The 288,358-nt window shown below is 36.1% G+C and overlaps 5 protein-coding genes and 1 pseudogene across 22 annotated transcripts; 4 read left to right on the plus strand and 2 right to left on the minus strand.

Moving 5' to 3' along the window:
- The first annotated feature begins 12,791 nt into the window (after positions 1–12,791).
- RANBP3L (RAN binding protein 3 like) lies at positions 12,792–79,958 on the plus strand. Of its 4 annotated transcripts, none has more exons than XM_074207678.1 (17): positions 12,792–12,906; positions 13,271–13,484; positions 27,149–27,259; positions 33,326–33,384; positions 34,014–34,050; positions 34,718–34,789; positions 35,260–35,334; positions 41,898–41,969; positions 42,554–42,699; positions 45,244–45,347; positions 48,412–48,496; positions 50,400–50,502; positions 50,947–51,071; positions 52,401–52,518; positions 61,288–61,430; positions 68,423–68,612; positions 73,264–79,958. In XM_074207678.1, the coding sequence occupies exons 2-17, from the start codon at positions 13,352–13,354 to the stop codon at positions 73,305–73,307; spliced, it is 1,617 nt and encodes a 538-aa protein (XP_074063779.1). In that variant the 5' UTR covers positions 12,792–12,906; positions 13,271–13,351; the 3' UTR covers positions 73,308–79,958. The 4 variants fall into 4 exon arrangements, with proteins under 4 accessions (XP_074063779.1, XP_074063781.1, XP_074063782.1 ...); XM_074207680.1 differs by having other exon boundaries at positions 48,415–48,496; XM_074207679.1 differs by having other exon boundaries at positions 12,903–12,992.
- Positions 79,959–91,344: 11,386 nt separating this feature from the next.
- On the plus strand, positions 91,345–147,903 carry NADK2 (NAD kinase 2, mitochondrial). Of its 7 annotated transcripts, XM_074202638.1 has the most exons (14): positions 91,349–91,719; positions 104,190–104,278; positions 104,906–104,994; positions 106,647–106,728; positions 115,668–115,751; positions 117,303–117,439; positions 123,225–123,314; positions 125,667–125,745; positions 127,303–127,368; positions 128,917–129,012; positions 137,217–137,272; positions 137,358–137,411; positions 143,405–143,528; positions 144,974–147,903. In XM_074202638.1, the coding sequence occupies exons 1-14, from the start codon at positions 91,393–91,395 to the stop codon at positions 145,110–145,112; spliced, it is 1,512 nt and encodes a 503-aa protein (XP_074058739.1). In that variant the 5' UTR covers positions 91,349–91,392; the 3' UTR covers positions 145,113–147,903. The 7 variants fall into 7 exon arrangements, 6 of the variants coding, with proteins under 6 accessions (XP_074058741.1, XP_074058739.1, XP_074058740.1 ...); XR_012471776.1 differs by lacking the exons at positions 127,303–127,368; positions 144,974–147,903 and adding an exon at positions 125,842–125,891 and having other exon boundaries at positions 91,345–91,719; positions 143,405–143,438; XM_074202640.1 differs by lacking the exon at positions 123,225–123,314 and having other exon boundaries at positions 91,347–91,719; positions 128,869–129,012.
- On the minus strand, positions 137,951–139,559 carry LOC141499861 (transgelin-2 pseudogene; annotated as a pseudogene).
- Positions 147,904–151,622: 3,719 nt separating the features above from the next.
- SKP2 (S-phase kinase associated protein 2) lies at positions 151,623–174,940 on the minus strand. Of its 2 annotated transcripts, XR_012471777.1 has the most exons (11): positions 174,661–174,940; positions 174,023–174,282; positions 165,328–165,439; positions 163,417–163,560; positions 161,431–161,565; positions 160,380–160,478; positions 158,533–158,663; positions 157,086–157,137; positions 156,827–156,934; positions 154,491–155,001; positions 151,623–153,610 (listed from the first exon to the last, which is right to left on the minus strand). XR_012471777.1 is itself a non-coding variant. In XM_074202645.1 (10 exons), the coding sequence occupies exons 1-10, from the start codon at positions 174,666–174,668 to the stop codon at positions 154,788–154,790; spliced, it is 1,263 nt and encodes a 420-aa protein (XP_074058746.1). In that variant the 5' UTR covers positions 174,669–174,940; the 3' UTR covers positions 151,624–154,787. The 2 variants fall into 2 exon arrangements, 1 of the variants encoding a protein (XP_074058746.1); XM_074202645.1 differs by having other exon boundaries at positions 151,624–155,001.
- Positions 174,941–175,230: 290 nt separating this feature from the next.
- Positions 175,231–231,922, plus strand: LMBRD2 (LMBR1 domain containing 2). Of its 2 annotated transcripts, none has more exons than XM_074206905.1 (18): positions 175,231–175,331; positions 181,819–182,039; positions 182,299–182,393; positions 183,310–183,405; positions 184,330–184,497; positions 185,990–186,200; positions 199,060–199,134; positions 202,830–202,943; positions 203,222–203,405; positions 205,677–205,858; positions 206,508–206,641; positions 207,766–207,871; positions 209,061–209,158; positions 213,858–213,961; positions 218,040–218,086; positions 223,892–223,997; positions 224,896–225,022; positions 226,409–231,922. In XM_074206905.1, the coding sequence occupies exons 2-18, from the start codon at positions 181,866–181,868 to the stop codon at positions 226,467–226,469; spliced, it is 2,082 nt and encodes a 693-aa protein (XP_074063006.1). In that variant the 5' UTR covers positions 175,231–175,331; positions 181,819–181,865; the 3' UTR covers positions 226,470–231,922. The 2 variants fall into 2 exon arrangements, with proteins under 2 accessions (XP_074063006.1, XP_074063005.1); XM_074206904.1 differs by having other exon boundaries at positions 175,232–175,331; positions 224,893–225,022; positions 226,409–231,921.
- A 10,719-nt stretch (positions 231,923–242,641) lies between these two features.
- CAPSL (calcyphosine like) lies at positions 242,642–282,385 on the plus strand. 7 transcript variants are annotated; one of them, XM_074199959.1, is made up of 6 exons: positions 242,642–242,793; positions 264,783–264,993; positions 270,960–271,137; positions 271,393–271,602; positions 274,993–275,096; positions 281,850–282,385. In XM_074199959.1, exons 2-5 carry the CDS (start codon positions 264,857–264,859, stop codon positions 275,092–275,094), a joined length of 627 nt encoding a protein of 208 aa, XP_074056060.1. In that variant the 5' UTR covers positions 242,642–242,793; positions 264,783–264,856; the 3' UTR covers positions 275,095–275,096; positions 281,850–282,385. The 7 variants fall into 7 exon arrangements, with proteins under 7 accessions (XP_074056060.1, XP_074056053.1, XP_074056057.1 ...); XM_074199952.1 differs by having other exon boundaries at positions 264,797–264,993; XM_074199956.1 differs by lacking the exon at positions 242,642–242,793 and adding an exon at positions 242,822–243,068.
- Positions 282,386–288,358: the final 5,973 nt, after the last annotated feature.

The raw sequence follows: 288,358 nt of genomic DNA on the forward strand, positions 1-288,358 counted from the left end.
CATAATGAGTAAGGTCAAAAGTGATAAACATTAAGGAACCAAAGAAGCTTTTTGTTTTATTTGTTTTCCACTAGAGGCAAAATGACTATCAAATAATGAGTAGGATTGCTTCTTGAACTGAATGAGAAAAGGTAGGATGAATCTTATAGTAATTCTAGTATTTTCTCCAAGGCTCATGATCTTATGAAGGACAAATATGGAACAAAAAATAACTAAGAATAACTAAGTCACCCAATAACAGAGAATAATTAAAATAACTTAGAGTAAAAGTTTTTAACCTTTTTTAAAGATATTATGAATTCCTTTGATAAACTGGTAAAGACTACGGACCTCTTTCAGAATAGTTTTTTAAATGTATAAAATACAAGTGAAATCAATCATATAGAAATAAAGTTATTAAGATATTTTTAAAAAGCAAGTAAACAGACAATAGGTTGAGAATTTCTACTTTAGGGTGTCCCTTAAACCTGTTTATCATTTTCTGAGTAATGTTATACTATTTAAATAGTAATCTATTTAAGCCAAATATGTATAACATTAGGGGGAAACACTAAAAAGCCTCCTAAACCATTATGTCAATCAGTCTTATGGAAAGTTAAGTTTGCAGGCACAATGAAAAAGCAATAAAATATTAGTTTTCACACTTAAATTTTAACCAATGAAATAAAGTCCAAACAGCAAGCATTTCCTTAGTCATTGGTATATGCCAAATACTGTGTTATGCATGAAGGTTACAAAAGATGATAATATAATTAAAACCAGATTATCCTAAGGGAAATAATACTTGAGAATCACAGTACATTTTTCCTCCCCTCCCTCTCCATTGTTAACTGGAAATTTGAAAGAAATTAAAATGTCCTTTTTTTAAGAGTAGAAAAATCTGTAAATTTGTTTGATTTCAGTTTGATTTCTGGGAAAATTTTAGGAAGCATTATTAAAGAGATGGTTTGTGAACATTTCAAAAGAAAAGCAATGACCACAAAGAATCCATGTGACTTCATCAAAAGCAAGTTGTGAAACTATCCTCATTTCTATTTTTTTATAGTATTAGTAGAGAGATCTGACAAATACTATAGACATTACAAACTTAAATTTCAGAAACATTTAACAAAGTCTCATGCCATCTTTGTAGTACAAATTACTTAACTTTATTTTGGAAATAACTCCATCTGCAATTCCATTTACTTTGAACATGGTTAACAGCATCACTGACTGTTCCTGTGAGGCAATGACTGAGACCTTTCCAAGGTTTCCTTCCCAAGTCTTTGACAAGTTTTCTTTGGTATATAAACTCCCATTCACAAAGCAGACCTTCTGAAATCAGATAATCTGTGCCTGTCCTTGCTACTATTGTTTTTGGAATGTCCTTGCAGATTAGGGTCTATTAGACCTATTGTCTTGACTATAACACCTCAGTAAAAACACTTAAATGGTTTCTAACTTTTTTGGATAGACATTCTCTCTGTATGCAGATGAAAGGCCCATTACATAGACAATACATTGAATAGATTCATAATAGTACAAAGAACCTTAAGCAAATATCACATTTTACAGTTGAAAAAACCAGGGCTCAGAAAGATACAATAATTTGTCCAATGACAAGAACCAGAATTTAAGCTTGAGCCTTTTAATTCTAAATGTTCTTTCCTTTTTAGGGCAGCTGGTAGCAGAGGGGTCAGTGGGTAAGTCCTAGAGTCAGAAAGATTCATCTTCGTGGGTTCAAATCTGGCCTCAGATACTTATTGTGTGACCCTGGGCAAGTTACTTACTTAATCTTTTTGCCTCAGCATCCTCTTCCATAAAATGAGCTGGAAAAGGAAATGGCAAATCACTCCTGTATCTTTGCCAAGAAAATTCCAAATAGGGCCATGAAGAGCCTTAAAGAACTGAAAAAAAACCATCTTAAAATTTTGTCTTATCAAAGTTTCAGGTAATACAATTATTTTAAAAATCATGTTCAACTTCACATAAACATACAATCACATTACAAATCCCTATATGTCTGAAAAAAATTCTTTATGCTAGTTGAAACCCCAAAGAAATGGATTTACATTTTGCTGGATGCCTATTACTCCAATGAACTAAGATTTCTTGGGCCTCGAGGGGGCAGCCTATACCATTTAAATCTGGTGTCATGGATGCTAGGGCCCTGCTCTGTCTTAAATACATTGTGCTGGGAGTCATGGCTCACAGCAGTGGGAGAGTCTCCTGAGCTACACCCCGGGGAGCATCAAGCACAAAGTAGGGGAACAGCGGGGGACCTCTGCCAGAACGAGCACGTAGAGCCCAGCCCTCAGGGCACACAGCAAGCAATGTGGTCTTACAGGCAGAGCCTAAAAGCAGGAGCACCCAGGGCATGAGCCCATTGAACCTAGGCAGGGGAGTGGAGAGAGAGAGACTGCTGAGCTCTGTCCTCTGCCCCTGGAACAGGACTCTGGGGCTCTGACCACATTCAGATCCTGATCGCAGTCTAGGCCCCCCCAACAGAACAGCAGAGCCCCCCCACCTCAGCCCCTTGGCAGAGGGGGGTGCATATGGTCATTCACAGACAAGGAGGGAGGACAGAGCCTCACACACTGAGACCTTTGTGGGAGTGTCCCAAAAGCTCAGGAAGCACCCCAAAACCAGGCCCAGGCTGGGAAAATGAGCAAGCAGAGAAATAAGAGGAACACCATTGAGAAATATTTTGCAAATGAGCCCAACAAGGATCAAAATACTCAGTCTGAAGATGAGGAAGCAGAAGCTCCTGCATCTAAAGACTCCAAGAAAAACAGAAATTGGGCTCAGGCTATGACAGAGCTCAAACAAGACTTTGAAAATCAAATGAGGGAGTTAGAAGAAAAACTGGGAAAAGAAATGAGAGAGATGCAGGAAAAACATGAAAATGAAGTCAGCAGCTTAGTCAAGGAAATCCAAAAAAATGCCAAAGAAAATAGCATGCTGAAAACCAGCTTAGGTCAAATGAATAAAACAGTTCAAAAAGTTATTGAGGAAAAGAATGCTTTAAAAAGCAGAATTGGCCAGGTGGAAAAGGTGATAAGAAAACTCTCTGAGGAAAACAAATCCTTCAGACAAAGAATAGAACTCAGGGAGACTGATGAACTTATGAGAAACCAGGACTCAACACTTCAAAACCAAAAGAATGAAAAATTAGAAGAAAATGTGAAGCATCTCATTGAAAAAACAACTGATATGAAAAACAGGTTTAGAAAATATAATTTAAAAATTATTGGAATACCTAACAGTCATGGGGAAAGAGCCTTGACATCATTTTCAAAGAATTATTACAGGAAAATTGCCCTGATATCCTAGAAGCAGAAGGCAAAATAGAAATGGAGAGAATCCACTGATCTCCCCAAGAAAGAGATTCAAAAAAAACAACCCCCAGGAATATTATAGCCAAGTTCCAGAACTCCCAAGTCAAAGAGAAAATATTATAAGAAGCCAGAAGGACACAATTCAAATATTGCAGAGCTGCAGTCAGGATCACACAGGACTTAGAAGCAACTACATTAAAAGCTCATACGGCTTGGAATATAATATTCCAGAAGGCAAAAGAGCTTAGAATGCAGCCGAGAATCAACTACCCAACAAAATTGAATGTCCTCTTCCAGGGTAAAAGATGGATTTTCAATGAGCCAGGGGAATTTCAAATGTTCCTGTTAGAATGGCCAGAGCTGAACAGAAGGTTTGATCTTCAAATAAAGGACTCAGGTGAAGCATAGAGATTGGAGGAGAGGGGGGAAATATGAGGGACTTGATGATGAACTGCATGTATTCCTGCATAGAAAAATGATACTGATAATACTCATATGAACCTTCTCAGTTAATAGAGCAGGTAGAGGGAGCTTTTATAGTAGAAGCACAGGAGAAAGCTGAATTTGAAGATAAAATATGTTGTAAAAATGGATTCAATAGAAAAAAGGGAAATGTAATGGGAGAAAGAAAAAGGAGAGGGGGAATAGGCCAAGATATTTCATATCATAAGATTTTTCTTTATTACAATGAGCTATTGCAATGATATGGAAGGGGGGGAAGGCACGGGGTAATGAGGGTATCTTTGTTCTCATCAGAGGTGGTTAGGAGGAGAAACAGCATATATACTCAATGGGCTATAGACATCTGGAGTAAGAAGGGGGGGACAGGGGGAAGGGGGGGATGTGAGTGATGGAGGAGAGGATGGACCATGGGGGGGAGAGTAGTCAAATATAACACATTTTCTTTTTTACTTCTTGCAAGGGGCTGGGATTGGAAGACCTGTTCGGGACCATAGGGCCAGGTGGATGCTGGGCCTAAGGGGTGGTATGGGGTCTTGGTGCCTCTTGGTCCCAGAGCTGGGGATCTGTCTGCTGCACCACTCAGCTACCCTATAGCAGAGTCAGAGTGAAAGGAAAGAGAAAATATAGTACATGATAGTGGAGAAATACGAAAGGAGGGAGTTGCGATCAGCAATGGCAAAGGTGGAAAAAATATGGAAGTAACTTTTGTGATGGACTTACTATAAATAATGTGATCCACCCGTGACAAAGTTGTTGGTGTTGGAAAAGACTGAAGCACACTTTTTATTATTATTATTTTGGGGGGGGGTGCAGGGCAAATGGGGCTAGGTGGCCTGCCTGGAGCCGCATAGCAGGGTGATCTTGGGGTGTCTGAGGCCGGATTTGGACCCGGGTGCTCTGGCTCAAGGGTTAATGCTCTGTCCGCCACCCAACCACCCCTACTATTATTACTATTTTATTTTATTTGGGGTCTTTTTTTTCTTTTTTCTTTTTTTGGTTTTTGCAGGGCAGTGGGTTTTGGGTGGCTTGCATGTCACACGGCTGGGTGATTGTTGGGTGTATGGGGCCAGATGTGGGCTCGGGTGCTCATGGCTCCAGGGCTGGTGCTCCGTCCATTGCGCCACCTGGCCATACCTACAATTATTACTATTATTTTTTTAATTATAATTTTTTTCTCTCACCTTTACTTTATTGCTCAAGCAAGTCTATATTTATGGGGGTGGGTATTTCATTTACTCTTAAACAACAGTATTTTATTAATGTAAAAAAACATTATTTGTACAAAATGAGAATAAATATTAAAGACTGATTAAAAAAATACATTGTGAATAATTTTTCTAAGGTTCTGGACCCAACTACTGTAGGTTCAAAAGATTAAAGAAAAATTAGAGATATTTTAGAAGCCTATAAACTATAAATAAATTGATGTGTTATTCAAAAAGAAGCCTTCATAAAAATGTCATCTTAATGAAATCCAAAATCATTACTATGAGGCTCTTAATAATTATGATCTTCACTGGGAAAATTATTGGAATTAAATGAATATATAATTACAGTACTTGAAAACATTCCAATCAAATATATTACTTGGGAAACGGTAAATAATTCATTTCTTCTGAGAGCCTCAAAACCCAAGCCTCAGGTCTGAAGTCAAGAAGACCGGACTTTAAATCTGACCACAGATCTTTACTAGCTATGTGATCCTGGGCAAGTCTTTTAACATCTATAAAATGAGCTGGAGAAGGAAATGGCAAACCATTCTTGTATCTTTTGCAAGAAAATCTCAAATGAGGTCATAAAGCATTGAACATGACTAAAATCACTGAACAATGTCAATAATAACCTAAGTAAGAGTATGACTTACAATTAAAACATCACAAGCATTTCAGATTCATCCCCTTACAAGGGTACATTTAAAGAGAAACTGGAAATTTTTTGCTTTAATCTCATTTCGAAAATAAATAAGGAACTATTTCACATTTATAAAATGTCCATTCACTATAAATGGACAGAGAATTTGATTGGACAGTTCTGAAGGAAAAACAAAAAACAAGTTATCTATAGGCATATTTAAAAAAAACTGCTCCATATGCTAAATAGAGGGGGCTACTTCACATCTATCAAAGTGGCAAAATTGACAAAAAAAAAAAAGAAAATGACAAATGTTAGAAAGGCTGTAGGAAAACAGACACATTGATAATTTATTATTGAAACTGAGAATTAATATATTTTGCAAAACGATTTGAAAGTAGAGTCCCTAAATCACTAAACTTTGCATTTTCTTTCATCCAGTGATATTACTAAATCTATACTGTTAAAGAAATTTCTAAAACAGAATAAAAGGTCCAATATAAACAAAAAAATATTTATAGGATTTTTTTTGTAGTGGCAAAGAACTAGAAATTAAAAGATACTTATCAGTTGTGGAATGGTTGAATATATGAATGAATAAATATAATGGAATGATGATGGTGATGATTGAGGATGAAGATGGTGATGTCCTTCACTCTTGAAAAAGACCATGTCATTAGCGGGGGTAATGCACTGACAAACACATGAACTGGATTTGAATGGGAGGGGGTACTATGATAAGTTTCCAGCCTTACTTTCTCCTCCAGAGGCATCTGGGTCCAGTAGTCAGATATGAATCAGAATGACTTGATAAATTATGAAATTAATAATTTCAAAAAAACCTGGGAAGACATGTACAAACTGCTGAAGAGTAAACTGAGTAGACCCAGGAGAAAATTTTATAATAATAAATTATATATATTATATATATATATATATATATATATATATATATATATATATATATATATAAACATTGACACACAAGTTTTGAAACAAGAATTCTGGGCAATGTAGCAATCGCAATTACAGAGGATTAGTGACGAAATGGGCTTTGCTCTTATTCAGTTATGTCTGGCTTTTTGTGACCCTATTTGAGATTTTTTTTGATAAAGATACTGGAGTGGTTTGACATTTCCTTCTCCAGTTCATTTTATGGATGAGGAAACTGAGGCCAACATGTAAAGACATTTGCCCAGGATTACACAACTAATAAAGTGTCTGAAGACAAGATCTGAACTCAAGAAAAGACACCTTTCTGAATGTAGGCTTAACACTCTACTGAGACACCTTGCTGCCCTTTTGAAATAGGTTATCCATCTCCTAACAAAGAGAAGTTGAACTCAAGGGGCAGACTGAAATCATCCTTTTTTTTCCTTTGGTATAGCAACTCAGGGAATTTGTTTTCCCTAATTATGCATATTTATTACAAAGATTCGTTTTTACTTTTTCATTGAAGGGGAAGTTGGAAGAGGAAAATTAATTTTTGCTTATTGAAAGAAGTTAGCATTAAAGAAAAACAATTTACAGCCCTTAAAACAGTAGAAACATGACTTGTTGCTTTCTGATTTTGCTGTGGCATTTGTTGGATTAAAATGATCACATCAGCCCTTCTAATTAATCATATCACATGGGAAAGTGCCAAAGGTAGATTTTTCATAAGAAACTCCTTCTGGGCCAGTTTTCTAAACTCCACACCACAATACTTCCTTTTTTAATGTATAATGAGTAAAGCGCAATTGCAAGCATCTTTTGGAGGTGCACCTGAAAAGTGAAAGATGATCAGTAGGTCTAAATTCAGCTGCAGCTGGCCTTGAAGTCTTTTGTATCTGTGTAGTACATGACTTCAATAGCCTCTGGTTTTAGAGCATGGGAATCAATATATGAAAATATCAGTTTCTTCTTAGGCTGAAACTTCTCATAGCAAATGAGCTATGATCTGATTGACATTTAATTTACTTGAGCAGATGTCAGTGTGCCAAGGCTTCACTTAGTGAAACTCAGACACAGAGACCTCCTGAGGATCCCTCCTGAGGTTCACAAGAGTTGGATGAGTAATATGCTTATTACTCTGACTATATAGGTTGAAGGATGCTTAATAACCTGTTGTTGAGGGTCACTGTTCTATATCACCTAATCTTTACTCCCCCCATTCCATTGAAGTTAATGAGTTAAATAGATAAGTAATTTAGAAAGTCTCAAGATAAATAAATTCAAGTTTATTTGTTCCAGAATTTTAAAAGCACTCTTGAATGTGTCCTAGTCATAAACTATAATTTCAATTGTTTTTCCTTCTCTCTATATACTCCCCCTAAAAGAAAATGATTTTAAAGAGAGAATATAGAATTAGGAATTAGGGAGAAGTGGATTGTAGACTAGAACTAAGAACTAACAAGCTGGATGACATTGGTGACCTCTTTTTTCCAAATTATTTTATTTCTTTTTAATTATATATATATATATATATATATATATATATAATTTTAATATATTTAAATTCTAAATTCTCTCTCCCTCTTCTCCCCCAATGAGAAGGCAAGTACTTTAATAGAGGTTATACATGTATAGTCATACAAAATATATTACCATATTAGTCAAACTATGAAAGTAGATGTGGAGCAAAACAAAAAAAAAGTTTTTAAAAATTATGCTTCAATTTGCATTCAAACTCCAGCAGTTCTTTCTCTGGAAGTAGACAACATTTTTCATTTTAAGTCCTTTGGAATTGTTTTGGATCAAGGTATTGCTGAGAATAACAAAATTAATCAAAGTTGACCATCATTACAATATTGCTGTTATTGTTAACAATGTTCTCCTGGTTCTCCTCACTTGACTTTGAATCAGTTCATCTAAATCTTTCCAGGTTTTTCTGAGAGTATCCTGTTTGTCACTTTTTATAGAATAATAGTATTCCATCACAATCATATAACCAAACTGGTTTAGCCATTTCCCCAATTGTGGACATTCTCTCAAATTCCAATCCAGTATGAAAAAGAATTGCTCTAAAAATTTTTGTATATATAGGTCCTTTAACTTTTTTTAATCTCTGGGATTTAGATTTACTGCTATTATTGGGTCAAACTATATGCACAATTTAAAACTCTTTGGGCATAGTTCCAAATTGCTATCCAGAATGGTTGAAACAGTTCCCAATTTCACCAACAATGCATTCATCCAATTTCCCACGTCCCCTTCAATATTTTTCATTTTCCTTTTCTGTCATAGTAAATGATCTGATACATGTGAGGTAGTACCTCAGAGTTGCATTTCTCTAATCAATATTGATTTAGAGCATTTTTTTCACTTGACAATAGGTAGCTTTGATTTTGTTATCTGAAAACTAACTGTTCATGTCCTTCTGGAATATAGAGAAGCAGATGCAAAGTGAAGTAAGCAAATCTAGGATAACAATATACTAAATGACTACAGCAATGTAAATGGAAAGAATTTTTTACAGTAAAACCAAAAACTATATGATATAATGATAAATCTTGACTTACCCATAGGGAATGAGAAAATATACTTTTATTCCCTCTTTATAGAAGTAGAGTACTATGTTTTCTGTCATACTCAGGGTTGACAAACTCAGAGTTAGTTTTACTGATTTTTCTCTCTGTCTTTCTTTTCTTTGTTATAAGGGGTGACTGGGAAGGGAAGGAAGAAATAATAAATTTGGGAATGAAGTGAAGGTAAGATAAAAACAAAAGAGATTAATATTTTTAAAAGAATAAAATAAAATCCTCTTCTGCTTCTTTCTATCTTTGTATATCTTGATTTTTGATTTTCAGTAGTTAAGTGCCTTTATATTTATAATGCTTTTCATAGCAATTGCACTTCACAATTTCATTTGGTCCTCAAGAATCCTTCTCAAATAGGACAGATATTAGCACACCATTTAACAAATGAGAAAACCCAAAGCCTAGATAGTTAAATGACTTGCTCAAAATCATTCAGTAATCAACAGAGCTGTGAATGGAATTCAAGTTTCTTAATTGTTTCCTTTCTAGGTCATTCCTTTTCTTTCTCTTTATCTGTTTTCACATTTATGTGTCATCTGCAAGGAAAATGGAAGTATGTAAAGGGAAGTGATACTTATATATCAATCTCTTTGGAGAATCAAGCCAGATCTGGTGCTGTATAATAGAGAGTACAGAGGCAGTATGAGAGTGCATATCACTCTTCAGCATCAGAGTGATGGGAGCAAAGTCCTGGAGGAAAGTCACAAGACATAATCACAAGAAAGAAAAGTGTTGATTTTGAATGATCTGGATCAGACCTTCTCAACTTCAACAATTTCAAAGGCCTAAATGACCTCACAGAATCCACATCCTAATATTTTCCTATGAAGACTCATCTTGTATTCGATATGGTTCAATTGCTTCATACATTAACATGCTTCCTAGGTAGGCTAATATCTTCAGAGCATCTTAGTATGTTTACAAGTGTCAATGAGACAGGTGAACAACAGAACAGATGGCATTGATGACATGAAATAGAACTTTAGTTAATACCAAGATCACAAAGTTCATATTGGAAACACAACATTGTGACTAACTTCCTCCCTTTCACTGGTTAAGTTGCTATTCATGCTATAATCGTCTATCTTTGGCCATTTAGGCATCCCTCACACTGAGTCAGAGAATAGAAATATTAAATAGCATAAAACATTTCCTGATACATCATTTGTTTGACCTTAGGCAAGTCACTTAACCTCTTCATGCCCCTAGATAACTCTCTAGTGCTATAATTAACAGGCAATTGTTTATCTGTATCTTTATGTGTTAAGAAGAAATTTCCACCATAGAAATGATCCCACTCTGATAAAATTACTCCACATCAAAAAAAGAAAAAATAAAACATAATGAGAATTTTCCCTAATCTATTTCCTAGATTAGTCTTAAGGATCTCCACCTTCTTCCCCTTTCTCAGGATTCCACTCAATAAAGAATTTTTACCTTAAGACTAATAAGCTAATCTTGGTCCCACAAAGAGGGCAAGTAATGGAATGTCCTGTGCTGGAGCAACTCTTTTATAAACAATAAATATGTCTTTTGTGTATAGAACCTTTTGCCTTGCATTGAAGGAAAAAACAAAGCTTAGATATTTCCCATCCTGAAGGAGCTTACTTGTAGTGGAACAAGTAATAAGCATAACTGCAGTAAATTATTTGGTAGTGCACAAATGCATTAGCATGGCACAAAACTGGAAACCACATGGGTGCCTAGCAATTGGATTATGACTGAACTATGTAAACATATAAATGAAATGGAATTATAAGAAGTCAGAAAAATAAGAAACTCAGGAAAAACAGGAGAAAGCTTGTGTGAACCAATGAAAATGGAAGAAAATCAATAAACACTATGTCTACAATAAAATAGATCAAACAGCATTAAAAGAAAGCAATAAGAAGATTACAATGAGGAATTTTGATTTGAGAGCACAGATGATGTAAGTATAGTAAGTTTAAAGTCAGAATCTTGATTCTGTCATCCTATCTCTATGATTTTGGGTCTGAGTCTCTGTTTCCTCATCTATGAAATGAAAGGATTGGACTACATGACTTCAAAGATCCCTTCCTGTTCTAAATTTATGTTTCCCTCAAAATGCATTTCTCTCCTCTCACCAGAGAGATGGTAATGTTAAATGCATTTATAAGATAGGATCGCTGGCTCAGTTGGTTTCTTTTGCTGCTTTTTTTTAAGTTATAAAAGAGAAGTCTAAGAGACAGTATACATAATGGATAGAGGATTTGGACACCCAGGGATGGTTCTGTCTGACACAGTAGCTGTGTGACCGACCATGAGCCATTTACCCCGATGCACCTCCGGCAGACTAGAAGTAAATAGAGGCCTGACTAATCGGCCTCCGTGGAAGTAGTATCCACTTTGATAAACTCCCAACTCTGAACTTATTCTTTTCCCCTCCTCACCCCTCTCTCACCCAAGAAAAGGCTTGATGAGGAAGCCTGGGGTGGGGGGTGAGTGAGTAAGGCAGCAGCTGTGTTGATTGGAAAGGGAATGACATAAAAAGTTAAATAAAATATTGCATGAGAGAGTTTTTCTTTTTAAATAATAAAGTGCTAGATGATAACAAAATCTGATCTGAGGAGATAGAGAAGAGGTCAAAATAGCCTTTTAAGAGATAGGTAAAATTTCATCTGGACAAAAAAAAAAAAATAAGAGGGAGACCTTTCCAGACTCAACGCAGTCTGGGAGGCACGAGCACTTGCCTTCAAAAAAGAATAAGTAAACTAGAATTTCCACCTGTGCATGGAAATGTGGTTCCATTAATAACCATGGTTGAACAATCCTCTCTCCGAAACTTGACCTCCCCCTGCCCCAGCACTCCAACAAAAGAAGGGTCCCCTACACTCTTGGACTTTTAACAACTGGCGCCTTGCCCCAACTTGATTTTTTCCCCTTTCGTGGGCAAGGTCTGAGGCGCAGCTCCTGGATCTTACGGTCAAGGATAACAAGAAGACCCCAGATCGTGAGTTGGAAGGACCACCCAATTCGGTCCGCATTTGACAGATGAAGAAAGTGAAACAGCTCAAGGAGATTACAAACGCCTCGTGTTCGAGGATTTGGGTTTTCAAACTGTAACAAAAGACCTAGAGGGGAAAATTATGGGAGACAGATTTGAGAAGTAAAAATACTTAAAGAACCTTAAAGAGTTCCTAAGTAAAAGAACTTAGGGAGCCAAAATATAAGCATTGAAGACTGGGGAGATATACTTTCTTTTGTGTGTATAGTTGGGGGAGCAGGGCAAAGGAGGAGGTGTTTACTTTTCTAACTTCGAACCCGAACTAGAGATCTTGAAAGAGGAGCCAGAGTGAGCCGCCCCAGGGGTCCCCTCTCCAGAAGCCGGGCTAGTTTCAGGAGCACCCCTACCTGGGGAGTGGGGGGGGGGGAAGAAGAGGAGAACCAGCAGAATCACCTACACACTGACACCCCTGGATGCCTTTCACTGACTTGATCTCCGGCCACCCGGATCTTGCCCAGAAAAAGTCCGAGGATTCTACAATTAAAGACTGCGCAGCGCCCCAGATGCCTGGCTCTGCCTAATGACTCCGTCATTGATTGGCGGCCCCTTGGCCTTAATCGCCCGCAGCTTCCTTAAGCCCCACCCACCTCGAGCCTCGGTCAAACTGGATCTGGTTCAGCTGTCACAGCCGGCAATCCGGCCCCTGCTCAGACACTTCTTGCCTGAGCTCAGCCGGGCTGGCTCCGAGTTCTGTGAAGCTAAACTGCTCAGAGCTGTCGATTTGTTTCCTGAAGTTAGTGTTGTCTTTTTTCAGAGAGACTTGCTTTGGTTTTCTCAAGATAAATGTCTACTTGAACAAGAGAAAGCCAGAGAAAAGGGGTAGATTTCTAGTACAGGAGGAAACGGGTTCTTTGGGGAATTTTAAATTACAGAAATGAGACGTCGTTTTATTTTAGATTGAACGAATGAGTCTCTCTGCTCCAAACAGCTAATGTAAAGTTTGTTGGGTTTGGTTGTTTGGGTTTTTTTTTTTTTGGAGGGGGAGGGTTTCCCATAGGTAGGTGGAATATATGTGTATAGAAGTTGATTTAAAAAAACAAAAACTAGGGCAACTGAAAACTTTCTGCTGAAAGAGTAAATATTTTCTGCATATACAGGTCCTCCACGTGTTAATATTACTCCTGGTTCTGTACGAGTGGTGAAGAACAGAATACTTTGTTGGTGACTTCCCAGCGAAGATGTCCCTGCAAATGCCTCAGTCGGAGAGCCAGATGACCAATACTACTTCTACTTTGCAAGGAAAAAGCACCAACGCCCAGTTGGTCAGTTCCTGTGAGTGTGTTTTGAAATGGAAGGCAGACCACTGTCAAGGTAAGTTTTGCAACTAGAATGCCAGTATTGGTTATTTGTGACCTCCCAGTCTCTGGCAATCCCAGGGCAGCAGAAGGGGAGGGGGGAAGCAGTTGTCTTTTGAAATATGAAAATGTGAAGAGTGGTGAGACATCAAGGCAAATTAATGTGTGTTAAATGCTCCTATTTAAAGAGGACAAAGAAATCATTAAAAACTCAAACTCCTTGTAGTTTTAAATCCCTCAACAAATTGAAATTTCTGTACTTGAAATGAGTATGAATATTTGTGTAGTTCTAAAAATTTCATGGGATCAAGTTTGACTTGGGATCCATGTGGGGTAAACTAACTCCACGTCAGCATGTCATGACATTTGGTGACTGGCAGCCAGGTCCTACTTACTTTAGGGTATAATATGAGCTTTAAGGCTTGCTGCCTGGTTGATTCATTACATGGGGAAACAAAAAAAATGGATTTTACTGTTTCTTTTTTTTTTATGATCAAGAGCAGGTGGAAACAGGAAAGTACAAGATGGTCTGTGTTATTGGTCCAGTGGATAGCAGATCCAACCATCTTGGACTTCCTCATCTGAACAACCTGGTTGAGCTGCCTCCTTTGAGATAGATCATAGATAGGCTTTTAGATTTAGATCTAGAAGAGACCTTAGAGATCATGTTGTCCCAAAGCCCTTATTTTACAAAAGAAAGCTTTATAGAAAGCTTTATAATTTATCTAGGTTCCATAAAGGTGACCAGACTCTTCAAGCAAAAGGTATTCTGGACTCAAAATCTCACACTTTTTATTCATTGCACCACAAAGCTATTGAAATGAATAGATTCTATTCAGCAAATATTTGTCAAGCAATTGTCCTGTGCAGAGCATTGTTTTAGGTACTAGGTGAAATACAAAAATTCTGCAAAACAATGTCTCCATCTTCCTAGAACTTAATTTGTGGTGCAAAGATGTGCTCTTTATGTATTTGAAACAAAATAACATGTGATATAACTTAATATGTGATACAAAGTAATGCATATGAGCATGACTATCTAGGAGATGACAGAATGCTTCCTGCAGAAGGTACCATTTGGTTTAGGTGGTAATGGATGGGTAAGATTAAAACAAGTTTTGAATTGGGGAAAGAAGATACTATGCAAGTATTGAGAATAAGTTGAGAAAAGACATGCAGATTTAACTGAAGCATAGAATGACTTCATGGCAGGGATAGAATGATATAAGCAGTATGTTTGCAAAGGAGGGATTTGGCTGTAAGACAAAAAGAAGTCTGAACTTGACTGGGTTAGCAATAGGGAAATCCTGAAGGTTTTTTGAACTATGGAAAGATATCCAGATTTATGCATAAGGCTAACTAGTCTAGTAGCTATATGAAAGCTGAATTAAATTAGAGAGGCTTAAAATCTGATATCAAAGAACATTTTATGAAGAAAACATCATTTCTAAAAAAGTTAGGTGTGTGATCCAAGGTGTGATCCAAAGGGTGTGATCCAAATATTCCTAAATTCCCCATAATAGTTTTGTATTATTTGCAAATAGATATTGAAGCATAGGCTTTCTTTCATTTTCTATTTCTTTTTTTCCCTTTACTACTTTGTCTTCCTGAATAGTATCTTTTGACATATTGGGTGGGTATGGGGTTGGGGGGGGGGGTGTCATATAGATAGAACCTTGGTTTTTGGCCACTATTGAGCAAAACAGTCTTGAGAGTTGAATTGTTTCAATTACCAGAAGAGTCCTACATGCTGACCTTTTATTTATTTATATGTTATGTATATCAGGTCCCTTTGCCTAATCCAAGTGAAACAGCTCAAGGAGATTACAAACACCTTGTGTTCAAGGATTTGGCTTTTCAAACTTCGACAAAAGACCTAGAGGGGAAAATTATGGGAGACAAATTTCAGAAGTAAAAATACTTAAAAAAAAAACTTAAGGAGTTACTAAATAAAGGAACTTAGGGAGCCAAAATATAAGCATTGAAGACTGGGGAGATATACTTTCTTTTGTGTGTCTAGCTGGCGGAGCAGGGCAAAGGAGGGACAGTTTGTATAACATGCTGGATTTGGAATCAAGATGTCTTGTTCAAATTCTGCCTTAGACACTTACCAGTTGTATCACCCTGGGCAAATCACTTCACTTTTCTCAGCCTCAGTTTCCTTGTCTGTATAATGGAGATAATAATAGCATTTGCCTTAAAGTGTCATTAAAATGATAGCTGCTATTGTTATTTTTTTTATATTATCAGCTCTCACTGTGGGTATTAATCTAAATGAGTGAAAATTTAACACTTTACATATAAGCAGCACCAAACCATTTGAGGGAATTAAAGTGACTTTGAACTAGCTATACCAGAGTATGCCCTGACATACACCATAATTTCAGCAAGAAAAAAACCATCACTGTAAAATCCTCTTCCGGATTGGTAGTAATCTAATGGCCACTCCTAAACTGAATGCTGGCCATGGCCCTCATAGCCTGGGGCCAAACTTATGGTGACCCACTTCTCAAAATATCCACAAAACTCAGTCATTTGGAAGAAATGTACTCTCTTTTCTGTGGTTGTCACCAAAGCCTTATGACAACCACTAATCCAGTACTTCTACAAGTGAGCCTCGGAATACTTGCCCTTTTAAACTATAATCCCTCAAATTCATAAGTACACTAATATAAACAGATAAAAACATCACACCTAAAATTCCATCTGGTATTGCCGACCAACCAAAAAGGGCAGGGGTTTCACTTGGAAGTCTAGAATGACCAGCGATTTTGAGGAAACCATTTGTTAATGCTGATAAGTTACATTCCAGTTCCTGACCTAAAGTTCATAAGGGATCATTTCCCACCATAGTTTTGGTTTTTCCTTAATGCTGGACTTTTAGGCTGCTAATTTGCAAAGTTCAGTAGGTCTCCTATGGTCCAAGCGTTGGTGCCTGATAGTGCTGATGTATTTCGGGGAAATGGTGTCTGGCCTGCCCTAAATAAATTAAAATTTTTCTCCCTTAGCTAGTATAAAGGCTATAATTTCATTGACTTTCATTGACTTTTCAGCAAACATGTCTAAAAGAACCAGCTATATATTTCTCTTGTCATTCCATACAACATGTCAATTTGCTTTTAGATAAATGGCGTGGATATTCTTCTTCTCTATTCCTAAAGAATATTTTTGGATTGTTTGGCTGTGTAACAAAAGATCATGGATCTAGAGTTAGATGAGATTTTTTAGATCTTTTAATTCAATACTCCATTTTATTGAGAAAATTTAAATTCTTACAGGGACCAAATAGCAATGTTGGGATTTAAACTCATCGAAACCATCCTTTATGACTGAAATGATTTCACTACTCCTTTCCACCTCTCCAAATCTATTTTTTCCCTTCAGATTTGGCTCAGCTATCATTTCCTTTGAGAAAAATCCTTCTATTCAAGTTAATCTTGCCCAAGTCTATCTCTCTCCTCAAACTATCTAGTGTTTGCTTATGGTTATAGCTCCTTGAGAAAACTATGTTTTTGACTTTGAATTCCTAGAACAGTGCTTTATACTTAATACAGTAGGTAATTAATAAATATTTTGGATTGGGAGAAAAATGTATCAAAGTCAGCTGACTTTTAGCTCTCTGCAGGTTTTAAAATATTTTCTGATTGTTTTTCCATAAGGGTCCCATGACTCTAGCTTTGAATCTTGTAAAAATAAAGGCAACCTCCTACCACTACCACCCCACCATGTGCTGAGCATTTGACTATTCACCAGTGCCATGATTACTGAAGTTTTAGCAGAAGTCAAACTCATAGCAAATTGTGTATTCCCTTCTAATTTCCTTTGATGGTTCAGGTCCAACTTTGTTCATTCTGTCCAGTTAGCTACCCACAAGGCAAAAGAAATAAATTCATTCTCCAGTTCCAAAGAGCTTTCCCACCCTGGTAATTTCCTGCCAGATCATAGCTTAAGAGACCTCAGAGGTTGTCTAGTACAATCTCCTCATTTTATATTAGAGGAAGCAAAGATATGGAAAGGTTAAGTGATGTGCCCAAGGTAGGTGGCACATATAACAAGAAGCAGAACTGAATTTGAACTCCGTTCCTCTTTTACTCCACATGTAGCTTACTTTTCCATTGTGTAATGAATGCTGCCTCTTGAGAAATTTGACATAAGGTTCTAAGACAAATGTAGAACAATGAAAGACCTTTCTTTCCCTGATCAATGTTATTCTCTCTGACTTTTCCTGCATTTCTCATTTAGGCTCTGGTTTCAGTCACATTCAGTCTTTGGCAAGTTCTAAGCTAGATGCTTAAATTATCAATATAAATAGGTTAAGGGGCTGAAACCTCAGTGCATGCCCATTCTGCTGCTAAATTCATTTAGAATTTAAGTGATAGAACACAAAATACATTTTTACTGTCTCAGGAGCAAAGACTGCTATTATTCATATATTTTTCCACAAAGTTTTAATGACTTGGGGCAGTAATGCTTTTGGCCACATGGGTAAAATTCATTTAAAATAGCCAAAGAACTTAAGTTTGAATCCAAGAGGTTTTGGACAAGTAAATAATAGATGTTTTTGTATGAAATATACACAAAATTTTATATGGTTTGTGATCCTTAAAGTATCTACCAATGGATAGAAAACACTGGTCTTGGGGTCCAGAGGAAAGAAAGGAATTTGAATCCAGCCTCAGACATTTACTAGCTATGTGACTTTGGATGTCATTTAACACTGATTGCCTAGCATACAGGACCATCTCCAGTCATCCTGATTCATATTTGACCACTGGATCTTAGATGACTCTGGAGGAGAAAGTGAGGTTAGTGACTTAGCACAGCACTCCTCACTCAAATCCAGTTCATGTGCATCACCTTCCTGATGTCATTGTATTATTTGAGAATGAAGGACAAACAAAATTGAAATATCAATATATAGAATTTGAATAACAGGCCCTTCTACAAATATCCTTTTCTGTTCCTACCATCATCACCACGGCTATTTGGTAATACGTCTTTCACAAAGTTACCTTATACCTGTTCTATTTGTATTCCGCATAGAATATAAGTTTGTAAAAACCTAACAGAGGATATGGAACATAGGAAATCTCTAATAAATGTTTTTATTTGATTCTGATATCCTTTAAATAATAATTCTTTATTTGGACAATAGGTCCAAAGATTGACTGTATTTGAATGGCACAGTTTCTGCAAAAACAACTAATACAAATAATGATAGTTCTTTCCAAGTTGACAGATAACAGAAAAACTTTAAAGAAAACAGTTTTAGTGAAGTTGGAGACTCTGGGATATCAGTTATCACAGGATTCAAGAGCTGAAAGGGCACTAGAGGTCTGTTTCTTCCAACTTTTCAACCTATACAGGATAATGATCTTTAAAGGTGACCAGTAATTTTTATATTTTGGAGATGAGGGTGAAGGACTGGAATTTATGAAATAAAATCTTGAAATAGAAATTATTTGAATTTCATTTTTTGCATGCTTATGATTTGCATGATATTGGACAAGTAATAAAACCTCTCAATTCTGTTTCCTCATCTGTAAAATGACCTCAGAGATTCTTTGATGCTCTAACTATATGATCCTAGGTCTTCTCCACTCCAATGTCTTTCTAACCACAAAAAAAAAAACAAATAGATACAAACTGAATCTTCAAGTCTAGTTCCATTATTATGAAACTAAGCATCATTTTATCTCTCAATCTGATTATAAACTCCTGAAGGGCAAGGATCCGGTCATATATTGCATTAGCTATAATAAAATACTGAGCTGGAGTGATTGGGCAAGGGAATATACATGAACAGAACTTCAATACTTCTATCATTACCACCATAGATAACTCAGAGCTCATGTCATACTGATTCTGATTCAGCAGTTATTATCTTAATTAAAGAAGGTTGTTCCAGTTAGAGGGAAATAGAGATGGAATGCAAAAAAATAGCAGCTCATTGGAATTATTCATGATCATGGAGCCAGCTAAGACCCCAGAAGGTAGAAAGATCTCATGGCAGTTCATTTTTGTGACAAAGAACAAAAGAATATCCAAAACTATGAGTGGTTAAGTTTTTTTTTAAATTATGATTCTCTTTGAATTAGTTATTCTTTGGGGGGGGGAACAGAGGAGTACTAGTTTATCTGTTACCTATTATAGTAAATCATTAACAATTATACATGCAATTTAAATCAACATTTCAGCAAGTGAAGTTTCACACCTGAGTTGTTATTTCATGAAGTCATCATTAAATCTAGTACCATATCCAAAGAAAGTAAAAAATGCAGCACTATTACCAAAACAAATGTTTCAATAAAATATTTCTTTGTTAGAAGCTATTCTAAGTTGAAAAACACAAAATATACATCTGAGCCTCTTGAACCATATCTATGTTTCATGGCTTGGGGTCTATGAATTTAATTTTTGCATTTTGATACTCTATTTGAACATAACTGATTTCCATACGTATGTCTTCTTATGAATTTTGGATGATTATTCAAAGAAGGGTTTCACAAGGCTTCCCCAGACTGGCAGGGAGGTTTGTGACATAAAAACATTAAGCAAAGGGAAGAATAAGATTGGAGTTGGGGACTTCCTGAATATTTTCACTGGCTGCCTGCCTCACTTGCCTGTTATTCTGTCCTCATCTTCTGGCTCCTAGATGCCTTCAAAAGTCAGCTAAAGTCCTATCTTCTACAAAAAAAATTACTTTTCTTGTATGTTTGTGCCTTTCCTCTGAGATTATCTCAATTTATCCTGTATATATCTTGAATGCAGTTGTTTGCATATTGTCTCTCCTATTAGACTAATGCGTTTGTTAAAGTAAGAACTGTTTTGTTTTTATTTGGAGTTTTTTTTTATTTTTTTTTGTTTGTTTCATTACTTTTGCTTCAGAGCTTAGTGAAAAACCTGGCCTAATAAATGCTTGTTCACGTAATTTGGGTAGGAAGGGTCCTTACCTCTTCTCAACAGGAACCAGAAGCAGAGAGTCAGGAGAGATTCCTATGGCAAGAACAAGGAGAGCTCTGTATCCTAGAAGATGTATGCAATTCTGATAGGACCTAGACTTTTCGCTCAATTCCAAGCAGAAGTTGTATCTGGGCTGGTCCTCCCCTAGCTCCCCAGAAAAACAGTGATACTAGCACTGACGGAAAGACTTCTGACCCTCCTGTATAACCAGTCTCAGTGACTGAAATCAGAACATTTCCTGTTTTGAAGGTAAGGACAATTTTGTTAGAAAACAACAGGGCACTGAGACCATGAAATGCAATTGGAAAGAGATATAATTTGGTAGAAGGAATCAGGGAGGATGTGATTTAGAAGACCACAGAAATGGGAATCCGGGAACCTCAAAAGTCTATTTATCTGTAGCCCTCTTAACCACAACAGTTTACAAATAGAAATCATAGGGAGATATTTTTGCTGCATCTCAATAGGAATGTTGTGGTTGAGCCAGACAGTGGTAGCCAACTCATTTTCGTATGAATGATGAACACTTTGTTTAATAACAGCCAATTTTGTCATGAAGGAGCCTTCATTGCCAAGGAATTTGTTAATTGAAATATCCTTGTATTTTTGCTATTAAAGGAAAGTGAATGAACTAAAAACAAAAATTGCTCTTGGGGAAAAAAGTTCCCATTTGCCTCAAGTTTACATAAGGTGCTCTTCCAGGATGACCAGAGAGAGATGAATTCTTCATTAGAAATTGTTTAACAAGTCAAGAAGACTTTGCAGCCTATGCTTATACAAGGAGCACTTTTACTGATGAAATCTCAGATCCTTAAGTTATTAGGATCACATCTCTTGAAACAATGCAAGATTTGGAGGATGGTCCCTGGGTCTAAATTCCATTTCTGCTATTTAATACCTATGAAGTTCGAACAACTCATTTAAAACATTTCTGGGCTTCAGTTTTCCTCATTTATAAAATTAGGTGCTGGTAGAAGATGACTTCCAAGGTTCCTTCCAGAACTAATAATCTACGAATCTGAGGCTAGTGTCAAAAATGTAGCTCAATGGCTATTTGAAACAGTCTCAAATGTACCCAAACAGATTAAAATGTAATTTTAAAAAGTAGTAATATAAATAAAAATATAAAAAACCAGAACATAGAAAATGTTCATTTGTGGTTCTCGAATATGTGGTAGCAGCAATCCTTACTTAGTGTTTATTGGTCCTTTTTCCTATTTGTTTGACACTACTGACTTAGTCTACCTGTCCCCCCTCATTTTACAGATGAGGAAACTGAGCTTCTTCAAATCAGTGCTTGGAATGATAAATGATTATGTGGAATAGCATTTGTCTTAACAAATAGCATTCTCAACAGGGTAGTAAATAAATATAATTTTGCGTTTATCTCCTAAGTATGTAGTTAGTAGGGAAGAGCACTCTTTCATCTTATATACAGATAAAACCAGATATATAAATAAGAAAGAACAAAATAAAAAAAATCATTGTATGCAAGTAGAGAAGAGACAAGCTTGGGGATATAGTAGGAGGAGCAGATATAGAGTAGAAGAAAGAGAGGAGTTGGAAAGAGAGAGAATAGAAAACATCAACTACAGAATTTTATCCCTTCCAATAACTGAACCTCCAATTATTTTTGTTGGTTTGGGCCTTTTTACTCTATAGGTTAACAAAAAGCAAAGTACAGGAAAAAGGAGGAAGAAGGAAGGGAAGAAAGGATTTTATTTTGATGGGAAAAAAATACTTGAAGTTTTCTCAGGAGTCTGCTTCCCTTCCCCCAAAACAAAAAAAAAAAAAAACAATAGAATTTGGATTGTGATATTTTTTAGGATGATGAATAAAAGGTTTAAGCTAAGTATGTGTGTATGCATGTCTGCATGTACATACCTATATACCTAGAGTTATTCTTTCCTTAAAATAATCTCTTAAAAATATGATTGGAAGATTTGGAAAATGTCTGCAGTATCATATCATTTTAGTGCTTGATCCCAAAGGATGAGTAGTACTTTTAAATAGGAGAGTAAATTGTATGTATGTGTGTGTATATTTGTTTATATACACACATACATGATTCTCTCATGCATGCTCTCTCGCTCTCTCTCTCTCTACACACACACACACACACACACACACACGTATATGTTTATAATTCCAGAAGAGATTGAGCAGCTAATTTGTGATTATTTTTTTCCAGCTATCTTTGGGGCTAGTTTGTTTTCTTCTGATTAAGCAGATGTGATTATAAGTTTAAAGCAGGGATTCTTAATCTTTCTTTGTGTGTAGACCCCTTTGAAAATCTGAAAATCTTCTCAGAAGAATCATTTTAAATACATAAAATACTTAAGATTACAAAAGAAACCAATTATATTTTAATATAAAATTTAAAAAAACAACTTGTTCATAGAAACACACTTTAAGAACCCCTGGTTTAGAACTAGAAAGAACCTTAAAGATATCTATTTGAACCCCCTAATTTTACAGCACAGAAAACTCCAGCCCATAAAGGTGAAGTTACTTGCTCAATGCTACAGTGGTAGTAGGTTAATTTAACCTTAGGGGTCTCATTCTCATTGGCAGTACCATTCATTTATCCCAATAGAAGTGGGAAATGAGGACCATGTTCCATCTACCTATTCAAAAGTTTCAAAGACAGAGAAGATCAAAAACTAAAGTGACATTTTGAGAATTGAAATAAAAGAGAACCTGATTCAAAACTATGCTTCTTATTGAACGATAAGAGTTTTAACTTATTTTTTGTCTTTTTTTTTAAATACCTACTGTTTAGGACAGTATCTGATCCATAGTAGAAACTCACTAGATTGAATTAAAGAGAAGCAGACTTTTTAAACAAGGGCTCTGATAAAAACAACTCTAAGGTTTCTTTTGAGAAATTTTGATCCAAATGTCCTCCACTTTCTGGGTTTCTGTAATATCTTGAAAGATTGCTCCGATCAACATCCTCCGGTAGCCAAATATTCCAAGCAATTGTGTACAAAAGACTTTCAATTTCTTGTTTATAAACAATGACATTTGGACAGCAGGAAAAATGATGACTATGCTCCTGAAAGAGCAATATATTCTTATGAAATGCTGAGGTATATATTTATATTCCAAAATCTGAAAAGTCAAAATATCAGAATGTTGAATCACTGTGATTCCTCATGGTTTGCCCAGTGGATACACTTTGAGCAAGTTTTCTAAAAAGATACAATATGAAAGTGTAATAAAATCTGCAAAAGGAAGATAGATGGATGATGCCATGCAGTATTTGCAGACAGGTCTACCTGTACAAAAGAAAAAGAAATTAGATTTTATGATAATAGCTCAACCAACTTTTTCCCAGGGGCTCTGAAATGAGAGAAAATGGACATATTTCAGTGTCCATCAATTGGAAATGATGTTAAGTACTAGAGAACCTACAGAGAGGTAAAATATTTGCTTTGATGACTGATGGCAGAAATAATACAATACCAACATAATAAATGTTAGAATGTTTTCATACTTATTTATGGTTTGCAAAGCAACTTATATACATTATTTCATTTGATCATATGTATGATACATATGCTATAAGCATCTATAAATATTAATAAGGTGGTAAGTCATGTTAATAAGCATTTATTAAGAACCTGCTATGTGTCAGACACTGTTAAGTACTGGGAATACAAAGAAAGGCAAATACAGTCCCTATTCTCAAGGAGTAATGTAATTTAATGGGGGAGACACCATGCAAACAAATGTATACAAATAATTAGTATTCAGGATAAATTGAAGATAATCTCAGGAGGGCGCTAGTACTAAGAGGAACTCAGAGTGATGAGGACTTCCATTAAGGTCATAAGAAAGAAAAGTAATATATACACCAGAGATGCTACTAAGGTAGGAATAACGGAATTTGACAACTGATTGGATATGATGGGTAAAAGAGGGTAAGGAGCTGAGGATGACACCTAGGTTAGATTGGTGGTACCCTTGACAGTAACAAAGAAATTAAGGGGGTGGAGGGAGCTAAGGATTAGGAAGAAAGAACATGAACTAAATTTTGGACATAATTCACTTAAGAGATGAAACATTCAGTTTGAGTTATTTAATCAACAATTAGAGATGGGAGATTGGAGGTTAGGAAATAGATAGGACTAAATAAGCAGATCAAAAAATCATCAGCACAAGGGGCGGCTAGGTGGCGTAGTGGATAAAGCACCGGCCCTGGAGTCAGGAGTACCTGGGTTCAAATCCGGTCTCAGACACTTAATAATTACCTAGCTATGTGGCCTTGGGCAAGCCACGTAACCCCATTTGCCTTACAAAAAAAAATCATCAGCACAGAGATAATAATTAAATCCATGGGATCACCAAATGCAATACTGTTGAACAATGAAAGAAAAGAGTCACACAAAATCTTGGGAGATGCCCCAAACAGAGACAATTTGACTGGGGAATTGACAAAGGAGATCAAGATGTGACCACACAGATAAGGAGTACCAGCATTACCACAAAAACCTAGAGAGAAGAGAAAAGCAAGAAGGAGCAATTCAGTCAAAGACTGCAGAGAGGCCAAAGATCATGAGGACTGAGAAGAAGGCCATTCAATTTGGCAGTTTCGAGGTCATAGGTAAATATAGAGTCATTTCATTTGAATGATGACATCAAAAACCCAACTTACAGAGATGAGAACAAGATGAGAAGACATGAAATGGAGTCACTGAATAGGAGACAACTTTTTCAAGGAGCTTCCTCATGAAAGGGAGGAGAGATATGGAATAGTTACAGGGGATAGCACTAGCCTACAACTGAGAGATTCAATGTGACAGGAGAAGGCACTTGAGCTAAGCTTTGAGGTGAACTAGGGATTCCAAGAGTAGGAGAGAGGAAGGAAAGCCTCCACATTCTCACAACAACCTTCCATTGCAGTTACTACTCCCTTTCAGTACTTTATATTCCAGTTGAAACTAAACCACTAATTGTTCCAGATCTCATCCTGAATTCTCCCACCATCTCTCATAACTGGTATGAGCTCCTTCCTTATCTCTGCCAATTGAAATTCTTTTGAGCCTTAGTTTAGGTCCTTCCTCCAAAAAGTTCTTCCTGTACTCTTCTTTCCCGATTCCCCTGACAGATCCTATTTTTAAATTTCCTTTGTTTTTTTAAACATATGCATTATATTATTCTATTAAATTATAAGTCCCTTAAAGGGAAGTCCTCTATGCCTATTACAAAATATGATTTTTTTGTGTCTGAACCTGTAACTTCTTTGCTGTAGATAGTGAGAACATGGCTTCTCCCTAGGCAATTTGACTAATTTTCTGCAGCATATAGAAATTTTCCTGGCTGTGCCGTGAGGTTAGATTTGCCCAGGGCTATCCATTCAGTAGATATCAGAGAAAGGATTTGGCTTCCAATCCAAGGACATGTTATTAATCATGTTATACATAGTAGATGAGTAATAAATGTTTGTTGAATTGAGCAGTACACTCAAAAGTACATCTGAGGTCAAAAAATAAGCATAACATGCTTATTGGAATCATTGGAATAGTTCCTTCATCTCCTCTAGTTCCTGGGTCTGAAGTTGCATTAGAGTCCTTTGTGAGTTGACCTGGAAGCTACCCCTGTAAACTTTCCTCAATAAATGACCTCTTTACTACTGAGTTCCTGGTTAGGAATGATGTTTTTAAAAATAGTATACAGTCTTGCATAATAACATAGCCAAGAATGTCACATCACCTTAAAGAATGCTGCTTTGTGGGACTTACTACGGACTGTTTCTATATGGAAACATTTTGTAGACTGGTTGCTAATTTGTGATTTATGACATCCTATTTGCACATTTCCATAGCCCCTCCATATATGGTTATGAACTTGGGGTGAGAATACCTCATACTTGTGGTTACTTCATTAACTCAATATAGAGAGTACTCTTTTTCCCTCCCTGTTCAATCCCCCCCAACCCCACACTCCCACCCCACCCTTCTACCCCAAAGTATTACAATTCGCTCTTTTTGGAAATATATTTAAAAGTTTGATATTCAGATTTTCATTGCTCTTCTTTATCATTTTTCAAAAAAACATATAGAGTTTTGTCCAGACTTCTGTTTGACACTGGAGTAAAAAGAAGAATGGCATAGATTCCATGGTACCTTATCCCCACACAGAGCACCAGGAATTTTTTTTTATTACTTGAGAAACTCTTCAAATAAAATAAAGGTTTATAGCTTCATATTTTCCAGTTTCATAGTCCAAGCTCATGAAGTAGTTTTTATGTAAACTTACGTTTCTTTCAGTTTGCCTGAGGAGGCAACTTTCCAGATTCTACAGGGATAGGTTATTTTGCAAGAATTTTGCAACAAAATTTATATAGACCTACTCTTTTTTTTTTAACATGTGGGTTTTTAAAAAAATTTCATTTATTTAAGGCAATGGGGTTAAGAATGACTTACCTGGGGGCAGCTAGGTGGCACAGTGGATAAAGCACCGGCCCTGGAGTCAGGAGTACCTGGGTTCAAATCCGGTCTCAGACACTTAATAATTACCTAGCTGTGTGGCCTTGGGCAAGCTACTTAACCCCATTTGCCTTGCAAAAAACCTAAAAAAAAAGAAAAGAATGACTTACCCATGATCACACAACTAGGCAGTTATTAAGTGTCTGAGGCCAGACTCCAGGGCTGATGCTCTATCCACTGCACCACCTAACTGCCCCCAACCCACTCTTCATTTTTTTTTTAGCTAAAGTCATCAGATTAAAGGAAATCAAGAAACAAGAGCCTTTGGAAAAGCTTGATCCTTACACTGTTGCCTTTTATGTCTTCTGTTCCCTTGACTTCAAAACTAAGTGTAGTAAGTAGCTTTCCTGCTCTGTATATGTGAATAATAGACTTGAACAACAAAGCCACTAGCTCCCTCATAGACCACATCATACGGTCTTCACACCTCTTCATCATGGGAGACATGCTTCTCTCAATTCTCTACTTACTTCTGTTCCTTCAATTCTGATCCCTTCCTTTATGAGGCTCCTGCTTTAATGTCCCTTCTTACCCTTACCAGATGACTATGCCATTACTCTTTATAGCATTGCTAATTCTAGCCAAAGCTCACATATTCTAGGGAACACCAAAGTGGATTAAAGTAGATCCCTACCATCCAAGATGTATCACACTTTGTGCCTCCCTCTGAGATTTCCTTAGCTTCTGCAGATGTCACTTATTGTCTTATAGAACAAATGTTAAGAATACCTGGATTATCTGATTATTTTCTCCTATTGTTGTGCCTCATACACTTTTCTTCTTCAAACCAAATGAAAGGACATAGCTCACACATATGCACACATGTACACACATATACATATATGGAGTTCTCACAGACATGCACACACCATCCATACAGCCAGCTCTCCCACATAGAGCTCAGGCACTCAGATGACAACAGCTCATACACATCATACATACATATCATAAATATATTACACAAGCACACACATATAAGTATATTTTTACAAAATTATACTTTTGTGCATACAAATATAATCAAGTATAAAATATGTTTATTATATCAACATTATATATATATGTATACATACATAGATACATGCATGCACTTTTTTTGTTATTCAGCCAGCACTATACTATCCATATGTGGATCCATTGATCACAGCAAATGGAGAAGTTTTGAATACTGTGAATATATTCACTTACCTTGGCAGTGTACCTTCTAGGGAGGTATACATTGATAATGAGATTGGCGCATACATTGCCAGAATATTTGGGAGGTTCCAAAAGAAAGTATGAGAGAAAAGAGATATTGGATTGACTACCAAACTGAAAGGTTACACATCCATTGTGCTGACCTCATTGCTATATGCCTCTGAAACCTGGACAGTCTACCAGCACCATGCTAGAAAATGGAATCACTTCCATTTAAATTGTCTTAGGAAGATTCTGTAGATTACCTTTCTCGAGTTAAACTGCTAAACAGCAAAACATTACTACAGAGAGTACAACTACAATAGACTGGTCACATTGTTAGGATGCCAAACATATGTTTGCCAAAAAAGACTATTTTATGTAGAAATCACATAAAGCAAGTATTCACAAGGGTGTCAGAAGAAAAGATGCCAGGGCACACTGAAGGTCTTCCTTAAGAAATTTAAAATTAGTTGTGCAACATGGGAGACACTGGCACAGGACCACCCAGCATGGCATGCCCTCATCCATGAGGATGCTGTACTCTGAGCAAGACAGAATTAAAGCAGCTCATAGGAAGTGTGAGATAAGCTCAAGTGTTCACATAGACTATTTGTGCCTTACTTGTGAAGAGCATTCCCAGCTGTTATTGGTCTGATCAGTCACAGTTGGACACACTGTAAATTTCTCTCTATAGTGATATCATTTTGGTTGTATTCAAATTGCTAAGTTGATCTGAATTTTAAAATTTTCTGCATGTGCATCTGTAATTTCTATAGTCACTATTTGATATATCATTTGTAGTAGTATTCAAGCCTTACTCTTCCAACTATACTTCCCCTTGGAATTTTAGGGATGCCCTGTGAGTGACATTTTCTGATATTATTGACTCAAGTCACCATTCTGCTATGTTTCTGCCACTGTTAATCAACAATACTTAGTGTGTAGTTCTTTTTAATAAATTAACATTAATTAAATTTTATAAAATAATTTTTATTTTGAAGATATGGCAAAAAAGAAGCATAAATATACCTCCCCCTACCCCCCATCACTTAGTCTCTAGGGAAAGAGAATTCACAGTTAACAGTTTCTACATTGCCTTTGATCCCGCCACAAGTTCACTTCCAAATATAGCATGGCCATGGGATGAAAGAGTCTGCCTTTGGTCTACTTTGGGACCAGCATGTCACTCGCGGTTCTAGCTTCCAGACTCTGGTAGCTCATAACTTCGTAACTATCTCCAATTTCCTTCACCTAAAATAAGATTGAACAAATGCAAAGAGGGAAAGAGAATAGGCCTGTTCCATGGGGTAAACAAAGGAAATGCCCAGAGCCTCTCCCTTTCTATAGTTGCCTCTCTTAGACAAACTGAAGCTAGGCAGGAGGGAGACCAAATGAGAGGAAGATCCTAGTTAACTAGTACCTTTTGCAAGTACTCTAATCAGTGGTTTGAAGCTATAACACATGGATAATAGACCAGAACCAATTATGAAATGTCTGCCCCAAAATGGGGAGTTAGGCACTTCCATTACCTGTCGTCATGTCTTACAATAGCCTCTTCTTATCTTTCACATAAGGAACTGTATCAGTCCCTTCACATTTTACCTGTTATATGTTATTAAAGAAGGGGAGAGAAGGTGAGAAATACACTAGCTTGTATATTTACTTCAGAAGTGATTTTTTTTGAATACCACTAAATAATTTCAGGTGGTGATGAGAACTGGTATCCAACATATAGATTAAATTAAAAATGATAATTTCTGGGATATATTTACTCTTATGTCACTTAAGAAAATAGGACTTCAGCGGCAGCTAGGTGGCATAATGGATAAAGCACCAGCCTTGGAGTCAGGAGTACCTGGGTTCAAATCCGGTCTCAGACACTTAATAATTACCTAGCTGTGTGGCCTTGGGCAAGCCACTTAACCCCGTTTGCCTTGCAAAAACATAAAAAAAAATAGGACTTCAATGGGACCATGGGTAGTCTTTAACACCAAAATTAAGTGATCCTGCTTTCACTAAGAAGGAGCCCAGAAATGGCTTATTCTTTGCCTCTCTACAATAATGCTCTCTTCTATAGTTTCATCTAGCAAGGGAAAATGGCTGATACTAGAACATCGTTAATGGCTTCCCTGATATTGGGATGCCAGAAACTGTATGAGAGTCATCTATTAAAACTTATAATTTTGAGCCAATAGATGGCTTCCATACAGTCTCTGTTTGGTATGTGTGCATACATACACTCATGTACACTGACAAGAAGGTTTATGTTCTAAATCCCTGTTAGTTGATCATGGAGCAATGGCAAATTCACTTGACATAATCCTTTTAGTCTAAGTTTTTGCTGTAAATAAATATCATAGATACTGCAGAGAAATATGAGCTAAGCTATGTTTCTAGTATTTAAACTCAAGCTGTTATATTTTCAGTGTTTTTTCTGACCTGCAAACAAAATCCACCCACAATTATGAATTAAATTTTAATATAATACTGAAACACAAAATTGATTTATTATATGAAAGAGGAAATTATCGATAGCTTAGGCAAAAATCTCATGTTTTCTATAAAACCAATATTTTTGTTATCATAACAACATTTCTTCCAAAGTTTTCATTATTCTTGACTTCATATTCATTCCAGTTTTGATATTTGATCTCTTTAAAACATTCATTAATTTTTCAACACCTAGGGGAGGCTAGGTGGCACAGTGGATAGAGCACCAGCCCTGGAGTCAGGAGTACCTGAGTTCAAATCAGGCCTCAGATACTTAATGATTATGTAGCTGTGTGGCCTTGGGCAAGCCACTTTAACCCCATCACCTTGCAAAAACCTAAAAAAAATTTCTTTTCAACACCTCTGACCATTTTGGAATATCCTTTATATTTGCCAACTAGGCCAGGCTTTCAAAGTTCAGAAACCCCTGGGTAGGACCCAGTGTGATTTCCACTATCCTCTCCCTAAAACTTATCCCCACAAAAAAAATGATGCTTAACATTAGAGAACTTTAACAAATCTCTAGGAACACAAGCACATAGCTCAGTGATCATGAGGATGAAAGCTTCCCAATGTTTGCAAAGAAAAAAAGGACTTGGGGTGAGAAAGAAAGATGGAAAATAATACAAGACAAAGAAAAAAGGAAAATGTATAAAGCAAGAAAATGAAAGATAAAGGGGAGAAAATCTTGAGGGACTATGACACTTCCCTTCCCCAAAGCATTCTCAGCCACAGTTCTGTTTTCCACTGGCAAAGTCCACTCAGGAAAAGAAAAGGGTATAGAGTATTAAGCACTAGATTAGGCATCTTAATCTTATTTTTTTTTTCTTCATAGACCTCTTTCATAGTCTGCTGAATCCTATGTACTCTTCAGAATGATATTTGTAAATGTATAAAATAAAATACCAAGTATTACAAAAGAAACTACTTCTGTTGAAAGTTTTCAATAATCTTAAAAGCCTAAATTTAAAGATTTTACCTTCCCCAGGGTAAGGACCTCTGAACTAGACAGTGGAGGGAACCAAGTACAGTATCTAGAATTGATGGATCTAAGCTTGAATTCAGGCCATGCCTGTGCAAACGAGCAAATCACTTAACCTCTCTTAGTTTCCTAAAATGTAAAATGAGGAAGGTGAACTGGATAATCAATTCTCTTATAAATTCTAAATCTATGATGAAAGATTAAAATTATTCCTTAGGAGCCAGTCAGGAATCAAACCTGGAATTTTCTGAACTGTGTCAGACACATTATCCATTGGCATAATGGCTAGAGCACTGGTCTTGGAGTCAGGAGGACAGGAATCGAATTCTAGACTCATTCACTTAACCCTGACTACCTCAAATCCAGGACTATCTCCAATTGTCCTGATTCATATCTAGCAACTGTATCCAGATGGCTTTGGAGGAGAAAGTGAGGCTGATGACTTTAGCATAGCCCCACCTTACTCAAATCCAGTTCATGTGCTTGTCATGGTATCACCTCCTTGATGACCTGGTCTTCTTTGAGAATGAAGCACAAACATCAGCATCATCATGATGAAAGAAAAGATGGGATCAAAGGGAAAAGAAGATTGAAATAAAGAAGAGACAAAGGCAGAGGAAACCAGAATAAAAGAGGCAGAGAAATAAGAAACTGTAGGTCTGGAATGGAGGGAGCAGAAAATGTCAGGTCTATAGCCAGGACAGATTCTTCCAGTCCTGGCAACAATTAGAGGTGACCTCTTTGGCAACAAAGGCACCCCTGCTGGAGTGACACTCAGTTCCACTTCAGCCAACACCTCATTTTTGAGCAGCTCTACCCAAGGCTGGGCCTGCCTGGTTCTATCCAGTTCAGGAGAACCCGGTGACTGACTGTCTCTCCCCCTCACTGGGCAGCTTAGGCAGAGTTGTCTTGCTCAGAGCCATTGGGGTTATGCCAAACTAGTGCCTCCAGGCTAGAATTAGAAATTTCTGTGCCTCCCATCCCTCCTGCTGGGTTCTTGCTTTAGTTCTAACTTGGGCATGTATGCTCTCCCTCAGATCTCTCCTTTTCCTCTGCCTGTCTGGGAGAAAGGATCATGAACACACCCTCAGCTTCTGCAAATCCCTTGAAACCCCAGCCAGCCCCTGCACTTCACATTTCCCAGATCCCCTCAAATAAAATTAGCTGTCCTGGGAGTGACCAGATTTGATCAGGTGTGGCTTCCTAACTACCATATTACATGAAGGGAAATTATGTCCTCGATATAAAACAATCAAACAGAAAAAAAGGTGTGTTGGAAATTAATGGGGAGTGGGGTATGAAGACGTTTTGAGACTGTATACCACATATTGCTTTGTCAGTAAAATTGTAAAGGAATAATAGGTTTTGTTTATATAGTGTTTAACATAAAAATTCTTAAGGAAACCAGAGGGTACTGTATATTATTAGGATTCTCTTTTACACTTGTAGAGAAAATTGAGAGACCCTATGTGACTTGGTTATCCAAAAAACTTTATGATCATTAACAAAATAGGGAGCAAACACTTGGGTTCCAATGCTGACTCAATCACTAATTAGATAGAGGACAATAAAGGCAAGTCATTGTACCTCTTGGAACTTCAGTTTTCTCATCTTTTGCTCTAAGATTACAATAATTCTGAAGGGGGAAGAAAGAGAGAATTCTATGCCATTATTTCCTTAAATGTTTTCAGTTTTTAAAGAGTTTGGACTTCGTACAATTTTTTAAAAATCTATTTTTTTCTTTTCCAGAAAAAAATGTTATTGCTCAGCCCATATTTATTTTTGAAAACATAGATCAAGGTTTTAAGGTAAACCCTTAAAAAATATTTTCCTTCTTTTTTCCTCTCCCTCCCTCTCTTCATCTTTTTCTTCCCTTCAACTTCTCCCCTCCTTCTCTGATGGTCTACTATTTCTCTACCAAAGAAATCTGCATAAGAAATTTTTGCTAAAGAAGTATTACTTATGTCTAGACCTGTTCTTCATCTGTTCAGTGTTCTCCTTTAAACTGAGATAAAAGATCCTTAGACACATCTCAGGAATTTTAAAGGGTGTTTAATTTTATGTCTCTGATCATCATACTCAAATCATTTACTTTGAGAAACACTATTATTAACAAGGAATAATCCCATTTTGCTATGTTGTTTGGTTGCTAATTGCTTTTTGGAGGGAGGGTAGGGTAAGGGTGTATGTGAGTATCCTCTTTGGATAATTCATCAAGGGGACATAAAACCTGTAAAAAATTCCTAATCCTGTAGTTTGGAACTCATGTAACTGTCATTCATATAACTGGATGGATTGAAGGGGGCAAATGGCTTACTTTGCTCTAAACTATATGTACCTGTTTTGGGGGGGATTCTCCTATGTAGCAAAAAAAATTCACATTTGAAACAGAAAATGCAAAAGTCCAGATCTCAAAGACATCTTTGCTTCTTTTCAGAAACCAACTGAAGACACTATTGACCAAATGGAACATGGTAATAAGTTACATCTTGAATTTCTAAAGTAAACTCAATTTAAAGGAAGTAATATGTTGGTATACTTCTATCATATTAATATCAAATTGTTTCCTGTTTTGTGAATTATGAATCTCTGATGTCATGTATGTTTAAAGATGATATGGTCTTTTTTCTATTCATTTGTATTTCAATATGAGACCCTGTCAACTTTATAATGCTCTCTTGCACTACCTGTGGAGATGTCTCCTTTCCCCCCTTGCATCATGACATTTTTTTGATAAAGCTGACATTATTTCATGATGGATCTTCTATAGCTGTACTTGATATGCCTGTAGTTAATAATGCCCCAGCTGTTGCCATTAACATTACACCTATTTAAAATTATATCTCAAGTATCTTGAGAAACAGTACTACTGGACAATGTTTATAAAACATGATTCTCTGTATCCAATCCACATCATGGTTAAGAAGACTTTAATTTGGACACCTAGATGGCATAGTAGATAGAGCACCAGCCCTGGAGTCAGGAGGACCTGAGTTCAAATCCGAACTCAGCCACTTAATAATTACCTAGCTGTGTGATCTTGAGCAAATCACTTAATGCCATTACCTTTCAAAAAAAAAGCTTTAATTTTATGAAGAAACATTTCACTGAGTTTACTTTTTCACTTTGTATTTCTCCCAGAACTCTCTAGCTCTTCAAGAAAGCGTGTCCGTTCTTCATCTTTTACTTTCTATATGGCAGATATCAAACCAGGTATGTTATTTGTACTAGTTCACTTTCTTTCCAAATAACTTTTTGGCTTTAATTGGTATCTTTTCTTTTTTACATCATTTATTTAGAAATTCATCCCTCTTCCTCCCATTCCCAGTAAGTCATGCCTCACAATCAGGAATATTAAAAAATTTTAAAAAAATTGTTGTTCAGCAAAACTAAGTAATACTCAGCTAAATTTCACAGTATGTTCCACATCTTTAGTCCCCCACCTCTTCCAATTAACATTCAATTAGAAAAAAAAAGAAAATTTCCTGTTAGAATAACTTTTTAAGTTGATCATTTGGTAATAATATTTTATTCTAAGAATCTTATTAGCTACTAATCTGTCATTAACTTCAAAAGAAGTAGATTAATTTTCTTACTATTTTTTCTAACTGCTTGAAATATTTATTTTCCCCATTAAAAACTTCATACTATGCCAATTAACTTATTTTGAAATATCTTTTCAGAGTCAATACCCTCTCAAAAACGAATGAGATCATCTTCCTTCACTGTCCTTCCTACATTTCCCCCCTCCCAGCCAGGTAATAGCCTTTGAAGTTTCCAACCTGAGGGTCTAACCTGTATGACAAACATTGTAAAAATGGCTTTCACCTCTTCATTTTCACTTAGTAATGTATTTTAAATATTTTTGACTTGTCAGATTAAGTAGAAGTCAAATTGAAATGTTATACACAGTAAAACTTTGTGAATTCAAACTGTATGAATTTAAATATATATCATTTTTAACAAAAATCTACAATTTGTTAAGGACAGTATTATGTAATTTAAATGTATTTTACTTATTAGTACCCACTTACTTGTTAATTGATGATGTGTGCACTACCCAACAGTAATTAAACTGTACTTATATAATATATTGTAATCTGGAATTTTTCACTCACTCAGAATAATACTCTTCTATTTATTTTAAATTAATGTTGAATTGTTCCATTAAAATAGATTATCTGCCTTCCATTTCCCTTCATACAAAGTTTCTGTCAAGCCTGGAATGCTTTCTTCCCTTAACTGTCACTTATAGGGATCCCTAACTTCCTCTGTGATTCAGACAAGATACTTTTCCTGATTCCCTCAGGTGTGAACCATTCTCAACATACCTTCAATTATCTTGAATTTACTCTTTTTGTTTTTGTATCCCCATCTTTATCTGAGAATAATAGACACTTAATAAATGACCTTTGGATTGAACCAGTACTAAATTAAATCATAATATTTGAAATATCCTTTCCCCCAGTAGAATGTTAGCTCTTTTGAGTACAGAAACCATTTCATTTTTGACTCCATGTCAAAAGAGATGACTAAAAAGTCTTTAAAATAGAATATAGTATTGAGATGTTGTTAGTTGTATATAAATACTTCTTGTCTCTGGCCTCTGGAAATAGATTCAAATTCCAGGTCTAGTGTCTTCCAAAGCTCTAGTATTCTATTTAGTGACCTTTGCCAAATCATTTGATCTCTCAGGCCTGCCTCACTTTTTTATCTATAAAATGAGAGCTGGATTAGATAACTGCAGAGTTTCCTTCAAGGTCCAAATCCATGACTGTGGAGACACTTGAGCCTAAGGTTTTACTCCTGTCAAATAGTAATAGCAACTGGGTTGCTTTTAAAATATTTTTTGATATTCAATTGTTTTCTGGTGCTGTCTGAGTCTTTGTGATTCTTTTTGAGATTTTCTTGGGAGAGATATTGGAGTAGTTTGCCATCTTGCTCATTTCAATCAGAGCTAAGTAAATTGCCCAAGGTCAGATAGTTAGTAAGCATCTGAGGCCTGATTTGAACTCAGCCTTAGGCCCAGCACTCTATTTCCTGCACTCTAATTAAAATATAATCTGCTCTATAGGATAGATGCTACAAAAACCAATTTTGCCAAACAAGAAAAAGTATGTTCCCTGTTTTGAAAATATGAATGAATTAACAATAGGAATTGTAAATAGAGTAAAAAAAACATGAAATCCCTATTTTTCATGACCCTACTGTCACTACTGTTCACTAATAATATTCTAGGTACCAATGTATCAGAATCTTTCCTGCTTAAAGGATATTAATCCAAAGTTTACAAATGTACATTAACTCTTTCCATCCTTGCAACACTAATTTAAGTAGAACAAATATTTCTATTTTACATACAGGGAAACTGAGTTTCAGAGAGCATAAATGATTTGCCCAAACTCATATCTAGTAAGTAGGTATCAGAATAAGATTTATGCTACAGATTTTTCTTGATTGTATGCATTTCAACACAACCTTCACTGGCAAGTTACAAACATTAGAAAAGGGTATTAGCGCTAGAGGAAAAGCAGCTGTCGGTTCCAGTAGTGCTAGTAGTGATAGTGGTTGTAGTGGAACTAGTTCTAGTAGAGATAGTGGTAATAGTAGTAATTGTAGTAGTTTTTCTTTTTGTTGTACTGAGAACAGAATTTTTGAGCTCTTGGGAGGAATGAACAACAGATAGTGGGTATATTCAGATCTATATACAATCAGTAATGAGTCATTTATATAAACCTTAAATTGGAGAAACTAACACTGTCAAAACAAACTAATAAACAATTCTTTTCCCACCCTCCAATTAAATGAACTAGCTTAGGGGTGGCTAGGTGGTGCAGTGGATAGAGCACCAGCCCTGGAGTCAGGAGTACCTGAGTTCAAATCTGGTCTCAGACACATCATAATTACCTAGCTGTGTGGCCTTGGGCAAGCTACTTAACCCCATTGCCTTGCAAAAATTAAAAAAAAAAAAACTGGTTTATACTTAGAGGACTTAGTTCATAATTTCCTACATAATACAAATCAGTTCCATGCTTTCCATGAATAGTTCTCAAATACTTATAGCAGAATTACTGAAAGTATGGTCGGTAAACCTCTGATGGTCCCTAAGACCCTTTCAGTGGATCATCAAGATCCAGATTATTTTCATAATAATACCAAATATCATTTGTCTATTAAAATCCTCCTCTCTTTCAACTCCATATCTATATGATAATGGATTTTCTTCCAACCAAAACAATTTATCTAATAGACTGAATGCAGGAGATATGAGAATCTTATTGTCTTCAATTAAGCCAGACATTAAAAAGATTTGCAAAAATATGCACAAGTTACTCTTCTCACTGTTTTGTTTTTTATGGAAAATAAAATTATTTTTCATCAAACTATTTTATTCATTATGCTAATTTTATATAAATAATTGGTGCTAAATTATTTATGCTAACATGAGTTTGTTTGAAATGATTATTAAATATTTTTAAAATTTTAGCAGTTTTAACAGATATAAGCCACATAAATAAAAACTCTTTGGGGTTATCACAAATTTTTAATTGCTTAAAGGGGTCTTGATGTCAAAACTTTTGAGAATCATGACCTACAGATTTCTTGATATTGCTTGCATTTTTCACATTTGGAGATCTATTGAAAATAACAGAAACAATCCACCTTACATAATTGTTAAAGAATTAAAAGGCTATATAATATTATTTTTTTAAAGTGCAATAATAGAATCATAGAATCTGAAAGCCTCCAGGGTATTAGGTAGATCCTCTGTAGGAGAGTTTTGAAAGGAAAGAAAGAAGGAAGGGGAGGTAATTAACATACCTATAGTACCTACTAAAGCCAGGCACTATGTTTTTATATTTTATAATCTCATTTATTCCTCAAAGTCCTCAAAATCACTAATTCCAAAGTCAAGAAGATCTGAATTCAAATCTACCCTCTTAACATTTCATAGCTATGGACCCTTTCCAAAAACCAAAAAACCCATGGGAACTAGGTGCTAATATTATCCTTTTTACAGTTGAGGAAATTGAGATAAACAGAGGTTGAGTGCTTTGCTCAAGGTCCCACAGCTAGTAAGATTCTGAAGCAATATGTGAACTCAGTCTTCCTCATTCCAGTGCTTTACTCTGCCACCAAGAATTGAAAAACATGCATTTTTGCTGCAGTTGAAAAAGTTCATCTCTTGATGATATCCTCTTAAAACAATTAGATATAGCGGATAGCATGCTAGTTTTGTATCTGGGAAATCTGGACCCAAACTGAGTTTTTGACACTTATAAGCTATGTGAACAAGGGCAAGTAACTTAACCTGTTTAATCTTCAGTCTCTCAATTTCCTTATCTATATATCAGGAATACTTGCATGTGTTTGATAGGGTTGTTGTGAAGATCCAGTGAGATAATTTGTGCAAAGTACTTAGTAAATCTTAAAATATGATATATTTGACAGTTATTGTTACTATCAAGCAGGCAAGTAAACATTTAGATAAATGTTTAGATAAATTACATGAGAGGTAACTGTGCTTAGAAAAGTCAGATTTAGTCCCTGCCCTCAAGGAGTTTATATTTCCTTGGGAGAAACTATGTGTTTGTGTGTTTATACAGAATATATAAAAAATTATTTTAAGAGGGGTAAGAGCACTAAAAGCTGAAAGAGCTCAGGACAGGCCTAATGAAGGAGGGAGTACTTGAACTGAATTTTGCAGAAAAGCAGGGATTCAAAACTCAGTATTTTCCTCCCCTCCACCCCCAAAAAGAAAAAATAATTGTTACTTTTCCTAATTTTTCTGTTTTGGTAGAAGTCTCTACCTTTCTTTTATTTGCCCAGATTCACAACCTCGGGGTCCTCCTCAATTCTTCACTCTTCTTCACCCTACATATGTAACAGCTGACAAATCCCTACCTCTCCCATCTGCTCCCTTTTCTTTACTCAATCACCCCCCATATCCATTATTATCTCAGCCTACTGAAATTGATTTCCCTTCCTCATTTTTTCCTTCTCCAATCCATCTTCCACATGAGTTATATTTGTTAGGTAATTGTGGATTCATCAAAATATTGTCAAATTAATTAATCAAATCAAAATTAATCAATTATCATGTATTAAGCACCTTCTTTGAGCCTGGTTCTGTATAAAAAAAGTTTCTGATCTTAGTGAGCTCACACACTATTGGGGAAGACTTCATGAAACACCAGTGTATAAACAAGCTTTATAAAGGATAAAATGGATAATCAATCAAGGGAAGGCACTGACATTGAGGGGGATCAGGAAAGATTTCTTATGGAAGATAAGGCTTTTAACTGGAATTTGACAGAAACCAGAGAATAAAGCAGAGAAAAGGAAGGGGAATATTCCAGGCCTGGGGAATTGCCAGTATATGATAAAATATAAAAAGAAACATTAATTTCTGTGGATTCATTGATCATTTACTTAAGAGTGTAATACAAATGGTTTTCCTATTCACAGTTTTAAAGAGACTTAGTTGTCCATTCAGATCAGATATCTCATAGTCTAGAATTTTTCTTAGTATACAGTTTCTTGTATCTCCTCTTCCCTAGAAAAACTAGTGTTTACAATTATCCACTGACTTTTTAACTTAATCTCAGATGGTAACGATAGAAATTAGACTGAGAACCAGTCAGCCTGTTATTTAGTGACAATAGCGACATCTATTGGTGAGTCTACCACAAGACAGAACTTCAGAATACAAAAACTGACAAGTGAAAGTCTCACAGATAAAAAATATTTTAAGTAATCAATGTAAGAGATTGTTACCATGCCATTAAAATAATGGAATACAGAGACATTTATATACAATAACACGAGGCAAAGCAAGCGGGAACACTATTCACAGTAACCATTATATTAAAAAATGGAGATCAATAAACACTTCGCTAGGTGCTAAGAATATAAAAACAATCAAACAAAAAGGAAACAATCTCTGTTCTCTGTAGTTCATCTTCTAGGGGGATATGAGGTTATAAAATAAATGGAAATCAAAAGGGATTACAGTGAAAGGGGTTAATAAGTCTTTTATAACACATTGAGACAACTAGATGGTGCATTGTTATAGTTAGGAAAATATTTTCCTGAATTCAAATCTAGCCTGAGACATTTATTAGCTGTGTGACCCCGTGTAAAGCATTCCAATCTCTTTACCAAATAAGCCTCAATTGGGGGGGGGGGTTGTCACAAAGAGTTGGGACTGAAATGATTGAACAATAGCAACAATAAAATACATTAAGATTTATGTAGTGTTTTATATATGCATTATTTCTTTTATTCATCAGTGATGAATACTTTAGAAGCATTAGAGACAATAAGGAGATGACTTAGAGTATTAGATATGATCTCAGATACTCTTTGTGTGACAGTATAAAAGTCACTGTTCCTGCTTCAATTTCCTTACCTAATGTGATCACACCACACTATATAGGGGGCAGTGGTGGATAGAGCACCAGCCCTGAAGTCAGTAGGACCTCAGTTCAAATCTGGCCTCAGACACTTAATAATCACTTGGCTGTGTGATGTTGGGCAAGTCACTTAACGCCATTGCCTTGGAAAAAAAAGCAAAAAAACCCCCACTATAAGTGGTATCTATTATTATAGATGAAGAAATTGAATTTCAAAGAATTTAAATATTCACCTACTTAGTTAAATGTCAGAGGTAGAATTCAAATCTTGATATCCCCTGACTCCAGGTCAGGTGCTCCTTCTACCACACCAAGCTATTGCATTTGGAAAATCAGTTTCAGATGATAGTCCTATGTACAGATCTAGACCTAGAGGCTTTCTCAGAGATCATAGGTCAACATCCTTCCTTGTGTCTTAGCTGAGGAATTCACTTACAGCAAAAGAAAATGTTGCACAGCTCAACAATAGCAGAGCTAAGTTGCCAGCTTAGCCTCTGACTCCAGTATTTCCCTGGGGCTAAAAAGAATATAAATAGCTGTGAAAGTATGTTTATTGGGATGACAGCATGGCTTAAGGTTTGAGTAGCTAGGTGGAGCAGTGGAGTCATGAAATCCTGACCCTGGAGTCATGAAGATTCATCTTCATAAGTTCAAATCTGGCTTTTTACTAGTTGTGTGACCTTGAGCAAGTCTCTTAACTTTATTTGCATTCATTTTCTGATCTGCAAATAAGCTAGAGAAGTAAATGGCAAATTATTCCCAGTATCTTTGCCAAGAAAACTCCAAATGAGAGTCAGAAATGACTGAACAACAACAATATGATTAAATGTTAATTGCATAGTTTGTGTTTCTTTGGTTTTTTAAGTCATAGAAATTTTAAAGTGTTTTAAATATTTATTTTACAGTTAAGAAAAATAATGTTTTCATGACTAAAACTGCTTCACAATGGAATGTTGACATTGCCAGGACTGAAAAAGGTATGTAGCCATTCTGACTTTATCATTTATTTGGAACTTATATGTTCATCAATATAGAGGAACTCTCGTGTCAAATAACTTTATTTTTGCTAGACTAAAATAGACAGCTTTAGAATTACCTGGGGCACTAAAAGGGTAAATGACTTTGCCTTGGTCACCCAGCTGCTGTGAGTCATAAGTGGGACTTAAACCCAGGTCTTCCTAACTCTAAGACTAGCTCTCTGTATATTAACCCCACTTTTTTGTGTAGCCATTTTTATAGCTTAATATTCTTTGAAGCATTTATTGATTGGTTTATTGATTGATTATTGAAGGGTTTATTGATTCTTGTTGATCCAGAGCCTTCCCTTGTTGTCAAGTGTTTTATGACTAGGTACTTGTCATGATATAAATTGCTAACCCTTCATAGTGAGGGTCATTTTTCTGTTTTGTTTTAACTTCAAGATAGAATAAAGAAAGGAGTTAATTAGGATTAAATATGGTTGTCTCAACCCTGTCTTTCCTAGTGTCTTTTAGTGGCCCCCAAATTGGTGGACATGTTTTGTTTCAAGACTGTACTTATCCTTCTGTTCTATATTATTAAGGTTCTTGGGAACGTAATCAACAGTGTCCCATTCTAAGACCTGCTGTTTTGCAACCACCTCAGCCTCAGAGTTGTGTAGAAAGGAATGCATTTGGTCATGCCAAGGCTGTGGAATTTTACAAGACTAGTGAAAAAACAAAAACTGAGGTAAGAAAAGTAACGTGTACAAGATATAACTGTATGTCAAGTTGAATTAAATTGAATCACTGCAGGAGTCCTTTTTGCAGATATCTTAATTGGGTCCAAATAATGTTATCTGTTCTGTTGGAAATACATTGGCTAGTTTACATAACAGGAAGAATTAGTTTGTCCTTTTTCCACTCATTGTCACCTAGGGGGAGTTTTGAGGCAATGGTAGAATGAGGTAAGGAAATATCAAAGCAAAGGAGCTCCAGTAATAAAATGTCATAGTTGGGCAGGAGTGAACCCTGAGAAGTTGAAGACATGCAGAGAACAATATGCTCTTAAGAATAAGAATAAGCTTTGGAAGATAAATTTTGCTTATCTCATAGTTTTGCCTTTGGGTTCTCTGAGTCCATGTTACTATCTACAAACTAATCACTTAATATATTCTAGGCATATGTGCTAAGTTAATGAGTTAGGAAGAAAGACAAAAGACAGTCCTTGTTTTTAAAAGTTTACAGTCTAAAGAGAAAACAACATATAAACAACAATGTACAAATAAAATATATATGGGAAGACTGTAGATAATCTAAGGGAATCACTAGTATTCAAGGGTATCATCAAGAAAGGCTTCTTACAGAAGATAAAACTTTAGCTGGGACTAAAGCAAGCAAGAGGCAGATAGTGAGGAAAAATGCACAGTTGAAAACAGATTGTGATATATGCTGGATCTAAGAGTTCAAGAAAGTCAAAACTTAAAAAAGACAGGAAAGAGTTCATTAGAGATTTGACCCTAATCAAAATATATGTTTCCATTTAAACTGTTGAGAATTGGTTAAGCACAATTATTTCCCTCTTATGCCTCATTACAACATGCTTTACAAATAATTACTTAATAAATGAGTTTTCATTCGTTTATGGAGAGCACCAAAGCAAAAATAGTCAATTTCATTAATTCAATGAAAATTTAGTTAACTTAGCATGATCCTGCTTCTGACATCATGCTAACTTTGAATTTCCTATTGACCCATTTTTATTTCAGCTTCTTTGTGAAATGAGGAAAGGGAGATTGTATGAATTTGATAATTTAAAGAGTCTTTCAGCTCAAACTTTAGAATTAGCTAATTAGAGATAGTTAGGTGGTACAATGAATAGAGCACCAGCACGGGAATCAGAACCCCAGTTCATATCTGGCCTCAGACACTTGACATTTACTAGCTCTGTGAATTTGGGCAAGTCACTTGATTGCCTTCCATCCTGGCCCACCTCCAGTAGTCCTACTCTATATCTGGCCATCGGACCTAGATGGCTCCAGAGGAGCTAATGAGACTGGTGACTGAGCATAGCACCCTGTCACTCAAATTCAATCATGTGAAAAGAGTAAAAAAAAAGTTTCTAGTAAAACTAAACATGGATTTCTGACCAATGTAGATAACTCTAATGGTGCTGCCAATGTTGATACTATAGGACAGGAAAGTCAATCTGAAGAAGGAGGGAGATATCGCACTAATTAGATCCCAATAAAATCAGTCCAGGACACTCAACCCAAAAACTTTGAGAAAAGACTTGACCCTTTGACTACCAACTCTGCCTCCAACTCAGTAATGATCACTAAGACAAATAATCTCTACAGAGAACCTACTGTCCTCAACAATATAAACTTCTGAACAACTTCCAACCATGGATATATAAAACCAAGAGCCCTAGGAGTAGCAATCCCACCCAGTTCATAGATCCTGCTTCTATCGCCCCCACAGTCAATTTGGGAAGCAATCTCTATGAAGATGTGGAGATGCAGTCTACCCACTACTTATGTGAGTACTGTAGCACAGTTACTGAAGACTCAGAAAGGAGTTCTAACCACCAAAACCCTTGGTACCAATCAGATAGTTCAACATGAAAAACCACTAAACATACTTAACAATGTACTTGCACCCTTAAAAACATGAGGCCTTTTCATCTCTTACAGTAAAAATTTCTTATATATGCTGTCAACCCCATTAGACTGTAAGCTCCCTAGGGAGCAGCTAGTGTAGTTGATAGAGCACCAACCCTGGAGTCAGAAGGATCTGAGTTTAAATTCAGCCTTAGACACTTAATACTTATTTAGCTGTGTGACCTTGGGCAAGTCACTTAATCCTGTTGCCTTGCAAAAACTAAAAGAATATTTGTCTATCGGTATTCCCAGCATTTTGCAATGTACTTCATATTTAGTAAGTGCTTAATAACTTTTTTTCATGGATTCATTCATTCATGCTCTTTTGAGCGAAATAAAAGTGCTGGCCTTAAAATCTACAGATATGACATCACTGATGCAGGCATAGGAATTAACTTTTGATAAATAATTTAAAAATTAAAAGTCAAAGAGATCCATCTAACTTTTGGTCTTTTTCCCAGCTAATTGCCAGGTTACATGAAATTTTTGGCCACACTTGATCACGAAGCAGGCAAAAACTGACCAGTTAAAAGGTTTAAAAAAGTAAAATTCTAGTTAATTCCTAATTCCTTTTCTGGATCAGAATTAACATGATCCTTTTTTTTCTCTAAGTAGTAATTTTTTTCTTTCAGCTTTCTGAAGAGAATCTTCATATGCCAAGTGAGAATTCAGCAAGTACTTCCCCCTTAGTCAAATCATCTACTAGCTCATATCTTCTAAATCTTACCCCAATAAGGTGAGTTAAGAAAAGGGACAGAGCAATTTAAATAGTAATTTCTAGTGGGGGGATGGCTCTAATTTTAGATAACTAAATTACTTTTTAATTTTTCATGAAAAAGAATTGAGACAACAAAGATTGATAAGATTATTACATTATTTCTACAATTACGTTATGTGTTTGTGTATGTTTCATATGCTTCTGAAATTTTCTGTGGTCAGATTCTTCTTTTTCTTTTGTTTCTCATTTTCTCAACCTATGACTGATTTACCACACTTCCAAGTCTTTTTTGCGGGTGGGGGGGGTGGGGGGGGACACTCCACAGGGATCTTAATTCCTCCAAGGTCTTATGAAAAGCTTTGACTGCTCTCTTGCCTGTGCTCTGGTCTGCACTATCCTCTTTATTTTGTTTGGGAGTTAGTTTGGACTTTGAATTTTGAGCTAACACACCTTGACATATTTGGGAGCAAATAATTCAGGATATTTAATTCTCTGCTTTCATGCTTCCTTGTCATTTCCTTAGTTCTACAAAACACCAGGAAAGAAAACAGAATAATTTTTATCTGTCTTATCTGATGAAATGTTTGATGTTAAGAAAGAACAAATCAAGCTAGAGTTTTCATTCAGCTATATTTATGCTCTGATAGGACACCTAGGTCTAGCTAAGTGCCCAGGGGTAAGTCACTTAACCTCTGAGATTTCTCATCTGTAAAATGGGATCAAAACTTTTTTGTGTGACAATTTGGTTTATTTATTTTATATTATTACAATAATCTTGTTGTGAAAGTAAAGATAAACCCCCCCTCTTCCCCCCAAAAGAAAGACAAATCTCAAGGATAGTGAGAGAGAGAGGAAAAAAAAAAACATACTTCAGTCTATGTTCAGATTCCAATGGCTCTGTCTCTGGGATGAGTTTCCTTCTTTATCAAAAGTCCACCAGAGAATTTGCTTCAATATCTTTTCCCATAGTTGCTATTACTAGCTGTATTTCCCTCCATTCTAATCTTCTCCACTCTCATTCATTCTATTCTCTCTTTCCTTTCACCCTGGCCAGGGTGAAAGGGATAAGTGACTTACCCAAGGGTTAAGTGACTTACCCAAGGTCACACAGCTTGGTAATCATTATGTGTCTGAGGTCAGATTTGAACTTAGGTCCTCCTGACTCCAGGGCCTGTGCTCTATCCAATGCACCACCTAGCTACCCCAATTCTTCTTTTTAAGGCATTCTTATCCTTATTTGCCTTTTGGACTGCTTTCTCCATTTGGCCTGAACTGGTTTTTAACATGATATTTTCTTCAGTATTTTTTTTTGTATTTCTTTCACCAAGCTATTGATTTAGTTTTCATGATTTATCTGCATCACTCTCATTTTTCCTCCCAATTTTTCCTCTTCCTCCATTAATTGTTTTTTCAAAGTATTTTTTGAGCTCTTCTATTGCTTGAGCTCATTTTCTATTTCTCTTGGTGGCTTTGGATATAGAAGCTTCGAGTATATCATCTTCTGAGTATGTATTTTGAGCCTCCATGGTACCAAAATAATTTTCTATGGTCAGATTCTTCTTTTCCTGTTGTTTGCTCATTTTCTCAGACTATGACTGATTTACTGCACTTCCAAGTCTTTGGGGGGGGGGTTGGGGGGCACCCCATAGGGATCTTAATTCCTCCAAGGTCTTATGAAAGGCTCTTACTGCTGTCTTGCCTGTGCTCTGGTCTGTGTATGACCACAGCCACCACAGCCTTCCCCTCTGCCCTGGAGCTGCAAGAAAGGCTCCTATTCTGTTAGGGTAGTATGGGGGACCCAGACTGCAAACTGGATCTGAACGTGGGCAAACAGAGTCCTGCCCCAGGGATAGCAGAGAGACCTCTGCAGTCTCTCCCCACCCCCTTATCATCTGTGGGCTGCCCACTCTGGAAGTGCTGAGTGGCTCTGCACAGATTTCCACCACAGGGATACTCTAAAGCCGGCACTGGCCAGGACTCTATGTTCACTCTGGTGTGACAGTTCTCTTATTGCCCCTTCAAGCCATCCCAGTGAACCCTGGGCCAAGAGGTCTGGAAACTGCCCCCTGTGCCATAGACCCAGGTACTCCCAGGGACCCAGGCACCTCATAGTCTGTTCCTGGAAGGCTGGAGCTGCTTTGCTCTTGTCCAGCTGCACTGTGCTGCAGCTCTTTCCAATCTCCAGTCCCAGTGAAACAGATCTTTCCTGTGGAACTTATTAGTTGTCTTGGCCTGGGAAAAAAAATTTAGTCTTTTGGTGGGTTCTGCCCCTCTAAATTTTGTCTAGAGTCATAATTTGACAGCTTTTGGAGTTTTTGGGGGGAAATGAGTTTCCAGGAATTCCTGCCTTCATGCTGCCAACTTGGCTCCACCCCCAGGATCAAATTTTAATTACACCTGTCTCACATGCTATTAGAACCAAATAAGATATTATATGTAAAATGCTCTGTAAACCTTGGAGTGTTATAGAAGCACGAGCTGTTATGATTAGCATTAAAGTACTTAAATGACCATGGGCATGTAACTGTGTTTCCTCAGGTATAAAATGGGGATAATATTTATACTATCACAATATTGTTAAGAAAACCTGCTTTACAAATGTATGATTTTAAGAGACTGGGAATATCTTTCCTTCCCTTCACCCATACCAGTTCAAAAATTTCCCCTGGTCCAGGTTCTGAATTTAATCTGCCTCCCTAGCTGCACATGTTTTTAAAAATACTAATATTCCTTCTAGGGGTGAGATAGTCGGCAAATTTTCTATCAAATGTTATTGATTTACCAGAGTTCTTTGCTTTAGATTTAAGGTAATCTCATAAGAAACAATACTGACTTCCTGGGGGTGGAAATAGAGGTAAATAGGGAGAAGAGAATGACAAGAGAATGACAATATCCCCAATTTTGCCTTTTATTCTTCCATTATCACCAATCATCCAACATTAACTATAGTGAATTTGGGATTTGTAATATAGATTGTTTTCAGTTTTAATTTCCATTGTCATCTAGTCCTTTCATCTGTTTTTTATTAATATTTGAAATGGCCAATATCATCACATTTGGAAAAGTTTTCTTCTTTCCTCAGAAGTCAACCAAATGAAGACAGACATTCTTTTCAAAGTCATAGTCCTGATTTCATTTTTGGAGAAAACATGAATGAGAGAGTTTTGGTAAGATTTTATAGTCAAAAAACTCAATTATCATTTATAAGAAAATTTGTATTTTAGTTCTTCTAATAGCAACATCATCAAAACAATAGTTAAATTCTAATATCCTTTTTTTAGCTCTCTTGGATGAAATGATATGTTTTTTTCTCCTTTGAACAAAAGGATCCTCATGGGAAGCATGTTCTAGTTATTAGGATAATAGCTTGGAAACCTCAGTGGAAAGGAGCTGCATAATTACAATATATTATATTTGTAATACTGCTATATAAGTACTTTGGCATGTGTTAATCAAGACCCATTGGGGGGGGTGTAAATCTCAGCTGGATTAAAGACACTTAGATATGCTCAATTGGTGATAGAATTGTTATTTAGCATATTTCAATGACACTGAACTTCAGCAAACTGTTTTTTGAACATTTGTTAATGAATCCTCACACAGCAATGTTCTGTTGAAGTACAGAGATGAAAATCATTATAATTACCATTGAAATGTTAGGAGATAGAAAGCATAGGTTCAATACTTTTGAGTGACTTACTCCTGGGGCATAAACTCAAAAAAAAAAACCAAATTAGTAATTGAGAGTTCAAATTTTATTAAACACTCACTTGTACGAGGTTCTGTGTTGGAATTCCTGAACTTTTGATAACTGAGTCAATGATTAAGCTACTACAATTTAAGGTTTCACATTAAATTTTACAAGCATGTATTAAATGCTAGCTATGTGTAAGACCTGAAACTAGCCTTGGAACCAGGGGCGAGTCACTTAAGCTGCTCAAGTCTTCAGCAATAATAAATTCTCCAAAAATAAATTCTAAGTGACAAACTGGGCAGGTGGAGGGACCTGGCAAAGGAAATGGCAAATCATTCCAGGATCTTTGCCAAGAAAACTCCAAGGCCAGTATTGACATACTAGTCCTTGGGGTCATGAAGAGTCTAATGTGATTGAAAGACCAAACAATAATAAGAACAAGATAGAGAGTCTTGGCACCTAAAACATCACAGATTCTTGATTTATTGAGTATAAGCCACTTGAGGGTCAACAACTATGTAGATGCAGATACAAAAACAATGAATACAAAGGAAAGAAAGACAATTACAGAAGCATGAGGTTCAAGTTATAAGGGAAATTTAAGTAAAAAGCGATGTCTTTCACCTGGACATGAAAATTAAGAAAACTTTCCGGAGGAAATGGTACCTAAGTTGGTCCTGGAATGTAAGAGAGGAACTTTTTTTTTTTAGGTTTTCGCAAGGCAAATGGGGTTAAGTGGCTTGCCCAAGGCCACACAGCTAGGTAATCAAGTGTCTGAGACCGGATTTGAACCCAGGCACTCCTGACTCCAGGCCGGTGCTTTATCCACTGCACCACCTAGCGGCCCCTGAGAGGAACTTTTAAAGAGGAAAAAAAGGGAAAAGAATTCATTTCTGGAAAAAAAGAGGAAAAACTAGGAATAGGACAGGAGTTAAGAGATTGTTGATAACTTTGTAAAGAGTAGTTTCAGTGGAGAAGCAGGCAGTCAAACTGAAAGGAGTTGTGGAGTTGAGGAAGGCAGTAGGAAGAGATACAAGAGTATACTGATATTTGCAGAGATTTTGATTGGTAAAGGAAAAAGAGGTACAGGATGGAATTTTGAGGGTATGGCAAAGTCAAGTGGAGAGGTTTTCGTTTTTTGTTTTATGAAAGTTTAAAAACAAGTCCTGTACATGTTTGGTAGGCATCAGGGAAAGAGCAAGGAAATAAGAAGAGATGAAAAATGAATGAAAGAGAATGGTTGAAGGGGATAGCTTGCAGAGGAGACTGTAGGAGATATGGGGTCAAGATACACACTTGTGTGTGCATATAAAAACAAAAACTTTTGAGTCAGTGTATACCAAGGACACTATTAAAGAATGCACCTTGTTTTCTAGACTCCACAAAAATCCTTTGAGCTTCACCAAGAAAAGGAGCCTTACAATAAGGAAAAACCATTTACTTCATCTGCATCTTTCCCCCTCTACTTTTCATGTACAAGTAAGGATTGCCCTTCTCTGCTTTTCATCTTTTTTCCACTCTATATTTTGTCTATGGCGAGATCACCTATGCATGAGTATTGTTAGGAAAAGCTCATATTTTAGAATCAAATTAAATATATGTAATATACTGGTAATATATAAATATGATTAAAAGATATTTTAAAATAATGTACACATGCAAATAAACAAATACAATTGGTATTAACCCTTTTGTATTGTTAAAAACCATGTAATTTGAAGTTCCTTAGAATTAACGTCATGTAAGAAGATTTTATTTAGGGACTCATGAAGTCTTTGAGCTTAATTAGTTGCAGTAAGATTGTTTTGGAAACAAAAGTTATTGATGTCCTTATGTTAATGTATATCAACAAAGAGCATCTTCTAGGACAATTGATTGTGGAGAAAAATAAAATGATTTATTTTCATTTTCTCTTGGGAATAGGTTCTTGTAAAAACACAACCCTGAAGGAATCAGCAGCTGCATTCTCCTCCAACCCATCACCAAAATACATGCTGGAGAAAATTGAAGTTGTAACAGGAGAGGAAGAAGAACATAATGTGTTAAAGGTCAATTTGTCAATGTCCTCTATGCCTAATAACTATCAGGAGGGTCATTTTTTTTTTTGCAAGACAATGGGGTTAAGTGACTTGCCCAAAGTCACACAGCTTGGTAATTATTAAGTGTCAGAGGTCAGATTTGAACTCCAGTCCTCTTAACTCCAGGGCTGTGCTCTATCCACAGAGCCACCTACACACCCTTTCACTGCACCACCTAGTCACCCCAAGGAGGGTTATTTTTGAAGATAAATGACAGCAATTTCTTTCCTTAAAAAGGCTTGTGAATTGATAATGAGTTTGAACTAGACTTTTGCTTAAGGGAAAAGGACTTGTTCACAATAAGTTTCTATTAGTTTCTATAGGAAGAAGATGCCCTAGCATGCTATATTACAAAAGGTCCTACCTCTTACATTCTCAAATGTCTCAGTGATTTGATTGACCTAAGAAAACAAAAAAAATTTTTATTTTACAATCAATGCTATAAATATACAGTCCTAAAAGAAACATGTCTGCATTCATAATATTTATGAAATACTACATTGAAAAGATGACTTACATCTAAGAATAAAATGATCAATGATAATATTATAACAATATTATCAATAATTATAGTAATTATTAATATTTAAGTGATATATTAATAATAATAAACATTTATGTAATCCTTATGTGCTAGACAAGGTACTAAGCACTTTAAAATTTTCTCATTTGTTCCTCACAACAATCATGGAAATGCCATTACTATCCTCATTTTACAGATGAGAAAACTGGGGCAAGCAGCTAGGAAATGTCTGAGACAAAATTTGAGCTTGAATTTTTCTGGCTCCTGGCACTGTCCCAACTGTTGGTTTTTGTGTTTTTGTGTTTTATTTTGACACAGTTCTTTCAGCTAAGTGAGTTTGTTTGACATTTTGTATCAATCAAAATGTCCCTCATCTGCCTATGCCTGAGCTTTGAAGAATGTTTTAATTTGTATACTGTTTATGCAGATTTGCATCACAAGTTTCATGACTCTCAATCCAATGATACGAAATAGAACATAATGCAATCATGAAAATGTTATTGAACCACAAAGTCTTCTTCCCAGAACTCCCTCCTTTCCTTTTCTTCTCTTTCTTCTCCATGACCTTCTGACATTTAGTTCAAACAGTAATTTGGAGTGGTTGGGCTATTCATAAGATAAATCATATATTCTTTATCATAGGACTTCTTAAATTTCATTTCTGGTTATCATAGATCCCCATTTTGGATTTATTAAAAGTGAGTTTTTGGAAGATACTTGATTTAGAGCAAATTTACCTTTATTATACATTGTCTTTGTTTTTATTTTTCAATTAGATCAACTGCAAACTCTTTGTTTTTAAAAAAGTAACACAATTGTGGACTGAAAAGGGCAGAGGAACTTTGAGACTTAACGACACAGCAAACAACTCTGGAATGCTGCAGTCAAGGCTGAGTAAGGATAATTATTTTTGTTTGATAACTAAATCATGTTTCTCTGGATAAATAGGATTCTAGATTATATAACTCAGAAGCAAGGTGCTCCATCTCTCAGCCCTGGGCATTCTCTCTGGCTGTTCCCCATGCCTGGAGAGCAATTCCTCCTCCACTGTGCCAACTGATCTTCCTGTAGCTTCCAACTAAGATCCTTTCTTTTACTGGACGCTTTCCCCTCTCAATTCTAGAGCCTTCTCTCTCTGTATTACTTCCTATTTATCCTGTACATAAATTGCTCAGTATATATTTGTTTACATGTGGTCTTCCCCCACTTACCTTCTGACATGTCACTAATATAAGGCATTTTGAAGCAGCATTCATGGGAAACTTGAACAAAGAACATTTCACAATATGACAAAGCATGTTACATGTCTAAAGTTAACATTCAGTAAATAATATTTACTTAATTTTCTTCAGAAATCCCAAGAGAATTTTCCTTATAAAATCCACTAAATTCTTCTTTGACTTTTCTCCTCAGGTGCTCATGTCCCACCCCATCTCCCATCTAGCTAGTCAGAGTTTATCTGAAATAATAAAAAGATTCTTTTCTTTCTGATTAGGACTCTGACTCCTTCATGAAATGAGGGAAGAGTATATTGTCTTTCAGCTTAGTTTCAGTCATTTTTCAGTCATGTCTGACTCTTTGTAACTTCATTTGTGTTTTCTTGACAAAGATACTGGAGTAGTTTGCTATTTCTTCTACAACTCTTTTTTACAGATGAGACATTTAGGGATAACACACAGGATCACGCAGCTAGTAAGTGTCTGAAGGCAATTTTGAACTCAGGAAAATTAGTCTTCCTGACTCCAAGTCTGGCATTCCATGCACCATGGTGAACCCTACTGCCCTTTGGCAGGTCATTATTCCAGTTCTTTTTGGTAGACTATTCAAGCTATCAAGCCTTTTTTTCCACCTCAACATTTTAATGATTTCAAAGAAATAGATATTTGGAAAGAAGGGAGTAGCACATTGCTTCAGAATTGATGGTTAAGGAAAGATTGATAAAGGGTTCTCTTTCATATTAATTCAAATACTTTGAACTAAGATAATTTAAAAATGTTCCTTCAATATATCTAAAACTTTTGTCTCTGCTCCCACACTTCTGGGTTTCTTTGCAGGAGGAGCATTGATTGATTATTTGTTACCTCAAGTTGTGTTCACTGCCACCTTCTTCCAGTTGGTGCTCCAGCTAGACATCATTTGGAGTTTCCTTTTATGGGCACTAAATTTCATCTTATGCTTGGATTGGACCTGCCCAAGAAAAAGAAAGATGTTATTCTCCCTTTTTTATAAACTGCCACAGGGGACACAAAGCGTCCTTCTCAAGTTTTCATTACTCTATCAACTCTAACCCCAATAAGAGATAGAATAAGTTCGTTACCTTAAGGGGGAAGCTCAGAAATGTCAGATTAATTAAGAGTAAACATACTTGGAAGAGTAGCCATAACTGGAACCAGTGTAGGACAAATTTGTTTAGCTTTGTTTCAATTACTCCTATAAAATGATGACTGATAGGGCATTTTTATCTCTGAAAAATAATTAGGAGAATGAATGAGTACATGTGTAACTGTAGAATATTTAAAGGCATGCCTGCCACTTGACAGGGGCAACTGGATGGTTCAGTGGAGAGAGCGCCAGTTCAAATGTGACATGAACTAGTGGTGTGACCCTGGACAAGTCACTTAACCTTGTTTGCCTCCATTTCCTCATCTGTAAAATGAGCTGCAGAAGGAAATGGCAAACCACTCCAATATCTTTGCTAAGAAAATCTCATATGAGGTCACAAAGAGTCAGATATGACTGAAACAACTGAACAACAACATCTGCTTGATACTTAGCATTCCTTACTTGACTAATTTGAGGGACCTATAGTTTATTTAGCTAGTCCTTTCATAACTTTTCATCATAGCCAACATACTTCTTTCTCTAGTTATCCATATCCTTACTAACCCTGTTTCAAGTCATCATAGGTAATATACTTTAATCCATTTTTTATTCTTTGGAATACTTTATAGTTTTTTGGTCTTTCTTCTGTCATGGTGATCCAAGATTAGGAGCCATGGATCATCACCAAGAAAACATTGGTGTTAAAAAGATGAACTCCTGCAGCAATAGATAATTTGGGATCATTGAAAAGATGCCACAATTTCTCAAATGCAATTCAGCTTAATTTTTTCTGCTCCCAGACTCAGAATATTATCTATCTATAGCTTTTGCATATGGACTACTGTACTAATTTCATGGGCTACCCATCCAATCAGACAAGTAATCAAAAAGCATAATCCCATAGTTTTGAGCCTCAAGTAGTTTCCATAAGAAGGAAGAATATACCTGTTCAGCAAGGTGAGATGGACCTTCAGATGCTCTGATGCTCAGAGAGAGTAAGAATTGTGTGAATGTGAGAGTCCATGTCTTATTTATGACTTTTGCTTTAATTTATATTAAGAATATCAATATGGATGTGATTCAATCCCTTCAATAATTTATCAATAAGGTTTTTTTTGGCCACTGAATGATTATCAATATGAAGAGTACCAAGAATTAGTATTAATATTTTTAGATGTTCTGGCAGGGAATCTCCTGCCTACAGGTCATATTGGTTTTGAATTGCCAAGACAGGACTCAAAGTTCAATAAAACTAGCAGCTTTTTAGGGTTGAATTAATTAAATGTTTGAGCAAATATAACCCATGATGTTATAAATATCCAAATGGCCGCTGGCAGGAAAAAAGGTTCTCCATTCCTGGGAGGGGTTAGCACCCTCTGTTCTCTATTCTCTACCCTACCCCCTTCATTTTCCTCAACTCTACTATCATCAGGACAAAAAGAAAAAAAAAGACTTCACTGGACTGAATCCTCTTCTGTAACCTGTTTCAAAGTCAAAATAAGAGATTTCTAATTTCTGGTGAAAACTCTGATTACAGTCATGTTCTGTTCTGGGCCATTACCTGAAACAGCTGTATAGTTTCCTTGGCAGAAAAAGACAGAGCTTGTACTATAGTGGCTTAGACTTCTAGAACCCATGATAACATCTGTGCCATGAGGCAGCAACTCAGAACTTTGTGGATAAGTTCATCTACCATGAAAACTTCACTGCATTTAAAGTTTACCTTAAATGCAAAGATAAGGTATTTTTTAAGGGGATGGAGAACCTCTTGCCAATGATTAAGTACTTTTTCAAGTGTGTGCTTAACATTCGGTTCAGTTGCGCTAAAGAATAAATAACCTCTTTGGTGAAATTTGTTCCTTTTTATGATCTCCCCAGGTTTGAAACAGCATACCCAAACATTATAATTTTGGTCACAGGCTCAAGCCTTCAGAGAAATTACAGCTATATTGAGCCCCTTTGTTTATATTGCCAGGGCTTGTTTTGTTGACTCAATTTTTCCAGAGCAAAGATCCTTCAAGCGGCTGTTAGAATTCTTTTGCTTCCTGGAATTCCAGAGCAGTACAACAGGGAACCGAGAAAAGAGAAGTAAAATGTCCTAGTGGTTAACATAGCTGCAAATTAAGACAGAACCAGGAATAAGTCTTCGCAATACTGACTCTGAATTCACTATGTTTGTTTCAGAGTTTTTTTGAAATAGAATGTCACATATTCAAAAATATTTACTTAGTGGCCTGAATACAGGGAATGGTGTAAAAGCAAAGAAAGGGAGGTTATAAGTTACTGAGTTACATTTATAGAAATATAAATTTATTTCAGATCTACACTATCATGATTAAATTTTGTTTTAAAGTCAAATTTTATTTTATTTTTTGATCCAAATTCTTTCTCTCCCACTTTTTCCCTCAAATGAGAACATAAGATAAAATAAAACCCCTATTAAACATAAGTATAGTGAAGCTATGATTGTTCATTGTAGTAATCAGAACTCTGATATCTTTCCATGTTGTTTTTTTCATACATTTCCATTATCCCCTCTAGAGCTCTTTTCTGTTGTTATTAGACTCTTCTTCCCCCTAGATCTTTTTCTACCACCTTCTGCCAGCTTCTAGTGCTTTTTCTGAAGACACCCTATCAAAGCTTCCTGCTCGCATTTGCTCAATCACTCTGTCTCTCTCTCTCTCTCTCTCTCTCTCTCTCTGAGTCTCTGCCGTTTTGATTCTCTCTCCTGACTTTCTCTGTCTCTGTGTCTCTTTGTCTGTGTCTCTGTCTCTCTGTCCATCTCTCTCTGTCTCTCTCTGTCCTACCCCCCTTTCTAAAATGTGGCCAGGAGGAGGAGGATCTGTAACTCTCCTTTTAGACCCTGCCTGAATTACTTTATTACTTCTATCTACTTCTAATACTCTATATATACTGTTTGTGAAATATCTGTCTTTCCTTTCCAGTAACCTCAACTCTCATAATGTTTTTCTCTGCCCCAACTTCTGCCTCTTCTATTACCCTGAGTTTGCAGGTTCTGAATCTTCACAACTCTTCTGAATTCTGTCTGCAGTCTTCCTGCACCAAGCACAGAAGTGATCATACCTTAAACTTGAGCCCCTCCCAAGTGAATTTGCCCAGGTACCTAAATTCCTAGTTATGCTTATAATAGAAAATTATTAGTAATTTTCTAAACATTCAGCACAAGGTGATATAGTAAGTTAACTAGTGAGAAGTAAATGGAAAGGAAGAAGCTTTTCTAAAGAACCCACTATGGGTCAGGGCTGTGATAAGTGCTTTACAAAAGCTATCTCATTTGTTTCTCCCAAGAATGCTATGAGGTAGATGCTGTTATTATCCCCATTTTATAGATGAGAAAACTGAGGCAAACAAATTAAGTGACTTGCCCAGGGTACCATTCTGTATCTGAGGTCAACCTTGAACTCGAGTTTTCTTTTCTTTAGACTTAGCATTCAATCCATTCTCCCTTCTATCATAAAATGTACGAGTAAATATGTTATAGAAATGATTCAAATAATTCAGAGTTCTCCCCAAAACAAACAAACATTTAAATCAAATAGGGGTAGCTAGGTGGCACAATGGGTAGAGTGCTGGCCCTGTAGTGGGAAAAACCTTAATTCAAATCTGACTTCAGATACTTACTAGCTTTGTGACCCTGGGCAAATCACATAACCCCAGTTGCCTGAAAAATAAAACAAAACAAAAGACCATGGTAATATTAAGGCTCAATCTCTTAGAAGACAGATTTACTTTTTCCTCATCTGATTTTCTATTTCTTAGACTTGGTTACTTGTTTACTCAGCTGGACAATTGTCAATCCTCCACTTCACTTTTTGCAGTATACAACTGGCCAATGGGTGGCAACAAGACTTTTTATTCTGGGAGGCCTCTTCATATGTATGTGTGTGTGTGTGTGTATGTGTGTGTGTGTGTGTGTGTGTGTGTATGAATAATGGGGGGCTGAATTATATTCCTTGACATTAGGCCAAACTGAAGGGCACAGCTAAAATTTGAAACTAGGTAGATGGGCCAAGGTCAGTTTTAAGAGGTCTGTGCAAGGTGCAATGAAGCAGAGGTCTAGAGAGATTATGCTATCAAGAGTCCTGAGTCATTCAGGAATCATGGAGAAAAACATAATCAGAGCAAAAGTCTATGCTCTATGAGAAAAGCAGGATCTAGAAGATGGAGACAAGCAGGAAGTCATAGGGATTCAAGTATAGAAGCATGGTTCAGGTTCAGTGCTGAAACCTTGTACATCAGGTAAATCAGTATAACCAGCTTTGCCCACTGGTTCTAAGGCCAAGGATTTTTTCTTTTGCCCTGCTTTAAGAAGGTTTGGGAACAAAAAAATACTAACAGGTGTTTGCTTCTTTCCAGAGTAAGACAGAATTCTTCATGTACTGGTAATTGCTGCAGATCTTATAAATTTTGAGACTCCCTTCCAGTACTTACCTTACCTTTTATATTAAATTTATAGCATTGAAATCTTTTTTTTAGAAAAAAATCAACAAAAAGGAGCAGAGCCAAGATGCCAGCATGAAGGCAGGAATTCCTGGAAATTCATTCCCCAAATAACTCCAAAAGTCATCATATTATGACTCTACCCAAAATTTAGAGGGGCAGAACCCACAGAAAGACTGAGTGATACCATTTTCCAGTCCAAGACAATTTAGAAGATCCATAGGAAAGGTCTGTTTCACTGGGAGTTAGAAAGAGCTGCAGGGCAGCCACAGCACAGCTGCAGTGAAGTGCAGCCTGGTGAGCAAACCAGCTCCAGACTTACAGGAACAGCCTCATGTGGCTCCTGGGTGCCTGGGGATGCCTGGGTCTGTGGCAGAGGGGTTGGTTTCCAGAACTCTTGACCCAGGGATCATCAGGGACATCCTGAAAAGGCAGTGTGGGAACTCTGTTAAACCAGGGTGAGCATGGAGTAGAGTGCAGACCTCAGAGCAGCCCTGTGGTGAGAACCTGCAATGGGATTCGGCACTTCCAGAGCTCCAACCCTCAGACAGTAAGGTGGTTGGGGAAGACTGCAGAGGGGTCCTTCTGCTCTCCCTGGGTCAGGACTCAACTGTTTGCCCACACTCAGATCTAGGTTGCACTCTGGGCTCCCATACTACCATAGCTGAGCAGGGACTCTTCTCATAGCTCCAGGGCAGAGGGGAGGGCTGTGGTCATCCACATACTAAAGTACAGGTAAGAAAGCAGCCAGAGCCTGTCATAAGACCTTGGAGGAACTGAGATCCCAATGGGATGTCCCCCAAAACCCCCAAAGCCTTAGAAGTGCAGTAAATCAGTCATTGGCTAAGAAAATGAGCAAACAACTGGAAAAGGAGAATCTGACCATAGAACATTACTTTGGTCCCATGGAATACATACTCAAAAGATGTCAAAGTCAAAGGTTCTGTATCCAAAACCTCCAAAAGAAATAGAAAATGGGCCCAGGCTATGGATGAGCTCAAAAAAGACTTTGAATAGCAATTAAGGGAAGTAGAGGAGAAATTGGGAGGAGAAATGAGAGCGAAGCAGATAAATCATGAGGACCAAGTCAGCAGCTTGGTGAAAGAAATAAAAAAAATACTGAAGAAAATAAAATGTTAAAAAACCAGTTTAGGCCAAATGGAAAAAAGTAACACAAAAGGCAAATGAGAAGAAGAATGCCTTAAAAAGCAGATTTGGCCAGCTGGAAAAGGAGTTATAAAAAGCTCTCTGAAGACATGTAGAGTGGAATTAAAGGAAGCCAATGACTTTGTGAGCAATCAAGAAGAAATAAAACTATACCAAAAGAACCAAAAATTAGAAGAAAATGTGGAATATCTCATTGGAAAAACAACTGACCCAGAAAACAGATCCAGCAGAGATAATTTTAAAATTATTGGGCTACTAGATTTCACTGGGCCTAGATTTTATTTTTCAAGAAATAATATAGCAAAATTGCTCTGAAATCCTAGAAGCAGAGGGTAAAATAGAAATTGAGGGAATTCAGCAATCACTTCCTGAAAGAGATCCCAAAAGAAAAACTCCTAGGAATATTATAGCCAAATCCAAAGCTCCCAAATCAAAGAGATGATACTAAAAGCTGCCAGAAACAAACAATTCAACTACCATGGCTCTATAGGCAGGGTTACACAGGATTTGGCAGCATATATATTAAGGGCTTGTAGGGCTTGAAATATGATATTCTGGAAGGCAAAAGATCTTGGTTTACAACCAAGAATCAACTACCCAGCAAAACTGAACATCCTCTTTCAGGGGAAAAGATGGACTTTCAATGAAACAGGACTTTCAAACTTTCCTATTGAAACAACCAGAGCTGAACAAAAAGTTTGATCTCCAAGTAGAGGACTCAGGTGAAGCATAGAGGGGAAGGATGAGAAGGAATAAATATGAGGAACTTAATGATGTTGAACTGTTTGCATTCCTGCATGGGAAGAAGATACTGATAGCTATACGAACTTTCTCATAAGAGCAGTTAGAAGGAGCATACATAGGCACAGGAAGGATCTTGAATATAATGGCATAATGTAGTACTAAGAAGGAATCAATGGGTAATAAAGGAAAGTACTGGGAGGAAGGAAAAGGAGAGGAAGAAGGGGCTAAGCTATTTCACGTAAGAATCAAGATAAAGCTTTGGCAGTGGAGTGGAATGGGGAAGGTGAGGGGCAATGAGTGAGCCTTCATTCTCATCAGAAATGACTCAGAGAGGAAATAACATACACACTTAATGTGGTATAGAAGTCTATCTTACCCAAAAGAAAAAGGAGAGGGAAAGGGTAGATAAGGGGCAAGGGGGCGAGGGAAGGGGGGGAGTAGGTGATAGAAGAGAGGGAAGATTGTAAGAGAGGGTACTCAGATACAAGTGAGTCCTGGAGAGGGTGAAAGAAAAGAGAGAATAGAATAAATGAGAGTGGGAAGAATAGAGTAGAGGGAAATACAGCTAGTAATAACAACTGTGGGAAAAATCTTGAAGCAATTTCTCTGGTGGACTTAAGATATAGAAGGCAACTCATCCCAGAGACAGAGCCATTGGAATCAGAACACAGACTGAAGTACAATTTTCTTTCTCTCTCTCACATTATTCTTGAGGTTTCTCTATCTTTTTTTGGGGGGGGGTTATGTTTACTCTCACAACAAGATTATTGTAATAATATAAAATAAATAAACCAGAATAATAGTAAAAAATTTTTAAAAGTCAACAAAAAAAATGAATTCCTAATTTGAAAACAAAGCTTCAGTCTCAATTTTAAAGATTTATAAAGGGTATACAATCTGAAAAGAAAAAAACTTTGATGAATTAATTTTTTTTCCATAGCCCTTAATACATATGCTTTCTTGTTTTAGTTATGCGAAATCAAGGCAGTCTAAGGCTGATCCTCAACAGCAAACTCTGGGCACAAATGGAGATACAAAGAGCAAACCACAAAAATCTACGCATCACTGCCACAGATTTAGATGATTGTTCCATCAAAATATTTTTAATTCAGGTAAGATGTGGGGGTTGATTTTGTTGTTACTGTGCTTAAGAAATGTAATTATCTTATAGTATGTACCTAGCTCGCTGCTGTGGTCAGGTAACTTGATATTTTGTTTTACAGTAACTTTATGAAAGGTAGCATTATAGCAGTAGCAGGGGGGGAGAGAGAATAAATGAATTAAATAACTTATCATGTTTACTGAGTGCTAAACATTGTGAATATGTAAGTATAAAAACGAGATAGTACTTGCATTCAAAAAACTGACATTCTAATGGGAGATACTCAAACCATTTTAGAGAAGTAGAGGCAAGGTATGGAGTATGGTCTGAAAAATCCCCGAAATGGGAGTTGAACATTATTAGTGCAATGAATTGATAAGTTCTTTCAAGGGGAAGTGATTATGTTGATTTTGTTACAGTTTTCAGACCAAGAGGTTAGAAGGGAGAAGGGGATGGAAAAATGGCAAGGGCAAGAAGAAAAGGCTTCAACTTACAGAGTCAAGTGACATAGTCCATGCCAGACATGATCTCTGCCAGGTTACTTTGGAATGTAGAATAGCAGTAGATAGTATGGCAGAAAATGGCTGGAATTAAGAGCAAACTGGCTTTAGAGTCAGGAAGACCTCAGCTAAAGTCTTGCTTTTTACCACTGAGGTCAGCTAGGTGGCACAAGGGATAGAGACTTTAGAGTCAGAATGGCAGTTTGAATTCAGCCTCAGACATTGTATATAACTTGTACATACAAGGGGTAGCTAGATAGTGCTATGGGTAGAGCATGGACCCTGAAGTCAGGAGGACCTAAGTTCAAACCCAACTTCACTAGCTGTGTGACCTTGGGCAAGTCACTTAACCTTTATTACCTTGCATTCAAAACCATCTCCAGTCATCCTGGTCATATCTGGCCACTGGACCCACATGACTCTGAAGGAGAATGTGAGGCTTGTGACTTAGCACAACCCCCTCACTCAAATCCAATTCATATCTTGTCATGTCATCATCTCCCTAATGTTGTGGTCTTCTTCAGAAATGAAGGACACACATTATTTTACCACTGAAATCATCACAATTACCCAGTGCCCTTAATCTACTCTAAGATTTTAAAATGAAGAATTAGATGCCCACCTGTTTTGATAGAAGGAATCTTCCCATACTCATTCCCGTGAATCAGTAAAATCATAGTTCTGGTGTCTCTCCTCCAGCCCCATGCCCAAAACTGTTACTAGAATTTCAAACCACTATACTTTTAAAGTACAAAATAGACCTGTGCTGAATAAATATTGACAAAATTTATTCTAATAGTTTAACTGTCAATCATTTATTGTGTTCTCTATTGGCAGATATTGAGGAATGTAATATATAGATTTTGTCATATTTTTATCAAGTTATTTGTTTTAATGAGGTCTGCAGCTGAACCACTCTCAATTTTCTACACACACACACACACACACACACACACACACTATGGTTCTTATGCTGTCTTTTGTTCCTTGTAATCAAGGAAGGGAAGGGAGCAAGAGAGGACAATTTGGACCTCAAAATTTTGCAAAAAATATGAATGCTGAAAACTATCTCTAGCTGAAATTGGAAAAAATTGACAAAAAGAAAGTGATCAGTGAAGCATTCATGGAAGAGATAACACATATAAATCATCAAATTGGATCCAAGAAAAGGGGGGTTAATTCACCAGATAGAAGAAACTCATTTTGGTTTGAGGGACAGTGGGAGAGAAGGCACAGAGACAGAATCCATCTGAACAGGGGATAAAGAATAGTTCAGAATGAATATATAGTCATTCTTCTTTGATCCCAGGTAATGATAAAGTTTTAAAGAGTTCTATGAAAAAAAAAACAAAAAAAGAGTTCTATGTATCATCTTCCCATATATGAATGTAAACAGTTTAATCTTCACTAATCATTTATGACGTATCACTTATATTTGATTTTTTAATCCTCTTGAGTTCTGTGTTTAAATGTCAAATTTTCTACTCTTCTCTGATGCTTTCATCAGGAATGCCAAAAAATTCTCTGTTTCATTAAAGAGATATGTTTTCCTCTGCACGCATATATATATATACATACATATATATATATATATATATATATAGATATATATATATATATATTACTCAGTTTTGGTGGGTAAGTTATTCTTGGTTGTAATCCTAGATCTTTGCTTTCAGAATATTGTGTTTCCTTATAGTGGTAACTGCTAAATCTTATGTGATCCTTATTGTGGCTCCTGTACTACTTGAATTCTTTCCTTTTAGTGCTTACAATATTTTTTCCTTCACCTGAAAGCTCTAGAATTTGATCATGATATTCCTGGAAGTTTTCATCTTTGGGTTTCTTCAGGAAATGACTAGTAGTTTCTTTTAATTTTTACTTTGTCTCTAGTTCTAAGATATCTTAGAAGTTTTCTTTCAAGATTTCTTGAAATAAAACACCTAGGTTCTTTTTTATTGTTGTGCATGACTTCTGGTCATACTTCTTAAATTATCTGTCCTCAATCTATTTTCCAGGTCAGATGTTTTTTCTATGGGATATTTCACATTTTTTCAGTCTTTTTATTTTATTATTTCTTGATATCTCTTGGGGTCATTAGCTTCTACTTGATCATTTCTAATTTTCAAGGAGTTATTTTCTTAAATAAGGTTTTGACCTTTTTTACGAAGCTATTGATTCCCTTTTAATGTCTTTCTTCCATGGCTCCCATTTCTTTCCCTATTTTTCCTCTATAGCTCTAATTTGGTTTAAATTTTTTTTTTTGCCTTTTTAGAACTCTTTTTAAAATGCTTCTAAAAGTTCTTGTTCGGGCTTGTGTTCAATTTGAAATTTTTTTGAGGCTTTTCTTGTAGAGGCTTTCAAATAATTATCTTCTGTGCTTGATTCTTGAAATTCATTACATCTTGATTTCGGACTTCATATTAGCACTAGGATTTTCTCACTTCTGGGGAGGATGTCTAACTTTTTGTGTTCTTTTATATCCTGCTGCTTTTACAATTCAGTCTGGGACCTGCAAGTTTTCAGTGTTCACAGAGTCTTCTGGGGAGATATCTGCTCACTGACCTCTTGACCTGAGTCTGCAAGTTCCTGACTCAGATTTGAGTCTTTTGGCTTATTTGTAGATGAGTTTCAGGAGACTACTGCAGGACTCAGTCATTGTTAGCCCCCTGGGAGGTTCTGCAGTTACAAAGCAACTAAATTACTGAGTCCCATTTAATTTGGGAATCACTTGCCCTAGTTTTTCCCACCTCGGACTTATATACTGGGATAATGATGGCAACTGAGTTCAGCTCTTGGGGTGATATCAAATTTGTTCCACATTTGATATTCAATAACCACTCCTTTCCACATTGAATCTATAATGGGAAACTGTTTAATGGGTGTCAGAATTGCCATGTGACATCCCTTCCCTGCACCCAAACCTAATTCAGGGATGTCCTGCAATCTTTTTTGCTTTGGTGCTCTGTCTCAGTCCCATTTCAGTCTTTAAGCACTGGAATGCTCTCCGCTATTGTCTCCCACATACCATGCCATTAGTCTGCATACTTTTCTATTGATCTCCCTAGGCTACTGGAAAAATGACTCACCGTAACTTTTTTTTTTGAACTTTCCCAATTAGAATTTGTTCTGGCACATTTTCTAGATCATTTTGGAGGAGGTATGTTGGGCAAAGTATACATAAATGTTTCCTTTCAACTCTGACATCTTGAGCTTGCTCCAGAAAAATCATTTTGGCAGCTGTGTTGATAATAGTTTAAATTGGGAAGAGTTGAGGCAGAAACATCAATTGGAAGGCAACTGCATTAGTGTAAGCAACAAGTGAACTAGAGTAGTTCTAGTTAATGAATGGAGAGAAGGGTACATAAAGGAAAGATACTTAAGTTAGAAATTTGGCAGCTGTCATTTCCAACTGATTATCCTATAGCATTTCAACAAAATAAAAAATGACTTTATCTTCTAACTTCTCTGTTAATAGCACTGCCATTTTTGCAAGGAATCATATTCAAAACCCTGTAAGTCTATGAAACAACTTTCATTTATTACAGAGCCTTCTCCCCTCCTTGAGAAAGCAAGTATGTGAAATCATGCAAAATATATTTCCATATTAGTCATGTTGCAAAAGAAAACAGACAAAAAACTAAGAAAAATCAAATTTAAAAAGTATGGTTCAAGCTACATTCAGAGTTCATCATTTCTTTCTCTAGAGATGAATAGCATTTTTCAACATAAGTCCTTCTGAATTGTCTTATATCATTGTCTTGATCAGAGTAGTTAAGTCTTTCACAATTGATCATTCTACAATATTGCTTTTATTCTGTATAAGGTTTTCCTAGTGAGTAGGAACTTCAGTTATTATTAGTTCATATAAGGTTTCCCAGGCTTTTCTGAAACCACCTATCTCCCTCTTCATTTCTTACAGTATACTAGTATTCCATCATAGTCATATGTCACAGCTTGCTAAAATATTCCCCAAATGATGATCATTCCTTCAATTTCCAATTATTTGCCACTACAAAAAGAGTTTATAAGTAGGTGATTTTCCCTTATCTTTGATCTCTTTGGGATTCAGACCAGGTAGTGATATTGCTGGATCAAAGGTACTGTATTTCACTTCCATTATCTTTTACCTCTAGTATTTTGTAAGTCCCCTAACCAGTTTCCCTCCCTTCTAGTTCTGTCCTCTTCAATCCATCCTTTATCTTAGAGCCAAAGTAATCTTCCCAATTTTCAGGTCTGAGCATGCCCCCAAAGTCCTTCAACAGTTTCTTATTGACTACACCCTTACAAACAAATAACCCAGAATAAAATTTATAATGGAATGCAGAACCCTCTAAGATTTGGTTCCAACCTATCTTTCCAGTCTTGTTTTATACTAACCTTTGCACCTAATCCAGTCACCCTGGAACATTAGCAATTGCCTGATTTCATATTATCCTTTCTTTGGGCAGATACGTTCATAAGGGCAATCCTTTTGGAATCCTCTTCTTATAAGATTGTCATCAGGTTCACTTCTTATGTATGAAACTTTCCCTGATTCTCCAAACTAGACTTTATCCATCCCTAATCTTTTTTCTCTTTGGCTTTGACTTATCATATTCTGATTGTGGTATAATTTTTTGTGTGTTTGCTAATAAGTCGTGTCATTTTTACAGCTCTATATCCATAGTACCCAATCCAAATTCATGCTACAGAATAGAAAACTTAAATATATATTTAATTAAATTTAATTAAAGATGTCCTGATTCACATCAATGATAGATTTACTAATATTGATTAAATCAAAGATCCTTAGAAAGATTGAAGAAAATGCAGTATCAAATTTTAGCAAAAGAATTAAATTATAAGTTTTTAAAGACCTAAATTCTAATCCTGTTTCTGCTATTTAGTATGTGATTTTCCTCATCTTCAAAATGAGCATGATATTTGCCATGCCTAAATTGTAGGCTTGTTATGATGATCAAATGAGATAATGCTTAGGGGTTTATCAATTGGCTCATGACCATATGCTAACTTCATAGTGTGATCCATTGGAGATTTTAGGGAAAAATAAAGTTTTTACTAATATAGCTAATGAACATGAAAGACTAGGACAACAGAGCCTAACCACATGCCTAATATCATATGAAAAGTTCTTTGATAGACTATTACTTGTAATTATTACTAAAAAATTGTGGCTCACATATACAAATTTCTGATCATTGAGCCCATCATGGAGGAAAAACAAACTTGATTTTCTTTGAGATAATGTATGGGAAAATAGTTTGAAAAGCATAAAATATTATACAAATTGTAATCACACTTATTTAAAAACAATAACCAGAAAATATTTCTGTATTGTACCTGTAAGGGAAAGGGACACAGAAATCTGAGGGAATGCCCAGTTGTCAGATTTTGTTCTAGAAAAGGGCAGTGTTTTTAGGGGGATGCCAGGATGTCTAGTCAGAGTTCTCTGAAAATTCAGGAAGCATTTTCATGCCCTTTGCCTTCATGATCTATGCCCCCAGGAACCTGCTTTTCAAGCAACTGGTTTGGGTACTAGAGTTTTTCAAGCAGATTTGATGCCCTGCCTATTGGAATCTGAGGTGTTTTTAAATGGTCAAAGAAAAAATTTAGTTGATTCACAAAGAAGTAGAAGAGCTCAACTCCCTTCCAATAGGTGGGGTCATTGGGAAATTTTTTCTCTAACTTATCATGACCTAGAAACTAGAATTTCCAAACTGGGTTTGTAAACTAACATTTCTTGAGATCTGGGGTAGCTAGGTGGCTCAGTGAATAGAGTACTGACCCTGGAGTCAGGAGGACTTCAGTTGAAATATGGTCTCAGATACTTAATAATTGCCTGGCTTATGTGATCTTGGGCAAGTCACTTAACCCCATTGCCTTAAATAAGATTTAAAAAAGAATCACATTTCTTAAGATTTATAAATGTTTGAGGTACTATTTAAGATATATGAAGTAGAATAATTCTCTCCACTAGTCACCAAAAAGATGTTCTAAAATTGATTTAGCAATATTTTATTTAAAATGCTTCATTAATTTGTTTGTTTCCCCCCTTTTAAAAATATTATTTTTACCTTTATGGTGACAATTGGAACATCATAACTCCTTCAAGAAGGAAAAGTACTTCAGCCATTTATAAAGCTAAATTTTGCAGAATAAATACTAAATTTAAATAAAATTTCTTTAAAATCACTCAATTTTGCTTTCTCAATCTTATTATGTATTTGCATTTGCCTCTACCTCTTTACAACTATTCATTAGATAATGCAATTTAATTTAGTGTAGGTTGTTTTTCAACATTTGGAGAGGGGAAGGTGATTATTATCTACTCACTCTACAAGGTTTATGCAACATAGGTACTTTTTCTTCAAGGAACCTAAGCCAAGCAATCATAATAAGTAGGATGGAAAATCCTTTAAGAAGAAATCCATAGACACCTAAAATATGTTTAAAAATACTAGTCTGTGATTATCCTTAAAAATTTTAATTTTTTGTGCAGGCAAGTGCCAAAGATATTGGATGTCTTTATGCAGCAATACATCACCGACTTGTTGCACTAAGAACCTTTTACAAGCAGGAGCTTGATGTAAATGAAATTGAAACTGAGTCAGAAACAGTCATTCAATTATTCAGCTGTGATAGTTGTGATGAAGATGATGATATATTTAAAATCACTACAAATCAGTCTGGTAAGTTGATTTTCATTCCCTAAATGCAGTTTCTGCTAGCATTTTTCCAAAGGGCTAATCATATCTGGCATCCATGTTTTTGGTACACAAATTATAAATTACAGTTTCCAGGTAATTTTCCAAAAGTTTATTTCTTGATTTTTCCACTTCATTTCGTGTGTGTGTGTGTGTGTGTGTGTGTGTGTGTGTGTGTATGTATACATATTCACAGGAGGGGATAGAGACAAGAGCAAGGGGGTATGTATGTAATGGCAAAGAAGGACATAGAGAAGCAGAGAATGGGGCCCTTAAGATGAGCACTTGGTGGGGGGTGGCTAGGTGGTGCAGTAGATAAAGCACCGGCCTTGGAGTCAGGAGTACCTGGGTTCAAATCCGGTCTCAGGCACGTAATAATTACCTAGCTGTGTGGCCTTGGGCAAGCCACTTAACCCCATTTGCCTTGTAAAAAAAAAGAGCACTTAGTTATGAAAATACTATGAAATATGAAAATAAAAAAAGACAATCTAAATTTATTAAATGTTATTTTCAATGAGGAACACCTTTATTTAGAAACAGAAATTTTTATTAATTGATAGTTTATTTTTCCAGATACATGTTATGAAAGCTTTTCATTATTCATCCATATGAATGTGCATATTTTTAAGTTATATTATTTCCTTCTGCCCTCTCTTCTTACCACCCTCCTCTCAGCATCAAACAGTCAGGTGAATATTGTACATACATATTTCTGTTAACCATGTTTATAGATTAGTCAGTTTTGGTATGAGGAAGTAGGATTAAGGGAAAAGAAAGAAAACCAGAGGATAGGAAAGAAATACATAATAGAAACTTTTTTAAAAAAGTGACTGTAGTGTTCATCAGATTGTGAAGAGTTTTTTTGGTTTGTTATATTTTGTTTTTCTTTCTCTGGGGATAGCATTACCTATAATTGGTCTAATAGGGTTGTCCTAGTGCATCCATCAGGGTTGATCAATTCACAGTGTTCTTATTAATGTGTAGAATGTTCCCTTGGTTCTGCTCCCTTTGCTCAGTCTCAGATCCTGTAATTCATTCTATGCTTCTCTAGTCTGACCATTTATGGTTTCTCATAGAACAATAGTATACCCTAACATTCATATATCATAATTTGTTCAGTCATTCCCCAATTGATGGGCATCTCCTCAATTTCCAATTCTTTAACACTACAAAAAGAGCTACTATGAATATTTTGGAACTTGTGAGACTTTTCCCATTTTTTATGATTTCATTTGGATATAGGCCTGGTATTAGAATTGCTGGTTCAAAGAGAATGATCATTTTTATTGCTCTTTGGGCATAGTTCTATATTTCTCTCTAGAATGGTTGGATCAGTTCACAGCTCCGCCAGCAATGCATCAATGTCCCAATACTCCCACAAGTCTCCAACATTTATCATTCTCCCTTTTGTCATCTAAGCCAATCTGATAGGTGTGAAGTGTTAATTGTTTTAATTTGCATTTCTCTAATCAATAATGATTTGCAGCATTTTTCAAATGGTTAAATGTAACTTTAATTTCTTCATTAGAAAAACTGTCTGTTCATATCCTTTGACCATTTATCAATTGGGGAATGACTTGTAATCTTATAAATTTCATGCAATTCTCTATATATTTTTAAAACGAGACCTTTATAAGAACCCCTAGCTGTGAAAGGTATTTCCCAGCTTTGTTTTCCTTCTAATTTGGCAGCATTGGTTTAATTAGTGTGAAACCTTTTTAATTTAATATCATAAAAATTATCCATTTTGCAATTTATAATGTTTTCTATTTCTTATGTAGTCATAAATTTCTCCCCTTTCCATAGTTCTGCCCGGTAGAATATTTCTTAATCTGTTAAATGATCTATGGTGTCGCACCTTATGTCTAAATCCTGTACTCATTTTGATCTTATTTTGGAATAGGGTGTGAGATGTGGGTCTATGTCTAGTTTTTGCCATACTATTTTCCAGTTTTCCCAACAATTTTTGTCAGATAGTGAGTTCTTACCCCAGAAGCTGTCTTTGGATTTGAGAAATCATTGATTATTTCTTCTTGTTCTTAAATCACTATGTCTAACTCTTTGTGACCTCATTTGGGGTTTTCTTGGCAAAGATTCTGGAGTGGTTTACCAATTCCTTCTCCAAGTCAATTTATAGATGTAGATGTCAAAGAACTTGCTGAGGGTCACACAGCTAGTAAGCTTTGAGGTCAGATTTGTACTCAGGAAGAGGGTTTCTCTGACTCCTGAGCCTGCACTCTGCCCACTTAAACCACTTAGCCACCCTGTTTATTTCTAGGGACTGAAGAATATAGTAGTTCTGAAAATGAGTGAACAATGAATAGACTTTTGGGTGAAATAATATATGACCTTTTAAGTGTCGAATTTAAGAGTGTGAATTTAAGAGCAATAGCCATCATTTTGGTGATGATAATGAACAGATGAAATGAACAGTTTAATCATGATTTATAGAATAGTATTCTATAAATGAAACTTATGGGATGGACTTTCTGGCACTTTTAAGAGTAAACACTTTAGGCAAATACAGTCTTTTTGCTATTTAGGGATTATATAATCTTCTCAAACCATCCATGCCCACCCATCCTGAGTACTCTTTCTCCAGGTACAATGAAGTCTCCACCCATTCTATTAAGAAACATGTACTCACCTTCTGACATTGTGAGGGTGCCAGTACAGCCCTCTGGCTATCTACCTATCATCTCTCATTCCTGTCAAGCATACCAATGAATGTTCAGGTTTCAATTTTGTCATTTTGAGTCAGAATTTTATATTAATTATACATAATTCAAGAACTTAGCCTAAAGCATGAGTGTAGAGAGCATGACGTTTAGAATTAAAGTTGAAATTATAACTTTTCTTTATTATACTTTTAAGGTGCCATGCCTTCTATTAATATAAAATACCCTAGGGGCAAAAGTAAAAAAGTATATGAACTGAAACTATACCTTACTTGTTTTAATCAAAGAATGAGTGGCTGATGTTTCTCATCAAATTGTACATATGTTTATGAAATCTACATTCAATTCAATTCAGTTCAATAAACTTTTTTCAATTCATTTTTGCATCTACAAACAATTTATATTAAGAGTAGTGTTTCATTTTAAGGAATTGGGCAGGTTAGGAAAGTTCAAAATATATTCAGATAAAATTATGTAAAAAAGAAAGTAAATGAAAAAACAATCCAATAAACATCAACCATCTTGACAAAAAGAGTATTCTGTATTCTAGTTCAACATCATTTCCAGAAGGCATGATAGAGTGTACAAAAGTTTTGGTGCAGCTTTGAGCTTTGGAAGCTTACAAAAACTAACCTGACCTGAATTAAAATCCATTTTATAGTGAATAGTTGTAGGAAGGTAATGGCACATACATAGACGTAATTTATTTATTTATTTAAGATTTATTCTCATTTTGTACAAATAATGTTTTTTATACATTAATAAAACATAGATGTAGTTTTTTAAAAAGTAGTTGTAAAAGTGTGTTAAGGTTAGTAAGTTATCAATCTTAATTCCACAAAAAAGATACAGTTCAACAATTAATCTAGTTACATAGCAAAAATAAATCTGAGAAAGGAACTAAAAACCTTAGCTGAAACAAACTCCAATATTTCTTTGCTAAGTTAATTTTTTTCTTAAAGAAAAAAATGTTAATGCTCGCAGTGCCTTTTTCAACTCATGGTTGGTGAAGGGGAAAGTGACTATCTTATGAACCATAAAAGATATTTTAATGGTTAGCAGAAGGCATGACCTTTAGTAAGTTTTAGTAGTATTAAACTGCATCAAGACTTTTGGGACATACTGTATATTATTTTATAGTTCCTTTCTCAGATTTTCTCTTATTTTGTTATGACATTTTCTATCATGTACAACTCTTTGTGACTTCATTTGGGGTTTCGTTGGCAAAGATACTGGAATGATTTGTCATTTCCTTCTCCAGTTCATTTTATAGGTGAGGAAACTGAGGCAGACAAAGTTGAGAGACTTTTTCAGCATCCCAAATCTAGTAAGGGTCTAAGGGCAGATTGAACTCTGCAAGAGGAGTCTTGTAGTCTATCCATTGTGCCACTACCTGCTGCAATTGATTTATATCTTTCTATGGAATTAAGATTGATAATTTATTAACTTCAATCAATTATTTATTTATTTTTTTAAAAAACCAGTCTGTTACTCTCCAGGAGCAGTGCAGCATAGTGGATTCGATGAAAGGAAGGCAGCAAGATTCTTGGGTTCAATTACACATAATGATTATGTGACCTTGGATAAGTCATGTAACATCTCAGTGCCCCATGCAGCTTTCTAAAACTGATAATTTCCAAAGAATTACTGATTTGCTTCATTATAGAGTTCCCCATAATGATGATGAAATCACAGGTCCAGACTCTTCCCCCTCCCCAATCAAGAAATAACTAAACTCTGTCACTATCTGTTGTCAAGAATATCTAATATTGGTCCAGGATTCTATAACTGTCTTATTTCTGAGATGCTTTCATATGTGAAAGTATTTTTGTTTCTTATCTATAAGCAAGTGTTTTCCTTGGCTCATCAGTGATCATTCTTGAATCAACTGTCTTAAATGTTATATTGAAAATATTGTTTATGTTGTAATAACCATATATTTTATCATTGTACTTCAGATCCTTCTAGATGGAATCACAGATCACCAGTTGCCTGCTCATGATAGACACCATCTCCCTGACTACAGCTACAGAAAGATTATTGAAAATTCTCAACCATCCCAATTCACCTTCAAGTGAGAAAAACCCTAATATTCATTGAAAGATTTTTAAAGGAATTAGTTTTCAAGAGAATTAGATTTGGTCTGCATCAAATTTTCCCACTTAAAGATTTTAATAATCATGATCCTACTGCTTTATGTTTGGGTTAATCTGAAGAAAAATTGCCAGAATTCGTGAAGTTTTCACTGGTTTCAAAGAATTACTTTCAGAGACATTATTTCAAACTATAACTAATTAGGATTATTCATCACATTGATGGATAGAATGATTAAAACTATGAATTGTTAGATTTAATGTCTAACCCAAATATTTATTTTCTCCATTATGCATTATCTATTCATAAAACACATATTTCAAAGACTTCAAGGGTTGATCTTTTGAAAAATGCTATTTAAAGTATGATCCAACTCATTAAACAATCTTTACCCTTGGAAAAAATGTTCTGTATTTTCCACTTAGATATATTATTATCTTATAAAATATTAAACTTATGTGCTCACAGTGACAATGAGCTCTTTAAAAAAATTATTTAAATACATACCACGATAATATCAGTCTCAAAAATGTTATTTGCCTTTCTATTGTTATTCTCTAAGTTATTTTAGTGAAGATATATTATTTACCTGAGCATCATTTTAGGTATAATTATAAATTATGATACTTTAACCTTAACATCTAAAAGGACGTCTCCAAATAAGGCTTATCCTTCAAAGTCTTCCTCTCAGGAGACATTGATGTCTCTAATGCTGCAATTTGCTTAAGACTTTTGTTTTTAACTCTTTTAGAAATAAAAAGGAAGGGGTAGCTAGGTTGTGCAGTGGATAGAGCACTGGCCTTGGAGTCAGGAGTACCTGGGTTCAAATCTGACCTCAGACATGTAATAATTACCTAGCTGTGTGGCCTTGGGCAAGCCACTTAACCCCATTTGCCTTGCAAAAACCTATAAATAAATAAATAAATAAACAAACAAACAAATAAATAAAATAAAAAGGAAATTGGTTATGAACTAACAAGAAAAAATTCATTACTTTGTAGTTACAATTTAATTTTTTAAAAAACTTAACAGTTTTATTATCAGAATTGATTTTGGATGACTTTTTGAAGTTTCTAAAAATTAATTATGCTCTCAAAAGATAGTTTTGTTACTATTAAAGATATCAAAAACAATAGCACTAAAAACAAAAGAGTTAAAAGCATATTTTGAGCAAAAGTAGCAATGAAATAATGATTTAGTGTTTCAAATATATTATTTTGAAAAACAGAGCACTTTATATAGATGATGTGTCATTTTTGAATTTTAAAATATAGTGGAATTATTATAAAGGTCATAGTATCATAACCTTGAAAAGAAATATATATGTATGTATATGTGTATAAATATATTTACATATATGCACATACATCCCCAACACACATATATATATTGTATGTATGTATATATATGTATATTTCATTAACCTTTGGATTCTTTATCCTATATATTCATTTAATACATTTAAACAATCATTCTGAGAAGAGGTCCACAAACTTTTACCAGATTGTGAAAGGAATCCCATCTATAGAATAACTGTATTACAAACATTTAATGAATCAAATTCTTCAATTTTTCTCTGGTAACAAGACATTTTAGAGGCTACTGTTACTAGAGAAGGCTGATTTAGCAATTTACTGGTTCATAGGGCTTTGATTTTTTTCTACACTTAAATAATTCTTAGATGCAGGTATTTGGAGTGGCCCGTTCTAACCTTATTTTCTATTTCAGATTTATCTTTCACTCTTCTTCTTTATATACCCTCCTTTCAAATTTCAACAGTTGCTACTCTTTCAATTCTATTTTTTGCTTTCCTCTAGCTATATCTTGGCTTACGCTGGTCCCTGTTTCTGAAATGCCATTCCTTCAGCTTTCCTCTTGAAGTCCTACTGATCCCTTAAGACTCCATTTAAATGCTTTTTTTACTCCCATAAATACTATCCTGAGTCTTCCTAGGTAGTAACAATTTCTCCCACTTTTGGTCTCTTACAACAATTTTCTTTGTACCTCTTACACTTACTGTAGTCCACTTTGTAGGCAATTATTTGGTACATACTTCAGTCTCTTCTACTTTAGATTGTAAGATCTTTGGCAATAGGTGCTCTTTTAAAATTCAAGTTTGTATTTCCTTCAGTACCTAACAGACTTCCTTACACAAATAGGAATTTATATAGCAGTTTACTGTTTTTACTATTATATTTGGAATTAAACCAAGAAGTATGACACAAGATTGTCTTCTATATATTCTATAATACTTTATATATATATATATATATATATATATATGCCTAATTTTTTATCTGTTTTCTCCACTAGAATATAAGCTTTTTGGGTTTTTACCTTTCTTTGTATAACCCCCCCCCCATTCCTTAACACAATGTCTAGCACATAGCAAACAATAAATGCTTAGAGGCTAACTCACTAATAGTTCAAATTGAATATTTTATTGAGCAAAGAACATCTACAGAAAAAAATATATATAATTTCTTATATGTTCAGGAGTCCCAGTATCTCCTAATCCTAGAATGTGCAGTGTTAGGGGTATTATTAAAGACTTTGTCAATCAAGAAAGGCCTTAACGTGTCTCAGAAATCATGACCCTGAGGTGGAACACTCAGAGAGTGATTGTTGAGAGCTGCTGTACCTTAAGTATTTTGCATACCTTTTCTTTTTGTTTTCAAATTTCATTTCATTTTTCAATTAATATTTGCTTTCTCTCTATCCTAATTTCACCCATTTAAAAATACCCTTGTAATAAATATGCAAGGTCAAGCAAAACAAATTCCCACATTGACTTTGTCCAAAACTTTTTGTTTTATTCTACAACTTAAAACTATCCCCTTGGTTAGGAGATAGGAAGCCTAGTCATCAGTCCTCTAGAATCATGATTTATCATTGCACTGATCAGAGTTCTTAAGACTTCCAGTTTTTCCCTCTTGTGAGTCTCAAAAATCTGATAAGTTGGATTTTATAGATGCCTTTTCATAGGTAAGAAAATGGAAGCTTAGATTTTAAATGACTAGTTAAATAGTTATTATTAGCAAACCAAGCATTCTATCCACTGCCCAATGATGACTCATTGTAATGATATTCATAGGTACAATTTGTATAGTGCTTTCCATTATATATATATATGATCTTAATTGATCTTTAAAACAACTCTATGAGAAAATAATTGTTTATTCTAGTACATTTATTGGTATCTCTATTGTACAGTTGAGGAAACAGGAGTTCAAAGTTTAAGTGTCTTGCCTAAGGTCACATGGCTAATAAATCTCGGAGTAGGGATTTGAATTCAGAGCTTCTAAATCTAAATTAAATATTCATTCCTCTCTGAATGTATGACTGAATAGATAGATGCATGGATTTGCTCTTTCAAGTCATGAGGGGGTCATAAAGCATATTTTGAGAGACTTACATGAAAGGCTTTGTTTCTAAGGAACTCACAATCATTCAATAAATATTTACTAAGTACTTGCTTTATGTCAAGCACCATGCTAAAATTCTAGAAATATAAATGCAACAGTGAAATAGTTTCTGTTCTGAAGGATCTTACTTTTTGCCTGGGAGGGTACATATTTACCTATACATAAATACAGGCTTTCTACCCATAAATGTATAGTAATAGGAGTTAAAGAACCTCAACATTAGAAATGAAATGAAGGGGCAGCTAGGTGGCCCAGTGGATAGAGCACCAGCCCTGGAGTCAGGAGTACCTGAGTTCTTAATAATTACCTTAATAATTACCTAGCTGTGTAGCCTTGAGCAAGCCAGTTAACCCCATTGCCTTGCAAAGAACAAAAAACAAAACAAACAAAAAGAAATGAAATAAATCCAAAGAGAAAAGTGGGGGGGAAGAGAGTTATAGAAGATAAAAGAAAAGAAACACAGGAATGTATAAGAATCATCAAATGAGCATTTGATAGAGTAGTAAAAGAATGAATTTTTAATAATGTGGCATTTTTAGATGTTAAATTTGTATAAATGCCCCAAAGAAATGGTGACATTCCAGTTTTGCTTACTTTTCAAATGAAAATGTTGTTTTTCTGAAACAATTTTATTTTTCTGATATATTCACTTTTGTCCCTTTAATCATTTCTTCATAAGAAACACTAGGAAATAATTGAGACAATAGCTTCCTATGCCCCCAAAACAGAATATTCTGAAACCATCCTTTACTTATAAGATTTTCTTGAATCTTTGCTCCATACAACAGAAAGAGAAGTAAGACTGTGACTTTTTAGGATGGAAACTTCAATAAAATAAAAAAAGAGTCATTGTAGAAAAGAAAAAAACTGAGTTAAAACCTTAAAAGATAACGACAGCACTTGTATTGCATAAAACCATAATTGTTCTAAATTATGGTGGGATTTAACAGGAGAAGCATGAAGATTTTAACTATTTCAGATGTTTCCTCTGTATGACAGAAAACTTTTGTGATGTGAATGCAGAGTATGGAGGGGAAAATTATTTCTCTGAAACTGAGTCAATGTTTTCAACACACCATTTCAAAAATATAAGTATTTAAATAATTTATCTTATTATATACATCATTTAAAATTGTAACATCTTTGAGAATTATAAATATAGTAATATTAAAGGAAGCTATCAATGATTTTCTTAGGATGTTTTCCAAAGCACTTAATTATGCAAAAACAGTGGGTATGTGGGGGTTGGAGAGCAGTTCAATAGTATGAGAGCATCTGTTTATCAGTTGAACCAATAGTTGAACCAAAAAGCTCTCTTATATTTGGAATTAAACCAAGAAGTAAGCCACAAGGTTGTTTTATATATATATGTATATATATATATATATATATATATATATATATGTATGTATATATATGTATATATATATATTCTATAATACTTCAGATATACCTAATTTTTATCTGTTTTCTCTACTGGAATTTAAGCTTTTGGGGGTCTTTTTGTCTTTCTTTGATTTCCCCCCATTTCTTAACACAATGCCTAGCACACAGCAAACCATAAATGCTTAGTGGCTAACTCAATAATAGTTTGAATTGAATTTTTTATTGAGCAAAAAACATCTACAGAAAAAAAAAATGATTTCATGTATGTTCAGGAGTTCCAGTATCTCCTAATCCTAGAATATGCAGTGTTAGGGGTATTATTAGAGACTTCATCAACCAAGAAAGTACTTAACATGACTTAGAACACATGATCCTGGGGTGGAACATTCAGAGAGTGATTGATGAGAGCTGCTGTACCATAAGCATTATGAGTTCATCACAGCAGGGAATTGAGCAATACAGTAATAGGTGAACATCAAATCTTAACCAAATCTCATGGAAAGAATCCAGTATTAATGTGGTATAAGAATGGGGGTACAAGATCAAGGTAAAGCACATAACGCAAAGCTATAGAATGGTGGCAATCAATGGAATAGTTAACATAGACCTTACAAATTTACATTAACATGGCCCCCAGATCAACTCTAGGAACCATTGCTATTATTTGTTCTTGTTATTCAGTTGATTTCCCCCATATGGAGTTTTCTTGGCGAAAATACTTAAGTGGTTTGCCATTGCCTTCTCCAGTTCATTTTACAGATGAAAAATGAGGCAAACAGTGTTAAGTGATTTGCTCAGGGTCATAGCTAGAAAGTATCTGAGGCCAGATTTGAACTATATGAGCCTTCCTTACTCCAGGTCTGGCATTCCTTCCACCATATCACCTAGCTGCACTGAATCGTTATTCTATATTGGTCCAAACATTGAGATAATTCCTTGAAAGTTAGAAATGTACATTTTACTTTCAGAACACACACAAAAAAATGAAGAGCCTAATGTATTGTGGAACATGGTATTCTTGGTTTTCTTGAAATAGTTACTTGTTGGGGCAGCTAGGTGGCGTAGTGGATAAAGCACCGGCCCTGGAGTCAGGAGTACCTGGGTTCAAATCTGGTCTCAGACACTTAATAATTACCTAGCTGTGTGGCCTTGGGCAAGCCACTTTAACCCCATTTGCCTTGCAAAAACCTAAAAAAAAAAAAAAAAAAAGAAATAGTTACTTGTTTTTATTGAGCTACAATGGGCATGAATGCATTGGGGTATGGTGAGATATTGAGAGTTCTATTAGTTTGGTACTTAGGCAAAATCTATTCCAAGTCAGTCAACTCTTAACTTTTTATTTCTAGAGAATTAAATCAGCAAAACTTAACCTTGTCTATGCTTATGAGGAAGTGATCAATGATAATCTCCCAAATTTTTTTAAAAAAAAAACTTCTAGATCTATGATAAATTTTGTTTTATTTCATTTTTAACCATGTATCCCAGTTATAGTTCCATATCTAATATAATAGATCTCAGTACCTGAGGTTCAAATAAACAGTATATGCAATCCCACAAAAAGTTTTTTAAAAACCATTGGAAGATAAAAGCCAGCAGGCCTGGGGGTTCAAAGTCTCTTGCCAGAATATTACAGAGAGGTTTCAGATTGATCCACCTGAGGACAAGGTTAACTCAAACTACTCAGTTGCCCAACATAATTTCTTTGCTCACAACAGCAGTATTGGTATCATGGGTGGGGGTGGGGGTGTATAGGGGGTATGGATATGGGTGGTAAAGGAATCAACACAAGCCTCCCCATTTCCACCCATATTCTCACATAATATACCAGATTAAATTTTGACTTACAGAAAGGTATAAATATTGAGAGTAAAATGAAATAAATAAGCTGTTATGTAAATAAACTTTAAAGAAAATGCAAGCTCAGCAGGGTGAAGTCAATTTCCTAAGTTATGTAAATCAATTCACTCTTCCATGTCCCTTTCTCAGTCTTTTTTGTTTAATCTTCACCCATGTTGTGATCATTAAATTAATAATAAGGGATCTCTCACATGATTGTAATCTGGACATCTTTTCCCTCTAAACTATCTCACTTGGAGACCTCATTAAGTCAATGGATTCAATTATTTTTATGCAGATGATTCGCATATCTCTTTATCTAACCTATTCTTTTTCCTTACTTTCAGTAAACCATCTCCTCATGACATATGAAACTGGATGACCCATGAACACTTTAAATTTAACATGTCCAAAAGAGAGATTTTTTTCTCCAAAAAATCTTTCCTTCTTTCAAATTTCCCTATTACTGTAAAAGGTATCACCATCCTCTCAATCCAGATATAAGATAATGAGGTTTAGTTAGAATTAGAAAAGAGAAGAGAAGAGGGTATATACTAGATATATTACAAAGGTAGAGATTACAGACTTGAAGACTGATTTGATATAATGGAGTGAGAGACAGTACAAAGTTGAGGATGATAAAGTGAGCATTCTGGGAGTTTTGAGGAGGGATGAAAAGATTGGAAAAACCATTGCAGTGAATGAGAGTAAGATTAGGGAAATATAAAAAGGTTGTCCTACAGATTTGAGGGCTCTTTTAGATTATGTAAAATAAATTTATAGAGGATCAAGTCAACATAGTTTTCTGATCCCTAGCTTCTTTCAATAGCACTTGAGAAAAAGCAGACAACCAATGGTGAAAATAATCTAAACTGGATTTGGCAGGCCTAAATCTTGATGGGATAAAGGAACAAAGAAAGAAGGAAAAAAAGATAGTAAAGATAGTAAAATGATTTAACAAGGAGTCAAGATGAAGGAAAAAAATTGTAGCCATGAGTGGGTGAAAGAACTGTGCGGTGACAGATTTGGAAACTGTAGTGATGACAGAACAGGATTTGGAGCTAGAAGTCAGAGAGGTATAATTATGATCAGATAAATTATGAGAAGTAGAGATAAAGGTAGAACTAGGATTAGATAAAAGAATTTTGGAATTCATGAATTTGGATGTGGGACACTTATAGATCATGACAAGATTGCCATCTCAGGGAACAATTATGGGGTAGAGGAGGAGATAATGGAAAAGGAATAAGTTGAAGATTTGGGAATTTAGGGTATTTGAGAGAATATAAGCATACATATGTATATATGTATATGGGGAAGGAGGTAGGAAGAGAGAGAGAGAGAGACAGAAATAGACACAGAGAGATGGTGGGTCAGATATTCAGTTCATCAAGAGAGGGAGGAATATGTCTTAGAGGTGTACAGACAATAACTACCAGAATCTTGATTGGGTGAGAAATGTGTATTGAATAGTCCTTAAAGGAGATGAGATTACTGAGTGATGGTGATAGAAGGAGAGTCTCAAAGTGGCAATGAGGAACAAGGAATAAACCCTACCTTGGGGTTCTAATCCAGTAACAAATCAAGTTATGAGCAAAAAGGTAAGTAGCGTTAGAAAAGGGATCCAGGGAAACTGGGTCATCAGGATGGAATGTAAGACCATGGCATGATTGAGGAAAGGAAAGATGAAATCTAGATTTTTATTTAAAGAGCAGGTATTTCATAGAGCACAATAGGGTAGGAGGTTGAGAATATTTGGAATAAATTAACAGTTAATGGGGAATAGAGAAAAGTGAATAATGGCAACCCAGAGTTCAGAATCACAGGGCTAGGATGAATGTGATGCAGTGGAAGTAGCTCAATCATTGACCAATGAGTTCAGGTTGATTATTATGCATAGGGGTCTTAGGGCTTCAGGCAGCTGTATAGACCTTAGAAAAGATGGGGGAAGGAACACCCAGATAAAGGCAAAGCAAGCCCTGTGAAGTTATGGGCAGTTGGAAAGGGTATCTGGAGTACCATGGAATAGAACAACCAAAGCAGAACAATGGAAAATTACCTAGTTCTGTAATTTTTATAATAATGTTTCACTTGTCTGGCACCCTAAATTCAATTCAGCAAATATTTTTAAGTACTTCCTATATACAAGGCACAGTGAAATCACCTCAAAGGAAATGGAATTTTTCATAAAAGTGAATTTCCCAGAGATCTGGATCATAGGATTAGAGGTGAAAACTTACTCTTTCAGATGTCAAACTTTTTTTTTAAATGGAAAGTTTTATAAAACATACCATAGCGGATATTGAGCTGAATGTAACCTTTGCATGATGACTCAAGGCCGTGTTCTGAAGATTATTGTACTATGGAGAAATAAAGGACTCTGATTTAATATTGTCCTGCCTTTTTTCTCCCACCCAAACCATCAGCTGTCAGGTTTCATTTTTTCTGTCTGTCATTGTGCCTGCCTTTAATAGCCTTACTCCTCCCTCCTCTTCTACTTCCTTGTTTTAGTCTGTTCCAGTCTGTGAGATCAATAAGCAAACTTGTTCAGAGTTGTTTGATAAAAATTACAAGGCTGTGAATGAAGATTACGGGGTATAGACAAAGACTTTAGAGTATGAAAATCATCTATTTTGATTTTCATATATGAGCTGTAATAGTACTGTTGGTACTTTATAACCTCTAAGGTTATAAAGGCCTGAGTGCTGAGGACATGAGAATTGGGAATATTCTGGAAGATGGTGACAAGAGGCAATTAATAATGAAAATCTAAATGTAATTAAATAGATAAATCTGCACACCTGAGATTGTTATACTTAGGACCATATTAATGTGAAGCAGGAATTGGGTAACTATATAAAGCAGGAATCTAGTAACAATATTTACAAAGCATTATACAACAGCTTTATTAGCATTTGATGTGGTCTGTTAAGTTTCCAATAATAAAAAAAAGGATTCTGGGTTAGCTATTAAGAAAAATAGTTGAAGCATTAAAAATAGCTACTATTTGCATAGCAAAAGTTGGAGAACTCTTCAGTTCTTTTCCCTGTTTGGGGTAGAATGAACAAAAAAGGGAATAGGATGTAAATATTTCCAAAATGTTATTAAACTTTTTAGTACCAAGAGCTGAATGTAAAATATGATATATGAGAAAGACCAGGTAGCTAGTTGCTTAGCTAAAGAAGGCCTCACAAAATGGCAAAATTTGATAAATCCTGCACTTTAAATACAGGTTCCACCTTGCAATCCAAGGACCTCAATTTCATTACTTCATCCTAGGATGAAGGGGGTTATACATAAGAATCAAAAGGCTACTTTAATTTTTAATAGATAATAGTCCTTTTCAGTGACTGAGTTAGTATTTGTTATCTAAGGAAACTTCTTCAAGGTCATCCCCTGCATCCTGGGTCATCATCAGTGGTCTTTGACTTTTGTCCTGTTCTTGGACTTTGATGATTTTGGAAGAGAGAGGCTGATGACTGTCTCACAAATCCAATTCACACACAAGTCAAGATATTATCTATGATTTAATTAGTCCTCTTTGAATAAATGAAGGATGAACAATTTCTTCTCAATTGTAGGTACTAGGGAACCAGAATTAGTAACAAAAAGATTGCTTGGAGAGTATGAAATTGGGGCAAAGAGAATTGTTGGGATAGTTGATTATGTGGCACATTTTGTTATCTTTTCATCAACAATGTTTTGTTAGTGAATATCTAAATAAGTTATGTTATGGTTTTGAAATGTTATATTGGGTTTATATATATATATATATTAATGATGATATTGTGAAATGATGTTGGTTTTCCTTCTACTTGTATTAGCTACATAGAATATTCTTTTCTTGCTGGACATGTTGTATCCTTACCTCAGTTATATTCCAAGTAAATTTATTTCACATTATAATTTAATCAAGTTTTCTTGACATCACAGTAGAATAGATAATTTGCCTGTCAATTATCCTTAGTTTTCATGAGACTTCCATCTCTTTTTTTTTTTTTTGACTTCCATCTCTTTCAATCACACTTCTTTGGTGACTTGCTTTTACACTCCTGTGTGGTCACTCCCTGTTTGTGAATATGTTGCAGTCTGCTCATAGACCATGGATCTCTCTTCTGTTCTTTCTATGATCCTCAACTGAGAGAAAGTCCCTTAGTATGTTGCCTGGAGGCCTTGTACCAATCTTATAGGGGAACATAGTTCAACAAGGGAGAGAGACATGAATGTGTGATGGTCTATATTGATGTAAGCTTAGGGGAGTGTAGTGATCGATTTATTAGAGTACTGTAAGAGAGTTAAAATTAAGTCCCTTATTTGCTTAAACTTTAGGGGAGCCCCAAATTCTGGGAATATATTTTCTTTGGATACTGAAATTCTTCCTACATATTGACTATACACTTAATATATAACACCATGTAAACTTGGGTTGCAATAGCAGTGAAGAAGGCTCAAGTAATGAATTAATACTAATATATATTATATTATATATCTATAGTGCTTTAAGGTTTAATGATGAAGATAATGCAGTATAAAATAATGTAATGTAGATTATTTAACAGAAAATGAATCATGGAAATTAAAAGAAAGTCAATATAATATCATAATACAGTCTACCCTGCAAGAGATATTAGAGAATTATATAGATTTTGTTACTATGTCCATATTCATTTTACATGTCCCATTGTAAACATAGCAAAAATTCAATGTTAGCTACTGAAAATTCCCTAATTTTGTTACTTTTTTTATATGCTGCCTATTTTAAGCAATCATTGCATTTGTGCAGTCTAGTAAGTAACTTTTCTGTCTTAAGCTATAAAAAAATAGAAAGGACCTAGATACATTTTGAGTGCTTCCTCACATCTCTGACTTACTGGCCTAACTTAGAGGATCTTGGATTTCATTATATGTCCCCCAACAATTCTTTGTCACTACCAACTTCCTCTGTGACACAGAGGATTATCGTAATGTCTTAGCTCAGTTTCTAGGCCTATTGCAACTCTATGTATTATCTAGCAGTCCTAGTCTATTGTTATTCATGACCCAATAATTTCAGTGTTGGGATTCAATCCAGAATATGTTATTAGAAAACATTATCTGTGCAAAGATATTCATAGTAGCGTAAGTAATTATAAACAAAAAACCCCCAAACCCATAATAGTCTAATGTCCAATAATGGGAATAGCTAAATAAATTGTGGTATATTCAAGAAACAGAATTCAGACTAAGCATGAGGTATAGAAAGAAATAATAGAATCACATATTTCAAGCTGGAAGGGATCTAAGAGGCCATATAATTCAAGCTCCTAATTTTACAGCTGAAGAAAAGTCCAGAGAATTTAAATGACTTGCCTAAAGTCACTTGTTATTTGCCAGAAAATATCAGAACTGAGATACATTCATTCATTTGACATTATTTGTTGACTACCAATTTTGTGGCAGGTACTGTGCCTGGGGCCTTGAATATAAGGATTAAAAAAAACATAATTGTCAAAGAGATCACATTTTTTGGGGGGTGGAGAAAAGAGAAAATGAGTATATAAAATATATACAAAATAAATTTAAAAGCTATACAAAGTAACTTATTGAGCAAAGGGAATGCCTTCTTTAACATGGGGTCATTGAGTTTCTTCCCAAGTAACTTTTTATTTTTTAACAAAAAGATAGTTAAGGGAGCAGCTAAGTGGTGCAGTAGATAGAGCACCTGCCCTGGAATCAGGAGGACCTGAGTTAAAATGTGACCTCAGACACTTAATAATTAATTACCTAGCTGTGTGACCTTGGGCAAGTCACTTAACCTCACTGCCTTGCAACCCCCCCCCCCCCAAAGGATGGTTAAAACCTTTAGGGAAATGTTAAAGATGTTATTTTACCTTTATATTAACAATATAATAGATAAACTCTTTCATAACATTCTTGGTAGAATGGTAAGATTCAACAAGTAATCATTAATGGTCTCCACAATGTCAGAGTGGTGGGGGTTTGACCATTATCTTGGATGACATTTTTAATGACGAATTCGATAATGGTGTATATATAGCAGGATTTTCACATTTTCAGATGGTATAAAGCTGAAAAAGATATTGTTCAGTTGTTTTCAGTCATGTCTGACCTCGTCTGGGGTTTTCTTAGCAAAGATATTGTTTTGCCATTTCCTTCTCTGGCTAATATTACAGATGAGGAACTGAGGCAAACAGGATTAAGTGACTTGTCCAAGTTCACACAGATACAAGTTGTTTAAGACCAGATTTGAGCTCAGAAAGATGAATTTTCCTAATTCTAGGCTCTGCACTCTATGCAATGCTCCACTTAGCTGAACCTAGGAAGGATAGCAAGTGCACATGATGAAAAACTAGAGGAAAAGAATGGGTCCAAACTAAGATAGAGATTAATTTTAGTTCTGTACTTCACAAGTAAAAAATGAGGAGATTGGGCTCAGAAGCAATTCTGAAAATAGTCTAAGAATTTTAGTAGACCTATAACATCCATGTGAATCAACAGTATGATGTAGTACTCAAAATGTAACATTTGGCTACATTGATAGGTATAGGAAGGCAAGATGATTCTCTTTCTCTGTCTCTCCCTCTCCCCATATACTCACTCACACTTTCTCTCTCTCTCTCTCTCTCTCTCTCTCTCTCTCTGACCTGCTTAAACCACATCTCTTTAGTTCTAGGTGTCATATTTTAAGACAACTCCTAAAAAATTGAAGATAGTAAACTTGGGTCTGCATTTAGACTCCACAGTTCCTTCTCTGGATACGGATGGTATTCTCCATCACAAGTCTTTTAGTATTGCTTTGATTATTGTATTGTAGAAATGACCAAATCCTTCATAGTTGATCATCACCCCATGGTGCTGTTAGTGTGTATAATATTCTTCTGGTTCTGCTCACTTCACTCAGCATCAGTTCTTGTAAGTCTTTCCATGCTATTCTAAAGTCTGTTCCTCATGGTTTTTTATAGTGTTCCATCGCATTCATATATACCATAATTTGTTCAGACATTACCCAATTGATGGGCATACCTTCAATTTACAATTCTTTGCTACTCCGAAAAGACTCTCTATAAATATATTTATTCATTTGAGTTTTTTACCTTTTTTCATGATCTCTTTGGGATATGGATATAATAGTGGTATTGCTGGAATAAAGTTTATGCATAGTTTTATTGCCCTTTGGGAATAATTCCAAATTGCTTTCTAGAAAGGTTGGATCAGTTCACAACTTCACTAATAATGCATTAATATCCCAGTATTCCTATATCCCTTACCAACATTGATTATTTCCTTTTTAGTCATATTGACCAAACTGATAGGAACGAGGTGGTACCTCAGAGTTGGTTTAATTTGCATTTCCCTATTCAATAATGATTTAGAGCATTTTTAATATGACTGTAGATAGCTTTAATTTCTTCATCTGAGAATTGAGTTTTCATATTCTTTGATTATGATCAAATTGGGGAAATGAATTGTATTCTTATAAATTTGACTCAGTTCTCTTTATAGTTTAGAAATGAGTCTTTTGTTAGAAACATTAGTTGTAAAAATTGTTTCCCAGTTTGCTACATTCCTTTTGATCCTGGTTGCTTTGGTTTTATTTTTGGGGAAAGTTTTCAATTTAATGTAATCAAAATTATCCATTTTTGTTTTTTTAAAGTATTCCCTACCTTTTCTTTGGTCATAAACTATTCCCCTTTCCATAGATCTGACAGATAAATTATCCCCTGTTCCCCTAATTGGCTTATGGTAACACTTTTTATGTCTAAATCCTATACCCATTTTTGACCTTATCTTGATACAGGATGTGAGATGCTGATCTATACCTAATTGCTGCCATACTTATCTTCCCATTTTCCCAGAAGTTTTTTTTTTATCAAAGAGTAAGTTCTCATCCCAGAAGCTGGAATCTTTGGGTTAGGCATCATACTTTAGAAGGGCGATAAAAGGCCTGGAAGTTATGCCATATGATTATCAGCCAAAAGAACTATAGATGCTTAATCTGGAAAATAGATTTAGTAAGGATATGAGAACTACCTTTAAGTATATGAAAGGCTATCCCCTGGTATAGGAATTAGACTGGGTTTTGTTGGCCTCAGAGAGTAAACTAAGGAACAAAGAGGAAAATTTAGGGTAGGTAACTTGAAAAACCTACTAATAATTGGAACTATTCAAAGATGCATTGAGCTGTGTTGGTACAATTATGTGCAAAATATTTGAGGAAATAATATGGTTTAAATTTTGATAACAAGGTTCATGTATTTGCACTTCTTGGGTAAGACTCAGAATGTCTTAACATTGATCAAATGAAATCAAAATAGCCTGGTTTCCCCAACTTTAGTTGACTGCTGGATTTTGTTCCATACCTATATATTGTTGGTCCCATTTGTTGTTTTTAATTCTGGGGTATTGAAGGAGACGTATTACTACCTGAAAATGTATAATGGAAATTTTAGGGTTTAAAGATGATGCTTCAGTTATTGTTGGTGTGGGAAAATTGAGTTTCCAGTATCATTTGAATCCACAATGAATCAAGATCAGACATATTGAAGATCAAAGGAAAGTTTGGTCTAAAATGAAAAAGAGCTCACAAATTAATTGTCAGAAAATTTAAAAAGATAGTTTAATATCTGGGGGAGACAGTTAAGCAAGAGGGGTTGCTGATTCCTTTCTCATCAAACATACACCTTGAAGTTTGAAGAACAGTGTGAACAGTTAAAAACAACTGCTAACTGTTGTGATGAAGGGGGAGGGGAAACCCCAAACCTTGGCATGGGCAAAAAATCCAAAAAAGCTAGAAAAACCAGAAAAAGATAATTTTATTCACTAAACTCTATTGATGAAAGTTACTTTTTAAAATTGAAGACTCTACTATAGTCAAAAGAAGTCGACTTAAGATTGTGAAATATCTGTATTTCTTTATTTAACTGTAAATCAGTATACCCTCCTCCTCTCAGTCCAAGTGTTTTGGGCCTCAAAGTTTTGACTCTTTTTGAGTAAATGTGAACTCTGCAAAAAATACTGACAGTATATAATTGGAAAATAAATAAAATGTTAACAAAAAATACTGATGGATAGCAGAATTATTCATGAATTACAGAAATTCTTAAATGTAAAGGTGGAATAGATCTTTTCATGTGGCACATTGGCACAAAAGTCTAAGAAATGTATTCAAAGAATGGAAAAAACATGTTTCATTTAATGGTCTGAGAACTCACCTGAATTAAGCCATATTGAAAACCTAGTCTATAATTAAGGCTAACTTTGGAAAAATAAACTTTGTCAAAGGTTGATATCAGCTGTGATGAATAGTTTCATAATGAAGACTTAAATAATGTCAAAATCTTGTGAACCCAATGTCAAATAATGTAAAGCAAAAGCATCTATTAAAATTTTTAATGTTAACAATAAGGGTTATTGTGGAAGTTAATTGCTTCACTCCAAATTATTCACAACCTATTTGTATTTGTAGAGTTTTCTGTCATTGGAGGTCTTCCTGTTGAGAGAATTTTTGGTCAGGTATATGTTAAACCAGTTGATCTTTGAGATCCTTTCCAACTCACTGACTAATCATTCCATTTAGAACTAGTAAATTTTTCCTAGTTATTAACTATGATTTATTTTAATCGTTTCTTTCCTTTTTTAAAATTTTTTTTTGCAAGGCAATGGGGTTAAGTGGCTTGCCCAAGGCCACACAGTTAGGTAATTATTAAGTGTCTGAGACTGGATTTGAACTCAGGTGCTCTATCCACTACTCTACCTAGCCTCCCCCTTAATCTATTTCTGGGCAATCACTTTGAAATGTGTTCTTTCAAGGCTTCCTCCAGGTAATCTTCAACTTGTCCCCTAGATGGGGCTTTTAAACTCTTTACTAATCTGTACTTGACACTTTATAAAGGTCTTCCTTATAGTGGGGGGACTGGAAGGACACCCTTGCCATACCCTCCAAGAGTCTTAGTTGTATTCATTCATACCTATACCTATGAGGGGACAGGTATCACATCCATGAGTTCATGAAGTGAGATGGGAGGGAAGGGAAGGTTTGATTACTGTGATTAGTTGAAATGGTCCTTTCTGAATCCTTGGGGAACAGCGGGAAGAGTGAAGACATTCCATTTTAAAATAGAAAAGACTGGCTCGACCCCTTCCGAATCCTGAGGCTGGGCTGCACAGGCCTCCCCTCCCGGACCACCCGCCGCGCCCCGGGGCAGGGCGCCCGGCTTCCCAGCCTCGGCGCCACGTGGGTTTGCAACACCTGGCGGCCCACGAGCGGACGAGCTGCCTTCCGGCGCGCATGTGCGCCTTGCTCACGCCTCCCTTCCACTCGAGTCCAGGTTGGCGGACGATGATTTCTAGGATTCCTCTAGATAAGCAGTTTTTCCGCGTGCCCTCTCCTTCGAGCCGGCCCGCTCGCTGCACGCTCAGAGCCCCAGACACTGTGGCACGCACCTGTCTCCCTAAGGGTCAGAGGCGGTGTTTGCGTCCAAGTTCGCCGCTCAAGTCCTCGGGCTAGGCTGCTTCCTTATCTCTATCCCTAACCAAGCAGTGGATAGAGCACCGGCCCTGGAGTCAGGACTGCCGGGGTTCAAATCCGGCCTCAGACACTTAATAATTACCTAGCCGTGTGGCCTTGGGCAAGCCACTTAACCTCGTTGCCTTGCAAAAAAAAAATCTATTTCTAACCAAAAGGTATCAGAAAGTTGCATCTGATTACTAAAGGTAGGAAAGACCCCCTGTCCTGGGCGCAGCCACACCTTCCCTTCCCTGCCCGAGACCAGTTCCAGCCGGATTCCTCCCGGACTGCCGAGCGCTCCAGGCGGACGGTCCCACCCCCAGTCCCCCGACCAATCTCCTTTCCCGCTCCAGTTCGGCGGGGTGGGAGTGAGCCGCAGTGAGATCGGATTGGCCGAGTCTGGAACGGAGGCGGGGCCAGAGGAGGCGCGGCCGCCCGAGGCGTCCAGAAGGGCTCCGAGATAAGGGGAAGTCGGCGCAGGCGCGAAGCAGTAGCCGAGGGCTCTACAAACGAACCAACTGAGGGACTCCCGCCCGCCCGGGCCGGGCGCCACGCGCGGGTACCCGCCGCCTCCCGCCCTTCCCAGCCCCGCGCCCCGCCCCTCGTCCCGTCCCGTCGCGGCGCTCCTCCTCGCCCCCGCCCCCGCCCCGGGGCCCGGCTGCGCACGCGCCCCCGCCCCGCCCCCGCCCCCGCCCTTAACCCCTCCCCGGCCGGAGCCCATCCGGCGGCGGCGGCCGTGGTTGCGGCTCCGGGCCAGGCGCGCGCCCCGGCCGCGCTCCCGCCGTGGGGGGAGGGGCCGCCCGCGGCTCCCCAGTTCCGGGCGGGCGGGCGGACGGACGATGACCTGCTACCGGGGCTTTCTGCTGTGCAGCTGCCGTTGCGTGGCGGGGAGCCGGGCGGCCGCCACGGCGCGGCGGCGGCAGTTAGGGGGAGTCGCGGCCGACGGCGCGGGGCTCCGGCTCGGGGGCTTGGGAGGCGCGGGCCGGCGGTCCCCGGGGCCCGGGCGGCGCGGCCCAGCCCGCGAGCTGGAGGGCGGCGGCGGCGGCGGCGGCGCGGGCGGCTTCCGCCCGGCCCGGGTCGTGGTGGTGGCCAAGACGACCCGCTACGAGTTCGAGCAGCAGCGCTACCGCTACGCCGAGCTCTCGGAGGAGGACCTGAAGCAGCTGGTGAGCCCCGCCGGGAGCCCGGCCTGCCCGGCCCCTCCCCGCCGCGGCCCGAGGGCCCGGGCCCGCCCGGGGTGGGGGTGGGGTGGGGGGCAGCGCCCGCGGGCCTGGGAGCGGGAGCGCGCCCATCCCCCAGGGGCGCTGCTCCGTGTGAGTGCGTGTGTGACCCCGCGTGTGTGCTGGAGAACGGCAGTGGGTGTGTTGTGTGTTGCAGGGGCTCCTTGGGCATCGTGCGTGTGTGCTTACGCGCACTACGGGTGGATGTGCTGTATGTGTTGGAGAGGCTGTTGAGCATCGTGCGTGTGCTTACACGCACTACGGGTGGATGTGTTGTATGTGTTGGAGAGGCTGTTGAGCATCGTGCGTGTGCTTACACGCACTACAGGTGGATGTGTTGTATGTGTTGGAGAGGCTGTTGAGCATCGTGCGTGTGCTTACACGCACTACAGGTGGATGTGTTGTATGTGTTGGAGAGGCTGTTGAGCATCGTGCGTGTGCTTACACGCACTACAGGTGGATGTGTTGTATGTGTTGGAGAGGCTGCTTGAGCATCCTCTGTGCGCGCGCACGTGTGTGTTTACACATACTAAAGGTGTATGTATTATATGTGTTAGAGTGGCTGCTTGAGCATCCTCTGTGTGTATGCGTGCGTGTGTTTACACATACTAAAGGTGTATGTATTGTATGTGTTGCAGTGGCTGCTTGAGCATCCTCTATGTGTGTGCATGTGTGTGTTTATGCATACTAAAGGTGTATGTATTGTATGTGTTGCAGAGGCTCCTTTAAGCATCCTCTGTGTGTGTGCGTGTGTGTGTTTACACATACTCAAGGTGCGTGTATTGGAGACAGATTCGTTGCTTGTTTGTGTTGGGGTACGTTGGAGATACTAGGAAGCTTTGATCCGTGGCCAGCGTAGTTGTCTTTGAACTCTGCTCCCTCCTTCTCTTGCTCCCTCATTGTCTGCACGTGAGTTAGTCTCTGCCCAGCGCCTTGCACATTTGGTAAGCCCCGTCACTGCCGTTTTTCTTGAGGGCACTGAGCAAGGGAGGAACTCCAAAAATGCAGCCAGATTAAAAGGGAGAAAGCTTCAGATAGCTGTTTTTTTGTTTTTGTTTTTGCTCAAACCTTGTGAAAATTGACCCCCCAGGGCGCCTCTTAGGGCCCTGGTGGGTGTTGATAGTGTGCTGCAGACACCCCCCCCCCCAGGGGTCTGTATTCCAGGCCTGGTAAGTCATAAGGTGAGTCCTTTTTTTATACTGGAACAGGAATGTGAATGCCAAACAAGTTCTGTGGGTCTGTTTTTTAAGGCACCTGTCTTCATAGTTCTTTTGCTTTTAAATATATTGCATGAATATATTCAAAAGGGGGAGAGCCAAAGTGCAGGGAAGTTAGGTAATTTAAAAAGAATTTTGAGATCTTCACAAGAAAATATAGATGCATTAAGAAATTGTAAGCATTGGAATCAAGCTCTAAAATAAGTGCTAAAAGAGACTGAATATTATCCTTCCCCAGTCCCTCAAATCCCACATGCATCAAGGAGCTTTTTCTAGGTTCTTCCCTCTCCCTTAGAGATAGTGCCTTCCCTCTGAGATTATTTCCCATTTACTTTGTATATAATTTGTATATGCAAGATTGGATGTAATTTCTCCCATTCAAATCTCATTTCCTTGAGGATAGGGATATTGTTTTGCCCTTCTTTGCTTCTCCTCCTCTTATCATTAAGCACTAGAGATATGTGTATTGGCTAACAGAAGTATGCCCAGCTAGATGAAGATTTACTGAGTCTTAAGCACAGTAACCAAAATCACTCCTAAACTACCTCTTTGTCTTTATTGTTAAACTACCAAATTTGTCGTTGAGATTTTTTCAACTTTTTATGATCTTTTTATGAAAGGTTATTTTGTTAAAAAAATTTTAACAGTCAACTTTTTGTAGGACTTATTTATAGTCTTAAGCAAAGTATGTATTTTATCAGTTAATTAGAAATGCAAATTATAAAGTACCTATTCACTTTTTGACTAAATTGTTTTCATTACCAACTTGGATAAGGGAAATGGAATTTTGTTTTAAGAGTACTTAAATATCTGCTAAATTATCCAACTTCTTATATAGTTTTCTGTATAGGCATGCTTTTATTGTCATTTGAATTAGTGCTGTCCATCAAATAAACACTGACCTTCGGGAAAGTATAATGAAGGGAATTATGATTAAATAATTAATCTTTTCCCCAAATATTAAAGATTCAAACAGATATTTTCTCTTCCCTCATCACTTAAAGGAAGTAGTTGTGAGTAAATTTATTCTTCAAAGAGTAAATGCCAGAACAGAATTAGATGAATTTTCTTATTTGTCTCAAAGAAAAAAAAGAAACCTCAAAGTGATATTTTGAGGTCAGATTTAGAGCTGGAACTTTTGTCAGAGGGCAACTAATTCAACTCTCATTTTCCAGAGAAGCAAACTAAGGCCTAATGAATTAAATGACTTGTCCAAGGATACATATGTGACAATTGTGAGGATTTCAACCTTGGCCTTCTGCATCCAAATTCAGTGTTCTTCCACTGTACTTGTAATTTTTGTTTTTGGAGGGAGAGTGTATGTACATTGTGAAATTTCTTCCTAAATTGTTAAATTCTGCTTTTGCTGAAGTTCCCTCATATTGTATTACACAATTATATTCCTTCTGAATAATCCAAAGAAATCATTCAACTCCACTAAACTTTAAAGGCCATAAACCTATCTGTAGTCTTCTGAATGTGAATTACCTGAACTTTTAAAATGTAGAGAAACTTTTGTTTTTAGGTTTTTGCAAGGCAAATTGGGTTAAGAAGTGGCTTGCCACTTCTTAATTATTGCCACTTAGCCGCCCCTAGAAACTTTCTCTGAAGATATGATTACCTACTTTTAAGGAGAGATTATAGAAATCAGAGAACTGAAGAAACTGCTTTAATAGGCAAAATTTTGTGTCAAAAAGATTTCTATATTATAAAAACAACATAAAGCTCTCAGTCACTTTTAGTGGTTCATATTAAACTACCAGTTTTTTTGTATTAGTTCTCAGCATTCACCTTATTTAGTTATAGAAAGTCTTATAAGGTCAGTAGTACAATTCAGGTGCATTGGAATGATTCCTGGCTAGAGATCAGGACTGGACATAGTATATGTATTGAATGAGAAGAAAAAAATCAGATTACAGTGGAATAGAAAAAATTTTATGAGCAAATTAGGGTAAAGGCATAAGGAAATGAACAGTATTGAAGTCACTCCCAGCTGTGAGTTGTTTTCTGACTTTTGTGGATGAAGGAAATGACAAAAAAAGTCTACAAATCTGGGGAAGGGATGGAATCCCTTCCATGTTTTTTTGTCTTATATTTCTAGAGTGGCTTCCTGTAGTCTTGTTTTTCCCTCCTCTTGTTTCACTAGGGCTCTCTGTGGCTATTCTTTGCTAATTATTTACCCTCTTCTCACCTGGATACTTTGAGGTCCAATGCAGAGCTTTCCTGAAAATCCCCTGTACTCTTCTGTCTTTGAGATAAGTCCTGTTTTAAAAAGGTATGCTAGGGAGTTTTACTCCAAGGAGCTAACTACCCAGAAATCAAATAAGAGAGTTAAAAATCAAAAAATAAAATAAAGTTCACAGATTTCTTGATCTAGTAGTTGCAGATAAACAGGTGGTTTCATTCAGAAGCAAAAGACTTAGAAGACACAGATTGTATCAGATTAGATACTTTTCTAATTGTGTGACTAAGCAAGATACACAATCCTCTCTTAGTCTGCTTTTTCATCTGGAAAATGGGGATAGTATTCTTCGATCTACCTGTAAATTATTGAGGGTATGGTTTTATAAAGAAAGTATTATACAAATATGAGAGTATTATTTTCTCTTGTACATTCATCTTTCTCCTTTCTTGGTTTATCTATATAGAACACCCCTCCTCTCTCCTTTATTTTTTTATTTTTTAATCATTGGACTGGTGAATATAGTTTTACCCTAGATCTCTATTCTGTTAATTTCCTTAGGTCCTTTGAAATGGGAGAATATATCAATTTAGATGGCAGAAATTTAATTTGATGCATTTGACTTTGTCATAGAGCCAAGTTACCTTGTTTTAATGTTTGGTATTTTTTCAGAATCATTAGTGCCTTCCTTGTGTTGGGAATATAGAATATTCAGTAAAGGAGACATAATGAAACCATTATTATAATTTGTTTATTTAAGAGAAGTTGATTGAGGAAGGTCTCTTGGTTAGTTTTGATTTACTAGGTGAGCCCTTTGTTTAAATCCGTGGTTCTCAAAGATCCAAGAGGTGAAAACTATTTGCATAATAATACTAAGGTGTTATTTGTCTAAGTACTCTTCCTTTTTCCAACTACATACCTTTGTGAAACTTGGTTTTCTTTATATATCTCAAAACAATGTATCTCAACAGATTGAAGAGAGAGAGAGAGAGAGAGAGAGAGAGAGAGAGAGAGAGAGGAGAGAGAGGGGAATCTAGCTAGCTGGGTTCTTTTGTCACACATTAAAGAAATTGGTAAAAATATGTAAAATAGTGCTGCTCTTCAGACAAAATTTTTTTGCTTTGGAAAATTTTAGTTTTTCATTTGATATTTATGTTAATGCATTTTTGTTATGGAAAATTTTAAAATATTATTACCTTTAATTACTAATACAGTAAATACTAATATAGTTCACATAGAAAAGCGTTTTGAAATCCTCAAATTATTGAGAATTTAAGAGTGTGAAGGGCCTTGATCCCAAATTTGAGAACCACTAGTTTAGACTTTTGCTTATTTCTGCATGTTCATATTGAGTACAAATGATAAATGATACCTTGTTGAAACAAATGTCAGCATATCAGATGAAGTGAATAGTTTGAAGTCCCAGTTGGGCAGTAGAGTTTTGGATAATTAACTCCAGTCAGAGTAGCCATTTCTTTGTGTTGGCCTCTAAGAGAAAGTCTATAGAGAATGTAGCTGATGAGAGGGGGACATTTCTTTCCATATGTCCTGATGGCAGAAGTATATTTGTGATTGTCCCAAAAGATAATGTCCAAGGATAATCTTGTAATGTCAGATGAGAAGGTGGTTTCTTGGGTGGTATCATCCTTAGGAATTTACCAAGACCGAGGGTTTGTAGAGTATGCTTCTTGAGTAGAGCAGCAGATGATCCATGACATTTCTCTGTCTCCCCCAATTAACAGCTCCCTCCCCAACAAAACCCTCCCCCCAATTAACAGCCCCCTCCCCAACAAAACCATCTTGTAGCTTTGAGGATAAGTGAGAGACTAAAGCCAAGTCATGGATAACTGCTTGAGTATTCACATGAGTGATACAGACAGTGGGTTCAGTGGTGGGAAGTATATTTATTTAGCAGCCTCCTGAGTGTCTTTGCCTTGGAGTGGTGGGATCAGAGGTGTGAGTGGTGTGGTGGTGAGGAAGTGTCTTAATCATAGGCTGGCACTTTCAATCTAGGAGAGAGAAAGCCACTCCATTTTTTTTCCTTTCCTAAGAAACACCCAAATCATATGGTGGTGGCTTAGTCAAGACTCCAGGAACCTTCTTGGGAAGAAGGAGGATTGTGTTTTTGATTATTAGCTGTAAGTGCCTTTTGTATTTCCTTTATCTGTTTCATGGGTTCTTGTGAGTCCGTTTTTGCCTTCTGTATTGTCAGTATGGCATGAAATAAAAACTATTCATTGTCTGATATGCATTGTACCTTGAATGTTCTTACTGGAGCAGGGAACTCTGTCAGCAAGATTCGTGGAGATTTTATTTAGAGCATATTGGGATATTTCTGGGGTAAGCAATGTAGGAGCATAATGAGCCAAGGAATATTGGTTTTTTTGTTTTTTTTTTTTTTTTGCAAGGCAATGGGGTTAAGTGGCTTGCCCAAGGCCACACAGCTAGGTAATTATTAAGAGTATGAGACTGGATTTGAATTTAGGTACTACTGACTCTAGGGCCGGCGCTCTATCCACTGTGCCACCTAGCTGCTCTAGGAATATTGTGTTTTTTGAAACAGCCTTGTAAATATGACCTCATTTATTAGAGTGCAGGACCTATGGGTTTCATACACATAGATTGTTATGATTATAAGTGTAATCTAAGATCTTTTAATCAAGGTACTTGGCATGTAGATACTATAGTTGTATATAATGTGTTTCCCATGGTCAGACCCTTCATATTAAACTTGATTTAAATTTTTGTGAAGTTGAAGAAAATCTCATTTCAGAAGTAGACTATTTGATTATGTATTCATAATGTGATTTTAGAGAATAAATGACTAATAGTTATTTTGCAAGTGTTTTACTAGTTGAGTGCTCCTATTTATTAGACACAATGATTATTGCCATTTCCTTGGGCAACATGGAAGCTTGTGTTCTTTGGGCCCAGGTTCAAGACCCATTCTTTGTTGTCTTATGTTCCTATTGCAATAGAATGAATATATTATGACTCCATTTCTGGAGCTTCTCATACTGTTGTATTATGGTGTACAATATGTGTGTTTGTGTTTAGCTTCTATATAGATCCACTTGGCAGTAAGGTAATATTCGCCATCATTGTATCTCTCATTAATAGTGTTTCTAAATCCCATGTATCCTTATTTTGCCTTCTGGGCTATTTAAGATTTTCATTTTTATATCTCTTATAATCTTGAACTTAAATAGCAATTACTAATATGTTAGTTGACTGAAAGTTAACTTTTAAGGTGCCCCTTCCTACACACACACCTTTTCTGCATTTTAATAGGTTGATTTTTTTATTTTAATGTTTCATCTTACATGTTAAAACAATTTAACATTCTTTTTTCAAATTTTGAGTTCCAAATTCTCTCCCTCCCCTCCCCCACCCTCCCATTGAGAAGACAAGCAATTTGCCTTAGGGTTATACTTGTGCAATTATACAAAATGCATTTCCATGTAATTTATACTGTGAAAGAAAACACAGACCAAAAAAAGAAAACCAACAAGGAAAATAAAGTTAAGGAAAATATCTTTATTCTGTATCCAGGCTCCACTAGTTCTTTCTCTAGAAATAGACAGCTCTGATCATAAATTCTTCAGAATTGTCTTGAATCATTGTATTGTTGAGAATAACTAAGTCATTTACAGTTTATCTTCATACCATATTTTTACTGTGTACAATTTCCTTATGGTTCTCATTTCATTTTGTATTAGTTCAAGTAAGTCTTCCAGGTTTTTCTGAGAACATTTTGCCCAGTTCTTATAGCACTATAATATTCCATCATAATCATATAGAACAACTTGTTCAACCAATCCCCATTGGCATCCTCTCAATTTCCAGTTCTTTGTTACCACTAAAAGATTTGCCCTAAATATTTTTGAATATAAAAGTTCTTTTCCTTTTTTTTAAATCTCTGTGGAATAGAGACCTAGTAGTGGTATTACTTGGTCAAAGGGTATTCATGGTTTTATAACTCTTTGGGCATAGTTTCAAATTACTTTCCAGAATGGTTGAATAAGTATACAGCTTCACTAACAGTGCATTAGTGTTTTAATTTTCACATATCCCTTCCAACATATATTACTTTTCTTTTCTTTCGCATGAACCAATCTGATAGGTATGTGGTGGTAGCTCAGAGTGTTTTAATTTGCATTTTTCTAATCAGTAGTGACTTAACAGCACTTTTTCATATGACTACGGAACTTTGATTATTTTGTCTGAAACCTACTTCTTCATGTCCTTTGACCATTTATCAGTTGAGGAATGACTTTCGTTTCTATAAATTAGATTCCATTTTCTAAATATTTGAGAAACAAGGTCTTAATTATTAGAGAAACTTGTGTAAATTTTTTTACAGTAATAATTACCAATTTTGCCCTCCATCCTTTTTTCTCTTGTTTATCCTATTCTCTTTCATACTGTTCTCATACTGCTTCTGAATTTCAGCTCCCCCAGTCTGCCCTCTTTTCTTTCTGTTTCCCTCTGTTTCTGTATGTTGATAGATTTCCACAATAACACATGATTCTTGAAGATAAAAATAGCTTAGGATGTGAAGGATTGACTGTTTAATACCAATAGTTCTTATAGAGAATGTTGATGGATGAGGTTTGGGATTTCCTTAAATTATTTCATACATTTAAGACCAACCCTGCTTCAAACTAAATGCCTTGCTTCTCTATTAAAAATTAAAGGAAAGTAGTTGGCAAATAACATTTTTCTTTTCATTGGGGAAATAGAAAACCTTTGAGAAATGGTCTTATAAACTAACTGTGTTTTTGTATTTGTTTCTCCTTATATTAATCCACCTAGCAAACTTAGGAGCCTTGGTGCCAACTGAGTCGTGTCCCCCCCCCCCCCCCCCCAATAAGCTCTCAAAATAAGGAAAAACTGGATTCAGTTCCAGATGTTAAAATGAATAAATCTTGACTTAAAAATATCTCATTGACAAAAGTGATCTAATGTCAGGAGAACCAAGATCTCCTCTTATGTGGGTAATACCTCCCTCAAAGCAGAGCACAGCTACTTTTGACTTCTCATCTTGTTTGTGCTTTTCTGATTTATCTTTCGGGTTCAAGGATTTCTAACATTCTTTGAATCATGGCAGCCAAGAATGACACCTGTGCTTCTGTTGGGCACAGATTTAAGAATTTAAATTGATAGGAATAAAAACAATCTTGGAACAAATCCTTTGCAGTATTTTCTTCCTTTCCTTCCCTTTCCCCTTTCTAAGATGGTCCAATTAAAAAATTGACAACTGGAAAATAAAATACAGATATTTTTTAGAATTAAGTACACTGAATCTGATCATTCTGACCAAATAACATGTTACTTAAACTAAGTAAATACTTTGTAAAAAAGTCCATTAACTTTTTAGAATGCTAAAAAGTGAGTACCATTTATTTCATCATTTAGTAATTTATTATATGTAATTAATATATTAATAATAATAAATATATAATTATAATAGACATCTAAGTATCTAACTTCTAGTTAGGCAATGGTTTAGTCATCATCTATAAAATGTTTGAATTCTCTTTTTGTGCTGGGAGCATATATTATTTTATGTCCTCAGTATATCTTGTCTGCTGCTTTTATAGCAATTGCATATACATTACTGTTTGAGGCATGTGATTATATTTGAGTAATAAAATAGATCTTTTCAAGAACAAAAGATAATTTGTTAAAGGAAAATAACAGATTTTAGAGTATTTTGGACTTATCTTTTATGATAATATAAATTCACCAAGTTCATTCAGTCACTTTTTTTGTTTGTTTACTTGTTTCTATAATTCCCCAAATCTGTGATATGGGGGTTCATGTCAGGTGCTATTTAAATTTTAGTTCTTTTCATTGAGTAGTTCAGTTCTCATGAAAAATGTATTTTCCTATTAACTAGTTTGCTATTGAAATATATTTAATTAGCTGAAATTAAATGAATTAAAATCTCATAAAATTATGAGCGCTTTTCAAGAGGTGATAATTTTATTACCTTATAGGAAGAAAATTAAGATTATAGCTCTGAGAATTTATATCTTAAAATATCCTGTTTAGAATTGTTCCAGGTAATGAACCTTAGGGGCAGCTACGTGGCACAGTGGATAGAGCACTGGCCCTGGAGTCAGGAGTACCTGAGTTCAAGTACAGTCTCAGACACTTAATAATTACCTAGCAGTGTGGCCTTGGGCAAGTCACTTAACCCCATTTGCCTTGCAAAAACCTAAAAAAGAAATTGAAGGACAGATAATGGACCTTCAATACTTAAAGAATCATTTAAATAGAAAAAATCTTTTAAAAGGTTATTCTTCAAATAACCTTGTGAATATTATTCAATTTAAACTGTAAGGAAATTTGGATAGGGAATAAGGATTTTTAAAAAAAATGATACTGATACCCTATAAAGCTAAAGATTATTGTGCTGAATTAACTTTCTATTTAGAGGTAATGTGAAAATATAGTAAGTTTGTGATTAATAGCAAATTTTATTACCCCTGGCTTGTTCTTTTACTTTTATCATTCAGATATTTAATTGTGTGTGTGTGTGTGTGTGTGCATATTCCTCCAAATATTTTTCATAGATCTCACTTTTCACTATCATAATAACACTATCTCACTAATGATGGAAGTAACTTTTATGGGCAGTTCAGCTATCCGGTCTGAAACAGAGAAGTCAGCAGAGCAGGCCTTACAATAAATATGTCACAGTTCATGATTTTAAAGCTTGTATATTTTCTTCTTAGGGGAAACCAGTCAATCCTTCATTCAATCTGTTTACTTTTAATATCCCCCATTCAGTCTGTATACTTTTAATTTTTTCACAATTCTAAAGTTGGATTGTGAAAGGTCTGAGCTCAGGGCAGATTAGAAGTTGGAAATAAGGTGAGCTAGAGTAGTAAGTTGGTGTTAGGAAGTGGAGAGATTTTTATATGTACATATATATGCATAGATTATGTATGTACATAAACACATACATAGTATTCATATAGACATAAGCAAGAATTGATGTCTTCTAATGACAACAAAAAGTATTACAAAGTAAATATAAGAAAAGTATAGCTACTGTGATAGCATAGCATAATAATTGAGGTTGATAATTTTTCAAAACAGCCCTTTGAGGTAGGTAATACAAGTTTAATTCCATTTTCCAATTGAGCAATCAGAAGCTGTGACTTACTAGGGAAGCACAATGTCACTTGTACAAGGTTACAGAGTCTTTCCAATGACTCAGAGTCATTAATGTAAACCCCACAAAGAGATAGAGAAGTGTACAATAATCTTTTTAGAAAAATTCTAGTCAAAACTTAGTTAAAATTTGTAAGTACCTTGGTTCTAAAAGATGTAATTTCCTATTATTCAAAAAAATTTTGTTCTGTATTATATCTTATTGTTGGTTGGTTGATTGGTTGTTTCTTCTTAGTTATTGAAGAAGACCAAAATGGCATCACTATGTTTGAGACAAATTACAGCATTCCCTACTATGGCTGATCAGACCAATACAAGCTCAACCCTTATTTTTTTCTTTTAATTTTTGCAAGGCTATGGGGTTAAGTGACTTATCCAAAGTCATACAGCTAGGTTATTAAGTGTCTGAGTTTAGATTTGAACTCAGGTGCTCCTGAGTCCAGGGCCAGTGCTCTATCTAGTACATCAGATAGCTGCCCCTTAAATCTTACTGTGCCTTATAAAGTTTAAAATCACTATATAAATATCAGGTATTACCTCATTTTTTTTTATTATGGTCTATTTTCTGTATTTTTGAGAACATCCATTTCCCTCTGAAAATCTGTCTTCATTTTCAAGACATCTGGTTCTGATGACTTTAAAAAGCTTTTTGCCATCAATCAAATTACTAGAAAAGGTGACTTTTTTACTGTTAAGCAAATTGTGACAGGAATTTGAAAGCAGAGAGTCGGATTAAGGAATTTTTGAAAATTCAGCAGGTGATCAGATTTTAGGTGAATATATTAATTTTACCATGATTAATGCCTGTTAAGGATGTCTTTCAATCCTTAGGTTTTAGAAATAGCTGTAAGTTTGAAACTAAGTATTGCATTTGACCTTAATTACTCTGCTGCTTACTATTTGTGTAACTGGTCATTTCTTATATTTTCTCAATATCGTTTTCCTCATGGAAAAAAAAATTAGGGAAGTTGAATGAGGTATGCTCTCTAAAGTCTCTTTTAGCTTTAAACGCTTTCATCTTTTGCTGTTATTATTCCCTTAATTTAGCCTAAGAACCAATACTTAATTTTAAATCTTAATATATTCCCCACAATAGTGCTACACAATGAATCTGAATAATTATTAATTGTAATAATGTAAATTATTATTAAATAAATATATAAACAATATCATTTACTATGTGGTACTTTATAACTTTAAAAGAGGTACTCAATCATAATTTAAAAGATTAGTTCTAGATTAGTAGAAAGGACAAAATTTATCAAAAAATATGTATTCATATGTATATATGCATATTTATCTTTTATGTCTCATTTACTTGAAGTAGACTCAAGTGCTTTGGTTTAAATTGTTACAGGTTCATAAGCTATTTTTGAGACTTCTCAAAATAAGAAATTTATACATGGGTGAGAAATCATGACATGAAACAATGACACTTCAATTGTCATTGAGAAATTTATCTTTGGCCTTCTGTTAGTTTCATGGACTTTTTCATAATATATAAGTATATAGTATAATGTCAATGACTTGAGAAAGCCAAATGCAATAGCAAAAATGGAAGGGGGAATAAAGAAAATTAGACAAACAAACAACTTCTAGAATTTAGGTATCCATGTTTATCTTAGTTATGAAATTTTGTTGTTATTCAGTGTTATAGATGGAAGTAAATATTATATTTATTAAATCCAATTTTTATAGGCAGTCATAAATCCTACTCTCATTGTCCTCTCAGATGGATGTGGCTTTATTGCAGTGAATAATAAGTTTTATATTGTACCTGGATTGTTTTTAGACATTTTGTTTCTATTATTATAATGAATTTTTTTTAATAGCTTGCATTAAAAGGATCCAGCTACAATGGACTACTTGAACGACATAATATTCATACCAGGAATGTGGAGCATATTCTGGATAGTTTGCGGTAAGACTTTTGAAAAACTGGGATAACCTTTTTAGCTTATGGGCTTTCCAAACTTTTGTGTATCAAGTTGTCAGACCTGGGTCTCAGAGAAATTAGGAGGCTTATCCTAGGTCTCCCAGGTACTAAGTGATAGAGATAGAATTTGAACCTAAAACTTGTGAATTTAAATCTAGCATAGTACTGCTTTCACTGCCTAATGCTTAGCTCAGCTCATTCTTTTAAGGTCAGCAACTAGGGGAGTTAGAATACAGATGGCAGTTGGAAATTCAAAGACTAGATCTTGTAGTAGCATTAATATTGCCCTTGAAAAATATTAACAAGGAATTTGTTTTAAAAATAATGTGTAAACTAAGAAAGAAGAAAATTCTTAAGAAAAGTTTATGGTAGGGGGCAGCTAGGTGGTGCAGTGAATAGAGCACTGGCCCTGGAGTCAGGAGTACCTGAGTTCAAATCCAGCTCTAGACATTTAATAATTGCCTAGCTGTGTGACCTTGGGCAAGTCACTTAACCCCATTGCCTTGCAAAAAAAAATTCCAAAATCTTAGTTACTATTTAAAAGATGACTTTTTAGCTTTTTTCTATTTTGGAAAATTTGAAGTAATTTTTTTCCTTCCTTGTACCTCTTAGGAATGAGGGAATTGAAGTTCGTTTAGTGAAGAGGAGAGAATATGATGAAGAGATTGTTCGATGGGCAGATGCTGTTATAGCTGCAGGAGGTAATTTTCTTAGGGGATAAGCATGGTGGATGATAGAACACTTAATTTGCTAAATATATTTGAAAATACACCATTGCCTTGCATAGTAGAGCTGTCAAGGCCATATGAGATCATAATTTCTCAATACTTCATGAACCAAAATATTAGGAGCCTTTTGGAGAATTTTATATTATTATTATTATTATTATTATTATTATTATTACTACTGTAGTGTGGTATGTATTTTTCAAAGACTGAAGGCATTTCACATATCGTGTCAATCAAATGGTTTAGGGTAATTAGGATTTATGTATATCAATTTTTTCTTTTAAAAACAAACTTAGGGGTGACTAGGTGGCACAGTGGATGGAACACCGGTCCTGGAGTCAGGAGTACCTGAGTTCAAATCCGGCCTCAGACACTTAATAATTACCTAGCTGTGTGGCCTTGGGCAAGCCACTTAACCCCATTTGCCTTGCAAAAACCTAAAAATAAAAAAAAAACCAAACTTAAATTATAAAAATAATGTTTTGTAAAATTAATTTGAAAGATCTGCACAGTCCTCCCCTTTCCCACCCCAGAAAGAACAAAGACAAAAAGCCACACACATATTCAACTCTACTCCATTCTTTATTTAGCTGCCAAAATAACCTCCTTAAAACCCATTTCTGATCATATCAACATGGCCCTCCCCCTACATTCAGTAAACTTCAGTGGTTTTCTATTACCTTCAAGGTCTTCTTTGTTTGGCTTTTATAGCTCTTTACAACCTGGTTTCTTCCCTTTCCAGTTTTCTCACACTTTCGTCCCTTTTCTATACTCTGTGTTTCAATAGCACTGGCCTTCCTATTGTCCCCTAAAACAAGATAGTGCCTTCAACTAAGTGGCACAGAGGATAGGGTTCTGGAGCTGGAATCGGGAAGACCTGAATTCACATCTAGCCTCAGATATTTTAATAGTTGTGTGACTATGGGCAAATTACTTAACCGCTCTTTGCCTCAGTTTCCTTCTCAGTAAAATGGCAACTAACTCCTACAGCTGTCAATATTGTTATTGTCATCTTTTGATCTTGTGCCTTTTCACTGACTGTTCTTTCTACATTCTCTCTTCCTCTTCATCTGTCTTGTGGCTTCCTACTTTCATAGTCTACATTTAACAGAAAGGTCTTTCTAGTATCTGAGAGACTACTTCCTAGCTCTTCTCCCTCCAATCCATAATGCCTTCTCTCTGAGATCAATTTCCACTTACACTGAATATAATTTGTATCCCCTAGGTCTTGGTTTGTTTTCTCAAAAGGCTTTTAGTTTGTGAGCTCTTGGAGGGCAGGGCAGGGATAGTGTTTTTTGCCTTCCTTTGTACCTCCAGTGCTTATTGATTGATATTTGAATTGATTATTGATCTCTGTGGATATTAATGAAAAGATACTGTATAAGTGATATTGTCAGAGAGATCTATAGCAGATTGTTATTATTAATTGAAGGATATTTTCTCATTGAATGAGTGAAATAGGTAAGGGTTTTGGTAATGAAGGAGTAGAAAGAGAATGAGATACAACATGTTGGGGAGGAATGGGTGAGGGATGAAAAAAGAGAAAAGAGTACCTGAGTTTTGGTGTCAACAACTAGTTTTTAACACAAAGGGTATGGTTAATTTGGCCTTATTATGTTTTCTAGGTGATGGCACAATGCTACTGGCAGCCAGTAAGGTCTTGGACAGATTTAAACCTGTTATTGGAGTAAATACTGATCCAGAACGGTAAGGAAAAACTTAGGAAAATCAATTCCTTTTTAAAAAATGAATGAAAATTACTACATAAGAAAATTCTTTCAATTTATGTGGATTCTCACATATTATCCCCCTTTGATCATTTTTGCATATCAGGAATTAATCTTTTACTTCCTGTTCCAAGCTACTATTTTGGTAAATTGATGGGGGTCTATCACCCAAAAGTGAGAAGACTTTTTGAAGCCTATCACTGTTGGTTTTTAAGCTGCTATAAAGGGAATGGAGCTGGGATCCAAAATCATTTGAATTGTCTATGCCTGTAAGTGGGGATTTTGCAAAGAGAGCTAGGCATTCCCTTTAGTTTAGTTTCCTTTCATTCAGCTGGTTCAGAGTAATAACTCATTCATGGAAAGGAAGGTATGGTTCTAGCTGAGTTTAATGATAGAGAATCTTTATTGAGGGAAGAAATGGTTTCCACAGTGGGAATCTTTTTTTTCAAATTGGTTTGGAGGGTGAAAACCTCTCTACATCAATAATTACTTTCTAGAGGGCTCCTTGAGTTAGCTTTGTATTGGAGAATCCTGTTGTCATGAATTTATGAATTCCTTTCTCCTTGACAAAAAAGTCTTTAAACCCAGAAAGAGAAACAGTGCCATGTTATTTTTGTATGGGTATACCATGGCCCAGCTTCTTTGGAAATTTGAGTTGCTTATTCAGTAAGTAATTTGAATGCCTGTTCTTAGATCTGGAGAGGTAGTTTATATTTGTATACACATTTACACCATGGAAGTAATACTTGAAATAATTTTTAAATGATAATTTTTCCCATAATTTAGAAAATCTTTTCTCAATAAGAAAACTAGTTAGTTATATCTAATTTTTGTAAACTCATGAGATATCTGGAAGTGGTGTAGCATAGCCATGATGATATCCCTTTTTATCTGGTTGTACTCATGGAATAATTCAGAAGGCCTCATAAGAGATTATATAATTTTTTTCCTTGCTTTCAGGTAGAAAGTAGTTAAAACCTTTTTTTTTTCTCTTAAGCTATTTGCTATTCTTGATCTCTCTTTGGAACAAGTTGTAGTGTCTCATAATCTTAAAAATCCAGCTTCAATTTCTTCTGCTACAATTTTACTTCATTTCTGGATATTCATTTGACTCATTTGGCTATAAGTCACATGGCAGCAAAATAATAGGCTCAGTAGAGTGGGTTAGAAATAAAGAAAAATGCAGGCTGGAACTAAGAACATTGAGTTTATTTCAGTGAAGACAACAAAAACAGGTTTATAGATGTGACTATATGTTTTGGGTATTGCAAAAATAACATTAAATTTGGAAAGTACTTTATACATATAAGGCGCTATGTGTATAAAACTAGTCCACTACTATGTAGATAGATGTTTTGAGTTGAGCTGTTGTAGTTGTTACTTAATTACTTATTTAACAGTTATTTAACAAGAACCTCATTGTTTATTGCCCTTAATGAAAGGATGCCTAATCCTTGCAGTGAGATGCATAGATAAAACCCATGAAATTCTTTTTTTTTAGAAATTTTATTTAAGGGACAATGGAGTCTAGTGATTTACCCAAGGTCACACAGGTAGGCAGCTATTAAGTGTCTAAGGCCGGATGTGAACTCGGGTACTTCTGACTCCAGGGCCAGTGCTCTACTCACTGCGCCATCTAACTGCTCCCTGAAATCCATGAAATTCAAACATTAATTCTGTGATTCCTTTTTTGCCTTCACATGTAACTGAATTTTATAATCAAAATCGGACATGGTTGTTTGACATAGGTCAATTAAGTAATTAAGCATTCATTCAACTTAATTTTTGTTTTCAACATTTTTTTTTGAATGATTTTGAGTTATATTTTCTTCTGCCTTTGTGTAACATAATTTATTCCCAAGTTCTTCAGAGAGAAAAAGAAGAAAGAAAAGAGAGAGAATGTGAAAGGTCAGAAGGTGAGATCAGAAACCCCATTGTTTAAGGAGGATAACAGTGGAGGCAAATGGAATGTAAAGCTATTTATTGAATAAGGAATGGTGGATTGGGTCAGAACAGACTCCAGCAGTATAAATGGGGAGCATACTTTTTATCGGTATGAGATATAGGAAACAGTGTGCTATAGTTTCCATAAGGATTGAGAATCATTTGGGGTCTCCAAACAACTCTCAATCTCCAGGGAGACCCCAAACAATTCAACTCCCCCTGGAGATTGAGAGTTGTTTGGAGTTTCAGTGGAGGTTAGAATTCATTTTCTCAGGAAATGATACTTAACTGAGCTTACTTACCTGGACAGGAGTCAAACCCCAGGTCTGAATCTTAACATTCCAACCTTCTGTTTTAATATTTTGGGATTAAGGTCAGTTGGAGATTAGGATCAGTAAATTGGGAGAGCAACTGTGCTTGACTATGGGAGATTGAGTAGACTGTCATCTCTGGGCATTGAGGGGGACAGTGTTGCTATTGGAGGGTTTCTAGCTGTAAAAGAGATGGATGGGGGGGAATGCTTCATGGAAATCATGACAAAGGTCCAATCTTTAATGCTGTTTCCTGCTGAAGAGGGGTGATATAGGATATACAGGAAAGTCAGTGGTGACCTTTGGATTAGAAGGCATCTTGATGTAGGGAAACAGGATGTGAACAGCTGTTAGAATTTTTTTTTGAGATACTCATTTTGCAATTTGTGTTTAAAGGCCTAGAGAACCTTTGGACAGTAAGAAGTAACTTGGAGTACATGACCAAGGTATATCCACAAGGCCCACAGATAACAATGGGTTTGCAGAACAAAATAGATGACAAGAGGACAAGCAAAAACAGAAGTACCAGGGGGTACCCAGCGGAGGTCATCAAAGACAGGCATTTTCCTTCTTTTAAGAAAAAACAGATCTTCAACTTGCGGTTTTTTTCATGATACATTCAATCCAGAGTACAACCTATAGGGAGTTGATAATATACATAAAGCAATAGCAAAAAAGAAAAACAACATTAATACAGAGAAATATGGATAACAAAAGCGTATTCCATAATTTGGTAGTTGAAACAAAGTATATAGCATATATTATGTAATAGTTACCCGGTCCAGGCAACATTGGTCTTACCAGTATGTAGGGGAACACTGCAGGGTACAAGGGAATGTTGTACATGCACCCTTGTCTTTCATTGGCTACTTGCTCTGATTGTGGAAATATGCTCAGGAGAGAAAAAACTGGTACGTAATTAAAGCAAAATCAAATTAGTCCTTGGTATTCAGCAGAATCTAACATCTCTAGCTCTGTTTGACTTTAGGTAAGTGTTACAGTTAACAGTCAGCCATACAGGGACATTTGGATAGAGCACCAGCCCTGGAGTCAGAAGGACCTGAGTTCAAATCCAGCCTCATACACTTAATGATTGTCTAGCTGTGTGACCTTGGGCAAGTCACTCTTAACCCTATACCTTAAATAAATAAAAATGAAAACAAATAAAACAGTCAGCTATGCAGTCATGGCTCAGGAATAACCAGGTGGAAAACACTCCTTTTCAAGGTCCATAATGGGAAAGCTGATCCAGAAGGTTATATCCTGTCCTGGACTGAGACTAAAGATTATTCTTTCAGCCTGTTTCCAGACACCTCCACCTGTGACAGTTTAAATTTCTCTGGGAGTTTGTGACCCTTAACCTGTAGAAGTTCTTCCAAATGGTAGAGTATTGACTATCAGAACAATACCTAAATTCAGACCCTAGAATAAAATTTATCATAGTCCCAAGGTCTTTTGCTTCAAGTAGCAAACTCCATCAGTTACATTTTAAGGTTAGATATAGTTGTTTTCTCTCATGGGTTGCTATAAGCAGTAAAAGTTTACAAAACCTACATAAGAGATTTCACTTACAAATGTATCACTTACTTTTGCAGTTTTAATTTGTCCTGGTGTAAAGACAAAATTATTAGAAAACATTTCTGTATTAGACCAGAATTTGCAGATCTGCAGCAAACCAAGCTCACTTTTTAGAAATTGCATGACTAAAATTGATTTATTCCCCAGGACCTTGCCTATACTTTTATCATCAAGGACTTTAGAGAAAAGAGCTGGGTTTGTTGTCCTGCTTGCCTTACCCATCTATCCTGTGGTTGGCTAAAATTCTTTAACCTTTAGGTTTCAGCATTACAATATGAGGTTAAACAATTTACTTTTTCATAAGTGATAACAAACAATTATAGATGTAACTTTCTCTTAACTTTGTGCAAAGATAGAAAAAAATCCAGATGGTTAGAACAAAGTTGATAAATAGCATTGCTGATGTAAAAACATTTCTCTATTGATTTTTCTTTCTTTCAGTGTCTTTAAACAATAGTAACCACTGACAAATGAAAAAATTTCAAATCCATTTTGTCTTTACCTTTATCACTACAAATAACATCAGATTAGATCTCCAAATAGACAACTTTTGATCTATGATTAGATGTTTCTAAAATCCCTTTTCCTTTCAAGATTTTATTTGTAACTCAGTTAACAATCTTACGGATTCCAAAAGTCATCTTGTTTTCAACAGTGCAATTCTAATTTCCCAATGTTTCAGTGGTTGAAAAAATTTGTCTTTATTTGTAATCACAACTATTAGAAACTTTTAACTCATACATATCTAGCTATATAGTATAACTATACAGTGACCATATTGTTAATACCTGACTTTACTTTTGAGTGATTTTTTTTTGTTGGCATAATTCCTAGAATGGAATGAGTCTTCGACTATATAGGAGTTGAACTGATCTTGATAGCAATTTTTTTTCTGAGAAAAACCTTAAGAAGGAAAGAGGAAGGAGTGAGTGTAGAAAAATTCCCACAATAGGTCCAAACTAGGGCAAGGAATGAGAGATAGATTATCCCCTTTCAAGATGGCATTTTCCAGGTAAATTTTACCCGTTGGCACTAAGCCACTTTAGTCAAGGATGAGTGATCCTCCTTCTCCCCTAGCTGTAGAACAATGGAAAGAAGGCAACAAGAAGAAAGCTAAGAGCAGGGGGATTCTCAGAGAATGAAAGCTTTTGAGAAGAAGGAAGTTTTGTCTAATTGAAGAATGGTATTTTTGATTTATTGACCTGTTCAAGGTTCATTTCACCTGACTTTCTCAATTGAATTGGGGCCAGGTGGTATAAAAAGAAGGCCATACATTTCTTCCTCAAATCCTGTCCCACAAATTTTTTCCCAGTTCTAGAGGAGTAAAGAGTGAGTCAGATCAAGGGTACGGTCCAGATCCTAGGAGATCAGGAGTTATTGAACTGGTGGGGCAGAGATGGGGGCGAGGTGTGATGTAGTTTGGGGATTTAGACTCAGTTTGAGAGGATTGGGTTCAAGGAGGAGGAGAATTTGAAAAGCAGAGCAGGAGCCCCAAAGGGAGAGGTTGCCACCTTAGTTCAAAAACAGCTGGATGTATGGGATTTCATTCCACTTGCCTTGCTTCTGACAAAAATTGTTAAGGTCAGTAAGGGTGTCAGGGAATTTTTGAAATTCCAGATCCTCATGAGAGGCAAGGATCCATAAGTAGCCCAGTGGTTATAACTAAGACCCACATGGTGGAGGGGGGGAGAAGGGGGGGTATCCCCGGGAGGGTGTCCCTGTCCACTGAGTTATTTAGTTTTGGTTTAAAGAGAAAGAAAGAGGGATCCCAGTTCCATTTCTCTGTTTTGAGGCAGTTCTCCACCTAGCTAGAATTTTAGAAAGGAGCACCTCACCCTGGCAGTCATGGAAAGGCGGAAGAGAGAGAATGCCTGGAAAAGGAGTCTTATATCTTGAATTAGTCCTGTCTTCTGAAGTGTTCATGGTGTAACAGTACCAGGACTTGGTAGGTCCAGGAGAGGTTCCTTCTGGCAAAATCAGGGAGTTAGCCCAAGTGTGCTACTTCAGTTACTTTTCCTTTCTCTTCTCCCCGCCCCCCCAAAAAAAAACCAGACCAGAAAAGTCAGAAGAAAAAGTACATAAGCAGATTAGCTTTGAAAAAGCTACATGTTGAATTTATTATATGCATAGAAAGAAAGCAAACCATTAGATTTGTTTTATTTACTAAGTCATAATGACTTTCAACATTTTTTGAATTTATTTTTGAATTTTACAATTTCCCCCCCCATTTTCGGTTCCCTCCCCTACCCCCCTCAGAAGGCAGTTTGTTAGTCTTTACATTGTATCCATGGTATACATTGATCTAAGTTGAATGTGATAAGAGGGAAATCATATTCTTAAGGAAAAAAAAATATAGTTTAAGAGATAGCAAAATTACATAATAAGATAATGATTTCTTTTAAATTAAAGGTAACAATCTTTGGTCTTTGTTCAAACTCCACAGTTCTTTCTGTGGATACAGATGGTATTGTCCATCTTAGATACCCCCAAAATTGTCCCTGATTATTGCGTTGATGGAATGAGCAAGTCCATTAAGGTTGATCATCAACCGCATGTTGCTGTTTAGGGTGTACAAGGTTTTTCTGGTTCTGCTCATCTCACTGAGAATTGGTTCATGCAAATCCCTCCAGGCTTCTTTGAATTCCCATCCATCCTGGTTTTTAATAGAAATAGTGTTCCATAATGTGTGTGTGTATGCACAATTTGTTCAACCATTCCCCAATTGATGGACATTCACTCAATTTAATTTTTAACATTTTTGTAAGATTTTTGATTTCCAGATTTGTTTCCCTCCCTCTGTTTCTTTCCCTCTTCTTCAGATAGCATGCAGTTTGATATAGATTAATGTTCAATCATGCTGAACATATTTTCATATTAGTCATATTGTAAAATAAGAATCAGAACAAAAGAGAAAAACCATGAGAAATAAGTAAGAAACATTTAAAAAAAGTAAAAATATTGTGCTTTGATCTACATTGACTCCACAGTTCTTTCTCTGAATGTGGATAGCATTTTCTGTCTTAAGGCTTTTTGGAATTATCTTGGATGACTGAATTTCCCAAGAAGAGTTTATCATAGTCGTTCATCACACTTTATTCAGCATCAGTTCATGTAAGTTTTCTAAGCTTTTCTGAAATCTTAGAACACAGTAGCATTCCATTAAATATTCCACAACTTGTTAAGTCATTTGATAATTGATGGGTATTCCCTCAATTTCCAGTTCTTGGCCATCACAAAAAAAGCTGCTATAAATATTTTTTTTGTACAAGTGGTTTCTTTTCCCTTTTTTGTGGTTTCTTTTCCCTTTTTTATGATTTCTTTGGGAGAAGCTTTTGAGCTTTGTGGAGGTTTGAGACAGTTGAAATAGTTATGAATGTTTCCCTTCTAGTGTAATCTGATAGAGATAGCAGTAGGGAAAAGTAACTTTAGAGGGGCTGGCGTGTAAGCAATTTATTAAATATAGCAATTTGTGTTTAGCATTATAGTTTTAGAGCTTGAAGGGATGTTAGAATCAGATGGGTTCAACAAAGGACACCTCCTTCCTGGGGTATTGAAATTACCTGCAGCTTGGTCTCTCTGTCTCAAATTTCTCTCCACTTCAAACCATTCTCTACTCAGCTGTAAAATTAAAATATAGGTCTGATCATATTTTCTCCTTTCCATTCAGTAAATTTCAGGGCCTGTTATCTCCAGATTCAGATATAAAATTCTTGGGATTTAAAGCCCTTTCTAGTCTTACTCTTTACTCCCCTCTTTGTACTGACACTCGCCTTTGCTATTCCTCAATTGTGACTCCATTTTTTGACTGAGAATTTTTAAAAATTTATTTATTTTGAATTTTATAATCCCAACCCCCCCCAGAAGGCAGTCTGTTAGGTTTTTTTTTTTAAAGTTTTTGCAAAGCAATGGGGTTAAGTGGCTTGTCCAAGGCCACACAGCTAGGTAATTATTAAGTGTCTGAGGTTGGATTTGAACTCAGGTACTTCTGACTCCAGGGCCAGTGCTCTATTCACTGCACCACCTAGCCACCCCTTTTTTTGTTGTTTTTATATATTCCTTTAAATATTTTATGATCATATCTCATTTTCAGACTTAATCTAAATTTTTTTTTTTAGGGAGCACCTAATTAGAACCTGTTCTTTGTCAATGACATTATCATTATTTTAAATTTCTTATTTAGAAAGAAGAGGTAGGTATCTAACAACATCAATATAACCTTGCAGTATAGAGAATGGTTTTCTGTTTACTCTAATTGCTTTCCATTTGGAGTGGTAGGAAACCTTTCGTAATTCTGTTATGATTTTGCTTTTTTCCGCAGAGTTTATCTTTGCCCATACCAACAAGTATAATCAAGAATTAATTTTTTAGAAGTTCTAAATTTTTCAGGATTATTCTTTCACTCTTATGCTTCTGTTACTAAAAATTCTTGTTACATATTAACACCACTGTTACGTCCTTAACTATCCTTTAGTGAGTTTTCATTTTGAAGATAGGTGAGATGATACATGCCAATATTTCTTGCTACAGGGTTACTGAGGTTGATGGTTCATTGAATTGGGGAATTCTGAGTTGAAGAAAGATTAGAGCCAAATGGAAATCCACATTAATCCAGGACCAGTTATAGTGAAACCCTGAGGGTGGAGGACTATGAGATAAACAAAGTAAAAGAAAATAGTCTAGGTTGAAAATGGAACCAGTCTAGGTGAAATAGAGAAGCTAAATCTCTGAAAAAAAAAAATAGTCTTAATTTTGATCCTTCATTAATTTTAAGTAACTTATAGATAAGATTTAATATGAATTCTTTAAGGGTATTATAGCCTCTTAATAACTTAACCTTCATCTTCAATGTTATTGTGTCATTAAATATTTCAATGATACTGTTCTATGTATTGTGTTGAGTATAAATTTTAATTTTAAATTGATTTGCTATTGTTTTATAATGGAAAATAAAGGTTTATTTTACAAGGTAAAATACAACTTAATTTAAGTTAAAATGTTCTACCTAAATTTTTATGTAAATACTCTTAATAAATGAAAGATCTCTCTTCTTCCTCTTTTCCCAATTCTATTAATATATAAAACAAAGGTCTGAGGGCCATTTATGTCTGCCTGTGAGATATACACACTCCTTTCCAGAAGCACTACAGAAACTTTATCGTGGTGAGTTCAGGTAGGATTGTCTTGTTCCTCTTTTTACATTTATGCAGAGATAAAATTTTATACATAGAAATTATTTCTTAGTTAAGTATGTCTTTTAGAACTACTGAACATGAACTGAGAAACTTGACTTAATAGGAAATATATTTTCAAATTAAGCATTAAAAAAGGTAAGATTAACCAATCAACTCAGTAAAATAGGTACAATTTGACTTCCCTTAGCCACATTTTAGGATTAATTAAAATTAAGGTCAACCAGTACTTGATATGCAGTTTTAATATAGCTGCTAGTAAAAGTTTCTCTGTATTTAAAAGAGGTTGATTCTTGATTTAATGCATTTAAAACTGATAAACACTACTGTAACACTGATATATATTTAATTATCCTCTATAGAACTTTCAACTACATCCTTGTTTTTTTGAAGGTAGACGAAGGTTGTAGTAGTGGAGTAGATCGTATAGTTGAAATTATTGACTAGAATTGGGTTTTTCATTTTTTCTGGAATTTCCTTTTCTTTTGCTCTAGTTTACCCTTATCAAAGAGAATAGTTTTTTTTTAATTCTAGTGTTACTCTTGAAGTTCCATCTTGACATTTCAAATACTTCTGGTAGGATTGAATTATAGTCTTCCCTCCCACTCTAGTAAGTAATGATAGTTAATGACAATAGATTAAATTTATAAAATACTTGGTAGACAGATATGTCAGAAAGAAGATCTAAATTTATTTGAAGGTGATCAGATTAGTTTTGAAATTTCATATTTTTCTGGGATAGCTCTTATATACTAAGGAAACTATTACCTAGAGTAGTCAAAAAAACACACTGAATTTAATTTTGACTATTTAGTTTAACTTAGTAACTACTTGTTGTCCTTCCAAAGAGTTTGGGTACCTTTCTGAAGTGTTTTGTACTTAAGAAGAAACCTCTTAGAATGATCTCTCTCATTAAATTTTGTATGTGTGTGCATGTACTTTTTGGGTCTGCTTTTGAAATTGGCATTAAAGAATTGGGAAATGAAATTTCATTTAAATTACTATTTAAATCTAAATGTACTTATATTGTTACCTCTTTTAGAATTGGAGTTCAGGAAAACATTACTTTAGTTATATTAATGAGGTAACAATAGATTTCTGAACCAAATTCCAAAATCTTACTTTAGTAAATCCATTTAGGATTTTCAGAGAGGAACAAGGATATAGTTTGAGACACCCTATCCTAAATTAGCCATTTCTTGATTTTTTTCAGGTTTTTTTTTCCAGGAAAATATTTTATTCATAAAATGAAGAGTTTTTATCATGACTAATATGGAGATATGTTGAACACAATTGTACATATGCAACTTTTAACAGATTGTTTTCTGGCATGGGGAGAGGGGACAGAAGGGAGCATGGTAGAAAAATGTGGAACTTATAAACTTATATGGATGAATGTTGGAAAAAACTACCTTTTTATTTAATTAAAAAAATAAAAATGGTGGGTTTGTACATTTGATGTAATTGTTGAAATATATAATCTTTGTTACACTCATGTATGCCACTCTGAAATTGTTTTTTTTTTCCCCAAGATGGCTTTGGAGGCAGCGAATCCGGTTATACCTTGAAGGAACTGGAATAAACCCAATTCCTGTAGATCTTCATGAACAGCAGTTGAGTTTGGATCAACACAGCAAGGCCCTCAACAATACAAGAATCCATGATCAGAGTACGTTAATGGAGTTAGAGATGTAGCCAATGTTATACTTCATTTAAGGTCACATTGGTTTTTGTTTTCAATTTTGAGATTGCATTAGCTATTTTGTATATTCTTCTACTTTCTGGGGTACTTTAGAATTTATTACTAAAATAAAAAATTTAAAACTCTTAAGAGAAAATTCCATGGAATCATCAAGAAACTTTAGTTATGAATGCTTTTGGGGTGAAAAACAGATTTTTCCTTTAATTTACAATTTTTCTTTTTTTCCCCATTAAGATAGATAATTAAGAATTGGATGTATCAGAAGATGTAGAAATATTTTTTAATAGATACTAGAAATAGAGTTTTCAGTCTCTTATCATAGATGTTACCTTCACATATATTTCCTTCCAAGTTTGACATTTCATTGCACCATATACTTATTTTTGACTTTTGCATAAATCAACTTGCTCATCCTCATCTCCTTTTTCTCCAATCCATCTCTCAATATTTCTATTGAAGATACGACTTGTTTTTCATTTTTACCTTTTGATCAATCCATCTTCTTTTATGATTATGTATTTTCCCCTGATGATATCCTTTAATTCTCTTCCTTAAAGTTCTTTCTTATACATTGTAGTCCCCCTATTGCTCCATATGTGATGTTCATTTTCAGATTTTTGAGGCAGTTTCATGTCTCATAGCTGTATAATATCACCAGTAGAATATTGGTATTAAAATAATGAGTCTTTGTTTCTGGAAGAAGATTGGGATTATTAAGAATTTTGCCTACTCTCTTCCTGCTTACCTTTGAGTCTAGCTCATTGTTTTTTGGTCTTCTCTGTTCCAGTTATCCATGAATGAAAAAGCTCTTCATGTCATAATCTGGGCATTAAACATTCTTAATCTCCTTCCTTTTTTCCTTTGGGGATCAAATTTTGGAATTTTAATTCTCTTTCAGGAGGCTTACTAATGGTTTTGAGACTTGAACCAATACAGGGTCATCCACATATAAGAAAAATTGAATGACTTTTTACCATCCATAAAGATTTCATCTTAAACTTGCACTTGATTGGAACTCCTCCATCAAAGGGAAAAGCAATTTTTAAAATATATCCTCTTGTTTTATAAATTTCCTGATGTTTGTTAACCTTCAAGTCATAAGGTCATTTATGTTATATCTTTAAAGAACATTTCTTGAAAGATGTTTGGATGACAGATACCTTGTTGAAAGAGAGAGTTATTAATTTGGAACTTAATTAAACTGAATTAATACTTAAAAAAATCAAACAAGTACTGGAGAATCTTGTCATCTTTGTATTTTTGAGGCAGCTGTTTAGTGGTAAAGATGGGATGAGCTATAGAATATTGTTTGCTGAAGTCTTGTTCTCTATTATTACCTTCATTGTGGATATGTATGTAGGTGATTATCTTTAAATTTATTTACACAAATGTCTAAAGAATGCCTTTAATGCAACAGACCTTTCTCAAGATACTTGCATTTTTTAATATTATAGGATTAGGGACCTGTTATTTCACTGGGAGATATAACTTTTGCCAATGGAGGTCAGCACCTTTTTGAGCTTGGGTTGTTTAGAACACTGATAAATTATGGACTTGTCCAAGATTACAGACCCATTATGTATTAGTGATAAGACTTGAACCCAGATTTTCTTGGTTTTCAGATCAGTGCTCTGTATATTTTCATATATAGAAGGGAAGTAGGCCTGTATATGTTGATAGCTCTTTTGATGTTCTTTAGTCATTTTTTTTTATATTGGATCTAAACTTTTTTTCCCCTTCAGCTCCCCTGTAAATTAGTCCTTCTATAATTTCGTAGTTGTTACTTCTCATACAGATTTCTTCCCTGTGTTCCCCTGGTCTTAATCTTGTTGCTTTTACTTTCTTTGCTTTAGTGCTTTAAATTTATTCTCTTTGCATTAAGTGAATTTTATCTTTATAAATATCTTTTAATATTTTTCTTTCAGAACTTTTTTTAATGTACAAAAAATAAATATAGTTTATCAGTCTGTCCTGTAATTGGATGGGGAACAAGGCTATAGCACATCTCAGACTATGTTGTTGGAATCCTAAGGGTGGTACTTTTATAGTTTGTTATGTAATTACATTGCTTTCGTTTAACTATTTATACATATACCTATATGTATTGTGTGTTTTGATCTCTCTATATATGTATCCACACCTGTGTATATAAATATATACACACACATACATATATTGCTTTTGTCTCATTACCCAGAAAACTTATGTGCATATTTTTTTAAAAGGGAAAAAATTTTGCAGAATCATCCATCACATTAGTTGTATCTAACAGCATACACAGTATTTTATACTTCCAAGTCCCTCTCCTCTGTAATGAAGGAAGAGAGTTATATTTTCTTATGTCTTATCTTGGTGATTTTTTAAATTGACATTCTGTTTCATTTCATTGGTCATTCCCTTTACTTTGCTGGGGTCATTGTGTATATATTATTTTTCTGGTTCTGCTTACTTGGTTGAACAGCAGTTCAGATAATGCTTCTCTGAATTTTTTATTTTTGTCATAATATATTCCATTATGTTTATGACTTACAATTTTTTAATTATTTCCCAATCATTGGGTATGAGAAATTTTTCATTTTCTTTCTAGTTTTGCCCCAGACTTATTTTTGAGGTACCTAGTGGAGTGATCTCTGGTTTATAGGGCATAGATATTTTAATCCCTTTTTTTGGTCAAAAAAATTCTGCAATTCTCTGGTTGAACTAATTTATACATCTGCCAATAGTGTGTTAGTATGTTGGTTTTCTTAAAGCCCCTTCTTTGTAGATATTATTTGTTAATTTTATAAGTATGAGATGAAATCTCAGAGTTGTTTGATTTGTATTTCTCTATTAATTATCTGGAGCAGCCTTTCATATGATTGTTAATGTCATTTGTATTTCTTCATTTGAGAACAGGTTTGAGACAACTTGCTGCCTTGCCTTGGGTTGAATGTACATGAAAGAGGAGGGATGATTGGATAGATTCATTGAATAGCTTCTTCCCTTCCTGGAAAAGGGATGAAATATTCACATGGGACAAGGAGTTAAATCTACCTCATCCTAATAGATTTAGAGGGAATGAGCTGATGGGAGAAGGCAGAAGAAAGTTTTGTGAATGTGACTGTGAGTCAGATGACCAGTCTCAGTCAAGAGCATTAGCTATAAATTAGTTAAAAAGTTGTAAGAAGAGGAAAGATGGTTTGGAATGTAAGAGTCTGGGAGAGACAATAAAAGAATTTCTGGACAATAGTAAGGGCCTGATTGATTTTGAAATAAATTGATAGCTGATCATGTCAGTGTAGTTCAGTACAGTGGTAGGGAGAGAGAAACTGAATGCTTGTGAACTAATAAATGTAAGAATCAATGTAATGGACAGGAGTAGGTGGACATCAATGACTATTTGGATGGGTTGGGAAATAAGGTTCCTGAAGGATTAGGAGGATTTGTTCCATTTTTTTCTTTGGTATCTAACTCAGGACTACCATGTGTTAGCATTTTGTTTATTGAATTGAATATTGGTGATCATAAAACATGATAGGCTAGAAGTTGTGAATCTGAGTCTTGTGGAAAACAAAAACAATATAGTGCCTGATGGTTTGAAGGCAGTGATCTTTGTTGTTTTTTTTGCAAGGCAATGTGTTTTTAAGTGACTTGTCCACAGCTAAGTAGGTATTAAGTATCTAAGGTGGATTTGAACTCAAGTCCTCTGACTCCAGGGCTGGTGCTCTATCCACTGTGCTACCAAGTTGCCCCTGAAGGCAGTGATCTTAACTTTGTTCTTGATTCAAAAGACAGGGGGCAGAGAAGCAGAAAAAAAACTATCAAGAAGCAAAGAAAAGATGGACAATTTTGAACACAATGTGATATTTATTATATAGACTTTCTTGAAATAGAAATTTATTTTTCTATTATGAATTCTTTTTATTGTTTGCTGCTCACATGACAAGTTTTTTTTAATTTATAAAATAAAAAAATGAGGAAAAATAAGATAGAGGAATTTGGCCGGCCTTATGGTGAACATATATTTTATCTTTTGTTTGCAGAATCTTAGGATTTTTCTCATTGATATTTTTCAGTACATAATAATTTAAACATATTAAGGTTTATGCAAATAAATGAATGGTAATAAAAATGGCACACATGCCTCTATTCTTAATGAAGCTCACTTGGGGATTAGGGAATCATAAAGGTTAGTGGTTATTGATATAGTACTTTTTTGATAATAAGATTCAATGTTTTTTCCATATCCTTCTATCAGATTCCTTGAGAATTATATTTCAGTGCTCTCGAAATTGTGTTGCATCTAACAAGCTTTGAACAGTTAATATGAGGCTGTTATTTCCATCTTGTCTTTTCATTTTTAATGCCCCATGCAGCACATTTTGGACTGATAATAGATTTCAAATGTGGTGGCTCTATTGTCTTTGACAGTGGAAAAATTTGTTACAAAAGTCATCATAGATCTTTTCCCATTTATTTTATCTAGTGTTACCCCCTTTCAAGTTTTGGCTTCATGCTCTTTGAGTGATTTTTCTCATTTGGGCTTCTGGACAAGCTTGCTATAAATTTGTTCCTCTCACTTTTCCTTGCTGTTTTAAGGCAATACAACTTGGTCTTTTGTTAACTTCTTCAGTAAGAGTGTAAAAATGAGTTCATGTTCTCTGCAAGATCAAATGTTTTCCAGACGAGAATGATTTCTGGACCCTTGGTTCTCTTCATTGTAGCAACTGGTTTAGATAGGTAAAACTTTAGAAAATGGTTATCATCTATTAATAGCTATTCCTCCATTCATAATTTCCCACAACAGTCTGATTGGTATTCTGATTGTATTTCATCTCTCTTATTTTACTTCTCATTTCATTTTAATTTTAGAACTTTATTCTAACAAGTTGATAGCTAATTTGAGGATCACTCCTGCATCAGTGATGAGATGAGTCCTGTCTGCTAAAATATGATTAGTAGTTTTGTTATTTGAGAGTTCTTTATTTATATTTGGTTGGTACTAAAAGAGAAATGATTAGAGGTACCAAGGATCACCATAAAAATGAATAATAGGTTTAGTATCACAAAGAAAATAACAGAGATAAAGAGAGATAAGAAAGGAATTTCAAAGCTAGAGTCTTCTTATGTAAGAGGTAATAAAGTTCTAACCAGTGGTAGTAGCTAAGACTCCCTAGGGGTTGTTTCTCCTGAATTGTCACTCATTCATCTGTTCTGGGGATATTTAAATGGTTGCTATAGGGGGCAGCTAGGTGGCACAGTGGATAGATCCAGATAGGCCCTGGAGGGGCCTGAGTTCAAATGTGACCTCAGATAATAATTGGGCAAGTTGCTTAACCTCATTGCCTTGCAAAAATGAAAAACAAATGTTTACTATAAATGATTACTCTAATTATATGATCATTGTTCTATACCAATATAGTCCCTACCTTTATTTCTGGGCAAAAATAACTCTCTACTAGTCACTGATCATGTCAAGGTTTTACTGTTTTTCCTTAATCTTTTTCCTTTTCTTTCGTTCAATACATTTCTCTGTGAATTCTCTCTCTATATTAACTTACTGGCATATTATTTGAATGTAGTATTTAATCCAAATCACTTCTCCACTAGGCCTCTATCACCTCAACCCATAGTCTATTTACCTTCTTGGTTACGATAAAATAAATACGATAGAGTAAAAAAAGAAATTATTAAATAGCATTGAGGGCCTCGTGGAGGTTATATGATAAATTTGTAGTGGGTGAAATCAGTTTAATTTTGTGACTTTCTCTAGTGAAACTCAGCAGCTCTGGAGCTGGAACACAAAAATTGGATGGTGGGGGTTACCCAGGAATGAGGATTCGCAGCTCGGAAACAGTGGAAGGTCAGTGGGACAAGGGATTCTAGGGAGTAGCTAATGAGACACTAAAGTCAAAAGCATGAGGTAAAAGTTTGACTAGCTAGGAGGAAAGGCAAACCAGAGTAGGACATTTGGGTTGGAATAATAGGAAAAATGTCTCCCAGAACTAAAGTCCACAATAAGAACAAAAAATAGGTAGCTGTCTGAGAAAGTGGAAGAGATAGAAGATAGGAGATCATTCATGGTCAGTTATTTTGGAAGTGATACAGTTCTGGGAATGAGTTAGAAAAGATTTTTGGAGTTGCTGACATTAAAAAGTTGAGAGGTTGGATTGAAAAATGGGGTTATCACTGTGAACTTTGAAGGCTCTGAGCTTAATAAAGTGAAACTGGAATAGAGTAGAAGACTATTAGTTATTAATAACTTATTAATGTTAAATTCTGAGAATATATCTTGGAGTCAGCAGATGATTATAGCAAGAAGGGTATTATAAATAAATTGAATGACTCTTTGGAGAGTGGAAGTAAAGGAATAGTCTTAGGGTAATAATCATGATACCCTTCTAATGCTCTAAGGTTGATAGTAAAGAAATGACTTTAAATTGAGTCAATTTATTACAAGTTGAATGCAAGCTCCTTGAGGGCAGAGGGACTTCATTTTGTTTTCAAATCTCCAGTGTCCAGCAAAGTACTTTGAACATAGTAAGTACTTAATAAATTATTTTTGAATTAAAGTCTATTTTGTGACAAGTTCTTTGCCAAGTACAGGGAAAAATAAAATTTGAATAAAATATAGTTTCTATTTGTCATAGAACATATAGTTTAGTAGAAAGATATAATATATGTCTCAAAAAAAATGTACTCTTTATTGGTTCAAAACTCTAATGGCTTTTCTTTTTCAGAAAATAAACATAGAATTTATTCACCAAAGTGTGTGATTTGGGGAACATCTTTTATATACAGTTAATTAAAGTAAAGAATAACAGTACATAAGTAATAGAAATATATTAAAAAAATTTTTTCTTTTCCAGGAGAATCAGATATTGATCTTTAAGGTGGCATTTGAGTTGATCTTTTAAGGGATGAATAGAATATTGAATTCAAAATCTTTCTATTGATTGACAAGATTTGTTACTTCAGTTTTGTTTTAGTGATTTGCATTTGGGGAAAAATGTTTGAGATGTATATTGCTTTTTTATATATCTTGCTTTTTTGCCTTTTGTGTTTTTTAATATTATTTTTAGAAAGGAAGGATATTTCTTTGTATAGGAACCAGAGTTGAATCCTGGCATTGCCACTTATTACTTTTTTACCTTGAGTGGGTCACTTAATCTCAGGGGACCTCACTTCCATATCTAAAATGTGGGGTTAGACCAAATGACCTCTAAACTTCTCAGAGCTCCAAAACTTTGGTCGTAATGAATATTGTTGTGTTTGCTGGAGACTTATTTATCTTAGTGACATGTTAAGATAAAAGAAAGTAATAGATATATGGGGTGTCTTGTGTTGTTAGTATAGAGAGTTAGATAGAATTTTTCAAAATTCAAAATGCTTTGCTCTTTATCTGGTAAAGACTTGTTTTTATATGTGAATTAAAAAATTGAGTGAAAATTGTATATGCCATTTATGTGATATACTAAAGATGATAAATTTAAGTCTAATTTTTTTTCTATCCTTGAGGCACTTAATATATATGCAGATATATTGGTTGGTATTAGATGATATAATTATATCTTGATGTATGTTATATATACATTCCCTAAAAGTTGTGAATAGAATTTTCATTATTTAGATTATATTTGTGAGGGAATTTACCATAGGACAATAAATAACATAAATGGTTTATCTTAAGATTTCTTTGAATGCTAAATTGAAGAATTGTTTCAATAATCAATGACTATCCTTAGTTTGTTCTTCAAGTCTGAACTTTCAAATATGTTTGAGCGAGAAATATTTTCTTTGTTTGCGAAAGTAAAATGTTTTCAGTTGTCAGATATTAAAATAAAATACCTGAGAAAAAATGTATGGTTAAGTGGCATTTGTGAGTCAGATATCAGTACTAAAAAGTTTCTAAAGATGTATTTTTAGGTTAATATTGTTGCTAACAGGGGAGGTGGTTATCATGTGAAGAACTTACCTTTGTGAAGAAAGGATGGCATTTTGAATTTTGTCTTAGAAGAAATTTATTTCATTGGTATATGTTTAATATGTGTATTTCCAAATTTAAAAATAGAGGGATAATCTTATAAAATTTTCATGTTAAAAAATCCACATATTTCTAAAAATAGGTGCATATTTAAGTTTATACGCATATATACATGCACATATAGCTAATTAGTAGCAAATGTATTAGTTATTAATATTTAATTATCCACAGAATCTGAGGTTTCTGGACAACAACTTTTACCAGTGAGAGCACTAAATGAAGTCTTCATTGGGGAGAGTCTATCATCCAGGTATGTTAAAAAAATTTCTGCTCTTAAATTTGTCATTTTTAAGCTTGTTGCACAGTTCTTTGGAAATTCATTGAATTTTTTTTTTTTTTTTTTTAGATTTTTCAAGGCAGTGGGGTTAAGTGGCTTGCCCAAGGCCACACGGCTAGGTAATTATTAAGTGTCTGAGGTCGGATTTGAACCCAGGTACTCCTGACTCTAAGGCCGGTGCTCTATTCACTGCGCCACCTAGCCACCCCTGAATTTTCAAAACATAAATTTGAAAACAAAATTTACCCTTTACTTTAGTTGACAAATTAATGTTTGCGCATGTATTATACAGTTTCTGATTCCACTTTAATTTTATATTTTTTCATCCTCCCCTTTATTTCAAGTGCATTCCTCCATTTCAGACTTTGATTATTCAGTTTTGCATCATAAATTTAGTTTAAACATTATTCTGAGGCGCTCAGATGGATGTATAAAAATCAAGATAAAGCTGATTTGGTTGTTGATCATACTTACAATACTTGTAAACTTGTTTTTCCTTTTGTTAATTTTATTAAGGTAGGAAATAGAGACTTAGAGTAATTTGTTTGCATGATTATTTGCCATTTAGCAGTCACTAGGAATTCGATTTATAACTGTATTTCCCCCTCTTGGTATAGGTCTGAATTTTCCATTACTTATATAAAGCCTGTAATTTGCTGCAGATCAAATATTGTTACAGTTGATATGAACAGTGAGAAAAAAATTTCTCAAACTATATGTCTACTCATCTCTCAGGTAGTATTGTATAGAACAAAATGCCAACACAATAAAAATTTGGATTTTTTTTTGTGTTGTAATAGTATAATAGATTTGATTTGTATGTGCCAGATTAGGAGAGACATTATTGTATGAAGACAAATATTTATAAGGCCTAACAACTCTTAAAGTAAAATAAGATCAGTAATAGATATTTTTGTGTGTTAGCAGTAATAAAATGAGAACTTTTTTTTTTAATTTCATGATATACAACTCTGCCTTTAATAGAGAAGGAGAAAACTGAGGGAAATTGGACTGCATTCCCACTTTAAGTATTTTTGTGCTATCGGGCACTTGTTACTTCATAAACTGATCATAGATTATTATCCCTGGAAGGAACCAACTGTTTTCAATTTCCTCTTTTGAATAGATAGGATTCATATTGCTTTTTTGGTCCCTTTGCATATTATGCTGTCATTCACATTATTAAATAAAAGATTGCGATTATATACATTCTACGCACCTGTACCTTGTAAGATTGCAGCCTATTCGTTTGTGATGCCATTCATTAGAAGAAAATTTGCTATATATATTGGTCTTCAACCTCATGCAAGAGGTTTTGGTTATTTACCCAAAGAATTTCTATTTCAGTGTTGAATTGACACAGATTCTGATCATGATATAGTGAGATTGCTCTATATTTTATATTTCCAAAGTGCTATATATTCCTAATAATTCTGTCTTATTTATAAGCTTAAGGTATTTCAAAGTTAGGAACATTTAATACCTAAAAAAAACCCCAAAAGCCCATTTTTTCCCATTTTCCTAACCTAGAATGTCTCATTCTTGGGCTGTCGCTGTGGACAGTGTAAGAAGAGGTATAACCACTCTAAAGGGACTGTGAGTTTCTTTAAAAAATCATTTTCCTGAAACAAAATTCTGAGGATTGACTAATCTTTTAAAAACCTGCATGTGATGACATTAATTTGCCCAACATAATCCATATTATCCCATGTACCCTTTTTCTCTTATCTTTTTTTCCCCCCTGTATCCTTTTTCTCTTAGTCTTTTGTCCATTTTTCTTGTGTTGTCTTGCTTTGGCCCTACCTATCTTCCTTCTCACCTTCTTTAATAAATTCTTTTTCATCCTCTTTAATTTCTTCTACTACTACTACCACTCCTTTAATTTCCTATCTTGCTAATATAATATCCTTAGCTGTTATTTCAGGACATTTTGGTTTATGCTGGTCTTCTGCTTTTTTAGCTTCAGATGCTTTTGATTTATTGAATCACTTTCTTTTCTCTTTTGTATATCTCATATCTCCACAGATAATATTTATCTTTTAATATCATTTTTCTGCTCTAGATATGGTGACAACCATTACTACTGATTATGCAGGCTTGTCTGTCTGGACATGTGCAGAAAATGTGCTATCCTCATTGTCCATTTTCTACACATACCAAACAGGAAAAATTATAATGAGGAGAGCAGAACCTTTCATTCTGTATGAATAATTACACACACACACTCAACACACACACACACACACACACACACACACAGTGTGTGTGTGTATGTTTATATATGAATATGAGAAATATTGACCAAATTTCCAGAAATAACAAAGAAGTTTATAATGGAAGATAGTTCCCTCCTTTAGACCAATGTGTTTAATTGCTTTAAAGACTACATCTACAAAGAGTTTTCCTTAATTTCTACTAAAATTATTTCTTTTCTCTGCTAGAGATAAAATCCAGGACAACTAATAATGGCATCATTCAAAATTATATTTCAATTTCAAATTTTCACTTGTGTTTTTTTGATGACAAAGTAACTCGCTTGATTCTAAATTTGTAAATGAAAATACATCTATGAAGAGCAAATGCTGTTTCCTTTTCATTGCCAGCTTTAACTAGTGCTCCATTTTAAATTTGTATGAAATAGTTGAGATTTTCTTTGGATCTCTAACCAAATATTATTTTTATATTTGCCAGTTCAAAGGCAAATGTAGTAGATCACTTAAGATGTTAGCAGTTCTCATTTAACTTGATTCAAGGACTGCTAGATGCAGTATTTAATAAGTATTCATTTCCTTGGAAAAATAAAGCCCACTTAAAAGTCTTGTTCTTTTGAGTAATGAAGTGAATCACTTTACTCCTGTCCTGTGAGGACAGTAGATAAAATTATCTGAAGAAGCTCTGTTAGAAATTTTTTATAAAAAGTGATTGCAAAAAAGGAACAATAAGTCAGACAAGGTGGGAGGTGATTTTATTTTTTGAAACAAAAATTGGATAAGTGTCACAGTCAGTACCATAAAGTACCTTTACTTCCTTTAGAATTTACTCATTTAGAATTCAGAGGTTCTAATAGAGAGCTGTGCTATGTTCTGTTTTACTCAGGGTGAACTATAAATCCTGCAAACCCAGTTTTACATTTTCAATTCATAGGGCCTCCTACTATGAAATCTCTGTTGATGATGGTCCCTGGGAAAAACAGAAGAGTTCAGGACTCAATTTGTGTACTGGAACAGGATCAAAAGCCTGGTGAGTGACTGGATGTTTTGCTTTTTAAGTTGTTAGTGTTTGTAAGCCACTTCTTTAATTAGGGATTCTGAGGGTTCTGAGGGGAAAAAAAGTAAGAATCTAGTATTAACATTTTTTGCCCCTCCTAAGAAGTGATCAGTGTGACCTTGGACAGGATACTTTTCTCTCCTGGAATCTTAGTTTTCTAATTTAAATAATGAAATTATTGGCACATATGCTTTCTTAGGTCTATACTAACTCTGAATCCTGCATTCCAAATTGTCCAAAGAACATAGATTCTTAACATATTTTGTATCATGTACCCCTTTGACAGTGATGAAACCTATGGATCTCTTCTCAAAAGGATGTCTTTAAATGGATAAAATAAAATACATAAGATTACAAAGAAATTCAGTTATATTGAAATGTAACTCTCAAAGAGTTCATGACTCCATGTAAAGAACCCTGCGCTAGCTGTAAAGGAACTTCATTAGGGCTCCTTCTACTTCTGGCATTGCATTGAGGCTGAGGCTCAGAGTTAGCCCCGGAGACTTCATGCCATAGCAAGTACTTTAGAGAATGTAACAGAAATAGGAATGCTGGTAGCACCATGGTGCCCCAAGTAGAGGTCCCCAGAAGATTGCAGTCAGGATGGTGAAGCTGTGTAAGGCCTCATGACAAGTATATCAAAGAGCTGGGAATATTAACTTTGAGGAGACAAGAACTTGTGGAGGATATGGTGAATATTGCAGCATTTGAGAGAGCTGTCATAGGGAAAGATGGGATTCATTCTCCTTGCTCTAACTTGGCAGAATTAGGAGGTAGTGCAGAAAGTTTATGCTCATTGGAAGGACAAGGACAAAACAGGTTTGTTTTTTTTTTCTGAGTGGGACAGGCTGTCTCAGTAGGGAGTGCAGATTTTACCTCACTGGAGGTCTTTAAGGAAAAAACTAGATGATTACAACTAGATGTTGTCAAACAGATTGGTGTGCAACTCCAAATTGAAGTGGGTACCTCTGAGGTCCCCTCTGACATTAAGATTCTGGGATCATCTGAAACGAAGAGTAATGCTGCATACATGCATGCTGGGGACATGTGCCTTTGACCAGCACCCTATTGCTTCTAGAATCAATTCTCAGTTCCTTGGTTTAGTCATCACCCAACTCTGAGCTGTTTTACCATCCTGGGTGTATGATGCTTGAGCTGCATAATGATCTAACCACATCGTCCACCTCTCTTCCCTACACACACAGCATCCAGCTCTTGTCTCTGCTGATTGTCCTGATGCTTGAAATGTCCTCCTTCTTTTCTTGGCTCTCATAGAATTCTTCTCTACCTTCAAGACTCAACTCAAGTAATACTGTCTGAAGTTTCCCTGGTCCCCTTTTATTGCTAATACTTTCCTACTCAGACTACCTAGAATTTAAGTCTTTTGTATTTGTTCTCTTTATGTCTATTTTTTCTATACTTGTATACTTTCTATACCTGTCTGTCCAGTTAGTATCTATTGATAGCGTCTTGTTCCTTGTGTCTTATCTGTATTTGCAGTTTTCTTAGTTGGTGCCTTGCACATAGTAGGAGCTTAAAAAACACTTGTTAAACATAGATAAATGCTGTTTGGTTCATCATGGAATAAAAAAGTGGATGGACAAGCTGGGTTTCTTGAGGTTTCTCCATTCACACAGTAATAAATTAGGGTTACCCTGATAAATGTCTCTCACAGTATTTTATTGTGACATTGTTATGCTCATGTTGAATTGATTCAGAAGACCTTATTAATAACAGACTTTGGAGATCCCTTAGAACTATGTGACAAATTACTGCTATTTAAAGATTTTTGAATAATTTGCCATCTCAGTCTTTATGACCTTCATGGTTGGCTTCCAACTCTTGGTCTGTGAATCTTTTAACTCTTGATACTACTTACCCAATGCAGAGGTAACTAATGAAATCTGGACTTTCACATACTTTGTGATGTTCCATTTCTATTAAGCATTCCCAGGTACTATGGCTAATAAATGGCATGAAGGTTAGCAATTGTTTTTGGGGAGCAGTCACAAATTAGGGGCTTGGTCCTTATGGATGCTTAGACTACATAGTTTTCTCAATTGGTATAAACTGGTAACATCTGTGATGGCGTGTATCTCAGATTTAAGGAGGGCTGATATCCCTGGGGTAGCTGCAAACAAAGATGGCACATTTATTCCCATTAAAGAAACATATTCGAATCATTAGTGAGTATACTTGCTTGTATATTCCTTGGATCCTGAGAGAAAACTTACCATCTCAGTTGATATGACTAGGCACAATCAGAATAGTGTCAGTTCAGTTAAGCCCTTTTTTTGTTTAATAAACTTTTAATGAATAGGAGTCATGTACCTTCTACATGTGACATTTTAAACTTGTAGCAAAATATATTGAATTTAAAATTCTATGTTATTTCTTTGAATATTTTTTATTCTAGGTCTTGTCAATTGTTTGTAATACCTTATGAAGACAAATGAATTGGCTAAATATATACTTTTCTGACCCCTTTTATTTTCCTCCTTTGATTATACTGTTTTCTCAAGCGCCATTGAAAAGAAAATTTGACTAAAATACCAAATTTCATTGTGAAAATCTTTGTGAAATGAATTTATAAATACCTTTGAGATTATCTCAGCATGGTATCACCAAATTTCTCCACAATTTAATTTAAGGCACCCCTCTTGTCTTTTAAGCAAGTGTTGCTTTCCAGTGAGTCAAGGGCTGGGGAAAAAAAACTTGGGCAACAGGAGTGTTTCCTCTAATGTAGAAGTTCACTAATTCTCCTTAAAAAAGGATCTATCTCTAAGTATGGGATCAAAAGAGACAAGTTAACTATCATTCATAAGTGAGGGAACTATTTTATAGTTTGGTTTTGTTTTTTTTTTAAAGATTCTTTTTCAAAAGGAACAGTGCTTGGCATTTCACTAAAAGGAATTAAAAGAAAAAATCAGTTTGAAAGCAATAATATAAAAAGTACAGAAAAACCAAATATCTCTTATTTCATGCTTTCCCTCTCTTTTCCATATGATATTATGATTATCATTAATTATCCCTAACAGGTGGGCAAAGCAGAAAAACATCAGAAGGCAAAGTAGCAACCAATTGTAAAGCTTAGTTCTGGGTAGTTCTGATTTGAGCAATAGCAGTCATTCAAAAAATGACTAGTTATCTTCTTTATGAAGTATTTGATATGGGCCAGGAATTATGCTAAATCTTAGGTTATAAATACCAGCAAACAAAATAATCTCTCTCTTCAAAGACCTTAAATTCTAATGGAGTTGGCCAGAGATGGAGGCTGAGGGCTGGGGAAAGGACCGCAGGTAAAGGGGAAGCTGGCAAGAAATTTTTACGGTGAGCTCATTGGATCCTATGATTCCAGTGATCTCTCTGTATATGACTCCTAAATCTATTTTTGTAGCCCGTATTTCTCATGAAATTTAGTGACAGATTACCAGCTGTGTGTTGGACTTGTCTATCTACATGTTCCATTGTCATCTCAAACTTAATACATCTGATACGGAATCTATTCATTTTATTCCCATATCCCTATTTTCAAATTTATCACATCTTTTGATGACACCACCATCAGTTTCATCTATTGACATCCTTAGAGTCATTCTTGACACACCGTCTCTCTCAGTTATGTTAACCAAAGTCTTGTTTCGCTTCTCCACAGTACCTTCTATCTGTCTCTTATCCATTGAGCCTGTCCTAATTGAGGCCTTCATTACTTCTTTTCTGAACTAGTCAAGCACTTTCCTAATTGATCTCTCTAATTCTCAGCTCTCCCTTTCAATCCATTTTCTACATATGCTAAAATTTTATTTTCAAAACGTAACTGATAAGGTTAGGTTATACCCACTCAAATCCTCATTTGTTTAAATTTCTCCTTTAGGATAAAATATAAAATCCTTCCTTATCTGACTCCCACCATCCTTTCCAAGATCAGTTTATGTAATCTGCCATTTATGTACTCTCTCTTCTAAGCAAACCTACCTATTAACTGTCCTTGTATACAACATTCCATTCCCTGCCTCTCTAGCTTTGCAAATGATGTTTAGAATTCACTTCTTTTTACCTTTGCCTCATAGAATCCTTAACTTCCTTCAAAGCACATCTCATGTTATACCTTTAACTTGAAGCCTTTTCTGATTCTAATTTGAAACTTTTTCTGATTCTCCCAAGCTACAAGTGGTATCCTTGTGCCCCAGATGGCTTAATTCTTAGGAGATAAAGTGTGTGTGTGTGTGTGTGTGTGTGTGTGTGTGTGTGTAAGGTTAAAGACTTATTTAATTTTTATCTTTACCCTCAGTCCCTTGCATAGTGTCTGGCACATAGTTAAAGCTTAATAAAGATGGACAGAAAAGATAAATTGAGTTGGGGAGGCTGGTCTTTAATTTTAAAAAATGAGTTGCAGTGGAATGCCTTGTATATTTTATTTTATTTACATAAATTTGACTTAAGCTAATCCTTCAGAAATACCTCTTGCATAAAATATAGTACAATGAACACGCAAGAAAGATTCCATTTATATAAAAATATTCATAGCAATACTTTTTGTACCTACAAGACTTAAAAACCAAATTAAGTATCCCACAACTAGAAAATTGTTAAATGAATTGTGCTATATGAATGTAATGAAATATGATTTAAGAAAGAGAAGACTTTCAGAGAAACAGTAGTCTAATGAACTGATGAAGTTATCATTTTGTAAACTTGATAGAAATTGAAGGACCAATATATTTCATATTCATTGCTTCAGTATTCTTTCCTATTAAACTATAGTTAAGCATGAGCAAATAATACAAATTTTTATCACAATGAGAATCTGAAGTTTTCTTTTGGTTAGTTATATTTTAGGCTTAGGTGAAAAGTTGTAAATTGGTATAAATATTTATTAATCATCTACAATATACAAGCACTTTATTCAATATTGAGTGTAGAAAGACAAAAATGAAATGGTACTTGCCATGACAGAGTCTGTGTTCTCCTAGGGAGATTGTAGCATATAGACAAATAATAAAACTAATTAGACTAGTGAGAGAACTCCAAAAAATGAGAGTTTCTGCTATGTGATTTCAGAGCCAGAGGAAGTGGGTGAGATCTAAGTTTGAAGGAAGTTAAAGATTCCATAAGGGGTTATTAAAGAGATAGTTAAAGAGATAGTAAACATATTGGAAAAGAAGTACTGATTCCTGAGAGCCAGATTATGGTCATCAAGAATAATTTATGATGCTAAGTGTGATGATTCATACTTATGATCTATACTACTAGGAAATTAAGGCTAGTGGGTCCTTAGAGTTTGGAAATTCTGAATTGCAGTAGAGTTAAAGCAATTTGGGTATTTATATTAAATTCTACACCAACATGTGAGCTCATAAGCAGCCACTAGACTGCTCTTAGGAGAAGTGAACTAAACTAGGTCAGGGAGCACGGACAGAACTTCTGTGCTGTTCAGCAATGGGGATAGGCCTGTGAATACCTACTCCACTTCTAGACTGGGTGACATAGGACACCAAAGGCTATGGTACTCTTTAATAGTAGGAACAAAGGAGACAGATGCCTATCATTTGGGTGATGGACAAATAAATTGTGGTGCAAGCCTGTAAGAGAATATGATAACTCTGAAAAAATGTTAAATATGAAGAATACAAAAAAGTATGGTAAGTCTTTTGATGTTTTACAAAGTGGGTCAAGGCAGAACCAGGAAAACTACATACAGATGTCAACAGGGTGAGTGGAAGGACAGTGACACAAAACTGAAATGGAATTCTCTGGTTATAATGACCAAAATTGACTTCCAGAGAGGTATATGAGAATATCCATATCGTTCTTCCTATTTAGTAGAAATGAAGAAATGTTGTATATAATGGAAATTTTGGTTGATGTGTTGATTAATTTTTCTGGGCAAGTTTTCCCTCCCTGTCCTTGTTAGAAGAGGTGTTCATTTTAGAATTGGAATGGGAGGGAAATATTGAGAAATAAAGGTGATATAAAAATAAAAGATACCAGTACAAAGGTAAACTTTAAAATTAAGTTATACTAGAATTACTTTATTTCTTTTATTGATAGTGAACTAAACTGATAGATTAGGCAAATGTTGTGTGTTTGACTTAGATTTTGTCAAAGTACTTGTGGAAAATATGGAGAGGTATAATCTAGGCAATATGGGCATTTGGAAGTAGTTGGAGGGTTATTAGACTAAAGTAGTTGTTAGATTCTAAAGTAGTTGTTAATATTGACTGTCAAATGGGCAGGAGGTTTCCAGTGTTGTGCCCAAGGAATCTGTGCTTGATAGGTTAATATTTTGGGGTAATAATGGATAAATGCAAAACTATCACATTTTCAGATGACACAAAATGGATAATTAGCTAACACGAGGTGCCATTGTTAGGAAGCATATGCTTAGAGCAGGGATCAACAAAATTATCCATAGATCAAATTCTGCCCATTCTCTGTTTTTATAAGAAAAACTCTGAAAGAATGGCTTTTATATTTTTAAGTGAAGTTCTTTGAATTGGTTTGAATCTAATCAGGTAAGTTTCAGTAGGAATAAATGCAGGAGTAGAAAGATAGAAGTTTGAAAAAGATCTGGATTTTTAGTGGACTGCAAGCTCAATATATGAGTCACTAGTGTGATGTGGTAGATGATTAGAAAACTCAAGTGATCTTGAACTCCATTTAGAGAGTCAGTTTCTAGGAAGAAGGGGGTGATAGTCCATCTGTGGTAAAACTAGGTGGTGAGGGGACAGCTAGGTGGTGCAGTGGAAAGAGTGCTAAGTCTAGAGTCAGGAAGACCTGAGCTCTAATCTAGCTTCAGACACTTAGCTATGTGACCCTGGACAATTCACTTAACCCCATTTACCTCAATTTCCTCATTTGTAAAATGAGCTGGAGAAGGAAATGGCAAATCACTTCAGTATCTTTGCCAAGAAAACCTCAAATGGGGTGACATAGAGATGGACACAACTGAAATGATCAGTTGCTAACAATCCCTCTGTGCTCTGTCGTGAAACCACCATATATAAAACAAATTATGTTCTGTTCTGAGTGGACATTGATAAGTAAAAGAATTTTCAGAGATAATCACCCTAATGGTGAAAGGGCTTTGAGATCATGACATGAAGATTGATTGAAGAAATGAAGACTTAGAGGAATGTGGTAGTTACCCACAAATATAAGGATGGCCTTCATCTGGAAGAAGGTTTGATTAGACTTCTCCTTCTGTTGACCATTCTGGCATTCATGGAACCACTCTAAAATCTGACCCATGTGTTGCTATTTAAAGTTGTCAACTACCTCAATTCTTTGGCATTTTTAAAAAGGTTTTGGTAGACAAGCTAGTAGTACATTAGAAGGTGAAATGATAAGCTCCTTTTCTTAAATTATTTAATGAGGGTTCTTGTCAAGTCTTTGGGCCCCTTCTCAGAATAATGTTTTTAAATGCATAAAATAAAATATGTGGCATTGCAGAGGAACCCATTATCTTGAAATAAAATCAATCAAAAAAAGTTTACAGACTCCTAATCTTAAGAATAGATTTAAGATTTAATATTATTAGGAAATAACTAAATGGGTAGAATATTCTTAAGCAATGCAGATATATTCATGTAGTGCTATCCAGTAGAATTCCTTTCTTTGAATTTGTGTAATAAGTTATACATCAGACTAAATACATTTCCCAAAATATAGCAAAATGTGTTAAATCATGATCTGACATACCAAATTATTTTATTATAAAACATTTTCTTGTACCTTGTGCAGATTTTTTTTTCTATTTAACTTTGAGAGATCATTTAAAAGTCTATCCTCTTTTCATTGTTTCATAATTATTCAAAGAAAAACATTATTTAGCCTTTAGTTTTTGGACATTTATGAACAATTCCAGCATTTTGATTCTTCAGAATTGCAACATGAATGTACTTTCAGGAGAGGTTCTGAAATCTGAATTTCTTATTAAGATGTTTGTCATAAAGTCAATTTTATGTTAAGGACTTTAGTTTTACCTTAAACCTCATTATTGTATTGAGTTATTACATTTATGTACAAGTATGCATTTCAGTCTTGGCTAGATAATTAAAAATTTATCTTTTGTATTCCTTATTGCTAAGAGAATAAACTAGGTATACAAACATTTAGCTGTTTCTAGAACTTATGTACTTGAAGTAAAGCAACAAAAAATATGATTTTGTTTTTAGGTCATATAATATTAACAGGGTTGCAACACAAGCTGTCGAAGATGTTTTAAAGATTGGTAAGTACTACAATGATTTCTTTATGTTAGTTGCATTTAAAAAAAATAATTTTATTTAATTCCAGTGCTTTTCCTCTTCTCACAGCTAAACAACAAGCAAACTTGGATCTTCCATTGAACAAAGAATTAGTTGAGAAAGGTTAGTGAAAAATAATGACAAACATTAACTTTATTAGTTTGGCTTAATGTTGTTTTCAAATAATGCTACACTTAATAGTCAAGAATGTTAACACTTTGATATGTATTGATCACTTCAATGAAATCATGACTCTTAGCAATGTGTATGCCATTTACACTAATGGACTTTTCAGTTTTCCCATCTCTCTCCCGGTCCTTTCACCCTTGCCTTTCTTCCTTGCCTTTTTTGTACTCTTTTTCTTCTAAGTCCTTTGTGAAGGATCTACTTAGTATTCACTTTTCTTTTGATCTTTTAGTATCACTCAGATTATACATTTTATGTTTCTGTTTTCCTATCTAGAAATGACCCAACTCCTTTTTCATTCATGTATGGTCTCAAAATAGTTTTTTTTTTTTATTGTACAAAACAGTTCATTTTAGGGATGAAGAAACAGGCCTGAAGATCCCCTCCCCTTCCAGGGTCATTTCCCCTGTCCTTGTCTTATCTTAATTTCATTTCTGACATATACCCTCCTCCCCTTCTCCCTCCCATCTACATTGGAGCTCTCTCAAATACAGTCGGGCTACATCTTACAAAGACTGGAAATCTTTATTCAGATCAGCAAACTCACATTCCTTAAGCTTCAGATGGTGGATGGGCCTTTTGAGGAAGAGAAGGAGGGAGGAGAGAAGAGTAGAGAAGGCAAGGCCAACCCACCTCCCCAGACATCCCCTCTACCTCACAAACTTGTCTCAGGCTACTGGGTTATGAGGGGAATGCCAAGAAGGGAGGGACCAAGGGAAAAAGAGGCCCCTGCCAAGGGGAGGCCTACACAGATGTGTGGCTTCAAAGACCAGATGTGGCCAAGACAGCAGCCACCACAGGCCCCTCCCTATAAATTAAGTGCCCACAGTAGCAAGGTTGGAGTGAGGGATCAGGAAGAACAACCTTGTGGAAAAGAAATTGGTCCCATGTTCAACTCCTTTCAAGGCAGTGCCCTGAACCCTGGCCTAAAGAATGGCTATAAGTGTGCAATTCCAAAATGAGAGGATAAGCCAGGGTAGGAGAATGAATAGGAATGTTGAAGGAGTCAGGTACCCCTGAGTTTTGGTCCAGGAAAGAGGAAGATGGGGTGGTTGGTCCAGTTTTGCTGATTGGGGGTAAGGAATGTATACATCAAGTGTATACATCTAGATGAAAAGGCACTTGCTCATCACCTGTAGGCACAAGAAAAGCAGTGCCACCAATGGCTGGGGAATAGGGAAAAAGAGAGAACAGAAGGGATTTGAGAGTTCCACGGACTTTGTATGAATGTCACTGCTAGAAATATATTAACCATTCAAGGAAGGATGAGGAAGAGTGGTGATCAGAGGATCTGGCATGGCATCCCATAACCAGTCATGCCTGCCTGAGATGCCCTACAGTTGGTACCCATTTGCAGCCCGATGACATTCTTGCCCTCCTGCAGTTGGTTATCTGTGAGGTTTCGGGGATTCTCCTTGGACTTCTTAGGGGATCTCGAGAGAAGAGCCCATCACCATGAGCTACTGCCAGTCCACCAAGGTTCATCAGTGTTTGCTGCATGCAGGCCATATTCTTTTCTTCCCAGAGGTCCACAGTTTGGAAGGTATCAGTGACATTGATACCATAGCGCTCTGCTGCTTGCAGGAACTGAGAAATATGCTCCATCTGTTTGAAGGCCATCCCTGAAGCCTGGATCTTCTTTACTGGACCCTGGCCTTCAGGGTATAGCCCATGGATGAGCTCACACAGCACCGTGCCATCCTTGAGCCAGTTTTGGAAATTCTCTCGCCCAGGCTGAGGCCGTCCAACATCCCTGTGACACTATGTGGTGATCCACTAAATGAGGATCTGCTCTAGGTCAGCATAATACTGCTTCTCAATTTTCTGCTGTACCTCCTGGCTCAGTCTGTAAGCAGGTCCCCTGTTGGCCATTCTGAGATGATGATGCAGTTATCTTGACCGGGAGAGGATGGAGAGTGGAGCAGGCTGGGCGCAGCAGCAGTGTGGCTCAGAATAATTTTTTATACCACTTCTTAAGCACAAGTTGTTGGCAACTTGCTCTACAACCTACTCATCATTTTTTTCCATTGCTTTTGGCTTATTTGTAACTATAAGTCTTCTAAGATTGTGGTATATTCTATTATCTGTATTAATCATATACTCTTGTGAAACTATGGGAAATAAAATTAAAAGTTTTTAAAAATTACTTATTAATCTGTCCCACTATAAGCTTCCATCCTCCATTGTGCACATTAAAAAAATAACAAAATAAAAACATCCCTCAATACACAGCTGCCAGGCGGCTAGGTGGCGTAGTAGGGGTGGCTAGGTGGCGTAGTGGATAAAGCACTGGCCTTGGAGTCAGGAGTACCTGGGTTCAAATCTAGTCTCAGACACTTAATAATTACCTAGCTGTGTGGCCTTGGGCAAGCCACTTAACCCCATTTGCCTTGCAAAAAAAAAACCAACTAAAAAATATGCATAGCTGCTAGAGAAAAACACATTCACATATTGTGTCTGAAAACATGTCTCTTTGTGCATTTTAAGTCCATGACTATTCTGTCAGGTGAGTGTCATGTTTCATATTCATTCTTTTGAACTTGTGGTTTATCTTTGTCCTAAAGTCTTTCAGAGTTGTTAGCAATTCTCAAATTTTTTAGTCCCAGAACTCCTTTACACTCTTAAAAATAATAAGACTGCTCCAGTGCCTTATCTGATCCATGTCCTGGTCCTGCCTGGCTTGCATCCTTCTGAGTGTCTGTCATGATGTTACCACCTTGGATAGTAATTCTGAATCCTTCTGTACAGGAAGGAACCTGGTGCCCAAGTCTATAGTGGACATGATCCTAGAGTGATAGGCTGAATACTTCCATAGTGTTCTTAACAGACCATCCTCAATCAATGCAGAAACCATTGACCATTTCCCTCAAGTTGATCAGTCCCTAGCTGAAGTTCCAAATGAAGAAAATGTTTTGAATGCCATTAGGCTCTTTTCAAGTGGCAAAACATTTGGTGCTGATACTATTCCAGCTGAGATCTACAAGGTCCATTGCTCATCCAAAAACTGATTGAAAATTTCCAGATTATATGGCATGAAGAGCTCATCCCCCAAGAATTCAAGGATGTCTCCATTGTACATCTCTATAAAGAGAAAAGGAATAGATTGTCCTGTGACAGTCACAGGGCTATTTGTTTTTTGGTAAGATTCTTGCCAGAGCCCTTCTCAATAGGCTGATCCTTTACCTGGAAAATGGTCATCTCCCTGAAAGCCAATGTGGCTTCAGCAAGGGTAGAACAGTTGATATGGTGTTTGCTGCCCAACAACTGCAGGAAAAATACCAGGAACAGATCAGAGGTCTGTATACAATATTAGTAGATCTGACCAAGGCCTTTGATACCATCAGTTATGAGGGTTTATGAAAATTATATCAAAATTTGATTGCCCAGTGAAGTTCATCAGTATTCTACATCCGTCTCATGATAGCAGACTTGCTCAGGTTCTGGAAAGTGGACGTTGCTCTCGAGATTTCCCAGTCACCAGTGGAGTGAAACAAGGATGTGTCCTTGCTCCCATACTTTTTAGCATGATGTTTTCAGCCATGTTATCAAATTCCTTCACTGAGGATGAACATGGCCTCAAACTTAGCTCCTGCATTGATGGGAAATTCTTCAACTTGAAGTCTACAAGCCAAGACCAAAGTGGAGGAGGGTTGGTGCATGATCTTCTGTTTGCAGATGATTGTACACTCAATGCAGCCTCTGAAGCCGAGATGCAAAAAAGTATGGATAAGTTCTCTGCTACTTGTGTTAATTTTGGTCTAACAATTGACACCAAAAAAAGACAGGTGCTCCATCAGCCAGTACCACACCATCTAGATAGATGTGGAACCATTGATTACAGCAAGTGGAGAAATTTTGAGTATTGTGGACAACTTCACTTACTTTGGCAGAGTCTTTTCTAAGGAGGTATACACTGACAATGAGTTGGCACACACAATGCCAGAGCTAACACCATGTTTGGGAGGCTCTGAAAGAAAGTATGGGAAAGAAGAGGTATTAGACTGACTTTTAAACTGAAGGTCTACAGAGCCCTGTTGCTGACCTCATTGCTATATGCCTGTGAACTCTGGATAGTCTACCAACGCCATGTCAAGAAACTGAATTGCTTCCATTGTCTTAGGAAAATTTTTACGATCACCTGGCAGGGAAAGATACCAGACACTGAGATCTTCTTTCAAGCTAGACTGCCTTGCATTCCAACATTACTACAGAGTGCAACTCCGAAGGACTGGATACATTGTTAGAATGTCAGATGTATGCTTGCCAAAAAAAGCTGTTTTATGGAGAACTCACACAGGGTAAGTTCTCACATGGGGGTCAGAAGAAGTATTATTGAGACACCCTGAAGGTCTCATTGAAGAACTTTAGAATTTATTGAACAGGATGGGTGACACTGGCATGGGACCACTCGGCATGGCATGACCTCATCAGTTAAGGTGCTGCACTCTATGAGGAAGGCAGAATTACTTTGACAGTAAGGCCCATCACTGCAGTTTCCTCCCTATGAAGGGTATTCAAAGTTAGAGCAAGATGAGCCTGAAAATTAAAAGGAGGATTCAGGTGTGCAAGAATATAGTCATATGCCCTTCTCCACATCTGCCCACATACCCTTTATTCTCAGGACAAAGTTCAGCACCAAACTGTCCTGTGGAGATGCTGTAAGGCATCTGTGTTTTCTGCCAGGCCCAACCAAAGATGCATACAATGCCCTTGTGCATATCATGCTAAGGAGCTAGTTGGGCAGGGCAGAAACCAGAAGCAGGAGAAGGTAGAGTGTTGATGCCAAATTAGCTTCCTCTTGTATATCAGCCTGGAGCTGCTAGAATGTGTCTGGTATCTGTCATGTTTTGGAGATCTGATATATGGTAGCTCATGAAAGTGATGCCTGGAGGTGCTTGACCAACAGCAATCCTTGTTCTGTCCACCTGAGTAAATGAGGGACATGTAATAGCAGCTTCTAAAGCAATGAAAGATGGGTGACTGGAAGAGTTGGCCACAGCTTTGTTAATGAGAAGATGAAAAAGAAAGTCTGGGATTTATTCCCTGAGGCCAATAAGAGCCTAGGTAGAAAGCTAGGTTGAAAAATCCTGCAAGAGTCATTGTATACATATCTTTTCACATAGGGCAGTATCTCAGATTCTATTAGTATGGAGATAGTGTCTGGAATGTTACAGCTGGATCTGCCCATGCCCATTGTTCATTCTGTAATCAACTAAATGATCATCAGTGAGAGCTTATGACTTCTTGGACTAGCCAACTCAGATAGTGGTAATGCACTGCACAGAGCCCCACAACCCAGTAGAACCTGGCCCTGCAGCTAGCAGAAAAATTGGACAGCTTAATGGAAAAATGAGTGTCTTTCAACTCAAAGCAGAGTGCCTTTTGAAGATTGATTTAAGAGACCAGAAATATGACTACTAAAAAAAATGAGGGACGGTATATGCATAAAGGGGCTATTGTCAGCAAGCAAGAGTTTAGGGGATGCAACCCTAGAAATGTAACATTTGGAGTGATTAAAATCTGTGTGTTGTATTGGGGAAAACTTTATAGAATTCCTCCCAAAGACCATTTGTTTATGTAGGTTCTATCTCCTGATATTTATCATATTAGATATTAAAATGTTCTGTTGTTATAAAAATAAATTTGATCTCATGGACCATCTCTAGAGGTGCCTGGTCAGCAGTTTGAGAACTACTGCACTATATTTTTGTTAGCATTATTATGTTCACTTTGCTTTGTATCAGTTCGTAGAGATATTTTCAGTATTCTCCTAAGCTGTCCATTCTATTATATTCTTATTCTACAATCTTTTAGCTGTTCTCTAATACAAGGACATCCTCTAATTTCCAATTTTAATTACCACAAAAAGAGCTACTGTATTTTTATATATATTATTGAAACTTGTTTTGCTTTTATTTCTCTATTTTCAGTAACAAATGAGTATAACGAATCTTTATTGTATAGTCCAGAAGAGCCAAAGATGCTTTTCAGCATTCGAGAACCCATAGCAAATCGCATATTCTCAAGTAGTCGTCAGCGTTGTTTCTCTTCAAAGTAAGTTTTATAAGACTCTTCTTTCTCTTCCAAAGTATTAATGTGGATTCCTTTTCATTAGATTCACTCATCTGCAGTTAACATAGTAGAAAAACAACCTTGTTGAACAAGTGTGGTAATAAGAGATTGGCTTTAAAGGTATTCTCTTCAATCTTACTTGGTCCTGGTAGATGTCTCAGGAAAGCTTTCTGATTTCTATGTTATTTGAAGATGTTGTCTCTTTCACTTGGATAGTTTTGATTTTTTTAATCTAACAAGGTAAATTATAAGGTAAATACAAAACAATGTATTGAGAAAAAGTTTAAATAGAAGCTAAAACTTTACCTCTTAGAGAAATTTAATTCTACTTAAAATAGATTAAAGTAATAGGATTCACTGCTTTCATCTTTTCTCTCAATGAACAAGAAGTTTTAAAAATAATTGGATGTTTCTTATGAATTTATTTTGTAGCTCAAAAGAGAAATTAATGTCTTATTTTAGAAGGAAGCTTTAGTTGGAAAGAAAATTTTGACTATTTGATAAAAGTCATACTTTTCTAGTTAATTTCCTGTGTTTATCCTTTATGAAACTTAATGTAGATCAGCCATATGCAAATAGTAGTCTTAAAAGTGACATTTAGGGGCGGCTAGGTGGCGCAGTGGATAAAGCACCGGGCCCGGGAGTCAGGAGTTCCTGGGTTCAAATCCGGTCTCAGACACTTAATAATTACCTAGCTTTGTGGCCTTGGGCAAGCCACTTAATCCCATTTACCTTGCAAAAACCTTAAAAAAAAAAAGTGATATTTAGAAGTGAGAGGTTAACTTACTTGCCCAGGGTCACATAGATACTCTGTATCAGAGATAGGAATTTAATTTACACATTGCTGATTGTGGTCTGCTACACCACATTGCCTCTCACCATTTCCTTATTGAGAAAAATATAGCTTTAAATTTATTTTTAGATTTTTGTGAATTTTCTTTATATGTACAGGTATAGGCTTTCAGATCAATAAATGCATTTTTTGTTTTTTTGCAAGGCAATGGGGTTTAGTGACTTGCGGTCCTCCTGCCTCTAGGGCCAGTATTTATCCACTGCCACCTAGCTACCCCCTAATAAAAGCATTTTCCCTTAACATTTCATTTTGTCATTTGTGAGTTAATTTTGTTAAGCTGTATTTTAAATTTAAAATACTCTTGCAAGTATCTTAAATTTTATTCATTCATTAATAAAATATATCCAACAAAACATTTTGTGAAACCAGTGAGGGTTCATCAAACTTCATATAACTTGCAAAGGTTAGTTTGGAAATTAGGGATCAGAAAAGTTATAATACATTGAATCCATGTGGTCTTCTTAATATCTCAAAGATGACCAAACTGCTAAAATACTAGGGTTTTTCATTTACTTAATTGTATTGTGGAAAATAATTCCTAATGATAACAATAATGTATTTCTTTAATTTGTAGAGTTTGTGTTCGTTCTCGTTGTTGGGATGCTTGTATGGTTATAGATGGAGGAACTTCCTTTGAGTTTAATGATGGAGCCATAGCTTCAATAATGATCAATAAAGATGATGAACTTCGAACTGTGCTGCTAGAGCAGTGAAAGACTTACTCAGTGGACAATAAATTCTGATTATCCCAAGAAAAAATACTTTAATTGCAGAAATAGACTGCATGTCATAGCACTGCATTTAAAAAACAAATTGTTGATGGCTGTTCCTTATAAGTCAATTTTGAAATGTGGAAGATCTTGAGAGAACCTCTGTGTTTGAGAAAACTTGGAAAAAAAAGTATTTATTGCTAAGAAAACTGATGGACTAAAACTACATGGAGATCTTAGAATTGATGCCAACTGTATAAACCTACAGGTGTTTTTAAATGGTAATATCTTTAAATTTAAAGAGGTAGGTTCAAATAAAAGATATGTATAGGGGTGTGATTTAACAATAGGATTCTTTCACCTCTTCCATCATCCCCCACTCCCTCTAAATAGTGTTTGAGGATTATTCAAACCAAACATACTTCTCACTCATGAATATTTTTTTTTACAGAAAAACAACTTAAAATGTTAAGATTTATTGTTCTGATGATGATTATAAATAATTTTTATAAATCCTGACATTGACCTATTGGAATAGGTATACATTTTTTATATATACTTTTAAGAATTTTATTATCTCAGAGCAAGGTAATGATACCTTTTTTTTTTCATTTTCAGTGATTTAAAGCCAATGTGAAATTTGAACTTTTTTCTTTTCTGTCCTATGTTTCCTTTTATCTTTTAAAAACTTTACAAAAACCTTTCATTTATATCTTTTTTTTCAGGTTATGTTGTTCACTTGTGGTTGAAATGCATTTATCTGGAAAAAATCATGCTGCTATTACAAACTTTTTAATTGTTAAAGAATTTTCTTGATAATGAAATAAAAAATTTTAAATATGTGATCATTAGAGTAGGTAATCTATAAGGTTCCTTCCAGTTATACAATTCCATCATGATGATGATGATGATGATGATGTGATAGTAAGGTTACTTCTGCATAATCTGAATTTACTTTTAGCTGTAAGAAAAACCATTTATTGTTTGAATCTGTTGTTTCTGAAAGTCAACATGAAAATCAGTGAAACATTTGTATTCATTCTCTCTCTTGAATACTTTTGTTTTAGTTTATTTTGTTGAGTTTTCATCTAATTTATGGCAAGCTTCACATAGCTGCATTGAGGAGTATGACTTTGCTTCCTTTTTTCTCACATTATGAATTACATGAAAATTTGTGAATAAAAATATAAGAAACTCTTTGCAGCCTATTAGCAAGTTGTCTTGTAAATTTTCTTCAATGTTCCCACTATTGCTTATGCAAACACTATTCATGTGAAAAATTTTAATGAAAAATTTTTATAGTGATCAGAAATAAAATAATTTGTGAATAAGAACAATTAAAAACATAAGTGAACTAAAATACATTACTATGTAATATAATGAATTTATCATGTTGCTTTTACTCACTAAGTTATAAACTCCTTAGAACTATTCAGAAGGAACCCAGGTTTTGCAGTGTGTAACAGAATAAGAATAATGAAATAAAGATAGCATATCTGTATTAGATAATGTCAATTTCATTTTACTATTATTTTTCATTTCACTATTTTAAAGACAGACTTAAGAATCAGTTCAAGCCTTTAGGAAGTGGTCAGTGTAAAAGATACAGTCTGATCGCCAAGTTTATATTCAGTGATTTTTGTGAAGAAGTAATAGGTGGGTGACATAGGGAACAGAAAGATAGAATAACATGACTGTTTCAGAATAAGGTAGCAATTTAAATATGGTGGGGAATTACACCAGCCCTGGAATCAGAAGGACCTGAGTTCAAATTGGGTTTTAGACTCTTGGTACTTACTAGCTGTATGACCTTGGGCAAATCCCTTAACCTCACTGCCTTGCAAAAACAAACCAAAAAAAAAAAATCTAAAAGATTTTGTTACTTTAAAAAAAATTTTGAAGCAAGCTCTTCACCCTAGTAGAAATTAATGATAAACATTAATTCATTCTGAAATATCTTGGTGACTGAATAAGGTATATAACTTAAAAACAAAATAAATTTACTGCCATTTTTGTTATGTCACAGGAATGTAAAATTTAAATTCTTGGGTGGCTAGGTGGTGCAGTGGATAAAGCACTGGCCCTGGAGTCAGGAGTACCTGGGTTCAAATCCAGTCTCAGCCACTTAATAATTACCTAGTTGTGTGGCAAGCCACTTAACCCCATTTGCCTTGCAAAAACCTAAAAAAAAAACCCGAAGAAAAAAAATTTAAATTCTTATTTAGTTATGCATTCCACTGTGCTAGTATAAAAGGATATAAAAGTATTAGTGAAGATGTGATCTTGGAAATGTAGCTCTTTTCTTCCATCAATTTTGTAATAATTAACTAATTTTACAATAATTAACAAAATAACTGAAAGAACACCAAAAATAGTGAGCCCCTCATATGTGTGTGTGCGCGCACACACACATACACACACACACACACACACACACACACACACACTCACATATAAAACTAGGGTTCTGTAAAATGGGATACCTCTGTATCCCGTATAACTGATTAAAAGATCAAATGGACATTTTTACTGACACTAATAAAAGGGTATGGGGAGAAAAATGAACATTTCCCATAAATATATCTTGTAAATTTTATCATGTTTTATTAAGTTCTAATTCCATGTTTGAAAAATGAAACTTAGGGGAAATACATGATCACTGAAATTGTCACTTTTTTGTTAGAATGTAAGCTCCTTAAAGGGCAGGAGAAGTCTCAGCATATGGTTTTATGTGGAAAAAAAAGATTATGAAGTGTTGGTAATTGAGTGTGCATTAAATACAAAACTGATACAGTATTTGCCTAAGTATTTTCATAATTTTTGTTTCAAATAGATTTTTCATCATCAGTTTTTAATATTTGATAGCTATATTTGGATAAAATTAACCCAAGTACTTTCATTTTTGTTACTAGTCTCATTTATTTCATAAAATCTTTTATCCAGAGCATCTTGTTTGAAAAATGAGTTCTTTATTAAAACATAGATTTTTCTGACACTTTGGAAGCCAGACTTTCAAAATGTTTTAATCTCAATACTATGTATATTACGTATTTTATCTCATTCTTTATTCTTCTGGGCTGATTATGTGATCAAAAAATGAAAATTATTTTTTAATATTAGCCAGAGTAGTCAACAGTCATCAGAAACAGCCTAAAAGTCTTTAATATTAATGGATCTGTAACCTCTTTTCATGATTATGCTTTTGAAGATTGACCATTTCTATCCAAATTTTATTGAGCCCTTGTGATAGTTGATTTGCAAAATCCAAATGCAGTCTGTGATGTGACTAAAATAAGTTTCATGTGGGATTTAAGGAAGATTGTCTATTTGCTTTTTAGTCAGATCAGTTAGTCAGAATTGGTGCCACAGATTATATAAACAAGTGATAATATAAGGTAGTGTGTAACGGTTGTATGCTTTAAAGGAGGGAGAGATCATTTTCAGCTGAAGTAATGTGAAAATCAACCAGGCATTTGTTAATTCCCTATTATGTGAAGGGGCTAGGGATATATAGCTCTGGGGATCGAGATTAAAAAAAAAAAAGGAATACAGCTATTTTTCTTAAGGAGCTCAAGTTCTAATAGTGTAGATGACACTTTTTCCTAAGTGTGCAAAACAGATGTAATATATCATCAGCATTGTTGCCACTGATAAAGAAAATCTTGTTTCTGATTTGAACCATGTAAATGCCAGAACTTTGATGTCAACACTGTTTTCTGGGCCTTCCCAGAAAATGTACTTCCCACATATATACTCCTATTATGTGTTAGCAAATATATAAAGAACACAGAACATAAAAAAATAGTTAAATATAAGGCAATTTGAGAGAAAGAGCAGAAGGTGATGCTTGAGTTATCTTAAAGGAGAAGGAAGATTATAAGAGGTGGAGGTGAAAAGTGACTGAGAGCTGACCACTACAAAGGTAAGGGGATAGGAGGTGAGTCTGTGAGACACAGAAAGTAAGCCATAACCTTAAGATTGGATAGTAATGAAGGGACTCATTTGTGAAAGGACTTGAATTCTCATGGGAATCTAGTTTTGGGAAATATCCATAGGTGTAATGGGTGATGAGTACTAACATGAGTTTGGGGAAACAAGGCATGTCAAGAATCACAGAAGGAGCAAATATCTGGGAGGACAGGATGGCAAACTTGTTGAACTGACCTTCAAACTTAATTATATAATATAAAGGATGAATGGGTAAGTGTGGAGCTGAGAAAAGGGCCAAAGAATATGTAAAGGGCCAGAGATAAAAGGAGAGCTATACTCAGGAAACAGTGATCAAATTACTTTATGTCAGAGGAAGAGTAGAATCTCTAACATGGATTTCAGCATAGCATTTGACAATCCTCTGTCCTTATGATTGAAATGGAGATGCAAATAAATAATAATTGAATGGATTTAGACTGGTTAAATGATAGCAGAGTAGCAATTAATGAGCTAGAACTTAAAGTTTTTTTTTTTAAGGTTTTTTGCAAGGCAATGGGGTTAAGTGGCTTGCCCAAGGCCACACAGCTAGGTAATTATTAAGTATTTGAGGCTGGAATTGAACTCCAGTACTCCCAACTCCACCTAGCCTCCCCTTTGAAGGTCTCTTCTAATGACGCAGGAATCTGCCCTTGATTCTGGGGGTTTTGTTTTAGGTCAGTGATTTGAATATGTTCATAGCATGCTTGTCAGGGTTAGGTGAAATGAATTATCTATACTTAATTGGAAAATATGTAAGAGCCAAAAAAATATCTTAATACGGTATATCAATTATAGCCTTAATTTAGTAAGATGAAATGTAATTGAAACAAATATAAAATTATACATGTTTATTGTGCAAGGACGGAAATGGAATGCCCAAAAAATAATTGTTGGGGAAGTGGGATATTTTGTAGACCACAAGTTCAAAATTCAACAGACATGGCAGTCAAAAAAAATCTAGTGTTTTTTTTTTAAGAGTACTGAGAATCGGTGTTAAATGAGGGAGGTGTCGGCTTTCTTATATCCTGGTCAGAGATTATCTGGAATTCTGGGTACAGTTCCAGGTCTACATATCAAGAAACTAACAAGATGGAAGTTGCCCCAGAGGCCGTCCAGGAGAATAGGACATTCATTTCTAGATGCCACTGCTGTTCTCCACAAGACTTTACCTTCACATCCCTTGCCTGTGTTTAGCAGGGTACTCGGCCTACAGTAAAGAGAGCCATGTAAAGAGAAAGGTTCATTCTGGGGGGAAATGAGAGATAGTAGGCATATTTGGGTATTTGAAGGACTAGCCTGAAGAAGTGGAGCTAGTTTTGTTCTGTTTTTCCACAAAAAGAAGGAAAATTTAAGCTTGATGTAGGTGAGAAAATGTTATTCCAAAAGAATGGACTGCCTTATAGTGGGTTTCTTCCTATAAGTTTTAAAGTAGACAAGATAATATGGCCTTGTCAACATCACAGAACAGTATATAGATAGCTCCCTGGGGAATTTAGCAACTTTGCTTCTGATTGGCATGTTCATGGAAAGGGTACTTGGGGAACATTTAGGTGGAACCACGAATGAAGTGCTTGCCCGTCTTTTAGGAAACAGATGAACCAATGAAGATTGAAGAGAACATTTCAAGTTTAGTCTAGGAGCTATGTAGAGGACAGGATGGGATGGGCAGAAAGTAGTAAGACGTGTAGTGGCCACATGACGATATCCAAGTATGCAGTCTGCTAGGCCTTCTCAGGGAAAAGACTTCCACATAATTCAAAGCAAGCTGAACGTTGGGGAAAGAATGGCTTTGGCAGAATGGTTAAAGCTTCCTTGATGACAGGTTCTTAAATTGTAGGATTGAATTGTAAAAGATACTAGGAGAGACCATTCTCTGTCATCACCCACAATTTAGTTCAAGTATGGAAAATCCCAAGATTCAGAGTAGATAGAACCTCTGCTAAAAAAAACATCTAACAATTACAAGATAGGGCTGAGATTTCCTTTAAGTTATAATATTGACTAGGTCTTGTCCACTTTAAAATTTACAGGGAGAAACCTACCTACGATCCAAGATTTATGCTCCTAGGGGTCTTTAGGTTGGGGAATATTACTCTAGAGAGCCTAAGGGTGTAGGGGGAGAGGTGATTAACCAAGCTAGGTGTTATGCAGAGTATGAATTTAAAACAATTTGTTTTTTAAGGGGCCATAGTCCCCACTAGATTTATCAGGAGTCCATGACAAAAAAGCTTGGTCCTTGGCCTTTCATTTCCAAAGAGGACTAAAATATCACTTTGAGACAAGTTAGTGTGTCCAACTGTGACAGATCAGACCGATATGAGCTCAGAATGCTTCATCACAGGTCAAGCACAAGTACTCCATGTGAACAGCTGGGGTGGGTTCTCTAAACTTGCACCTCTCATATTTCTTTTGAGCTGCTTCAATTCTACCTTGCTCATTACACCCTCTGTGATGAGGGCACAGCATGCTGAGTGGTCCTGTGCCAGTGGATCCCAAAGCTCTTAAGAGAGACCTTTTAGAGTATCCTTTTTTTTCTGTGCCCCCCCCCCCCCGAATGCTTGCCCTTTGTGAGTTATCCATTAAACTATTTTTTTGGCAAGTGTTTGGCATCCTAACAACTTGGCCAGCTCTCTGTATTAACATTTGAATGCTTAACAGGTTAACTCAAAAAAGGAACTCTGTCTGGTAGCTTAAGAATCTTCCTAAGACAATTCACATGAAGCGATTCAGTTTCCTGACATGATGCAAGTTTCACAGGCTTATAGCAATGAGGTCAGCATACTGGCTCTGTAGACCTTCAGGTAGTTAGTCTATTATCTCTTCTCTCCCACACTTTCTTTTGAAGACCCCAAATACTGAGCTAGGTTTGACAATGTCAACCTCATTGTTAATGTGAACTTCTCTGGAAAGCATGCCACCAACATTAATGAACTTGTCCACAGCACTCAACATTTCTCCATTTGTTGTAAACAATGGTGTGGTGCTGGCTGATGGAGCACCTGTTTTTTCTTGATGTTAATCGGTAGATCAAGAGCACAAGCAGTAGATAATCAACTCGTACTTTGTTGCATCTCAACTTCAGAGGCTGCATTAAGTGCACAGTCACCTGCAAACTGAAAACCCTGTACCAACACTCCCTCCACTTTGGTCTTGGCTTGTAGCCTTTTCAAGTTGAAGAATTTACCAAGTGTACAGTAGATCTTTGCCTATCACTAATGCAAGGATTCTTAACCTTTTTTGTATAATGGATCCCTTTTAGCAATCTGGTGAATCCTATGGTTCCCTTTTCAGAATTTTTTAAATGTATAAAATATAGGATTACAAAATAAACTGATTAGATTGAAGTAAAAACACGAAACTGCTAGTGTGGCATAATGGATGGAGCACTGGGCCTAAAGACAGGAAGGCTGGAATTCAAATCCATCTTCAGATAACCTCTGCCTCAGTTTCCTTAACTAAAAAATAGTGATAATAGGAGCTCCTGCTTCAGAGTCATTGTGAGGATTAAATGAAATATTTGTAAAACACCTGGTCCATAGTAGCTACTTAAGGTTTGCTGCCCCCTTCTTTTAGGCTCAAGGAAGATTGTTAATGGAGACTTTTTTTTTCTGACTGTTCTAGGTACAGAAAAAGAAACATGATGAGGGAAGACTGTAACTCAGTGTTGTAGTACTATTCTCTCAAATTTAATTTGTTGATTGGAAAGTGAGGATTCTAGACAGAATCTTTTGGGCAGGAATGGACACAGTTTTTGGGAAGATGATAAAGATGGAATCTAAGAAGTATTTGAACAAAGTACATTGTTTTAAATTTCAGTCCATTAAACCCTATTGGTGGTGGTGGTGGTGGTAGTGGTTATACCATTTTTAAAGTGACTTAACTATTACATTAAATATACTCACACACTACCCTCATTGCTTTTCAGCACTTTGGCTTAAAAATACACAAAGGATGAAGTCATTTGTGTAAATTTTTTAAAATTTTTAATAAAAAACGTAAACATGGAAAATATAGGTCACTAAAATCTTGGCAAGATAGCTTATATCTGAATTTGATTACTGAAGGATGTATACCCAGAGGTCCAAGTCCCCCCAGATCCATCCTAGATCTCTTTAATGGTTATTTTGTAAACATTTCAAGGTGTAGTGACCATTCAGTGACAGCTCATAAAAACAGTCTGACAGCAACAGTTAATCATTTGTCTAACACTGGGCCAAAGCATTCTCTCTTTCAGTCTTAACAAATACCATGTCCTTAGTAGAGATGCAGTTCAACATAAGACATCTTAACATTAATCCCATCTTGATTTTTTAAAGTAAGTCACAAAACCAAAGTTGTCTGATGAATGGAAAAAGTGAAATGATTTGTTAATTAAAAGAATTTTTTTTCCTGGATGTTCCATCAGTTATAAAGTCAAAGTTGTTTCCCAGAGGTACAATCAATACTTTTAAGTTAGGGTTCCTGCTCCCAGACTGAACCAAGTCAAGAGACTGCTCCTCTTTTGCAAGAGTGTAGAAGTTTCATGATGATCCCTGGTAATTAAATATGCAATACTTATTATGCCCCCAGAAATTTTTCTAATGGGGGCATTCCAAACAACAGATGCAAATTTTTTTCTTATATCTAATTGATTCTAGGAGAAAAATTAAAATAGCCCCTTCCAGACCTCAGTGATAAAGAACAGGGAACAAGGCTAAAATTCTACTAAGCATCTAAATAGAATTTAGTTCATGGAACATCAACTATTGAAAGCAAAAGCACTTAAATATAAAAAAAATGAAGGAGGCAGCAAGTATTTACCAATGTTAAGATACCTGGTCATGATGTGAAAAGAAATTTTGCAAAAAGCAAACACCATAATTACATCCTCATTGCTGATTTTCAGAATCTAGAAAAACTATCTTTAAGACACTGTAAGGAAACCATTTAGACTCCAAGCTCATCAACCACAGGAACCAGCTGTCATTTGGCTTGCTCTGTCTTCTAAGGTTCTCAAGCTTTTTTTGACACACATTCATTACCAAGTTGAAATGTATTTTTCTTTTTGCCTCATCCCTTGGTCTAAAAACAACATTTTTTTCAAGCTCTTAAAATGCTTTTGTGGAGTTCTCCTTCCCATGATTCTTTTCACTTAAGGGTTTAGTGATTAGTATCCAAAGACATTATTTGGATCCCCCCCCCACCCAAGTTAGGGTAGCAAGGAACTCTAGTGCTTTATATTTGTGCTTAATTCAGAAAATGAGTAATTTGGAGTTGATTCAATCTTTTCTATATAAAGCAAGGCAGAGAAATAAAATGGAAGAAGCATGTATAATTGCTTTAACAGTTTCTATAAAATTCTTCACTCAGTGATCACTGGCTACATTCTGAAGATTTTTAGAAGAGGAATTGTCTGAGAGGTGAAGTACTTACCTTGAATCACCTTTAAGTATAAGTTTATATCCTTAAACTCATAAATACTTGAAGTGTCAGGGTTCTCCAGGCAGATTTTTAAAAATGATTTAAAGTTTTGTTCCCAGTGCAAAACACATTCTTAAACTTTTATGATAGTGATATGAAACAGTTCTTTCTCAAGTGATCCTCAAGCCAAAACAGCTAAAAGGTAAAAAGGTACACTCAATCAGAAGAAAAATAGTTGAGGGATTCCACACAGGGTCTTTTCTGTCTGCTTTTTTTGTTTTGTGAAGAGAAGTCACTATCACAAGGACATCAATGGCTATTTGGATTGGGCATCATCAGGCGGCATCTGATGCCCCAGATCTCTGGGTTCTTTTTGTTGCCCACTGTTGGTCTGGCAATGGTGGTAAAATGAGAACAGTTGATTTTCAGATGTGGGAGTGCTTCCTTTAGCACAGGAAGGGAATTTTCTGTTACAATTCCAAAAACTTGTAGTGTCTTCAGTGAGGGGATATCTCCAAGTTCACTGGAAAGGGAGACATATACAACTTTTAGACCAGCTAATTTACAGGGTACATAGTTTCTTGACCAACTAACCTAACAGGTTCTTACATGACTTGACATAACCCCTAGCTAACCTAAGAAATATGGGGGGAGGGGGAAAGACAGAATAATGAGACAATCCCTATGTAAAAATATTAATGCATCTGTTTTGTTCCACAGAGTCCAAAGAAAATATTTGGAAGATATGAAAATTAGCATTATTTCTAGCACACCCCTCTTTGGGTTTAAGCAAAACATGTTCAGGCTAATTTTCAAGGGGTTCCTACTCTTACCATTTTCCAAATATAATGTGCTTATATGTTTGTATATCTCTGCCCCCCACCTCTACTAAAATGTAAGCTGTGTTGCTTGCATCCTAAGTTGTACCATGCTTATTATTAGCAAGGGCTTCTTGCATTGCCTTATTTCATGAATTGGGTGCTAATACCACATTAAAATAAGTAGGGGAAAAAACACCTATATTTAGTGGCTCAGCTCGAAGTACTTCAAGTTTCAGCTCTGAGTTCCCCCTTGGTAGCAACAGGAAAATCACTATCTCAGAAAAGAGGAACTTAATGTTTTAGAAATATTAAAGTTTGTTTATTCATGAACTCTTCTTGTCCAGGTCACCTCACTTCTCCATCTCTAAGTTGAGCAGTTAAATAAGGGGCAGTATTCATTACATGAGAGCAAAAGGAATTTTTTGTACAGATAGGAACTGGGAAACAGACTTAGCTTTGAAAACGTGTGTGTGTGTGTGTGTGTGTGTCTGTATACATACTCTTTATAATAAAAATTGAGCTTCCTCTTTCAAAGGAAATGGCATCTTACAAAATACAATCAATATCAAACTCAGTCAACGTAAATAAACAGCATACCTTAAAATAGAGCTTATCCCTCAACATTTAAACTGCATTCCAATTAGGAATGGAGGTGAAAGGAAGGAATTATCAGTGCTTACCAGTAGCCAGGGACACTTTTGAGAAATATCTTCTCAACTCAAACGGATATGCCTAAGAATTATCTCCAGTACCTATGTGCTTGAAAGTACATGGTCCTGTTCAAAGTCTCAGAAAAGAAAACATTTGTTTTGGAATTTCAACAAACCATCTCATCATTGAAGAGTATCCAACACTACTAGAAAAGGCAGAGACAGAAGTTCCTTTTTTGTTTGAGACATTAAAAATAAACTACTGCAGAGAATTGTTGAATTGTTTTTCAGTTCAATTCAACTCTTCAGGACCCCATTTGTGTGGCGAGAGATGCAATTCAAATCTTCTCACTGGTTAGGGATATACATACAAGGAATTGTCTCTGAACCTAGAGTAGTGGTTGTAGCAGCTGCCCCATTTTAGGAAGCTTCTAATTGACAGTGGAGGCATGCAGAGGGGAAACAAGCCTAGAAAAAAACAAGGGCCCAGTTTATCTCCACAAAAACTTAAAAAAAAAATGAGGAAGCAGGCCCAGAATTTAAATGACCTGCCCAAGGGAACAAAGGTGGAGGTGGAATATGAATGCAGATCTTTGGACTGCAGTGTTCTACCTTATATTCTTTCTATTCTTCCTGTAAGTAAGTGGCTAGTTATTTGCCACTTCAAATGAAAATATTTAGGAAAAGCCTGATGATATAATTCTGATTTTTTCCTGAAACATTTTCAAAGTTCAACAATCTCTACTTGGTCCTCGGTTTCCCCATCTTTGGATAGTGTTACCTGTTAGTTTTGATACCTTTGTTAAAATTGATGATGACTGGTGACTGACATTTATTAATCAAATGATCAAAAAAAAGTTTATGAGGAGGCACTCACAGTAAGGCAGCTGGCATTATTTCATAACATCGACTGATAGACAAGTGTTGGAGGTAGACAAGCTGATGAAATTCCTGGAAACAGTCAGTCTTCAGCTGGATGCTGTCACTAAAAGAACAGGAAGAGAGCAAAAATGTCCAAAATTATTCTCTCCATCAATAAGAAAACATGATAGCCACTTTTTTCTATTAACAGTCCCTTATTTCCCCTTTCCCAAGGTAACTACCTCTTTCTATGGCAAACTTCTAAAAATTCATACCTTAAGTCTAAGTGGACGAGATTGGGGCACCTTCCCACTAACGTCGCCACGTCTAGGAAGGAAAAAAATATATAGGCAATTTTATGGGCAATTTGTCAAACAAATTCACATCAGCTGCCTTTGGGTTCAAAAGGAACCTTTTTTAGAAAAAAAACCCAAAAACTGCAGAATGTACAGGACAAATTTTAGTCAAATTATGTGTTTTTAAAAAGTTACAAATTTTGCTTTGAGGCAAGGCAGTCCATTCCCTTTCTCCACCCTCCACAAAATTACTCTCATTCAGAAGTTTAAGTTAAAGAACACTGGAACACTACCTGTACAGCAATCATTCTGCAGAAATAATCAAATGGAAAGTTAGTGCTTGGAGATCAGCTAATTCAGGAGTAGAAGTAGCAAGCAACTTTGGCCTGCAAAACTCCATAATGTTCCTGAATCAGATTAAAATGCAACTGGAAAATGTTTAACAAAATAAATAAAAACGTAACATAATACTAGCTTATGATTTTGTAAGTTAAGATGTTATAGAAATAGAAATGGGTTTGATAATGCTGATCTAATTCAGCCCCCCCTTCTGAAAAAAAAGGGAAAAGACTTGCCCAAGGTCATATAGCTGGTCAAAGGCAAAAGTCAACCTCGAAAACCCTGGCTACTAGCTCCATGTCCATAGCCCCATATCATAATGCAATAGGAGCCCAGAAAGTTCAATATAAATTGTTTTTTTTTTTTTGTAAAATGACCCTTCCTTTAGGGCAAAATAAATACCCGATCCTTTGTGTTTCAGATTTCCTTGGGTGATCAATAACACCCCACACCCCCACAACCCTACCTACACCATAAGGACCTTCCTGGGTTCTCACTCTCCTCTTCTATGGCCGCCAGACATTTGGGACCATTGTCACCGACTATTCATGTTGAAATTCAGTATGTCCATGCATGTGCCAGATGAACCTTTTCTGCCTAGTGTTTCTGAAACAATCCAAAGGGTTTCTAACATGATTTTTCAATATTTTGCCAAGACTTTTACTGTCTTCTAAAGACATTCTCTTCTAAAGAAGTGATGAATAAGAAGTCCTGATATAGGGCACTCTGTCCCCTTTTCATAAGGTGAAAGGGGAAGAAGGTTCAATTGATGGGATAGGAGTAATAAAAGATAAAGAGAATAACTTTGAACAAGGGAGAAAAATCAAGAAATAACTTCTTCCTCTAAGCAGATGAAGCAAATTTCCCTAGATATGAATAAATACTAGTGGGGCATGGCATCTGAAAATAAATAGTAATGTCCCAAGGTATGACTGATGTTAATTCTGATCTATATTCCAGGAAAAGATGACCTGCCTACAAGCTCTGACCGGATGTGGAGATATCAGGGGGAAGGAAGGGAAGGTCTTCCTCATTTGCATTTGACCACTGAACTTTACTCCCTTACAGGTGGTCCCTTCCCAGTTACCTGTTCTCTGTAAATTCTGTCGGTACCCACTGAGATTCAACTGTGTCACATTTTCTGTAACAGAACTGACAGCAACTTGGATGTGTTCTGCTGTGAAATCAGAGCACCAGGACAGGTTCAGCTCATCTAAGCTGTGTAAAAGACAGAAATCATAGTTGAGTGTGAAGCAGTGATGGAGAACAGGTTTCTCAGGAGGGTGAGCCAGCCTCCAAATGTGGCGGCTGACCCTAACTGAGAGGTCATATACTTGAAATGTTGTGGTTATTCAGCATTTCAGTCATATCCAATTTCTGTGACCTGATTTGGAATTTTCTTGGGCAAAAATATTGAGTGATTTGCTATTTCCTTCTCCAGTTCATTTTAAAAATGAAGAAACTAAGGCAAACAGGTTTAAGTGTCTTGCCTAGGGTCACCCAACTAGTGTCTGAGGCTGAATTGACTCCAGGCCCAGCACCTTATCTACTGTGCCACCTAGTTGCTTCAGTACTTGAAATACCAGGGGGAATGGGAGAGGAAAACAAAATACAAAACTGGAATCCAGTGACTTCTTACATATAACAATCAGTTGCTTTTACATACTGGGAAAGAAATTTTATCCTCACTGCTTCCCATTCTCCAGGGCTTGTTCCCTGGAAAAATTATGGAGATTTTGGTCAAAGTCCCCATTAAATAACTCCTCCTCCTCCTTTCTCCTCCCCATCATTCCAGGAATGGAATCAAACAGGAAATAGGTAATGAGCAGGGAGTAATGTTCTCATCACAGTACTACTTTGAGGAAAAGGTGCTATTATTAATGGTGAATCTGCAAAAAGATGTTTTTTAAGTGAATTCTGCAATGACTACAATATCCTAAATGAAAATGCTCCTGACAGGAAGTCAAACAGATTGATTTTTAAGATGAGTATGATTACAAACCCTTCCCTCCTTTCAGTATACAGGTAGAGAATAACAGATGCAGATTGCTCCATTCATCTTTAAATGGGTGAAATAATTGAGTCCGTTTTAATGAACTGATTTTTTTGGGGGGATGAGGTCACAAAGGATGGCTCAGTTATAAAGTGGGAGAATGGAGTAAGAAAGGGATGGGATATAAAAACAGAAGGCATCAAAAAACATATTTTTAATAAGTAAAAAAGGATACCCTTTTTCAAGGAAAAGAGAAAAGCATCTGAGATCTGAGTATCCATTTCAAACCTAGGTAAGCATGATTGCATTTCATAAACTAAGGATATCACTGTAGTCCTTAGTTATAGAAATAGTAACATTAAAAAAGTTACTTATAAATCTACCTTTGCCTCCATTTCTCATTCTCAAACAAAAAGTCTTGCAGGATATAGGTGTTTCTGTTACTGCTTCTTAAACAGAGCCCTGGAAACTCAGAATGTAATGTAGTTTGATGAATTACCTCATTCCCAAGTAATTCATTTTGAATAGGTTGGTTGTATTATCCTGAAATCCCACAAAGACTCTAATAGCAATAAAGTATACCTTACATAAGCTATAGCCCTCCCTCTTTCCCATCCCTTTTCTCAGTAACATCGATAAAATATCACTGAGATCTGGTACACGTTGGAAAAAGATTATGAACCCCCCAACAAAAATTAAAGTTTACTTTGATGGGATGTAGCACCTCCCAAGTTTGGCAAAGTCATTGCATTTAAGAGGAAAATTACTATGGGAATAAAAGACTAGTTTGAAATACTGAGTCCTACATTTTAAATTCAGTTTTTGTCAAACATATGGGCTTGAACCACCCTAATAACCTTTCTTTGTTTTTTAAATGGATGAACAAAGAGATATGACCATTATGAGTTAACATGACAGCTTTACTACAAATCAATCCCTACCGAGTACAGCTGCTCAGCACAGTCCCCAGGGCAGAGGCTGAGAATCCAGAACACCCAGAGAGGTTTAGTCGCACTAAGTCTGAATTCTGAGCCAGATTTCTGAAAGAAAAGCCAGAAATACACAAATAGGCATATTTAGCATTTACTAATTTTATGTATGTGTATACACACATGCATGTATGAATATACATTTGTATGTAATGGTTAGGAAGGAGGGTAAGAACTCTAAAACTCTGGAAGACTATATGCATTTCAAGAAGAACAATGGTTTGGAAAAACAAAACCTGACCTGCATAAAGTAATAAGGGAAAAATTCTAAGGTAATCTAAGTATAAGATGGCATGGTACAGACCATAGGTTTAATGGATGAAAAAATTAAAAGGGCATTAGTTGGATAAGATTTCACCAAAAAAAGCTAATCTTAACCTAGGCCCTGCGAGAAGGGAAGGATACTGAGCAATAGGGGAATAAGGAAGGGATGAGAGGGCATTAAAGGAGGAAAAAGGCTTAAAAGAGCAATTGAATAGCAACATTTCAGGAAGTGCTAAGACCAGAAGGCGGAGAAGCTCAGGGCTCCAGACTCAAAGTCTAGATGGCATACAAGACCATTCTAAATTGGATATATCCTGCTTTTGTTTTTAAGTTTCTATTTGCTGGAAACAGCAACTAAGGCTGTCCCAGGCCGAGGACAGGTGAGAATTCCCAAGGTTTCCTAAGATTATTTTCAATGTTGGAGATGCCCAGCCATCACTCCTGAAGTCATCCATTTTCATTCACAACTGCTTAAGAAGAGTCCATTTGGGGCAGCTAGGTGGCGTAGTGGATAAAGCACCTGCCCTGGAGTCTGGAGTACCCGGGTTCAAATCCGACCTCAGACACTTAATAATTACCTAGGCGTGTGGCCTGGGGCAAGCCACTTAACCCCACTGCCTTGAAAAAAAAAATCTAAAAAAAAAAGTCCATTAAGGCTAGACTCTCTGCTCTGTAACCACCCTCTTGCCATATCATGTAGCAGTTGTATTTCTCAGTAAGAAAGGTGACCATGACCTACCGGACTATGGCATCTGAAAGCTTCAGGCCTTCCAAGCTCAGGTTCTGTAGTTTGCAGCAGCGGGATATGATGCTCTCTAGGGCAGCTTCATCTATTATGCTGTTAGAGAGGTCCATGTGCTGTATCCGAAGTGGGCTGCGCATAAGCAAGGAGATTCCTTACTATTACAATAACAAAGAGGTTCCACTATTATCAAGCTGGGTGGCTACCCTCTTGTTTTGACAGACATGATCTTACTTGATCCTTGTGTAGGTATTATCAGTGTGGCCATTTTACAGATAAGGAAAAAGAATTGGAAAGGTTCCAAGCTTTCCTCCTAGGGTCAAAGATCAGGGAAGTGACATAGCCAGGTCTTGTGACTCTAAGAACCATGTTCTTTTCACTATTGCATAAACTTGAAATGAAACCACAGCACTTCTGCTTAGATAATAGTTTGAAATGAATAAAGGAATACGACCAGCTACAGTGGATTTGATTTAGTGGTAAAAAAAAAAAAAGCAGTGCTAATGAAAGGCAGTATGGACTTGACCATGCCCACAGAAATATCAAGCTAGTACTCATCCTTCAGCTGCACCCCTTTTCCCTGGGACCACTCTGAATGGAGGGTGAGGAACCTCCCTTTAAGGAAGAACCTTAGGTGCCCATCTATTTTCTACCTAACCCAACTATTTGAAAGTCATCAAGTACCTTGCTTTCCTCACTCAGCCCTTTTGTATACTGTTTAACCTATTAGGGCGGCTAGGTGGCGATAAAGCACAGACCCTGGAGTCAGGAAAACTGAGTTCAACCTCAGACACTTGGCTAGCTGTGACCTTGGGAATTCACTTAATTCATAGCCTGGCTTTCTAGCTAGCTCCAGTCGTTCTGATTCACATCTGGCCCCTGGACCCAGATGACTCTGGAGGAGAAAGTGAAGCTTACTTAGCACAGCACCCCCTCACTCAAATCCAACGCAGGTTTGTTATTACAGTCTTCTTCAAAAACAAAGGACAAACATCAGATTGTAAGCTCCTAGAGGCCAGGGATTGCCTTTCTTTTTACTATTTTTTCTCCCAGAGCTTTCTTATTAAATATTTATTGCATACTTATTAAATTTTTATTAACTTACAGTATGGTAGTGGATAAAAGGATCAGCCCAGAAGATATGGGCTCAGGTCTTGTACTCCTGACCCATACTAAACACTTAACCTCCTACTGCCTGGAGCAACTCCCTAAGACAAGTCACCCATGAACTGCCTAATTGGAGGGCATTTCTACACCATGAGTACTTTACACTAGTGTCCTGTAGGTTTGGCAAAAATACGAAGGATGCTCTTTGGGATTTAAATTGCTGTTTCCTATTAACACGGGATTATATGAAGAGCTGCAGGAATAGGAAAGGGATCACAGTAATATATTAAAAGAACAGCTGTAAACTCAGGTTCTTACTCTTGTACTACCCTGACCCTGGAAAGCATTAGATGAATTCTGAAGTAGATCCTCTCCTAAAGCCCTCCTATGATTTCTTGACTTGTCTCAGGAGTTGGACCTGTAGAAGAAGATAGATGAGTTCACTGTGGTTCACAGATTCATTCTGAGAATGGGACCTATACTGGTTATGTGTCCATCTCCTGAGCTTCAATATACATCTGGACAGGCTCTCTCTCAGGTCCATGTTAGGGGAGTAAGTTTCTTTTAGCCTACAATTTGGGAGACAACAGTCTTCCAAAGTAGGGATCTCAATCTGCCTCAGGGGAGGGAGCACCTGCAACCAATAAAACGGAAATAACAATTCCATTCATTTGGAAGTGGAGTGGAGCGGGCTGCTGCAAGAGATGCTGGCTCTGCCCACAACTTGCCAGGGATGCTGTAGGGGCAGGGTCTTTGTACTTCAGGTGAGAGTATGATAGCCGGCCTCCCTTCCAGCTCTAAGAGTCGATCATTTCCTTTCTGGGTCATACAACTATTGTTTTGCCCCCCCACCCCACCCCCATGGACAAATCTTACCTGAGATTTTTAAACAATGGATCATCCACATGTGATCTTGGACAACGAAAAGCGACCACCCCTACAGAGAGCAATTGCCCAATTACTCCTGGCAGTAAATGTTTCCCAGACAGGTCTAAGGTTTGCCACAAGGATTCATCAAACCTAGAAGAGAGGCAGAATTTTTTCAGAAAGCTAAATACTAGGAAATCTCGACAATCTTTTTAGCCAAATAATGATGACAAAGATACTAGAGCTAGCATGGGTCTGATCTGTCAATTAGCAGAAGAGCCTCCCAAAATTCAAAATTCCTAAAATAATAACTACCAAATGTTTGCTAAGGAGGAGGATGATAGGATACACATCAAGATCCTTTATAGAGGGGGAGGGGGAAGGGAGGAGGTAAAGGTTGTGATACTTGGGATAAGTATGGTAATGTAAGAAATAGAAAATACCAATTAAAAACTCATTTTTAAAAAAGAACTCTACAACCCATTCTAAATCTTCAGATTTTTAAAAAAAAATTAGTGATTTATCATCATGTCAGATTTCTTGTATTTGAAATACTTGAGACTGTGAAATCCTTTTGTTATACATATTTTTAAATAGGATCAGTCCTGTTTTATTGAAAACTCTTGGACCAATGATATAGAAACCCTGAATGCCTAGAGGGTATCACTCCTCTTAGATCTGTTTGGGGCTCCAGCTTTTGAAAGTACACCAATAGGGACATCTAGGTGGTAGAGTGGATAGAGCACTGGCCCTATCCGGCCTCAGACACTTAAAAATTATCTAGCTATGTGGCCTTGGGCAAGCCACTTAACCGGGGTGCCCTTGCAATAAAAATAAAAAAGTGCACTAATGGTTGCTGTTGGCCTGTCCCAAAGAGATGAACTTGCCTTTTTCAAATGGTCTTTCAGTTTTGTTCTAAAGGGGTGAGTTACCATATTTCAGTTTATTATTCCAAATTAGGAAATAAAACTTCACAACCCAGTCATTAGTATATATTATTTCTGATTTTGATCATTTTCCCACAAAAATCAGAAAAAATAATAATAAAATCTTTTCACCATTTAAGTGGCAGGCAGAATTCAGGAGCAACTCTAACCTGAGTATTCATATAAGTGGTCATTGGGAGACTTTATTCACTTAGCTAGTAGACAGTATAATTCCACAACTGCCAAGTGACAGCGAAGCTGAGTGGAAGGACACTGAGTTCCCAGAACTGCAAGAATAGGTACCAATGGCTGGTGACAAATGGGCTGGGGTTGGGCCACACACAACCTCAGGAGCAGGACCCACTCCAGAAGACCTGGATAAAGAGCCTTCCTGTGTTCCTAATCCTACCTTTAGCTTTCATAGGGAGGAAGTCACTCCCACTGTCTTTCAAAGGTACACATGCTCCCTTTAGAGGAAGCCTCTTTAAGAAGTAGAAAGAACAAGAAGTGAAGACAATAACTGAGAAAGTAAATTTTTAGATGACCTTTGAGGCTCTCTTAACTATCCTTCTAATGAACTAGAACAAATCTCACAGAAAAGTCCTAAATCAGAGGCAGGCTCTTTCTAGAATGTTTGTCATCGCCATAGGTAGCAGATGGTTACCCAAGGACTCAGGGTATGAGGCAAGAACACAGTGAATATTAACAAGGCTGCTAATGAAAAAGAAAGCTTATGCATAGCCTGAGAGTTTAAAAAAAAACAAAAATAAGAACAAAACAGGCACACAATTGAGATGAGGTTCCCTGTATGGGAGCTCAAGAAACTGCCTCCCTGCTTTTCTAAGTGACTGCTCAGAAGCATTCATTATTGATAACCACTGATTATCAGCTTACAAGTCTTATGAATTGTACTGTTGAATTTTTGAAACCAACCAGCACTTCCTTTAAGAGAAGCCACCCAAAGCAATGAAGCAAAAGACAATAAAATACTCACGAGAGGCGATGCCACCTCTTACAAATCCCAGAGACTCTTACAAGGTCGGGTAGAGATAAATATGAAAAAATTCCAAGGAGCAATTCATCTGGAAGCACATCCCAAGAAATTCCTTTAATAAAACAATAACAGACCAGGTTTGTTTCCTCAAAATTCTGATTTAAGTATATAGTATAAAACTCTATTAAATCCTTTTTTATGCACTTTTTAAAATGGACATATGTTGGAAGTGGAAAGAGCAAAGGATTTGGAGTCGATGAACTGGGTTTGAATCTGGGACTGGCCATTTTCTTCCTAGTTCAATCATGAGAAAGTCATTCCCTTCCTTGGGTTCTTAGTTTCATTATTTGTAAAGGGGTTGGGGCTAGATAATTTCATTCAACATTTTCTAAGTAGCTACTCTGGGTTGAGTTACAGCGAGGGAAAAAAACCCTAAGTTTTCCTGCCCTCAAATTTATATTTTATTGGAGAAAATAACAGCATATACATATATTAAATAAAAAATAACAGCATATACATATTTCAAAATGCACAGAATATCAAAAATAAATACAAAGATGTTTCAAAAGGGAAGTCACAACAGTTTGAGAGAAAAGGACTTGGAAAATCTTCCCCTTGAAGGTAGCACTTTTGTCAAGTTTTGAAGGAAATACTTTTCAAAGCATTGAGGATAGCCAAAGAATACAGATTAGTGACAGTGTCATGGGAGGAGGTTCACTAACAAGACTTGTTCAGATGAATGTAGGGGGATACAAAGTAGAATGATATGTAACAAGGCTAGAAAGGGTAGTGCAAGATCCCAGGGAGCTGTGAGTGATTTTATATTAACATATATATATATATATATATATATATATCATAACAAGTAATATAACATAAATATATATGTATACATATATATATATTTTTAACATGATGAGGTTCAGGAGAATTCAATATCCACTTTAGACTGTGGTAACTCAGACAATAAACAAGCAATAAGAAAAAGTCATTTCATACTCTCAAGTAGTTCAGGATAATAACATACAAAAAAATATGTACTAACAAGCTATAAAAAGGGACAAATTAGGGGCAGCTAGGTGGCGAAGTGGATAGAGCACTGGCCCTGGAGTCAGGAGAACCTGAGTTCAAATTTGACCTCAGACACTTAATAATTGTGTAGTGAGCTTGGGCAAGTCACCTGAACCCATTGCCTTGCCCCCCCCCCCAAAGGACAAATTGGAAATAATCAACAAAGGGAAAACATTAGAATTAAGGGGGATCAGGAAAGACTTTTAGATGGGACTTGAAGGAAGCTAGGGAATCCAAGAATTGGGAGATGAAGGGGAAGAACATTACAGGCTTGGGGGGAAGTCAGTGAAAAAGTCCATTTGGAAGATGAGGAAGTTTGAGCAATAGCCAGTAGACCAGTGTCACTGGATCGATCTGTGTTCAGGTGTGGTAAGTATAAGGAGACAAGAAAGTTGAGGGGGGGGAAGGAAGCACAAGTTCTGAAGGGCCAGAGGATTTTTACAATTGATTAAGCACTAATGACTGACGACCTTATCAATAATTAGTTCACTCATCTAATCTAAAACACACACCATTTCAAAAACCTGGAAGATGCACATTTTCCTGCTTCTACCAGCAGTTATGTCTAGGGATACCAGCTCCTTCCCCAGAGGGAAACCAATAAATAGCTTCAATGCTTGGCTGCAAGCTACTGTTTCTGGAACCCAGGTTGGATAGTCAACTTCTCAAGAATTTGGATAGGGTGGCAAATTCACTATTATTTAGAATCCTTTTGAACAATAGATTTTGGAATTGTAAAGACTTTCCCCCAGTACATCCCAGATAAATGGTCACACCAGACTGAATTTGAAGAGGTCAAGGATGTGGAACTCAGTACGTGGAATAAAGCTGACTGTTTGATTTGATTACACAGGAGGTTTTTTAGGCTCCTTTGCAGTCCCCCATACCCCAATAGTACAAATAACAAAGGAGTGTCCCTTGTACATCATAATGTCCTTATACTAGCTGTTCCTTGTAGCTGAAAGGCATCCCTACTCCCCACCTCTTAGGATACCCCCCTTCCCTCAAGACTCGGCTCAAGGACTGCTGCACAGAATGCCTTCCTTGTCCCCTCCTCCCACCCCGGACCTTCCCCTCTAAGCTTACCTTTCTTCTATTCTGCATGTATCTTGTATGTACTTAATAATTTCCAAGCATTTACTAGAACATAAGCTTCTTGAGAGCAGGGCCTGTGTATTCTTCGTAGCTAGCCCTTAACACAGTGTAAGAACTCAATAAATATAGGAAGGAGGAATGTCTTGGAAGGATGAAAAATTGCCCAGGTTATAGTTGTATATTGGCAACTTTAAACAATCATCTCCTGGCTTTTTTTTTTTTTTTTTGGTTTTTGCAAAGCAATGGGATTATGTGACTTGCCCCAGGTCACACAGCTAGGTAACTATTAAGTGTCTGAGACTATATTTGAATTCAGGTCCTCCTGATTCTAGGACTGGTGCTCTATCCACTATGCCACCTAGCTGCCTCCATCTCTGCTTATTTAAGGAAGGAGATAAAACTTAATTTCAAATTTATGACCATTATTTATGCTTACAAATCACTTGATGAGAAAAGGAAACTCAAGACATCCAAGCCAGGTTTTTAAAGAGCATATGAAAGCCCAAGATTAGAACAAAAATAACACAAAACCACTTAGAAGTCAAAAGACCTTGGGCTAGTCACAACTTCCCTTCTCTGGGCCTAAAATCAACTTAGAAGGTCCCTCCAGGCTTTAATTGTTTATGAATAAAATGCTAAGGCAACAAAACAAATCTGTTAAGAATTTGAAATTCAATTTCACTCATCTATCTAAATCTTTTTCCCTTGGGTCTAGCTATTTTTTGCTGCAGTTTGTTCAGAGGATGTGGCTTATGGTTATCCACAAAGGTAATAAAATTAATAATAATAATAATAATAATAAAGAAATAAAATCAGCCATCTGGGAAGAGCACCCAAGACACACAGAGAGAGATCCTGTTACTTGCTGTACTTTTTGTTTTTCTCCCAAGGCAGGTACAGTTCTTTCTGCAGATTAAGCAAATAATGTCCTTTCTTGCTCTTATATCCCAAAGAAATGACTCCTCAGGGTCTAACAGTATTAAATGGGCACTTATCCACACAGAGCCAAGTTGCTATTAAAGTGTTTGCCACACTGTTTTCAGACTAAGAATCCTTTGGGTGGAAGTCCCTCCTTGTAATTATGAGCTGTGTGACATTGGACAAATGACTTCAATGCTTGAGATGTTTCCTCACCTGTAATTAGGGGACTGAATTGGCCCAAAATATTCACTGGCTCCTTACTGATCTCTTAGGCTGGCATTTAAATTCAACTGGAATCTGGATCCTCCCTCCATTTCCCACTTTTTTACTTTCCAGTCAAACTGGTTTGAGGGGATGGGGGGATGGGGAGAATGGTTTCGTGAGAGGTCCATTCTAATTCTGGGCAGGCTGGGCCAGGAATATATAACACCTGTGGATCAAAGAAGCTTTCCCCTGTGAGCTCCAGCTTTGAATTGTTTCCCTTACCAGAAGGGAGGATGGACTTTTCAAGACGGGGTGTGTCACACACACACACACACACACACACACACACACACACACCTTATCCTAGAGATCAGTGAGAAATGCCTTGGCATCTGTTTTAGTACATGTAAGTTTTTTAAACACTAAACTAGAGAGACAAGTAGTTCTGTGAAAAACTACTTCAAAGAAAACAAAGTATTGACTCAGGAGTTCCAGGACCTGGGTCAGAATCCCACTCCTGATACAGATTGTGTAACTTTAGTCAAGTCCCTTAACCTTGGGAGTCCTCAGTTTCATCTATAAAATGACTGTGTCTGAGGTTCCTTCCAGCTCTAGGTATTTAAACACTTCATTCAGGACACTCCTTCACTCATGGTGTTCCACAAGATGCCCTCTTTAAATAGAGGCTGGTGGAAGACTTGTAAAAAAAGGTAATGCCTCAGCCCCAGGCTACCTGCACCAGACAGTAATATAATGTGGCAACTGGCAACACCTTCTTCACAGGGCAGCCCTCATTATGCAGGAGGTGATGATGACTGGTGCAGTTTTCTCATCTTTGAGGAATGGAATGAATTTCCTCACACTTGTTTATAAACTTATCCAAAGAAAGATGACCTTGTTGTGCTGATGCTGACACACTAGGGGTGGTACCTGGACTTTTCAGGGTGTTCCTTGGTAGTGCTCCCTTATCTGAAGTCCCTGAGGTCAATACTACCTCCCATATAGTCCTGCTCTGAGGCCCCCTCAAGACACAGGGGCATGACATAACAGCACTGTGAACAAAGGAGATCTCAATCTGGAGTCCATGAACAGAAAGGAAGGAAGGGGGGGAGGGAAGGAAGAAAAGAGAGAAGGAAGAAGGGAGGGAAGAAAAAAAGGGAAAGAAGAAAGAAGGGAAGGAGGGAAGAAAGAAAAGAGGGAAAGAGTGAGGGAGGGAAGAAAGAAGGGAGGAAAGGAAAAGGGGGTAGAGGGGAAGAGGAAAGGATGGAAAAAAGGAGGGCAGGGAGAGAAGGGAGGAAAAGAGACAAGGAAGGAGAGAAAATGAGAAGAAAGAAAAAGGAATGAGAAAGGAGAGAGGGAGGGAAGAAAGGGAGGAAGGAGAGAAGAAAAAAGGAATGAGAAAAGATGGAAGAAGGAAAGAGAGGGAAGAAAGGAGAAAAGATGGAAGAAGGAAAGAATGAGAGAGGAAAGGAAGAATAAGGAAAAGAGAAAGGTAGGAAGAAACTATTCTAATAGGTTTAATATCAAGGTTACACAGCTGGTAGGTATGTGAGGCTGAATTGGAACTCAGGTCTTGCTCCCTCTGGGCCTGGTACAGAACAAGTTGAAGTATGATAGATGGAATAATTATTATCTATATGAAATTGACAAGCCGAATTTCAGAAGGGAAAGTTCATCTGGAAACAGTATGAAAGAGATTCAAAGTGAAGAGAAGAGATAGCCTGTTAGGCTAAGGCATAGTCCACTTGGGTGATAATTTATTCCTGTACTAAGGTGATATCAATGGGGACTGAGAAAAAGGATTAGAAGATCAAGCAATTTTGGAGATGGAATAGGCAATATTATACATCTAGGCTGGATGCTAAGGGTCATCTAGTTCAACCCCTTCATTTTATAGATGAGGAAACTGAGGCCCAGGGATATGGAAGAGTTACCCTGGGTCCCACAGTTAGTATCAGAGCTGAGATATGAACTGAGCCCAAGACTCTTCACTATAAAATGCTACTTCCTGTCCTTGTTCCCATTTTTGCTGTTTATTCAGATCTGTTGACTTTTTGTGACTCCATTTGGGGTTTTCTTGGCAAAGATATTGGAGTAGTTTGCCATTTATTTCTCCAGCTCATTATACAGATAAGTAATCAAGGCAAACAGGTTAAGCCCAGGGTCATATAGCTAAATAAGTGTCTGAAGCAAGATTTGAATTCAGGCCTTCCTAGCTGGAGACCTGCTGTTTTCCCTACTTTAAATCTCAGTCTAGGAAATAGAGGCATGGATGTAATAGTCTTACTTCCTGATTCTAGCAAGTCAGTGTCCAATAACTATAATCCTAAATCAGTATATGACTGGGGGTTGTCAGATCCTGATTGTACTTCTAAGTTGAATGGTATCCTATTTGTAAAAAAATGTCTAGTACTTGTTGACTTGTTAGCTACTTGGGCTGAGAAAAAAAGATAATACCATGAAATGATCGAAGAATAATAATAAGCAATAATGTCTGTAAGCATTGGAAATGGATTGCAGGGATTTTAAAGGCAGGAAAGACAAGTCTTATAATTTTACGAACTCACATAATCAAGCCTAGATCAATGCCTTCCACAAAGGGGACAGTTAATGAATCATGGGTCATTTATTGTGCAGGTAGAAGGGACAGGCTATCAAATATCAAAGCTCAGGGATAACTATACAGCTTCCAGGTCCATCCAGACCCTGATTACGTAGTAAGTAATAGTTTTATTTCCAATGTGCTTTCCCAAAGAACAAACACATAACATTGTTTCTCAATGTAGTAAAGACATTAAATAGTAACTATATTAAAGAAAAAGTCAAATTTAACAGGAAATGGACTTAAAGCTGATCTATATAGTCACAAGGCTGGAAGGACCTTAAATGTCATCTTATTCCAATAAGGTGCCCCCCCTCCACTATTTTACAGATGAGGGAACTGAGGCTTAGACAAGTTAAGAAACTTGCTCAAAGCCACACAAGTGTGAGTGCTGGGCTCTGAATCCAGGTTTTCCTGATTCCAAATATGGCTTCTTTATAGAGTTTCTCTTTTTTTTACCCTTTATTTTTTGGGGGGAATGAAGCAATTGGGGTTGAGTGACTTGTCTGAGGTCAGATTTGAATTCAAATCCCCCTGACATCAGGGCTGCTGCTCCCTCCATTGTTCCAGCTAGCTACTCCCTACTCTCTCAACTTATAACTTGGTAATTACATTGGAGTCAATCCTTTTGTGTGTTTATTGGGTCAGTGCGATTCTGTTCAGGGCTTTACTCTATAATTTAAAAAACCCTCCTTTCTATTTTAAAAAAGCAAAGCTGATGATGGCAGAGATACAACTAGATGGAGAGAAGCAACTAGGTGGTGTCACAGTGGACAATGCCAGGCATTTTCCTGAGTTCAATCTAGGCTCAGACACTTACTAGCTATCTGACCCTGAGCATGTCACTTAAACCTGTTTGCCTCAGTTCCCTCATCTGTAAAACGGGGTGGGAAAGTAAATAACGAATTGCTCTAGTATCTTTGCCAAGAAAACTCCAAATGGAGTCATGAAGAGTTGGACAAACTAAAATTACTAAACAACAGTCATTTTTTATTTAAGGCAATGAAGCAAAGTGACTTCCTAGGGTCATATAACTAGGTAATCATTAAGTGTCTGAAGCTAGATTTGGACTCAGGTGCTTCTGACTTCAGGACCGGTGCTCTATCCACTGCACCATCCAGTTGCCCCCCCTAGCAATACTTTCTCAAAAGAACATGCTTATCTAAGGAATAGATATTATTTAGTTCTCTAAATCTATCCTGGATAAAACCTGAATGCAGGGTTATTTTCCAGAATAAATTTATTAAAGATGGTATATTCGAACCAATCTCAGCTGGTAATTTACCTTAGTTTAGCTCCCAATTACAGCTGTTTTGGAGTTGAGGAGACTTAATAATCCAACCAGTCCAACCACCAAGAGAAATTAAGTGGTGTGCTTAGGTTGCACAGCTTGACCAGAGATTATAATCTTTTATATTTCAAACACTGCTGGATAAAGAATAGGCTCCCAACAAACACTGGTAGAAATGAGTCTATAATTTTAAAACTGGGCCTCATTGTAACCTTTGAAACCAGAATTAGGCTGCCTGTATTCCTGAAGTTTACAGCCAGGACAAATTTTTAGCCCTTCCCCTACTACTCAGGCAAAAACATAATTTAATCCAATTAATATTTACTTAGTCTCTTACCCCAGGGAAGTAAATTTTTTTGTTGTTCAGTCTGGTTTTTGCAAGGCAAATAGGGTTAAGTGGCTTGCCCAAGGCCACACAGCTAGGTAATTATTAAGTGTCTGAGAGTGGATTTGAACCCAGGTACTCCTGACTCCAGGGCCAGTGCTTTATCCACTAGGCCACCTAGCCGCCCCTGTTGTTCAGTCTTTTCCACAATGTCTGATTCTCCCTGACCGCATTTGGGGTTCTCTTGGCAAAGACACTAGAGTGTTTGCCACTTACTTCTTGAGCTCATTTTAGAGATGATGAAACTAAGACAACCAGGATAAAGTGACTTGCCTGGGGTCAAGTGTCTGAGCCTGGATCTGAACTCAGATGATTCTTCCTGATTCCCTGCCTGGTACCCGATTCTAAGAGGAGGCCTATGGTCCTTAATTGCTTACCGAGGACACAGTGTCCGTTTTATGTTCAAATACTTGGAGAATGGCAAGTGCATAGACTTTGGACAAAAGGCCCAATGTAGGGCAGTTGTCATACAGTATAAACCAAAGCATGAATCTGTAGGATCTTCACCTTATGAGCTCTTCATACATTCACTTTTGCATGTCACAGACCTGGAAGCTTAGAGCCTCAGTGTGACCTAGTGAGAAAGGCAGGAAATGTCTTCATGAGATAATGACCAGAATATTTTAATTTTATATGTTCCTGGACAAGACTGAAGTCAATGGTTAAAGTATTCTTTTTTTTAAGGGGGGGGCTGAAACAGTAATTTAAAAAACTAAAGATGAGGAAAATCGATCCATCAATATAAGTTTATTATATACTGGGACTAGCCAAATGTCACAAAATCAGCATGTGTTAGGGGAGAGAACCCAGGTCCTAGCTCTCCCTGGACTGAACAATTAAATGACTCTCAATATTGAGATCTGCAAATATTATACATCTGGAAAGAATGTGGGATTTACAGTTTACAAACCTAGATTCTGCCATATACTTACCTATGTTTTCTTGAAACCTTATTCTCATGTGTGACATGAGGGGGTCGGACTCCATGAGCCCCTTCCATCTCTGAACCTATGATCTGGTGCTGAACAGCCATCCCTTAAAGCTTTCTATTAGCTCCTGGAACAATTTTGCAGTAAAACAGAGAGACTTTTCGGTCTTTCACACCGACGACTGCCCTGGGACGTACCTGAACTGTTTTCTTTGGATTGTCTGGGTCTTCGGGCAATCACAAAGTCCTTTTCCCTGGCTTTCACCTTCTGTTTCTTCGGAGGGGGGGTGGGGGGTACGAGCAGCTCCTGGGGGATGTTTTCACTGTCGGCCTTCTCCTTCTCCAGCACGGCGACCCCCATCCCCGACAGCAAGTCTGCGGTCTTGTGGAGGTCCCATCCCCACGTGAAGGTGATGTTGACATTGCTGCCGGCGTCGGGAATCTCCTGGAGGTGTTTCCTGCGGGGAGGCCACAGGCTGAACCCTCCCGGCCCCCCCGGGCCCCGGGCAGCCCAAGGCGGCTCTCTCCTCAGAACCCGCGGTGCGGGGTGGGCTTCAAAAGCTTTCTCTGGGGGGTGGGGGGGGGGATCGGGGGAAAACGGTAAAACTCGAAGAAAATAAAATCTTTAATAAAAAAGTGTTAATCTAGAATGCAAAAAACGACTTTTTTTTCGGTGCGGACAATTTAGAAAGTTCTGCACGAGGGCGGGAGGTGGGGAGGCGCGCCCGGGCCACGGGCAGCCACGCCGGGCCGCGAGGCCGCCGGGCCCCCGAAGGGAAGGGTGACGCGGGGCTGCGGCACACATCCGCCGCTCGTGCTCGCAAAGGGGAGATTACCTGTGCATGGTGGCCGCGCCGGAGCCGAGGAGGGCGCTGAAGGCCTGGCATCAATCGCTGCGCTGTGGCGTCCGGGCTTCCCGCGTCTGGGACTGGCGGGGCCCCGCCACGCCCCACGGTGCGACGCGGCCCCGAGGAGGCGGCGTCCCATTCAACCCGCGCGCGGAACCTCTTCCCTCTCCCGGTAGGCGGCCTCGGGGCAGGCGCGCGGCCTGCTGGGACGTGTAGTCCCCCGCGCTTCCGAGCCCTGGGTCCTGCCTCTGGCCGGATGCTCGGCCGCGTCGCTTCCTCCGCTCCTCGCCTCCTACTTCTCGCGAGCTCTGCCCCCACCCCCGCCCGCCTTCGCTAGCCCAGAAGCCCTCGCGGCCCGGGAGGCCGGCGGGGCCGGGACAGAGCGGTGACGTCCGCATGAGGAAGCGGAAGGGGAGGAGGGGCCGGCGGAGAAATGTCACCGGCTTGAAGGCGGCCGGGCTTCCCGAGCCTCCTCGGCGCCGCCGCTCGCTGCTCCTCCCGAGACGGGGGAGGCGCCGGCGGGTCCTCGCGTTCCCGCGCCCGTTGGCCCGCGGAGCCCTCGGGCGCGACGCTGAGAGCCGGGGAGCGGCTGCAGGCCGAGGCGGCGATGGCCGCCCCGGGGTCCCGCCGTGCCTGCTGAGGGGGACGCCGCGGCCCGGGTGAGTCTGCGGCCCCGGCGTGGGGGAGGGGCGGGGAGGGGCGTGCCTGCCGAGCGTCACGTGCGCCGGACCCCCAAAGTTGCGGGATCTGGGGCCGCAGGGAGCGGAGGCGTCGGAAGCCGACCGCATCACCGCGCCGGGATGACGGAGCGGACTCCGGAACTGTGGGAGCCCCCGAGGCGTGGGGGAGGGGGCGCAGGGGGCCCTGCTGCGGCCGTGCAAATAGACGGGCTTTGAGAAGACCCCCCCCCCCCCGTGAAAACGGGGCATTTGCCGAGCAAGCTCTGGGTCGCTCTGATGATTTTCCCTTAGGAAAGTGGAAGGCTGAAACATCTAGTCGTAGGATTAAACCTCAGCCCCGGCTCTTTGCTTGCGTAGCCTCTGCTCTGAGCGTGGCCGAAGCTGGACGGACGGCTTGGGAAGGGGGGTGTCGTCTTTTCCTTGTTGGAGAATTCGTGATCCCTAAGGTTGTTATTATGCCTGTAGCAGGGAAAATGAATTGTTGGTGTAGTGGCGAGGAAACAAAAGTTGCTGTTAATGATTCATACGTTATCTGGGCGATCAGGACCTGTTGAGTTTTGCTATTTTTGTTATATTTATATTAGAAATATATATTATTTATATTTATTTTACTTAAAGAACGCCAGATTTAATGCTTCTTCTACGCAGTTCATTAAACTATATTAAGTATGTAATTTTATTTTTTATGCATTTAACTTTATTATTGGGAAAGTCCCCATCCCTTTTTTTTATTAATGTGGTTTGGGAGCTTAGTCCAAAAGATTTTACTACTTTTTCATGACTCAGAAGGGCAAAAAACTATATATAAATGCGAATGGTTATATTCTCCAGGAAGAGTATATTTGTGTCAAAGAAAAACGATTTCTAAACTAAATGCAAACCATGTTGTTGTTTTTTTAATTCATTTCCTCATTCTCTTTCTTTGCACAGATCGTTGATTATTAGCTAAATTTTTATGGTCATAAAATCTTGAGGGAAGGGAGAGGTTTTTGTAAAGGTTCACTGTTTATCTGTGTAATCCATCTTGATGCCAGATTTTTCTATCACTTATAAACTATCTAAAAATTTTTCCTTCTAGTATTTTTGTATTGTTTGTGTAAGGCATAAAATTCCAATTTGTTATATCTCTTGTGTATTCCATCTCTTTTTCAGACCCGTGAAAACTTCTTTCACTTAAAAGGTATTCTAATGTTTAGATTAGTTAGAGGACTTCTAGTTTAAACATCTTGAATCATAGCTCTAGAGATCAGCTCTCAGAATAGCAGAACAGGTGTTTTGCAGACAGCATATCAGCATTATTACACTGATAAATCAGAACACCTAAACTTGTTTAATGTGGATTAACTTATTTTGCATTATATTCAGACAGTTATCATTGTCTTAACTTTTTTCTGTTTTTTCTGTTTTCTATTTAACTATTTTCTATTTCTATTGATAGTGTTCCCTAAAGCCACACCTTTTTTCCATTTTAAACTTGAATCACCAAGTCCACCAATGATCAGTGATCTTATTTTATGAAGTATTACAATTATTTTACATATTTTTTGAATATTATTTCATAAACTTTAATTATTCCTGACAATTTATCATTTAATATTTTCTGAGTAAATATAGACCCTCAATAAATTTAGCTTTTTGTACTTCACCTCACTACCATAACCTCATTTTGCTTTTGCACACAGATATATGATTCTTATTTCTATGGTCAGGATTATTTGCAAAGATAGTTATAATGACCTAGGTGAGAGAGAGAGAGAGAGAGAGAGAGAGAGAAGAGAGAGAGAGAGAGAGAGAGAGAGAGAGAGAGAAAGAGAGTGTGTGTGTGTGTGTGTGTGTGTGTTTGTATGTGTATGTGCATTAACATCTAGTTTAGATCAATAGTTTTAAAAAAAAACAACATATAAGAACTGGACCTTTTAATTGATTCACCACAATATTAATAAGATCAAGTTCTCAGTTTTTAATAATTATGTGTGAAACGTTTGATGTAGTAGAAAGACAACCCACTTTAGGGAAATTGGAACACATGGATTCAAGTCTTCCATCCCTTCTCTTTTCCCCCTCACCCCTTACATATACTGGCTCTGTACTTCCCTTAACCTCTCTCTGCTCCATGCAGACTCTTAAATTGTAAAGCAGTTTTCTGTCTGCACTAGCCAATCTACTAGCAAGTTTGACCCCAGAATGGGGTAGAGGTGGAGTGTATGAATTCTGGTGTGAATCTTATAGTAGTCAGACTCAGTTGATTTAAATTTTGCTGAGCTACTTTTTGGGGTTTTGTTCCTTTTTATTATTTGTTACAAGATATGTCAAAAGAAAACTTCATTTATAGAGTGATATTTCCTTTTGGACAGCCAATAGTTAGGTCCTGAGAATGTATCAGAAATGGTTATTAATTGATTAGCAAACTAAGGTCTCCTACTTGAGATCATACATATCCAAGTAATTCAGATCTGAAGGAGATTTTAGGGCATCTGAATTATTTATTTTATAGTCTTAATCCAAATAATTGCCTTTAATTTTGGCTTATCCAACATTCTATTTTTGATTAAGCCGTGAATGTCTTAATGTACTTATGTACATTAATGTACTTAATGTACTAATGTATGGGAAGCTTCAGGTGACTTATTAAATCACTTGTGGATCCTTTGGTTTCTTGCCCCTTCCTGCTTGGATTACTGTGGTGGTAATTCTAGAACTAATACATGCCGACGAGCCCTAATTCAGGTCTCAAAAGACAGGCTTGGATAAGCGAGCAGTGACCAGTTATCACATCTTGGCTCTTTGCCTGGTGTTGCTGGAGCAACAAGGAGCCTTGCTGATACAGGAGGGGGAATCATACTCAAAAACCAAGGAGGACTCCTGCATCATTCAGATCACCAGAAGCCCTGTTTCCTATCAAATCAATAGTGGTTTTGGAAAAGGCAAATGAAAAGGATGCCTTGGCACAACTTACCCCTCATATTAAATATTATTATATGCCAGTCATTGCACCATGAACTTGGTTGGCATGACCCTTTTGGAACACAAAGGACAACTACTAATTATCATTGTTATGATTATTACCTAAAGTTTATATATATATGTGTGTGTGTGTGTGTATGTGTGTGTGAGATTAAAATTTTCTAAAGGCTTGAATAAATTAGGGAATGTGACCTGTGCTCTCCATCATGAAACACACATATTTATGAATGATAAGTTTGAATACTCTTTCTGGATCTTTAATTTTCTCTTGTCATAGGCCTATAGAAGGTTAAAGGAGTGAAGGAATCATAGGGATTTTTTGTTGTTTCAGTTATATTCAATTCTATGTGTTCTCATTGAGGTTTTCTTAATAAAGATACTAGAGTGTGTTGCTATTTACTTTTCTAGCTCATTTTACAGTTGAATTGAGGCACACAAGGTTAAGTAACTTGCACAGGGTCACGCAACTAGTCATTGTATAGGATTGCATTTGTACTCATGAAGAAGAGTTTTTTTTTTGACTCCTTGCCTGGCACTGTTATCCATCTAGGTGCTCAGGATTTATAGAGTTAAACAATTTTTCTGCTCTTTTTCTCTCTTGGGGGTTGCTAATTTCCCCATAATCAAGTGCTAGGATTTGTCTATACCTAATGCAGTTTCTTTGTGCCAATTATTATTTTTTTCTTTACTGTTTGAGGAGTATTGATCTTTGTGATATTGCTGTTCTTGGAGATAGTGATTTTGTTGTAGTCAAACTCCACCTTGTAGAGCTCAGGGAGAGAGGAAAGAGTACAGGCCCCTTCTTTTTTGCCATCTTCATTGTTCAGAATGTAGTGGTAAAAAATTGATCAAACCTTGGGGAAATTGCTGTATTTGGTCAGGAATAAGGCTTTGGCCATATGAACCAGGGAATCTTCCCCCTAGCAGAAACTCCATTCTTTTGTGCTTTGGGGGTATAGAGATCATTCTCTTTAAAATAACTGAGTTTGGCTGTCTGAGGATTCTGCCTTTGCCCAAGAGGAAAATATTGAATGGGAGGAATTGACTCTCAGAAGAACCAGACCCCTAGAAGAAATTACAAAGGATTGTTGGTTAGGTTACTTCTGTTTAGGGAAAGAGGAAGCTCATCTGTACCATCTCCAACCTTTCACAGAGGCTGTCATAGAAAGAGATGGAATAGCTGCCTTTGCTGGAATTAGAGACTTAATTCATTTAGATTTCCCATGTCCCTTTGCAAGCTGTGGAAGTGACACCTGTTCGGCCTTCCTTGGAGCCAGAAATTGTGTAACTAGTACCTTTCCTTTCCTCCTTCCCTACATAATTCAGGAGGTCAGAGCCACAGTCACAGAGAAGAGAAAAATGTTCTTCATCCTTTGCACCACTGCTCCTGCCTTAGCCATCTAGGACAGTTATGATATGGTACTGAAGAGTGCAAAATGGGGTCTCAGTCATACCATGCATTCTGACAGCTATCATTAGTGCTCCTCAACTCCCTTACAAAGATTGTGATGGTAGATGGACAAGTGATGATTTTAAGTCCTTGGCCTTCTCAGACACTTATTTATTAGCCAAGTGCTGATTTCTGGGTCCTCAGGCCTTCTCGATTCAGTTTCTGTTAGCAGAGAAGCCTGCCTTTCATCTCTGTCCAGCTCAACTTTTAACAATCCTCCCCAGTCATCAATCTCTACTGTTCCCTCATGAACCTTGAATTTATTTCCCATTATTTTTTATCCATTATCCCAGATCTATTTGTCTCTCACTTTCCATTTTGTTATTTACAGAAAATGAGCTTTCTAGAAAATAACTTACTCCTACCACATTGAACCAGCAATCTTCATTATTCTCCTCTTTCTCCATTAGTTCTACAAGACCTTCTTTACTGCCAGTTTTCAGCAAGCAAGTTTGATAGATCCCTCTTTTTTACTTTGTCCCATATTCTTGCAGTTTACAGGTCAAAAGCCATTTTTTCCTCAAGGAGTTCAGTATCTGACTGATTTCATTCACCCCCACACATAAAGTAATTTGAAATATATTGACAGGTGGTAAGTTTAAAGAAGAAAGACTAAATTTGTATGTTTAGACCATGGCAGAAATTAGTTTTAAAAAGCTGATGCATTTTTTATTCAGTAGGAAGTATTTATTGGTTAATATGTCTATTTTGAGGACTATTTGATTGTCTAATGTAATAGTAAAATAGTATTTATAAAATGAAATTTTATTTAAATTCAAGTTTTATTTTGTCTTTTGGATTGACTATCATCACTTCTAGATTTGATTGTTTCCCTTCTCACTAGAATATTTGAACCTTAATGAAAATAGAAAGATATGTTTCTTTATCTTTTTGTCTAATTTAGAAGTACAGTAAAATGTTTTTGTGAATAAGGAATGTTTCTTTCCTTGAACCTTGTGGGTGTGTTCAGCATGGGATCTCTAGGTCAAAGGTGTATGGAACTTATAGTCACTTTCTTGGCATAATTCCAAATAAAATTTCAGAATGGCTGAACCAGTATATAGTTCCACCAGTAGTATGTATATTAGTTTTGCTTTCTTTTGGTAACCCCTCACATGGGCTCTTTCCATCTTTTATCATCTTGACTCTTCTGCTAAATGCAAAATGAATCTTCAGACTTGTTTTTATTGGTGATCTAGAACAACCTTTCATATGGTTGTTATTTGTAGTTCTTTTGAAAACTGTTGCTATCTTTTGCCCATATATCTTTTTGGTAATGACTCTTGGTCATATATCATGAGACATTTTTTAAATAATTATCTGACTACTTAATATTTTAAAGTTTACAATGCTTTGTCTCATTGATCCTCACCAAACCCTGTAGTGATAGGTACTATAGATGTTGTCTGTAAGACTTTTACTGGTGAAGAAACTGAAACTCAGAGATCTCAAGTGATTTATTGAAGGCTACAAGTATAAACTATCTGAGAAAAGATTAAAATCCAGGGTTCTCTTGCCACTCAAATCCAACATTCTTTCTGTATCTTGCTGCCTTCAAGAACTACCTCATAGGCTTTTTGTGAGAATCAAATAAGATAATGAATGTAAAGTATTTTGCAAAACCTTTAAAAGATGTTAATTTTTTTTTAAGTTATTCAACAGAATTGGACAGGGAACAACCTAAATATTCCAGGAATTGTGATTAAAAGGTTGTAGCTGAGAGGAAGAAAAAATGAGAAGATTGCACACTTAGCATTTTATTTTAAGGTTTTAATTCATCATTGGAATTTAGGTAGAAATGCTTTTTGGAAGTGATCAATGAATGATACTATCTTGAATTTTCATGAGTAAACAAAAACTGAAGGGAATTTAGGATTTAAAGCAGTAAATGTCTCAGTTCTGTCAGGGGGAGTCCTGGACTCTATTTTGGATTATTATTTTTAAGAATGAAAATAATAAAAAGATTTCTGAATGTTTTTAAAAATAAAATCTGATAACTTTTTAAAAGAATAATGTTTATATGCTATTATTGCCCCTTTTTTCTTTTTACAGTTATGATCTTTATCTTCAGATGAATAGCTTTGGTTGACCATACAATAATGAGTGGAGCAGCTTTGGGACTTGAGATCGTTTTTGTCTTTTTTCTGGCTTTATTAATACTTCACCGATATGGAGATTTTAAGAAACAACATAGACTTGTTATTGTAGCAACACTACTTGCTTGGTATCTCTGCTTTCTCATAGTTTTCATCCTGCCCTTGGATGTTAGTACGGTAAGAGTTTACATTTTCCTTGTGTCTGAGCTTGGTATACTTTATCTATTCAAGATATTTGTGTCTGTGTGTGTGTGTGTGTGTGTGTATATGTATGTATGTATGTATATGTGTGTGTGTGTGTGTCTTTATAAACAGCTAAATTGTGTAATGTCATACATATTTGAATGAAATATTCTAAATTGTATTACTTTTAAAACTATAAACAGATTTATTTAACCTGTTCTCATTTTTGACAAATATGTTTTCAACATTTTAGACAATATACAATCGATGCAAACAAGCTGCCAACTCTAGCCCTTCAGAAAATAGCAACATAACTGGATCTTACTCTACAGCTGCTCCTGTTCCAGGGTAATACTTTTGGTTTTTAATTTAAAAATGGTTTACCATTTAAAACATTGTTACTATAGCTTTCATCTAAATAATTTTTTCATATTAAAAGTTATTTTTCCCTATAGAGAGATATAACATTTATATTTAAGAGTTTGGACAAGTCGAGGAAAATATTTGAGTATGCAAGGCTCTCGTTTGGCATTAGAAACTTGTTTACCTCATCATAGTCATTTTTCCATTTACCTTGAACATCCATGAAAGTGAAAGTAATAGATTCAAAAGCAGTGGAATATGTACAAAATTTCAAAGTGAACCAGAGTATTAAAAAATTAATTGAATTTTCAAAAACTTCCAAAATTCAGAGTGAAAGTGAATCAGAATATAATTGTACTCTACTTTTAGTAAATTAATTGAATTTCTTTGAAACAATAATGTATACTGATTTTTATTTCTTCATAGACGTATTTGGCTATGCATTTGTATATTTTTAAAATTAGTTTTGTTTATTAAAAAGTGCCTGAAACTCAAAATTTTGAAGTTATTGCACCATGTCCCCCAGAATTCTGATTCCATGAAGTTCTTTTAGAAAGTATTTAAGTGACAATTTTCAAAATATGCTCCAAAAAAGATAATTTTAAAGACAGACACTTCAAATTGAAATTATGTGTTCTTTGCTGGAATAAAGTGCTTTGTTGATAAGTTATTTTTAGTCAGCATGCTGCCACTGCCATTTTGAATTGAGTGTAAAATTAATATTTATCATGGGAATGACTTAAAACAAGACTGAAATGTTATTTTAATAGAATTTAGATAAAGAAGGAAGTTCAGTTCTTATTAATATAGAATGAATTTAAGACTTGTTAAATTGCAAGCAGTTTTTAACTATTTTATTTGGGTCTTGGGGTGTTGGTGTATGGTTATATTATTAAAACAGAAGGCATCCTTGTTTCAAGCCATGGAGCTATATCCCTGATGGAATCATGCCAATTTTCTGGCGTGTTGTATATTGGACATCACAGTTTTTAACATGGTAAGTGATGGATGTTTCTATTTTGACTTCCTTCTCTTTCCAGTGTTCAATAAAATTTCACATTAGGATTTAGCCAAGTGTTAATAACATGGAAGAAACTATTTATTAGCTATTTCCTGAGTATTTTCTTTAATGTATGTGCCAGTTTATAATTTTTGATAAAGTATAGTGATGCTAACTTTGTAGCTGCTACTCCATTCTAGGATCCTAATGTGTCCTAAGTTTTTCTTTTTGGAGGACCAGATCTATGACTTGCTGGTGTGGGGAACTCCCAGTGTGTAAACTCCTGCTAATATAGATATGCCACTCAGTTCAGTAACTTCAAGTCTTAGAGGAATTACCAAGGGGATGAGAAGTTTGAGTCTTTTGTCCATTACAAAACCAGAATATATCAGAATTAGAATTAGAACCCAGACCATCCCATTATGTATACTACATTGTATTTTACTATATTCCTTCTTCTTGAGAGAGATTATATTACTTTTAAGATATTAAATGTATTGAAATTTGGATCAAAATGTAAGCATAAGAAAAATTACATATCTACTATTAATTAAAAATACGCATAGAAATGAGAATGACTATATTGAGCTTAGTTTGTGATTTTCTAGAAACAACATCCCATTGGCCAGTTATATGTATGTTTTATATATATATTCTCCAGCTATGAGCTGTGAAGTCAGGCAGACTAGATAAATATTTTACACATTTAAAAATGAGGAAACTGAAGTTAACTAACTTGCCCAAGGACATAGAGCTAGTATTGGCAGACAAAGGTACAAACCCATCTAGATATACTCTTAAACTCTTAATTTGAGAATATGATACTTATTTTATTATATTATAGTAATGACAATAAAAATATCAAGTAGATGAAATTAAGTAATTTTGTGCTCTTTGCTTCTCCCCCCCTTCTTATTTTAGGATCCTGTTACCTTTTATGCAATCTTATGCAAGATCAGGAGGATTTTCCATTACTGGAAAGATCAAAACAGCACTGATTGAGAATGCAATTTATTATGGCACCTATTTGCTGATTTTTGGAGCATTTTTAATTTATGTAGCTGTAAATCCGAATTTGCACTTAGAATGGTAAGAATGATATTATTAAGTAAAGAAACAAAAATAATCCTAGGTTTGTGGCTTTTGTCCCCCCAATTTGTGTTTTTGCATTAGAGATTTCATAGAATAAAACAAAATTGTACTTCTCACTGAGTCATAAAATAGAAGTCTATACATATTGTTAATTTAAAAATAGACATTTAGTCTCAATGCAGATATTGTTAACTGTGCTTTTTAAATGATCAAATTCATTTTGCTGGTTTTAAATTTTTTTCTAGTATTCTGATCTAAGTCCATTTCCAAATAAATCACATTAGTAGTGATTCACAAATATATTTTGATGTTATAAAAGTACTTCAATCTAATTTGTTCAAAATAGACAGGTACATTCATTTGAATAATGATTATGGGAATCACAGCATTTGGAAGAGATTGAGAGCAAAGGAAGTAGAGGCTCCTAAAAATAGATGGTTTTCTGTAGGAGCTTAATTAACAGAAAAGAAAACTTAGAGATGGTAGAATTAAATGAGGGTTTTTTGAGGATGGATTAGATTTGATTGTATTTATAGTCAGCAAGGAAAGAACCAAGAAATAAGATAGGGAGAGATTGAAGATAAGAGAGGGGAATAGTAATAGAGGCAATATTTAAGAGAAGCAAGGAAGTTTGATTAAGTAGTTGTCCATGATAATATATAAGAGCAATCTCTTTATCTGAGAACAAGAGAAGATGGTGGGGGAAGATGTATGTGCAGTGGAAGATGATAAGGAGAGAAATGAGATCTCAAGGCAGATCTGAGGTCATCAGTAGACAGTTAAAGACAAGGCTACTTGAGGAGAGACAAGGTTTGAAACAACCAATGTAGAAAATAGATTATGGAAGAGCAGAATGATTGCTTTCCTGCAGTAAGAACCTAGTTGGAATTAGGTAACATAGATTTATTTGGATTGCTTTTTTTTCTTAAAAATATTTTTTTTTACCTTCAGTTTAAATTTTGAGTTTCAAATTCTCTTCCTCCAACCCTTTTCTTACCCCTTCAGATATGATAAACAACTTGATACCAGTTACATAGTGTGGTCATTCTAAAACATTTTCATATTAGCTATGTTTCCAAAAATAAATAAAATGGAAAAATATTATTCCATTTGGTCTCAGAGGGTGTATCTAGGACAATTGGTGTTTGGGTTAAATGGTAAAAAAATATTTCCATTAATTAGAGCAGTCTGAAATAAAGAAATTACTTCCTTGAAGGAGGGAGAAAGTTCTATCTTGGGTGATATTCAAATATTTATTCATTCATTCATCTGTCAAAGTGAAATTATAGGGGGCAGCTAGGTGGCGCAATGGATAAAACACCGGCCCTGGAGTCAGGAGTACCTGGGTTCAAATCCGGTCTCAGACACTTAATAATTACCTAGCTGTGTGGCCTTGGGCAAGCCACTTAACCCATTTGCCTTGCAAAAAAAACCCTAAAAAAAATGAAATTATAGAAATAATCATTTGATCATGATTTCTTCTCCTTAGGAGTCAGCTTCAAACAATTGGAATAGCTGCTGCCAATACATGGGGCCTGTTTCTTCTTGTTTTATTATTGGGGTATGGGTTGGTGGAAATTCCTCGGTCCCATTGGAATGGAGCTAAGAGAGGGTACCTACTCATGAAGACATATTTCAAGGCTGCCAAACTGATGACTGAGAAAGCAGATGCTGAAGAGAATTTAGAGGATATAATGGAAGTAAGTAAATATTCCTGAATTCTAGTTAACTATTTCTACCTGAAAGCACTGGGAAAATTACCTGTATTGCCAAGTTTTTGTTTTTTTTTAACTAATGTGCTGGTGGACTTAGGACTCTGAAAATTGGGCAGCAGAAAATCCTTCAAGATAATTTGAACCTGCACAGGCAAGATATTCCCTCTCATCATTATATTTGAAGAAAGTTCAGAGGTTAAGAACAAAAAGCTCATATCAAAACCCCAGGGCTAACCTGGTAGATAATTACGTAAATAGTGATATTCATTTATTGCTTTAAGATTTACAAATACTTGCCACAGACGTCTGAGAGATATTAAATTCTTAAGGTAATAGGTAAGTCATTTACTATTGAATATTTTTTAAACTTTCATTAAACTTTATTTCAGCTAATATTCACTTGTATCCTTCCCACCTCCCCCTCCCAAATATTGGGAAAGGGGGATAATACAAACATGCACAGTCTAACTAAATAAATTCTTATTTTGACCAGGTCCAATATTGTGTCTTACTCTATTTCTTGAATCCATCACCTTTGTTAAATCATTTATTCTTGGAGTTATGACTGGTCACTGAATAGATCAGACTTCTTAAGTCTTTTCCTGAATGTTTTCATAAAATTGTTCTGGTTCTGCTTACTTCACTCTGCATTACTTTATAAAACTTCTTGTGTTTTTCTTGAAACCATCTTATTCATCTGCAAGACACCATGTTTCTTACCCTCCTTAATTTTTTCATACTTTGCTACTTCCAAAAGAGTTATTATATATTTGTGCATATAGTTCCTTTTCTTCTTCCTTTGATCTCTTTGGGTTATAGGCCTGATGTGTTACTTACTGAGCCAACCAGTATGTACTAGTATATTGACTTTGGGAGAAGAGTTCCAAATTTTTTTCAAGAATGATTTATAAATCCAACAACAGTGTATCAGTGTGCCTGTTATTCAAAAGTCCCTCCAATATTTTCCCTTTTTCCTTATCTTTGCTCAGAATTGCTTTAATTTTCAGTTCTTTGATTATTAGTGATTTAGACCATTTTCCTTTGCAAACTATCTATTATTGCCCTTGGACCTTTTGTCTGTTGACAAAATACCTTTAGTTCTTATAATTTAAATCAGATCCTCATATACATCTTGGAAGTGAAAACTTTTATCCAAAACAACTTGCGGCAAGAAATTTTCCCCCAGTTAAAAATCTCTTTCCTTTTAATTTTAAGTACATATGCCTCTAGTAATGCTAAATCTTTTTTATGTAATCACAGTTGTCAGTTTTATCTTCCACAATGCCATAAGTCTTATGAATGCCTCTTCTTGTATGTAAATTATAGATAATAATATGCTGAAGCCTGTTTATATCTAGTATGCATTTTTCTGGTTTTTTCATTTTCACTTGCAATTTTGAATCTTGAGATATTGTTGTCACATGGTTTGCAACCATATTAAATTACTGGTATTAAGCAATAATTCACATTTCTGTAGTGTGAAAGGATTTATGAAGTGCTTTCCTTACATTACCTACCTATAAGGGGTATGGGTAGTAGTATTAAAAAAGATAGATTGTTTGGCAATGAACTGCTAAGAGTTTTAGTGAACTACACACTCAAAGAGTCAACAGTATGATGTGATAAGTAGAATAGCTAATGCTCTCCTAAGTTTCATTAACATGGACAGTAGTGTCAAGTGATGACGGAGGAGATCACTTTATTGAATTCAAAGAATCATAGAATCTCAGTTAAAAGGAAAGTCACAGAACTTTGGCCAATCCACATGTGAAACATACACAGTTCATTTATCTAGCTTTTTCTTGATGAGACCTCTCAAGGGAATGGAAGACTCCTTTCTTAATGTAACCTAAGATTTCATTAGTTTTTTTTGTCTGCCATATTGTGTTTTTAATTTATATTTATCTTATAAAATATATATTTTTTAAAAAACTATTTTTTTTATTAATTGCTGGGACCAGTTATCTTACCTCCACCTTATATTTTCAAAGCTGGTTTTTAAATTCAATTATAAGATTTTACTTATCAACATTAAATTTCATCTTTTTAATATTTGATTAATTGTTCCAGCCCATCAAGATTTTAAGAGGTAGAGAGGGGCTAGCTGCCATCCAGTGTCAGCTATCCCTCTCAGCTTTGTGCCATTTGAATATTTGATAAGCACGCCTCTATCCTGGTTACTAATAATTAAACCTCACAGAACAGAGCATAGGTGCCACAGTGATTCTTTAATCTTTGGGGTACTCAGGAAAATTAGGTGGACAATGATCCCTGGAGTCAGAAGGACCTTAATTCAAATCCATCCCCAGACACTTAATAATTACCTAGTTGTGTGACCTTGGGCAAGTCACTTAACCCTATTGCCTTACAAAAAGCCAAAAAGAAATCTTTGGGGTACTACTGGAGACCAACATTGAATAGTTAATAGTATACTTTGAATCTGGTCATTCTAGCTAGTTCTTAATTCACTTAACTATTATGTAACCCATATCTTTCCTTTTCTTTTTTAAACAAGAATAGCATAAGACACTGTCAAATGTCTTGCTCAGATGTTGGTAAACTCTACCTAAATCCTTCTGATTTACTAATCTGGTCATCTTGTGAAAGGGATTGGAACCTCTTTCTGTCATGAGCTGTCCTTGATAAAGTCATGATACTTTTTATTACTACTTTCAGTAATTATCCCTATAATATTATTTTATTTTTAGTTTTAGTTTTTAGTTTTTACAAGGCAATGGAGTTAAGTGACTTGTCCAAGATCACACAGCTAGGTAATTATTAAGTATTTGAGATCAGATTTGAACTCAGGTTCTCCTGACTCCAGGGCTGGTGCTCTAACAACTGTGCCACCTAGCTGCCCCTCTAATATTATTTTCTAGAATTTCGCTGGGAATCTATATCAGGTTATCTGGTCCAAGTTTACAGACTCATTCTCTTCACTTTTTTGAAAATCTAGTCCATATATTATCCTGTTATCCACAATGATTTTTATTTATATGGTATTAAAAATTTTTTAATGTCTTTTAATCAAAATCTGCCTTTCTTCTTCCTTCTTTAATCAAGAACTCAATAAAAGCAAAAATCATTACAAACAAGTGAATCAAAACATTTTTCACTTTGATCATGATCCCCTAAAATATTTGTCTCATTCTGCATCCTTCATCTGTCTGGAGGGAGGTGGCACCTTTTATCTTTAGTCTTCTGGAATCCTGATTGATCATTATGCTAATAAGAGTTCAGCATAATAATTTATGAACATCCCTTCAGATTCCTATTCTTTGTCACCTACAAATACATCCTTTTACTTGCTTCCATTCCTTAATTGGCCCTTCTAATTTTCCCTCACCTCTTCTTCTTTCTTTTCTTTTAAAAATCCTTTCTTTTATCTTTTTTTTGAGTAAATTGAAATTCTCTTTTCAGAGACAATTATATCTATTTATGAATGTGTGTGTGTGTGTATGTGTAGGTATTCCTTCTTTTAATTAATTCAGATGAGAATGAGGTCCAAGTGTCATCTGCTCCCTCCCATTCTCCCTTTCTTCTTCATATACATGACTATTTGTGCTACCCTGATTTTGTGATATAATTTTCCCTTTCATTCCCCTTGCTGCCCCTTCATTCCTCTTTTCCTCTCTTACCAGTCTTTTCTTAAGCTCAAAGCATAACAGAACAACTCCCACACCTTGTTTTAACTGGACTTCCCTTCTCACCCCTGATGATGATAAGTCTCACAGGGAACACTTGTAGCACTTCATCCTTGTATATGAAATCAATAGTTTTATCTGTATATAATCCTTTATCACTTTTAGTTTATGTTTACCTTGTGTTATTTCTCTTTATTCCTGCATTAAATTTGAAAGTTTATTTTCAGATATAATCCTTCCATCAGGAATGCTTGGGAAGTCCATTTTACCTCCTGTAGCATTGTACTCAATTTTTCTGGGCAAGGTATTCTTGACTCATATCCTTTACCTTCAGGAATATAATTTTTTGTGTTTTAGGTTCATTTAATTGTGGTGGCTATTAAATCATATAAGATCCTGACAGTGTCTTCTCAGTACTTATTCTTTCTGAGTGCTTGTAATAGTTTTTTCTTTGACCTGGAAGCTCTAGATTTTGACTCTGACATTTTCATTTTGTTTGTGTGTTGTTTTTTTTTTCCTACAGGAGATAGTCATTAAAGTCTTTCTATTTCTACTTTGCCCCTCTGGTTCTAAGAGATCTTTGCAGTTTTCTTTTAAGATTTCTTGAAATATATTAGGTGTTTTCTTTTGTGTGGCCTAAAAGGTAATCTAATGATTCTTAAAATATTTCTCCTCAGCCAGTTCTCAGGATCATTTGTATTTGGTATATCATTTTCTTTCTTTTTTTTCAGCCTTTTGACTTTTATTTGAATATTTCTTATGGCCCTCATGAAGACATTGGGTTCCATTTGGTTCATTATGATTTTCAGGAAATTTGTTGCTTGGGCAACATTTTGTACCTATTGCCAAGCTGTTAATTCCCTTTCAATTTGTTTTTTTAACCAATTGGTGCAATAGAGGTTAAATGACTTGCCCAGGATCACACTGCTAATACATGTACATGTCTTGAGATTTGAGCTCAGGTCCTCCTGACTCCCAAGTATTCTAAATACTATGTCACCTAGTAGCCCCTTTCCATTTCTTTTTCAGTTTTTTCCTCAAGGACTCTCATTCCATTTATAAAAATGTTTTTAACTTATTTTTTAAAACTTTTGTTCATCTATTCAAGGAATACTAGTTGTGTTTGTAAGCTATGTTTTTCTCTGAGGCATTGCTTGTAATTTTGAAATTATGGTGGGCTTCTTTTATTAACTCTTTCTTCCCTCCTACTTCCCAACTTGATGTTAGGACTGGGTCTTACCACACTTTTGGAGGTAAGATCTGAATTGATCCTGTTGCTCTTTCTTTGAGTATTGGATGTTGCAATATTCTAGACTGTCAGAGCTAGACTGGTGACTGGCAATCTTTTCATTGTCCCCAAAGGGTTTCAGATCCAGGGCATAATCTGACTGCTACTTCCCTGATCTAAACCTTCTAAGTTTTTAACCTGTGTTGAATCTGAGCAAGAGTAGATGCTACTGTACTACATCTCATTATCCAGCTGGAAATTTATTTTGGTTTAGAATAGCATAATTATAGGTTCCTCTTTGTTTTTAGATTTCTACCTTAGTTCTTTTTCTGTAGCATAGGCCAAATGCTAGAAGAGAGAATTTTTCTGAGATTGGGTCCTAAACTGCACTAACACCATTGCAGCTGCTGATTTCTGAAGTTTCTCCTTTGCCAGTGTAGCACCCTATACTTCCTTACTTGATATCAAAGCCCCTGAATACATGGCCCCCTTCTCAGTCTGCCCTGGAACTGTGAAGTGGGAAGCAAAGTTGTAAGTTGGCAACTTGTCCCCATTGCAGAGCCCTCTTTTACCCCAGTTTATAACCTCCTCCTACTCATTGAAGTGGTCTAGGTACCAATATGCTTGTGGTCCAACACTGTCTACAGTGTTTGCAGACCTTCCTGTCAATTTTTTTTTGCTGAATATAGGACTCACTGTGATTCTTTCTGGATTTTCCCATTGAGATTTAGTCTGGTACATATTCTGGATCTGTTTGTAGCAGTTTCTCGAGGGGAAACCCATCATACTGTTTGCCATCTTGGCTCTGCCCCCTCAGTGATCTTTGAGAGTTCATTGACTGATTGATCAGTACATTCTAATTCTTTCATTATCTTAGGAAGAGTTCATTGAGTCCTTGGGATGATTTAATTTATTAAAGACTGCTTGTTGTGGGCTCTTGAGTATCAACTGTTTTTTTTTTTCCTTTCTAGTCCAAAGGTCTTTCTTCTTGACAGAAAATGAAAGCAAAACAAGAATTCACAGCAGTATTTTCTTTCTGTAATTGTTTACTCTTTAACTTTCCTCACAAGTCTTGACTTCTTTCTAAATTTATATACTCTTGACATTCTAGAGAGAATTTTGGTAGACTTTGGTAGCCATCTTTCCATTGTGAGTTGCTTCTAGTTCCTTTTAAATCCTAATTGATTGGTTGTCACCTAATTCTTACTTAAACAGTAAGTTTCAGTAGCAAAGGGAACATTGCCTTGCAGAGTAGCTTTTTCTATTTTCTTTTTTTGGTGACTCCAGTTGTTGAAAACTTAATCTCTATATCAAGCAGAAATGTGTCTCTGTTACATACTGTCCATTGCCTTCTGGAGATTAAAATAAACCTAATGCCAACATGTTTCTCTTTCTCTGTCTCTCTCTTTCTCCCAGGAGAGAGGGAACACTAGAATCTTGGCATTAGAATCTTCTTTTTAATAAATTAAATTCTTTTCAATTAACAAAAATCTATTGTTACCCTTTTCCAAACATCCCATTGGTAAAAAAAAACAAAACAAAAACAAACAACACTGCAAATGTGCATGGACAAACCCCACAAGATCTTCTAAGCTTAATGCTGTTTTCTGCGTGACAACCTTTCATGTGGGTGGGTGGGTGAATGGTGGATGGATGATGAATGCATGAATGGCTGAATGAATGGATATTAATATATTTAGACAGCTATCATTTTCTTATCATGCTTAATGTCTCCAGTTCCCCAACTCACTAAAGCATTTGACAATGGCCAACTCTGAAACTTCCTGACCATGCTCTGTATGTGTAATTTTCCCTTGACACTCTTAAAATTTGACTAACATTTATGTAATGCTTTTCTTATTAAAGACTATAGTTTGAATCCTCAATTTGTAGTAACTTTTTTGGCAACTTTGTTACACACTGTTAATTAGCTTTAGAAAAGGACCTTATAACTCAATTCAGAACATACTCCTCATTTTTTATCTATCTTCAATTTCTGCAGTTGAAATTTTGATTCTAAGAGTAGCATTTCATAAACAAAGCAAAGATATTTTTATTGAACTTTTTTGTAAAATTTATGGGAAAGCATTAGGAATATGGAGTGGCATATCAAATATTGCTCACATCAGAGATAGAAGCTCAAAGATAAAGAGTTCACTTTTATGCAATTTTCTTAGGTTCTGGCTCATTGTTTAGCCTGGTTGAGATCCTTTTTAGATTCTTAACTCTTTCATTCAGTATATTCACTTCCCCTCACATCTTCAGCATGTGAACCTGAAAGGTAAAGAAATAGTATCCTGGTTCTATTTTGTTTACTTTTGGAACTGGGGCCATGTGAAAGGGGGAAGCTGGGGGCATTCATATTGTACCACTAGAGGTGAGATTATTGGACTGACACAAGATGAATCAGAGCAAACACATTAATCAAGAACAAAAGTCAGAGGTTTGAAGTCCATCAGCTACCATTGGAATTCTAACCATAAACAATGTCAACTAGCTATTTGGTAGCATTATTTCCATGACCCACCAGACAGCTTCTATTTGTGGATTCTAGGGTGGTGGGGAGTTGAAGGTCTGAGAGGCGAGGCTATACTGATGATTAATTAGTCCACTGAAAGACACGCTTGGATGACCCTATTCTCATAATCTGGTGGTGCTTAAACACTACAGTGCCTCCTTGATATTTGAGGGAAAGTCATTTTGATGATTAGTCCATCAAGAGACAGGTTTGGACATACTGGATTGTCACCCCTTTGTTGCCAGAAGTTACTTTTTCTTTGTGCTGTAGAAATTCCAAGGTGCCTCACTGATACAGGAGAGGAAATCATATTCAAAAGCTAGGAGACTCCCACAGCATTCAGACCATCACCAGAAGTCCTGTTTTCCTATCAAATCAGGTCATGGAATGAAATGATTCTGGAAAATGCAAGTAAGAAAGATGTCTTTGCACATTTATAATAAACACAATGTGCAAGTTATGCTACTATTAACTGGGTTGGCATGGTCCTTTTCAAATATGAACAACTATCATTATTATTATTACTCTTATTATTATAAGGAAGACCCAAAGATAAATAAACTATGAAACCATGTGCTCTGCACCAAAAGTATAAATGTTCATGAGGAAGAGTGGGTTAGTAGTACTTGAAGCATGAATACCAGTGAGATCCTGGAGGAAAGGGGTGAATTGAAGGACAAAATATCAACAATAGATACTAATACTTTAAAACATTGGGAAAAAGATGAGGAGCTAACAAAAGAGTCAGAAGAGAAATAGGCAGAATCATAGGAAGAGAACCAGGAGGTGCATTGACCAGAAAGTAATGGGAGAGAAAGTTAGGGGAAATGGGAAAGTTAGGGGAAATGGGGGAAAAAAGTTAGTGTACAAAGACCTTTTGTAAAAAAATCAAGAAAGATAAAACAATGAGTAGGGATGAGAAGTGGAGATAGGGGTGATGAGTGGGGGGGAGGTCATTGGGATTTGATGATAAAGTATAGAGTGTTTTTTAAATTTTATTTTTACAATTATCAAATTTTTTCTTCTCTCCTATCCTTTGCCTTGAAAAAAAAAATCAGCGCAAACAAAAATCTTGTATGAGAGTTTTAAAACTGTTGTCATCCACTACTAAGGGATTCCTTTTGAGGTTAGATAACATATTTTTCATGATACTAGTTAATTAGTTTCATAATGCTTTCTAGGATATGGGTGCTAAAAAACCATATTGGTTTGAAGATTGGAAGATTGGGATGATGAGAGGACAAGCTGGCAAGGGATTCAAGGGTGAAAGACCATTCTGGAAGTGGTCAAGGCATCATACATAAGAAAATGAGGGCAGAACAGAGTTCATGTATTAGTACAATAGCGAGCAAACTAGTGAAGAAAATTTTACATAGTGGGAAATGTAAAAGGACAAGAAATTGAAATTCTATTAGTGCAGGATATTGGAGGTGAAGAAGTTTCATATAATATCAGGGTACAGCGCGTGACTATCCTGGTGAGTGAATGAATTAGAATAGAGATAAAGGTCTTTGAAGTTGAAGAAGTCATGCTTTATCCTAGGAGTTATATCTTCTGAAACATAATATACTTTTGCTAATTTTCCATTTCTAAAAACTTGCTGTTAAAAATGCCTTTTAAAGAGGTTTGTGTTGTTTTTTTAGAAGATAGTTGCATATTTGTCTTGTGATGTGTAAATTGAGCTATGGTTTATAGGCAGGAAGAAGTAAGAAAGGGCAGTGTCACATGCTTTCACTAGATGGGATCATAAATTTTCTTAGCTTGCTTAGTAGAAGTTGTTCATACTATTTTCCAAGCAAAATTATCAGTTATCCATTAATGCCGAAACACAAAAGTATTTTGTTTTCTATGCTGAAACAACTTGCTCTTTCAGAATTTCTCTAGACAGTTTTGATCAGTCTTCTCTTGTTAGTCAGATTATGCATTTTAGTGCAAAGACTTTGTTTTTACTGCTCTGATTCTTTAAAAAAAAGCAGCACTTGTTGAAGTATTTTTAGGCATATTATGGATATTTGAAGTTACCTAATGAACGGTTAGTGGGAGTGTTTTACTGCATCAGGGAACATAGTCCAACATTGAGAATAGAGGCAATTCAAAGGTTTCCTGAAGATTTTTATGCTATGCAGTTTAAAAACTAAATTTTTGGTAAGTGGAGCCAAGATGGGAATATGGTAGGGAACTCTTGGGATCTCTCCCTCAGACCACTCCAGATTTCTTTAAATAATGACTAGCCAAATTCTAGAATGGCAGAACCCACGTAAGTGGAACAATTTTCCAGCCCAAGATAATTTGGAAGATCTGTGTGAAGAGTATGTTATACCATAGTAGAAAGGGCCTGCAGCACAGCCTGGACCACACAAGGACACACTATCTCCAGCTATGCAGGAACAGCCCATGGGGTGCCAGGGTCCCTTGGGGTGCCAGGGTCTGTGGCAACGGTGGCGGTTTCCAGACTTTTCAACCCAGAGATTGCCAAGGGTAACTTGGAAGGTCAACAGGCAAACTTTGCCCCATCAAAGTGAGCATGCAGCCCAGCATGGCAGCTGCTTCCAGAGTGCTCGACCCATAGATAGTAAGGGGGTCAGGGGAGATTGCAAAGGTCTCTTTGCTCTTTCTGAGGCAGGACTCTGTTGCTTTGCCTATACTCAAATCCAGGCCTTAGTCTGGGACCCCCATACTGCCATAGCAGAGCAGAGACCATCTTCACAGTTCCAGAGGGGAAGGGGTGTGATAACTTGTAGACCAGAGCACAGGCCATGAGAGCAGTCAGAGCCTCTCATAAGACCTTGAAGGAACTGAGGTCTCTGGGGATTGTCCCTGAAAACAGCTGCAAAAACCCTCAAAAGCTTAGGAAAATGTGTCCTTCACCCTGGAAGCAGAGCCCCACCCTTAACAAAGTTAAGATCAAGGCATAGGTAGGCAAATGAGTAAACAAACAGAAGAACAAAGATCTGGCCATGGACAATTACTTTTGGAGGATCAAACTACATACTCAGAAAATAACAAAGTCAAGGCTTCTATATCCAAAGCCTCCAAGAAAAATATGAATTGCTCCCAGTCTATGGAAGAGCTCAGAAAAGACTTTGAAAATCAAGTAAGGGAGGTAGAGAAAAAATTAGGAAGAGAAATGAGAATGATGCTAGAAAATCATGAAAACCAAGGCAGTAACTTGGTGAAGAAGATACCCCAAAATACTAAAGAAAATAAGATCTTAAAGACTAGTTTAGGTCAAAAAGAAAAATTAGTACAGAAGGCCTTTAAAAAAAGCAGTATTGACTAGATGGAAAAGGAGAAAAGAAAGTTCTCTGAAGAAAATAATTCCTTCAAGTATTGAATGGAGCAAAGGGAAACTGATGACTTTGTGAGAAATCAAGGAACAAATCAAAACCAAAGGAATGAAAAAATTAGAAGAAAATATGAAATACCTCATTTGAAAAGCAATTGATCTGGAAAGCAGATCCAGGAGAGATAACTTTTTAAAAAATTTTAATTATTTAAGACAATGGGGTTTAAGTGACTTGCCCAAAGTCACAAAGCTAGGTAATTATTAAGTGTCTGAGGCCAGATTTGAACTCAGGTCCTCCTGACTTCAGGGCCAGTGCTCTATCCACTGTACCACCTAGCTGCCCCTGGGAGAGATAACTTCAAACATTTTGGGGCTAGCTGAAAGTCATGACCAAGAAAAGAACCTAGACTTCATTTTTGAAGAAATTCTCCAGGAAAGTTGCCCTGATATCCTAGAAACAGAGGGTAAAATAGAAATTGAGGGAATTCACTGATCACCTCTTGGAAAAGATCTCAAAATAAATACTCCCAGGAATATTATAGCCAAATTACAGAACTCCCAAGTCAAGGAGAAAATATTAGAAGCAGCCAGGGAAAAAAAACATTCAAATATAGAGGAACTATAGTTAGGCTAACACAGGATTTGGCAGCATCTACATTAAGGGCTATTACTGAAGGCAAAAGAACTTGGATTGTAACCAAGAATCAATTACCGCAAAACTGAACATCCTCTTTCAGGGGAAAAGATGGTCATTCAGTGTAACAGGGAACTTTCAGACTTTTCTGTTGAAATGTCAAGAGTTGAACAGAAAGTTTGATTTCCAAGTACAGAACTCAGGTGAAGCATAGAGAGTAGACACAGTAACGGCTAATTATGAGGGACTTAATGTTGTTGAACTGCTTATATTCCTGCATGGGAAGATGATACTGATAACTCATATGAACCTTCTCATTTATTAGGGCAGTTAGAAGGAGCATATATTGACAAGGCACAGGAGGGAGTTGAATATGGACGTATAATATATCAAAAAGATGTAGTTAATGGGCAAGAAATGAACTGGGAGAAAAATGAAAGAAGTGGTAGAATGGACTAAGTTATTTCACACAAAGATTGAAGAAAAACTTTTGCAATGGAGTGGAAGCGGGAACTCTCATCGGAAATGGCTCAGAGAGGAAATAGCATACACACTCAATTGGACAAAGAAATCTATCTTAACCTAAAGGATGGGAGACAGGAAAATAGGAGACGAAAGGGGTCAGGGGAGGGAAGGGAGGGGGTGTAGGTGGTAGAAGAGAGAGAAGATTGCAGGAGAGAATAGTCAGATATGACACACTTTTGAGGAGGGACATGATGAAAGGAGAGAGAGAGAGAAGAAAATAAATGGGAATGGAGGGAATAGGATGAGAAAAATAGCAATAGCAACAGTGGGAAAAAATTTTGTAGCAGTTTCTCTGATAGACTTATGATAAAGAATGCTATTCATCCCAAAGATAGAGCAGATGATGTCTGAATACAAACTGAAACACAATTTTTATTTTTCCTCTTTATTTTCCTTGAGGTTTCTCTTTGTGGAGGGGAGGATTATGTTTACTTTTGCAAGACGATTATTGTAGTAGTGTGTTTCATGGGTCTCTGTTTTTAACTTGCTTTCTCAATGGGGGTAGTGGGATTGGGAGGAAGGGAGAGAATTTGGAACTCAAGGTTTTGGAAGTAAATGTTGATGGGTTAAAAAAAAGTTTTTTAAATTAAAAAATTTAAAAAATAAAGTTATCTGTACTAAATTTGGCAATTGCACACTTTTCTGAGCTAATTCTTGATCATGATGTGATATAATGAATATAAAATATGAAGTATAAGTATGTCTTTTTAAACATTTTAAACATAAGATGTGAGACTTCCATATTAAAATCGTGCGAATTTTCATTTTTTATCTGCCTTTTTAAGCAGTAATGATATTCAGTGAAAGCACCTTTTTTTTCTATTATTACAAAAAGTTGATACAAACTTAGATTTCAAATAATGGAGTCTAAAATAAGCATTGTAAGAAAAAAAATTAAGAAATTTGACATGGGAAGCAGTTTGTACATATAGAATCTAGATTTTATCTGCTTTTGAAGTTTAATCTATTCTAAAGACATTGAAACATTTGAATTTTTCTTGTTTTGCAGGAGGTTCGAAAAGTGAATGAAAGCATAAAGTATAACCACCCTTTGAGAAAATGTGTTGATACAATTTTAAAAAAGGTAAAATGGCTATCATGTCCTAGAGAGTAACTGTTTTATGTACTTTCATGATAAATATTTTAAGACTTTTTGAAAGCAGTTATAACTTGTAAAAGTCTTTAACCTTTTCCAATATTTAAAAAAAATTTTTTAACACCATGACTGTGATTTTATATAGCCAATCTTAACTACAGATAGCTGGAGAAAACAAAAAAAATCCTTTTTCTTTTAATAAAATTGAATTTTTAAAATTGTTTCTACATGAAATTTCTTTGCTTTATTATAATATGCTTCATATATAACATTTTCACATTACTATATAATAAACAGGAGGAGGGGTGCCAAAGACAAAGTGATAGTGATTGTTATCTGTCACATTTGAGTAGCAGTTGGATTTTTTTTTTTTCCCCTCACAGTGTTCTTATGTATGGTTACTAAAGGTACATCTCTTTTTAAAAGAAAACAAACAGATATCTAATTAGTGTTTGATTGTTCAACTTCCCCTTTGTCATCTCATAGTGTTTGTAGGTACAGCAAGAAATAAATGGAAGAATAGCAAGAAGTACTTTGATGCTTCTGTATTGTGAGCAGGTAATTCCAGGTAGCTCTAAAAAATTGAATTACATGAAGGTTTACTAAATGTATATCTCCAGTATACTTATTTAAGGACAGGTTCCCTTTTTTCCTCAGTTCCTCAGTTTCCTAACTTCCAACAGTTATGTTGAACTTAAGTAAAGTCAAAAAAATGGAAGATGGTCATATAGTTTAATTCTAGACATTTTTATTTTTATAAATATCTTAAACCTCCAGTGTTTGTCAGTTCATTTGAGCTCATCTCCATGGTTACTTAACTTGATGATTTAATTGATCTGTTAAGTACTTTCTGCATTACTCTGTTGTTGAAAATGAACCATTTAGAGGTAGTACACCATGGATACTCATGGTTAAATAATCAATGTATTAGTTTATCCACATGTCTAAATTCTAGTTACAGACAAATTCGATATGTCTACTATTTGAACCTTAACACTACTAGCTTTGTTAATAATGATTTTTTTAAAATCTCCAGACTTAGAGACACACACACACACACACGTGTGTGTGTATATAAACTGAACATCCTCTTTCAGGGGAAAAGATGGTCATTCAGTGAAAGTATGCAGGGTGTAGTGAGATCTTTTTAAAGAAAAAATCTTACTGGTTTTTAAACATTAAAATTCTTTTCTGTGGGGTGGCTAGGTGGCGTAGTGGATAAAGCACTGGCCCTGGAGTCAGGAGTACCTGGGTTCAAATCCAGTCTCAGACACTTAATAATTATCTAGCTGTGTGGCCTTGGGCAAGCCACTTAACCCCGTTTGCCTTGCAAAAACCTAAAAAAAAAAAGTTCTTTTCTGTTAAGGTTTTTAGAAATGTGCTTCTCATACTCCTTACACTTTCCTACATACAATTTGTGATTCTTCTACACTGGTTTCTGTGTTCTCACCCTAACATCTCTGTCTCTGTGTCTTTTACCCTGACTATGCTTTATCCCTGAAAGGCTCAGCCCCATTACCACTACCTCTTAGCTCCCCTGTCTTCCTTTAAGATTCAACTAAAAGTATAACTTCTGTGGGAGGCCTTTCCCAGTCCTTTTATATTCATTCTGATTGATTATTGATTATATAATCCACAGCTGCCACGTCTTGATTCCTCTTTTTATTGATCTACATTTTGAGATCATCTCTTTTTTTCCTTACTCCAACAGAACCTCTTTATGTCTTACCTATCCTCTGCTTTGTTTCAGCCTCAAGGAAGAGATGATTTTGTGTCCTAGAATCTGAGCTCCTCTTCTTTCCTGCAGGCACTTTGTCCCTCAGTTCTTTCCATCTTCATTCACTTGTTTGTTCCTTGCCCCATGTCTATAGGCTGTGGTCCCTTAAAAAGGCTTCTGTAAAACCTGTAAAACTTCATTATTTTTCCATATGTTTTCTTCATTATTAATATTGGATTTGGAGTCAGAAACTGGGTTCAAATTTGCTCTGTCTCTGTGTCTTTGGGCTTGTTACTTTTAATCCCTTTGGATTTCCAGTTTCTTTAACTGTAAAAGGATGACCTTAGAGTCCCCTCCAGATAGAAATCTGTGGTCCTATGATCCTAGAGTCCTTCATACTCATTGCTTTCACTTCTATACCAATTCACCCTTCATCTTTTTCAGAGGTCAGCATTGGCTTCTTGATTACTAAATCGGATGCCCTTTTCTCAGTGTTTATCTGCCTTTTTTTTTCTGTAGAATTTGACTAGCCATTTCTCCTTATCCAACTTGTACCCTTTTTTATTTCCCCTTTGCTGATTCATTGTCCTTTTCCAAATTCATATTATAGGTCTTATGTAGATCTTTGTCCTAAGACCTCTTCTCTGTTCATTCTCTCCTTAGGGATCTTGTCTATTCACATTGCTATGATTTACACAGAAAACTTTTAAATCTGTTTATCAAACTTTTAAATCTGTTTATCTGGATCTAATTTGTCTCCTGAATTTCAGCCCCCACTTCTCTGACTATTGATCATCTCTGCTTGGGTGTTCTGCTGACATTTTGAATTCAACAGGTCCCCAAACTGCTAATCATCTTTCCTCTCTCTAGTTTTTCAAAATTTCTCTCATCTTTCATTCTTCACTTTTCCTCTTTCATCCCACAGTCATTTGCCAAATGCTGTTGATTCTATCTCAACAATATGATTTATATAAATTCCTTTTTTTCCCTTTCTCACATGACCATCACCCTATTTCAGGTCTTTAATCATCCCCTTCACTTTTATAATGTTTTTCTTGCCTTCACTCTTCTCCTTTCCCATTATTCCTAAGATACAGGTCTGGTCATCATGCTACTGTTCAAATTACTTCATTGAATTCTTATACTAATAGCTTAAAACTTTTAAACCTGGTTTTTACAATACATTTTGACATCAGATTGTCTTTTTAGCCCATTTTATTATATCTCCCCTCACATACTCAGTGTTTCATATTGAACTACTTAACTGTTATCTGAATTTTGTCTATTACCTCTTATTTCTATTTAATTGTACAAATCCTTTACAGTTCTTGGAATGCATTCTTTCCTTATTTCATAATTTCTGTCTTTCTTCAAGATAGATTGCAGTGTTTATACACGTATAATCTATATTAGATTTCTTTCTGTTAGAGGGAGAGGGGAGGCAAGGGAGGGAGAAAAATATAAAAGTCAAAACTTTGCAACAAAGTAATTGTTGAAAATTACTATTGCATATATTTGGGAAATATATGTCTGTGTCCTCCATTAAGCCTTCTGATTCTTTGCTTCTCCCTCACTAGCTAAAAGTTTTCTTTTACTTTCCAGATTTTCGTTATCTTGAATATTTCTCCTTTGTTCCCATTTTCTCAGCCTTATCTTGTATTTACTCACTTGTTAAATCCTTCAACAGTAGAATAAATTAGGAACTTGAAAGCAGAAGCTGACACCTCCCTTTCATTTATATCCTCAATATTTAGCAATATCTCATACAAAATAAATGTATAATAAATGTTAATCGTTATTGAATTGAATTCAAAATACCAGTCAGGAAGCAGACATTTTGAGAAAATTAGCTATGGTGAAAAATGGAGATATTTTCATAAAAGTGAAATATTCTTATTCTATGGATGCAAAAATACTTGCTATTTTAAAATTTATATATATATATATATATATTTTTTCCCAATAGTGTCCAACAGAATATCAGGAAAAAATGGGTAGGAATATGGATGACTATGAAGACTTTGATGAAAAACATAATACTTATCCAAGTGAGAAAAGTTTGGTTAAACTTCACAAACAGGTAAAAAAATTTTTAACCATTTTATTTATTAAAGATTGTAACTATTGCCCACAAATGTAGAATTTTAAATTTTGACTCATGAGCTTGATTTGATTATGCTCTTTTGTCCATTTCACTGGTTATACATTGTTATGCAAGATATATTTAGATCTCATCTGCAATCTATCTTCATACATTATCATTTTTTAAATAATCTCACTGATAATTTTTGTAATAAACATTTTGTAATGTTAAAATGCCTTAGGTTTAACTGGTTACTCCCATCTTCTCTCATGTAGGTCATTTATTCAGTTCAGAGACACCGTCGCACACAAGTGCAGTGGCAGATTCTTTTGGAACAAGCATTCTATCTTGAAGATGTGGCAAAAAATGAAACCAGCATTACCCGCCAATTTGTTCATACTTTTCAACCACTAGAACCAGAAAACAGATTTATCCAGTATTTCTATAGTCCAACAGTTGGTATGTGCTAAACTGTAAATTTCTTTCTTTTTTTTTTTTAAAGGTTTTTGCAAGGCAAATGGGGTTAAGTGGCTTGCCCAAGGCCACACACCTGGGTAATTATTAAGTGTCTGAGGTCGGATTTGAACCCAGGTACTCCTGACTCCAAGGCCGGTGCTTTATCCACTATGCCACCTAGCCGCCCCATAACTGTAAATTTCAAAGTTAATTGATATTAAGTCCCTTTTTTTCTGTTCTTGTGCATATCTTACTCCCAATTATATATTTAGCTTATTTTTATTTGAGATTTATTTCCATTTATGCTATGCTATGATAATAGACTACACTGTTAAGCCCCAAAAAACTCAAAAGCTACCTTACGACTACTATAATATTCTTCATTTAACAGTCATGGAAATATTCCTAAATATTGCAGATATTTTGTTTGAACCATATTAACTATGTTTCAGTAGTTAAAACTTGAAATAATTGATTCTATGAGTTTAGGGCTTTTTTTGTTCTTATCTTAGACCATATATATATATAGTAGAATATATAGAGCTTAACCCTTTTCAGTTTGTGATAGAATTTTGGGATATGTCAAAGTGGAGCTTGCCCATTTCTTATTTTTTTTTTATCCATACATTTCAGTCTTCATACATAAATGCTCTCTGTTCTTTCCATTGTGTATTCCCCTCTGTCCCCCTCCCCCTCCCCACCACTTGCAATCTCATGATCATATATACATAAATATCACCACTGACTGAGAAATGAACTTTAATTTTAACTGATTAAAAAATCATTTTTCTGGGGTTGAAGAATGGGAGTGAAGATTGTTTTGTCAGAAAAATATTTTCCTTAGAGTTTCTTGACTTTTAGCTATTTAACCAAATGGTGTAAATTTAAATAGTTCCTTATCGTGCATAGCCTCAAACCTTCAGAATTAACATCTAAAACAAAGGTCTTGTTGTCTTTTCTTTTTAATAGTGACAGCCTAGTCTAGTCATCTCTACTGATGAATATGTTTCAGTAACATTTTAATTTCATGTGCTATATTATTTCCTATATATCATTTACACTATCACATGAAACTTTATAAATTCTTAAGACCTATGAATTACAGAATTCATAAAATCTAAGAATTCCAGGGCAGCTAGGAGGCACCATGGCTGGCTCTAGAATGAGGAAGACCTGAGTTCAATTCTGGCTTCAGACACTTAATACTTACTTAGCTGTGTGACCTTGGGCATTCACTTAACCCCATTGCCTTGGAAAACCAAAAAAAAAAGAAAGAAAGAAAAAAAAAGAAAAGAAAGAAAAATGTAAGCCTTCCCACCTTTGATTTTTTTTGAGGGAAGGAAAGATTTACCTTTTCTTTGCATTGCAAACTGAGTTGTTTGTCATCCTTTCCTGTCTGCTACAGTTAACCTCCAACTAGGGAAGTATTCTTGGAATACATACGTGTGAACTATGGCTGGTTTTGGCTATAGTTTATTTGACAAGTTTCCTCAGTCTTGTGACTTGAATCCATGGAGAAAAACTAGGAGATCTCTAAGTATCTCTTTGTTTGCTGGAAATCTCAACTTCCATTTAACCAATTTCATTCTCTCTTTTCCAGTTCAGTAGAATTCCTGAACTTTGTGAATTTAAAAATTTATTGCAGTACCTGTTATAACCCCTTATTTCTGTTTCTGTTGAATTTGCTTAATGAAATTGAATCTTGCTTAATGTAGAAAGAACTGGACTTTGGGTAAATATTTTATTAGTGGCATAAAAGGACAGAGATAATTTAGCAAAGCCTCAGTCAGAAAATTTAGAAAGACTGAATTCTGTAGATTATATACTTAAAATAATCAGTCAGATGACTGACTCCTTAATGTTTTCAGAAATCTTGTTTTTTGGGGGGTTTTTTTTGACAAGGAAAGTTTCTAAAATATGTTTCTTCATTATACAGAGGGTGAAGTTCAGTACAAACACTTGTTTGGAGAATAAACAGGGCATACCAACACTATTGAGAAAATAATTGTCAAAACTTAACTCACAATAGTGGTGGCAGAAGTAGCTAGTAGAGAGCTCTTTTTCTTTGTGGAGTTTTCTAATGCTCCTAACTGCTGTCTGAATGAGATTTTAAGGAGAGGGAGAAAGCACTGCCTCCTTGGTCTGTCCCTCTATGATCTTTGTGGTCTAGATCATAAAGCATTTTAACTGAGCTCAAAAATAATTTAAGTGAAATTTTGGCATTTTTCTTTTTATGAGCTCTCTTAACCTTTTAATTTTTCTTTTGTTTTCCAGAATGGTACTGGGAATGTCTCTTGAGGCCCTGGTTTTATAGAATACTTGCTGTTGTTTTGGCCATCTTCTCTGTGATTGTTGTGTGGTCAGAATGTACATTCTTTAGCACTAAACCCGTCCTTTCCCTATTTGCAGTCTTCATACAGCTGGCAGAAAGAACCTACAATTATATATATATTGAGGTTAGTTTGGTATATCTCTGTCATGCACCAGTGTATATATCATTATATAATAATAACTTTAAGGTTTACAAAGCACTTTACTTACAATTACTGTGCTATCCCTTAAGTAACTTTTTCATTTCATTCATTCTTTCTTTTATCATGTAATAAGGAAAGGCAAGAAAGTCTCTAATATATTATTTAAGAGTAAATTGTAAGTAATCTACACTATCATAGGTAGTGTACAGAGAGCATAAGACTAAGCTAAAATTTCCTTATATTTATCAAATTTTGACCTTCTAATTTTTATATGAGTACTCTCTCAAGAAATAGGAACCTTCATTTGCTTTGGTGGCTAAATGAAAAGCTTTATGATTATAAATCAGTATTGAACTGATTGAAATGTGTTTCCTTCATAATTTTAATTTCCTAGTTATGGTTACATACTAGTTTTTAAATCTATAATAATACTTCTAAGAATATCTTTAGTCTAATTTATGGGTGATGTATATTCAGATACCATTTGATACTTTGTTTTGACATAGTTCTTTCCAACAAAAATTGTTGGGATTCCTCCTACAGTGTACATTTTCTGAAGACTCAGGTAAAATTTAATATTGTGATTGTGTAAGTCAGTTTATAAATACAGCCATTTTTCCTTTGCTTTTAGATTGCGTGTTTTCTTTCCATCTTCTTCTTAAGTATCTGTGTTTATTCTACTGTCTTCAGGATCCGTGTGTTTAACTATTATTATTTAGCATCACATCATCAGACTGATGCTTACAGTCTTCTCTTTAGTGGCATGTAAGTACAAAGTGATTAAAAATCACCCCAGAATCTCTTCATTCTACATATTCTTTTAAATATCTTCTTTATATATTATTGTCTTTGACATCCTGCAAATAACTGAGCTATTGTGAGGATGGTTTAGTTGGTAGGAGAGATTCTTATTAATAGATTAGTGATGGTAACTGTTTTAGAGACAAGTTTAAGTGTATAGTACAGAAGCGTCCCATTTCTGCCTGAGGTGCAGTTAGGTCTGAATTGAGGAACTTATTAGAATGACCTCTTTTCTCAGGGACCAGAAAAATTAGTATTAAATAAATATTTGTTGACATATATTGAAGATTGAAAAGCTTTTACCTTGAACTATGTCTAGAAATAGGCTAAACTAAGATAGTAGTACCCAAATGGAATGATCTACTTTGGGAGAAGATCAGTTTCCCCTCACTTAACAGTGTTCAAGGAAAGATTAGGTGATTACTTTGTCAGATAGGAAAAAATATTTTAGATAGACAAAAGAAGATGGGGATTAGAAAAGAAGACAGAGGGATCATAACTGATGAACTGATTAAAATTTATCTCTTGATCTGCACATAACTGTGCTGTAGCAAGTTGATATATATATATATATATATATATATATATATATATATATATATATATATATATATATACTCATAATTACCTATCTGATATATTTTGTTCTCTGATTAAAAAAAATTACCCAGGTTGTTTTTGTGTGTTCAACACAAGTGACTTGTGAATATATTTCCCCTGGTGCCATGTTGCTGAGAAGAGGTATAGACAGGAAAATCAAAGGGGTTAAAGGCCACCTTCTTAAATAACTGCTCTCTCTCTACATGCCCCCCCCCCCTTCCCCAGCCCAGCAATGGAAAGGCCTTTGAAAACCTTGAAAATTCTGACTACCATTTTTTTTTTCAAAATGATCTTTAGATAAATAAAGACAGCTAATAATCAAAATCCAAAATAAATATAATTTTATTAAAACAATGACTTATTGATAGAAAATTTTGACTATAAAATATTTCAAGGGATTAAGAATTTGTTTGCTTGCCTAATTATAGTTCTGTATTTAAGAATTTAGTTTGTATATAACTTTGTTTAAAAGTCCCCTATTATCACAGGTTATTCTGTCGTTTGACTCCCCCTTTGTGTCTAAATTTTTTGGGTTTGACCCACATGGATTCAACAATCTCTCACCAAGATGCTCAACCAACTGCTTATACATCAGTAAGTAAATAGAATATATCCTTTTGCAAACTCAGTCTAAGAAACTGTAATTTAACACTGAAGAAAGTACACTTGATTGACTTACATGAATACATGTACTAAAATTTTTTTCTTCTGAAATTAGTGATAAACTTTTCCTTGTGGTTTCTTGATTCATATTCTAATACTAACTATACTATTTAAGTTTACACAGCTGATAATTCTGAGCAAAAATTTTAAATTCTAAAATAGATTTTAATTTTAACATTTTCATTTATTTTCTTTCTTAATTTAAGTGTTTGACTTTGCCTAATACTGAATAGTAAAGCCTATCATTTGTAGTTTTAATTGTTTTTGTTAGCCCTGGGGACACTTAGAAGGTGGGAAAGATTCTCAGAATGATTTCTCAGACTAGAACACTCTCAATGTGTCTGAATTTTAATCTCATAACAAACAAACCTTTTAAGGCTGATTTAAATAAGATACCTGGACTAGTAGGAAGCCTAGTTTACTCCATGCAAGATGCTATAAATATTGGCACACTACAATCACTATACCTTCTCATTAGATCACTATAATAGAACAGCAAACACACAGAGGAAATTCAGATAACTGAGGTTATAATCTGCCTCACTCTTATCAGATCTTACTCCTAATCCAGAAATTCTCGAAAATATCTGTGTTTTGCAGCTAGCCTGCCATGTGCCAGCAATGTGGTAGATACTTTCTCCTTAAGCATCTTAGTTTAAATGCTACCCATAAGACTCAGTCAGAAAACAGTTCCATTTACAGTCTTGCTTGATTTTCTTATTTGCTATATTAATAGGTCTAGTGCTTGGATTATTTTTGTGCTCTGCCTTAGTTATTTTACAGTTTATACTGGCATTGCTATGAAATTTGATAAGGCAAATGTGAAAAGAAAATGTAAGTTTAGATATTCAAACTTTGGGGGTCAAAAAACTTGAATCCCAACTCTCCCATTTAACCACCTGTCTAATATTGGCTAAATTATTTAATCTCTGTGGATTTCATAGAGGAAGTTAAATTTCAATGATCTCTAAGTTCCTTCTTGCTCTAAATCTGATGCTAATGATGTATTTCTTCCTATTGAAAAGGCAAGTTTATTTTTGTAATTTGACTGACAATCAATAGATTTTTTTAATTTTAATATAATAGGGAAAATTATACTAAATTTATTCTTCTATTTCAGATTATGGGTTCCATGAAAGTACTGTCTTTTATTGCTGATGGATTCTATATTTATTATCCTATGTTGGTCGTTATCCTTTGTATTGCTACTTATTTTAGGTAAGAAACTTAGAACTTGAACCTTCATTTTCTTCCTTATGTCCTCATCCCAAACTGAATACTTACTTTCTTGACAATTAAGATATTCACTGAATCTACTGTAATGTAGTAATGATGCCATTTTGGCCCTCTTTTTAAAAAATAAGATTTTTTTTATTTGAATTGTATCTATCCTACCTCCTACTTCCACTCTTTGACCAGTGTTATGCCAACTGAGAAAGCATAATAGGATTGGTTAAGGAGAGTTATATTCTAACCCTTAAATTTGATTCTGATGGTAGGTTTTGCATAAAATGGATGCGAGACATCCTTTATATCAGTTCTTTTTATTTGTATATTTACTAGTCTGGAGATTACTGACTTAAAAATTTTCCCTTGGTTTCTCTTTTTGACAATATAGATCATAATGTTAAGTGATATAGAGAAAGGTGGCATAGGGAATTTCTCTAGTAGGTTCAAGCAGGGATTTAGAGGGGTCAGCTACTCTGCCATATGGAAACTGGAGGTGGTAGTAACTTTTTTTATTTAATTTTTTTTCTTAATTACATGTAAACAATTTTTAACATTTGTTTTTTTAGGTTTTTGAGTTCCAAATTCTCTCCCTCCTCTCCTCTTCTTGAGAAGGCAAGCAATTTTATATAGATTATACATGTGTAGTCATGCCAAAACCTTTACATATTAGCCATTCTGCAAAAGAAACTGCAGATTATAAAAAACAAACTCCAAGAATATAAACTAAAAAATTCAGATGTTTCTACTGCCATTCACAGTCTAATTAGTATTTTTTTTCAGATGTTTGGAATTGTAATAATGAGAATAGTTGATCATCTACAGTACAGTAATGCTCTTAATGTGGACTGTTCTGGTTCTGCTCATTTTACTTTACATCAGTTCATTTCATTGTCATTTAAGATAATCCCATGTATTCCCAGGTTTTTTAAAAAGCGCATCCTTTTCATTTAAAACTCTTTCATTCCAAACATATGTTATAACTTGTTCAACCATTCCTCAGTTGATGAGTATCTCCTAAATTTCTAATTCTTCACTATCCCAAAAAAGGGCTACTATGAATATTTTTGCGTGTGATATGTGTGTGTGTGTGTGTGTGTGTGTGTGTGTGTGTGTGTGTATAGGTTCTTTGCCTTTTTTAATCTCTTTGGGACACTGGCTTGCTAGTGGTATTACTGCATAATTCCAGATTGCTTTCCAGAATGATTAGATCAGTTCACAATTCCATCAGCAGTACACTTGTGTTCCAATTTTCCAAAATCTGCTCCAACATTGGTCATTTCCTTTTTCTGTCAGATTAGCCAATGTATTAGGTGTGAGATGGCACCTCAGAGTTTTTAATTTGCATTTCTTTAATCATTAATTATTTAGAGCATTATACATATTGTTGCTGGAGAGGGGCAGTGTTGCCTTCTACAGACCCCAAAACTCTGCCCTTTCTTAAAGTACTTTGTGATCTAAAAATAACTTCCTGATATTTCCTACATAAAAACTAGTATTCTTGCAGTGAATCTAAATGTGAATTATGTGATCATTTTACTTTTCTATCTAGTTAACTGACATAGACTTTTAAATTGATTATTCCTTAATGTTCCAAAGAGTGTTTATTTGTTAATTCAGATGAGTCTGTACAGACAGAATTTCATATAGATCAGGGAGATATTTTTATGTTAGTATACTTCTCTGAAGCAATACTGCTTAACCTATTCTGCCTATAAAGGGATCTGTTAGTCAGGGAAGAGATCCTCTTGTAGCAGATTTGGTAATATTATTGTTTAATTGATTTTTACAAATATCTTTTATCTTTATATTGCCTATATTTCCCCTCTAGTCTTGTTTTTTTAATTTTTAAAATTTAAAAAAAATTTAAATTTTAATAATTTAATTTTTTAAATTACATCTAACAGACCACAGATACTTACACAATCATTCATTACAACTTAGTGAGATATATACCAATGATTGTTCAACATTAGGAAAACTAGTGAATTATATTTAAAATCTAAAATATCTAAAACCACATGGTTATGTCAGTAGATGCAGAAAAAGCATTTGATAAAAACACCATTCTTTTATGCTAAAAACCTACAGAATATAAGTATAGAGGGATCCTTTTAAAAAATATATTAGTTAAAAGTTAGTCTTTCACCAGAAAAGAAGAATCATATGCAATGAGGATACTGTAGAAGATTGAACCAAGGATGCCTTTTCTTTCCATTATTATTTGATATAATTTTAAAAATGTTACCAACAGCAGTGAGACAAGGAAAGACATTAAAGGAATAAAGGTTAAAAAGGAGATAAAATTGTTCCTGTTTGCTGATAATATGATGGCTTACTTGGAAAGTCCTTGGGAATCAGCAAAGATACTAATGGAATTAATAGCTTTAGCAAAATTATAGATTTCAAAATAAGTACTCAGAAACCAATTTTATTATTGCAATAACAAAATGCAAAAAGCAATAATAGAATGAAGGAATCCCATTCTAAGTAATTACAAAATGCATAAAATGTCTAGAAATCATTTCCTCTAAGCACTGTAAAGATTTGTATAGATTCTATTATAAAGGGCTTCTTAAAGAATTGAAGAACAGCTGAAATAATTGGATAAATTTTTTATTCATGGCTTGGTGATGAAACATAATAAAAATAATTAGCACTAAAATTAATTTACTCTTTAAATGCTATACTAATAAAATTACCAAGGGAAAATTGAACAGTACTTGATAAAGTTGTAACAAAATTTATACTTAAAATATCCTAATCCTTAGTAGTAAAAAGAATGCAAATCAAAACAATGATCAGGTTGACTTTCACATTCAGCAAACTGGAAGAATAAAAAACCGAGAATATCAAAGAAATTATAAAAAGAAGTATGGATGAAGGAAAAATAACACTTCCAGACTTCAGTCTATATTAACAGTCATCAAAAGCTGCAGTCATCAAAACTATCTGATAAGGGAGATTCAGAAGCAATAGAACTTGATTACCCAGTGTTTAATAAAGTGAAAAATATAAATTACTTAGGGAAAAAACTTTCTCAAGAGAGAGATAAATAAATAAACCTCTGGGAAGCCTGGAAAGCAGTCTAGCAGAAATTAGACTTGATCTTATATCATTTCACAATAAATTCTAAATGTACATACAACCTTAATAGTAGTGATCTCATTGTAAACCAAGCAGTTCATGAGAGAACTACATTTACTACCACATGAAAGAATGCTAAACATCACATATAATAAGAGAAATACAATTCAAAACAACTGCTTGAGTTTCACCTCACATTCTCAAAATTGACAGAAATGACAAAAAAAAATAGCAATAGTCAATGGTATAGCACACTAATACATGATTGGTTGGTCACCAGTTTGTGAACTGGTATAACCATTTTGAAAGCAAAATGCTACATAAATGTTGGAGGCTTTGTGGATATTATGAATATATGGAATATTTTAACATAGGTTATTGTCTTTAATTCTCTCAAAAGAAATTATTTCTATTTTCTAACTATGAAAATGTTTACATTTTTCAAATATTTTTGTTATCTGAGCTCTAGTATAATCTAACTGAATTACTGACTTCAGGTTTGGTTTTTATAAAATTAAACAAATTGCTTGTATTTTTTAATAAATTCCTTTTGGAGTTATAAAATTACATGGAATTGGAAAGGACCTTAATTATCTAGTTTTATCCTTTCATTTTACAAATGAGAAAACTGAGTCCCAAACAGATGAAGTGACTCTGACCCAGTATTTTATAGATAGTAAATTACTTAACCTGACTCTAGAGTCAGTACTTTTTTGTGTTCCACTGGAGGATGTATAGAGCCTCAGTGAAGGAAAGGAAGATTTATTAAAGTATTTGGAGGAGATATTTCTTGTGATTTCAATTCTTCTTGCCTCTCACAGCATGAATATCACACGTGATATTCTGATACTTGGATTTTATTTTCATTACACCTACATTGATCCTTTTTTTAGATTTTTTAGATTGTTTTTATGTTTTGGTTTGGTTAAAGAGGAGGGATCTTTTTTTTGGTCTTCTAATATTCTTGCTCAGTGAGAAGGTCTTTGCTCTTTTCCTTTTGATTTTCTCTGTTGTGTCTTTTTGTTTCATAATGAGTCATGAACAATAAACAATAATTACATTTATATATGAAGCCCCTTTCAGGAGCTTTTCCTAATATTTGAAAAGTCTTGAGTTCCTATTTCTGATCAATAGCTTAGCTAGATAGATATAGAAAAAAATAAAATTTACATTTTTATTTATTAATCTTAATTCATCTAACCATTTCAGATCCACTTAATCTTTTTTTTTTTTCCTTTGCAAGGCAATGGGATTAAGTGTCTTGCCCAGGGTCACACAGCTAGGTTATTATTAAGTGTCTGAGGCTGGATTTGAACTCAGGTCCTCTTGACTCCAGGGCTGGTGCTTTGTCCTCTGCACCACCTAGCTGCCCCAGATCTATTTATTCTTGATGCAGACTGCCTCCTTGTTTTCTTTCCAACTTCAGCTTTTTATCAACTTTTTTTAATGGGTGATTTTAAATTTTTTCAAGAATATTTTTGACTATAAGAAATTTTTTTGACTTATTTGATAACTTTAAAGCCCAGTCTCCTATAAGTTGTGATTATACCGTAGTATTAATTTAATTCATTTTAAATTATCTTTCACTTCCCTTTTTTTCCAGTTTAGGAACACGTTGTTTGAATTTGCTAGGTTTCCAACAATTCATGGGAGATAATGATATGACATCTGACTTAATTGATGAAGGAAAAGAGTTAATTAGACGAGGTAAGATTTTTATTTAAAATAAGCGAAAAGAAATACCTACCGTATGACATGTCAGGAATTGAAATTTCATGGATATAGTTCATATCCTCCAAAAACTTTCAGTCAGTATCATATTCCACATCTGATGTTTATATTTATATTTGAAAGTATTTGGTTGTATTTAGTAAAAACTATACTCATTTTTCACATGTATGATAGAGGAGTCAAGATTATAACTTGTCCTAAGCCCTGAATTTTATACATTTTTAAAAAAGCATGTCTTATCATAGTGACATTGCATTACAAATTTATAAAATTGCTGTAGCATAAGTTATTGGGAACATACATTCATCTTTTAATAATTGAATGTGTCTTTTTTATATTTAGATCCACTTTCAGTAGTGCAGTGACCCTAAGAGATAGTTTGGGAGTACACTTTTCATTTAACTGTTTAGTATATTTTTTTCATCAGAATGCTTTGTTTCAGTATCTAATCAGCTAATATCTAATCAATACTTAATCCAACATTTATTTATTATATTATAAACATTACTTAGCTGTTAAAGCTTTGATAGTTTTATATTTATATAAGATACTGCTGTTTATATAGTATTTTAAGGTTTGCAAATGATTTGACATATGTGCCATTAAGCTATTAAAACTGAGAACTGCACAGTAACTTTTGAGAGACCCAATATTCATATGTACACATATCCATATACATGCACACAGATGCACATGCATGAACATACACATTTACATGTGTATGAAAGAATGAAAAAACATTAAGTGCTTACTTGGTGAACTGTTCTAAGTACTAAGAATTTAATAACTTTTATATAAGCAAACCAGCACATGTTCTCAAAGAGCTCATATTCTGATATATGGAAATAGCTCATCTAGGTGCTTGAGGCTGCAGACCAAAGATGGAAAGCTTCTGGCCCGGTCTTGTTTGAATATTTGTTGCAATAAATCATTCAGAGCCTGATGATTCATATGCTCCATATCTTTAATAACAGTATATACAAATATAAGTGAGAGAGAAGTAAAAGCATTATTCAAGGAGAATCTTCTTCCTCCCCCTACAAAACCATGTTCTTCATCCCCATTGTGACTTTTAATCCCTTAGCCCCTTACTTCTCTCCCAACCAATTTCTTCTCTTTTTCCCACTTTGACCTTTGTTAAACCAGTTCATCTGTACACTGTGCTGCTGAACAAAGACGAAAGGAACTAAACAACTATTCTGACGGGTTCACTACAAATTTGTGTTATGAAGGTCATCAACTTACTGTTTTACCCTCCACATCCTCTTTTCTAAACCTTTACAGACTTCCTCAAACCTCCCATAGCTCCCTCTCGCCTGACTTCTTAATTAAACTTGTTTTATATTTTGCAGGGGAAAAAGGTTGATATTGCTTGAAATGAATTTCCTCTTCTTCTCTTACTCAGATAACTTCCACTCCTATCTTCACTTACACTCCTGACTTAAATGATAAGGTACTTTACTCCTTACTAAGGTTGATATCACCTGCACAAGCAATTCTATCCCATTTGCATTTGTCCCTTCAGATTGCTCCCTTGGTCATCCACATTCTGAACCATTTATTTCAGTCCCTATCTACTGGGTTTCACCTACTATCTACTAACATTCCCCTGTGTCCTCTATCCTCAAAAAGCCCTCTTGATCCTTCCATCTCTATTGCTAGTTACCTTATAGCTTTTCTGTCTTTTGTGATTAAATCCCTTAAAAAGTGATTCTATCTTCTCTCCTCTTACTCCTTTACTATTTGGTTTCCAACCTGATCATTTCACTGACTCTACTCTCTCCAGTTACTAGTGATGTCTTAATTGTCAATTCCTGTCCTTGATCCCTCTGCAGCCTTGGATGTTGTTGATCCATCCTTTCTCTTTGGTACTCTTTTCAGGACACCTTTACTTCCTGGTGCTCTCTCTGCTTATCAGACTTGGATCCTTATTCAGATCACATCCTCTAACTTTAGATGTCCCATAGGCGCTCTCCTGAATCCTCTTCTCCCTCTGTATTGATCCATCAGTTCCCATGGATTGAATTACAATCTCTTTGATAGTCTCTAATCTCATATCTCCAGATACCCTTTGGAAGTCTCTAATTGGCTATCCAATAAAAATATTAAACAGCATATTTAAAATGTAACTTATTATCTATTCTCTACCAATCTCCCAACCTCCAATCTTCCCTGTAACTTCCAAGGGCATCACATCCGACCAGTCCCACAGATTCACAACCTCAGTGCCACCCTTAGCTTCTCACTTTCTCCAAGCATCCACTCCTCCTACTCTCCTCTAACCTTGCCACCACTCTAGTGCACATCCATGTCACCTCCTATCCTGCTGGTGCTTCTCCCTGCAGAATACAGCAATCAAAATGATTTTCCTAAAGTACAGGTCTGACCATGTCACTCTACCTACTCAGTAACCTCTAGTGACTCTCTATACCTTATTTCCTAATCCCTCTTAATCTTAGTGTTTTTTAGTTGATAACCTCTTTTTCCAAAGTGGGGTCACATGGCTCCTAAAGAAACAGCCTGGAGTGATTGAAAGATTCTTTTATTTAACATTCCTGCAGGAAAGAGCACTCCCCCTAGTATAGAGTGTCCTGAATTGCAACAATGTGATATACAGTTTAAGAGGGTTTCTCTTTCCTTCCAGGCCAGTCATTGGTTCAGATCATCAGGGGTACATTTTAATTAGCATGCCTAGGTTAGAAGGATGCTTCCAGCTTGGATTCTTTTTTCTTGCTCCCACATTCCTGCACATAGACTTTTGTCTTTTAGCCTAAACAATAGCCGGAGACCCCTGCTTTTGTAATGTATTATTCTGACATCCTAACAGCAAACTCTCATATCCTGTGGAAATCAAATTCTCTATAATTTCTTACACTTTTTATCTTGTTTATTGTTTCTGCTAATTTATTTGTTTATTGTCTCTCATTAGATTGTGAGCTCCCTGAGAGCAGGCATTGTCTTTTGCCTCTTTTTTTATCCCTAAGAGTTTAGAACAGTACCTGGTATGTAGTAGGCTCTTAATAAAATGTTTTATTGTCTGACTACATTCATGTGCCTGTCTTCCTCTAGCCTTGAACTTTTTTTGCATATTTTGTCATCTTTAAGTGTGAGATGAAGCTTTAAAGTTGTTCATTGAATTTCTTTTATTAGCAAAGGTCTTGTTCATATTTTAATAACATCTTTTAGGATATAGCACTTGGATTTATATATTTATTATTGGTTTCCTGTTTATCTTGCCTTTTTCAGAGAGTTTTTCTATGAAAAATAGCCCTAATCAAAGGCTGCCCTTATTCTTTTTTTCAAGTTTTTTTTTTAGGTTTTTTTTTTTTGTAAGGCACATGGGGTTAAGTTGGCTTGCCCAAGTCCACACAGCTAGGTAATTATTAAGTGTCTGAGACCAGATTTGAACTCAGGTACTTCTGACTCCAGGGCTGGTGCTTTATCCACTGTGCCACCTAGCTACCCCAGCTACCCTTATTCTTAAGGAACTGATTTTGTTTAAATTTTTTCCTCTAGCAACAGAAATAGTCTATTTATGACCTGTTTTTTGTTATGAATTTTTCCTTAGTTGCTTGAATAAGGCATCTCCTTGTACTATGCTAATTTTTATTTGCCTTTTATTTTAAGTTGAGGATCTGTTTGGAGATTGTTGTGGTAAATAATATAAATTTAATTGTGGTATGGTGTTAGTCTAACTTTTATTTTTGCAAGTATGTTTTCTAGTTTTTTCAGAAATTTGTTCTCTGTAGAGTCTTTTCCCCATTATTTTGAATTAAGGGGTTATTTAACTATAAATTACTATGTGGAATTGACTTTGTCTCTTGCTTACCGTTATAAATGATGTAACTCCCTAGAGGAAGCAAACAAAGATCTGATGGCTATTTATCATAGATGTCAGAAAAGATATTCACTATTGAATAGAAAGTTGGACTAGGTGGCCTTTAACATTCATTTACAATCCTTTCTTTAAAATAAAATTCAAACCACTGTTAAATTCCTTAATTAATCCTAACTAAACCACATTTTTCTAAACTTGTTATTTTTCTCTTTCTAGAAAAGAGAAAGAGGCAAAGACAAGAAGAAGGTGAAAATAGAAGAAGAGTAAGTATTTTAGACTATTTTAGGAAGTATTAGATGAAGAGCACAGTAAGATCCTGTTAATTTGGACAAGTGGGAAGGATGTTACATACTAACAAAACTAATTGGTTTTTTAAAATGATTAAATGTGTTTTTTAAAAATTACATGTACATGTAAACATGTTAACAAAAGTGTAGACCTGTTGAACCTGCATAAAAATATTTAAACACATAATTATGTGTTTACACAGGTGCAAGAATAACTTGGACCATTGTAAAAAGTTGGTGCTTTATTACACATTAAATGTATTTGAATTTTTTTTTTATAATATCGATTTGCTTAGACTTTTCGTTTCCTAAAATGGAAAAAAAGTCATTAGTATTGCCCATTCACAGTTACTACTTCCTAAAGGTGTATATCTAGTGTCTCTTTATGCTTAAAACATTATTTAGGGAGAATTAGGGCACATGGGTACAAAATTCAAAGAAGCAAATCTCTAAAAGAACTTTATAAACAATTAAACCTGTCTAGTAATGAGATGGACTTAATCTGTAGGCAATGAAACTTCTTGTCATATAAAACTAGAGGCAGAATCTTGAGTTCTTAGGGAATCTGTGGAAATTATCTTGAAGCTTATTTGCAGGTTGAATTAGATGACCTCTCAGCCTTCTTTAACTTAAATGATATGGCTCAATTAGAGAGATTTTATTATGTAGATCAAGATTGTTCTCTTTAGTGTTATGTGATTTTGTATTTTTAGAGTACTTTAGTTTTTCCAGGGAAAATAATTTTAATAAGGACAGCTAGGTGGTACAGTGGATAGAGCATTGGCCCTGGAGTCAAAAGGACCTGAGTTCATATCTGGCCTCAGACACTTAATAATTACCTAGATGTGTGACCTTGGGCAAGTCACTTAACCTTATTGTCTTGCAAAAAACAAATAATCATCATCATCATCATCTTAATATAGTCAACATTTATATAATTCCTTTACCTAGAATATAATTATTTTGTTTTCATCACCTTATTATTCTAAACATTTCAGTTAGTTTTTAATATTCTTTTTTTCTTTATTTTTGCAAGGCAAACAGGGTTAAGTGGCTTGCCCAAGGTCACACAGCTAGGTAATTATTAAATGTCTGAGACCTGTTTTGAACCCAGGTACTCCTGAGTCCAGGGCCAGTGCTTTATCCACTGTGCCACCTAGCCACCCCTCAGTTTTTAAATAGTGTCTCTTAATGTGTTGAGGGGGGTTGTATGTGTAAATAATTATATATTATTTTCTTGATTTTTTTGAAAATATAAGAATTTTATTGTTTTATATATCTACCCAGAAAATAATTTTAAAACTATCTTATTTTGTTATTAAAAGTATTTTCATTTATTTAAATCAAATTTGATAATATTTAGAGTAGCATTTTAGGCTTAAAGCACTATGCTAGTTCTTTGTGGGGTAGAAGAAGGAGGTCAAGGTGGGAACAATATGATTTCACTGGTATAGAGAGCTCCTGGTGTGTGAAGTCTCTCTCCTTTGAAACTCAACACCTGCTCTTTAATGTATATAGACTGTCATAGAGCTTCAGAAGGACAAAGGCCCCAAGGGGAGCTAGAGGTCTGAAGAATAGTCCACTTGAAGCAGGGCCTAGGGAAATGGCCATGTTGGACTTGAGGGTCAAATCCTTTGGGAGAGGAAGGACTAATAGGCAGAACCTCACCCATGCACAATGAAAACTGTTAGCTACTCCTTGGGGTGCTGCCCCTGTGGCATATGTATTAGAGAATACCAGAAGCCAAGGTGCTTAAACCACTCCCCAAGCACTACCCTTGTCCAGCTCACTCTGGAAATGCATTTAAGCAAGGTTTTCTCTCTCTAAGCTAGACTCTGTGCTCCTGGCCTATGCCACTGGAGCAATGTAGCCCAGTTCCATGTGTCTGTCCAAGTTTTTCTTCTCTTCTTTCCTGGACTCCCTGTCATTTCCTTTTCTTTTCTTTCCTCTGAGTTCTTTCCTTTGTTGTTTCTGGACTTGTAACTAAATTCTTTCCTAGTTGTTTCTGTGAACTTGCAGGCTTATAAAACAAAAAATCCTAAGCTTTACAGTTCTAGGGTTAGTTTTGAGTTTTTCACTTTTTTTTTTTAACATTTTATTTGTTTTCCAATTATGTACAACAGTAATATGTATCCACCATTTTTTGCAAAGCTCTGGATTCTTTAATTCCCCCTCCCCCACAGAAGACTGTCTGATAGTCTCTACATTGTTTCCATGCCATACACTGATGTAAATTGAATGTTTTATAAGAGTAAACATAACCCCCCCCAGATGATGAGAAACCTCAAGAATATTCAATATTTTTCCCACAGTTGTTATTACTAGCTGTACCTCCACTCTCTTTCTTCCTACTCTCATTTATTCTATTCTCTCTCTCCTTTTATCCTGGCCCTGTCCAAAAGTGTGTTGAATCTGACTACCCTCTACCTTGATCTTCCCTCTCTTCTATCACCTATTCCCCACTTCCCTTCCCTCCCCTCATTACTCCTTATCCTCTTCCTTTCTTCTTATTTTTCTCTAGGGTAAGATAGAGTTCCTCACCCTATTAAGTGTGTATGTTCTATCCTCTCTGAGCCATTTCTGATGAGAATGAAGACTCACTCATTCCCCCTTGCCTTCCCCCCTTTCCACTACGTTGAAAAAGTTTTTTCTTGACTCTTATGTGAAATTTCTTAGCTTCTTCTTCATCTTCTTTTCCTTCCCTCCCTTTCTTTTTTCACGCATTTGACTCCATCTTTTTTACTACATTATACCATTCCTGTGTCCTGTCTATATGTGCTCCTTCTAACAACTCTTATAAATGAGAAAGTTCATGAGTTATCAATATCTTCTTCCTGTGCAGGAATACAAACAGTTCAATATCATCAAGTTCCTCTTAGTTAGCCCCTCTCTTCTACTCTCTCTATGGTTCACCAGAGTCCTGTACTTGGAGATCAACCTTTCTGTTCATCTCTGCTTGTTTCAATAGGAAAGTTTGTAAGTCCCCTGTTTCATTGTAAGTCCATCTTTTCCCCTGAAAGAGGATGTTCAGTTCTGCTGGGTAGTTGATTCTTGGTTGTAAACCAAGATCTTTTGTCTTCCGGAGTATTATATTCCAATTCCTATGAGCCTGTAATGTAGATGCTGCTAGATCCTTTGTAATCCTGACTGTGGAGCCTTGGTAGTTGAATTGTTTGTTTCTGTCAACTTTTAGGATTTTCTTTTTGATTTGGGAGTTTTGCAATTTGGCTGGAAGTTTTTCTTTTGGGATCTCTTTCAGGAGGTGAAGAGTGAATTCCCCTGATTTCTATTTTTACTCTCTGCTTCTAGAATCTCAGGGCAATTTTGCTGTATCATTTCTTGAAAAGTCTAGGCTCTTCTCCTGGTCATGGCTTTCAGATAGCCCAATAATTTTTAAATTATTTTTCCTGGATCTGTTTTCAAGGTTGGTTGTTTTTCCAATGAGATATTTTACATTTTCTTCTAATTTTTGACTTTTTTTGGAAGAGTTTTATTTCTTCCTATTTCTTGCCTAAACTGGTTTTTAACATATAATTTTCTTCAGTATTTTTTTGTATATCTTTCACCAAGCTTTTGACTTGGCTTTCATGATTTTTCTGCATCACTCATTTCTCCTCCCAATTTTTCTTCCACCTCCCTTAATTGCTTTTCAAAGTCTTTTTTGAGCTCATCCATAGTCTGAGCCCATTTTCTATTTCTCTTGGAGGTTTTGGATAGGGAAGTTTCAGTTTTGTCATCATCTGAGTATGTGTTTTGATCTTCCATGGGACTAAAGTAATTCTCTATGATCAGATTCTTCTTCTTCTGTTGTTTACTCATTTCTTCAGCCCTAGACTAATTTACAGCACTTCCAAGGTTTTGAGTTGTTTATTTTTTGGGACACTCCACTGGGATCTTTATTCCTCCAAGGTCTTATGTTCTCTTGCCTGTGCTTTGATATGTAGATATGCCCCCCCCTGCCCTTCTTCCTTCTGCCCTGGGGTTATAAGGAGGGATCCTGCTATCTTGGTATAGAAGCACAAACTGCCATATCTGAGTGTAGGCAGACAGCAGAGTCCTACCCTGAGGGAGAACAGAGAAATCTCTGCAGACTTCCCTTACCATCTCTGGAGGTGCAGGCTGCTTTCTCCTGATTATTGCTGCAGGTTCTGTGGCCATGCTTCTCACTCCACACTCATTCTGGTGGAGCAGAGTTCTCTCACTGCCCCTTCAAGCTGTTGCCAGTGATCTCTAGGCTGGGCTGGGCTGAGCTGCAGCCATGGCTTTTTTCCCAACCTCTGGTCCTGGTGAAACATACCTTTCCAGTGGAACTTTTAAGTTATCTTGGACTGGGAAGATGTATCAGTCAGTCTTTCTGTGGGTTCTGCTCTTCTCACTTTTAGCTTGAGCCATTTGTTTGGTTTTTTTTGGAGTTTGGGGGGAAGGAGTTCCCATGAAATGCTACCTTCATGCAGCCATCTTGGCTCTGCCCTCGCCCCCCCCCCCCCGAGTTTTTCACTTTCAGAGAATCTTGATCTTTATGGTGGCACCACCAACTTCCCTCTCATCACACTTCCTTTAAGTGAGAATTGACTGTACTAGTAGAGTTGCCTGACCTTTTTACTCAGTCCTTTTTTCTTGACCTCTCCTGCAGCCTTTGACAGTTAAGTACCCTTTCCTTTTTCATAGTCTCTTCTCTCCAGATTTTCATGTTATTATTTGGTTCTGGTTTCTCTTCCTATCTGTAGACCATTCCTCCTTCTCCTTTGCTAGCTCTTTCTTTTTGTTCTGTTCTAAAATAGTGAATGTCCCTCAAGGCTCTATCTTGACCCCTGTTCTCTTCTTCCTCTTTACTATTTAATTTATGGATTTTATTGCTCCTATAAGTTTCATTATCACTCTATGCTGATAACTTTCAGAGGTGTATATCTCTTCCCTGCCCCACCCCACTCTTCTTCTGAGCACCAGTCCTATAAGCACCTCAAACTGACCATGTCCAAAATTGAATCCATTATCTTTCCCATAAAAACCTTTCCTCTTCCAAACTTCCCTATGAATGTTGAAGGTAGTTCATAAACTCATTGTCTTCCCTAACTCCTTATTCTCATTTCTGATATCGTCAGTTGTAGTTTTGTTGTTTCTACCTTGCCAGCCTTCCTCTACTCACAAAACCACCACTTTAATCCTAGCTCTCATCACCTCTTACTTAGACAATTGCAGCAACCTTCTTATTGTTATCCCTGTCTCTTGTCTCTCCCAGTTCCAGTTCATCCCGCACATAACTGCCAAAGTGATTTTCCTAAATCTTAAGTCTGGCCATGACATTCCTCCAGGATTAAAAAATAAAATTCTTTGTTTAGCATTGAAAACTCTGTAACCTTGTCCCTTCCTAGTCCCTTTCTAGTCTTTCTGTGTTTTTGTTTTCTACAGACATTCTGTTTTTAAGCTATCTCTGCCTTTGCAATGTCTCATACCTGGAATGCTTTTCCCCCAGGACTTGAACTTTCTGACTTCTTTCTACACTGTTTCCAGGGTACTTTTCCTAGGTTCCACCCCCTTCTTCCCCCCACCCCCCCCCCCAGTATCTCCTCTTCTAGTTACTCCTCATCTTCTCTTATATTTGTCTATTGTTTGCCCTTTTTTTACTTTTAAAAGGTAAGGTCCTTGAGGGCAAACTTCCTTTGTATCACTAATACTTGACTCATACATAACAAGCACTTAATTTTAGTTAATTTTGATAAAACAAAATTAAATTTAGGTTTTTTAAATATCTATTTCATTGAGTTATTTTTGCTTTTCAAGGAATGGAAAGAACGTTATGGAAACAATCGAGAAGATTCCACCAGGAATAGAAATGTTCACACTGACCCAAAAGAGTCAAACTACTCAGAAACCAATACCAACAGATGTAAGTGAATTGTTGCATTTGGTCTTGGGAAGTAAATTATGTTGCTTGCAAAATCTTTTAAGAATTGGGCAGATAGTTGGAAGAAGCATTTTAGAACTTGTTATTGTATTCTTGTGATTCATTCAGGGAGCTGGGTTACAGGGTGGGAGAAGCATTAGAAGGAGTGACCAGAGAACAGAAACCAGAGAATATCAATGCACTAATTTGTATCAAATTAGCATCTATCCCTAAGCTTTTGGATCACTTTATTTTCATGATTAATCTGTTTGAGTTTTGCTTCATTTCCTTTTCTCTGGCCAGTTGTATGCTTTTTAAAAAGGCAAAATAGCATTGTGTCCTCAGTAAAAATAATCTAAATAATAAATTACTTAAATAAGTAATAAATAATAAAATAGCTAATTCTGATTTGTATTTGTGGTTTAACTAAATACTCTAAAAATCTCTTCCTTTGCTTTACCTGTAAATACTCCAAAATTTTTTCTTTTGTGTATATATTTTCCACTAAAGTACTATTCTAATTTATCATTGTGGCTTCTTTAAGGTAAAGCATATCTCTAGTGGGACTGACTACTCTTGAAGGTTTTTAAGCCATATCAATTCATTTAGTCATTTACTGAGACATGGAAAGGTTACCAAAATAGGGAATCGTAAAGAAGGAATATTTTCTTAAATGAAATCTCATCCTCTAAAATTACCTTATTTAATATTTCTCTGGTTATAAGATGATATGTTGTTGCATCATTTTTATTCTATTGTTTTCAGATTCAAAATTTAGGCCCATTGTAATTTTGACTTCACTTTCCTCACAGTAGGGACTATTATCCACAAATAAAATAGTCATTAGTGTAAAAGAAATAATAATGTGAATATTTTCCCTTTTTATTTTCTTTTACAGCAGTATCTAAGTATACAAGATCTAATAATAGGACTGAAAGAGATAGAATTGAATTACTCCAAGATGCAGAACCTCTGGATTTTAATGCAGAAACATTCACTGATGATCCTCTTGAAGCTGAATCAGCAAGGTGAGTTTACTCCTTTCTTTTGACTATATTATTCATCCATTTCAAAGGGTTTTATTACCTTTCTCCAATATCCCCAAAATAATTATATTTTGAGAGTGATGCCTCTGTTTTGGAGCAAATTACTGCTCAGGTTAGGTTGCCTTAGATAACCTTCAAAGGGTAATGCAGTCATCTCAACTTTAAAGGTGAGCAACTGAGCCTTAGAGAAGTGAAGGAACTTGCACAAGGTTGCACAGTCAGTGGGGAAGTCAGCCTTTAATTTCTCTTTAAAAGGTCTCATGTTAATTCCACTCTTCATTCCACCTCACTTCTTCCCATTACACTTCCATTTTACAATTGATTATGCATTGCCTTATTATAACATTTCTTATGGAATTGTCTATTATTATTATTATTATTATTATCATTATTATTGTTAATTTTTCCTATATCTGTTACTTGATCTTTAAAATAGATTGTAAACTCTTTGAAGGTAGAAACTATACTCCTTGTGTCTGTCATGGTGGGTGCTAACTAAATAATTGTTTGTTGATGAACCATTTTTGCCTTATGTTAGTATTTCAGTCAATTAGCTAACATTTATAAAGTCCTTACTGGAGCAGCTAGGTGGTACAGTGAATAGAGTACTGGCCTTGGAATCAAGAGGATAATAGTTCCAATCCAGTCTCACACTTGACACTAACTAGCCATGTGACCTTGGGCAAGTCACTTAACCCTGATGGCCTCGCATCCAGGGCCATTTCTGGTTGGCCTGATTCATTTCTAGCCCCTGGATCCAAATGTCTTGAGAGGAGAAAGTGAGGCTGGTAACTTAGCACAGCACCCCCTCACTCAAATTCAGATCACCTCCCTAATGTCATGACCTTCTTTGAAAATGAAGGACAAACATCATCATAAAGCCCTTACTACATGTTGAGTGCCGTGTTAAAAGGCAAAAATAAACCCTCCCCTGCTCCTGAGAAACAGCCTAATAGTGAAAGCAACATGCAATAGTGAAAATAAGAAATCTATAACATCCTGTACAAATAAGCTATATTATACAAGATAAACAGGGAAGGCACTAAGATTAAAAAAGATATGGAAATGCTTAGAGTAAGACTTGGTCTGAGACTTGAGTGAAGATAGAGTGAGGAGACAGAAATGAGGAGAGAAAGCATCTCACACAGGTAGGAAAAGACAGTGAAAATGCATAGCATGGAAATAGATCATCTGTGAAGAACAATGAGGCCAATGTCACCAGTTTCCAGGAGTAAGTGATTTGCATAATATATTAATGTGAATGTTATATTAACTCCTTCCTGTTTTATTTCCTTGATAATTTTTTCCCCCAAACCTGACTTCATAAAACCTTTCAATTAACTTTTTTATGTTTTTTTTTTAATATAGGTATCAGCCTGGTGGAAGGTATCTGTCAATGTCTCGAAGCAAAATATTTGATGATGTCTAAGCATGAAAATATTTAGATGACAATTAACTCTTGTAAAATATTTTCTTTCTATTCTATATGAAGAAAAGTAAAGTTAGGGTAAAAAAATACAAAACTTAAAGCTTATATAATAATTTATTTCTTATCAAGTAGGAGAGTACCATATTCTCATGGGATTTATTTCATATGATGCAGTTTTTTAATTTGTTCTTTCAATGGATAATGGGAATGTTCATTTAATTCATATTAAAAATTAGTTCATGCAAAAACATTTGTGTGTTTCAGGTTGGTTGAAATGAATCTTTTAAAGTTAATTTAAAAATAAATCTGTAACACATCTGTAGTACACTACAGTTCTCTTGATATTAGTGTCATATACTTTGTTATTTAAAAATATTTTGTTCAGCATTTTTCAAGGATATGTAATTGAATGGAGAAATCAAGTGATGATTAAATTCACAGAAATCATATCTTAAAATATAATGCTTACCTGTGATTCACAGAATAGAGTAATCCTTCTGCTTTAACTTAATTTGCAAACAAATGGATTTTGCATGTAAAATTAAGCTATTTCAATTGACAACATTATTTTGTTTTTAGCATGTGTGATAATCAATTATCTTTCCTAAATCGTTGATAGAAGCTGGAAATCTTTATATTTTTTTGTATAGTTTTAATTTCATGGGGATGAGATTAAAATTTTTCAATTCAGTTTTTTTTTTGTTTTTTTTTTTGGTATTCTTAATCCTAAGCTTCATGGTTAAGGAAAAGTATGTGCATTAATGGCAAATATTTTTGATATCCAAAGAACATGAAAAAGTGTTGAGATTTTTCAGTGTGCCAGTAAAGCTTTTACAAATAAGACACATGCTTTTTCCATTCAAAGTACTAATATAAACATTGCTGTAGATTAGTACTTATATTGTGGTTTATGAAATGTGTCATACCAAAATAGATTGTAAATAATTTATTGGGCAAATATGCTCATTTAAAAAAAATGTTTGGTTTCATATTTGAGTCAAAGTTGTGTTTAGCTTTTTAAATTACCATCTTTATTTTCCAAATATGAATATAAATGAGTGAAATCCTTCTAACACAATTTAGTAGGTTATATATTTCTTGAAAAGTGAACTTTCCCCAACTTGTCATATTTCAAAAAAGCTTACTTTTTGAAAATTACTATTATGTAATTTTATAAATTTAATATAATACAAGTATTCAAAGGATGATTGTTAACCCTGTTATCTAGTTATTTTGAGTCAGTTTTTAAAACAATGAAATTGAATACATTCAAACTAAGAACAAATAAGATTTGCCCTACTACATTGGAGGTTTTGGAGCTACTCTTTTGTTTGAGTCACAATCTTTCCTTTGTAAAATGTAGTTGGTCATAACAGTTAGTAGGAAATAATGATGCTTTGGTATCGAATGTAGCACCACCATGGATTTTCCTTGGGCAAGATGTAACCTCTCAGTGCCTCAGTTTCTTCATTTACATAATGAAGATATTTCTACCTACCTACCTCACAAGGATAATGTGAGGGTATTAGATTCATGTTTATAATACTAACACAGCTGTCATCATTATAAATTATACTTGAAAGTAATGAGTGGAAAATATGTTCTTCACAGAATAGACTCTATTTCCTTACTCTTATGTGGAAACTAAGCCACCTCTCTGACAAGACCTGTAGATACAATGGAGTTGTTTTTCCCCTGTATGAAAATAATTTGGTTATTATACTAATGTTTTCTATACTGTGTCTTTACTTTGAAAATTTTCCCTTAACTATAATGGTAGATCTTGTTAGATTTATCATGAACTCCAAATGACAGTATTGACAGAGAGGAAAGAAAACTGAGAAAATCCAGGATATAGTAGGTAATTTGAAGATTTAAAATTAAGTAAACTTTTTCTTAAGGAGTTTGTAGTCTAATGGTATCTATTTCAGATATTTTCTTGTTATTATTATTATTATTATTATTATTAATAATAATAATAATAATAATCTGCTTTTTACATACAGGGTCAGTGTTTAACACTCTGTATTATAATGAAGTCAATAATGACAGTGTCCCCAAATAACCAGTGGGCTGGGATGCTAAACTGCTAATAATACCCATGCTAGAAAATAACAGATTTGTTGTTTTCATAAAAAGCATGGAAATTACTATGTATTACTTTGCTAAAGGGGAAAGAAAACTAGGATTTGGGGTTCTTCCCCCTCCATATTGCATTTTCTAGATAATATTTATGGTACAAGACGCATCACTATGAAACTTTATAGCAGGAGTTGGTGTTGCACAAAGAACACTGATTAGGCTGGCAGTTAGGTTACTTGTTCCAAACGTAGTCTGCTAATTTAGCTATATGACACTGAGCAAGTTACCCCAGTCATCATAAATGCTTGTTTCTGACTTACCATTCCCAAGTCTGTTTCATTGTGTTTTTATCACAATGGTAGGACTAGAAGATCTTTATGATTCTATGAAAAATAGTCCTAATTGTTGAAATTCCATTACTAAATGGATACCTCCTCTCAGATTATTTTTATTCCAAAAGGCATTTAATAATCAAAGAATAAATCTATACTGAGCCTTTTAAGGATTGCAATTGGCAATAATTCACCATTTTAATTAGGAAAATGAGAAAATACAGATCATAGAAATGCTGATAGTAAAAAATATTTGGATTATATGTAATTTGATATATTTGTCAAATTCTCAGTACCAAAATTCAAGTTATGTGTGCTAATTAAATTGATTACAAATGGTAAAATTGCTTGACCTTCCTCATTTTATTGCACTATAGTGGGAAGTTCTTGAAAAGTTAACATATTGAAGAAGACATTTTTCTTTAAACCACTCTTAACTATAAAGTAATTAAACCTGTTAAATTTAATAGTTTCTGATTTTTATTTGATTATGCCTTAGATTAAGAAAGTAGTTATAGGAGTAATAATTGGCAAAAGCTGTTCTGAAGCCTCCCCATCAGAATTTAAGAGGTCTTCATAAACTTGAATCCCTAAATTCTAATCACATCCTAAATGTAGTAATAGGTTATATTTTATTGATCCTCAAATGTTATAGAGTGGTTTTTTTAAAGCTTTCCCTGTAGCAACATTTTTTAAAATTGTACTACCAGTATTTTTTTAAACCTTTATACTATCTTTGTCCTGTTTACTTAGGGATGGTTATTTTAAAAATTTATGTTCAAAATATTGAAGATTATAGAAAGAACTGAGTTTTTGCTTCCAGTTCCACTACCTGAAATATCTAACAATGGGTACATTTTACACTATTGGGAGTTATTGTGCTAGACAACTAAACTGAATGTTATTTAGACACTTTAATGTGAATTTATTCAACCCACTAGGTTACTACCATAAAATTTAATTGTTAACTATATTATTTGAACAAAAATAAAGAAAATGACTGGTAATATCTGAGTGATAATTTTGAGCCTGTTAATTGCAATAAAGATAATTTCCTCTTAATCAGAAACTTTATTACCAAAAACAAAAACATCTGATTTTTAGGGCACAGATTCTCTGTTTCCAACTGACATTCTTCCCCTCCTCATAGTCCTTTATAATGGAGAGTAATTCTGCCTCTATTGAAACTGTCTCTGGCCAAGTGATAGCCCCATAATACAGCAAAAGTAGGATGGCTCCTCCATGTTCTTTTGATGGCACAATGCAAGTCCTGGAAAGTGGCCCTCTCTTCAGAAGTATCTGGGTGTTGGTCTGTCCTTGAGTGTTTGAACCTGAAGTTATTGCAGTGCTGGAGCTTTATTCCAATTTATTCCTTGCTCAGAGAGCTTTGTTCCCAGAGAATTTATTAATTTAGATATCTATGATTTTCGTTTTATTTTCAGGACATGTCTAGTTTATTAAGAAAAAGGAAAATAAGAAACACTGCCATGTTTTATCTCATTCTAAAAGTATATATTTTACTTTCAGTAAAATTATTAGGTTTAATAACTGATGTATTTAGCTTAAAAATTCTCTTTTATGCAGTGAATGACCTGAAAAAGTAGAACTTTTTGCATGTGGTTAGAAGTGCTTTACTTTTGAAGAATTGACATGTGCAATGAAAAACAGCATGAGTTATTGTGATATTGTTCTTGTCACTATGACCACCTAAAATTTTATGTTTATCAGTATGAACCCTCTAGTCAATGTCTTTAGCATACTGGGTTTTAGGTTATTATGGTGCTTGTTTCTCAGTGAAACAATAGACTTGTTTCTGACCACTTTGAAAAACTATAATGGATTTTTCTAGTTTGAAAAGTACAAGCAAAATGTTGCATGTTTGAAGGCCAGGCATGTATAGAGTTGCCTTTTAATTTTCTGCAGTCAGACTTACACTTATAAATTATATAATGACAAATGTGCTTACACATAAATGCTCTCATTCCAGGCATTTTAATTTTTTATTCCAGTTTTGTAAATAACAGTATTTTTGTTACTTTCAAATGAAATTTGGAAGTCAAAAATTTGACTCCTTCCTTACAGCAGTGTTTTGCCAGTGTTAATTGCCCCTCTAGCCTGTCATTTGTATTAAATTAGAATGTTCCCCTATTTCTTCAGTCTCTTTTAGGTTTACCAAATTTCCTGGGAATCTAATGTGTTGAATGAATTATGTTGGTATTACTTTGTTCATTTTAAGTTGATCATATGAAAATCAAGTAAAGTATTAGCATATTTCTTCCAAATATAAATTAACAGATGTGTCTGAGCACATAATTTGTCAATGGGTTAACTATGATTTGTGCACACAATGCCAATATTCTCTTCAGTCAGCCATTAATTACTACTTGACATGGATTCAAACTCCTGTATTCCTGACTCCAAGACCAGTGCTCTCTATTCACTGTGCCACCTAGCTATGTGACCTTGGGTAAGTTACTTAACCCCAATTGCCTCACATCCAGGGCCATCTCCAGTCATCCTGATTCATTTCTGGCCATTGGACCCAGATGGCTCTGGAGAAGAAAGTGAAACTGGAGACTTAGCACAGCAATCCCTCACTCAAATCCAGTTCAACTGCTTGTCATGGCATCACCTCCCTGATGTAATGGTCTTCTTCGAGAATGAAGGACAAACATTATTGTTATTATTACTTGAAATTCAGTAACAGAAATTTTTCCCACCTGATATTTCTTTTATTTGGCAAGTTTCATATAAACTGAAAATTTGTTGTTAACTCTGTGCAATTTCTGTGCTATAATTGCTATATTCAATTACGTATTTAGAAAAGTTATACAATGTTATTTATTAGCAGACTAGCAATCTTTTGCCTTATTTCTGAATAATAGATTTCCATTTTGATTATAGTGTACTGTAAAAGTTTTTTTCCTGTACTATGTTAAATTATTGGTGATGTAATGATTTTTTAAAAGAATGTATATTTGGTCAGTTGTTAAAATATAGGCAATTGTGGACTTGCACGAAATAAAATATATTTCTAAAATTAAAAAGTGCTGTGCAACTTGGATCTCAACAAATTTTGCTAAATATTAATGTGCACTAAAATTTGTGCAGTCTTCTAGGGTTTACATGAGTTCTGTCCCAGCATAGAGTTGATTTAAAAGGAACAGAACCTGATTTTCTAAATTTTCCTCATGGTTTTTTTATGGAATATACAAATACTACTCCCCCACCCCCACAAAAAAAGAATAATTCTTAAAAATAAAAATCCAAACCAGCTTTAGGCAGCTGAAATCCCTAATTTCTCATTGCTCTTATAATTCCAGAGTACAATGTAGTAATAAGAAAATAGACATTAGAACTGCTAGAGAGATTCCCTGTTTTCCAGAGAGGATTAGTATTTGGGACAGAGGACTTTAGACTGATTTTGCAGTCTCCAAGTTCCTTTGGATCCAGGTGGTGGTGAATTCAGCAACTATATTTTTATATATTTCTATCTGTCTTTTGAAGTAACAATTCCAGTATAGAAATTATTTCAATTCAACAACCTTAAAGAACTTGCTGTATGCAAATGGAAGTTTTCCTTTTTCAAATATTAAAAGCTTAATTTTAAGTTTTCAATAAGTTTTATGTAATCATCATATAGATTAAGTTAATTGTCCAGGCACTATTTTGAGAAACAAAGTACAACAGAACAGCATGGCTTTTAAGAAGAAAGTGTGTTGGTCCAGTTTTGACACTTGCTGCTCTAAGTTGAAATGAGTCAATACCCTCTCTAGGCAGGCTTTAGTTTCCTTATATGAAATTGTAATTTTATACAAAATTTTCGCTTCAGGTCCCTTCCAGATTTAACAGTGACATTTGGCCTTCAGAATTTCCCTACCATTACTTTTTTTTCAGTTACCCAGTTTCAACCTTAGTGTCAACCTTGACTCCTCAAATCCCATCACCACCTATCTGACCAATTGTTCCTATTTCCACAACCAAATAAGTCCACATCTCTCCAGTCATACAGACATCTCCAGCATAAGAGGACTCATTACCTTGCAGAGCTGCCCATACAAATTGTGGACATACTAATAGGAAATTATTCTCTAGAGTGAAAATTATATTGTATCTCCCAGTTTTCTCATCTTGAATCTGATGGTCTCTGAGGACTCTTCACTTAAAACTAGGATTCCATAGGAAACTTTTTGATTCCCTTCTAGTTTTTATCTTCTTAAACTTACCATGAATAGGGAGTAGGTAGCTAGGTGGCATAGTGAATGGAGAACCAGCCCTAGAGTCAGGAGGACCTATGTTCAAATCTGGCCTCAGACACTTAACAATTTGCCTATGTGACCTTGGGCAAGTCACTTAACCCTGTTGCCTTAAATTAAAATAAAGATCCTAAAGAATTATGTTCATGGAACCTAATGAGTTAAATCAATTTAACTTCAGGTCATTTTGACTTGGATTTTTTCTTTTTTTAACACAGTTTCTTGCTCTTCCAAGTATAGGGGTAATAAGAGATGATGACTTCTTTTTTTTAGTGAATGTATAAAGACCCAAACAAAATTAAAATTAAATGCCTCTGTCCTATGAGTCCTATTATTTAAATGGTAAATAAATGCATGAATGAAGAGTGAACAGAATACTCCCAGATAGTTAATGATTTAAGCTTTTAATTCATTCATTATGATAATTTATTAATTTATAATTAACTTACTGACAGTCCTAGAATGGGACAGGCAGTCATGACAGCACTAAGTCAATTACAGATTTGTCAAAAAAATTATTCAAGTTTTATATTCCCTTCAGGGTGGCCTCTGAAAAATTATGGAATTTCAGAGTTGAGAGGGACCTTGTAGACCTAAAATCCAGAATAATTCCTTCCTGCACAAGAATTCCCTCTATTTTATATATCCTACATATGGTCATCCAGTTTTTACTTGAATGAGAAGAGTACTTGGTGAGAAGAGTACCACTCCTCCCTGTCCTTCCGGAGTCTGCCCACTCCACTGCTGGAAAGCCCCAGTGAATAAATTCTTGTTTATATTTGCCCTAATCTTCCTCTTGCATATTCTTTCCCTTTGTCTTACTCCTCTTCATCTGTTGTCTTAACTCTTTGGATACTCTTAAGACAACTCTCATGTCCTCCCTAACTTTTTTTCTGCCTAAAACATTTTCAGTTTTTTCAACCAGTCCTCATATAGTAGATTCTAGAGTTCCTTCAATAGCCTTATCAGCTTTCCCCTGGATGTTTTCTAGTATTTCAACATCCTTCCTCATATGGAGCCCAGAACTGACTATAATTATTTCAATACCTGCTCCCTTCTTCTACCAGTACTCTTTTCTTGCCAAAGTGAGTCTCCTACTCGCAAGCCATTGAACTGGAATAAGTCTCACAACTTTGCTAACTGAATTCATTACAAAATTGTTAACCAACTTTAACTGTGCCTTCACCATAGCAACACAGACCTTTTATTTCTCCCTATTGGTTCCCTATATCCCTTTTCATAGAAGCTATTTCAAACCACCTCTTTTTTCCTCAAACATTCCTCATCTCACCCTAAATACTCTTTCCAAGCTAAGACTCATCTCTTATTTTGCTGAGAAAATTGAAGCCATTTGGCATGAGCTCCCTCTTCCGTTCTTTTTATCTCAAAACTTGACATCATTTCCTATTCTCTTGTTAACTTTAATGAGTTTGGCCTTAATAAAATAATGAACTAAAAAATGGTGTAAACCTCAAGAATTTGTCCTAATAAGGGACAAATGTTAACCTCCAGGGTTCTCAAGGAAAAATAAACACAGGTTAACAGATTTATTAGATTTCTCTAAGCTCTTGTGCATGTATGAGTGGGGACTCTGCTTGGAAAAATGGAATTTTGGAGAGGGATTCTTATACAATTCCACCATAAGAAGGTGGCATCTGTAAAAGCTACTTCTCGCTTGTCCATCCAGGGAGTAACTAAACTCAGATGATCCATTAGATTACAAGTAAGACCCCCCTCCTAACTCAGGACCTTTGTACTTATCAGTTATGCTAAAGACCTTAACAAAGCATGTAAATCTTCCTCCTCCATGATGCTGGCCCCATCCAGTGACTTGGTGAAATGGAGAGATTATTTTCTGTTATTAGAGAGAAAAAAAAGCAGAGAAATTTATGTTGGTTTTTAGGTGACATCAACACTTCTCTTTCCCTGTGGTCTTTCTTTGTGCCAAAGTCATCCCCTCTACATGTACATATGATCCCAAGCTCATAAATCTTTTTCAACAGATTGCTTCTTTTTTTTTTCAAGGCACTGGGGTTAAGTGACTTGCCCAAGATCACAGAGCTGGTAAGTATCAAGTTTATGAGGCTGAATTTGAACTGAGGTCTTCATGACTGGTACTTTAACCACTCTGCCACTTAGCTGCCCCCAGATTCCTTTTTATTTTACCTTTTATATTTTTTAAAATTTTTGTACAAATGGTTTTTTTATACATTACTAAAATAATTCTTGTTTAAGAGCAAACATAATACCCCTTCCCCCCCAAATATAGACCCTCATGAGGAATAAAGGAAAGGAAAGAGAAAAAAATCATAATTTAAAAAATGTGCTTCAATCTGTGTTCTAACACCACCAGCTCTGTCATGGATGGATCACATTTTTTATGATAAGTCTTTCACAAAAACTACTTCCATATTTTTCCACTGTTGCCACTGCTGATCGCAACTTCCTCCATTTGTACTTCCCCACTACCATATACTATATATTTTTTTTCTCCTTTCACTCTGTCCCTCTTCTTAAATGTGCTGTAGGGTAGCTGAGTGGTGCAGCAAACTGATCACTCCCTGGGGCCAAGAGGCCCCGAGTCCACATACCACCCCTAAGACCCAGCAGCTACCTGACCCTGTCGTCCCAGACAGGCCATCCAATCCCAGCCCCTTGCAAGAAGTAAAAAAGAAAATGAGTTATATCTGACCACTCTCCCCCCATGGTCCACCCTCTCCTCCATCACTCACTCTCCCCCCTTTCCCCTGTCCCCCTTCTCTCCTTACTCTAGATGTCTATACCCCATTGAGTATATGTGCTGTTTTCTCTCCTAGCCACCTCTGATGAGAGTGAATGTTCCATTGTTTACCCTCTCTTCCCCCTTCCATATCATTGCAATAGCTCATTGCAATAAAAAAAACTTATTATATGAAATATCAGCCTATTCCACCTCTCCTTTTTTTTTTCTCCCATTACATTTCCCTTTTAGGCATTGACTCCATTTTTACAATATATATATCTTCAAATTCAGCTCTCTCCTGTGCTTCATCTATAAAAAATCCCTCTACCTGCTCTATTAAATGAGAAGGTTAATATAAGTATTATCAGTATCATTTTTCTATGCAGGAGTACATGCAGTTCATCATCATTAAGTCCCTCATATTTTGCCCTTCTCCAATCTCTATGCTTCACCTGAGTCCTTTATTTGAAGATCAAACTTTCTGTTCAGCTCTGGTTGTTTCAACAGGAACAATTGACATTCCCCTGGCTCATTGAAAGTCCCATCTTTTTCTTCGGGAAGAGGATGTTCAGTTTTGCTGGGTAACTGATTCTCAGTTGCATTCTGAGCTCTTTTGCCTTCCGGTATATTATATTCCAAGTCCTATGAGCTCTTAATGTAGTTGTTGCTAAGTCCTGTGTGATCCTGACTGCAGTTCTATGATATTTGAATTGTGTCCTTCTGGCTGTTTGTAATATTTTTGCTTTGACTTGGGAGTTCTGGAACTTGGCTATAATATTCCTGGGGGTTGTATTTTTTGGATCCCTTTCCAGGGGAGATCAGTGGATTCTCTCAATTCCTATTTTGCTCTCTGCTTCTAGGATGCCTGGGCAATTTTCCTATAGGAATTCTTTAAATATGAGGTCAAGGCTCTTTTTCTGATCATGACTTTCAGGTATCCCAATAATTTGTAAATTATCTTTCCTGAATCTGTTTTCTAGATCAGTTGTTTTTTTTCAATGAGATGTTTCACATTTTCTTCTAATTTTTCATTCTTTTGGTGTTGAAGTATTGTGTCTTGTCTTTTTTGTAAAGTCAATAGCTTCCTTTGGCTCCATTCTGCATCTGAAGGATTTGTTTTCCTCAGAGAGCTTTCTTATCTCTTTTTCCATTTGGCCAATTCTGATTTTTTAAAGCATTCTTCTCCTCAATAACTTTTTGAACTGTTTTATCCATTTGACCTTAGCATGTTATTTTCTTCCGCATTTTTTTGGATCTCCTTGACTAAACTGCTGACATCTTTTTCATGTTTTTCTTGCATCTCTCTCATTTCTTTTCCCAGTTTTTGTTCTATCTCCCTTATTTGATTTTCAAAATCTTTTTTGAGCTCTGAGATAGTCTGAACCCAATTTCCATTTTTCTTGGAGTATTTAGATGCAGAGGTGTCTACTTCCTCATCAGACTGAGTATTTTGATCCTTCTTGGGATCATGGACAATGTAATTCTCAATTTGGTGCCTCTTTTTTTCTCTGTTTACTCATTTCCCCAGCCTGTACCTGGTTTTGGGATGCTTTCTGAGGTTTTGAGTATTATTGGGACACCCCCCCCCCAACAAGGATCTCAGTGTGTGAAGCTCTGTCTTCCCTCCTGGTCTGTGAATGGCCACAAGTGCACCCCTCTGCCATGGGGCTGAGGTGGGGGGGGGTGGATATGGGCGTCCTAGACTGTTATCAGGATTTGAATGTGGTCAGAGACCCAGAGTCCTGTTCCATGTATGGAGGATATACTCTCCATCTCCACCCTATCTGGTAGGGTGAGCATTCAAGACTCAAGTTGCCTGGGGGCTCCTGTTTACTGGCTCTACCTGCTTCCACTTTCTGGATCTGGGCTGTTGCAGCCATGCTGCTCTGTGAGTGCCCTGAGGGCTGGGTTTCATGTGCTTTCTCTGGCAGAGGTCACCCCACTGATCTTCCAAGTTGTGCCTGGTGCTCCCCAGGGATGTAGATCAGGAAACTGCCCTCACTGCAGTGAGCTGTGGTTCCAAGGCACCTTGGAGCTGCCTCCGGGAGGCTGAAGTTCCTTCACTCTGGCGGGCTGCTCCTCTAACCCTGTGAGGCTGAATCTTTCCACGATTTTCCAGGTTACCTTGGACTGAAGAATTTCCTCACTGGATCTCTCTATAGGTTCTGTCTCTCGAAAATTTAGAGTCATAATTTTATGATTTTTGAAATATTACGGAGAGAGCACCTAAGAGAGGCTCTTCTGTTGCCATCTTGGTTCCACCCTGCTCCTCATTACTTTTTAAATAATCTCTTATCTCTATCTCTGTCACTCTGTGTCTCTCTCTTGTGTGTGTCTCTATGTCTGTGTTTCTATTTCTCTTTCTGGATCTTTGTGTGTCTCCTCTGCCTCTGTCTTTCTGTCTGTCTGTTTCTCTTCTCTCCTTTTTCCCTTGCCTTTTTTAAATCTCCAGCCTCTATCATCAACTAGTACCTTCCCTGTTGCCTTCAAAATGCCCCAAACTCTCCCATCCTCATAAAATCTTGATTGTATTATATCACCTCTTCAAACCATTGTCTTACATCTACTTTCTTAAACTCCATGAAAAAACTGTCTATACCTGTTTCTACTTCCTCTCCTCGTATTCACTCTTAATTCCCTTGTAATCTGTTCTCTGACCTTCTGACAGCTGAAACTCTTCTCTATGAAATTGCCAATGATCTTTAAATCACCCCATCCTATGGTCTTCTCAGAAAAATGTTGATACAAAGGAAGTCCTTCTACTATATATGATGGAAAGTGCTAGAAGCCAGAACTAAGAATTCAAGCCTAAATTGTGAAGTGCTTTTTACCAAAGCTATGATGAATCTATTAAAACAAGGGAGTCCTGGAAACAGAAAAATGTTGCAATACTTTTGTCTTGAAAGCATATCTTATAAGAAAACTCCAACTATTCCTATGTCTGGACTTGGCAGGTGCTCACAAGTCTGGCCTTGGTCACATCCTGGGGGCTGATGCGGCAATAAAATGCTACCTTAGGCAGAGCCAATATGGCAGAGTATGGGCAGGATTTCCCAGGAGCTCTCCTCTCAAATATTCCAAAAACCTTAAAATTATGACTCTAAATTTTAGAGAGGCAGAACCCACAGAAAGACCCAGTGAAACAATTCTCTAGCCCAGAGTAACTTGAAGATTCATGGGAAGGCTCTCTTACGCCAAGGTTGGAAGGCAAGGTAGTGCAGTCAGGGTCTCCCTGGCCCAGAGTTAATGACCTCCAATCTTCTAGGAACAGCCTGTGGGGTGCCTGGGTCCCTGGGGGGTGCCAGCTTGTGGTATCCAGACATCCCAACCTAGGGATCACCAAACACAATTTGGAAGATCAGGGAAAAAGAGGGAAGAGCCCAGGCCAATGCTGCCCTCAGTGCAGGCCCTGTCTGGGAAACAGAAGCAGGCCAGTAGAACTGTCCAGCAGGGAGCCACCAGCAGCTGCTTCCAGAGTGCTCAGCCCATGGAAGGTAAGGGTGTTGGGGAGACTGTTGAGGTTTCTTGGCTATCCTTGGGGCAGGATACTGTTGCTTCATCCAAATTCAGCTCCAGGTTGCAGCTTGGGGCCCCCTATTAAAATAGAGCTGGAACCCTCCTTGTAGCTCCAGGGCAGAGGGGAGTGCTTGTGGTCATTCATAGACCAGAACACAGGCCACAAGAGCAGTCAGGGCCTCTCAGAAGACCTTTGAAGGAACTGAGGTCCTTGTGAAAGTGCGTAACACTCAAAAGCTTGGGAATCACCTCAAAACCAGAGCATAGGCTGTGGAAATGAGTAAACAGAAAAAAAAAAAAAGAATCTGACCATAGATAATTACTTTGACCCCATGGAGGATCAAAGCAGACACTCAGAAGATGACCAAGTCCAAGCCTCTGTATCCAAAGCCTCCAAGAGAAATGGGAAATGGTCTCAGGCTATGTATGGTAGAGCTCAAAAAAGATTTTGAAAATCAAGTAAGGGAGATAGAGGAGAAATTGGGAAAAGAAATGAGAGTGATGCTGGAAAAATATGAAAGCCAAGTCAGCAGCTTAGTTAAGGAGATACAAAAAAAACTGAAGAAAACATTATAAATCAGTTTAGGTCAAATAGAAAAAGCAACCCAAAAAATTAATGAGAAGAATGCCTTAAAAAGCAGAATTGGCCAGATGAAGAAGAATATAAGAAAGCTCTCTGAAGAAAACAGTTCTTTCAAATGTAGAATGGAGCTAAAGGAAACTGATGTCTTTGTGAGAAATCAAGAAACAATAAAACAATACCAAAAGAATAAAAAACTAGAAGAAAACATGAAATGTCTCATTGTAAAAGCAACTGACCTGGAAAACAGATCCTGGAGAGAAAATTTAAAAATTATTGCGCTACCTGAAACTCATGATTAGGGAAAAAAAAAACCTTGACTACATTTTTAAAGAATTTCTAAAGGAAAATTGCCCAGATATCCTAGATGCAGAGGGCAAAATAGAAATTGATGGAATTCACTAATCTCCTCCTGAAAGAGATCCAAAAAAATAACTTCCAGGAACATTATAGCCAAGTTCTAGAACTCCCAAGTCAAAGAGGATATTATAAGCAGGCAGAATGAAGCAATTCAAATATCGTGGCACTACAGTCAGGATTAAACAGGATTTAGCAGCATCTACATTAAGGGCTCATAGGGCTTGGAATATGATGTTCTGGAAGGCAAAAATGCTTGGAAGCACCAAATGAGAGATGAAGAAATTTACTGAGGGTCACAATGATAATAAAGTGTCAGAAGTGTGGAATGGCTCACATACCACAGAGATCAGATGTTTTTTGTAAATGAGTGGAAGTAGCTGAGCTTATTTGAGAGAAAAAATTTCAAAGTGCTTTTTTCTTTGCAACTTTGTAGTTATAACAATTGTTTTTCCTGGATCCATTCAGTTAATTTATTTTTTATCAGTATAACAGAAAATAATGATTTGAACATTCATATTTAGGTCTTTTTTCTCTTTCATTGATCACTTTATGGGATATATACTTAGTAATGGTATTACTGAATTAAAGGATATACAAAATTTAGTGATTTTTTTTCATAGTTCAAATTGCTTTCTGAGATAACTGGACAATTAATTTACATCCCCACTAGTGGTGCCTTAATATGCCTTCCCTCCTTCATTCTCTGTTACTTCTAATTTTCCTTTTTTGGTTATTTTTGTCAATCTCATTGGTCTGAATTAGAAACTCAGTTGTTAGTTTATATTTATTTTATTTTTGTTGAATTTAAAAGACAGTTCTAGCTTTTTTCAATGTGGTTTTTGAGAGTTTAGATTTCTTTCTTTGAAAATTGCAACATTTTAACCCTTTTAGTGGGTTAACCCTTTCAGGGGTGTTATATGAAAATGGAAATATGACCACTAAATTATTCTAAAGGGTTCCCTGTGGTCCACATATTGACTCAGAAAGACCACAAGTTAATACTATCTATGCATTATTATTGTATTCTTAGTTATTTTGTTAACTATTTCCTATTATATTTTAATCTGGTTTCTGCAGCACTTGAAAGTGTTTTGATCACCTGACCATTTGTTTAATATCTCTGTTCTAATTTTCCAGGTGAGACAATTTTTTTTTTGAATAAGTGGATCCACATGAGTAACTGTTGCTACAAAGGTAGATGAATTGCCATAAGTGATAACATAAAAAAGACACTATAAAATTTTGGGGAGAAAATTTTGTAAGAGGTGGGCAAGTCAATTGGGGTGGCTAGGTAGCACAGTGGATAGAGCACTGGCCTTGGATTCAGGAGTACCTGAGTTCAAATCTGGCCTCAGACACTTAATAATTACCTAGCTGTGTGGCCTTGGGCAAGTCACTTAACCCATTGACTTGAAAAATCTTAAAAAAAGAAAAGAGGTTGGCAAGTCAAATATATTTTAGAAAGACTTTTTCCTGTGATTTCTGAGAAGAAAGAAAAAGGAACTTGTTTAGCTTATTTTCTAAGTGATTGAATTTAACTGTCATTGTAGGGAGAAATATGAAGAAGTTTCCAAAGGGACATTAGTCAGTATCTGGAGTGACTGTTTCCTAGAAGTGGAATTATGTATTACCATATTATTTTTATCATCATAATGAATAATAATAGTTTTTAATGGCATCTTAAAGCTTCCAAAATACTTTACATCTCATTTGAGCTTCTCAAACAGTCCTGTGAGATAGGTGCAATTATTATTCCCCATTTTTAACAGATAAGGAAACTGAGGCATAGAGATCACCAAGATCACATAATGCTACTTGAGACAAGATTCTCACATGGGTCTATAAAAGGAGTTTATGGTGACTGTAAACTCTGATATAGTCAAATATTGTAAATAGCTATTTTTATTCTTGATTTCTTTTTGCTTTTATAAATGATTGTTCATATACCATAATTTTAATGTTTATAAATTACATAAATAATAATGATTCTTGGGGAAGAAGTTTCTTTAATAGAAGTTTGAATCAACTAATTGCTGAGAAAGAGATCGAAAATGAGTAAGGAAATAACTAAACATGCCTTTTGATCACTATAAACAACCTCACTTCTATACTGCAAAGCTGCTACATTGGTAAACCTTTTGTTTTCTTGCCTTGTGTAGATAGGCTGGGCAGATTGAAAATGATTCACCTGTAGTGTTACTAGGTTACTCTGTGTGTTGTCACATACTATAACAAGATCTTTTCAGAGTTAAGTCACACGTTGTAAGAAGGCATTCCTACAAAAAATCACCTGAAGAGTGAGAAGTCCAGAAAGGAGTCCATTAACTGTCTACAAAAGTCATGAGGGAAGAGAGCAGAGGAGCTAGTACTATCCTTCTAAAACCCACATTTCCTACTGTTGTGTGTCACAGTGTGTAGCTCCTCTCCCATGAGGCGGTGTGGACTTTTACGGGAATTAGGGTTGCCTAGACAACAGGTTTGTAAACTTAAGCTCCGAAGTGGGCATGGAGCCAGGGATTGCTTGATGGGGAATTCTTCCAATCAATCCTTAGTGTTACCTGTGGGCCTGAATCAGGGAGAGCCAACCAGCCAATCGGCTTGGAGAGGGAGAGCCTCGGAGGCTGGAGGGAGTTGGGCAGGTGGATCAGGGAGGAGGAGCCAAGATGGGAAGAGATGGCTTTTCCCACTTGCCGGAGGCAGCGTCCATAGTTTCAGTTTGAAGAAACTGTTTGCAGCAGGTTGACATTTAAGGTAAATTAATTGCTTGTTATGTTATGCTACCGTGATCCAGTTTATTTTCTCCTTTCCTAAAAAAAAGACGATAGATATTAAGGGAAATTTTCAAAGAGCGAAAGTATTCATCTGTGTTATTGTTGCTACTGGGATGTCATCCTTAGAGGTAAACAGGTGCTAGGTGCTGGGGGAGGCTCTTGTAAGGTTTTCTGAATGAGCTAATAAGATGCCACAGAAATTAAAATCATAAATTGCAAAGTTAAATCCCATTCAATGGGGGGGGGTGACCATCAGACTTAGCAAGACAGCAAGATGCTGAATCAGGAGTCACTTGACCTTAGTTTAAAGTTTAATGTTTTTCTGACTACCTTTGGTGTAATTTTGACAAATCCCTTAACCTTGCTCCACATCAATTTCCTCAGTTGTAAAAGTATTTTGGACTTGATGTTCCTTCTAGCTCTAAATCTATAATCCTATAAGGAAAGTCTTTTTACTAAAGGAAATGATAAGATAACTATTTGTTAAACTCATAGTAAAGGAGATTCCTGCTTTTGGATCCAGGTAGGACTAGGCAGTTCATGAGATTTTATAATTCTTTTATTATCCTTGATTGAACACTGAAAGGACTTCTAGTTTACTCATCTGTCAGGAGCATTGGCAAACTGGAATCCATCTATTTTTAAAGATCTTGTTTTCTCTTAAGTCTCAAAAAGATAGACTATCCTTTCACTTTATTATTGTGAATTAGTATATGCCACTATAGCTGGTATTGTTTTGTATCAGGCTTGATATGTTTATAATTGTTGAGGAAAGGCTACACAATTAAATAGTGGAGGAAGACGGAATGGGAAAGAGGGAGGGGAGAGGAGAAATAGTGAGTGGTGTGAATGGGGCATTTATTTGACTTTGACTCATGTTATTTTTCTAAACCCTCAAAATTTTTAAGCATGTTTCTGAGTAAGATTAACACTTTATAGTAATACTCTTTTTCTTAAAAAAATTCACTTATTTTTGTTAGGCTTTGTAATGGAAAATAACTATTTAGACCCAAGAAATCACCATTCAGAATATAATGATAGTAACAACAACTGCTTGCATTCATGTAATATTTACTAATATTGTTATTATTGAAAATATCATATATGATGCAGAAGCAAAGACATATTTGTGAAAAGAGGACTGATCCTATTTGCAAAGTGATTAGGTCTTACAAGAGGAACATATTCAATCAGCAGGCATTTATTATGCACCTACTGTGAATAGGTAATCTGTGGTAGTCACTGAGGATACAAAAACCAAAAAACCAAGCAAGCCCTGCCCTCCAGGAGGTCTACTATAGCCTCTATATGTATTAGCTCATTCACATCTGCTCATGTCAGCCTGCATGGAAGAAGCCTATTTCAGGTTGACATCATGCTTTTAGTTACTCTATGGTTTTCCTTAATTTTCATTTTGGTAATATTCTGACACAGATGGATTTTATTTCCAATGTCATGAGCTTCCAGGCTATAAGGTCAAGTCACATAAAGCTTTTTTAAATGTTACTGGCTGAAAGATGTAATTATGAGCAATAAATGAATAAATACTGTGCTGACTGGGATTGTAAAGGAAGTAGTGGGTTAAAAAAGTTGCTTAACATCACAACTATTTCTGTATGAGATCCCTTTCCTTAGCACTGAATCCTCCCTTAAACAGATTAAAAGCAACCAAGATGGCAACTGTATCTGACTAATATATAAAAATTCTATTCTCTGCTGAGAAGAGAAAGGTATGTTTTATTATCTGTTCTTAGGGCTCAACTTCTTATCTCCTCTTTCTCTTCAACATGATAATCTACATTATTGTGGTTGTATGTGTTATTTGTTTGATCATGCCTTCTTCACCCTTAAATTCATATACCTCTCCTTGTGAGTCTCTGAATTTTCCATTTCTCTCTTTGCAATAATATTTCATTACATCATAGACCACAGTCTTCAACCACTAGATATACTGATTTGATTTGAATATCTACTTGGTGGTGTCACCCTTAGTTAAGGTCCCTCTGACTTCAGAGAAGGCTCTGCCTACATAAAAGATATATGGACACTGATTTCTATTAAACCTCGAAGCTAGGTTTGCACTGGGATTATTCATGCCAACCTTGGATGGAAAGTTTTACATGTGAAGAGCTATACAGTGACCCCCTTCACTTTATATAACAAATGTATTTCTGAAAAGTTGCCAGTTTACCTAGATACCTAGAGCAGGAAGGGATTTTTAGAAATAATATATTCTAACATTTTAATTTTAAAATAATAAAAGAGGGATTCAGAGAAAGCAAAATTTCACCTTTGGATTCCATAAGATCATCTTAATACTGTTCACTCTTTTCCATGTGGAAGGAAAGGGAATCTGTCAATGTTGGATGCATGGCTTGTAAATTTCCTTCCTTCCTTCCTTCCTTCCTTCCTTCCTTCCTTCCTTCCTTCCTTCCTTCCTTCCTTCCTTCCTTCCTTCCTTCCTTCCTTTCTTCTTTTTACTGGAAACTATGATTTTATTTAAACTCACATAGAGAAATGGCAGCATAGTTGGATCTTAAATTCACATTTTTCTAATTTCAACCTGTCAGCCTCTGATTTCCATAAGTGGCATCACAGTTCTTAGGAAAGTCAGCATCCAGGAATAGGTTAATAGGGGTGGTTGTGGGTATGTGGGTAGCATTGAGTTGTCCAGGTTAGAAATGGTCTAGGGTAAAGGTTAAACCAGGGGAGGATTAAAAAATGGTGAAGCATATATTTATAATGTAACCTTACTGCTATCATTGGCATCAAATAATGGCATTGTGGTATTGACCTTTGGCTGGTTTCTGGCATTTTAAGGTTGTCTAAAAGAGTATATATATTATGCCAGGTACTTTGTTGGGCCTAGGGTTACAAGGACAAATTCTAAAGATCAGAATTCTCTCTTTTTCTTTTAAGAAATTAAATTCTACTGAAAGGGTTTACATTTATGATATGAGTAATTGACAGTGACTACTTGAAATAATGTAACTAAATAACTAATTCAGGACCAGTGGTCTCTCCCCACTCCAAACACTTATTATTTCAATGGTCAGATGCATGCCTCCCAAATTTTTGCTTTCCTTCTTGTGGTCATCTCTTTAGTATGCTAACTTTCTGTCTCTTTAGCATCAAGATCTGGCAGATTGCCCTGGTTGGGCACAAGTTGTGTTTTACTGGCAGATCCCTTTGGGACACAGTCCAGAAGAGAAGAGGAACACAGTGACATAGGGAGAGATATAATTACTTAAAATAGACTGAAATTGCTGTGATCCTCAGTAGACAACCAATGAGATGAGAACTCTTTATCCCACAAGAGTCTGTCTTTTTAAACCTGGGAGTATTTTGCTCTTTATTTCAACTCCTAGGACATTAATCCAATAAAACAACTTTATAAAGTCTTATACATTAAAACTTTTAATCATGGGAAATTGGAATTGTCCTGTGTAGACTAGATCTACGATCTAATTATGATTATTTGAGTTTTTACATGATCCTACCAACTTCTACTAAGTCCAAAGAGGTTTCTTAATATAGATCAGTGAGTTCTAAATCACTTCCAGATCCCATGAGGAATTTTGTACAGCTCACTTTCTACCATGTGAAGGGGGAGGACATTTGTCAGTGCTGGATGGATGGCCTGAGAGTTATTCTTATTTTTGGTCTGAAACTATCATTTTGTTGGTTGGTCAGTCAATAGACATTGAGTGCTTACAGATTGTATTAAGTTCTGGGGCTACAAAGAAAGACCAAAGACAGTTCTTGCTCTGAGAAAAAATACAGCTTAATGGAAGAGGTACCAAATAAACAAGTATGCACAGAGGAAAATAATTAATAAAGAGAGAAGGCACAAAAATAAGGGGAATCAAGAAAATCTTCTTATAGAAGGTAAAATTTTTAGATATCCATGAATGAAAGGCTGCTGGAGGAATTGCCTGGAACTGAGAGATGAAAAATCACATTTGAGGTCACTTAATTACTGAGTAAGTAGAAGGGAAATAAGAAGATGAAAAAGTGGGAGGAGCAGATTATGAAGGGTTTTAAAAGCTCCATAAAGGATTTTAAATTTGGTCAGATCTCTGCCATAAGAAGGTCACATTTACAGTTACATGAAGTATGAATTGGAGTGGGGAAAGATTTGTGGCCAGGTGACCAATCAGCAGGTCATTGCTATGGTCCTGGTGTAGGATGCTGAGAATCTGCATCAGAGTGGTAGCAGAGTCAGGGGAGAAAAGGGGTATATGTGAGAAATATAAAGGTAGAACCAACAGGATATATCAATAGATTAGATATGGTAGACCAGAGAGTGGAGAGGAATCAAATTGAGGGAGGTGGGGAAAAGATTAGGTATGGGACATTTGAGGAGGGATGAATAGATTTGCAAAAAGTTGCTGTGGGGAGTGAGACAATGAGTCAAGTAATGAAGTATAAAACAACGGACTTACTGTAATAAGGGTCCAGTTGAGATTATTTAACATAAATGAATAATTAATTTAGTTAGCATAATTTTGTGCTTTTTCTCTGGTTTTGTTGGGTGGAAGATAATGGATGATGGAGTAATTAAGGGTGAATATATGTGTGTGAAAATTCCACTAATCAATAACTTTGTATGTACATATATATGTGTATGTATCCATACACACAAATGTGTATATACAACCATATACTCATCTATAGACATGTATCTAAAAATCTATATATACTCATATATATCCATAAAAATCTATACTTATCTATATGTATATACACATATTTAAAATTTTTCAATCATTTAATCAGCATAATTTTAGCTTCTTATTCTCCCACCTCCCAATTGAAACCCAAAGAAAAACACACTCCATTACAAACATGTATATTCAATAAAAAAATAAAGTTTTTTTAAAAAATTATATCATTTGTCACTCTGAGTCCTTCATTTCCCTTATCAGGAGAGAGTAGCATGTTTCATCAATAATTCTTTGGAATTATGGACTTTTATTGCACTGGTCAGATTCCTAATTCTTTCAAATTTGTTTGACTTTATTATATTACTACCATTTTATAAATTATTTTTCTATTACTGTTCACTTTACTCAGCATCAGATTATACAATTCTCATATTTCTCTGAAATTATCCCCTTTCTTATTTTTTTATACAATAAAATAGTATTCCAAGGAAAGAGAGTTGAGTTACTTCTCTGAAAACATTTCCATTCCTTTTCTCCTTCTCTCCCCACCCCATGCCTGATATTCCACCCCAAAATTGAGAGAATTTATTAAGCACTAATTTTATGCAATCCAGAGCAGCTAGATGGTACAGTGGAGTTGGACCTGGAGTCCGGAAGACTCATTTCCTTAATTTCAAATCCACTCCCAGACATTTACTAGCTATGTGACTTTGGGCAAGTCATTTAACCCAGACCACTCCAATATCTTGCCAAGGAAATCCAAATTGGGTCACAAAGAACAGGGACCTGCCTGACATGACCATACATACATACATACATATATACATGCATGCATGCCTGCAATACATCATGCTGGGCATATGTGTGAGCTAGTGGAGATAAGAAATAATATAATATAATCAATAAGGAAGCCTTTCAAGGTAGAATGGATTGTCCTAAGAAGGAATGTGTTCCTCCTCACTAGCAGTCTTCAAGCAAAGACAGGATGATCATGTGTTTTTTTAGGGTTTTTTGCAAGGCAAATGGGGTTGAGTGGCTTGCCCAAGGCCACACAGCTACGTAATTATTAAGTGTTTGAGAACAGATTTGAACCCAGGTACTCCTGACTCCAGGGCCGGTGGTTTATCCACTGCGCCGCCTAACCACTCCCAGGATGATCACTTGTAAGGGAGTTCTGGAAGGCTTGTCCATCTCTGAGTTTCTGTAATTCTGTGAACTTGTAAAAGAAATTCTTGCTTTCACAGAGTTTCAGTCTACTAAGAGTAATAAGACATTTGCACAAGAATAAATATAATACATGCCTGTGATTTTTCTTTCTCTGGAGGGGTCTCTAGGGGAAGGTTCTTTTCGCTATCAAAATAGATCAGTAACTTGAGAAGAGAGGCAAGAGAAATGAAGAGAAAAAAGAGAAAGAAGAAAAAGAGGAGAGAATAAAAGAGAGAAAGAGGAGGGGAAAGGTGGAGAGATGCTTCTGTAGAATCTACAAGTCTCCTTTTCCCTGACTTTTCACTGCTATTACTTATTCTCAATCCCCCTTGTATCATGGGTATTAACACACACACACACACACACACACACACACACACACACACACACACACACAAACACTCCTTCCTCCCACCATTAGTTCATAAGCTCCTTGAGAGGTCTTTGCTATACACACATATGTCTCTTTGTGTGTGTGTGTGTGTGTGTTTCTTTAGTTCTTAGCCTAAAAAACACCAAAAACAAATTGATGTTTTTATATCTCTATGAGTGTTGAATATATACTTCTTTCTTCCCCTACACAGTGAGCTTATAACAAAGATTAAAAAAGGAAAAAATTCACAAAACCAATTAAACTCCCCCTCTGAAAATGTGTTACTGCATTTTCTTATTGCTTTTCTGGGTTCAGCACTAGCCATTTTAAGCATGCATCATTCAGTATTTAAAAAAAAAATCTTTTAGTTTGCATGTTATGTATATTATTTATATTGATGTTTCTGTGGATAGAGAGTGCTAGACCTGGAGTCAGGAAGATCTGAGTTTTCTGCTTTAAATCCATAAATCCTGCCTCAAGCACTTACTGGGTATGTGGTCCTGGGCAAATCACTTAATTACTGTCTACCTCAGTTTCTTCATTAGTAAATTGAGGATAATGATAGCACTTGCTTCATAATGCTGTTATGAAAATGAAAGAAAATGTTTGTAAAGTACTTTGCAAACTTTAGATTGTTATATAAAAACTATTTATTATTTTCTTGATTCTGTTTATATAAGGTATCAATTCATGCATCTTCTCATCTTTCTTTGACTTCTTTATCCTTACCTTTTCTTATGGCACAATAAAATTCTATAATAGTCATATGCTAAATTTTGTTTAGTGATTTGTAGACACTTATTTTACTTCTAATTCTTCAAGCAGTGTCATACCCACAGTAGGAACTAATATTTATTGAAAGGCTATATTTAATGGAAGTTTCTATGAAGCCTTGGTTTTTGGTCTGAAGGCTTGTCTTTGGATTTTCAGGAGCTTGGCTTTTTGGGATAGTTTGGGAGATTTCTATTGAACTCGGACCCTATCAGTGAATAGTTCAGTGATAGAACTGTAGGTTTCTCTTTGGTGTTGGGATTCTTGCCCTAATTATTCCTCTGCAACTTCAGATTGGGCTGGTAGTTGGAACTGAGACCTAGATCTGTCCCTCAAATTAGGGCAGCTCAGCATAGCACCTAGGCTCTATGGCCATTCCTGATCTTGGAATGCCACCAGTTCTGGTATACATTTTACTCATCAGTCAGCCATAGCTTTGTACTCCAGTGCAGAGTTGTGAGCAGTGTTATTATCTGTTCCTGTGCTTGCAAGGCACTGGTTCCCTGGTTTGGCTCTGGATCTTTATCAAGAGTCCTTGCCTTGCTCTCTTTTCAGTCACTGATTTGTACAATACTTGTGTACCCCTGCATTCTACTTATACCCTATCTTCAATGTCTACACATCCTTCTCTCTCTCAGTCTCTTCCTATGGTAAACTTGACTGCAAAAATGAAATCATGAACTTTTATTGCTTCTAATTTAACAGAATATAAATTACCCACTGCACTATTTCCTTTTATTTCCCCAGCAGATATCTGTCTAGTGTGGAGAAATTTTGGGTGGGTGAGTGTGAAAGTGGGTTTTGAGGTCTCCCCTCAAGTGAGATTGGGGGATAGGGTCTATCTGGGAGAGGGAAGAAAAGTGGGATATTCACAAAAAGATTAAGAGAAGAGGGAAATGGGGAGTTCTTTGTCATTCACTCCACTTTGCACTGTCTTCCTTTAGCCAGCACAGTTTTAGATGCTACTGTGATACTCTACTGTAAGCTCTTAAATTATTTAGTACCACTAAATTATTTGATAAGCACTTAAAAGATTAAAATAATTTTCTTGGGGTGGCTAGGTGGTGCAGTAGATAGAGCACCAACCCTGGAGACAGGAGAACCTGAGTTCAAATTTGGTCTCAGGCGCTTAGCTGTGTGACCTTGGGCAAATAACTCCATCACTTAACTCCAAAAACAAACAAACAAAAATGATTTTCTTTAAGGTTTACTCAAGTTTTGTTTAAAATGAAAGTTCTTTTTCTTCTTTTTTTTAATGATGTTTGAGAATCTTTGGTTGATACTCCAGTCTCTCTCAGCTGTGGGTTCTTCAGGGTATCACCATCATCATCATGCATTTAGAACTGGATATTAGGAAATGATCAAGTCCAATCTCCTCAATTTATAGATGAGAAAATTGAGGCCCAGAGATGTGAAAGGCCTTGCCCACATGTCGTAAATGGCACAGCTGGGATTTGAACCCAAAACAACTATCCTGGAACTCCCAGATTTCTGCAGGATTTCCTTATTATCTTCCCATAGACCTTACCACAAAAAAAGCTAATATGCAGGAAATTAAAAACTGTGAATGCTTAGGAAACACTGGAAAATGTAAAGCATCATATTGTGAATTTAAAAGTATTAACTAATATCTGCTCAGCAGTAGTATGCTGCTTTGCTATCAGGATTGTCAGTCACTAATATTAACTCCCTCCCCCTCACTTTTGGGGGGCTAGACTACTTTTCCCCTTGGTTGTAAATGTCTCTTCAGTCATTCCCTAGCTGTTTTTCTGGGAATGGCTATCTTCTCAAATCCTCCCATCAAAACTATGGTGAAGGCTCTGTCGCATTACTACTGTGAGGTAGTTTGGTGGAATACCCTAGCATCTTGTACTGGCTGCCCATCTTCCTTTGGGTACCTCTAATTCAGTCCTGTGGCTTTTCCTTTGAGGTCTTCTAATTTTCCAAATAAAATGATCTATTGTTTTTAATATTGACTGGCCTACAAGAGTCTTTTGCCAAGTACTTCTAGACCCAGTAACAGTCCCTGGCAGGAGGCATGAATGAGTCATGATCTGTGTTGTTAGAAGGAACACCCTTAAGGACTGTGGTCATAGTTCTAATGGAGTCAATCCTAAATTGGTACAAGTCATCCTTAAACCTTTTCCCACTTCATTTTAAATAATATTTGGGTAGTAGAAAGAAGGACTTTAGGGGCAAGATTAGAAGCAAGTCATCTTGAGCCTGAACACAGACCAAGGGAATGTAGAACTTAGGAAGAGAAATACTTCTACATAGCCAGACAATGTGGAATCATGAAGCAAAACATTGTCATGGCATTGTGCTTTTGTTTAGTGCTGACAATACCCTCCTACTAGTTTTCTCTGCCTCAGTTCTCCCCATTCCAACTTCTCTATAACATAGTTACCAAATTGATACACCTGAAGTATATCCCCCCCAAAATGTCAGGGGTCCCTATTGCTTTCAAAATCAAATATAAACCTCTTATTTGTCATTTAAGGCTCTTCATGATTTGACCCACCTCCTTTTTTTTCAGTTTTTGTTAAAAATAACAGCTCATAGTTTGCTATGCAATCCCACCAAAGTGATTTTGTTCCTTAACCCTGTCATTTAACTGCTGTGACTAGAATATACTGTCTCCTAACTTTTGTCAGAATTCTAATTTCCTCCCAAATTCAGTTCAAGTGAAGTCATGTCCATGATATTTACCTCTCTGAGAAGAGGAGGACACTGAAGGGTGAGTTTGTGCCTTAGAGTCAAACATTCCAGCCACTGCTTGGTGATACCCCCTTTTCTCCTAACACAACATTTGGGATCCCTCTCACTGTGACACTGAAGTTGGAAAAAATCATACAGGGGTTGGGGCAAAGGAATCCTGATACTAATCCTGCCAGATCCACTAATTAAAATTCACATTTCTTTTTATACTTTTCCCTTAAGGTCAATTTATTTGTTTTTGTCCATGTCTGTTTAACTCATGCTCTCCAGTTTCTGTACCTGTAAGCTGGTTTTTTGTCTTGATTGAAATATCTTTCTCTATTTCTCTCTATTGAGCTTTGGCCTTCCCTTTCTTTCTCACACTACTTGAGACTCTCTGTCTCTGACTCTGTTTTTCTGTTTCTCTCTGTCTCTCATTCCCTCTATGTCTCTGTTTTTCTCTCTCTTTCTATTTTCTGTCTTCCTCCTCTCTGTGTTTCTCTATCTCCTCCCCTCTTTGTCTATCTCTTTCTCCTTTTTAACCCTCTCCCTCCCATTTTCTTTTTTTAATCTCTCTTTCTCCCTCCTCTCTATATCTGTCTCTATCTCCCTGTTTTTCTAACTTTCCCCCTCAGTGCCTCCCCCTTTGTCTGTCTTTCTCCTTTTTAACCTTCTACCTTTCATTCTCTCTCACTCTTACTCTATTTCACTCTCTGTTTCTCTGTTTCTCTGTTTCTCTCACTGTCTCTCTCTGTTTATCCTCCTGTCTCCTTTTCTCTTTTTCCCTTGCTTCCCCTCCTTTGCCTGTCTCTTCTTAATTCTCTCTCTCTCTCTCTCTCTCTCTCTCTCTCTCTCTCTCTCTCTCTCTCTCTCTCATCAGATGATACATTTGACTCCTCGGGGCAGGTATTGGGGTTTGAAATCAGGAACTAAATCTTAGCATTGTCTCTGGGCTGAATTACTGTCATGACCTCATTGACTGACCACTCACCCCAGTGTAGCTGGGAAGGCAAACACAAAGCTTCAATAACAATAGTGCAATAGCTTGGGGTTGGCCCCATCGGGGGACATACTTGCCAGTACAAAGGGATGCTCCCTAGGCTTTTCCATTTCTCCTTCTCATTTCCCAGTGGCACTGATCTGGCTTTTATTTCCTGTTGCCTGGTAAATATACTTCATTTTGCTCTAAGGCCCTGCTTCTGACAAAGAAGGCAGCACTGTTAATAGTCTGAGAACATGGGGAGGTTCTGTTTGTCTTTCTTTGTATGCTCTGGTCTCAGCACAGTGACTGGCCATAATATGCATTTCATTATTGACTAATTATTTGACATGTTGAAAGTGAAAGATCTCAGTGCAGAGTGTGTTTGGGTGACCCCCTACGCAGTCGGGACCCAGCAGCTAAGAATCAGAAATTTGAAGGTGGATTTGGGGCCCATTTGCTAGAATGACATCTGTGTAATTTATCTACCTGTCACCAGGGGGTGCTCAAAGACAGCTTAATCGGCAATGGTTCTGGGTTATCCAGAGTTCTTTCTTTAAAGATCAATCAATTTTATTCTATCTTTAGCACATCGTCGGGGACTGCTCTGACCATTTATTTATAAGCATCCCAAGCTCCTTCAACTCCTCACTCACTCCTAGAATCATCTGTTCCATCCAAGAACAGCAGAGCATAATTGAACAGGTGCAGGAAGCTGGGATCTAATAATCAACCAACCAACCAACATGCATTTATTAAGCACCTAGTGTATACCAGTCACTGTGTTAGATGCTAAGGATACACATCAAATGATTTAATCTCTCCTGGCAAGGCAGTCATATTCAAAAGACTAAGACAACATGTCCACATAGAAAAGTAAATTAAAAAAAAAATCAAACGAGCAATTTTCCAGGAGAGGTAGAGGAAGGCCTGGTGACCAGCACAGCAGAGTCTCTTGGGTTCATTGTCTGCAATTCAACTCTGACTGCTGAAGCCTACTAACTCAGAGAAGAGCTGACCAGGCCCTTCTATTTGGTCAGGTCTGGGAAATTTGCAGACACCATCCCAACACACAACAGCATTGCAGGAGGAGAAAAAGAGTCATTTGTCTTTGGATCCCTGCCTGAGGATTCTGACCCATAACTGCTGCTCCTGCACTTCTGCAACCAAGCCTATTCATTTTAAGAGGGAAGAATTACTATAGACTTCACTTTGTAGTACCCAAAGCTTGCTTGGTGAGTTTATGAGTGTGTATATGTGTGTGTGTGTGTGTGTGTGTGTGTGTGTGTGTGTGTGTGTGTGTGATTGTGTGTGTGTGTGTGTGTGTGTGTGTGTGTGTGTGTGATATACATCCTTGTGTGGTGTCTTCTTCCCCTTTTTGTCTTTATAGTCATCATGGAAGTAGAATGGTATAGTCAGTATCTTAGGTACATTATTCAGTATCATGAAGACATGTATCCTTTTTCAAAAATTTTGGGGTCTAAAAACTGGGAGTGTCTTATACAGTGGTTGTTGATTTTTTAACTTGCATTTCCTACTTTTTCACACTTGTTGTCTTTGCGCTCATTGTTTTACATTTGTTACCAGTAATATTTAGGTTACATTTTGCCACATTCTGCCCAGAAATGGCTCAGAAAAGACTTTTGTACAGTGCTGAATTCAAGTTCAAAGTGACCTAGTTTGCAAAAGTGAATGGAAATCCTGCTGCTGATCCTCAGCTTGGTTGTTCTCCACTGAGACAACAATTTGAGACTGTCTATGGAAAGAAGAAACCCTACTGAAAACGCCATGGCAGAAGGTTATGAGAAGCAAGTCAGCCAAATGGCTTGATCTAGAGAGGGAACTGAAGAGATGGATGGAAGAGCAAAGGGTCAGTGGAATTCCTGGGTCCACAAAGTTAGTTCAATATGAGGCCAGAAGAATGCTTCTTATATATGGGGAAATATGGTACTTAGAAGCTGTATGATTCTGAGCAAGTTAAACTCTTTGAATTTTAGTTTTCTCATCTATGAAATGAGAGTGCTTATTTAAGGTCCCATTTAGTTCTATATCTATGGTACCCCCCATTTTGGGAATGGGAAGAATTGGAGTCAAGGGAAAGAAGAGACTTTTTGAGCACTTTCAAACATAGTCTAGAATGAGCTACTTTATATAAATCCTGTAAAGTGGATATGAGATACTTAGTACTCAGGCCTGTATATGAATGATTGAATTATAACTGAGCATTTAGTTTTTTAGTGAATTGTATTTTACAACTATTATAGTCAGTTGTTTTGAGGATGTCTATCTAATCAAATTGACAATGATGTTATTTCAGAAAGAGCCCTGGATTAAACATTAAACATTAAACTCTAACCCTGCCATAATGATGATGATGATGATGATAGCAAACATTTATATAACTTTATATAACAGTGCCAGACACTGTTAACTATTTCACAATTCATCCTGAGAGGTATTTGCTATTATTATCCCTTTTTGAGGAAATTGAGGCTAATAGAGAATAAAATTATTCACATAGTTAGTAAATGTCTGAGGCCAGAGTGGAACTCAGATCTTCCTGATTCTAGGACTACTGCCCTACAGAACTGGGAATGTGAAAGCTTCTAAGTCATTTCCAAGATACTGTGAAGTGTGCATTTTATAAGGAAGAACTCAGATGTATGAAACCATTAAAGGTTTGAAAAATACTTTCCCCACAACCCAATGAAGTAGGGAACCGAAGTTTCATTTCTCTCATTTTTACAAATGGAGGAACTGAGTTAGAAAGATTGCAGAGGAAGGAGCTCAGGTTCAGATAGGTTCAAACTGTGGTTCTGTTACAAGATTATAGATGGAGAGTTGAAAGGAGCTTTAGATGCTAATTCTAGCCTAAATTGAGGCACAAATAGGTAAGACAGTAATTTAAATGGTAAATAGCAGAGCCAGGATTCAAAGCCAGGTCCTGACTCCAAGTCTAGTGCTCTTTCCACTATGCCATGGTAACTAGGTGACTTCTACTATCCCCTAGTCCAGAGCTTCAAACATGAGGTCCATATAGTCCACAATATTCCCATGGATAGCCCAAACCAGATTAAAGTATAAGTTGGAAATATTTAAGAAATAGATAAAATGCAATAAAACATAGAGGATATTACATTTAAAACTAAGTTCAATCCCTGCAGGGATTTGTATATATTCATTCTTTTTGAGTTTGACATCCCTCCACTGCCTTTACTCCACCATCTTGGCTCTGCCTCCTCCCTAATTCTTTCCCCGGCCTGATCCATTCAGGCTTCTTCAGGACCCCAGACTTTCCAAGATGGAAGGGACTACAGAGACCATGAAATACAACCTGAACCTATAGAGGAAACTTCTGTGTCACTGAATGGAGTTCCTCCTTTTGTTTGAAGATCTCTAGCAAAGGGTCACCCTTTAATGCTTTAGAGATGATGATTCTGATATTTATCCTTGTTATTGAAGAAGACATCAGGGAGGTGATGTCATGACAAGCACATGAATTGGATCTGAGAGGGGTGGGGAGGGGGCTGTGCTATGTCACCAACCTCACTTTCTCCTTGAGAGTCATCTGGGTCCAGGGGCCAGATATGAATCAGGAGGACTGGAGATGGCTCTGGATGCAAGGCGGTCAGGGTTAAGAGACTTGCCCAAGATCATACAGCTAGTATGAGTCAGGTGTCTGAGACTGGATTCAAACTCCCGTCCTCTTAACTCCAAGGCTAGTTCTCTATCTACTGTACCACCTAGTGGTCCTTAGAGAACTATGCCACTTTTGGATAATACAGTTAAGTACTTTCCTGAAATAGTGACCCTTTGCTCTCAGTTCAACCAATCCTAAGGAAAAATGTAGAAAAATCTAATCCTTCCTCCATGTGTCACCCCTTCAAATACTCAAAGAAGGTAGCATAGCCCAGTCCATTCAAACTGTTCAACAAGAAGCATTTGTTCAAGGCCTGGTTGGGGTGCTGAAGATACAGAGAAAAAGCAAAACAACAAAAACAAAACCTCAATCTTTGCCCTTAAGGCAAAGGAGGAAACCACATGTAAACAGACATGTATATACCTGATCATTTGATGAGTGAACCCTAACAACAAAGGCAGGGGGAAGAGGAAAAGCTTCCTGTAGGAGGGAGCCCATCCACTGATCCTTGGGGGGTTCATGCCAGACAAGAGGGACAACTTGTTCAAAGATTTGGAGGTAAGAGATTGAATACAGAGTTTGGAAAACCACATGTAGCTAGATTGGCTGAAACAGACACTATTGAATGGAAAGGTGGGTTGGAATCATTTGTGAAGGAGCTTGCTGAGGAGTTTAGTTTTTTTTTTTTTTTATAGGCAATAGAGATTTCCTGAGGGATCCTGAATAGGGGAATAGTGTGGACTTCTGCTGTAGGAAGAACATTTTTCTCAGTTTTGTGGAGATTTGGTTGGAGAAGGATGAAAGTTAGGAGATCCCATCAAAAACCAATTGTAATAATCTAGGAGAGAAATAATGAGGAACTGAATTAATATACAAAATGTCTTGCAAATCTGACTTCATATGATCTTTACAACAACCATGTGATTATTAGCACTATTATTGTCAGTATTTTTTCAGATAAGGAAAATGAGACAGAGAGAGGTTAAGTGACTTGCTCAGGTCACACAGCTAGTAAGTATCTGAGGTAGAACTTGGGTCTTTCTGTCTCCAAGTTTTGTCCTCTGTGATGCCATTTCTCAAAGTGGTTGAGCCAGAGAAGGGGACAGATATAAAATAATATTGTGGAGATAGGATTGACCCAACTTGGCAACAGATCCAGTGGAAGAGAAGGGGAATAATAGTGAAAGGTTGAAATCAGGTCCTCTTTCAAAGAACTTGAATGAGGATGCTGTGAGCTTGAGGTGTTTGAAAGTGGAGACACGATTGATTAGTTCTTCCAGTTGGTGGCAAATGTCTTTCCTAAATGAGTGATTATGAATTCATTAATTAATTATATAATTAAGTGGTAATCCATCCTAGTATCAGAGTTGATGTCAGAGAAAGGAAAACAAGACTTAGGTGTCCAAAAGACCCTTCATCAAGGAATACATAGACATACATTCATACATATATGTATACATACATACATATACAACTTAAATATGGTGATTATAAATATACATATATACATTTAGTTTCTAGCTGGTTATTAATATATATTTATAAATAGTCTCTAGTTAGTTAAATTAATATAATAGCCTCTGGTTGATTATAAATATATAGTCTCTCTCTATATAAAATATTTATATAAATATTCAAATTGGTGTCTACATTGGGTTGATGATATGGCGATTTCCTAATTTGGGATTGGATAGCAGGTCAGACGTCAGCTTCCAAGCTTTCCCTTTTTCTGTGGGAAAAATACCCTATCTAATGGTTCTGCCTTTCTAGGTGATGATTGGTGGATCACAGGGTATCATTATATACCCTCCTTTGTGCATTTATTTTCTGAGCGTGGTGATAGATTGAGGGGAATAAGAGAATGAGATTAAAATGTTTCCCAGTTTAACTCAATATTATTAATAAGTGAATATGGAGAATCTTACTTACCATGCCAGGTGTATTGTAGCCATCTGAGTCAAGATAGATATTTTATTTTTGCAGTTATTAGAATTAGAATGCTGTTATTATAGAAGAGGATTCATATCAGATTACTTGCAGTCATGGGGAGGGAGGAAGGGAGGAAAGGAGGCAGAAAAATGTGGAACACAAAACCTTACAAGAAACTGAATATTAAAATGTATTTCTACATGTAAATAGAAAAATAAAATGTATAAAAAGTCGCAGAAATCAACCATAAGCCAGATACTATGAAATAATCCATGACAGTCATAGTTTAACAGGCCCTACAACAGAGCTGAAAACAACCAGAAGAATGCTGCCAATAGAAGAAGAGAAAATAGGTTTGAAAGAGTGGGATGTTGGTTAGGATTTGGACAATCTGAGTTTGGGATGTCTATGTGATATTCAGTTGGGGATATCTAAAAGTCACCTGGTGATACAGACCTGGACTCCCTAGCTGGGAGTCATCTGTAGAGATAATGATGCAACCCAGATCTCTGGAGAGAGAAAAGGAGACTCAGGACAAAGCTATGGGACTGGTTCCACCCCAGTTGGGAGGCAGGACTGTAATGATATTCTGTCAAAGGAATCTGAAGAATCGCCTAAAGAAGAGAAGCAGGAGGGAGCCTCATATATCACAGGAATGAGAGAATATAGAGTAGAAAATTGGGGGGGGGGGCTGGTCCTCAATGACAAATGCCCTGTAGAGCTCAAAAGGGAATGGGGTTAAGAATGGGCCTTCGCGTGGGCAATGAAGACATCCTGGGTTACAACAGAGAGAGCAATTTCAATCAAATGATGAGGTTAGAAGCCAGACAGCAAAGGGTTGAGAACTGAGTGGGAGGAGAGGAAACCAATGCATTGAGGGCAGACAGCTTCTCCAGGATACCACCCTCTCCTCCCTCCTGCACCCCATGTTTCTTCAAGTGGTCGTCTTTTTTTCTTTTAGCATGATCTTCCATCACCTCATGTTGCCTCACTCTCCTGTGGACACAATACCATTTTTCCAGTGTCCTTTCTAAAATGTGGTGCCTGCAATGAAACAGAACACTCCAAGTGTGGTCAGAGCATGGACTACTAAAATGACATCCTCACCACCATTGCTCTGCTTAAGACTTAATCAGCTTTTGCAGCTGCTCTGTCATATTGTTGAGTTTGTAGCCCAATAATATTCCCAGATCTTCATCTAACCATCTCTTCTCCACCTTATGCTTGCAAAGTTGGCTTTTTTTTTTTTTTAAAAAACTGAAGTCCAAAAGCAAAGACAGGCAAGGTTAACCATGCAGATCTGGTAACAGTATACCATAGTATCATATCTCCCTTCTGGGAGCTGGCAGTACTGTCCATGTTATCTCATGGCCACAATACACTCTTGATCCATCCATCAGCCTTTTTAAAGTGCTTGCTGTGTGTTAGGTATTATGTAGGATGCTGCAGATAATTAAGAAAAAAATATCAAATATTTATCCTCATCGAACTTAGTGGGGGAAACAATTTGTGCACATACCCATTTTTATATTTATATTTATAATATATAATATATAATTAATATATAATATATAATATATAATATATAATATATAATATAATAATTTTAAGTGAGAGGCACTTAAAGGTATCATGTGTGAGGTGTGATTAGAACTGTGCTTTGAAAGAAGCTAGGGATGTTAGAAGGGTATTGAAGAGAGGTGTTATTGATATGGAAAGACATAAGAGATGCAATTTTAGGGTTGAAACAGAAAGGTTGAAACAGCCTCTGTTATGATTCCCTTTTAAAGATGTGAACACTGAAGCAACAGATGGATTTGAATGACTTAACAGAAGGACTAGTTGGAAGAAAAAAAAATAAATGGATCAAAGGAAAGGGAATGCAGAAGAATAAGGAAGAAGAAAGGAAAACTGTAAATGGAGGCTGTACCAGTGAATCAAATTAGTTCCAAAAGCAAATCAATAATTCTATAGGGACAAATTTCAGGCTGCAAATGCTAAAAAAAATCTGTGGTAGTAGACAGAGAGAATGGAACTCATCTAGAAGGGAAATTGGGAAGCCTATTTTAGAGTTCAGTAAGAAGCAAAATAAGGATGAACTTGAAGAGGCTTTGATTCTAATAGATTCAAGAGTTTAGTCTGTAACATTTGAGTTGTTCTAGTTTCCAAAAGGAGCCTCCAATAAGGTTTAGTTTTTTTTTGACAAAATCATGGCACAGTGATCTTCACACTCAAATAGAAACAAGGCTATTAAACCAAGATTCCTAGCATTCATATTGACTTAGAAAACCAGAAATTAATATTAACTATGTTATATTGTCTTTCAATTTATTTTTGTTAAATTTTCCCCAATTACATTTTAATCTTTTCCCAATTATATTTTAATTCTCAATTACATTTAATCTCAATTACATTTCCCATTTATATTTTCCCAATTACATTTAATCTAAACTATTTCATAGTATCTGGCTTATGGTTGATTTCTATGACTCTTTTTATATATTTTATTTATATAGTTTTCAACATTGTTTCTTGTAAAGTTTTGAGTTCCACATTTTTCTACCTCCTTTCCTCCCTTCTCCCCCCATGACTTTAAGTAATCTTATATAATCATTTTTAACATATTTCCATATTAGCTCTGACTCCTTTTCATTAGAGTATGCATAAAGGATAGGGTCACTTCTTAGAATGGTGTTAATTTCAAGGACCCTCTGTTTTACACTTTCCTTCCTCTCCTACAAGACCATTTCATTGTACTTTCTTCCCATCCATTTCTCTATTTAGGAAAAAAAAATTGGTTTTTCCTAATGTAGCACTAGTCTCAAAGTCCTTGCTCTCTACTCATTGGTAGAGTTGAATGTTGGGGCTGGAGAGAATGGGAGAGAAGAGAACTCTTTGGTCTTCTTCAAGTCTTCTAGGAATCTTCTTTTCTTCATGTAGCTGAGTCTCTTTGGGCTCCCTGGTCACTTAGATTTCAGGGCTGGTATTTACAACAAAGGACAATTCTTTTCTTGAAGACCTTCAGTCAAGGGGAACCTGCCTACAATCCTTCTAGGCAGTCCATTGCTCTTTAGGATATTTCTCATTGCTTGGATGTAAGACAAAAGTCAATTTTCTGCACCTTCTATTCACAATTGCTAGACTGGCCTGACCCTCAGGAGCCAACTACTCTATTGCCTTTTCTGCCCAAAAGAATTGAGAGCAACTATCACAGGTTCCATAAAACCTTCTCTTCCTTGGACTCAACATCCCCATTTCTTTGCTCCAATTTTCATGTGGTATGTACTTCCCACTCTTAATCATCCTGTTATCATTCTTGGGACACTTTCCTGCTCATGTTTGTCCTTCCTTAAATCAGAGGTCTGAACTGGACACAATGTTCTAGATGTAGTGTGACTAGAATGTGTCAGGGTCACTACCTTGTGATGTTTAAAAGCTCTGAGAGGCATCATTTCTGGGTAATTTAATGATTTTCTTAATAAGACTAACATCTTTACTAATAAAACAGATATCTAATGCCAAAGATCCCTTATGATGGTGAACTCATGGTTTATATACCCTTTGCAAGAGTGGGTGTTCCCAAGGGTAGTAATCAACTCTGATTGGTTAGCAATGAAAAAATGAATATTAAAAATGAGAGGTAGGTTATATTCCATTGAAGGTCTTCTTGATCAATCAAGTCTTGATCAAAGAGACTTTATCAATTTCCATGTCACCTGTCTGACAAACAGGAGATTCCACATTTTCCCAGTTTTGTCTGAGTAAACACTATGAGCAAGAATCCTCCCAATTAGCCTAAATTTAGAATTTCTTTTTCTGTCTTTGATTTGTTCCTTGGTCTGGATAAGTCTTTGAGAAAGATTTTCCATTTGAGTGATTTCTGGATAAGAAGGTAGAAAAGTGAAAAAAAACCTTTGTCTTGGTTCAATGATTAAATATTAAAACAAGAGAGAAATAATCATTGTTCTCAATCTGCCTTGTAACATTGTGGTGCTTTGCTTATATGAGAGGGAGCCACATCAGAAAGGCCAAGAGTTCTCACAGTATCCAGGCCATTAACAACAGTCCTGTTTCCTATTAAATTAGACAGTGAGGGTAAACAGTTTTGCAAAAGGCAAGTGAGAAGTATGTCTTTGCATAACATTCCTCTCATCATAATTAACAGTGTATAAGACATGCCAATCTTCATTTCATATCATGATCTTCCCCAATTATGAAGGACAGCAATTAAATCAATAAATTAAAATAACAGATTATGTTGATTCTCTTTTTCACCTAGATTTCTCCTTGTATCCATCACCCTTCTCCTACCAAAGAGCCATCCCTTTTACTAAAGAATATTTTGAGGAACAGAAGAAAGGAATATGACCAATATATTGAAAAAAATGGACATTTTATGCAGTGTTCAACATCATTATACTTCTACCTTTGCCAAGCAATAAAAGGAGATGACTTCTCACATCTTTTCTTATAGGCCAGGCTTGCTTTTTTATACTTCTGAAATACTTAATTTTGATTATTTTGAGATTATGGTCTTTCCATGTCCATTTATATAATCAACGTGTCTATTATTCTGATTCCTCTGACTTCATTCTACATTTATTTGTTTAAGTCTTATTTTTTTCATACAGTTTGGATGTCTCAATTTACCCTGTTTTCTAATTATTATTATTTTTTTGCCTGATGTGATTTAATGGGGGAGTTTCTGTAAGAAAGCTTTCTCTACCACTATGTAGATCAGCAACTGATTTGTAGTTTAGATCTTGGGGAGTTGCCTGGCATCATTGAGAAGTTAATTGATTTACCTGGGGTCATACAATTATTTGGAGTCATTATGGGACTCAAATCCAAGTCTTTCTGCCTCAGAGGAAGTAGGTTCCTTAACTTCTACCTAAGCTATCTCTCTGGTTTTCATTAGAATTTGATAAATACAAACTAATCAATAAAGGAAAACCTACAGGCACAGACAAGTTCAATTAAGACCAAAGAGCTAATTTCAGTAAAGGTAAAATCAATAGAGAGCTAGTTCCTATGGGTCTTGTTTATCCTTAGGCCTGGCAGAAGAATGCAAAAGTGAAGAGCCAGGTCTCTTAAGAGCAAGAATTAAGGCAGGCAAGGGGTACATTCAAAAGCATCATAGAGGGTTTTTTTATTCCTAGAGTAAAAAAATTACAATTTTTGAAATATATGGCTCAACAAACCCAGTGCCTGTACCCAGGAATGGATAAATAAGTGATACATATTCTAGGCACATTGTCCATATTCATAGATATTAATTGAACTGGAGCAAATTGATTGTGGGAAGCTCAGGATACTGAGCCAATTCTTGTGAAGGTATGAAAAAGCAAGCAATGAATAAGATGTAAATTCTGTTCAAATAGAGGATAGACTGCATAATTTATTTTTTCTAATGTATAAAGTGTTGTGACTAGGTTTTTCGCCCCAGCCCTCTTGTGCAAGGCAGAGTTCCTCAGGAAAGATTTGGCGATTTGTGAAAATCCTTCAGATGTCTGGGACTGCAAGGCATGACCGGGAGATGGCGATGCAGGCCAAGAAAAGACTTGCTACAGCTTCAGACCCCATTGAAAGACTTCGACTCCAGTGCTTAGCCAGGGGGTCAGCAGGAATCAAAGGTCTTGGCAGGTAAGAAGGAAGGAACCAATGATAGTCTGGTCAGAGCCCTAGACTAGCACTAGGGGGTAAACCCTGGTTTTGCCAATAATTCAGCAACGTGACCTTACATCAATCATTTTGAGCTTTACATTGAGAAGCTATGTGTACTCAGAAAAATAATCACTTGATCTCTTTGAATCTTACTTTTTTTGTCTGCAAAATGAGGATAATTACACTTTGACTACCTATCTTTCTCCAACATGTGTGGGGCATCATGCTAGGTGCTGGAAATACAGAGAAAAGCTTATCTAGACCCTATTCTTGAAGGACATAACAGTGTGATAAGGGAAAAGGACATGCTTTAAAGGCAGGAGACTTGAAATAAAAAAAAAACCCAGCACTGTTGCTTCCCACCTGTGTTTGCCCCTTGGCTAAGCCCCTGAGTCCACTGGGCCTTGGTTTCTTCCTCTGTAAAATGAGGTGATTTGGCTGGAGAAATGTCAAGGTCTTTCCTACCTCTAAATTTTGATTTTATCAAAAGCTAATTAAATCTGAGTTATTGCTCTTATTTTTACTATAAAATAAGGGTGTAGGGTTAGATTATTTTGTAAGACATTTGCAATTTTTTGATTTTTAGTGGCTTTTTCTGCCATACCTGAAAAGGACTGTTGAATGTCTTAACCTCAATATGAAACAGTTTTATTCTTTCCATCTCTCCCCTTTTCTCTACTCTCTTAAATTAAATTAAAAAAAAAAGACTCAAAATTCTACCTAGGCTCTGAGTTTATCTTTCTTTGTTTCCTCTTTGACTCTGAAAGACAGTGGGTTTTTGAAAGCACAATGGGTCCCTTTCCCATTTCATTTGAGCTTCATTTAGTCATCTTGTAGGCCCTTCAAATTGCTCAAATATTTGATTCAATTAATAAATCAACAATAAGCATGAATTTATTAAGCATCTATATACCACATGCTAGTCACTATGCCAGATGCTGGGAAAGCAAAAGACAAAAAAAAAGAAAGGAGAAAAAGAAAAAATACAGGCAGTTCTTCCACTAAAGCAGCTTATGTTCTGTCAATACACAGGGCAAAAGTGGATGTCTTTTGTTCCCTTGGCAACTGCATAACTTTAATATAAGAAGAAGAACTCTCAGGTATCTGAGAAACTTCTTGGAACACTAAGGCAATTCATTCCCTGCTGGGTCTGTTGGCTGCTAAGCACTGAAGGGACCTGGGCTTGCTTTAGGAGGAAGCCCAGCATCATAGTATTTTGGCCAGTCTACTGTGTCTATGGAGAGCCCAATACACAGAAATCCAGGGCAAGATTTGAATATGAAAAACAGAGTTCAGGAAGATTAACAAACAGGGTTTTGCAGGTCAGAGAGAGGAAAGAAGTTTGCTGTCCAGTTTTCACCCAGGTTTGGAGATCTGGGGTTCAAGCCTTCTAGTGAGGGTCTGCAGATGTAGTTTGGGAATGTCCTGCTGTGTGAAGATGGAAGGTTGAAACAGGGCCAAGCACTTTTACTACTTCAATGTGAAGGCAGCAAGTCACCTTGACTTTTGTCAGGCCACATCTATCTTGAGATAACACTTCCATCCCTGGTGGAAATCTAACAAATCCTTGTTCACTGCCTAGTGTTTGATAGAAATGGGTGAGGCTCCCTTTCCCCAGGTTTGTACCTAGATGGTATTATCTCTGATCTAAAGCCCTGAGGCAGAATTTAACTTGTTTGCACTGTGAGTACAGGAGCTATGCTTTTCATCTCTTTTTTATGCCCACTTCAATGTCTCAAATAACTCACATTTATAAGGTGTTTTGTGGTTTGTAAGGCATTTTACAAACCATCTCCTGTGAACCTCCCCCAAATACTGTAAAATAGGTACTGTATTATAAATGAAATAACTAAAACCCCAGAGACTTTGAGATTTGCCCAGGATTACAGTTAATAAACTCCAGAGGTAGGATTTGAAACCTCCTTCCTGACTCCAGGTGTGTCACACTATGCTGCCAGCTACTCAATATGTTCCTCTTTTTTTGTGAGGCAATCAGGGTTAAGTGACTTGCTTAGGATCACACAACTCTTAAGTGTCAGTCTTGAACTCAGGTCTTCATGATTGCAGGGCCACTGCATCACTCCACTTTATATTCCTCCACATTTCATTCTTTTCTTTTTTTTTCATATTACTTGAGGCAATTTAATAGAGTTTGATACAGGTTTATATTAGAGGACCTCTTCCCCCTCATACTGTTCACTTTTCTTTTTTTTTAATTATTTTTCAAATTTTACAATTCCCCGCCCCCAATCTTGCCTCCCTTCCCCCACCCCCACAGAAGGCAGTTTGATAGTCTTTACATTGTTTCCATGGTATACACTCATCAAAATTGAATGTGTTGAGAGAGAAATCATATTCTCAAGGAAAAAGTATACAAGAGATAGCAATATTGCACAACAAGATACCTTCCTTTTTTAAAAATTTAAATTAAAGGTAATAGACTTTGGTCTCTACTCAAACTCCACAATTCTCTCTTTGGATATAGATGGCATTCTCCATTACAGATATCCCATTGTTGCACCTGATTGTTGCACCTATGAAATGAGCATGTTCATTAAGATTGATCATCACCCCCATGTAGCTGTTCGAGCGTACAACGTTCCTCTGGCTCTGCTCATCTTGCTCAGCATCAATTCATGCAAATCCTTCCAGGCTTCTCTGAATTCCCATCCCTCCTGGTTTCTAATCAAACAATAGTGTTCTATAACATACATATACCACAATTTGTTCAGCCACTCTCCAGTTGATGGACATTCACTTAGTTTCCAACTTTTTGCCACAGCAAATAAGGCTGCTATGAATATTTTTGTACAAGTGATGTTTTTACCCTTTTTTAATGATCTCTTCAGGGTATGGATCCAGTAGTGGCATTGCTGGATCAAAGGATATGCACATTTTTATTGCCCTTTGGGTATAATTTCAAATTGCTCTCTAGAAAGGCTGTATGAGTTCACAGCTCCACCAACAATGAATTAGAATCCCAGATTTCCCACATCCCTTCCAACATTGATCATTTTCCTTTCTTGTCAGATTGGCCAGTCTGAGAGGTGTGAGGTGGTACCTCAGAGATGCTTTAATTTGCATTTCTCTAATCAATGATTTAGAGCAATTTTTCACCTGGCTATGGATTGCTTTGATTTCCTCATCTGTAAATTGTCTCACATTTCATTCTTAATAAATGCTTATTGACTTGATTAGATGTTTCTGAATTCTCTGTTCTTGGAGAAAACTGGCAGGTCTGCTCTCTGTTGGTTACTCTGTCCCTTTGCATTTTCTACTCATGTGGCCTTTAGGGTATTTTCACCTATAAATCCTATGATTCTATGAAATATTGTTAGTTCTTCATTTTTGAGGATGCCCATGAGATTTGGGAGGTGATGTCATAACAAGCACATGAATTGGATTTGAGTGAGGGGGTGCTGTGCTAAGTCACTAGTCTCACTTTCTCCTCCTGAGTCATCTGGGTCCAGTGGTCAGATATGAATCAGGATGACTGGAGATGACCCTGGATATGAGGCAGTCAGAGTTAAGTGATTTGCCCAAGGTCACACATCTAGTAAGTTGGATTTGAATTCTAGATCCTCCTGACTTCAGGGTCGAAGCTCTACCCCCTGTGTCATCTAACTGCCCTATGTAAAGACTTGAAATTGGTGCTTGTAACAACAGAGGACAAGAAAATGGCATCTCTCAGGAATCCTTAAATGAAGAGTCACATGGTAGAATGCCTGGAGAGCCAGCCCAGGTGTTGGGAATACCTGGCTTCAAGCCCAGCTTTTGAGGTACAATAACTGTGTGGTCTTCCACAAATCACTTAACTTTTCAGTACTCCCCAAGCAACTCTCTAAGCTTAACTTGATCAATGAGTTGCTGTTTTCAATTGGGACATTGATTTTTCACCCTGGGAGTATCCCTATATTATTGGAAGGAAGAGTGAACAATTTTTTTGGAGACAGAAAGTTATGAATTAATTATTTCCTCTTCTTTGAAACTGATGGATATAGGTAGATAAGAGTCAGTCAGTGACAGTATTTATCAACAAATAATGGATTCCCTCTAGTTCAAGTTACTCTTTAGTGACACTTTTAACTTCAAATTCAGCAAGAATATCCTAGCCCCCTTCCCAATCCAAATTATGAATGTATTATTAGTCAGTAGCTTGTTGTTTTTGTTGTTGTTGAGTCTTTTTTGGACTCTTTATGACTCTACTTGGGGTTTTATGGGCAAAAATTCTAAAGTGATTTGCCATTTCCTTTCTCATTTTACACTGAGGAAACTGAGGCAAACAGGGTTAAGTGACTTGCTCAGCTCACACAGCTAGTAAGAGTCTAGAGCTGCATTTGAACTCAGGTCTTCCTATGTCCAGGACCAGCATTCTCTCCAGGACACTACCCAGCTGGCCTGCGGCATGGCTTCTCTCAACACTCTCCGCATGATAAAGGAACAAGAGTATCACAGATGATCTAGTGGACCTTGGACCAGAATAAAAATGTACAGAATCAATGATAATGGTCAGCCAGGCTTTACTTGAAGGTCTCAAGTAAAGGTAGGGTGCAGAACCCACTAACTACACCCTGGGTCAAACTCATTCCACTTTTGGACACTTAATTGTTTGAGAAAATGTCCATACATCAGGTCTAAATCTGACTCTGTAACTTTTACTCATTGCTTCTAGGATTGTGCTTTGAGGAGAGACAGAGCAAATTCTTCCATGCTGGTCTACTTGCTAATTTCAGACATGATATCTCCCACTTCCACAGGTTACTCTCCATACACATATGAAATGCACTCCCTCCTTATCCCCATCTCCTAGAATCTCTAGCCTCCTCCAAAATTCAGCACAATTTTTTCTTTCTATTATGCATAAACCTCCCCACCAGATGTAAGATTCTTTCACTGGAATTAATTTGTATTTATTTCTTGTAAATATTATATTTCTGTACCTATGTATATGTTCTTTGTTTTTCAGAATATAAGCTCCTGGAGGGCAGGCAGGTGTAGTTTCTGAGACATACTAGGAGTTGAATGCACTTCTTGATTGATGGAATACTGGAAGTCATGTCTTTTTTGTTTAATAGTTCTTTAAATACTTGAATATAGTTATCACATTCCCTTAAGTTTTCTCATTCCATAATTTTCCTGACCAAATCAAACTCTTCTAGGCTTATACAAACAGTCAGGCTTTAATATTGTGCTCCATTTTGGTAGTTTGTTTTTCTCTTCAAACTAGTTGATTTTTTTAAACTATAATGGAACTTGATGTAGAAATGGGCTTATCCTCTATGAATGGGAAAAAATGCTCTTGCTGCTCAAGTCCTATTAAGGAAAACGGACATCTACAAGGAGGCATTGTGGGGAGGCAGAAAGCATACTAGATGGGTAATGAGAGGACTTGGGTTTGTCTCCTCCATCTTCCTCTTATCAACTCTTATAACTTTAGGAAAATTACTAATGCCTTTTCTCCTCTGTAAGTGAGAGGACTGGATTAGATGACCTATAATGACTCTCCCAACTCTAAATCTGTGATTCTAGGATCATCAAAGGACCTAATTTCTGCATAGTTTGGTTTTTGTCTGTGGATGATAAAGATTGTTGAATTCTTCCAAATGGAAGAGAGTCTAATGGCTCAGCTCAAGGAGAGAGTTTATTCTGAGTGTGTTTAATTTTAAGTTCTATTTCCCTCTTTGAAAATATTTAGAAAATATTGTCTCAATTCAGTCAGACAAGACAGAATAGAGGAACACTAGGGGTTCATATTTATTTATTATTTTGAGTTTGGCAAAGCACTTTACATACATACTTTACATACAAATATCTCCTTTCTGAAGTATCTGTATTTTTATGATGAAAAACCTTGACATTGGTTTGCCTTTTTTCTTTTGAACTCCCACACTTATTTTACTCTAGGTGGCTTTGTGTATGTGTTTGTGTATGTGTGTTTTCTTCAGAGTATTTCGTATCATGGATGATGATAACAGCAGAACCATCGACTTCAAAGAGTTTATGAAAGGATTAAATGATTATGCTGTGGTGATGGAAAAAGAAGAGGCACAAGAGCTCTTCAGTAGATTTGATAAAGATAGAAATGGGAAAATAGATTTTAATGAATTTCTTCTTACATTAAGGGTAAGTCTCAGAGCACCACAACTGTACTTGGTTTTCCAGTTATTTGCTATATAGTTTGTTTTGTCTTTGGTACCTGTTGGTACATAATGAAAGTCATTGGGGAGAAGAAAGGGGACGATGCCTGGGGATTTCCAAGACTTACAGTCATTTGAAACATTTATGAATCTGCAGATACCTTTTGAGCCCTGGAGGCAGTAAATGAGTTCATCACACTCATCATTTTCTATTAAATTTGCATTTTTTCTCTTCCTTTAGCCTCCAATGTCCCGAGCCAGAAAAGAGGTCATCATGCAGGCCTTTCGCAAGTTAGACAAGACAGGTGATGGTGTGATAACGATTGAGGATTTACGTGGGGTGTACAATGTAAAACATCATCCAAAATACCAGAATGGAGAATGGACAGAAGAACAGGTTTTCAGAAAATTTCTGGATAATTTCGATTCACCCTATGACAAGGATGGATTGGTAAGTGAAGGGGCTTAAGCTAAGTGAAGCTTGGATAATTCAATTTTCACTGTAAAATGTGAAAAGGGACTGGTGAGTTCAGAACCAAACAAACTTTCCATTATATCTGGCTGTGAATAGAAAGAGAGAAAGCAAGGAAGTTCTTTACTGAAGTTTTAAGATGTTGACAAATAGTGAAGTACTAAAAATAACTAAAGAAGTCAGATATGTTGTCAGTGTAGCCACAGAAGGAAAACTCAGTTATCTGATCTCCATGCATGGTAGGGGAATGGACTGCTTTGTTTAATTATGCACTATTATTCTGGTTAAACAAAGAGTTGCCATCAGAACCGTCCATGGTTGAACATCAATTTCTCAAGATTTGGAAGGCGATAAAATGTACTCAACCCTGAAGACTCTCACTATCCTGACCATGTTTTAGTATCAACATGTTTTGTTCTTTTCTGAGCATGATTCTGAAGGCATTTCAAGATTTTCAGTTCCTCAAAACTTCATTACTGATATCAGCTTTGGACTGCAGAGTAGATGGATGAAAGCAACATCTCCCAGGATGGTCCTTAGCTGAAATTTGGAATTGCTTTCTGTTCCCATTGCCTGCTCATAATAGACATAATAAAGACTTGATTTCTTGGGGGGGGGGGGACCATAATATTTTCATGTACCAGCAGGTCTAGTTTATAAGATAGGGCAAAAAAAGGTAAATAATCTGAATTCCTATGACTGATTTCCAAATGGAGAAAATGGAGTATACCTTAGAAATGCTTTCCTGGATCTCTTTCCATTGTTTAGTTTTCTTACTGATAACAACTGAGAAGTTTCTTCCTAAGAGAGTGTTAGAAACCCTAGGGATCTCCTGGAAGCAACTTGGAGGTCATCTCAGTTTCAATTCCCTCATTTTACATATGAGAAAACTGACACCCTGAGAGTCATAGAACTGGTAAAAGTGTAAAATCAGCCTCTCTTTCACTAGGGGAGGGTATGTGCTAAAAGAAGAATTTGACAGGAAGGAAAAAATGTAGGTGGAAAAAGGAAAAATATTATTTTTCTGAAGTTTTCCCCTAGTTTTCCCCAGAAATATCTAGTGAGCCTTTATTACTAGATTGACATTATGGAATGCCATCATTAAGGAAAAAAGGGTCAATAGAACTTTTCAAATTAACAATCTTCCTTTTAGTTCAGAAAAGTATCTCAGAATGGTAGGAAATACTCTAGAGCAGGACTCAGGAGCCCTTCATCTAGTCCTCACACTTCCACTAAGCAATATGACCATGGATAACTCATTTTAAAACATCTGACAGCAGTTTCCTCACCTTTAAATTAAGAGGCATTGACTAGATCTTTAAGGTCTTTTGTGACCCTAAATTTATTTAACCAAGAGCTATTTTACTTCTTGGTTCAACCAATAGTATAAATTTTCTTGTTGACTCAATTTCCTGTTGCCTCAGAACTAAACATTTTAATACCTAAGTTTATTTGATTTAAAATAAATATTTCTTTAAATATTGGCAGAATTCCTGAAAAATTTCACTTAATCTAACTTTTTTGATTGTAACATATGTTAATGGTACCAGGAAAACTCACCACATGAAGAAATCCTTCAGTGAATCCCTTTGTAAAGTAAGCTAACAGCCCCAGATTTTTCTTTTTTACATTGTAGTCTTTTAGAGTGAGACATAGCTTGGTGGAATAGCCCCCAAACTATTTTGAAGTTTAAGGAATAATGCAAAGACAGATGACAGGCTAGGGATTAGAAAAGAAATGCTGGAAAATCTATTTAAAAAAAAAAGATAGTGGGGGGGGATAACAGGATAAAGATATCTGGAATACCAAGTGAGGAGAGTACTGAGTACAATGGTTAAACCACAGTGAAAACCAAACTACTATAGACTGGGGTCTAGGTAGAAACTGACCTTTTTTATGAAGGTGTATGCAAATTGGTTATTATATAAATGAGCCATTAATGAAAGTAAGAGCTCAGATAATTTCACTGGATCCTAAACATGTTCACTGAAGATAACAAAGTCACTGTAAAATGCTGATAACTAACCAAATTTTTTTCTTTTTATTTCTCTAGTTGTTGGATTTTTTTGAAGGATCTGCTCTGTGGACTATTTTTGTTTCCTCTTTCTTCCTGTTTTAGGTGTTTTCTCTCTTCTTCTCTCTCCTTGTCCTCAGAACAGTTTCATTAGAAAGAAGTAGAACAGGTTGCAACTATGGGCTGTAGAGGGATTTTTAAAAATTCATCTGAATTTCAGATGTCCCTACTATTTTTATTCCTTGTATAATTGAGGAATGACCTGAAATGTGAATTTCTTAGATAGTCACTCTTTCTACACATTTAATTAATGGTCTTCTTTGAGTTCAGTTCATTGGAAGAGTGAGTTAAAAAGCCAAGAAAATCAGTTACATAATTGGTTAGAATTTAATTACTTTTTCCCCTATTAAATCAACTACTTAGATAGTTAAACTGGTTATATCTATAGATCTGGTCTAAAAAGCTTATGAAATAAGATAGATAATATTTTCCCCCTTTTTTGAAAAGCAAAATGTGGCCTGAATGCCAAACTTAGATGGTCTCAATAATTTAATAAAACTGAACATAAAATGTACATGTTCAATTAGTTTTTTTTAGTGTTTTTTTTTTTTTTTTGCAAGGCAAACGGGGTTAAGTGGCTTGCCCAAGGCCACACAGCTAGGTAATTATTAAGTGTCTGAGACCAGATTTGAACCTAGGTACTCCTGACTTCAGGGCTGGTGTTTTATCCACTGCACCACCTAGCCGCCCCTGTACATGTTCAATTAAAAAAAAAAAAACCAAAAATCAATTTTGTCTTCTTTTCATCAAAGTGAAAGATTTGCTTCTTATGAAAGTGGATTAAACTATATTTCTGCCTCAGCACTTACAACTAAAGGCAGAAAATCATTTTACTGTGTTTAGCCTAGCCTAGCAACAACCCATTCAATTTTAGTTGTCGCAGAATGTCAATCTTAACCATAGCTAAGAAAACAAATTAGTTGCGTTTTGAGTATCAGTCTCACATATCTTCAACAGACATGTTCTAGATCTTAAAACAAGATGATGTTGATGGTGTGCTGCTTTATAAAAAATAATCTAAATTGGTCTAGAAATTGTCATGCCTTCTTTCTTCACATTCTTTGTATCCTCTCTTCCCCCTACTTATTTTTCTTTCAAAAGGCACATTCCCTTTGGAAAGTGTTTTCTCCACATATTCTTCACTGTCCTTTACTGGATTCTCTCATTTCAGGACTACTCCTCAGCTGCTTTAACTTGAAAGCCTTTTGGATTCCAGTTTTTCTTCTTCTATATCTAGGCAATGCAGCAATGAGATATGAAGATTTCCCTTTCTGTTTTAAACTTCACAACTGCAGGTTACACCGGAGGAATTTATGAACTACTACGCGGGAGTGAGTGCATCGATAGACACCGATATCTATTTCATCATCATGATGACAACTGCATGGAAACTCTAAATGTATGACCTGGGAACCAGGGTTCTCTTTCCAATTACTTGCTTCCAATTGATTAACATATACTAACCAGTGAGATCACATTTGCTTCCATTTTTATCTTCATGTCATCAAGAAGAACATTATTATGACAAGAGAAAAGAGCAAAAACCAGAACCCTAGGAACAAGAATTTTGAGATTAGAACGTTTGCCATAGAATCTTTCCCCATTCTTTCCATATAGTCTAATTATAGATGGAAAAATTGATCAGTTTTAGTTGTTGTAAACTTCATTTGGTATGTTGTAAAAACTTGTGTTTTTACCTTTACAACAGAAGGGGAAAATGTAGTTCAGCTTTGCAGAAAGGTCTTTATTTTTTTCTTTTTTGTTACTGTTGTTATTAGAGTTTATAGTTGGAGTGGATCTCTTTGGAATGCAAGCTTCTTGAGGGCAGAGAGAGGTGATGGTTTATTTTATGTTTAACTTTTCTTTGTGTCTTCAGTGCTTAGCTCTATTCTGATTCTGGAAGCAAAGGCTCCCGAGTTCCAATCCTGCCTCTGTTGCTTATGACCTTTTTTGACCTAGGATAAATCACTTAATCCCTCCTAGAATCCCTCTATTTCTTCATAAAATGAGGGAGTTGGACAAGCTGACCCTTGAGGTTTCTTTCTACTCTAAATGTATAAGATTGAATAACACTTTAGTGAAATAAATGATTGGAGAAGCAAGTTTTCTACTTCTTGAAATTCGCTTGCATAGAGGTAGATTGGTGACACATCTTACCTTTTACAAAGAAAAGAAGTTGAAGAGAAATCCTACATCTTTTCTGCTCTGCAGTCTACAGTGTGTGAGCACAAATTGGCTTTGTATCCCTTGGTTCCTTGGATTCTAAATGTTTCCTGAGGCTAGATGGGCCTTGCTCCTGTACTCTGATGGTGCCTATTTAGCCAAAAAGTGACTCATCACCAGGACTAGATTGTGGATATGATCTATGTCTTCCCCAGTAGTGTTTTGTTTCCTGTTTTACTGGGGCTTGGGGAGTCACTATCAGATCTCAACTAACCAATGTTTGTGGTGCTGAAAGGTGTATCTCATCAGACCTCCTTTCTTACCGTTAAAATTCTGGGCCCCACAAGTCATATATTCAGAGTAAGCCACCTGGCCCTTTGTTAATAATTTTATCTCTAATTCTCTTGAGAGGATTCCTTTCCTTCAAATGACATAATGTGCTTAACATGCTTTGTAAACTATATGGTTAACATGGAAATGTAAACTATTATTGTTATTAGAGGGTACTAGGTGATACAGTGGTTAGAGTGCCAGAGCTGGATTTTAAATCTGGCCTCAGACACTAACTGTGTGACCCAGGGCAAGTCCCATAATCCTGTTTGCCTCAGTTTCCTCATTGGTAAAACGAACTGGAGAAGGAAATGGTAAACCACTGAGGTATCTTTCCCAATAAAAACTCAAATGGAGTCACAAAGAGTCAGATGTGACAAAAAAATGACTGAATAAAACAGCAAAAAGCATTAGTGATGATGATTGTAGTGCTTAACTTTGAAACACAGAGGCAGTGTAACATGTAGCTCTATGGCTCTCAGAGAACTCTGAAATTCTTTCTTTGTTTAGTATTTATACCTGGTCAGGTAAGTAGAAGGAAGAAGAAAAATGTACACTCATTTTCATAACTCTCTAGTACTTTTTCTTAAAAATCTTCCTTAAATCTTCATATTTTAAAAATCACAATCTTTGTCTTAGCCTTGAGGTTCCAGTTTCAAAAAGAGAATGGATATATATGTCCCAGATATTAATCAGCTAGGTAAGCAATTAAAAATATTTTAAAAATGCATATCATTAGTAGTCTCAGCTGTTTCCCTATTTTATCATAGTACCAGGTTGCTTAAAATAGACAAGGACAAGAGCAACAAGAAGAAAGAATAAAAGTATTTTAGTTAGTGATTGGCATTTAATTCTTCAGTGTACCAGTCTGTGCCCATTGGTAAGAGTAGCTAACGCTTTAAAAATTCATAGGCTGAAGAAGGAGAAAGACAATCTCTGAGACACCCTCTTCTACTGAAGTCTTGAAGATTAAGAACAGAAATTTGATTTGATTGTAAAAGAAATGACCTATCTATGGGATGCAAGGATATGATTAACTGTTTGTAGTGTTATGCTGCTTGAGATAGATTGAAGCCAAAGTGAAATAGCAGCCAATAAAATAATTAATTTCAGGAGATTCCTTCTTCTGAAGGAATTATTGGTCATATGAAAGTCAATCGATTAATTGTTGTAAAACTGCAGATCCGGGGATCACAATATGATCATGGATAGAGAACTGGAAGAGATCTCAGAGGTCATTTAGTCCTCTGAGGATTTTACCTGGGATAGAACTGCTGGGATTGGAGAGGAAGATTTACTATCAGATAATTTCCTATTTTAACTAGTCTTGCTAGCTGGGGTGCTAAAGTTCAGTTGTGCTTATTTTACTGGAGGACTTCATGAGCTATCTGAACCCTTTAAATTTCAGGACCCTGATGCAAAGCCCTGACCACCAAACCCTAGTTTGAGTCTTCCTAGGAGAGCCTGATGCCCCATGTACAGGGTAGAAGAAAATTTTGCCCATGTCTTGAACTTTGGATGCTAGAGAAGAGGAAGAATGAATATAATAGCAAAAATCGGGGAAAATACAAACATTTTCTTGATGGACAGTACTGGAACTTTGAACTCCAATATAGTGCAAACTCTAAGCTATGTTTGCACAGAGTCTCAAATTCAAGAAATCAGATTGTGAACCTGATAATGGGAGATAGGATGGTACATGGCAAGGAGTCCTACTTTTCTTCAGAGCTGGCAATTGTCTCCTTCCTTTTATTCTCTTGATCTGTGTAGATATAAATTATACTAATACTTTTCTGCGTAACAAACCCTTTCTGGGGAAAATCTTTCTTTGGGAATTGTCCTCCATTGTCTTCCATTTTTGAAAGTTTTACTCCATCTTAATTAGGAAAACTATTCTACACTTGTAAAAGGCTCAGTGTGTTTGTAGTAGAACCATATGTTTGGAACCTTTTGATGTCATCTAGACACCATCCTTATTGGGGAATGAAAGGAAACAAAGACTCAGAGGGTTTAAGTGATTTGCTTAAGGTTTCCAGGTAGAAAGTGCTGATATCAGAATCTGAAACCAGATTCTTTGACATTCAGTTCAGTGTTCTTTTGAATGCACTCAATCTCAGAGGTCATCTAATATCTATCTTCCCCACCCCTCACCCTTTATTCCCCAAGAGGTGAGGAAACTGCTAGTTTTTGAAAAAAATGTGTACAACCAATTCACTAGTGTGACTTGTCTAGTAATATAAGGGAGTACCTTTGAGGAAGTAGAAGGAAAAGGAATGACAGGTATGAGATAGCAAAGTTGTTAAAGCTATAGATTCTGGTTGGCAATCTCAGTGTGGGCAGAGACTTGTGGTGAAAGTTTTTTTTTTATCAAAGCTGGCTGAACTGCTTCCTTTCTTTATGAACCTACTATGTCCAAATTCTCTTTCATCCTCCAAATGTAGTGGGAGGCCTTTTTCAGAGCATAGCACAACCCAGTGTAAGTGGCAGTAAGCATCATTATGGAGCAACCCTCTCATGACTATCAGAAAGGTACAACATGATGTACTATGAGAAGAATGGTCTGGAATTATAGGAGGTACCAGACCTTAAACTCTTTGTTTTTCTCCCTCTCCAAATTTTACTCAAACTGAATTGGTGCTTTATTTCTCTTGCAGTTTATAAAAAATAGCAGATATGAAAGTGAATCACCAATCATCTGTGTTTATGAAACTACAGAATGTAGCCTACCCATTAAGCCCCCACAGAAATGTGGAGGCAATTGGTCAGTTTGAGGGCAACTCTCTCAAATGTTGAAGACTCAAACTTTCACGTGAATCTACCCATATCATGATCATTTATATCAAATTTAGTGCTTGGTGTTCAGTCTTGCATATTAAAAGTGGTGATATCCTGATCTAAAGCTAGAAATTAGTTGAGTTACTTTTTGCTTAGAAATTTCCAAGCAATTTACTAGAGACATGAACTGGAAGCTTCAAATTTTGCCTCAAAATAGAATTTAGACCTATAGCTGAGCACCAGTCCTAATGAATGCCCCCTATTAATCAAGAATGAATATAATAGCTAGTAAGATAACTATAAAGTTTGAAAAGCATTTTTATAAATATCTCATTTTATATTCACAATTGGACAAGGTAGGTATTATTACCCCCATTTTACAAATGAAGAAACTGAGACAAAGTGAGGTTAAATTGCTTGTCCAGGGACATACAACTAATAAATATTGGTGGCTGGATTTAAATTCAGATTTTCCTGACTCTAGGTCCAGAAATCTATTCACTAGGCTATCTACCTACTGTTTAAAAAGCGCTAGAAAGACAACACATAAACTAGAATTTATGTAGCAGATACTCTGTGGTTTTCCAAATACTTTATACACATTAACTCTGGTTTCTACAGCAATCCTGTGAATAGTTAACAGAGGCACAAGGGATTCTTTCACCTTCAACTTTAATGACTCTAATCTCACTTCAGCTATTAATTGGCATGGATTCTCCTCACTCTCTGTACCACCTTTAAGATACAGAACTTGGAAATTCTTCTCACTGACTGTAAATGTCTGACATTGTTCTCTCCTATTCTCTCACTCCTTCTGTATCTAGGCTTTGACTTTATTGTGACCCCTGGTCCTTGGATCAATCCCTCGTCTTCTGGTGTACCTCCCCCATTTTATCTTCCTTTTGCTTCCCACCCTTTCTTAATTCCACAGTCTATTACTTGAATATAAAACTCCTCATCTACAAGGCAAGCAATTTGCTAGAGACATGAACTGAATGTTTCAGAGCAGAATTACTGGAGATTTTACTAGTCATCATCCTGTAATGCTTTAGTCAATACAGTTCTCAATGAATTAATTCCTATTTGTCAGAACTCCCATTATACAATTTCTCCTTTCATCCTCCTGGGCTGTTAAATACCATAGAAAAAAAATCATCAAATTGAATTGATTTTATCTATCAGAAATATGTGGGACAATTCTGAAGTTTCCAGCCTTGGTGAACGTAGCAAGACAAACACTCTCTTTAAATTTTCAGTTAGAGTGTGCAGATGATGGAAAAAGGGGGAAAAGATAAAACACTTACAAACCACTTTACATTATAATCTCATTTGGTTCTCGCAGCTACCTTCCTGTGAGTACAGTTGGTATTGTCATATTCCTGTTTTATATTGAATCTCAGTGAGGTTAAGTCACTTCTAGTAAATAGTTAAGGTGAATATATGCTTATGCAGTATGTTTTCATATGCATTTATTCTGAAGTCTCTTACAGGATACTCTTCCCCTTGGTATTCATCCTCTACCCTCTTCTGCCTGTCCCTTCCACTAGGTTCATTAGAATTCTTAATCCATTACTAACCCTTCCCTTTGACTAGGCTGTCAAAAATGGTATGCTGAATGAATGAATGGATTTCATTTATAATACAATTATATCCATTTTGTTAACTTGTGTTTTGCCAAAGCTCTCTGCGACCAGTGTGTTTCTTCTACTGAAGGTCTTTGAAACATCTGATATGCTCATGCAGTTGTGTGAGCAGGGAGGAGATAGACCTTTGGCAATTTCTATTGATGCAGCAGTTTCTTTATTATTGTAGTTTCAGTTTTTAGCCTGGTTCTCAGATATGCTCCCCCTTATATGCTAATGTATTGTTGTATAATAATGTTCTTCAAACTATCGTTTCTTTTCCTGATAATGGCTTTGCTAATTCTGGAACAGGATGTTGATTCAACAGTAATTGAAGTACTAAGTGCTATATTATTCACTGATGTGGATACTATTTTAGTTGAATTCTTTCATTCTTTTTTTTTAAACTTAATTGTGCCTCCCCTACTCCAACTAAGAATTGTAGTTTTGAAAATTTGATGCAATATTCCTGGATAATATCCATGCAGTAAGCCAAGAAAGTTCCCAAGAAGCCACTGCTTGGAACTTTTAGGACTTCTGAGGATGGGTGACAATCTTTTTTTTTTTGATATTGGTAAGGGGGTGGAGTTGAGGTGGGAAGAGGAGCAGAGCTCAGAGATCCTTAATTCCTTCAGTGTCATGTCCCATTTTGGATAGTACAGGTTGATATGCAGACAGCAGCCCCTCCTCGCCCAGTCAGGCTATTCAGGTTTTGCCAGTCAGATTGTGAAGTTAGACTAATTAGTTTTCTAGCAACCTACCATCTCTCTATTTGGTGACCCTTTCCCTCTTTTCAGCTTTATGCTTATTGTTTTCTCCCATTACCCTTGACGGTTCAGAGAGCTCCCATTTTAGGGCTCCAATGAGTCTTCCCCACACGAACAACATCATTGTTCAGTAATCATCTGAGTGCTCCCCCCTGACCCAGTGTATTTATCTAGAGCCCCTTTCTCTAAAAGTTCTGCTCTCTGCAAGCTCAAATATCATCAGGTGTGAATGGGTTAAAGTGTTACCTGTGCAAGTTGACTCATGTACACTTTAACAAATATTTTCTAGAAACAATATCTTAACCCACATGACTCTAATATAGAATTATTCATGGTATGGAACTTTATTTGTTAGTTGTCCTGTTAATGCACACCATCTAAGTTTTGCTTTGGGGTTAGCAACTCCAACCTGTCTTTAACCCAGAATGCTCTTCAGTGGCACCATTCCCTGACTTTCCTTCCCCCCACCCCTTTTTTCTTTCCTTTCATATGCAGGTTTCCAAAGATGACTTCCTGGACTATTATGCTGGTGTTAGTGCTTCCATTGACAGTGATGCCTACTTCATCCTTATCATGAGAAAGACCTGGAGATTGTGACTTTTTAGTTCTTGTTTCTTTATGGAATCAAAGATTATCCATGGGAAGATTTTTTAAAAAGGATTTCAGCATTATTAATTCTGACAATGATCATATATATATATATGTATATGTTTATATAAATGCATATGTGAACTTCTGAATGATTTGCTTTTTTTCTCTCTCCTAAACAGCCATTGGCAGTCTATTTCCCTTAAGGAAGTTATGTAAGTCCTATTGTTTCCTCACGAATAAGTAAAAAATTTATTCTAGACATCAAAAAAGAAAGAACAGAGCCATTGACTGTTTCATGTTCAAATAAAATAACCACATTTTAAGCATTTAAAAAAATTAAGACTATATCTGTTATCCTCCATCTGTCATCTTTTCCCATCTCTTGGAGTCTAGGCTGGAAGGAATCAGTATGAGAAAACTGAGTAAAATAAGTTTGCCTGTTTCATAAACTACTCTGAAATTACCATGCATTTCTTTTTTTATTGATATTTTATTTTATTTTTCCAATTATATGTTATGAAGGCTTTTCAACATTCATTCACTTGCATATTTATAAGTTACACAATTTTCATCCACCCTCCCTTCTCACTCCCCTCCCCTCAGTGACAAGCAGTCAAGTAAACTTTGTACTTGTACATTTGAGTTTAACATGCTCACTTATGTCATTTGCTGTATGAGGAATTAGGACAAAAGGAAAAGAAAGAAAACCATGAGACAGGAAGGAAAAACATAAGAGAAATTTTGAAACAGTGAGCATAATGTTCATTCAGATTTTATAGTTTGAATTTTTGTGTATGTGTGTGTTTTATGTTTTTCTTTGGATGTGTATGGTGTTTTCCAAAATATGTATCCCAGGGTTGTCCTGGCTTGCTGAAAAGCTGAGAGGAGCTGCCTCCATCAGAGTTGATTAATTCACAATATTGTTAATGTGTACAATTTTCTCTTGGTTCTGCACCCTTCTTTCAATATCAGTTCCTGAAATTCGCTCCATGCTTCTCTGGAGTCCAATCATTCATGATTTCTTATAGAACAATAGTATTCTATAACATTCCTATACCTTTAACTTATTTAACCATTCTCCAATTGATGGGCATTCCTTCAATTTTCAATTCTTTGCCATTACAAAAAGAGCTGCAATGAACATTTTGGGTTTTTCCATTTTTTTGATGATTTCTTCTGGATATTACTGAGTCAAAGGGTATGATCAGGTTTATTGTTCTTTGGGCATAATTCCATATTTCTCTTCAGAATGGTTGGATTAGTTCACAACTCCACCAACAATGTATTAATGTCCCAATCCTCTCACAACCTCTCCAATATTGATCATTTCCCTTTTTTTGTTATCTTAGCCAATTTGATATGTGTGAAGTGGTATCTCATAGTTATTTTAATTTGCATTTCTCTAATCAGTAATGATTTGGACCATTTTTTTCTTATGATGATATATAACTTTAATCTCTTTGTTTGAAAACTTCCTGTTCATATCCTTTAACCATTTATCAAATGGAGAATAACTTGTAACCTTACAAAATTGATTCAATTCTCTACATATTTTAGAAAAAAAGACCGTTATCAAAACTCCTACCTGTGAAAATTATTTCCCAGTTTTCTGTTTACGTTCTAAGCTTGGCTGCATAGGCAAACCCTTTTTAATTTAATATAGTCAAAATCATCCATTTTGCAATTTGTAATATACTCTATTTTTTGTTTGGTCATCAGTTTCTCCCTTTTCCATAGATTGACAGGTATTTCTTGATCTGTTAATTGGTCTATGAAATAGCCCTTTATGTCAAAATCCTGTACTCATTTTGCCCTTATTTTGGTATAGGGTGTGAGACGTAGATCTATGCGTAGTTTTTGCCCTACTATCTTCAAGTTTTCCTAACAAAAATAATGAGTTCTTATCCCAGAAACTAATGTCTTTGGGTTTGTCAAATGATATATTATTATAGTCATTTACTACTGTTTCTTTTGTTCCTATCCTAATCCACCTGTCCATTACACTATTCTTAACCAGTACCAGGCAGTTTTTATGATTACTGCCTTGTAGTTTAATTTTAGAACTTGTGTAGCTAGGCCACTTTCCTTTACATTTTTTTCATCAATTCCCTTCATATTCTTGCCTTTGGTTCTTCCAGGTATATTTTGTTACTATTTTTTCTAGCTTGATAAAATAATTATTTGGTAGTTTGATTGATCTAGCACTAAATAAGTAATTTAATTTGGATGGAATTGTCATTTTTGTTATGTGAGCAATTGGCATTTTCCCAATTGTTTAGATAGGATTTTATTTGTGTGAAAAGTATTTTGTAATTGTGATTATACAGTTTCTAGATTTATCGTAGGAGGTAGAGTCCAAAGTATTTTATATTGTCTGCAGTGACTTTAAATGGAATTTCTCTTTCTATCTTTTATCCTTAGACTTTGTTGTTCTTATATAGAATTGCTAATGATTTATGTGAATTTATTTTATATCCTGCCACTCTGCTGAATTTGTTAATTGTTTCAAGTAGTTTTTTTTTAGATAACTTTTTAGGGTTCTCTAAGTATGTCACCATTTATTTGCAAAGAGTGAAAGTTTTGCTTCCTTATTGCCAATTCTAATTCTTTTAATTTCTTTTTCTTCCTTTATTGCTAAAACTAACATTTCTGATACTATATTGATTAGCCATGATGATAATGAGCATGCTTCTTTCACCCCTGATCTTACAGGAAATATTCCTAGCTTATCCCCATTACATATAATATTTGTTGATGGTTTTCAATAGATACTGTTTACTATTTTAAGGAAAACTCCATTTATTCCTATACCCGTGTGTTTCTTAATGTATTCATTGACAGTAGTTTCCAAAGAACATGAAGACATACTTCATCCTCGGATTCTTAAAAAGCAAAAACTAAAACTCAAGAATTCTATTGAAACTAAATCAGGATCTTAAAAGCACACTCCAGGGCTTTACACAGGGACTTTTACACAAATACATAACACTGGGTAGAAAAGGTGAGTGAGTGTGGTTAACAAGAATAATGCCAGGAGGTACTAACTCCTATAGGTGAATTTCCATATTTCATCAAGTAAGAGATGGAAAACATTTGCCTTAACATCTCATTAGGCTATATAGGAATTAATACAAACACCAAATCTATGAATATTCATACTTTTGATGCTTTCTCCAGGATATTCATTTCTTGCATTAACCTGTATCCTCTCATCTCCCTTGAGACAGAACAAGGGCAGGATCTTCCGTTTTCTCCTTTTTATAGGTGAGAAAGCTGAGGTAATTCCATAATTTTTCCAAGGTCATTTGGGTAGTGTCAGAGGAGGAGGTTCCTCTGATTCCAAAATCTGAACTCTTTCCACTGCACGCCAAAGTCTTAGAGTTACTCAAGCGGCTTGCTGGAGAGGGGAAGAAATAGATAATTATTTTGCTAGGTGAAAGAACTTTAAAAAAATCTGATTTAGAAATGATACTGTAACTTGATTGTAGTAAACTAATGAATGTAATTGGATGTTATTTCATCTAGAAAAGAATTTGAAGGGAAAAAAAATGGTGCATCTATAATTAGCTTTCAGTTTTAGTTTAACCCTTACAATTCTAAAAGAAAAATCTGTCCATTTCCTGGTTTCTTGTGAATTTTAGAAACTCTCCTTCATCTGAATGTGAGAACTAGGAAAGTGAGAAGGGACAAATGGTCTGAAGTCAGAAATGGCAAAAGAAGGGAAGGAAGGAGAGCATGTGCATGTTTGGAATGTTGTAGATGCTAAGTCCCCCACCTTCCCACCCCCCCCATCCCACAGAAGTTTCAAGATTTTCAATACTCATCACTTTCTAATGTAGCAAATCTTACTCTCATAGATGACTATGGAATTGAGGGACCAGCTATGAAAATTGGAGGGAAAATGTAGAAATTTACTTTGGAAATTTTGTTGAAAAAAATTATTTTATACACTAGGAATTCAAGCATGAACTTCTGTTTTTTTTTTTTTTTTTTTTTTTTTTACTCTTGAATTAGACTGCATAGATCCCAGAAGGCATCTGGTCATTTTTAAAACTGATCCACACTCTCAGATGTTTTCTTTTGTCAGGAACACTTCTCTATTAAAATATTACTGTGCACATATGGGATGTTGCTCTCCACATACTCATGCCCATGCTCATCCTTGAACAAACAGTAATACTATCTCTAATTGGCCTAGCTAGTCTAGTCAGCAGACATTTCTCTCTCTCAGTATTATCTCTAAATGCAAAAGCTTTATCCCTTTGTGTCCAAAGATGAGTGAAATTCTATTGGCTGCAAGGAGTTTGTCTTTGAAAAAGGATATCTCCTTTGCTGGCTCCTCATTGCTAAGGGAGGTCTGTGCACAGAGAAGAGTGGAGTTTATAGTTTAGCAATTTAGCAATTAAAATCTGATTTTTCTTCAAACAAGTAAAGATTTTTTTATTTTCTTTACAGATATCCCAGGGAAAAGTAATATATTCCCCAGAAATCACCATAGTCTGTACTCTAACTGGCCAAACCAGTGTAGAAGTTCTGTCCTGCTGCTTATTTAACTAAGTCACTGACTTTTTTTTGGATTCATCTCCTAGAATTCTTAGAATCTGCTCTAATATCATCATTGCCATCATCATCTTTTTGTTTTTGTTGGTTTTTATGGGACAATGGGGTTAAGTGACTTGCTCAGGGCTACACAGCTAGTAAGTATCAAGTGTCTGTGACTGGATTTGAACTCAGGACCTCTTTATTCCAGGGCTGGTGCTCTATCCACTTAGCTGTCCCTGATTGTTGCACTGATGGAATGAGCAAGTCCATCAAGGTTAATCATCACCCCCAAGTTACTGTTTGTGTGTATAATGTTCTTCTGGTTCTGCTCATTTCACTCAGCATCAATTCATGCAAGTCTTTCCAGTCTTTTCTGAAATCCTGTTCCTCATGATTTTTAATAGAACAATAGTACTCCATCACATACTTATACCACAACTTGTTCAGCCATTCCCCAATTGTTGGGTATCCCCTCAATTTCCAATTCGTTGCCACCACAAACAGAGCTGCTATGAATATTTTTGTATATGTGGGATTTTTACTCTTTTTCATGATTTCTTCAGTAGTGGTATTGCTGGATCAAAATGCACATTTTTATTGCCCTTTGGGCATAATTCCAAATTGCTCTCCAGAAAGGTTGGATCAGTTCAGAGTTCCACCCATTCTACATTTCCCCCAACATCGATCATTATCCTTTCTGGTCATATCGGCCAATCTGAGAGGTGTGAGGTAGTATCTCAGAGATACTTTAATTTGCATTTCTCTAATGATGATTTAGAGCAATTTTTATATGACTAGAGATTAGCTTTACTTTTTTTTTTTTTAGGTTTTTGCAAGGCAAACGGGGTTAAGTGGCTTGCCCAAGACCACACAGCTAAGTAATTATTAAGTGTCTGAGACCGGATTTGAACCCAGGTACTCCTGACTCCAGGGCCGGTGCTTTATCCACTATGCCACCTAGCCGCCCCTTTAGCTTTACTTTCTTTTGAGAATTCCTATGCATATCTTTTGAGCATTTGTCAACTGAGGAATGACTTGCTTGAAGAAAAAAAACTTTTAATGAATGTACATGGGATCCAGTACTTGTGGGTAATTGCAGATGAGGAAACACCCTTTGCCAGTACAGGTTGGCCCCTTTATTTACTAAATAGTACGGTGATTTAAGATCAGATAGCCTGATACATACCCGTTCATAATTAAATAGAATATAATCAATAAATGAAATAAATATAAGTGTAAGGATAGTAATTGGATTTGTGATTTCATTGGTCTAGGTAACTCCTGGTGAAGAAACTCCTTTCACCAATGCCATTTGGTACCTTCTCTGGAACTTCAGAGTGTCTGGAGCAGTTTAAGTGGCTTGGCCAGGGTCACACCGCCAGCATGGGTCAGAGACAACACTTGAACCAACATTTTCATGACTTTGAGACCAGTGCTCTGTCTTTTATACCATGCTACTCAGGTGGATAAAATCTCAGGAAGAGTTCAAATCTGGCCTCAGACACTTGCTAACTTGGTGACTCTGGGCAAGTCATTTAACCCTGTTTGCTCTCCAGTTTCTGTAAAGAAAACCCTGGATGGAGTCAGAGAGAGTCAAATACTGAAAAAAAAAATTGCTGAACAAAACAACAACAACAACAACTAATAATAATAATAATAATAATAATAATAATAATAATAATAATAATAATCAATATTGGCATTTATAGAGAGCTTTAAAGTTTGTAAAGCATTTTATAATTATTTTTTCATTTGATCCTTATAACCACCTTTAAGGCAAGTACTGCAGAATCATTATTCTCTTTTTATAGATGAAGAAACTAAGAGTGAGAGAGATTAAATCACTTGCCCTGGACAGCACAACTAGTAGG

This window comes from Macrotis lagotis, chromosome X (genome assembly GCF_037893015.1).
Source record: "Macrotis lagotis isolate mMagLag1 chromosome X, bilby.v1.9.chrom.fasta, whole genome shotgun sequence".
NCBI classification, from domain to species: domain Eukaryota; kingdom Metazoa; phylum Chordata; class Mammalia; order Peramelemorphia; family Peramelidae; genus Macrotis; species Macrotis lagotis.

Excerpts from the sequence above, each read along its gene's own strand:
- RANBP3L (XM_074207678.1), top strand. The coding sequence starts at position 13,352 with ATGTCCCTGCAAATGCCTCAGTCGGAGAGCCAGATGACCAATACTACT. Across the intron at positions 27,260-33,325 it reads TGACTTCAAAACTAAGTGTA|AAAAAAATGTTATTGCTCAG; the intron begins GTAAGTAGCTTT and ends TTTCTTTTCCAG. Across the intron at positions 48,497-50,399 it reads ACATGAATGAGAGAGTTTTG|ACTCCACAAAAATCCTTTGA; the intron begins GTAAGATTTTAT and ends CTTGTTTTCTAG.
- NADK2 (XM_074202638.1), top strand. The coding sequence starts at position 91,393 with ATGACCTGCTACCGGGGCTTTCTGCTGTGCAGCTGCCGTTGCGTGGCG. Across the intron at positions 123,315-125,666 it reads CAGCTCGGAAACAGTGGAAG|AATCTGAGGTTTCTGGACAA; the intron begins GTCAGTGGGACA and ends AATTATCCACAG. Across the intron at positions 137,412-143,404 it reads CAAAGAATTAGTTGAGAAAG|TAACAAATGAGTATAACGAA; the intron begins GTTAGTGAAAAA and ends CTCTATTTTCAG.
- SKP2 (XM_074202645.1), bottom strand. Across the intron at positions 161,566-163,416 it reads CCATTGTTTAAAAATCTCAG|CCCACTTCGGATACAGCACA; the intron begins GTAAGATTTGTC and ends GCTTATGCGCAG. Across the intron at positions 156,935-157,085 it reads CTCGTCCACTTAGACTTAAG|TGACAGCATCCAGCTGAAGA; the intron begins GTATGAATTTTT and ends CTGTTCTTTTAG.
- LMBRD2 (XM_074206904.1), top strand. The coding sequence starts at position 181,866 with ATGAGTGGAGCAGCTTTGGGACTTGAGATCGTTTTTGTCTTTTTTCTG. Across the intron at positions 184,498-185,989 it reads CCGAATTTGCACTTAGAATG|GAGTCAGCTTCAAACAATTG; the intron begins GTAAGAATGATA and ends TCTTCTCCTTAG. Across the intron at positions 199,135-202,829 it reads TTGATACAATTTTAAAAAAG|TGTCCAACAGAATATCAGGA; the intron begins GTAAAATGGCTA and ends TTTTCCCAATAG.
- CAPSL (XM_074199952.1), top strand. The coding sequence starts at position 242,746 with ATGAGGCGGTGTGGACTTTTACGGGAATTAGGGTTGCCTAGACAACAG. Across the intron at positions 264,994-270,959 it reads GGAATCAAAGGTCTTGGCAG|AGTATTTCGTATCATGGATG; the intron begins GTAAGAAGGAAG and ends TGTTTTCTTCAG. Across the intron at positions 271,138-271,392 it reads AATTTCTTCTTACATTAAGG|CCTCCAATGTCCCGAGCCAG; the intron begins GTAAGTCTCAGA and ends CTCTTCCTTTAG.